This window comes from Trichosurus vulpecula, chromosome 2 (assembly GCF_011100635.1).
Source record: "Trichosurus vulpecula isolate mTriVul1 chromosome 2, mTriVul1.pri, whole genome shotgun sequence".
Taxonomy (NCBI): Eukaryota; Metazoa; Chordata; class Mammalia; order Diprotodontia; family Phalangeridae; genus Trichosurus; species Trichosurus vulpecula.
Genome location: NC_050574.1, coordinates 55,381,969 through 55,670,326, shown reverse-complemented (window position 1 = coordinate 55,670,326; position 288,358 = coordinate 55,381,969). Strand labels below are relative to the sequence as shown.

The window sequence follows — 288,358 nt, the reverse complement described above, 5'->3', positions numbered from 1 at the left end:
TTAATATCATGGAGATAGTCTTAGGCTGTAAGCTTCAGAAGGCAGGGACTCTGCTTTAGGTAAGTCCAAGGTATGGCCATGTGAGTTTAGTGAGTTTAGACTTTCTAATGGAGTTGGTAAGGGTGATAAGAGATGGTAGCATTCATGGTAATGGGAGAAGGATGGGTAATAGTGATGGTGGTGGTGATGGTGGTGGTGGTGGTGATGGTGGTAGTGGTGATGGTGGTGATACAGTCAGACATGTTTTAGAAAAACCTTTTCAGCTGAGAATAGAAATCTAATATTAATAACAGAATAGAGTAGAAATATTAATGTGTTTGTTGATGGATAGATGGATAAATTGAAAAGGTATTACTCTGTATAAGAAGACATTGCATTATAAAAGATGTCTCTGAAAAGAGGACAATACTTAGACCAAAACAAATCTTGGGCTCATTGACCTAGAGCTAGAAAAGGACCTCAGAGAATTTCTAGTCAAAAATCCCATTTTATAGATGAGAAAACTAAGACTCAGGGAGTTTAAATGCCCAAGGACACATAAGTAGCATCATTGGCAGGATTTGAACCCAGGTCTTCTGACTCCAGAGCCATCTTCTTTCCACTGTATCATGCTGTCTCCAAGGGGGACATTTTAAGTATTGTAAACATTTCTGGTGTAGAGGAAAGGACCTGGAGACATAAGACCCAGGTGTAAACCCTGGCTCTGTCACTTAGGAGCTTCAAGAAATTTTATCCAACAAACATCCATCGAGTGCCAACAGGGCTACCATGAACTAGGCTCCAGGTAGGGGATACTGAGACAAAATACAAAATAGGCCTTGCTTCCAAAAGGCATAAGTGGTGCCCTGGGCCTGGAGTCAGGAAGACCTGAGTTCAAATTCAGCTTCAGACACTTACTAGCTGTATGACCCTGGGCAAGTCACTTTGCCTCTGTCTGCCTCTGTTTCCTCATCTGTAAAATGAGATTAATAAACTGATCCAACCATTCTGGAGAGCGATATGGAACGATGCTCAAAGGGCTATAAAAATGTGCATGCCCTTTGATCCAGAAATACCACTTCTAGGTCTGTATCCCAAAGAGATCATACAAATGGGAAAAATACCCACATGTACAAAAATACTTATAGCAGCTGTTTTTGTGGTGGCCAAGAATTGGAAATTGAGGGGATGCCCATCCATTGGGGAATGGCTGAACAAGCTGTGGTATATGAATGTAATGGAATACTATTGTGCTATAAGAAATGAGGAGCAGATGGACTTCAGAAAAACCTGGAAATATTTATATGAACCGATGCTTAGTTAAGAGAGCAGAACCAGAACATTGTACACAGTAACAGCCACAATGAGCGATGACTGACTTTGATAGGCTTAGGCCTTCTCGGCAATGCAAGGACTTTCCAATTCCAAAGGACTCATGATGAAAAATGCTGTCCACATCCAAAAAAAGAAATCTGGAGTCTGACTGCAGATCAAAGCAGACTATTTTGTTTTGTTTTGGTTTGTTTTATGTTTTTCTTTCTCATGTCCTCTCCCATTCATTCTAATTCTTCTATACAACATGACTAATGTGAAAATATGTTTAATAGGAATGTATCTGTACAGCCTATATCAGATTGCATGCCATCTTGGGGAGGGGGGAGGGGCTTGAAGGGGAGAGAATTTAAAACTTATGAAGTGAATGATGAAAACTAAAAATAAATAAATCAACTTATTTTTTTATTTTTTTATATTTTCTTTTTTTATTTATTTATTTAACATATTTAGTTTTCAGCATTGATTTTCACAAGACTTTGAATTACAAATTTTCTCCCCATTTCTACCCTCCCCCCACTCCAAGATGGCATACATTCTGGTTTCCCTGTTCCCCAGTCAGCCCTTCCCTCTGTCACCCCACTCCCCGCCCATCCCCTTTTCCCTTCCTTTCTTGTAGGGCAAGATAAATTTCTACTCCCCATTGCCTGTGTATCTTATTTTCTAGTTGCATGCAAAAACATTTTTTTTTTGTTTTTGAACATCTGTTTTTAAAACTTTGAGTTCCAAATTCTCTCCCCTCTTCCCTTCCCATCCACCCTCCCTAAGAAGTCAGGCGATTCAACATAGGCCACATGTGTATCATTATGTATAACCCTTCCACAATACTCATGTTGTGAAAGACTTACTATATTTTGCTCCTTCCCAACCCATCCCCCTTTATTAAATTTTCTTTTTCTTTTTAAAAAATAAAATAAAATAGGATTAATAATAGCACCTGCCTCCTAGGATCAAACAAGATATTTGGAAAGCGCTTTACAAGCCTTAATGTGTTACATAAATGCGGACTGTGATTAAGAAGAACCCTATGCCTGGGCAGATAAGTACAATGGTAGGTGGGAAGAGGTAGAAGCACAGGATTTCATTTCTTGGGACCTGTTTTCTCATCAGTAAAATGGTCTCCAAGGTCTCTTCCAGCTCAAAATTCCTCTGATCCTACCTGAATGAGGGGCTGATTTGGGCCCAGGGGTCCCTGAAATCTCTCTCTCTCTGTGGTGGGGGCCTGCGCTGAAGGGCAGAGACTGACCTCTCCTCCCTGGTACAGGTCAGCTCCTTCAAGAGCCCTGTTTCCACTGCTTCCTCTGAGGTTTTCCCTTTGGAGAAATGCACCCGCACTGAACTCATCGAGGGGCGGCCCCATGTGAAGCTTCAAGTTTGTTCAGCCGTTTTGGGCTCCCGGTGGCAGGGAGAGCTGCCTTAAGCAAAGTCCAAACTGACCGCAAGTTTCCAGGGAGACTTTAGAAAGGATGGTCTTATTTATATTTGGTGAAAATTATATCCCCACTTCCCGCCTTGTTTGTTTTGTGAAACTCTTCCTGGGGTTAGGAAGCATCCCTGCTCTCCACCAGTATCCGTTCTTTTCCTGGCAGCTTAGAATTGAGAGTCCAGGCTAAAGGATGGAACTTAATGGAAAAAAGCAAGAGATCCAGAGGTAGAAAACCCTGATTCCATTCCCAGATCCTAAGTCACTTTCCATCCCCCCAACCTCAGTTTCCTCCTCTGAAATGAAGAGCAGATGGACTTCAGAAAAACCTGGAAAGATTTATATGAACCGATGCTTAGTGAAGAGAGCAGAACCAGAACATTGTACACAGTAACAGCCACAGTGAGCGATGACTGACTTTGATAGGCATCTCTGTCAGAGAGGAAGCGTAGCATAGGAGATACAGGATCATGCTATCAGGAAGTCAGAAAGATCTGAGTTCAAGTCCAGTCATTGATATATTCTGGCTGTGTAACCTTGGCCAAGTCACTTCACTCTCTCCAACAATATGTAAGTGTGTACCTTCCATAGACTTCAGTAAAGTGAAAGGTCTTAAGGGGCAAAAATAGAGGTAATAAGTTCCTTTCAGGTATAAATGAAATAGCCTACACCTAGGAAATAGACTGAGGCTTTGAATGGCTTAATTGCATAGAAAAAGACTATCAAAGACAATGAGCTTTCCATAAAGTTCAGATTGCCTTAATTCCACATGCCCCCTGTCACTCATTTGCACAAGACTCCAACAGAAATCTGGGAATGTAACTGGTAAGTAGGAGTAGGAAGGAACCCAGCTTTGAACTAGGAAGAATTCTCTAACAGGACAGCCTATTCTTCTCTCTTCTCTAGTCTTAAGGGTGAGGAGGGAGTCAAAACTGAGTGGCCACTCCATCACATAAGCAAACATCATGAGGACTCTGCACAGAAAGGAGACCGTCCTGATGTTTCAAAGTTGAATTACCTTGGCCACTCAGGATCCCTACCCATATGCCTCACTACTCTCGTGCTTTGTCTGTTCCCACTCTCCCCACTCACCATGGATTCTGGGTATATTTGTGAGAGCAGTTTTGGGAGGGAATATTTGGTAACTATCCTCCTTGCTATGTCATTTGGATAAATACCTTTGCTAAGAACTGAGTCTATGGGCTGATTGTTAATAGAAAGCACACCAGTGAGGGCTCATGAACTGCAGTTAAAACCAGTCAGTCAAGCAATAAACATTTATTAAGCATCTACTTTGTGCCAAGCACTGGCAGTCCCTGCTCTCAAAGAAGAGCAACATGCAAACAACTGTGTACAAACAAGATATAGACAGGATAAATTTGAGATAATCAATGAAGGCTCTTTGCAGAAGGTAGGATTTTAGCTGCTATTTGAAGGAAGCTAGGGAAAGAAGAGGGAAAGAATTTCAGGTGTGGGAACAACCAGTAAAACTACCCAGAGTCAGGAGATGGAGTATCTTGTTCAAAAAACAGAACTGAGGCCAGTATCACTGGATCAGTGGATTTATTGGCATAAACTGTAAGAAGACTGGAATAGGTGGGGGCGGAGGGTTGTGTGTTTGTCCTTTATTGTCGAAGAGGACCATGACATCAGGGAAATGATGACATGACTTGCAGTTGACTTTGATTTGAGCAAGGGAGAGCTATGCAAGGTCATCAACCTCACCTTCTCCTCCAGAGCCATCTGGGTCCAGTGCCCAGATATTCATCAGGATGAATGGAGATGGCCCAGGGTACAATGCAGGTGGAGGGTGAAGCAGGTGATAAAGGGCTTTGAATGCCAAATGGAATTTTACATTTGATCGTGGAAGTAATAGGGGGCCACTGGAGTTCCAAGTAGAGGGGAGAGGAGGGTGACGTGGTCAGACTTGAACTTTAGGAAGACTTCCTACAGGGTTACCCACAGCCTTAGGAAGCAGTCGCTCCTTATGAGGAAACAACCCACCAGCACAAGTTCAAATTTGGAGAAAAATCTAGAAAGGCTCATAGCAAATTATATCACAAACTGAGGCCCAAACTATATTGATAGAAGGAATTCTACCGAGCTGATGAAATCACAAGTCTGAATGAAAAAAGGTGCCTTCTATCTCTGCCACTCTCAGATACCACCAACCTTCGATGTTCTAGATCCAAAAGTCCTCTTTGGCTTCCACTTTCTATGTTCTAAGGTCTCACCCTTCCCAGTACTTTTATTCTGTATTCTAAGGTCCCTCCCAGCTCTGACATTCTCTGTTCTCACATTCCATCGTTTAGGGTCCCAATCTAGCCTAATATTTCATACACTAACACTCGTTGGTTCTATGATTCTAGTAGATAGGGAAGATTTAGTTGTGCCTGTGGGCAACACCATAAAGTTTCAAGTCCCAGCAGTCTCCTGGGTTCTGGGAATGAAAAAAGCCAGACCACATCCCTCAGAGGTATTGATGCTACTGTCATGAGTGTATTGTGGCAGAAGAATGAGCTGGACAGGACATTAATGAGAAAAAGTCATGCAGAGTACATGTAACACAAATGTGCTTATCCACATTCGATTGATGAGGAAACGGAGTCTCTGAGACTTGAAGTAATTTGAGGAGGCTTGATGATACTGTAGAAAGAGATCTGAACTAGATTGAAAAGACTTGAGTGCAAATCCTGCCCCCAAGTATTACCATTCTGTGTAGCGTTAGGCAAATTTCTTAACGGTTAGAATACAAGTCCCTTGTGGATAGGGATTGTCTTTCTCTTTGCTTATATTTGAAAACTCCACGTCAGCAATAAACATAGTTTCCAGGGATGTCCACGTAGATGATGGGGTTGACACATGCATTGCCAGAACTAGCTCAGTATTCAGAAGGCTCCAAAGGAAAGTGTCAAGAGAAGAGGTACTAGGCTGCCTACCAGACTGAAGGTCTACCAAGCCGTGGTGCTGACCTCATCGTTGTGTGCCTGTGAAACCTGGACAGTCTACCAGCGCCATGCCAGGAAACAGAGTTGCTTCCATTTGAACTGTTTTAGGAAGATTCTGAAGATCACCTGGCAGGATAAGGTACCAGACATTGAGGGCCTTTCTCGAGGTGAACTGCCAAGCATTCAAACTCTATTGCAGAGAGAGCAAATCCAATGGGTTGGCCACATTGTCAAACATACTTTTGCCTAAAAGACTATTTTATGAAGAACTCACCCAAGGCACACACTCACAGAGAAGTCAGAAGAAGCGATTCAAGAACACTCTCAAGGGCTCTCTGAGGAACTCTGGAATTGATTGTATGACATGGGAGATGCTGGCAAAGGACCGCCCAGCATGACGTGCCCACATCAGAGAAGGTGCTGTGCTCTATGAGCAAAATAAAACTGGAGTGAGATGCTCAAATCTAGAGACATGTCTGCTCTGAATGTCCCTATGGCCTATTTGTGCCCAATCTGTGGTAGAGCCTTCTGAGCTCAGACTGGACTGATCAGCCACAGTCAGACACACTGTACTCTGACTCCAACATCCAACTGATGTCATTTGTTCTCTTTGAGTATGAAGAATGAACAACAGTTTGTAAACTCAATGCTTAGCACAGTACCTGGCACATAGGAAGGGCTTAAATGATTGTTCCCTTTCTTCTTAACTTCTAGAAGCCTCAGTTCCCTAAGCTGTAATATGAGGAAGCTTGATTAGATGGCATCTGGGGTCCCTCCTAGCCCTGGCTATGATTCTATGATCCAAAGCCTTTTACTTCCTCCCCTTCTCCCTCCCCTTCCTCCTACTCATCCCTCTCCCCTTCCTCCTCCCCCTCCTTCCCCTCCTCCTCCTCCTCCCCAAGTAATCCTAAGTGATTTGACTACCATCTTAGAGCTAATGTGTTCCTATTCCAATCCTCCATTGAGCTGACCAACTGATCTTCCTAGAGCAGAGTCTGACCATATTGACCACTGGTCCCTCAATAAGCCCCAGTGGCTCCTTATTTCTTCCAAGATCAGATAGAAAACCTTCTGTTTGACCTTTAAAACCCTTTATAAACCCATCCCTTCTATCTTTCCAGTCTTCTTACACTTCACTCTTCATAGGCTAAGATTCAGTGACACTGGTCTTCTCCTGGCTCCTCCCACTCCATTGCTCACCTCCATGATTTTTTGCTGGCTGTCCCCCACATCTGGAATGCTCTCCCTCCTCACCTCCGCCTCCTGGCTTCCCTCAAGATGCAACTCAAACACCACCTAGTAGAAGAGGTCTCTCTCTGTACTCCTTCCCCTCCCTGCTCTTTCCACTCCCTTCACCCACCCCACCCACCCCAATCCCCCCAACTCCTTCCTCTGAGATGATTTCCATTGACACATAAGCTTGGGATATGCCTGGTTTGCATGCTGTCTCTCCACTAGAATGCAAGCTCTTGGAGGACAAAGGCTATTTTGCCTTTCTTTTCATCCATAAAATTTAGCAGAGTCTGAAACATGTGTTTAATAAATGCTTCTTGACTGATTGAGACAGGGTTCAAACTCAGTATTCCTTACCCAGCACATTTGTTGCTGTTTAGTTGTTTTGCATTTAGTTTTAGTCATGCCCAATTCTTTGTGACCCCATTTGGGGCTTTTTTGGCAAAGATACTGGAGTGGTTTTGCCATCTCCTTCTCCAGCTCATTTTACAGATGAGGAAACTGAGGCAAACAGGGTGAAGTGGTTTTCCCAGGGTCACACAGCTAGTAAGTGTCTGAGGTCACATTTGAACTCAGGTCTTCCTGATTCCCAACCCAGCATTCTATCCACTGTACCACCTAGCTGCCTCACTTAGCACATAGTAGGTATTTAATAAATGTTTATTGATTTGGATGCTTGGTTCAAATGTACCACACCACCACAATGCTTCTCCTGCAGTATGAGAGCCCTTAGGTGGTTTGTAGGAATATGGGAAAGCTCTCTGGGGGAGGTTGGCCAAAAACAGAACTGGATAAGAGAGAAGACCGGAGGTTTGTTTGACCAATAGAAGGGGAGCAAATTGCTTTCTGCAAGACCAGAGATGGGTGCTAGAAAAACCAGGAAGCCTAGCCTGCCTGGAATGGGCTGAGTTGTATGCACTTTGCGGCTGAGGGTAGAGGGAGCCAGCTGGGGGTCAGAGGCAGAGGCTAGAACAAATGTACAGGGACAACTGATGAGCATGCCAATTCCAGAAAGCATCTCCAGAAAGGTCTCTGCCAGCCTTGATACTCTATGTCCCCATTAGAAGATGAGCCCCTGGAGGTCAAAAACTGCTTATTGTCTTTCTTTGTATCCCTGATGATGAGCACAGTGCCAGGTACATAGGAGGTGCTTAATAAATGCTTGAAGATGGTGGTGGTGGTGGTGGCGACCTAAGGTCCCTTCCAGTTCTGGCATTCTGTGCTCAAAGGCCCCTCCCAGCAGTAACATTCTCTGTTCTAAGGTCCTTCTTACCTCTGACTTTCTGTCTTCTAAGATCCCTTCATGATATACTGTTCTCTGCTCTAAAGTCTCTCCCAGCTCTGAATCCTGTGTTCTAAGTGCCCTCCCAGCTCTGACATCTTGTGTTATAAGGACCCTCCCAGACCTGACATTCTGTGTTCCAAGGGCCCTCCCAGACCTGACATTCTGTGTTCTAAGGGCCCTCCCAGCTCTGAATCCTGTGTTCTAAGGGCCTTCCCAGACCTGACATTCTGGGTTCTTAGGGCCCTCCCAGCCCTGATAATCTTAGAACACTGAGTACAGCAGGGTCTCAGAGGCAGGAAGGACCATGAACTTCCAGAGCCAGAGGAGGCTTTGTGGAGAAGGTGGTATTTAGCTTCTGAAGAATGAACAAGATTCAGGTAGGCTGAAAGCAGTAAAGGAGCCGCCACCCTTCCTTCCACAGCAGTTAGCCTTTTCTGTAAGATGTTTTCTACACCCACAATCCCAGAAACACAGCCCCCCTTCCCCCAGCCTGCTGGGCTAGGGTATTTATAGCCAACATAAAGAAAACCTGAAATGCCCATCTGTTTGCTTAGCAGCACTGTTAGAGTGTGAACACTCCCAGAATCGCCACAGACAGACCCTTCTCTTCCGCCTCTCCTATTTTTTCCTTCCAGTTTAGTTTTGCATCATCTTGACTTCCAAAATAAATCTCCTCCTCCCAACCAAACTGTCTCATTTTTAAGCAGCATCACTTCCGAGATCATCTCTCTTAAATGGCCTCCCATCCCTCAACTCACCCCAAACCATTCCATCTGAGGTACCAAAACCCACAGTTTGGCAAACTTTCTCTGAATTTAAAAGCAGCCACTTCCACATTTCGCGTGTTCTCCCAAACTGTCTTGACCACCCTCTTCACTAGATGTCACCCTCAGGCAGGGTTCTCTGAGCCAAGACCTAGTACTCTTCTGCCCCAGAACCTGCCCAGGCTCAGCCCCATTTGGTTGGATTATAAGCACAATGAATCAACCAATCAATCGGCAGGTATTTACCAAGTGCCTATTATGTGCCAGGCACAGGGCTAGGCATTGGGGAGAAGAGAACAAAGATGAAATGATGCCTACTCGTGATGTGGGCCCTCTCACATAATCTGTGCCATAGGATCTTAGGATTCAGAGTTAGAAGGAATCTGAGCATAGGGAGTCAGAGCTTATCTGATTCATACCTAAAAAAGAACATCTCTACAATTCATCCAAGAAGGAGTGGTCAGTCTTTGCTTGGAGAGTCCAAAGAGAGGGCATCTACTGCCTCCCAAAGCTTCCCATTCCTCTTTTGGATGTAAAGCCTGTTTGCAAGCTCAGGGCACAGCTTCTGGGTCTGCCCTTCCAGGCCAAGTAGATGAAGGACAGGTCATTGCATATGGCAGCCGTTCAAATACTTGAAGACAGTTGACATTGACATGGGACTCACCATGAGTCTGCTTTTCTCCAGGCTGACCACCCCCAGTTCATTCACTCAATCCCGTATGTCATGATCTCAGGGCCCTTCATCCTGGCTGCTCTTCCTCTCTATGTACCCCATCTTGTCAATGGCCTCCCTAAACTGTGGTGCCCAGAACAGAACACAAGATTCTAGATGTGATCTGACTAAGACAGAAGACAGTGGGACCCTCCCCTCCTTATCACTGTCTCCTACTATGTGCTAACACAACCGGCTTGTTCACTCCCCTTGTTTTCAAAGGAGGATATCAAGGCTCAGAGATCTTTATGTCTCAGACTCTATTCACTGGAACCAAGCCAAACCAAACTCAACAGATATGTATTAAGCCCCTAATGAGTACAATCTATATTGCCCTGTGTGCTACATTCTGTGAGCTGGGATTACCAAGATGGAAATGTTTCCTACTCTTTTCCATTCCCTTGGTTCTCACCTCCAGTTCAGCCTCCATCAGCTTTCAACCAGGACTCTTGGCTATGTGACCCTGGGCAAGTCACTCTACCACTGTGGTGCTCAGTTTCCTCATTTGAGAAGGATGGATCCAGTGGCGTGTAAGGTCTATGACCTGATGGCAGCCTTGCTACCCAACCTCTCCCCTCTGGTCTATCCTATTGACCATCTACACACATAACCTTCCTAAAATACAGACTTTACCATGTCACTTCCCATTCAGAAAACTCCATTGGCTCCCTTTACCCTACAAGATAATCACCCAGACTGGCATTCAGGGCCTCCATGCCTGGCCCTAACCTAACCTAACCCTCCTCAGCATGCATTCATTCCAAGCAGACTGATGTGCCCACTGTTCCCATCCTGTAACCAGTCAGAAGAGCAGTCTAGGTTCTGATTCTTCCTACTTGGGTGGTTGCGTTGGCCGCTCACTTAACCTGCTTGGCTTCAATTTTCTCCTATGTAAAATGAGAGCCCAGACTAAATCATCTCTCTGAGGTTCTTTCCAGCTACAACTACTGTGATATCCCTTTTCCGTTCCAAATCCAGCCTGGAAGTTCTATGTTTTAAAGGCCCCTCCAGCTCTGACATTCTGTGTTCTAAGGGCCCCTCCAGCTCTGACATTCTGTGTTCTAAGGGCCCCTCCAGCTCTGACATTCTGTGGTCTAATATTCCTCCCAGCTCTGACATTCTGTGTTCTAACACTCCTCCCAACTCTGACATCCTGTGTCCTTTCCAGCTACGTATCTTATGTTCTAACGTCCTTCACATTTCTGGCATTCTTCATTCCAATATTCTGTGTTCTCAGGTTCCTCCCAGCTCTGACATTCTGTGTTCTAAGGGCCCTTCCAGATCTGATATCTTGTGTTCTAAGGGCCCTTCCAGCTCTGACACCCTGTGTTCTAAGGTCCTTTCCAGCTATGTATCTTATGTTCTAAGGTCCTTCACGTTTCTGGCATTCTTCATTCCAATATTCTGTGTTATCAGGTTCCTTCCAGCTCTGACAGTCTGAGTTCTAAAGCTCCTCTGAGCTGTGATATTCTGCATTCTAAGATCCCTTCCAGTTCTGTATCCTCCCACCTCTGACATTCTTCATTCTAACATTCTCTGATCTAAGGACCCTTCTAGTTACAACATCCTGTATTCTAAAATGCTTTCCAGATTTAATGTCTCTGATTTTGTGATGTTAATAAATCCATTTTCTAATTCACATTTCCACTGAATTAGATCTAATGGCCCTTGTTCTCCTAATAGGGCTAATTACCAATGACCTTTATTTCCCTCTGATTTTCAGCTTTTCAGGGCTATTTCTCCAAAGTGATAATGAAGGTGTTATTATTATAGGCTGTTGACTGCTGTGGAAACCTAGCCCTAAGCAGACCCTCCTTGGAGTAGTCGATCAGTGACACACCATTCTCCCCCACACAGCCAGGCTTCCTCCACACCCTCTGAGCTAATTTCTGCTCTGGCGGCAGGAAGGGGCCTACCCAGCCTGGGTGCTAATCAGCCATACCAGAGATTGGCCAGAGGAGCCGAAGGGCAAATCCAGGGATAACACAGGACAAGTGCATATGTTGCTGGGAAATACCATTGTAATTGCCTCTACCTTTCGCTTGGCCTTGACACCAGGCCTCATGGATAAGCTTGGGGCAGTTCAACAAGTCTCTTTTGAGTGTTAGCTAGGTGCTGGGCTCTAGCTGAGGGGAAACAGAGGCAGAAGAAATGCTCCTTGCCCTCCAAGCACATAGAGTCTAGTTGGGGGATAGGAAGGACACATAAGAAATAATTAAGTAGAAATATTAATAGCTCATATTTATATATAACTATATTTCAATAAAATAAATATAAATATTTATATATAAATGTAGAGTTTTAAGGTTTGCAAAATGATTTTGATACATTTATATAGCTGAGGATCAAATGAGATAATATGCAAATTGCTTCAAAACTTTAAATTGCTTTATATAAATGCTAAATATTTATCATTACTATTATCAAATCTTCTTTACAACCCTATGAGGGAAATATAATTATCCCCATTTTAGAGATGGGAAAACAAGTTGAGTGCAGATAAATGACTTGCCTATGGTCACTCAACTGTAAGAAAGTGCCAGGTCTTCCTGATTCCAACTTGAGTGTTCTAACCACTGCACCACCTGACCTCTCTGAAGTAAGCACAAGGACAATAACAATCCATTGGAATGTGTTAACTTCTTTAGTAAAAGCTGGAAGAGGCTTTGGAAGCCATCATATCCAACTCACTCATTTTAGAGACAGGGAGGCTGAGAGAATTAATGGGATTTGCCCAGGTCCGTAAACAGCTAGAAACTGGGAGGATTTGAATTCAGATCTTTCTGAATCCCTAACCAGCTTGTATCCATGATACCACCTCTCAACAGCCCCCCGACTGAGTCAATGATAATTGTCCTCTCTTTATATGTAAGAAAAAAGAAGTTTTCACAGAAATAACTCGAAAAGGAAGGGAACAAGCATTTATTAAGCACCTACTATGTGCCAAGCACTTTACCTCATTTAATCCTCACAATAACCCTGTGTAGGTACATGCTTGTATTATTTTATTCTAATAACTTAGTATTTTATTGTTATCCTCATTTTTTTACAATTGAGAAACTGAGGCAGACGGCAGTTAAGTGACTTGCCCAGGGTCACACAGCTAGTAAGTAGCTGAGACTGGATTTGAACTGAGGTCTTCTTGACTCCATGCCCAGTGTTCTATCCATTGCGCCAACTGCCGTCTCAGGTTTAAAAAAAAAACACCCCACTTCACATTCCTCACCCAACACTCCTCACGCTATCCCAGGCTGCTTGCTACCTCCAACTCTAAGTCCTGGAAGAGACCTTCCAGCTGATCCAGTCTAGTGGTTCCCATTCCGTGGTTCTCAAATCCTTCGAGGATTCAAAACGACTGTCCTGAGGGGTAGCACTAAAAATTCTTTAATGGTGCCTTAAGCAGTGAACAATTGCAGAAGTATATTAAATTACCCTGGGGGTTCACAATGTGTTTTTTACTATTGAAAGGGGTTCAAGAAAAAAAACAGTTGTGAACCGCTGATCCACCCTTTATTTTCCAAATGAATAAACTGAGGCCCAGAGACCTCAAGGGGATTGCCCCACATCACACAGCAAGTTTACAGCCGAACAAGGACTAGAATACAGTCTCCTGGACTCCAAGTTAAGGGCTTTTTTCCACTATACCCAAAGCGAAGGAAGTGTGTAATTAGGTCACTAGAGGAATGCTTTAAGGAAGGGAGAGATCGATGTAGTCCAGAACAATCAGGGAAGATTTTATTGCAGAGCCAAAGGATGATTGTCATCCCATTACGGTATTTAGTAACTTCTCTCACCCAGGTCCACACTGGAAGCAGCACCTTGAGTCTTTCTCAAAAAAGTTCTCTCCCTCCCATCCCTGACCTCACTACTTTCTGAAGGAGTAGGATTTCCATTTGACTGCGGGTGGAATAGGAGGCCCAGAGATGAGGAGTGATGCGGCCAAGGTCACACAGTGAGGTGGAACCTCACTCAGACCCTATGGCTCACTCCTCCTTTCGTTAGCCAGACAGCCACAGCTCTTGTGGGTCCCTTAGTTCCCCTGTACTATGCAACTCTGGGCTCTGCAGAGGCCTTTTCCAGGGCAGAGAAAGTTCCTTAGAACACAGAAGGTAAGACTGGAAGAGGCCTCAGAACAGGGAATATCAGAGCAGAAAATGATCCTTAGAACTAACAGTATCAGATCTAGAAGGGGCCACTTAGAAACCTTAGGGCTAATCAATCGTTAATCGATATGCATTTATTAAGCACCTCTGTCTAGCCAGGCACTACTAGCCTACCCACTAATTTACAGATGAGGAAACAAAGGCCGGGAGAACTCTGATCTCGGGACTCCCCCCTGAGGGCCCTTTGAGCTTGTCACCCGGGTCCCTGGGCTGTTGAATCTGGATCACAGAATGAGAGCTGGAAATCTTTGAAACTATCTAGTGGAAGGATTCCTAATTTGTGGTCTATGAATTATTTTGAGAGTAAATTTGAGGGGGTCCTATGAGCTTATTTTTTTTAATATTTTGATAACGGTGTTTTCAGTATTAATGATTTCCTTTGTAATCTCTGTATTTTATCATACAGATTTAAAAATCTTATCCTGAGAAGGTAACCATAGGCTTCAAACCGGACCAGGTCCACTACACGAAAAAGGGTTAGAACCCCTGATATAGACCAACTCCCTCCTTTCACAGAGGAAAAATGAAGCCCTAGGAAGTGAAGTGACTTACCCGGGGTCCCAGAGAGAATAAGGGAGGAAGCTAGGATTTGAACCAAGACCCTTTGAATTGAAACTGTGTCCCCTTCCATTACAGAGTGAGAAAATGGGGAAAGTAGGGCTGCAGACCCTAGAAAAGGAGTGAGGGCTGAGCCAGCGCGGTGCCTGCTTGGATGCAAGTGCCCCGTACCCAGAGCACCCGCAAGCGTAAGCAGCTCGCCCCTTGCTTCCCCTGGCCCAGGCGGGGACTGGCTCCGGGACTCGCAGGGCCGCGAGTCTTGGGCTGGAGGAGCTGTGTCACAGCCCCCTGGGGCCTCGGGCTGGGTCCTCGCTGTCCCGAGCTGGCCTGGGGAGCAGGAAGGGGAAGCAGCGGCGAAGGGCGCCGCGGACCGTCCGGGTCTGGCTCCGAGGCCCGGGCCGCGCTGACCCCCCGGGCCCACAGGGAGGCCGGGCGCAGAGGGAGCAGGGAGCGTGCCCAGCCCCGGGCCGGGCCGGCCCGCCCCCCGGGGGGGTGTCCCGGGCCGCTGGGCCCGCCCAGGTAACCCCATCCTCGGCCCGCCTCCGGCCCGCCCCCCCGCCCGCCTCTCCGCTCCCTCCTGCGCCGCATCTCGGGACTCTGGGGCTGCGCTGACAGTCGGCTCGGCGCGGAGCCGGGCAGCGGGCGCAGCAGCCGCCGGGCAGCCCGCAGCGCAGCGCAGCGGCGCAGAGACCAGGGAGCGCCCCGCCGGCCCCCGCCCGCCTGCTCGCCGGCCCCGGCCCGGCCCGGCCGGCCCCGCCCCGCCCGCCGCGCCGCCCCCTGCCCTGCCCTGCCCTGCCCTGCCCTCCCCTCCCCGCCCGGCGCGGGCCCCGGCCCGGCCCCGGCTCTGGCTCCCGGAGTCGGACTCGGAGCCCGCGGGCTGCCCACCTGCAGCCCCGACGGGAGGGTCCCAGCGCGGCCGCTGCCCGGGCCGGGGGCCGGCGGCACGATGAGTCCGCGCTCCTGCCTGCGCTCCCTGCGCCTACTGGTCTTCGCCGTCTTCTCGGCCGCCGCCAGCAACTGGCTGTAAGTGGGGCTGGGGGAGAGGAGAGCCGCGGAGCAGGGCTCGGGAGGGCAGAGCAGTGCAGGGCAGGGCAGGAGCCGGCGGGCGCGGGGTGGTGCCAGGCGGCTGAGGGCACTGGGCACGGGGGGCTAGGGACCTGGGCTGCCCGCACTGCGCCGAGCAGGTGTTCTACAGACTCCCTCCCGCCTGCCCCCCCACCACGGAATAAGAGCCCCCAGCGGGCACTCCAGTCTTTCGGGGCCGCTGTCGGCCTGGGCAGCCCCGAGCTAGTGAGGAGCCGGAGCCGGAGCCGGAGCTGGGGGAGCGCGGGTAGTGTGAGTGGGAGATGGCAGCTGGGGCTGGGAGAAGGGGTTCCTGTCCCGGGCAGATGGGCGCAGCTCTCCTGGCTGCCCCCGCCTCCTACTCCCCGGGCGCTCCTGCCTCCCTCGCCTCGGGTCCCCTGCCCTTCCCCTCTCCGGCTGGGGCTCGGCTGGCGCGGCTCTGACAGGTCTGTTGTGAAAGTCAATTACTGAGAAAGGCTCAGGGATTTAATAGCAGGTTAATCCCAAGAAGAGTCCCCGGGAGATGCCTGTGCTCGGGTTGAGGTGCCGCCGCCGGCAGCCCGCGGGAGAGCTGGCGTGTAGGGACCTGTTTGTGCCCGGAGGGGCCGGAGCGCGGCCGGGGGGGGGGGGGGAGATGAGGGAGATGGGGGGGCGCGGTGAGAGGGGCCGGGCTGGGGCCAGTGTGGTTTCTTAATGGCGGGTGAGATGTTGCTGACCTGGGTTTGGTCCTGAATCCCTTTCCCCAAGGAAGAACACGGCCTGGACTGAATGAAAGAAGGAACTCTCCACCCAATACCCGCCCCCCCCCTCGCCCCCGCCCCAGCTCCCAAGCTTGTAGTTGGGCCAGTGGCCTTCAGGGGTCCCTGAGGGAACCTAGCTCTCCCTACCCCTGCCCCATGTGTAGGGGAACTGTGATCCCTGGAGGGTCACCGAAGCCTGGGATGGGAGGGGGTGTTGGAGCTGGTCTGGGGAAAGAGGCCAGTGCAAAGAGAGGAGGGGGGAGTCCTTCCTCCTCTCCCTCCACCCTGGTATCTGCCCCCCTCCCATTTCCCTCAGATGCAGCAGCACCTGCGAGCATAATCCAGTCCTGTTTTATTTCGCTGCCCAGGGAGCCTAGACCCCAATATTGATCCGAGGACTAAAGGGGGGATATAACCAACAGTGTAGCCTGGGGTTTCCATGGAGACCGAGGAGAGAGGAAAAAAATTTTCTCTCTGCATGAAGACTGGAGAACAAACGTCTCCCATGAGTTTGCCTTAAGTGTCCACTGGCTGTTGCTATGAGGTCATTGTGGCCTGCCGGGCCTGCTGGGAAGGAGTTGTGTTCAGTTGGGGTCAGAGCCACCGGGGAGTTTGGGGACTGAAGTGATGTGGAACTTTCCCAGCTGCTCAGGAGACCCACTTGGGGCAGAGCCTGGGGGAGGCTGCAAGTGGCTGGTAGACAGTTTTGTTTTTCTTGGATTCCTAATTTGATTAACACTTCGGGAGCTGCCCCGTGCTGCTTACACAAACCCAGGCCAGCGCCATACATCCCCCCCCCCCAGCTGGGTGGGAACTGGATAGCAAACCTCTGAAGCTAGACGAGGAGACCCCCAGGATTGAGTGGGTGGGGACTTCCGGGGACGGTGCCCGAAGAGCCCTAGGCCTGTTACCTTGTCAGCAAAGTTCTGGCCTCCATGGGAGAGAGTTGGGGTCCCAGGGGTCAGTAGCCTAAGCTCAGTCTGAGTCAGGGCTGTTTGTTTGTCTTGGGCATCTCATCAAGGAGCCAAGTGCTACATGCAGCCAGGCCAGCTGGGGTGGGGGCTCTCCTACCGCCCGGATAGTGGAGAGTGGAAGTACATGGAAGCAACATTAGCAGGCATTTCTACAAGGCTTTATAGTTCAGGAGGCACTTAGCCCACAACAACCAGATGAAATGATTTCCAAGATCCTTTCCAGTTTTCAATCCTGTAATCCCTCTGACCTTGGTGGAGGGACACTGTAAATCCTTATCTTCCTATTTTACAGAAGAGGAAACTGAGTCTTAGGGGAAGGAAAGTGATTTATCCTAGGTGACAGAGCCAGGAACCAAGCCCAAGTTTTTCTGATGCCGAGTCAGGGGTCTTCTCACTTTCACTGAATGCCGATTTCTGTCCTGGCTGGGAATTGTGATCCTTTGGGGATACTGAGGGCACTACACATTACACTACAGATACACACATATCACATGCATATACCAGCCCCCCCCACCCCCAAGCAGGAGAATCCCCTTCCCACTTCTCAGTCACATCACAGCACTCAGTGGGTCCCTATACAGACCAAAGGGAACTTCTGCAGTCCAGTTTTTATATTATGGGAGCGGGAAGCAGCTGTAGAGGCAGAGGTTGGCAAACCTGTTCTCTGGGGCCAACAGGTGAGTCGGGTTGTGGGGCAGCAGATCCTGGGGATAGCCTGGCCGGCACCCCTTCAACCACCAAAGGCCAAAGGAAGGTTTCTGAGGCTACACTGCCCTGAGCATTGGCATCTCAGCTCCTGGCCGGCTTCCAAGATGAGGTCAATCAACAGGCATTCCACATGCTTCAGAGAATCCAGGGGGACTAGACTCTCCAAATTGGAAAGGACCTCAAAAGGTGTGTAGTCCAGTCCCAAATCGATAAATGGTTATTAAACTGAATCACTGATCCCCTCTTGTGTGTCCAGAGCTAGACTAAAGGCACACAACACACTGCACCCCCCCACCAGTAGGAAAGAGAAAAAAGAGAGCAATAGTAGTTCACATTTCTCTAACATCCAAGTTTATAAAGCACTTTTATAAACAGAATGTCCCAAAGATCTTAATGCAGTTTTAAGGTATTAGAGCTCTGGGCTGCACTAAGACTTTTGGGACACTTAGTATATTGTCGTATTCCAGCTTCCAAAAAGTTGTTGAGGCAGGTACTGTGGGTATCGCTAGGTCCTTCCTCTTTTATAGTGACCAGTAAGCAATTTGCCCAGTACAGTACGCTGGAAAAAGCTCATGGCTGGGGGAGGGGAGGTCGAGGTAGAGAACCTGGGTTCAAATACTCCCTCTGATACTGACTGCCTGTGTGACCTTGGGCAAGTCACTTGACCTTCTCTGGCCTTAGTTTCCTCATCAATCAATAAACATTTATTTAAGAACCTGCAACATGCCAGGTGCTGGGGATATAAAAATAAAACAATCCCCACCGTCCAAGGGCTGAAGCTAAAGTTGGAAATGAGGGGTTGTGCTAGCTGGGTTCTGAAGTACCTTCCAGTCTAGACCTCTGATCCCCAAACGGATTCCTGGGATCCGTGGTCACAGGGCTGCTAAGTATTGAAGCCAGGCCCCAGGGCTCCCAACTCCAGGTGCCCTAATTTACCCACTTGGTCATGCTGCCCCTTGACTCATGCATTAGAGAGCCTCTCCTTGAGAGGCCTGACAACTCAAGAAGCTTGTCATCCCCCTGGAAGGCAAGATTGACCTGTGAAATAGCAGCACATTGGAAAGTATGCTGGATTTGTCATCAGGGAGCTGGGTTCAAATTCAGGCTCTGTTACTTAATGTCTGTGTCAGTCAATAAACATTTGGTAAGCACCTACTATGTGCCATGCTAAACAGTGGGGATACAAAGAAAGGGAAAAGCCGGTCCCTGCCCTCAAGGAGCACACAGAAACAATGGGGGAGACAGCATGGACACAACTACATGCAAACAAGATAAATTGGACATAACTTCCAGGTTAGGTACTACCATTAAGGGGAATTGAGGAAGATTTCTTGCAAAAGGTGGGGCTTTGGTTGAAAGAAGCTGGGAGGCAGAACTGTGGGAGAAAAAGGTTCTGGGTGTGGGTGACAGGCAGTGAAAATCCGCTTGAAAGAACAGGGCTCGTCCTGACACATGTAGGCTGTGGATACACAGAGCGTGTGTGGATACACAGAGCGTGTGTGGCTGCACTAGGCATGGTGAACTGCTTTGGTCTAGCTCTAGTCACAGATATGGGATCTCAGCACCCTTTGGAAAGCTTGAGTCAGTGGCCAGGGGACTGCTCCAGTCCTTGGGGGAATGAGGTTCTCCTCCTGGCTTGGCCACTCACTAGCTGTTGGACCTCTGGCAAATAGTCTGCTGTGGGCAATGCCCATGCACCTGGGGTGTTCTGAGGATCAACTAAGCCAGTGGCTACAGAGTACTTTGAAAAACTGAGACCACTATATAACTGGGGCAGGGGGAAGCAGGAATGAGGGGGGAAGGAATTATTGTTTTTCTGAGAAGGAGGAAGGGAACAGCTGAATGGAAAGGAGGAAGGCACAGTGAAGTCAGAAAGAGCTGAGTTCAAATTTAGCCTCAGACACTTACAGCAATATGACCCTGGGTAAGCCACTTAACCGTTGTCTGCCTCAGTTTCCTCAACTGGAAAATGGGGATAATAATAGCACATCTACCTACCTTCCAGGCTTGTTGTAAGAATCAAATGAGATAATATTTGTAAAGCACTAAGCACAGTACTTGGCACATAGTGGGCCCTTAACAGATGCTAATTCCCTTCCCTTCCCATTGATAGACCCTCAGGATGGGCCAAGGCAAGGTACTATTCCTGATCTTACTCAAAAGACTGAAGCATTTTTCCAAATTGAAGCTTCATCCTTTCTAAAGGGGCAGGAGAAAGAGCCCTGGAATTGGATTCCAGAAACCCTAGGTTCATAGAGTCCTTAATCTAGAGCTGGAAGAGAATGGGTCTAACCCCCACATTTTGCAGATGAAGAAATTGAGGTTTATAAAGGTGTCCTGCCCAAGGTCACACATGTAGAAAGTAGCAGAGTGGACTGGAGATCAGATCCCCTGACCCTCCAATCCAGTTTTCTTTCCACTGTTGCTATTAAGTGAGCCCTGTTCCTTCATAGCTGTGTGACCTGGGACAAATGAATTCACCCCTCTGAGCCCCACTTTTAGGCTTAAAATGAGCTGGAGACAGAAACGGCAAACCACTCCAGTATCTTTGCCAAGAAAACCTCAAAGGGGGTGAGGAAGAGTCGGACACAACTTAAAGATGACTGAACAACAATAAAATACACAGTGCTGGGAGGGCTTGGGAGAGCAGGGAAAGTTTACAAGGATAGCATCCTCCCCACATAGGTACAGATCATTGTACCTAAAGCACGATGTACTAGGAATCGATGGACGAATGTGGCTCCTCGTTCTCACAGAAAGGCAGTGCTGACTCCCAGCGAGTGACTGAGGAGCTTGCCCCAAGGTGATTCTCTTGGGACCCTTTCTTTTTTGTCTTTGTAATAGCAGATTGTACCACATAGTAGGTGCCGGTTGAGTGAATGAACGCATGGAGAGGCTGTGTTCATGGAGGAAGAAGCCTGAACTAGACTGGGAGTCAAAAACCTTGGGTTCCCTGTTGCATCTGCTGCTAGCCATCTGAACAACCCCAGGCAAGGCACTGCCTCTTTGCAAATCCATTGCCTCCTCCTTCATGAAAGTGGCCAAGATGCAGATTTAGGTTTGATATCAGGAAAGCCTTACTAGAACTTTGAGCTGTCCAGGAAGGGAATGGACCACCTCAGGAAGGAGCAGGCTTCCCATCCTTGGAGATATTCAAGCAGAGAGTGGAGGGTCACTTGTTGGGGATTTTGTGGAAGGGATTCCCATTCAGGTCTGGGTCGGACCCAAGGGATGGCAGCTTAGGTCCCTCCCAACTCTGAGGTTCTGGGGTGCAGACAGGTTTGGACTGGGTAAGCTCCTTTCCTTACAGCCTTATAATCTTATACTTGGGTTGATAAGAGACTTGGACCAAAGGAAGGAAGGTGGGGAAAGGAATTGGGGTGTGCTGGCTTCCTCCCCGGCCCAGCTTTGTAAGCACTTGCTCAGTCTAGACAGGATCATGGGATAGGCACCAAGGATTGTAGAAGTTTCCCCTTTTGCCTGTTTTCTTATATTCCATATTATTATGATAATTCCATCATTTTCATAATAATAACTGACATCTATATGGTACTTTAAGGTTTGCAAAGTACTTTACACACATTATCTCATTTAAGTCTCAAGATGACTTTCTAAGGTAGGTGCTTTTATGCCCATTTTACAGGTAAGGAAATGGAGGCTCCGATTTGCCCAAGTTCACATAGTTAATAAATGTCAATGGCAAGCTTTGAAGTCAAGTCTTCCTGCCCACCAAATGCAGCAGGGTATACTCTATGACCCACAGCTTCTCTTCTAAATAGCTCAATCTGGAAGGGAGTTTAGGGTTCTTCCAGTCCACCCCTTTCATTCTAAAGAAAAGTACCCTGGGGCCCAGAGACAGGGAAGGGAATTGGGTAAGGTCGGGTAGATGAAAGCAGATGGCAGATTGGGGATTTGAAGTCTGTCTTCTGACTCTTTTTTACCACGCCTCACAGACAAGGAATCTTCCTCCAGGCTGGAGAGATCAGGGGAGACCCCACCTGGCCTCCCGAAGACACCCCAGGGTGACTGCTTGGCACTGCCAGGAGTGCTGCCTGAGCCTCAGCAGGTGTGCCCAGGCCTGTCTCAGGGCACACAGTGTTCAATGCCCAGCCCTCTGGGAAAGGGGTGGTTATCCTCATTCTGACTGATTCCCCAGGTGTGTGTGTGTGTGTGTGTGTGTGTGTGTGTGTGTCCCAAGTATGTCTGCACCCTGGGGCATGTCAGAAGGGCACAGGCCCCAGCTGGGTGTAATTCCCCAAATGTGGGTGTGGTGTGGTATGGTGTGCCACCGTGGACTCTGATGAGCCAAGCTTGCAGCTCTATCCCATGTGCAGGGTGGATCTGGAGGGCAGGCATCAGTCTGAGCCCAGGTGTGTGCCACTGAACTTGCTTACTCACAGGTGAGGGTGTGCCCCACTGCCTCTGTGAAGCCACCCCCTGGAAGGGATCACCCCCCCCTTCTCCAGAGTCCTGTCTCAGGTTCTTTGTGCTATACCATGCTCTCATAGCATCCCAGATTTCAAGTTGGAAAGAACATGAGAAACTACCTAGTCAATCGGACCCTCATTTTGTAGACGTGGAAAATGAGACGAGGATTTGAACCACATCCTCTGACTTCAAATCCATCATGGTTTCCATTGTGCTACAAAGTGTTGCATTAAAGCTGCACGCATACAATATTCAACTTTAAGCTCCTTGAGCAGAGTAGTATTCAGTAAAAATTGGATGAAGAACTGGATGAATGAATGAGTAAATGAGTGAGTGAATGAATGAGTGAATGAATGCACGAATGATGGCATTTGACTCTAGGAACAGGGGGCTTCCAGTTAAATTTTAGAGCTAACATCTATGTTGTTGCATCTCGTAAAGTCATAACGTTTGGAGCTAGAAGAGACATTGGAAGCCATCCCCAAAGCTTTTGTTCTACAGTCAGAGAACATAAAGCCCAGAGGGATTAAGTGATTGAATCTTCAGCAGCTCCCTATTGCCTCTCAGATAAGTTACAAACTCCTCAGCTTGGCACCCAAAGCCATTCACAATCTAGCACCAGACTGCTTTTCAAAACTTATTTTCCATTGCTCGCCTTCATGCACTCCAGGATCCCGTCAGACTGGGCTGCTTATTGTTTCCTGAACTCAAGGTTCCATCTCCCATCTCCACATCATTGCATAGGCTGTGCTCCCACGCTTGGAATGCACTTCCTCCAGCACCTCCTTTTCTTAGAATTTGTATGCCTACTAGTGGCATTTAGTATCGTGTAGCACAGAAGAACATACAGAATCAATGTTTATTGAATTGCATCGAGTAGGTATCAGGCCTGGCCGGCAAACTCAGCTCCTCTGACTCCAAAATCCAGGGCTCCATGGCCTTGAATCCACTCCGAGGACCCGGGTCTGGACTTAGGTTGGGTTCAGTCCTTGTCCCTTCTCCCTTCTCATAGGCTTAGGTTCCAGTCCCTGAAGCCCAGGGTCTGGGCCAGTGTAGTCACGTGTACAGGTATGTGTCTAGAAGGTGCATGCATGCATGTGTGGTGTACCTGACCCTCACCCCAGGCTATGGCCCTGAGAGCCAGAATGGATGCCCTCTCTCCCTCTGCCTCGTGAGGCCTGAAGATCAGGGCATTCCAGAAGGGTTGGCTCAGGCACCCCCATGACCCAGCTGCTGTCTGCTCCTTTCTGATTTTTCTCTGGGGCTCCTGGATTAGCAGCTGAGTGGCTCAGCCTGCGTCTGACAAGAAGGGGCTCCCCAAACCTGTCAAAACTCGCCCAACTCCCGGCCCTCTGGCTCTGTTTGGAAAGTGTCTTGCTCACACCAAACTCTCCTCCCAGACTCCTCAGACAAGGCCCTGAAGCAACCCACAGAGCCAGTTAGGCTTAGGGGAGAATGGGGGGAGTGGGAGAAGGGGACCAATGCCCACCCCTCCTCCCTAAACTTAGCTTTAAAAGGAGCAGCACTGCCTGAGTATGATGTACTAGGACTAGGAAAGAGTACCACAAGGGAAGTCAAGTCCCAGCACAGCTATTGACCTTAGACAAGTCACTGCCCCTTCTTCAGACTTTACTCCCCACCTTTGTCATATAAGGGCAGTGAATTAGACTATCTCTAAGCTTCCTCTCAGCTCTGACATTCTGTGTTCTAGGTTCCCTCCCAGCCCTGACCTCCTATGTTCTAAGGGCTCTCACAGCTCTGACTTTCTGTGTCCTAAGGCCCCTCCCAGCCCTGACACCCTATGGTCTAAGAGCCCTCCCAGCTCTGACTTTCTGTGTTCTAAGGCCCATTCCAGCTATGACATTCTAAGTTCTAAGACCCATCCCAGTTCTGACATTCTGTGTTCTAAGACCCATCCCAGCTCTGATATTCTGTATTCTAAAGGCTCTATCAGCTCTGACATTCTGTGTTCTAAGGCCCCTCCCAGCTCTGACATCCTATGTTCTAAGGGCTCTACCAGCTCTGACAAACTGGATTCTAAGGGCCCTCCCAGCTCTGACATTCTGTGTTCTAAGGGCCCTTCTGGCTCAGACATTCTAAGCTCTTACATCCTAAGGTCCTTTCGGCATCTGCATCTTATGACCAATTTCAGATACTGAAACCAAAGGATTGTTTGTTAAATCCACTCCCTCAACAAACTCCGATGCTTTCAACCCAGCTGGAAAGTGACCCTGTGACCCGACTGGGTCTGTCTCCAGATTTCCCCATGGGGACTGCCAGGTTTTATCTCTGCTTCCCAAATCTCATCCTCTGTGACTTAGCCAAGGGCAGAAGGAGGCCCGCTCCCTGCAGTGACCCCCATCAGCAGCATTCCCTGAACCTCCCTCCCTCCCCCCACCCCACCTTCCTTCCAGGCACACTTTACACCAAACCATTGCAAAAAAAAAAAAATCCAACCCATCAGAGAATTCCAGGTCTGAGGGAACCGGGCTGAGCAGAGGCCAGGAGAGAGAGGAAAGGAAGGAGGTCTTTCCCAGACGGGAAAGAATCTAGTCTGAGAAAAACATGACGTCTGCAGAGAGAGCAGGAACCCAGTGCAGGGAAAGAAAGGGGAGATCTGATTCCTGGGGGTCCCCTGGTGATATGGGTTGCTGCTGCTCTGAAATGACTCCCTTAGGCAGTTCAGTAATAGTAGAAAGAGCACTGGACTTGGGGTCAGGAAAGAGCTGGGTGTGAATCCTGGCTCTAACACTTACTAAGCTATACCAACCTTAGAAGGGCAGCTAGGGGGCGCCATAGTAGATAGAGCAATGGCCTGAAGTCAGGAAGACTCATCTTCGTGAGTTCAAATCCTGGCCTCAGACACTCACTAGCTGTGTGCTCCTGGGCAAGTCACTTTACCCTGTTTGCCTCAGTTTCCTCACCTGTAAAATGAGCTGGAGAAGGAAATGGCAAACCACTTCAGCATCTCTGCCAAGAAAACCCTAGATGAGGTCACGGAGAGTCTGAAACAACTGAACAACAATAAAAATTGGGTTGGGGAGGCGGGGAAAGGAAAGGGAGGAATTACCTTGAGTTCTTTTGCTTCTCAGTTTGAATCCTTGCTTCTTTCTGATCTCATTTAGAGCCTTGCCTGGAGCAGAAGAGACATTTTATTCCTAGCACAGACACATAACTCAAATGAGTTAATATTTGTGAAGCACTTAGTGATGTAGCTAACGCATAATAGGCACTTTGTAATGCTTGTCCTCTTCCCATTTCCCCATATCACCTCCTCAAGCATCCTCTGGTTCCCCACAACAGTAACAGTTCCCGTTGCTAAAGCACTTTAGGATGTAGGAAACATTTTACTCCTAACAGCCCTATGATGCATGTAATAGAACTATGACCATATCAGGTGACCTAAACATAAAATGTAATTTTTTTTAAATAGACAAAAACCAAAAAGAAGGGGAAAATTCTAAACCAAGCAAGGGTTATAGAAATGAGCATTCAAAAGAAAACAGACAATTTCAATTATATAAAATGTCCATTTTTTGCAGAAACAAAATCGATACAACTTGAATAAGAAGAAAAATTATCAAGAAGGCAAAAACCGTTAGATCGTGTATCTCAAATAAAAGTCTGATATCCAAAGTATAGAGGGAATTGACACAAATATATCCAGATAAAATTAAGAGACATCCCCAATGGAGATGAAGTAAAAGACGTAAACAAAGTGTCAAAGATCGACAATGATATAGAAAACTTCTCCAAATCACAACTAAAAAGAGAAATACTGCGAGGTTTCACCTTCCACCCATCAGATTGGCATAGGTAAAAAAAAATAAAGACAAAAACAGCCAACAAAGACCCTAATATATGGTTGGTTAAGTTCTGAATTATTCCAACCATTCTGTAAAACATTTTGGAATTCTGGGGGTGAGGACAAAGAAGGAAACCTCTGAGACTCAGAAAAAATGAAATGGCTTGCCCATTGTTGGGCAGTTAGGGAGTCCAATATCTAAGTCAGGACTCAGCCTCAAGGTGTCTGACTCTGTATCTGTCATTCTTTATTTCTGCCATTCCTTATTTCTATTTCTGCTTCTCCATGATTTGGGGGTGGGGGGAGTCTGAAATATCTGGAACTATGATTCTGGGATGCGGTCCTTCATTCTGTGAATAGAGTGGGTATTTCTAAGAGAAGGTAACAGGATGGATTGTGTGTCAGAGCTGGGAGGTGAAGGGGCAGGGTGGGGAAGCCTTTGCAAAGCTGTAACTGGGAGAGATTTTCTTTTGTCCAGGGGGAGACAGCCCAACCTTTCAAATCAACCGTCCTGGAGTCCTCTGAACACCAATCTGATTGTTCACTTTTCCTACAGATGAACTAAATATTGTGTCTTTGGTCCCTAGGAATTGGTTGGGAAATGCTGGCAGGGGAGTGGGGGTGGGGAGAAGGGGTTGAGGAATCCAGCCTGGACTAGATAGGAATCTCCCCTAAAGTGGAGTTGATTGTTGGGTAAACTATGCACCCAGTACCCTGATCCTGAGATAACCATTACAAAAACACCTGGTCCCCATTCCTTCCCTCCAGGCCTGGGCTCCAATGGTGCAGACAGCCTTACCAGTATGGGCCTAGTAGCACCCAGATAGCTCTGCACCCAAGGAAGGGACGCTGCCAGGACTGGGGATTCCCCAACAGCCTTGGCTACTGCTGCTGCCAGCCCCACCTAGGGCCTTGCCAGTTCCCCTGGGAGGAAGAATCCAGAGAAATGCCCTTTCACCAATATTTGGATGCAGGGGAGGGGCAGAAAAGAGCCCCAGGAACTTGGTTGGGGAGATAGGGCCCACAGGAAATAGCTAGCATTTATATACCTTAAGATTTGCAAAACACTTTACATATGTTATCTTGTTTGATCATTGGGAAAGGCAGTGGTTGTTGGGGCAAAATCCCTCCCCATCCCTGGGACACTTTCTAGCTCTGAATGCATGACCCCTATCCCACTTCCTCTCTCTGAGGGTCTGTTAGGCCCCAGCTACCTTGCCCTGGGAGGTAGGAGCTATCGTTATATTATCCCTGTTTTACAGATGAGAATAGTGAGGCTATGAACGGTTAAGTGAGTTATCCAGGGTCACACCGTTATTAAGGGTCTCAGGCAGGATTTGAATATAAGTCTTCCTGACTCCAGGGCCAGTGCGCTATCCATTGTATGACCTAGGAAAAGAAGCTGGAGATGCTGAAACCCTGAGAGATGCAGCTGGGGAGCAGTGCCATCACAATAGGAAATGGGCAGAGCTAGACTCCCCAAAGATAAGTGAGGGGGGCTGGGACTGAAGGCTAGAAGATGCAAGGAGCTGGTCCATCAAGACAGAAAGTGGGGGAGAGACTCTCAGAAATAAGACTGGGGGAGAGGACTGGGCCCTTGGAACAGGAGGTCGGGGGCCTGAGCCATTAGGCAGAAAAAGGTGAATGGACTCTCAGAAATAAGCTGAGGCAGCTGGGTTGTGAGGGCAGAATCTTAGAGGCCACTGGTGTTCAGAGACACAGGCAGAAGACTGGGTGTCCCATCCCTGCTCTGACCCTCACAGGTGGTATGACCTTGGACGCATCACCCTCCCTGAGCCTCCTTTTCTCTCTCTGTGGAATGGGACTTATGATACTTGTACACCCACCACCCAGGGGTGTTATAGGAGAAAGTGCTCAGCTATAGGAAGAAATGCGGAACTTTAGAGATGGGAAGTGAGAGCCTGGGCCCTCAGAGATAGGAAGCAGGGAGGGGTACCTGGACACTCAGGATAGAAAGTGGAGAACAAGGCCCTCAAAGATAGGTCACTAGACATAGAATATATAAAACCTGGGTTCGAATCCTGCCTCAGATACCCTTAAGCCATTTTTTTCCACCTTTCTAGGTCTGTTTCCTCATCTATAAAATGAAAAGGTTGGACTCCATGACCCCCAAGGTCCCTCCTATCCCCGAATCTCTGATCCTAAGGAGAATTGGGCCTTCAGAGATAAGAAAGGGGTTCTATGCCTTCTAGACAGGAGCCGCCTGACCAGACACTCAGAGAAAGGAAGCTAGTACCTTAGCATGAATAGTACAGGGCCTGACTCTCAAATAGGAAGTGGGGTGGAGGCAGAGCTTTCCGAGCCAGGATGTGGAGGGAAGTGGGTTTCCCAGGGATGGGGATGGTATGTTACCCCAACAACCACTCAACTTTCCCATGAATCAGGCTCTAGGGACACGAATGCCCTCACGGTGACTAAGGCGGCCACAGCTAGGTCAGCACTTGGCTCCATCCAGCCGAATGAGCCCAATGGGGCCTTCCATCCCCTTCCCACCCACCCATCTGGCCATCAACAAGGAAGTCCCCAGGGGGAAGGATGAGGAATAAGCAATACCTACGGACTTGGTGCCAAACCCTTCTGTTTCTGCTGGCCCAAACCTGTGCCAGCCCTGTCAACTCTCCTACAAAGCCCTGGGTCTCACTGCAAACCTGACTCTAGGGACTGCCCCTGCATCCCATCCCCTCCAGTGTGCACCTGGGGAAAAGAAAGTCCACAAAAAGCTCCCCAGCCCCAAGGCCCTGATCAGAGACTCTCAGCTCTTCTCTGTGCAACAGTTAAATCCCTTGTACACAAAAAGATGACTTATGCATAAGATGTAGTGAGAGAAGACCTGAACTGGGAGCCAAGAGAGCCGGGTTCAAGTCCCAGCTCTAACAAGAGTGGACGGCCATGAGCATAGAAGTAATATCAAGGAAGGACTGTAATTGGATTAGATTAAACAAGCATGTTTTCAGTTCTTGCTGTGCGCCAGGCACTATGCTAGATACTAGAGATAAAAAGGCAAAAAAATAAAATAATCTCTGCCCTCAAGAAGCTTACATCCTAGTGAGGAAAAGCAACATGTCCCTGAATAAGTAAAAACAAAAAATATATAGAGCGCTAGTATCTGGGGAAGGGGTGTTAGAAAGACCCCCTTTTCCTTTGAATTGAGCAGTGGAATTCTAAAGGGAAGGGGTGAGGGAGACCATTCTCAGCATAGGGAACAGCCCTGAGACAGGAGATGCCTCATGCAAGAAACAGCAGCAGGTTGGTTTGGCCAGAACATAGAGCGTGTGAAGCCTGTTAAGAGGCTGGTGCCACATTGTGAAGGCCTTTGAAGGACAAACAAATGATATTATTTTATTCAGGAGGTGATTGAGAGCCATTGAAACTTCTTGAGCTGGGGAGTAACAAAGGTCAGACCTGTGCTTTCGAAATATGAGTTTAGCACCTGTTTGGTGATTGTATATTGAGAGAGGGGAGGCTGGAGGCAGAGAAACCAACTAAGAGAGAATACTTGTGTAATCCAAGCAAGGGATGAAGGCAAGAAGGGAATGGATTTAAGAGATGGTGCGGAAGTAGAACCAATAACATTGGTCAATTGACTGGATATTGGAGCTGAGGGATGATGAGAGTCAAGGTCACAAACCTGGGTGACTGGAAGGAGGGTGGTTCCCTCAACAGAAATAGGAAAGTTGGGAGGAAATATGGGCTTAAAGGGAAAAGATAATGAGTTTGGTTTTGGATGAGTTTGAGATGCTTTGGGAACATCCAAGTGGAGGAAGTTTGAGATGAAGGACTGAGGTTAGAAGAGAGACTAAGGCTAGGAGTCATGATAGTCATAATGGAGAGGTCAGTGGGACTCATGGGAGCGGATGAGATCACCGAGAGAGAGGGGGAAGAGGAAGAGGAGAGAGAAAGAGAGGAGGAAAGAAGAAAAGAAAGAGGAAAAGGAGAGAGGAGGAAGAGAGTAAGAAAGATAGAGAGGAGGAAAGAGAGGAAGAAGAGAAGGGGAAGAGAGAGAGGAGAAGAAAAAGAGAAAGAGGAGAGAGAAAGAGGAAGAGGAAAGAGAAAGAAAAGAGGGAGAGAGGGGGGAAGAGGAAGAGAAGGAGGAAAGAGAAAGAGAAGAGGAAGAGAGAGAGAGAGAGGAAGAGAAAGAGGAGAGAGAAAGAGAAGAGGAAGAGAAGGGGGAAGAGAAGGGGGAAGAGGAAGAGTAAAGAGAGAGGAGGAAGAGAGGGAGGAAGAGAGAAAGAGTGAGGGGGAAAAGGAAGAGAAGGAGAGAAGGAAGGGGGAAGTGAGAGAGAGAGACAGAGAGATGGATGGGTATATGGTGGGCAGGGGGTGGGTCATGGATGATAACTCTGCAAAGGAACAATCCAAGAGGTAGGAGGAGAGCTGAGAGAGAGCCTTGTCATCAAAAATAAGACAGCAGCTAGGGCTTGGGGTGGGGAGGAGGAGAGGGTGGTCAAACAGGGTCAGATGTTTCCAGAGAGGTCAAGAAGGATGAGAACTGACCAAAGGCCATCAGCTTTAGCAATGAAGACATTACTGGTGACCTTAGAAGGATCAGTTTCAAGGGAGTGGTGGGGGACCCATAACTGCAAGGGGTTGTGAATTAGGCAGAAGGTGAGAAATAGAAGCAAGGAGCGTGGATGAAATTTTCTTGGAGTTTGGCTGTGAAAAGGAAAGGTACAAGATGAAAACTTGAGGTAAAGGGAAGGGAAGGGGCTTTTAAAGATGGGAAGACCTGGGCATATTTATAGGCAGCAGGGAGGATGAGAATGGCTAAAGAGGGACTGGAAATGAGAGGAAGAAAGGGGATGACCCAGAGGGGCATAGAGAGAGAGAAGAGCAGAAGACAGGCTGCTATCCTAGGCTACAATGAGAAGCAAAGTTCCCAGGAGGGAGGTAATAGCTCCCTTCTACTCTCCCCTGGTCTGTCCCTTTCTGAACTATTTTGTTTAGTTATAAACATCATGTTTTAGGAAAGACTGAGAAAAGTTGGATGGTATCTGGAAGAAGGATGACCCAAAAGAGAACATGGAGAATGTATCATATGAGAATCAGTTGAAAGAATTGGGGATTTTTAACTTTCAGAAGATCTGGGGGAATGTGACTGATGTCTTCCAGTCCATGATATGGGACAATCATAGCTACCACGTATATGGCATATTTCACCTCCATCACCTCCTTCGATCCTCACAACAGCCTTGTGAGGTAAATACTGTCATTATCCCATTTTAGAGATAAAGAAACTGAGGTGGAGAGGCTCTCAATGGCAGAGCAAGCTCCAGAGATTTTGGAGCTGAAATTGACCTTTGAGGCCATCTAGTCTAACTCCCCTCTTTACAGAGAGACTCCAAAAGCAACCCTCCCCTTTCCCCTTGGCTACTGGAGTAGGAGCAGCGGGTGGAAATTGTGGACAAGTAGATTCTCTCTTGAAATGAGAACCAAACTTAGCCCAAAGAAAGGGGCTGCCTCAAGAGGTGGTGGGCTCTCCCTCACTGAAGGTCTCTTAGCAAAGACTCACTGACTGCTCGTCCGGGATTTTGAGGAGGGGGCTCTTGGTCCAGCTTGATGATTCTGAGATACGTGGGGTTGATTTCTGTGCTCTTGGAATCACTGGTCCTTGGGGGCAAGAGGGACCTCTGTGGTCATCCTGTCCAACCTGTACTTCTAGGCATCTAGGTGGTGCAGGGGATCAAGCGTTGGATCTTGGAATTGGGAAGACCGGAGTTCAAATCCAGCCTCTGACAACTTTCTAGCTAAGTGACCTTGAGCAAGCTACTCAGCTTCCGCTGCCTCAGTTGCTCCAAATGTAAAATGTAAAAAATCCTACCTCCCAGGATTGTTGTGAGGAGCGAATGACGTAATATCTATGAAGCGCTTTGTAAACCTTAAAGTGACATATAAACACTAGCCATTATTATCACTAATACTCTAACTCGCCATCTCACGGGCTGTCATGACGAAAGTCTCCATGTAAGCCGCAAAACATGATAGAAGTAATTCAGTTCTAAAGATCCATGATTCCGTCTGTACTCCCCCCACCGACAAAGGTCACAGATCACAACCTTCCCCTTTCCCCGTGACTGGAGATTTAAAGGCAATATGGTATTGATGGATTTGGAAGTCAGAAGGCCTGGATTCGAATGCCAACTCTGGCTCAGACAAGTCACTTAACCCCTCTGAGCCTCCATTTCCCCATCTGTGAAATGGGAATTAGGATATTCACACCAACCACCTCCCAGGGTCGTTGCCAGGGAAAGTGTTTTGTAAAGTTTAAAGTGTTATGAAAACGGGAGCCGTGATTGTTCTCCTCCGTGAGTCATTTTGACCAAAATAAACCCATCCCTAGTGGCCAGCCTTCTGGTGATGGGTCTCCACCCTTGCCTGGCTGGTCCTTCCTCACCAGGTGTAATCAAAGATTTTCCAGCCAGGGGCAGGATCTGTCAGGGCTTGTGCTCCATCGACATTGTCTTTGAAAACCCACAGTCGGAGGTGGAAAGGCCCATAGAGATCATCTAGACCAGGGGTGGGAAACCGAGGCCCGCTAGAGTGGTGCCTTGCCCAAAGTCACATCATCAAGTGCCAGAACAGGGATCTGAACTTATCTCACATTGCCTTTCGATCGTCTTCTCTGATCTGTGGTGGGATTCGAACTTGGGGTTTCTGACTCTAAAACCAGGGCACTTTCCATAGTGGAGCATTAGACATCGCTAATGGGGGCCCTGAAATATGACTCTATAATATTAGCCTATAGTCACAAAATTTCAGAGTTGGAAGGGACCTCACTGACCCCTATCCAACCTAGGGTTTTTCAGAAAAAAAATTCTCGTCTACAGTACCCCCAAGGTGTAGTCAGCCAGCCTGCGTTTAGAAACCCCCAAGGAAGGGAAAACCACCATGTCCGAAGGCAGTCTCTTCTATTCTTAAACAGTTCTCATTGTTAGAAAGCTTTTCCTGACACCGAGCCTACATTGGCGGAGAGTGGGGGCGGAGGGAGGGGGGAGCCAGAGGAGGGCGCAGACCTGTGATTTTATTAGTATAAGGAATTCCCGGAGAGAGAATTTCTTCTACCAGGGCACATCAGCACCTGTTCTACAACATAGACTTCAGGATGTGTGACTGGCCCGGGGTCACACAGTGAGAGGCAGGATTAGAACTCAGATCTTCCAGACTCCCAGTCTAGCCCTTTATTTACTACACCACCAAATGATAATAATAACAATACAGCATTTACGATGTGCCAGGAGCTGTGCCAAGCACTTTACAATCATTATATGAGATATATTAAATCATATTATATTGTATTACATCATATCGTGTCCCATCAAATGTGAGTATCATTTAATCCTCACAACAAACCTGGGAGGGAAAGGCTATTAGGATCCGCATTTTACAGATGAGGAAACCAAGGCAGACAGCAAAGGACTTTATATGACATTTCCTCACTTGAGCCTCACATAGCAACCCAGTGGGGTAAGTGCTATGGGCCTCATTTTACGAGTGAGACATCTGACGCTTAGAAAGGGTCAGTCACATAAGAGTCTAAAGCTGGGATTGAATCCAGGCCTTCCCACCCATAATTGACTGGCTAGCTGGCCACTCCCACACACACCGCACCAGTTTCAGGCCCCCGATGGAGGGCCACTGTCACCCCACTCAGCTTAATCACGGAAGGAGGAGACAGAGAGGACAGTCCCTGGTGCTGAGGTAGGGGCTCTGGATGGGGAGCCTGGAGAGCTCAGATCTAGTCCAGGCTCTGCCATGAGGCCCCTGGGTGCCCCTGGGCAGCTCGAGTCCTCTCTCTCTCTCACTTGCAGAGGTGACCCCCTCTGGACAGGAGGCAGGAAGGGCCAGCTTTAACCTTTCCAGAGAAGGGGCCTGAGAGGGAGAGGGAAGGAACAAGTCCTAGATTTCAGATGCAGAATGGGACAGCCCAGTTTGGGGCATGACCAAGACAGGGCTTTGTTTGGCCTCACTGTGCAATATTTGCTACAAGGGTTTTGTTTTTTTCTTCAAAAAAAAATGGGGATGGGAAGGAAAAGACAATAAATGCCTGTTCACTCAAAATAAAAGTTAATTTTTTTTAAAGTCTTAGAGTCTTAGTGACTTTGGGCAAGTCCTGAGATCACAGTTCTCAAAGCTGGAATGGGAACTCAGGCATCAAATAGCACGCCCCTCTCATTTTACAGAAAAGGAAACTGAGTTTGAGAGAGAGGTGGGGTCTATACCAGCGTCAAGCAGAGGGCCAAGCACTCCCTCTCTCTCTTCCTGCCTTAGCTTTCTCATCTCTAAAATGGCCCATCCTTGGAGTCTAGCACTCAGTAGGGCCTTGAGGAAAGTGCTTTGTGAGCCTGAAGTTGATGGACAAACATGAACGTCATTATTTTGGTTACCCTCGAGTGCCTGTATCAGGCCCCTGGGTTCCCGCCTCACTTGTTCGGGCCCCTTGCTTGGCCTCCTCCACCCCCCAGGGTGGGTGATAATGGTGAGGGCCATAAAGTCTCTAAAAGTGGCCCTGGGGTGAGGGGGACGGCTGGAGGGGGGAGGGGAGAGCCAGGCTCCAATGGCCTGGCTGGCGTCCCAGCCCCCACCTGGGCAACCGGAGGGTCACGGTGGGACCCGGGCACAGGCCACTCTCAGCTGCCTTGGCCTCCCAAGCCCTGCAGCTATTTCCTATCCCTTTCCAAGGGCCTGGCTTTCTCCAGAGGCTGAGCCAGTGGGGAGGAGCTAGTGAGAGGTCCGATTTTTACTCTAGGAATTTGTACATTTAAAAAAAAAAAGGAAGAAAGAAACCTGGAAGAGCTTGGGGCTGGCCCAGCTAATTTTAGTTTAATGAAAACAGCAGGTGGCCAAAGGGATCGGATCTTCCTGGCAGGCCTGAGGCCTTCAAGCCTTCCAGGCTGGTGGCCAGGGGGAGCCAGGCACAGGGAGGGGGCTTCTTGGAGGGCCCTGCCACCCCCACTTCAAGGCGACCCTTTTAGAAATAGAGGAACTTCCCCCCGCCCCCAGCTGCAGGGAAGCAGGCAGGCAGAATCTTCAGGGATAGTTAAGGGTAACCTGACCAATGGTGATGGCATGGCTCAGATCCTTGGCAGCTCAGGAGCAGGTGGTAAATCAATAACCTGGTATTTAGGGCCAGGAAGAAGCCTAAATGTGGGTGTTAAAGATGGAACCAGAGAAGTGGCTTGAAGAAAGCCAGGTCCTTCTACAGGGCCTGGGATGGACATGGAGAGCTGAGGGGCCGAGGGACCCACTCACCGGTCCCTTCTTCTCTGAGTGTCTCCAGGAAAGGCCTATGTTGTTCATATTTGAGTTCAGTCTTCTTCTCCAGGAGGAGTGGATGGTCCTCCTGTCTCTGGGGGAAAGGTCAGGCCATTATATAAGCCGGGGGGGCTCCCTTCTATCACTACGGGGCCTATAGGGCCACCTAGACAGCTTAAGACAGCTACAGGTACCAAAGTGGTGAGAGGTTTTTGTCTTGATTTGTTAACTAGTCTTTGGTCAGGCCACAGAACACAGAATGTCAGAGCCAGGAGGAACCTTAGACCATAAAATGTTAGAGATGGGAGGAACCTTAGCTTAGAACATCAAATGTCAGAGGGGGAGATTACTTAGAATGTCAAATATCAGAGGGGGAGATGGCTTAGAACATCGAATGTCAGAGGGGGAAGATTGCTTAAAAAGTCGAATGTGGTGGGGCGGGGCGCTGCGGGGATTGCTTAGAACATCGAATGTTAAAATGGAAGGGACCTGGGGACACAAACTGTTGGAACAGAATATCAAGCTGGAAGGGACCTTAGAAATCATCTTGCCAACCTCCATCCCATTCTTCAGGTAGGAAAACTGAGGTAGAGAGAGAAGTGAGTTGTCTGTGCTCAGTGAACAAGGGAAAGCAAGGACCTAGCGGAGTCTCTCATCCATACCCCTCTCCTCCCTGGGGGCACTTGACCACATGGTTGGGGTCAGTGGGAAGAAGAGCAGTCCCTGCTGGGGTCAGAGGTGGGGGAAGAAAAATGGGGTTCTGCATACCCCCAGCTCCTCTTAACTTGGACACAGGATCCCGCACTGAGGGGTAGCCACAATGACCTGTCTCACTCTGGATTTTGGGGCCCTTCCGGCATCACCTTGGGCAAGTCTGATAAAATATGGGATTGAACCAAATGATGTCAGAGGCCCTTCCAGATCTGGGCTCCCATAAATTGACTCCATGAGCTGGGCTCCATCTGCTTTTCCTCTCCAGAGCTTCCGTTTCTATGTGTGGGTAGGAAAACGGAGAAGCCAAAGCATCTCCCAAAGCCAAAATCTAGAATAGAAAAGGGACGTCTTCCAGAGAGCCAGGGACAAGGTCTGACCTGGACTAATTCAGGAAGGAATGATCTAGGCTCAATGCTAATTCTGGAGGAAGGTTCTCCTCCCTTCCTGACCCCGTCTCTGGAGGCAGGCTCTAATCAGCATAAATGTCTCTCCTAGTGAGGATGGACAAGGGTGAGCAAGCCCACCCATCCATGAGCTGAAGCTCATGGTGAACTTTAGAGAAGAACTGTCACAGTTTCTATAGTCCTTTGTGGTTTAAAGAGAAGACTTGGGTTCAAATCCTAAGTAGCCTGTATGACCCTGAGCAGATCTCTCCTGGCCTTCATTTCACCATCTACAAAAAATGTGGGGGTTAGATGAGGTGGTCTTCGAGGTCCCTTCCCATGCGGAGTTCTGAGGATTCTCAGATCAGCAAAACGGCATCTCTAGTGAACCCTGTGTCAATAACCACCAAATAGCATTATGAGAATCTAATGAAGTAGTATGCAGATGGAAGCTGCACAGAGATGAATTTTAACATAATGGGGAGGGAAAAAATCTCACTAATAACTGGATCTATCCAAAAGTAGAAAGGAGAGGTAGTGTCCCCAGAGGTCTTCAAGCAGAGCCTGGATGGTCACTTAGTGTATTGAGGTCTTTTCCTCCATTTCAGATTGGATCAGATAGCCTCTGAGGGTCCTTTCAGCTCTGAAATTCCCAGGAAGATTCGTTCATTTGCTTCAGCAGCTTGAGAGCAGGGGACCATCTTTTATCACCTTTCTTTGTATCTTCCAGCACTTAACACAGAGACTGGCATGTAGTAGGTGCCTGTTAACTTACTGGCTGACTTCAGAAAGCTAAAAACACGAATGGATAATGACAGTGAGAGTGAGGATGACTGCAGAGAGCTGAAAGTCTGTGAATCAGTCCATCTGACCCCAAACTCATAGCTCAAGGAAATGAGGGGGACAGAGATCGAAAAGATGCCTCTGATGATTTCGAGGACCCTCCTCTTGCTATCCACTCCCAACCCTCCAATCTGCACACAGAAGCCCCTGCCTCACTGAGGACCCTGGGACCCTGGAGATGAGAGGGTTGTTGATTAAGGATGAAATCCAGGCCAGAAACAGCTAGGATGATGCCCTGTCTGAACCTGAGGGAGCTTGGGCTCAGGCCTTGGAGGATCCAGAGACTGGGAGGCCGGGTGGGGCAGTGGGAAGTAGTGTTAGATTTTGAAGTCACCTGGATTCAAAACCTGACTCTATTATTTACCATCTATGTGACATCAGCATCTCTGGCTTTGAGATTCCTCTGTTACGAAATAGAAGGGCATTGGTGATAGTGACCTAATGATCTCAGAGTTCTTATCCAGCTGTCAATCTATGATCCTAATCAGGGGACTGAGGGGGGGAAAGCTGAGATCCTGTAGAAATCTTCCTCGTCCTTCAAGGCCCAGCTCCTTGTTGCCTCCTCCAGGCAGCCCTCTCTGATCATCCCTCTCCAGCCCTCCCTGTGTGAATCTCTCAGGACGTCCGATTTTGTGAAGCTAATGACAGTCTAGAGACATGATATAATCACACGTCCTCACACTTGAAATACCAACGAGAAAACAACTAACATTTTTGTATATTGTGTGCCAGGCACTGTGCTAAGAGCTTTCGATCCTCACAACAACCCTGAGAGGCAGGCGCTGTTATTATCCCTATTTTATAGGTGAGGAAACTAAGGCAAACAGAGGTTAAGTGACTTGCCCAGGGTCACACAGCTAGTCAGTGTCTGAGGTCACATTTGAACTCAGATCTTCCCAATTCCAATCCCAGCACTCTATCCACTCCACCTCATAGCTCCCTCCAACTTCTTTCATGTGGGGAACTCCTGGTAAGGAAACTCTTTCCATGGATGGAAATCAGCAACTTGTCTGTAACTTGCAGTCTCTGGGAGCTGCCTGAGAGATACTGAGAATTTGAATGACTCACCCAGGGTCACACAGTTAGCATGTATTAAAGGCAAGACTTGAACTCAGAATCCTCCTGACTCCAGGTTCGACCCCCATCTGCTATACCACGAGCTCTCACTTTCTGACTTCTGGGGCAGAGATTTGTGTCCACCTCTCAGCCCCTCCCACACTCACCCCTAGACTAGGGGGAGGAATCACATGTTATCTCATCTCTGCATTCCCAGTGCAGACAAGCATCAGGTCTGCCCCCCCCCCAGGGGAGGTGCCTCATTATCATTTTTTAATTGGGGCCGAACATCTGCAGGGAGAGGAGGGGGAAGGCTGAGCCCTGAGCCTCAGGAATCGCTCCCCGGCCAGCCCTGAGGGGAGCCCAGCATGGAGGGCCAATGGAGGAGTCTGGACATGGAGGCAGGAGACCTGGGCTCACAGCCCGCTTTTGGTACCTTCTTCCTCAGTGACCTTGGACAAGTCACTGCTCTCTTTAAGTCATTTTCCTTGGCTGTTAAATGAAAAGGATGGACTGATTATCTCCAGTTCTGACATTTCGTGTTCTGTGTTCTAAGGGCCCTCCCAGCTCTGACATTCTATGGTCTATGGTTCCTCCCAGATCTAAATCCAATGATCTATTTAACTCTCTGAATCTCTGTTTTCTCATCTGAAAAATGGGAATAATACCTCAAAGGATTTTGTGAGAGGATATTGCTTTGTTACTGTGAAGTGCTGTCAGTCGGGTGGTTGCTATTCCCTGGTACCAAGGAGGAGGAAGGAGGAGGAGGAGGAGGAGGAGGAGGAAGGAGGAGGAGCAGGCATCGTGGCAGCATGGAGCTGGTTTGTGGGCTGTTGGCCAGCTGCCAGTGGCGTTCTGCAGGGGGGGTCTGGGGTAGCAGATAGAACACTGGGCCAGGCCAGAAGACCTTGCCACCACATCCCGTCTCCACCTTTATCAGCCTCGTAGCCCGTCCAAGAGCCTCTTCATTCTGAGTCTATTTCTCCCTCTGGGAATATCAGCCCTTAGGAGGCTGAGGGCAGGAACTTTGTCAGCTTTAAGTGCTCGCTGAACATGAGCAGTCGCTGTTATTCTAACTCGGGGGTGTCGGGGGGCTGTGCCCAGGGAGTGGCACTCACCCTCCACAGGGAGATTTCCAGTCTTTTCCTGGAACATGCCTGGGTAGGGCATGATGCCGGTCACAGCCCAGGACTTCCTTCAACCCCTCCAGGGACTGGCGGCCAGCAGCCCAGGGCTCTGGGGCTGGGCCCTGAGTGATGACCTTGATGCTACCTCAGCCCAGCAGGCCAGGAAGCCTTCTCTCCGGGGGATCTGGGCGGGGGGGGGGCCAGGGAACGGGAAGAGGCAGCCTCTCTTTGTGCCCAGGAGGCTTTAGTCTGGAAAATGTGACTCTCTATCCTGACTTCCCTGGTCCTACTCCCTCCTACAAAAGTGCAAACTCTTAGGCATCTCTGGCCAAGTAGAACGAGCATTAGACCGGACCCCAAAAGACCTGGGTTCGAGGCCTAACTCAGCCACCAACTGGTTGCACAACCTTGGGCTGTTTATTTCCTCTCCTTTGGACCTCAGTTTCCTGGTCTGTAAAACCAGGAGACTGGACTAAATGACACCAAACATTCCCTTCCAGTTCTAAATCCCTTAATTAGTGTACAAGTAAGAACACCAAGTCTCTAGAAGGAAGGGAAGGGAGGAAGGGGCAAGGAACAACATTTATTTAAGAGCCTGCTACATGCCGGGCACTTTGAGAACAGCTTTACAAATGTTATCTCATTTGATCCTCATAACGACCCTGGGAGCTCGGTGCTATCACTATTCCATTTTATAATGGGGGAAACTGAGGCAGGCAGGTAAAAGTCAAGTGACATGCTCAGGGTCACACAGGCAGAGGCAGCATTTGAAATCAGATCTTCCTGACTCCAAGCCATTGGGCGCTATCCACTGTGCTGCCTAGCACATAGTAGGCACTTAATAGGTTTGTTTTGAATTGTAGACTTGATTTGGGGTAGAATATCTGAGTTCAAATCCTGACTCTGTCAACTAGTATTTGTGTGTGTATATATGTGTATGTATGTATATATGTGTATATATGTGTGTGTGTGCATATATGTGCATATGTGTGTGTATATACGTGTGTGTGTGTGTGTGTGTGTAAAGAGAGAGAGAGAAAGAAAAAACCAATGCATTTTGTATGTAGAATCATAACTTTAGAGCTGACAAGAACCTCACAGGCTATCTCGTCCAACCTCCTCATTTCACAGATAGGAAACTAAGGCCTAGAGATATCAAGTGACTTGCCCAAGATCACAAAGGTACTTAGTAGAAGAGGCAGAATTTGGACTCGGACCTTCCAACTCCAAATTCAGTGCTGTATCCCCCATACCAGTCTGCCTCCTTGTTTATATAGTATCTGCCCTAAGACAGGGTAAGCTCATTGAAGGCAGGGATTATTTTTTCTCTCATCTCTGTATCCCCAGCACCTAGCATGGCATATAATTAGTTAACCAAATAGTTAATTGATTAATTAGTGCCTGGTGCTTGATTGAGAGTGTGAGACGCACAATACTGAGAGAAAGAGGTACAGACAGACTTTATTTCTATCGGAGGCCAGTCTTTTGGAGAGGAGAGGGATCATGGCTGACCTCAAAGGTCATCTATTTCAAATCCCTCACTTTTCAAGGGGGCCCAAAGATGAGAAGCACCTTGCCCGCACAGCTAGTAAGAGTCAGAGAGAAGACAAAGCTGCCTCTGGTCATGAGAAAGGAAGAGGATGGGAGGGACGGCCCCTAACCATGGTCCCCAATGCTGTGGGGATCTTGGGGACACAGCAGCCTTCTCCCCAATCCCTTGTGGCCTGGCCAACTGCACTGTAGCCTCTGTCCAACAGACCCAGAGCAAAGGGGTCTATGGAAGCAAACTCCTGACCCCTTCAGTGGTGGACCCCTCCACATGCCTGGGTATCTTGGAGAAACCACAGATTCACACCACAAGCTTGGCTGTTGGTGCCCCCTACAGGCCTTTGGTGCTCTTCACAACAAAAAGGGGCCAGGGTCAGCAGCTGAGGGTGAGGGGATGAAGGGTCAGGGGTAAGGGGACATAAGTTAGTTGTCATCTTATAAGACTCTCCAGAATCTCTTCCCTAGGGAGCCATCTTCTCTTCAAGCAAGATAGCCCTAAGGAGAGAGGGAAGAGTAGGAAAAGACAGGAATTAGGATGGATGGGTGAGTGGATGAATGGATGGATGGATGGAAGGATGGCTGGATGGATACATGGATGGATAGATAGGAGGGAAGATGGATGGATGGATGGATGGATGGATGGATGGATGGATGGATGGATAGGAGGAGGGATGGATAGATGGATGGATAGATGGGGAGATAGGAGGGAGGATGGATGGATGGATGGATGAGTAGATGGGTGCATGGATGAAGTGAGCAGAAGAGAAACAAATCTCTTCTTTGTCCAAGTCCCCCAATTTCTTTTCTTCCTTCTCTGACTCTGTCTCCCTCAAACTGTCTCTGTTTCTGTGACATACCTTCCTCACCTCCAACCATGACCATTCATTCTGTCATCTCTTAAATTCTGAGCTGTCCAAAACAAGAAGGACCCCTTCTGGAGGTGAGTTTCCTAACACTCAAGGTCTTCAAACAGGGGCTAGATAACTACTAGTCAAGAAGTTGTACAGGGGTTCCTTTTGCAGGAAATAAAGATGTCACCCATCCCAGATCGCTTTCAGTTCTGAGATTCTGCAAGTCCAGGGGCTTTGGGGCATTGGTTTCTCCAAAGGGGTCCTTCCTGCCTGGGGGAATGGTTTTCTATGGTCTACATCCTAAGGGAGATCGTGGCATTGTGAGCCCTGGGATTCTATGTGGATCCAAAGAAAGATGCGTGTGGGAAGGAGGATGAGGAGCCACAGCTCAGGAAGGTTTGTGTTCTTCTCCTCCTGGCACCTTCTCACTCTTACACCCTGTGGTGGGGCTGAGACCCCTATGGTCCAGGCCTCTCTCTTGAGGGGATGGGGGTAGGGGGAGTTAGGAGAAGGCCTTGGGAGCAGACCTACAAGGAGGAAAGTCAACCAAGTGATGGTTCCCAGATCATTGCCAGCAATGAAGGTACCCGGTAGAGTGAGAAGACTTGGAGTCAGAAAATTTGGGTTCAAGGCTGACTCCGGCATTTCGGATCAGAGACTATTAGTGTCAGAAGGGCTTCAGCTCATCCAATCCAACCAGACTCCTCATTTTACAGAGGAGGAAACAGAGGTTCAGAGTGGCAACTTGAACTTGAACCCAGGTCTTCTTAATTCCTAATACACTGTTCTTTCCACTGTGTCATGCTCCCTTTCCTTCAGCAACCCCCTGGGATCTTCGGCCTCTTTGTATCCCCAGTACTTAGTCCAGTGCCTGGCACACAGTAGGCACTTGATAAATGTTTATTGAACTGAATTGAATAGTCGTAAGGGCTGACCGACCCTCCCAAACCTTAAGGCACCATGGAGGCAGTTTTTATCAAAGCCTCTGCACTCCAGGGCACCACAGGATTCAGCATGGTGGGAACCTTGGGGGCCCAGCCAGCGGGGTGGGCCAAGACTTGAGAGGGAGGTGGCCACGAGGAGGAGCTGACTGGGCGTCCAGGGAGCCCTGTAGTGAGGGGTGACAGCTGGCAGGAACCCCGTGCTGGCTGCTGACTTTGGCTAACTCCAAGGGACCTCAGATTTTTCCTAGTAGTGCTTGGCCAGGGTGTTTCCTGGGCAGGAAGACAGAGCACATTGACACAGCAGAGAGCTCAGCCACCTCCCCACCCCCATGGCTCCCTTAGCGTCCAGCAGGGAAGGGAGGAAAGAGCAGCTGCCAAGCCAGGAGAGAGCTTGGCACAGAGGCCTGGTCCCCAAGGCAGGACAGCTCCGGAGAGTCTAACTTGGAGTTTCTAGCAGGGCCCAGAACCCCTGAGAAAAAAGCCTTCGTACCTCATGGGCTCAGAGGGATTGGAGCTGGAAGGGACCCAAAGGGAAGCTACGGCCAGAAGAGGGGACTTGATTTGTCCAGGGTCACTGAGGCGATGCCTGGCAGAGTGGGATTCAAACCCAGGTCCTCGTCTTCTGGAGTTGGAGGAAATCCCAGCAGGCAGAACAAGGAAGAGTAGGTGGAGGTTCCAGGAAAAGAGATTTCGATTCAGCAGAAAGAACTTCTTAGCTGAAGAGTCTCCGAGTAGAATGGTCTGCCTCCAGGAGAGACAGGATCCCCAGGACTAGAGATCTTCCAGCCAGGGCTGCAGAGGATCACGGCATCAGAGCTGGGGGGAACCTTGCAGACGAGGCCAAACTCCTGGAAAGGCTGGGAAGCAGCAGAGTAGAGACAGCCCCAAGCCTGGAGTCAGGAAGATCTAAGTTCAAATCCAGCCTCAGACACTTAGTAGCTGCACGACCCTGGGCAAGTCACTTAACCTCTGTCAGCCTCTCTCCCAGGGTTGTTGTGAGGATCAAAAGAAATAATCATTGTAAAGTGATCAGCACAGTAACGGGCATGTGGTAGGTGTTGTGTAAGTTCTTGTTGCTGTTACCAATGGGCAAGTCACTTCACCCTGCTTGCCTCAGTTTCCCCATCTATAAAATGAGCTGGAGAAGGGAATAGCAGATCACTCTAGTATATTTGCCAAGAAACCCACAAATGGGGTCACAGAGAGTTGGACACGACTGAAACAACTGAACCACAAAACTATTACAGCTCATCATAAGCTATAGAGCCCTTTAAGGTTTGCAAAGAGCTCTACAAATATTAACTCATTTGGTTCTCACAGTAAATCTGTGAGGTAGGTGCTATTACTATCTCCATTTCACAGATGGGGAAACTGAGGCAGACAGGGATGAAGTGATTTGCCCAGCGTCACAGAGCTAAGCAGGTGTCTAGGGCAGATTTTGAACTCAGGTCTTCCTGATTCTAAGTCCAGAACTCTAACCACCTAGCTGCCTCTAAATCGGGGTGGGGAACCTGCAGCCTCGAGGCCACATGTGGCCCTCTAGGTCCTCAAGTGCAGCCCTTTGACTGAATCCAAACTTCACAGAACAAATCCCCTTAATAAAAGAATTTGTCCTGTAAAACTCGGACTCAGTCAAAAGGCGCACCTGAGGACCTAAAAGGCCACGTGTGGCCTCAAGCCTGCAGATTCCCCACCCCTGCTCTAGTTGAAGAAACCAGGGCCATACAGCTAACAAGAATCCGGGCAGAATTTGAACCCAGATCCTCCTGACTAAAAATTGAATGTCTTGTCCACTTCACCCATGCTGCCTCTCGGGCATTGACCAGGTGCCCTCTGAGGTCCATTCTAGTATAGAGAGTATAGATTCTAATATAATATAATTCAGGGAGGAAAAGCTTCCTGACCATCTAAACTGTATAAAATGGATGACCTTGAGGGGTAGTGAGTACCTGTCATTGGTTATCTTCTGGTGGAGGCTGCATCACAGAGGAGATCCCTGTTCAGGGCGGGGCCACAAGATCACTTCCAGCTCTGGGCTTCTGGGATTGGGCAGAGAGTGGATCTGTGGGGCTGCAGCCTCACCTGCCTGCTGTCCCCTCCTGTCCTCCCCCAGGTACCTGGCCAAGTTGTCCTCGGTGGGCAGCATCTCTGACGAGGAGACCTGCGAGAAGCTAAAGGGGCTGATCCAGAGGCAGGTGCAGATGTGCAAGAGGAACCTGGAGGTGATGGACTCGGTGCGGCGCGGGGCACAGCTGGCCATCGAGGAGTGTCAGTACCAGTTCCGAAACCGACGATGGAACTGCTCGACTCTGGACAGCCTGCCAGTCTTCGGCAAGGTGGTGACTCAAGGTGAGGGGACGGGGAGGGGGCAGGGTCCTGGGGCCCCCCATCCTGCCAGCTGTGAAAGGGGGGCCATTTCATCCTTTGCATTGATATTCCTAGGGACTAACACATAGTAGGTGCTTAATAAGCCCTTGATTAATTGGTCATTCAGGTCTCTGAGCCATTCATCTGTAAAATGTGGGTAATGATAATTTCCTCTGCCTTTCTCACAAGAGATCACGAGTTGAAATCCTGGATCTAGAGTTAAAAGGAACCTTAATGGCCATCCAATACAGCCCTCTTGTTATACAGATGAGGAACTGAGGCCTTGTCCGGCATCACACAACTAATAAGCGAGGTGGAATTTGAACTCAAATCTTCCTAATTCTAAGTCTAGCATTCCATCCACTACACCCAGGTGTTGTGAAAAAAGCATTTAGTAAGCCTTAAAACTCAAAACATTTCAATAAATCTAGGACGTCATTCATCTGGAAGTTCTCCCCAGATGATGCTTAGCATAGTACCTGGCACCTAGTAGGTGCTTAATAAATGTTTATTGACTGACTGATGCAGATCACAAGCCAGATCACAGCCCACCCTATGTGACTCTTGTTCATGTTCTCCCATGATTTAACCACAGAACTGCCCAATGCAATGAAACATAAAAGCTATCTATCAGTTATGCTTCATAGAGAAGGAAGGAAGGAAGGAAGGAAGGAAGGAAGGAAGGAAGGAAGGAAGGAAGGAAGGAAGGAAGGAAAGAAGGAAGGAAGGAGGGGAGGAGGGAGGGAGGAAGGAAAGAAGTTACCTACTATGTGCCAGGCACTGTGTTAAGCACTTTTTAGATATTATCTCATGTGATCCTCACAACAACCCTATAAAATGAGCTGGAGAAGGAAATGGCAAAGCACTCCACTATCTCTGCCAAGAAAACCCCAAACGGGGTCATGGACACGACTAAACAACAAAACCAAGCCCTAACTCCAGAGCCAATGCCCTTTGTACTCTACCATGCCGCCTTCTACCATGTGGGGACAACCATACATCCATCCTACACACAGATAGGGCCTCGCGCAAGCCCTTTTATGTACATACATGCCCCATCCCTGGATACCCACCCAAGGCCCGTAAGTAAGGGGGATGGCCCAGTTCACTGGCCAGCTCTAGACAGGACTGAAAAGTAGAGTCAGGCAACCTGGGTTCTACTCCCTAACGTAGATATTTCAAAGTCAAATACCTGCAATGTTGCTGACGTGAGAACTCCCAGTATGGAAATTCCTTCTGCTGTCAGATCAAGCAAGCAGACATTCCTTCTTCCTACCTTTCCAGTCTTCTCTCCGACTTCTTCCTTTCACCTGCCTATGATCCACTGGCCTTCTTGTTCCTGGTACACAACACCCCGCCCAACCATCCCCACTCCCCAGGCCTGGAATGCCTCCTGACTTCCCTGGCTTCCTTCAAGTCTCGGCTAAATTCCCACTTTCTGGAAAAGGCCTTTCCAAACCCCCCTTGCTCCCCTCACTTGTTCTTAGCGCCTTCCATTCACCTTCTGCAGATCTTGTATGAACATCAGTTGTTTGCCTGCTGCTTCCCCCTAATTCAATTGTGAGCTCCTTAAAGCTAGAAGCTGGCTTTGCCTTTCTTTATATCCCAGCTATTAGCAAAGGAATTGGTGCACAGTAAGTGCTTAATAAATGCTTTTTGACTGAGCCCCTCCTCTATGCCAGGCCTGGCAGCCTGTCTCTAATTGAGTCTTAGACAGCCAGCTGCTAGGGCTCAGAGAAGTGAGTGATTTGCCGGTGGTCACAGTGTCAGAGGGAGCTTGAGCTCAGGCCAACATTCTGTTCACCACCATGGCCCTCAGCCTTCAACCAACCAGTGACTTGATTAAAGAAATACAGCAAGAACTACAAATGGAAAGAAACTCACAAGAACAAATTAAAAGAAAGGCTTTTTAAATCAAGGGAAGAACTCAAGCTAGAATCGAAATATGCTATAAAAATAAAAGATTAGGAGAGAATCATGAAGAAAATGGTCAATGTGCAGAAAATGGAAAATCTCCAAAAATCCAGGGAAGCAATAAACAAGAGGCAACTTGAGGAAACAGGATGGCTCACAACAGAGGGCAACGAAGGGGAGAGGGTGGAAAATCACTGAAATATCCAAAGAATTAAGGGATGGGCCTAGAGGCTAGATCATGACACAGCAATCTCAGAATTATTGACAGTCCAGAAGATTCAGAAAAACTAAATGAAACAACACATGGGAGACACTAGTAGAATTACATTTGTGTCGCTATTCTTGGTACCACAGTTTCCTAATTTGTAAAATGAGAGAGTTGGAGAAGATGATCTCTAAAGTTCCTCCCAGCCCTGACATCCTGTGTTCTAAGGGCCCTCCCAGTTCTCACATTCTGTAAGGTCCCTTTTGGCTCTGACATTCTATGTTCTAATAAAGTCTCTCCCAGATCTAAATCCTAGTCAATGAAACAAAAACCTTTCTTATGATCACCTCCCTGCACACATCTTCCATGCCGTTGAGGAAGTTCATAGAAGACAATGAGGAAACAAGTTTCCCTCCCCTTCAGTAACCTTGTAATTCGCATCACAAAAGTAACAGTCACAATAACACCTCCATTTCTTTGGGGGCATCCTCTGAGTGCCCCAGGCTCACCGGCTAGGTGGCATCCTCCACTCCTCTCTCACACTCACCCCACATATCCAATGCACTGCCACGTCTTGTTTTCAGATGGGCAAAGTTGAGTCCTATGGTGTTTAAGTGACTTTCCAAAATTTACGCAGCCAGGAACAAGTGGAGCCTAAGCTCAAACCTAGTCCACCTGACTCTAAATCCTGTGCCCTTTCCACTGTAAATTAGGACTCAATAAATGTTTGCTGAGGGCATCTAGGTGGTGCAGTGGATAGAATGCCAAGCCCAAAGTCAGGAGGACCTGAGTTCAAATCCAGCCTCTAACATTTACTACTAGCTGTGTGACCCTGGGCAAGTCACTTAACCTTGTTTGCCTCAGTTTCCTCATCTGTAAAATAAGCTAGAGAAGGAAATGGCAAACCCCTCCAGTATCTCTGACAAGATGGAAAGGACTGAACAACAACAAAAGAATGTTTGCCGAATACCCCTCCAATGCCAAAGTTCACCTAGCTCAAAATCTTCTGGTTAACCTCAGTTCTCCCCTCTCCCTTATCTCTCATTTCCAGTCAGTTCACTCACATCTCCTGTAAGATCTCTTTCATCTGTCCCCTCATCTCTTTGTCTTTGTGCAACAAATTGTAAAGGATACAAAGACTGAAAAACAAAAGATTTTGCCCTCAAGGAGCCTACAATCAAACCTAAGAGTAGAGGGTGGTATAGATAGAGCACAGCAAAGAAGCCAGGGGCTATTGCCATGGGAACACTGCAGCGGACTATCCTGACCACATGATAATTAAGGCATTGATTGATCAAGGAGTGCAATGAGTGCCATAAAGGGCTAAGAGAAAGGAGGTGAGTGAATGGGACCAGATGACCTCAGGTGTCAATCCCATGATCCCATGAGAAGGACAGCGCAGGCACTGGTTAGAAAATTTGTGAGAATCAGAGAAAGCTTCCTGGATGAGGTGGCCTTTGAGCTGGGAAGTTTTCTAGGGGAAAAAAAGAGGGCAAAGAGATGTCAGAGCCCTCCTTGACTTCCACTCTGAAGCTGGCAGAGCGAATACAAGCATGCTTATGCTCATTTTAAATAATACCATCTCTCAGCCTAGCTCTCCTACAGACGAGCTATGGAACCTTGAGGAAGCCGTCTCTTCTACTTGGGCCTGTTTCCTGCCCTGCAAAACGAGAGGATTGGATGAGGATCATAGATTTCCAGTAGGAAGGCAAGTTGGAGACTAGCTCATTTAAGCCCCTTATTTTTTACAGATGAGGCCAAGTGCCTGCTCCAAAGTCACCCAGTCAGTCAGTGCTAGAGGTCAAATTTGAATGAAGCTTCCTCAACACTTTCAATTCCACTGCAAGGTTCACACCACAAGGAACACCAGGCCCTTGTTTTTCTCAAAGTGAGGCTCATGCCCCCCTACTGTGCTGACCTTCAGGGTTCCAGTCATTCTGGTTCAAAAGAACACTAGAGCATCTGCTCCCATAATTTAGGCAGTCTCTCTGTCAGGGGGCTTCGCTCCCAGCTCCTACTCATCCCCAACACTCTGGATCACCCCTACCATCACCACCCCAAACCAGGCTAAATGGTCCTTCTTGCTCTTTGGATTTTACACCCTACAAATACCTCCAGATTACCTCAAGGTCCCCAAAACCCTTCCCACACCCATACCCACACCAAGCTGTCCCCTAGCCAAGCCAAACAACTTTGTCTCCTCTGATCCTTCTCCTGAAAGCTAGTCCCATCCCCCTCCCCAACATGCGCATGTACACACACACACACACACACACACACACACACACACACATCCTAATTCGACATCTTCTTACTTTTTGTCTACACTTTTGGTGCCCGAATTAAGTGCATATTATCAGATACCCAATTCTCAGGTTCATGGGGGAGGGAAAGAGGAGGGGAAGATAGATATTCTGTCCTCTCAGTGACTCTGGTGGAAATTATCCATCCCCAGCTCACCAAGGCCATCTCCCCCTGCATAACTCCTGAACAACTGAAATGCCACTGGTTAACCTCCACTTTCCTTCCCCACCCAGACCCGTCAGAACCAGAAGAGACCTTAAGACAGAGAATATAAGAGTTCAAAGGCTCCTTAGGGCAGGAGAATGTAAGATCGTGGAAGAGACCTTAGGATGTCAAAGCTAAAAAGGACCCTTGGCGATAAGACGTCAGAAATAGGAACCTTGGAACATAGAATGCCAGAGTTTGAAGGGATGTTAAAACATAGAATATCAGAACTGGGAGGAACCTTAGAATATCTTCAAACGTGTTTAAGACAGCCCCTGCCCTCAAGAAATTCACAATCTTCCTGATTCTCTGGGCCTCAATTTCCTCATAGTGATACTTCTGTCTTTATGTCTGGCCTCAGACCCTTCCTAGCTGTGTGACCTTAGGCAAGTCACTTAAGCATTTGTCTTCTTCATCTGTAAAAACGGTTTGATAGTACCTACCTCCCAGGGTTGTTGTGAGGCCCAAATAAGATATTTGTAAAGTGCTTAGCACAATGCCTAGCACATAGTAGGTGCTATGTAAATGCTTATTATTATTATCATCATTGTTAAATGACCTACTTTATAAGACAGTGATGAGAAAAACACTTTTCTATTTCTATTCCACATATGAAAAAAGAGAATCACATTTATCAGGATGAGCAAAGGTGAGAAAGTGTGAGATATGACCCAGGATTGGAGAACTGTCCTTTATGACTGGGGTAGAGGGAAGTGTGTGTGGGAAATGAATCAGACCGTAGCTGCAATTATACCATAGCATTAGTTTAGACACCAGGCTAAGACGTTGAAACTGTATAAACCCAGCCTATTGGGAAGGTCTGACTTGATGTATGGAGCACTGGTCTATCAAATTTTCTTTCATGAAATTTCAGCCCAGGATTAAAAAAAAAATAGAGCTTTTCAGAACCCACAGGGAACAACTGGCACAGGCAGTCTGGAAACAGCGTTGACCCTCAGGTCAGAGAACTCGGGTTCAAATCTGCCTGTGGGCATCGCTCTGGGCCTCAGTTTCCTCATCTGTAAAGTGGGGAGTTAGATTAGATGACCTTAAGCAGAGTGGCCACCTGTGCTAAGTACATTTTTCTGCCAAGTTTGAATCTCCACATCTCTGTGATAGACTTTTACCAACCTGTCCTCTCCTCCCCTGAAGCCCGTCACACTCTGGGCAGCGGGGCACCCTAAAGTCCAGCTCCACTGGCCTTTGGCCTGGCTAACCCCGACTCCTGGAATGTTCTTTCTCCTTGCCTCCATCACCTAGAATCTCTGGGGTCCCTCTGGGTTCATCTCATGCCTCCCCCAGGAGGCCCTTCCCAGTCATTCACCCAGCTGGTGGAGCCTTCCACCCCAACATCACGTTCCATCTACTCTACGTGGATTTTGTCTGTACCCCACATTGTCTCCCAATTAGACTGGGAGCCCCTTGAAGGCAGAGACTATTTTTGCCTTACTTTGGGTTTTTTTTTTTGAGGCAATTAGGGTTAAGTGACTTGCCTAAGGTCACACATAGCTAGTTGGTGTCTGAGGCCCCTTTTGAACTCAGGTCCTTCTGACTCCAGGGCCAGTGCTCTATCCACAGTGCCACCTACGTGCCCACTTTGCCTTCTTGTATATCCCCAGTGCTCAGCACAGTGCCTGGCACATGGTGAGCATTCTATAAATGTTTGTTGGCTGATATAATGGTAGCTGAAGGTCATGAGTGGGAGTAACTTAATGTGCCCCAAATGCATCTTCTGCCAAGTCCCTAGCCGACGGAGGCAGTGTAGGTTAGTGGGGAAAGCCCTGAATTCGCACCCAGAGTCTCAACCTTTGGAGCCGGATCTTTCTACTTACCATCTATATGTAACCTTGATCACTTCCCTTCCACAGGGAACCATTTCTTCATGTATAAAATATGGTGATTCCCCCAGCTATAGTCACTATGATTTCATTCCCTGCTGATAACACCCTGGGCGGGATTCACCCCAGTTGTTAGTGAAGCTTGGATTCTGACCCAGTTGGAAGGGGCATAAGCATTTATTAAGCACCTATCCTGTGGCATTAAGCACTTTTTACAAATTTCTTCACAACAAACTTAGGAGGTAGGTGCTGTTATTATCTGTTTTACAGTTGAGAAAACTGAGTCAAACAGGATTAAGTGACTTGCCTAGGGTCACACAGCTAGCAAGGTCAGATTTGAACTCAGATCGTCCTGACCCCCAGCCTGACATTCTATTTACTAGCTCCCTATACTGTGTAGTACAAAAACCATCAGATTTGGAGTCAGATTTGGCAGGGCCTTGGGATTATGGATTTAGAATCTGAAGGGAGGGCAAGGTAGGGAACCTGAGAGGTCACCTAGGTCTAACCCTTCTTTCTACAGATGAAGAAACTGAGGGCCAAAGAGACTAGTGTTAGACCTTGGAGAAAACCTAAGGACACAAAAATGTTAGAGAAAGAAGGAACCTCAGACTATGAAATATCAGAGCAGGAAGGGACAGAATTTCAAAGAATTTCAAAGGTTAAAAATCCCCCACAAGGGAGCTAGGGACTTTAGAATCTGGAATGTCAGAGCTGGGAGGGTCCTTAGAACCTGGAATGTCAAAGGTCATAAATAATCCAGTCCAATCCCCTCATTTTACTAGCAAGGAAACTAAGAGCCGGGGAGGGGGGTGGTGTCAGGGATTTGCTCTAGATCACCCAGATGACTCAATAACTACCAGAACTTCTGTTAAAACTCAGATGCTGATCCCCCACCCACATACCCCTCCAATGTGCTGCTTCTCCTTGCTTTCTCATGAAGAAATAAACCAAAGGAAGTGGGTTTAAAGCAGAGTGTGAGAGATTTAGGATAGATACCAGGAAGTACTTCCTGACCTCAAGCTCAAGAAATAGTAAAAGCTCCTTCCCTGGAAATGTCTGTCCTGCCATGGCACAGGCTCCTGGTCCCAGTGGGTGAATAACAGCTCTAACTGCTGGGTCCTTACCTCTGGGACTGCCTTCTCCATTTTTATTTCTTCATTCAGAGCAAGAAGGCCATGGAACCATAGTCACTGCTCATGGAGTTTGGGGTGTGTGTGTGTTTTTTTTGGTGTATGTTTGTGTGTGTGTTTGTGTATGTATTTGTGTGTGTATATGTGTGTGTGTGTGTGTGTGTGTGTGTGTGTGTGTGTGTGTGTGTGCAGACAGGTAGGTAAGTAGCATTCCCCGGCCCCTGTAAGACACAGGAGCAGGAAGGAGGCAGCCGTTGTCTTGGAGGGCAGAGAGCTGAGTCTCTGGGCCAGCCAGCAGAAGAGGCATCTCAGACAAGTCTCCAGTCCCCTCTCTGGCATCTGGCTCCGGCTCTGCCCTTTATGATGGGCCTAGGAGGGTGATCAAGCCCAGAGAGGATGTTTTCTGGCAACCCCCACCCCCAATAAAACAGAAGACCCAGCAGCTCAACCCCAGTTCACCAGTATGAATGGGGGCAGTGGGAGGGGGGATGGGGAAGAGAGAGAAACTTCAAGAAAGGAAGGGGAAAAGCAAACCAGACAGAAGGAGAGTGTGGGCAGTAGGAGGAAGGAAGATGAAGATTTCAGGGGTGCTGGGAGAAACTGGATTTGGAACCAGGAAGATCTTAGCCAGCTCAAATCCTGGATCAGTTACTTACTAGCTATGTGACTTTGAGAGAGTCACTAACGTCACTATCCTCCTCAGCAAAATGATTGGAATAGATGATGTCTAAACTTTGGGCTCTCCCATCCCCTGACCTCTAGGCATGGCAGGATTTAGCTGAGCCAGGCCTATGCCAGGTGGGGCCCACCCGCCCTTCCCCTATCACCTCCCTTTGCCTCCAGATCAACCCCATCTCCCAACCTAACTTTTCTTTCCCCATCTTCGGGGCACAAGATTTGTGCTGGTTCAGGCCTGGAAATGCCAGAAATACCAGAAACTGAAGTCGTCTCTTTTACGGCAGCCACAGCACAAACCAACCAACACGATCCTGCTATTAGCCTCGATTAACTTGGAGAGAATTCAGTCCCCACAATGGCTGAAGCCCACAGGCTCCCAGCCCCCAAAGCAGCTCCCACTGCCAGTCCAGAGCTGGGGCTCCCCACCCTGTCCCAGGCCCTGACCCCCAGCGTGTCCAGGAAAAGGGAAGGGAGAGAGGGTGTCCTGTGGGCTGGGGGGAAGGATCCCGGAGCCTGAGTTTCAAGGTGGGAAGCATCATGTCTCCAAGCAGGCTGGGGTGGAAGCTGTGTCCTGCCCCCAGGGCCCTGACCCTCCCTCCCTCTGGCCAGCAGTCCAGCCCATCCACAAAGGAGGGCACAGAAGAGTCTACTGTTCCCTCCTGACCACGGCGACTACTCTCCGGGACAGCTGGGAAAGCAGGGCCGGGTGTCCCAGGAGATAATTGCCAACCACCAGGCCAATGGGCTGCCCCCAGCCGCCCCCACACACACAGACACCCCCAGTGAGAGACAGAAGGACAGTCACCATCACACAGAGCCCTACACATGGCCCAGGAAAAGGATAAGGTCACACATGCCATGCCAGAGCCGCACAGTGTGCATACATACATAGATAAAACAAGTAATTTCTATAACTTTAGAAGATTTACAATGTGCTTTCCTCAAAATAACTCTGTGAGGTAGGTGCAAGTAGTATTGTGTTCTATTTATAAGATATGGAAACTGAGGCACAGAGGACTTGCCCAGCTAGGGATTGAAATTTAGTTCTCTTAATGCCCAGCCTGGTGTTCTTTTTTCAGTACAGATATAATACACACATTCACTCAAGAAAGAAACCCTGCTGTCACTGATACCCACAGTAAGAGAGTCCTCAGGGACATGGTTCCTGGGAGACACACCCAGTTACAGGTCCATTCAAGGTTAAGGGAAGTCACAGAACTTCCAAACACATCCCCTTCATCATACAAACAGAAACCACATAGGTTCTAGCCCTCACTGAGCCCAGCTTGCAGCCATAAGCATTTTTGTGTCGCCTGGCTCGAATATTCCTTGTCTTAAGATCACTAAAGTTCAGATGGTCTATAAGCCTTAAGGTCACAGAAATAAACCCAGCCTGTGATGAGTAGCGTGGGAGGGACGGGTTAGCCCAGCCACTGTGTCCCCTTTTCCTGGTCGCCTATATGGGTTGAACTGTAGTGGTTTCTAAAATCCCTTCCAACTCTGAAATTCTGTGATTCTGGGTAAATCGGTTAATCTCTCTGTGCAATAGTGATCTCTCCCTAAACCCTTCCCTTGCCTTATCGAGATATGGAGGTGCTCCTGGGCTCTCAACACCTATGGGGGTAAGCTGCGTCAGGTCTCATAAAGGCGGGAAGGCTTTGAGTCTGGACCAGTGATGAAATGCCCGTCACCCAAGGACCAACCTACCTAATTGTGGTGAGCAAGGAAGTGGGGGAGAGAGAAGGGTAAGTTCACAGAATCACAAAATTTCAGAGTTGGAAAGGACTTCAGTGATCATCTAATCCAACCCACACCTGGGGGAAAAAATCCCTCTACTGATACCTAACCTGGTCCTTTACAACAGATTCAATGAATAATCAGCCACTGTTGCTTGAAGACCAAGGGGAAAAGACCAAGGAAGATGCTATCTTCTGAGGTTCCCCATTCTACTTTGGGGTACTTAGAATTTTAAGGAAGTTCCTTCAACTAATCCTTGCGTGGAATAAACTTGGGATCCTCCACCATTCTCATCCCCTTCTCATAGATGCCCTACAGCTTTTCAATATCCTTTCTTCATAAAATGTGGTGCTCACCCCTATCCTTTGGTGCTGAGTTGGTGGGGGAGGGGGGGGTGTCCTATGGCTACATAAAGTTGCATATGCTGTCCGACGAGGTCATTACATCCACTGGTTTTGCTTAACTTTTTCTTTGTTACAAGAGAAGATTCATTTGTTGGGGGGTAGGGGGGGAAGATGAAGATAGATAAGGCTAGCATATAAAAGCAAAAGTCAGTCATAAAACTTATTTTAAAATGTGGAATCCAGAACTGAACACAATACCCCAGAGGAAGTCTGACCAGCTCAGGTGACAGTGAGACTTAGTCCCTCCTTATTTCTGAAAGTTATACCTCTCAGTGCAGCTCAGGACTGGATTAGCTCTCGGGGCTACCATATCACATCATCGATTCACTTTGAAGTGGCCCACTAAAACCCCCAGATCTTTTTCAGACACACTTCTGTCTAATCATGGGTCCCCCCCATTGTGAAGCCTACTTTTTTGAACACTAGGGTAAGAAGTTATATTTATCCTTTTTTTCTTATCATCTTAGAGTTCTAAACTTGACAAATTTCGGGGGAAATCTAAGAACTTAGATGGGAGGAAAATGACATTTTTATCTTAACTAACCTTTGGCTCCTTTTGTAATCCTAGGTACTTTATTGTATGCATTTAAAAACATGATTCTGAGAAGGGCTTCAACCATAGGCTTCATTATACTACCCAGGACTCAGGCCAGATTATAAAACTCTATTAGCTTCACTCTAATGTTCTAGGTTAAGATGTTTTTGGATCTTGACTCTATCCTCCAGTGTGTCACCTCTCCCAGCTTTGAGTCACCGACAAGTTTGAAAAGGAGTCACCTATGTCTTTATCTAGGTCACTGAGAAAAATGTTAAAAAACAAACGAACAAAAAAGCACAAGGTAAAGCACAGATTCCTGGGGTACTCCACTGCAGACCTACTTCCAGACCAGCTTCATGACATTAATTCTTTGGGCTTGGAAATCTAACCAGTTTGGATCCATCTGTGTTCTTCTCTAACCCACAATTCTCTGGCTTTACCATAACTAACAGCAGAGACTCAAGGAACCCACTGTCTGCACTAGACACCCCTCCACCTCTCACCAGCCCCCCGCCAAGTACTTATGAGCACTGCCTTTTAGGGAGGGCACTGACAAGCTGGAGAAGAGTGTCCAGAGGTGAGTGGCCAAGAGGGTGAAAAGCCCCTGAAATTAAGCTATAGGAGGACTGGTTAGGGGAGCTGAGGGTGGTTAACATGGAGAAAATTTGGGGCAGGGGATAAGGGCCAAAGGGAAGGGGGGAGATCCGAACTAAGCAACTAGTGGAAGGTTCAAAGAGGCAAACTTTGGCTCAATATCAGGAAAAACTTTCTCACCATGAAAGCTGTCCCACAGTGGAGTGGGCCGCCTTGGGAGGTGGTCTGTTCCCCGTCACTGCAGGGCTGCAAGCCAAGGCTGAGCAACCACTTGTCCAGTGTGTTGTGAAGGGCCTTGAATTGGACAAGATGGCCACTGGGATCCTTTCCAACTCAGAAATTCTTAGATTCTGCAAGAGCAGCCTCTTTGTATCTCTTTCCATGGGCTCTGGGTCAAAAAAGCAAATACCTTTCTCCCCCAGGACACAGAAAGTCAGGAGATGCCTAGGATGGGAGGAGGAACTTGGAGACCATTCAGGAGGCACACAGTGGGACAGACAGAACAGTAGGAAGGCTTTTGGCCAGGGTCCCAAAGGGAGGAGTAAAGCAGGAGGGAATGGGAGAAGGAGAAGGAAAGGAAAGCCAACCAGCACCCACATTAGGAAGCAAGAGGCAAACAACCTTCTACTTCGGCCCATGACTGCGTCCACCCTCCTGACTACTGACTCAGACACCTTCCTCTTTTGTCTTCACTCCTCACCACCAATCAGATGAGAGGCACATTAATAGATAGAGGGCTGGAGTTGAGTCGGAAGAGCCCTGGGTTAGAATCCTGGCCTTGGCATTCATTCACTGGCTGTTTGACTCTGGGTGAGTCTTTTCAATTTATTGAGTCTAGGTGTCCTAATCCCTCCACTACCTGTCTCGTGGCTGTTGTCTGACTCTTCATGATCCCATTTGGGGTTTTCTTGGCAAAGATACTGAAGTGGTTTGCCATTTCCTTCTCCAGCTCATTTGAAACTGAGGCAAACAGGGTAAAGTGACTTGCCCAGGGTCACATACCTAGTAACTGTCTGAGGCTGGATTTGAACTCAGGAAGATGAGTCTCTTCCTGATTCCAAGCCCTGTGCTCTATCTTCTGCCCTGCCTGTCTGGTGGGGTTTTATAAATTTTAAAATGCTATGTAAATGTGAGCTAGAAGTATCTTTTGTCATCAAAATGGACCGAGCTGTCTCAGAAGATGCTAGGATTGAAAGGGAACTTGAAAGACTTTTATCCAAGCCTCTCATTTTCCAAAGGAGGAATCAAGATGCAGAGGCCCTAGAGGGGACTTGTCCAAAGACCTACAATGCTGTGGCAAGAACTCTTAACTAGCTTTGCAGTATGCCTGCGTACTGATGGGTTTATATCATATAGTGTGCCCCAAGAGAGACAGTGTAGTAGAAAGGATAGTGCAGCAGAACTGGAGTCAGGGAATAGGGGTTTGAATCCTGGTTCCAACGCTTACTAACTGTGTAAGTTTGAACAAACTGCTTAATATCTCTCAACCTGTCTCATCTGTAAAATGTGTCTTTCTGTAAAATGGGTATAATATTTGCACTGGTATTTTGAGGAAAGTGCTTTTACAGCTGAAAATATGAGTTATTACTGTAATAACCTCTCTCAGAGAGCCAAGCGTGTTGTAACAAGGGACCCTCTGCAGACAGTGCCTTAACCCAAAGAAGCGGCCACATCAGAACTTTTAGGCACTGCAATAGGCTGGTAGAAGGGGGATGTTTTTAAGCAGGTGTGGCTTTTGGGATTCCTCATGTCGCTGTGCAGGTGACCACCAGTCCTTCCTACATATAGGTCCAGTCCTGTTTCCCTCCTGACCTTCCTTCACTGGGTGTTGTCAGCATAGTGGACTCCAGGGGACCCTGAACCAAGTAGGGGGTAGGGGGACGCATAGGGAGAAGGGGAGGGACCCACCTTCCCCTTTTCTGCCCTAACAGGGACCCGAGAAGCAGCCTTCGTCTACGCCATCTCCTCCGCAGGGGTAGCCTTTGCCGTAACTCGGGCCTGCAGCAGTGGGGAGCTGGACAAGTGTGGCTGTGACCGGACCGTGCATGGGGTCAGCCCAGAGGGTGAGTGCCAGGAGGAGGGGAGAGGGAAAAACTGGGGTTCATCACCCAGCAAACCACCAGGAGGGTCTTTCGTGGAAAGGACCCCTCCCCAAGGCAAAGCCTCACCCTTGCTCCACTCTGCCCAGGCTTCCAGTGGTCAGGCTGTTCGGACAACATTGCCTACGGAGTGGCCTTCTCCCAGTCCTTTGTGGATGTCCGCGAGAGAAGCAAAGGGGCCTCCTCCAGCCGGGCTCTCATGAACTTGCACAACAACGAAGCTGGAAGAAAGGTAAGTGCTCCTTAATCCTGCCCCCTCCTCATGCTCTGAGGCTCCAGGGGAGAAAGGATGTTCCTGTTCCTTCAGGGACCTGGACTAGTTCCAAACCCAACTGTCAGAGTGGCCCACAAGATCCGATTATCCCCCCATTCTGACTCTCCACACGGTCCCACCATATCCCACATTCATCTTTGCCTATCCCAACTTTCTCTTTCATCGCCTTCCCAAGCCAGCTGTGCCAATCTGGGCCCCAGATGTACCCCTCCCTTCCTTCCTTTGGACCCTCAGGCATCCTCTGTAGACCCACCCCCTTAGATATCCCCCTCTACATTTCCCTCCAACTGAGGCATCCCCCAAACCATCATTCAGAAGACATTTTCCAGCATGTCCTCCCCAGAGCCATATTCCTATTCCTCAAATACCACCCTCAATACCTCTAGGCCTCAGTTTCTTTATCTGTAAAATAAGAAGTTTGGACTAGGTAAAAATGAAGGTCTTGGACAAATGGCCAGCTCTAACTCCGATGATGAGAGATTTCTCTATTCATGGTCACATCTCTGCACCGCCTTGTCCTTACCTCCCCTTGGAACACCTAACCCCGCCACCTCTCTCTCCCATCATTGCCTGGATGACCCACCCTTCCCTCTCCACTCCTAGGCCATCCTGAACCACATGCGGGTGGAATGCAAATGCCATGGCGTGTCGGGCTCCTGTGAGGTGAAGACCTGCTGGAAGGCCATGCCTCCCTTCCGCAAGGTGGGCCACGTCCTCAAGGAGAAGTTTGACGGGGCCACAGAAGTGGAGCAGCGGCGGGTGGGCTCCTCCAAGGCCCTGGTGCCCAGGAACTCCCAGTTCAAGCCCCACACGGACGAGGACCTGGTATACCTGGAACCGAGCCCGGACTTCTGCGAGCACGATGCCCGCAGTGGCGTGCTGGGCACCTGGGGCCGCCAGTGCAACAAGACCTCCAAGGCCATCGACGGCTGCGAGCTGCTGTGCTGCGGCCGCGGCTTCCACACCTCCGAGGTTGAGGTGGTCGAGCGCTGCAGCTGCAAATTCCACTGGTGTTGTTTTGTCAAGTGTCGTCACTGCCACCGGCTGGTGGAGACACACACGTGCCGGTGATGGGCTCTCTGGGCTCCCCCCAGGACAAAGACAAAGGAACAGAAAGATGGTGAATAGAGGGGGGAAATAATTTAAAGGCCACCCCCCCCCAAAAAAAGATGCTGGTTGTATTTTTTTTTATGTCTTCATAGTATTTATTACAGAAGTCAGAGGCCCAGGCCGGGGGCATGCCCTGATCCCTGCCTCTCTCCAGCTGATCAGAAGGACACCAGCCCCCGATTAAGCCTCTTCAAAATAGTGTTTTCTGTGCCTGTTGTAGATGCAGACTTTTCAGACTTTCAGGAGAAACACATACAAATAACCACAATGGCCAGGCATCCATGTTCCCTGATGTGTCTGTGGGGAAGGTGAGCGGTGTGAAGGAAGGCCCCTTAGCCTGTCAGAGGGGCCAGTGTCCCCGCCGGAGGATGATGGCCCAGATCTGGGAACCCCCCGGCTGAGCAAACAGAGCATAGAATAACCATCCAGAAATCACAGTATGTCAGGGTTGGAAGACACTTTAGGGATCAATGAGTCCAATACCCTCCTTTGACAGAGGAAACAGAAATCCAGGAAACAGCTTGTCCAAGATCACACAGAGAGTGACAAAGCCGGGGCTAGAACCCGGGTCTCCTCATTTGAAGTCCAAGGATTTTGCTGCCCCTCAACCCCTGTGGAACTACTGACCTACTGACCCAGAGGAGAAGGGATCCTGAAGAGGTGACATCAGGGGTGTCCACCCCGAATGCAGAGCTGGCAGCAGTCCCCAGCCCATCCTACCCCTTCAAACCTTCCCTGTAACCAGCACATAGTCCTACCAGAGGTTAAAAGAGGTGAGAGGGATTTCAGAAACCTGGTCCTAGAGCTTCAGTTTAAAAATGTGGAACCTGAGGCCTGGAAAAGTCAAGCTGCTTTCCTAAGTTCACACAGGCAGTAATCAGAATTCCTATCTTAGAGAACTTGGATCCTTTGCAAGGTGCTTTTCCAATGGATGGGAAACAGGGAGGTATCATCTCCACTCAAAAGACAGGGAAACAGTGGCCCAGGAAGGGCCTCTAGCCAAAGATAACAGAGTAAGTCAATACCAGGGACAGAACCTGGGACAAGTCTCCTGATTTCTAGACCTTCAGTCATTTCAGTCCTGTCTGACTCTTTGTGACCCCATGTGGGGTTTTCTTAGCAGAGATACTGGAGTGGTTTGCCATTTCCTTCTCCAGCTCATTTTACAGATGAAGAAACTGAGGCAAACAGGGTGAAGTGACTTGCCCAAGGCCACACAACTAGTAAGTGTCTGAGGCCAGATTTGAACTCAGGTCTTCCTGACTCCAGGCTCAGCACTCTGTCTACTCCACCACCTAGCTGCCCTGGTTTCTAGTCCTAAATTCTCCATTATACTCCAAGGCTTGGGCATGGATACTTTGACTCTACCTCTGGCCCCTGGGCCAGCTCTAGAGAGGCAAAGGTTGTAGGGAGAGAGGAGAGAAGGGAGCCAAAGAACAGACTGAAGACTGGGGCGCCCTCCACCCCCAGATTGGGGGAGAAAAGTTTGCATGAAAGATTGGAAGTCATTCCCAAGGCATGTATTTGCAGCCCAGCCACCAGTCCTCACAGCCTACTTAGGAGACCAGGAACCCCATTCTCTCTGCCTCCTCTGTCTCTGTGGGCGGTGGGAGGGCTGCACATGGGCTTAGCCAGCTTTCAGGCCTCCAGGGAAATGACCTTCTCTAGGGGGTCAGCATCTGTCCCTCTGCCAAGTGTCCTATTTGGCCCCTTCTCTCCCACTCCATGTTCCTTTCTTGGGATGGGGCAGGACAGCCACGGAAGGAATGAGTTAACAAAGACCATCCTTCACAGAGGGCTGCCTCCCTTCTAAGCAAAGGAAAAACAAACCATGGGACAGGTACTAAATCGTATCTGAGCCAGGACTGAGGAGGCCCTGGGCCTAAGGAATATTGGGGGGGGGAGGTAGAGAGGTGGGGGGGAAGGGAGGAACATTTTTCAGAAAACTAGGGTACATCTGAAACATGACAACTCAGCTGGACTGTTATCTTTCCCTCAACATCCCCAACCCTTAGGCCTCTGCCTAGAAAGAGCAGTGGGCTTCTCTGAAGAGCATCCACCTGAATGGGAACACCAACAACAGACCCCAACCCACCCCCATTGAAGGGGCTACCTCAGATGAATGAGTCCCTGGGAACTGTACCATAAAGAGAACAAAAAACAACTCACTTTCCAAAACTGGGTGCCTCTCCTCATCTCTTTTTCCAGGACCTGGGCCCCCCCAGCTCTGTCCGACATCAGGCCATAGGACGTCAGAGCTGAAAGGGGCCTTCACTATAAACTGTCAGGACCGGGAGGGACCTCAGAACATAGAATGTCTGAGCAGGAAGGTCTTGTGCCCTCCGCATTTTACAGAAGAGGAAACAGACCCAGAAAATAGTGATTTACTGGAGGTCACAGAGCAAAGAGCTCCAAGCCGGGCCTTCTAACTCCCAGCCTGGGGCGCCTTCCACTAAAGCCTCTCATTCTAGGTTCAGGGGCTCTGAACTGGATGTTCTCACTCTAGGCTTAGGCATGTAGGAAGAGTCTTCCCAGGCCTTGCGGTTTCCCTCCCAAGTTTCCCCGCTTGCTCAGGGAGGGTCAGCAACCTCAGGCCCTGGGCCAAGTTTTCTGCTCATTGTCCATCTAGGAAAGAGGCCAAACCTGAAGGAGATGCTACAGATAGACGCTCTTGGTGCAGGGCCCTGGCTTGGATGGGGATGAAAGATGAGCCACGTAAATGTCACTGCAACATCCCGAGCCCCCTCGGCTCTGTCTGGCTCTCCTCAATTGTCTCCTTCAGCCCCAAGAAGGGGACGGGGGGCAGGGAGGGAATTGCTTATTTATGGAGAAGTCAGATGCAGCCAACAGTCAGTCCCTGAGAAAAGAGTGTTTAGGACCTCTCTTCCTTCAGACAAAGGGGTCTGTCTGATGGGCACCACACTCTCAACACCAATGAACTCACCAGGAGGTCTTCTCGTGTGGCCACCAAGTGACCATCTAGTCCCCATGATGCCCAGATTCTCCTCAGAGCGGAGCCAGTCCTGAGATGCCTATGATTCCACTCACAGTCAACCTGAGTACTTGGGGAAAGGACTGACATGGAACCTCACATGGCTGCTTCCCATGTTCCATGAGGACCTTAGGAATGGGCCTGGTTTAGAACAGATCTCAAAGCAGATGTACCTTCCCCGAGCACAATCTCATTTCCCCACAGCATCATCTCACCCATCAATGATTCCCTTATGTGCCAGCCCACTTCCATTTTGTGCCCCAACCCACCCTCCACTCTAGGGTGGTAACCCAATCTTCACAGAGTTCAGAGATGAGACACCTACACTCTCTGAAGACCTGGGCTAGCCTCTGCCCTTCCTTGGTTTCTGAAGAGTTGGCAGCCATATCCTGTCTTGCCTTCCCATGCCCAGGAGCTTTTCTCCCAAAGTGTGGCCTGGGTGGGGCTAGTTCATGCCTTGTAGTCCCAGACCAAGGTCATTACCCTCTCTCCCCAGCTCTGTTTCTGCAAACTGGTCCTCATAAATCAAGACATGGTCAGATTTTCCAATGACTTCCAATGCCTACCCCACCAATTTCCCCATCTGTGCAGACCTAGGGACAAAGTCAAAAGGCCAAGCCAGAGTAAAGGATACATCTATCCCCTGGCCTTGGTCCATCCAAGTAACTCCTTGTTGTGTTCAAGGAATTGCATAGTTTGTCTGACACCAATTCCCGCCCCCACCCCAAACCCCCAATGCCTTGTGGAAAGGGGAGGGAGGAAGAGAATGCTCCATTCCCTGGAAGAGGTACCATAAACTCTGGATGCTGCTACCCTCCTCCTGCTGTCCCCTCCTTCTAAGGATCCCCAAACCTTGTTTTTATACTTAATTGCCAGGCTAACCTGACAATTTGGGGGGGAAACAGTCGGACTCACATTGTAGTGGTGTTCACTATAAAAATGGTTATTTCTTTAACTAGGGTGTGTGGCTGTGACTTTGTCAGGGTCTGGGAATGTGGCAGGACAGAAAGCAGGCATGAGACCTGATCCTGAAGAATCCTATCAGGTCTAAACCTGGGTCTGCAGGTCTGGGTTCCAGGATAGAAACTCCGGGCCTGGGATTGATTAACAATGGCAAAGAATCCACCCGGATGTAACCTGAGGGACCCCCAGAACCAGCTTCATTCAGCCACTGAGGCCTGAGATTCCACCCTTGTACACAGAGCATGGTCCCCTGCTCCAATGCAAATATCAGCGGGGAGAGAGTCGCTCATTTAGTGAAGAGAGAATCTCCCGTTTTCTAGAATGAAATTCTGCCCCACGGCCCCTCCCCCCCCCCCCCCCCCCCCCCGCCCAGCTCCACAGCCAGGAGGCGCTAGTGGAGTGAATGCCTGGCCCAAATCACTGCTTATAGCTTGATTGAGTCATGTGACAGCAAAGAGCAATGGGCTTGATCACAAGACTTGGGTTTGAATTCTAATTCTAACACACAGGAGGCAAGGCGTGACTCACCTGGGTAGTGAGCGCTGGAAGTGATGTTTGAACAGAGAGCTTAGCCCAATGGCTGGCGCATAGTGGGGGCTTTAAAAAATGTTTGTTGACTATTGACTGACCCTGACTCTACAGTCAGCATTCCCTTTGATGCAGGAATGATGGTGACCCCTTACCCCTCTAGGGGGCTTCACATCCAGGGCCGCATTTGCTCCTCATAGTGGCCCCCGAGAGGAAGGCAGAGCAGAGCTGATTAGACCCCTTGTACAACTCTCTCTTTTCAATCTCCGAGTGGGGAAGGACTTTGGGCCACCAGGTTTGACCCTTATATCACAGGAATCCCCTACACTGTACCCCTGACGAGTGGTCTTCCGGCTTGGGCTTGAAGACCTCTGGGGAAGGCAGGCTCACCACCTGTCCTGGCAGCCCATTCTGCCCTGGCATTGTGAAATCACACCTAAACCTGCCTCTGCAGCTTCTCCCCCACCCCTTCCTTCCATTGCTCCTGGTTCTGCCCCCGAAGGCCAGACCCCACAAGTGTAACCCCTCCTGCATGGACACCTTCTAGAACCTGAACGCTGCTGTCATTCCCCCCAGAGTCTTCTCTTCTCCAGTTCCTTCAAATGAGCATCCCATGAACTACACCCAAGGCCCCTCACCATATGGGTTCCACTCCTCTGGACTCAGTCCACATTTTTACTGTGCTTCCTCAAAGACCTGAACACATACCCTGGTCTGATCAGAGGAGAGGGCAGCAGGGCCATCTCCTCCCTAGCCCTGGACATAGTTCATTCCTTGATGGAACCAACAATCCCATACCTAGTTAGAGGCCATGGTGGACACCTAGAACTTGGGTCTCCTGACTCCTGGAGGAAAAGACTATTTCCAATTTCCATTCAGGCATAAAGGGTGATTCCTTTCACACACTCCAGTCCCAAGCCTTCCCACTCTCTGTGCTTCTGCAAGATCTGTTGTACCCCCATCCCCCACACCAAAACATAAGCTCCTTGAAGGGAGAGACTATTTTGCATCATTGCCTTTTCTCTCCAATGCTGAGCACAATGTCATGCTGAATAAATAATTATAACTAACATTTAGATGTACAGTAAAATTTGCAAAGAGCTTGACAAATATTATCTCATTTGGTCCTCACCATAACCCTGAGAGATAGGTAATATTAGGATCCCCATTTTACAGAACAGGAAATTGAGGCAGACTTAGAAGTGAAGTGACTTGCCCAGGATCACCCAGCTAGTAAGTGTCTGAGGCTCAAATTTAAATTCAGGCCTTCGAGGTCCAGGGCTCTATCCACTGGGCTGCCTAGCTAGTGTTCAATATTCCATTCAAAGGTCTGTTGAATGAACAATTAGAAGAAAGATGAACGGTCATATTCCTTCTAGGTAAATGTAAGACTGGGCCAGCATTCTTCTCCAAAAGATGAAGGATCTTATGGAACTGGCACGTCGTAAGTAGTGTGTATAAAAAAGGAGCAGTCTACACTGAGCCACAAGCATTTATCAAGCTCTTACCACTTACCAGGGATTACGTGTGCTGAGCACTGGGGATCAAAGAAAGGCAGGACACATTCCCTGCCATCAAAGAGAGAAACTTCTCGTGGGGGAGACAAGATGTATATAACTAGGTCATACAAGATGTGTGCAGGGTAGAGGAAAAGCAGTGTGAAAAGGGATGACACTCACATATGGAAGGACCAAGGGAGGGACACTCACATATGCAGAAGGTGAGATTTAAGCAGAGTCTGGAAAGAAGACAGGGAAACTACAAGAGGTGGAGGTGAAGGGGCATTCCGGTGTGGACCGTACAGTGTAGGGAGGATAGTGACGTATAAACAGTCTAGAATGGAGGAAGTGGTAGAATTATGAAGAGTTTTAATTTACAAATAGATGATTTTCTATTTGATCCTGAAAGAAATAGGGAACCACGGGAGTTTATTAAAGGGGTGGTGTGTGTGAGAAAGACAGAGACACAGAAGGAGAGAGAGAGAGGAGAGAAAGGAGGGAGAGGGGGGAGAGAGAAAGAGAGAGGGGGGGGAGAGAGAGAGGGAGAGAGAGAGAGACAGAGAGAGAGAGAGAGACAGAGAGAGAGAGAAGTGAGAAGGAGCGAGAAAAGGGGAGAGACAGATCATCAGCCCGATCTTTAGAAAAATCACTTTAGCAACTGAGTGGAGGATGGACTGGAGTAGGAGGAGACTTCAGACAGGGAAACCAGTTAGAAGGTACTGCAGTACCAGAGCCTGAAGTAGGGTGGTGGCTGTATGAATGGATGGAAATGTGAGATGTTATGAAGACAGAAAAGCCAAGATGCGGCACAGGACTGGATATGTGGGGTGAGTGTGAATTAGGAGTGGACGATGACACATAGATGTTGAGCCTAGGTGACTAAGTGGATGATGGTACTCTCCATAGTAATAGGGAGTTTTGGAAGGCAAGGAGGCTTAGGGAGAGAGGTCACAGATTCTGTTTGGGGCATGTGTTTCCAAAGTCTACAGGGCATCCAATTTAGTCATCCAATAGGGAATGGGTGATGAAAATGGTCACATTCCTTCCAGGTAAGTGTAAAACTGGGCAACTTAGCAGAGGGATGAAGACTACACCTAGAGGTCTGGGAATCATCTGCAGAGAGATGATCATTGAACCTATGGGAGCCGATAGGATCATTGGGCAAAAAGAGAAGGGCATCCAAGAAGAAGCATTAGAGAATATTTAAGGACACACTTAATGGGGATGACATGAAAGAACCAGCAGTGGAAACTGAAAAGGAGCCCCCCAAACGGTTAGATTGATAGGGGAACCCTGTTCACTGGTTCTGGGTGCAGATTTGTGGGGTTGGGCGGCCCTGGAGTTAAAAAGACAAAGACATGACAACGAGCACTCCCTTTGCACACAGCTAGGCGTCATCCCAGAACTGAGGGAGTCTGGGAAAGCTTAGTGGAGGAAGGAGCCCCTGGACCAAGCCTTGGAGAAGGAAGAGAGAGAGCAAGATGAAGAGAGGGTTCATGACCTGAAGAGAACAGCTGACTGTGGTGCCCAGGAGGAGCACCCAGAGGAAGGGGTGTAGATATTCATGGAAATGAACAGGTATTTTTGTCTTGAGATTTCAACCCTGGAATTAAATAGTTGTGGGGTCACGCATGGGCCGCTAGGTGGCACCATAGTGCATACAGCCCTGGGCTTGGAACTGGGAAGACTCGTCTTCCTGAGTTCAAATCCAGCCTCAGACACTTATTGCCTGTGTGACCCTGGGCAACTCACTTCACCCTGTTTGCCTCAGTTTCCTCATCTGTAAAATGACCTGGAGAAGGAAATGACAAACCACTCCAGTATCTTTGCCAAGAAAACCCCAAGCAGGGTCACAAAGAGTCAGACACAACTGAACAACAAAAGGTCCTTTTAGGGTCACACAGTTAGTAAGTATCTGAGGCTGGATTTGAACTCAGGCCTTCCTGACTCCAGGCCCAGCACACTGTCCACTGCACCACCAGCTGCGCCTTATGGCCATCCCCTAAATTTATATATACTGTCCTTTACGTTCTCTAATGTGCTTTCATGTTACCTTGAGTCTCCAAACGGTCTTTTGAGGTGGTTAGAGGGGGCATGGTGACACCCGTTTCACAGATGCCTAAAGTCACACAACAGCAACATCACTGGTGGGGCCTAGACTAAAACCCAAGTCTCTTTCATTTAAACTCCAACGTTTCCCCTTCTGCATGGGGCGGGGTGGGGGGGGAGGGCACGAAGAATGGGCCAATGGAGAGAAACTAAAAGATGGTGAAGGAGAGACTGAGAAGACAAGAAGAGAGAGTGGGGGGAGGGAGACACTGAAAACACTTAAGAGACTAAGGAAGACTGAAGAGCAGAGGAGGGGGACAGGAGAATGAGGGGACAGTGAGAGAGAGCTGGGAGACTAAGAGAACGTGGACCGTAAGATTGAGAACTGGAAGCCATCTTAAATTCTCTTACATTTAGAGCTAGAATGGACCATCAAATTCATTTTACAGATGAGGAAACTGAGGCTGGGAAAAGGTTATGTGCCTTGCCCAGGATCCCACAGCTGGGAAGTATTTTGAGCCAGGATTTGAACTCAGATCTTTCTAATGCTCTATCTACTACCACCCCCAGCTGCCTCTGGCAAATATGAAAGGCAGAGATAGAAAGAAGCTGAAATACAGATCCTAGAGACAGGGTCGGGGCAAGGGGGACTGAAAGACAGAGTAAAGATCGAAGGCCCGAGACGGAGAGATTGGCGAGTCCACCAGCGGCATGTGTGCCTTCAGGCAGATCATCCAGGAGAAGAAGCCTAGGAGATGGAGGGTTACAAGTGAGGGATTGGGTAGAGAAACTGTGGGATAAAGAAAATGGACAGGTCTGAAGAATAGGGGGGTTAAAGAATGAACAGAGACAGAGGGAACTGGAGTACTGACCAGTAACGTTAGTGGGGAGGAGGGGAAGGTGCAAAGGAAGGGGGGTACAGGTGAAGGGGCCCAGGCACCCCCTAGTAAAAGGAGAAAGTGCTTCACTCCAGGGAAGAGTAAGGTGAGGAGTGTTATGGGGGAAGGGGCTGAGGAGCAAGGCCTGGTACAGCCGGAGAACAGAAATGACATCATGAGCTGCTCACCCTCGACCCCAGGCCTCCTTGCCAGCCCCATAGCCCCCAACCTGCTAGGGGAGGGAGGGGGAGAACCTGCAAAGGCAGGCGCCGACAGGGGAGAAAGATGGGACTCTTCACAGACTGAAGGCGGGAGGGAGGCCTGACCCTGGGCCAGGGTACCAAGGTCCAAATGGCACCATGCCCACCAGAGACAAGGAGGGAGGAAAAAACCCCCTCCTATCCCAAACCTGGGCCCACGGCAGCTTCTTGGGCCCCACTTCGGAGGCAATTAGCAGCCCAGCTGAGCTAATCCCCCTGCCAGCCTTTCCAACATAAACAGGGCAGCCGGCTTGGGCCCGGCCCCTGGGTGCACACTCGCCTCCCTGTTTGCTGAGGGGGGCCAAGCAACACAGGCCAAGAACAACAGCAGTAACCCCGAGCCTTCTTCAGGTTAAGAGGCGGCCCTGAGGCTCAGCTTTGCTGCTCAGGCCGGGAGAAAGGCAGCCTCTGTTCCCAGATGCAGGGCCAGCTTGGGGGGAAGGAGGGGAGTGTTGTACGGCAGGAGCCGGGAGTGAGACTGGGACACAAGGAGCCGTGTATTCAGGAGCTGGGGAGAGCCGGGGGCAGAGATGGGGCAGAGGGCGGAAGGAGAAGGCCCCTCCTCCCTATTTTAAACAGCACCTGCGAGGTCAGAATGCTCCCCCATTACTTCCTCCTCCCCTTGACCATTCCCCAACCAGGCCAAGATGCCCACCTCATCCCAGCAAAGGAATCAGATGCAGCCTGGCACAGTCGCCAAAGTGCCGCCCCCAAGTCAGGAAACCAGGAATCAAACACCGGCCCCGGAGCACACGAGTCATAGAATTCATTGATTTCATTTTCTTGAACCTGTTCTTTTCTTTTTTCATTTGTAAATTCAAATTAATAAGTATTATTAAGCGACTACTCTGTGCCAGGCACCGTGCACTTGCCTATGATCCAAAGAGCAAAGGGAGCTCACCCCCTACCCTCAAGGAGTTGTATTCCACCAGAGATAAACATAAAGACCAATAAATACAGAACAGATACAAAGAAAATCAAGGTGCTGGGTGAGTAGTGGAAGCTTCCCCGGGTGGTGCTGCTGAGGCCTCAGGCCTGCAGTGGAGCTTGAGCTGAGCCGGGGAGGAAGGAGGGGTTTAAAGGAGCCAAGGGGAGATGGCAGGACATTCCAGACACAGCTTAGACAAAGTCCTGGAGATGAGAGTCTGGATGTCTTGTATAGGAACAGAAGTGGGGGCGAATAGTGATAATCACATTGGCACAACCTACCTCTCAGGACTGTTTGGGGAAAGGTCTTTGGGTCTTTTTTTTAACTGTAAAGCCCCCCAGGAATGGGAGCTGTCATTCACACCAGAGAATCTCAGGATTGGGCTAGAGCGAGACCCTCAGCTATCATCGAGTCCAGCCCGCCCCTGACCAGCGTCCATCAGGCCTCTCCACCCAGCGATGGCCAACTCACTCTTTCCAAGGGTGGTCCTTTTAACTTTGGAACGATTCGCAGGATAGAAAAGAGCTTTCGTCCACAGAGCAGAAATCTGTCTTCCTGCGACATGCCCCTCTTGGTCCTGGTTCTATCCTCCAAAGCCAAGTGAAATGAGTCTGTTGCCTCTTCTACATTTTGTCCCTTCAAATGTTTGATGACAGAGATTGTCTGTCCCCATCCCCCACCCCACCCCAAGTCCGCTCTTCTCCAGCTCCTCCAGAAAAAGAATGCAGCGAGGGTGCGGCCGAGCCCCCTCCATCGGCTCCCCAACTCTTCCTTGTTAATATTTGATCCCATTTCTGTTCCTAGTATAAGACATTCCGACTCTCATCTCCAGACTTTGTTTAAGCTGTGCCCGGAATGTCCTACCACCTCCTTGGCCCCTGTGAACCCCTCCCTCCTCCATGACTCCACTCTCGACCTGAAGGAGGCCTGCCCTTTCCACACCACCCACCCATTAATTGTCTTGATGCTTATCCCCAGTAGAATATAACTCCTTGAGGGCAGGGAGAATTCTCCTTTTGGTCTTTGTATCACAGGCATACTTGCGCAGGGACCAGCACAGAGTATTAAATTCCATCCCTAGGCCCCTTCCTCCTTCCATCACTTCCCTCCCCCATGCCCTCGGATCCAGTGACACCGGCCTCCTCGCTGGTCCTCAAACTAGACCCTCCATCACCCAGTCCTGGCCATTTTTCACCTGCTGCCTCCCATGCCCGGAACTCTCTCCCTCCTCCTCTCCACCTCCGGGACTCCTCGGCTTTCTTCAGGTCTCAGCTAAATTCCCATCTTCTACAAGAAGTCTTTCTCAATTCCCCTTAATTAACTTCCTTCTATATATCTTATCCTGTCTGTATCTTCTTTGTACAATGTTTACACACTGTCTCCCCCTTGAAACTATAAACTCCTTGAGAACAGGCACTTTTGCCTTTTTTTTCAGCCCTGGCGTTCAGCACAAGTACCTGGCATACAGTAGACACTTAATAAATGCTAGTCAACTAACTATGGTCGTAGAAAATAGATTGAGGGTACATGCAAAGTAATCTCAGAGGGAAGACATAGCAGTCTGTGGGAACTTAAGATTAAAGCATCATTATGAGTGCAGGGTTGTAGAACAGGAGGAAAGAATCACTAGCAGTAACAAGGGGAAAATCAAAGGGAAGACATTTTAACGAGGTCCAAGAAAGGCCAGACAGGGATCACCCATTCAGGGTTCAGGTGGCTGCAGAAAAAGCAGTCTCCCAAGGCTGCTGTGAGGAAGAAGTCTCGGACCGGCTTCTCTGTGTCCCCAGAAGGCAGAACAAGGGACACCAGAGGGAAGCTGCCACAAGGTGCATTTCATCTTGACATCCGGAAAAACTTCCTAACAATGGGAGCGCTCCCAGCGTGGCCTGGGCTGCCTACAGAGCTGGTAGGTTCACTCTCACAACACATCTTTCAAGGAAAGGCTGGATGGATGACTACTTGTTGGGACTCTTTCAGGTATGAGTTGGACTAGATGGCTGTCTGACGTCTCTTCCAACTCTGAGATGCTATAATGTGGAACTACAGGGTGGAACCTGGGGCCCAGACAGAAAAGACCTCACTTTGGCAGTGATGGAGGGATAAGAGGGAGGGGGGAAGGGAGAGAGGGAGGCGGATCAATGGAAAGTATGAGTGTTCTGACTGAGATCACAATATTCCAGAGTTGTGGGAGGAACTTAGTGGCCATCTGATTCAATTCATACCTGAGATGGCCAGTCTTCGCATTGGGGTTTGTGTGTGTGTGGATGTGGGGGGCGGGGTATGGGGGGATGTGTGTGTGGGGGCGTGTATCAGGGATGGGAGAGGGGGAGGGGCTCCATCACCTCCCTAGGTCCAATTCACTTTTGAACCCCTTTAATTGTTAAGGGTTTTCTTGACATGGACATTTCTCCCTTTGCGGCTCCCACCCATGACTTCTAGTTCTGCCTTCTGAGGCCAAGCAGAATAAGTTGATTACTTTCTTCCTTACAGCAGACCTTTGGATACTTGGAGACCTTTCTTCTCCTGACTAAACTTTCCTTTAACAGATTCTCACATGGAACTATCTCAAGGCCCAGCACCATTCCAGATGCCTTCCTCTGTAAGGGTACCAATGAAAAGGTGTTGCCCATAAACAAAGGGAATCCTTCAGATGGGATCCAACCACTACAAGGGACAGCAAGCCTCCCACCACCCTGGTCCTGGACCCTACGTTTCTATTAACGCAGCCTGATTAAGAAAGAAGTTTAGCTAAGTAAGGAAGGCACTTCTCTTAAGCAGACAGAGATCTTGTGTCTAGTGACCACCCTGCACTGCAACAGTTTGCCATTAAGTGACTGAGTTTTGGATATGCTGATGCTTCCCTTGTTCAGACTTCTTTGTTTGACATTCAAGGCCCTCCACAAGCCAGCACTGCCTTCCCTTTCCAGCCTAATCTAATTTCTCCTTTCCATATATCAAACACTCTACCTTATGAGTCTATTTCCTATACTCTGAATATCCCAAGTGTTTTTCTACCTCCTGTTTCAAGCTCTTCCCTATACCTATAATGTCCTCACTCCCTTCACCTGTTGAATTCCGGCCCACACTTTAAAGCCCAGCCTCCTCTTCCTTCCTTCCTTCCTTAAGCCCCTCCCGCATCTCGTTTCCTGCTGTCTTTTATATCTTTAACGCATTTATCATGCAATGTTGCATATCACAGTTATCTGGGTGTGTATATTGAATGGCCCCCTGTGGTCCCCTATGTCAAGGGCTCCTCCCCAAAAATGACCAGATCCACAGGGGCCTTTTGCAACCACCTAGTCTATACCCCAACTTTTAGAGGAAAAGGGTGGCATGGTAGATAGAGCACTGGCCCTGGCGTCGGAGGAGACGTGGGCTCACATCTGATCTCCGACACTAGCTGTGTGGCTATGGGCAAGATGCTCAGTCTCTGAGACTCACTTTCCTCCTTAGTAAAATGGGAATAATGATACCTATGGTACCTCCCTCCCAGGATTGTCACGAGGCTCAAATAAGGTCCTGTATGAAAAGCATATGGCGAACTCTTTGGTGCCATATGAATGAGTTATTATTACAAAGAAAACTAGGGGCAGAAGGAAGAAAAGTCTTGCCCTATGATCAGAGAGACTAAGCCAGGAGGTCCAGAGCTGGGGCAATTTTGTTGTTGTTGTACCCTTTCAGTAGTGTCTGACTCTTCGTGCCCCATTTGGGGTTTTCTCAGCAGATACTGAAGTAGTTTACCATTCTTTCTCCAGCTCATTTTACAGATGAGGAAACTGAGGCAAGCAGAGTGAAGTGACTTGCCCAGGGACACACAGCTAGTATGGCCAGATTTGAACTCATTAAAACAAGTCTTTCTGATTCCAGGCCCAGTGTTCTACCCACTGCACCACCTAGCTATCTTATCTAAATTTTATATCTCCACCAGTGACTGACTCAATCATATGCACACTGTAAGCAGTCTCTGAATATTCACAGAATGAATTAATGAAGGAATGGATAGTGTAAAACTGAGGAGTCTTTAAGGGAATGCGCTGAGCCTAACACATCCCATATCCTCCCACAGGAACACGTGAATGTCAGACCAATTGGGGCACAAAGAAATAATTTTAATCTGGTGGTTGGGAACTACAGATCAGGGTCAAAGATTTGTGGGTCAATTTCCCTATCTACAAGTCAAGTCAGTGGGAAAGAGTAGGTTCTTAGCCGCTCAGTAGTTGTCTTGCTTTCTCATCCCTGGAAAGCGGAAAAGGAGGACAGTGAATCTGGAAGACACAATGGAGCTCATTCTCGGATAACTACATAAAGTCATTTTGAGCAATTGAGATTATCACGTGTCCAGGAGCCAATCCACCCTCTAAATTAAATCAAAAACGCCTTTGTCCCAAACTGCTGTATAACCAAGGAGAAGACAGGGAGGGATTTCCCTTTCTACACCTCAATTTTCTGCTGTAAAATAACAGATTTGTACTGCAGGGACGCTAAGATTCTTTCTAGCTGGGCCATCCCATAGCTGTGACCACATCTTATAGGCACTATAGGCACATGGAACAAATCAACAGTAATCCGCTGTGATATTATGGAAAGACCTGTAGACTGGGAGCCAAAGAATACATGTTCAAGTCTTGACTTCTGCATTTCCTGTGTGATCTTGGTCAAGTCACAAACTCCTCGAGTCTCTCAAGTAAAGTCAAGGGCTAGATTCACTCTCAAAGGTCCCTCCCTTTCCTGACATTCTATGTCCTAAGGTCCCTTGCAGCTCTGACACTGTGATTCTCTAATGGTATCGAATTTCAGGTCAACAAATCAGTGAATGGGTTACAAGCAGTGCATTTTGGAGTACTTTTTGAAAAATGAAAAGGAAAACCCTCAGTCCAGTTCCATCTTTTGTTTTCTCACGGTGCATGATGAAGCTGTCAGTAGGAATTCTCAATCTAATCACTGCAGCAGAGAACTGATTCTGGAGGAAACCTGAACTCAGAATTAGCTCTGTGACCTGGAGCATGCCACCTCAACCTTCTGGGCCTCAGTTTCCTCATTTTTAAAATGAGAATAACACTCATATTACCTACCTCCCAGGGTTGCTGCAGAGATCAAATGAGATAATGTAGAAGAGGCCTTTGTAACCCTTAACAAATTATGTCAGCTGTTCTCATAATTACATGTACAGGCCAGGAAATCAGTTTTGCCAGGAGTCTGTGGGATAGGAACTTTCTCCCAGAACTCTAAGGGAAGAAGCATTTGTTCCAGAAGAAAAACAAGAATGAGTACAGAAGTGGCAGATGATCCTCTAGTAAGTTACTTCTTGGCCCCTGGGCTTTTACCAGAAGATAGAGCCTTTCTTTCCCATCTAAAATTCAGCCTTTCCTGGAATTTTAGCTGGAAGATCAGGGTATAAGGATCTAGCTTCCTCCGTATTCCAAAGAGAAACATTTTGTGGGTGGAGAGAGTGCAGAGAAAAGAGCTAAGCAGAGTTAACAATGATGTTCAATTTAATTCAACAAACATTTACTAAATATCAACCACGCGCTAGGCATCACTAGACAAAAATCTATTGGGAGGACAGTGACAAGACCAAATCCATTCTGGAGAGATGAGGATCCAGCATGGCAAGGGGACTGCAGACCACACCATGGAAAGTGAAGTGATGGTAATGTTTAACTGGCAAGGGGGAGACCATAGGGTGAGGAGCCTAATATTTGTCTTCAAGTATTTGAACGGCTGCCATTTGTACAAAGGATTCTCCTTGCTCTGCTTGGTCCCAGTGGGCAAAATAGGAACGATGAATGGAAATTGTAAGGGTGGAGGTTTCATCTTGTTAAGAAAAAACTTTCTCATGAGACCTGAGCGTCTTTTGGGTGGTTTTTACAGGTGATTTTTCTTCTGGCACATATTGGAATAGGTGACCTCTCCAGTCCCTCCCAATCCTGAAATTTCATGATTTTGAAAGGATTTTTACATCTCCTAGGCAGAGAGAGACCTAAGTAGAAAAGGGTTGAGCTTAGGGAGCTGGACAGAGATCCATAATCCCTTCCCACCAGATTCCTCCCCTTCCAACACTAATCCTAGTCCTTTTAATGTCTCAGGGATCTCAATGCAATACTCATGCTATCTGTCTGTCTTCATTCTTCTAGACCAGCCCATCTCCTTTTTCTCTTACACAGGTCCACAAACCACAGGATTTTAGAACTGGAAGGGACCTTAGACCAGATATGCCAATCCCTCGTTTCCTTCCCTCTTGATCACCCCTCCTGGTAACCACGTTCATCTGGTCCCCTGGTGTCATGTCCTCATTGTCTGCCACTGATCTTTAACACACTTCCTGCCCTTCAACTCCAGGGTAGTGGGAGGTTCAAAGTATAAGTAAAACATACCAAAGTATCTACAATACAGGGTGTTCCTAAAGTCTGGACACATAGGCAAAAATGCATATTTTCAAAAAATGAAATGAATGAAATTTTCAACAACATTTTATTTAATTGGAATATTAACAAATAACATCTTCAATCTGATTTCCATCACTTGTGATGCAAAGGTTGACGTGCTTTGCAAGATTCACGTGAACTCGATAGGATAACTCCACATTGCCTATGTGTCCAGACTTCAGAAACACCCTGTAGATGGGAATTTTGTTATCACTGAGATGCTGTAAAAGTAACGCAATTCTCTCATTTCCCCACTCAGATCCCCTCCCCACATTGTCTATCTCACAAGGACCCAATCCAGTCAAGAGACCCCGGACTCTGACTTGCTGTGAAGTAAAGTTATAGACAGACCGGGTCTCTTCTCTCCTCTATTAAAAGGGGAGATTGAACTAGAATCCCTTCCATCTCTCAACCCTGCAATCCTATGGCTTCCTGTCTTTCTCCCTTTCTCTGTCTCCCTCCTCTCTCTCCCTGACACTCTCTCCCCCAGCCCTCTCCATCTGTCTCTGTCATTTTCTGTCTCTCTCTGTCTCTCTTTCTTCCCCCACCCGCCCCCGGCCACGCCGTCCCGCTTCCCCCAGGTGTTCCCACACTCGGATACAAGGTCTCCAGTTCTTTCTGAAATTCTGGAGCGCCAGCACCACACCTCACCACCAGGGGGCGCTGCAAACCACCTTTGATGTCTTCATGTAATTGGACGGCTTTAGTTCCTCCATTGCTGCATAGCATCTCCCGCTAAACGCTGGTTATCCGCATCCTTGCATAAATCCTCCAGAGGAATCACTCAGCACGATGGAGATGCCCTCCTTGTTCTTCTACTATCTCAAGGGTGTCAGTGTGGCACTGGGATTGTTGTCTGCTCTCAACCTCAAAATGGATTGGTCAATCAATCAACGAGCACTGATTAAGTGCCTACTACCTGCCGGGCACTGGGCTATGTGCTAGGGATACAAAAAGAGGCAAAAGACAGTCCTTCCCTTGAGAAGCTCACAGTCTAATGAGAGAAGCAAACTACATACATGGAAGATAAATAGAAAATCATCAGCAGAGGGAAGATATTAAAATTATGAGAGATTGGGGAAGGCTTCCAGTAAAATATGGAATTTTAGTTGGGACTTAAAAGGAATCCAGGAGGTGGGGATGAGGAGGAGGGGTATTCCAGGCATGGGGGACAGCCAGAGAAAATGCCTGAATGGAGATGGAGTGCCTTGTTTGGGTCAAAGGAGACCAGTGTCACCAGGTCAGAGAATATCTTGGGGGAAGAGGGTTTCAGGTATAAGAAGACTAGAAGGGGGCAGGGAGAGGGGTAGGTTGTGAAGGGCTTTCAATATCACAGAGGATTTTGTATTTGATCCTGGAGGTAATAGGGAGCCACTAGAGTTTGTTGAGTAGGGGATGACATGATCAGACTAGCACTTGTGCAAAATCTCTTTGGTGGTTGAATGGAGGATGGACTGGATTGGAGAAAGAGGAGGTGGGCAGACCCACCAGCACTTATTACAACAGTCCAGGCGTGAGGGGATGATGGTCTGGTCCAGAGTGGGGGCAGCGTCACAGGAGAGAAGGGGCAGAGGTGAAATTGACAGGCCTTGGCAACAGCTTGGATATAGGGTGTGAGAGATAGTGAAGAGTCCAGAATGACTCCAAGGTTATGAGCCTGAGGGACTGGAAGGATGATGTTGTCTTCGACAGAAACAGGAAAGGTGGGAACAGGGAAGGATTCAGAGGGAAAGATGAGTTCTGTTTTGGACACGCGGAGTTTAAGATGTCTGCTGAACATGTCTGAAAAGTAGCTGGAGATGTAAGACTGGAGGTCAGCAGAGAGGTTCGGGCAGGTTAGGTAGATTTGAGAATCATCAGCACAGAGGTGATAATTAAATCCATGGGAGCTGATGAGATCACCAAGTGAAGTAGTACAGACGGATAAGAGAAGAGGGCCCAGGACAGAACCCTGAGGGAGTGGGCTGAGAAGCAGGAGGAGAAGCAGGTTTGGTCACCTCCTTTTCAGACAGTACATGTCTTCGTCTTTTGCACAATTTGTTGAGCACAAGTCCAGGGATTATAGGAGCAAAGACAGACCTTAGTGATCACCAAACCAAACGCCTAATTTTAAAGAGGAGGAAACTGAGACCTCGAGAGGAGAAACAAGGTGCCCAAGCTGACAGATCCAGGAAGGAGCAGAGATGAAATTCAAAACCAGCACTCTCCTGCTGCAGCCTGTCCTTTGCCCTTTGGGGTATCTCATTATTTGGATTCTTCTGCTGTCAAATGAGATAATATTTATAAAGCGCCTATCACATAGTTGAGCTTTATCAAGCCTTTTTCTCTTCCCTGAGATCCTGGTGTCCCAGACAGCCATATGGCCCCCAACAACAGAATATCCAATGGTCTTTTGCAGTAGGAGCTGCTTGGGGTCCATGAAAACGTTGGCCAGTTTTTCTAACGTGGCCGAGCAAAATCTCCACCTTCTTAATTCTGAGCCCAACTCACTCAAGGCAAACAAATATGCTGAGTGTGAGTGCCAGAGCCTAACAGACACTCCAGGGATATCTAAAACAGGCCCTGCCCTCGCCTAGTTTATAGTAGAGTAGAGAGATGACAGAACAAAAGCCTTTAACATTTGGTACAACATGCTAAGCCGAGGCACTCTGACATAGTGGGGGAAAAGATTAGACTTGACCAAAGTCTTAGAGGGGAGAGGGACCTTACATACGAATCCAACCCTTTGATTTTTCATGTGAAAAAGTAGAGGCATGAGTTAAGTGACTTTCCCAAGATCTCCCAGACCTTGCCACAGCAGCAATTTAAAGCCTCAGAAGTCTCACTTTCACCATTAGCCATGCAACTGTGAACAAGTCCCATCATCCCAGTGATACGGACCTCAATTTTCCTCTATAAAATGGCAGCAGTAACTACTCGAACTGCTTTCCTTGGAAGGTCAAATGAGATGAAGTCTATGAAGAACTTTGTAATCTTAAAACACTAGACTAGGACCATTAACTTTCATGATTATAGTTTCCCTTCCTTAAGTCAAAATATGTTGGGAATTTTTCAGAAACAAGATTAACAGAGCACAGACACACACACCTGTTTCTGAAGCGCAGATTTCTGAGCACATCCAGCCCAAAATCTTCCAGCATCTCTCATTCCCCCAGCTAGTCTCCTTCCTCGGCCAGCCCTTCCTGGATAATACCCTGCCTATCTCACAGCTACGGAAGCATATGCTCGGTCAGCCTTTAGCATGCTCTGTCTGTGTCAGCTAGTAATTCCTAGTCACTGGACTAGGAAAGGAGTAGGCTTGGATAGCAGCAGGTCAGTGAATGAGTAAGAATTTGAAAAGTACCTGCTAAGCATCATGCAGTTAAATGCTACGGATACCAAAGCTGCCAGGAAGCTGCTGAAGAGCAAGAACTCAGGGACAAATTAGCTCTACTGACATTTCCTCCAAACAACTAGTATAAAGAGGTCAGAGACCTTGGGGCAGTGGCATGGCCAGGGCCAGGAGGTGACCCCTCAGCCAAGTATGCATAAGAGTTGAGAAGAACTGAGTTTGAGAGTTGGGGAGCATGAAGATGGGAATAAGCATTTATTAAGCACCTACTGTGTGCCAGGCATCCTGCTACCTGCTTTAGAAATATTATCTCATTTGATCCTCACAACCACCCTACAAGGTAGGTCCTATTATTATCCCCATTTTGCGGTAGAAGGAACTGAGGCAGACAGAGATTAAGTGAGTTCCTGGGGTTACAAAGCTAGTAAATGTCTGAGGCTGGATATGAACCTAGTTATTCCTGACTCCAGGTCTAGCATCCATACCTTGTACCACCTAGCTGCCACCTGGCTCTCACATTAGCCATATGACCCTGGAAAAGTCACTTCTCTGAAACTGTTCCCTCTTCTAAAAAAGCAGGAATATTGTAGAAAAAGCACTTTTTAAGCCTTAAAAAGCTAAGGAAATGTAAATAATTGCCATTTACTAATAACCCAAAGAACTGCACCCCCCCCCAACCCCAAGTGGCTGCTTTGCTTACTCAGGGCCCTTTGAAAGCTTGCCAGAACCCCAGGGGCCCAGGCGGTCTGTATCACACTGTTGTAGGTCCCAAGCTTGTCCAATTAGCAGGAGGGAATGGGATGACCAGGGCATGGGGTGCTGGATGTTGTACTGTTGCATGAGGTGCTGTTTGCTATAAAACAGCCAGACAGTCTTGAGAGCTGGAATGGCTCCGAGGCCAAGAGACTGGCCTTCCTTCCCAGCCGTATATCTCCAGGAGGGGGACAGGCCTGAGACATCTGAGATAATAAAGACCTGATTGTCTCATCACCGCTGCTTCCCTTCCCTTTGTCCCAGAAGTTTTAGGCTGCTGGGGCAGGAGGTGCCGGGCGGGGGAGGGAGGAAGGGAAGGACACTACTTCCCCTTTCACCTGGAAAATGCAATGGAATGGGAAAGCATTTATTATGTGTTTGTTATTACTCACCAAGCATAGTGCTAAGCTCTGAGAAAACAAATAGAAAATTCAAACAGCATCTGTTCTCAAAAAAACTCACATTCTAATAAATAGAATTCATTTGGAAGGGAAGTCATCCTTCTAAAGAAGGGGTGCGGCAACAGAACAGATGGCAAGGCCCACAGGGTGCCTTGGAGTACATCAACAGAAGAGATAATAATGTCAGGGGGTCTGGTGGGCACAGTGCTAGGACAGCTAAGGCCCAATAACCCTTGGGCTCCAGAAGGCTCGGTGGTCCTCTAACTTACCAAAAGGATTGCAGTTACAGGCCAGGCTCATTGAAGGGTTGAGAACAACCATGTCCATCTTGCATGGGCCCACAACCATTTGGAAGCAAATGACAATGATCAATGAAGGTCATACTCCTGTACTCCTGGAGGTATCTCCAAGGAGGTATTATCTCTCTTTCATCCTTCAAGATAATAGTAATTTACATTCACATGGTACTTTAAATTTTTACAAAGTTTTCCTCATAATAATCTTCTGAGGGACAGAATGATAGAACTGTTATCTCTCTCCTAAAGAAAAAGAAACAGGATCATGGTGGCAAAGGGACTTGCCCAAAGGTCACAGCTCTAAGTACCCAAGGGTCCAGGGAAAGGGCTGTATAATTTTGTATATATCAGCAACATCCATGAAAAGGTGATCAATCAAGGCTTCTTGTTTACGAAAAATTATGTTCACAGTAGTAATCCCTAGTCGAGCATTTGGAGTTTTAACAGGGAGGAACTATGAGCACAAAAGAATTCCTTTTTTTCTGAAATGTTAGAGCTGAAAGAGCTTAGTGACCAACTAGCCCACCAACTTTCTTTTTTTTAGACAAAGAAACTGAGGCCCAGAGAACTTGCCCAAAGGCATGTGGCTTGACTAGTTCGTGGTAGAGCCGGGACCTGAATCCAGGTCTTGTGACACCCAGTTCAATATTTTCCATCACACCTTGCACCCTGAACAAGAGGTCAGTTCATTCATCTCTCCTCTGTCTTATGCTTCAGCACCACTACAGCCCCACACTCAAATGGGATTGTCTTTCCTTCGGGAAGGTAGAAAGCCCCAGCAGCTGCCAACACAGGAGATGGACTTCTAACTCTCATCTAATGATGGACCAACCCTGAAGGAGGTGGACAGAGGAAAAGGGAAACCTAGTTGTCTTTTTTGCTGTTAAATCGCCATCTAGTGGTTTGGTTCCATCAATACAAGACTGCTACAAGTTTGGCCAACTGGGGAGTGGGGAGATGTTTACTGAATGAAATTTGAAAGTTCTCATTTAAATATTTGGTGGGAATCCTCACCACCGTTTCCCACAAAGCTCAACATTACAGAATGCTGTAGCTAGAAGAGACCTTAGAAAGCATCCTGCACCTAGTGGAATGTTTCCCATACACCGGGAATTTCGTTCATGGATTACTGAGTTAATTCATTGTCCAGGCTGGTTTCTTCCATTTATTGAGACCCAGAAAGGGAGAATAACTTGCAAAGTGCAGGCACATCTCTTTCCTACTGTGAAAGGTCAATTTCAATCAATCAATATTTATTAAGCATCTACTGTTCCAGCCAAATTGTATTTTCTGCCCTTCATCACCAAAACCAACAACCAACCCCCACCAGCACTGAACCCACAGTGCCCTACTGCTTGGTCTATGTAATCTGCCTTTCTTTGCCTGCTGGCTTCCCATCCATCTTTGAAAATCCAATTCAAATGCTACCTTCTCCAGAATCTCTTTCTGGGTTCTGCAAGATTGATATTACAAAAAAAAAAAAAAATCCTCACCCCCATGAACTTTATAACACTTTCTTTTAATGCCATGTTTCATAATATAGCCGTTTCTTGTCTTCTTGCTAAAATCCAGGAAGGCCAGGTATTCATTATTTTTAAGCTTTATATCCCTCTGCACCTAGCACAGTGTTCTATGTTCACTGTCAACGTCTATAAATTCTAAAAGTAAATGCAAATTATACCTTTATCTGAAAATCCCCGGGTCCATACAGTAATTAAAAAAAAAAAACTCCACTGATGTGGTCAAAATATTTGCTGTATGCCCCTGGTAAGTCATTTAAGTTTTGCATTTCCTCATCTGTAAAATAAGGATAATACTGGTAATGTCCAAATAAGCAATGGGCTATTGTTTTAGTGTTATTTCATTAATAATTTAAAAGTAATGCTTTGTAAACCTTAAAGCTCTACAGAAATGTGAGCAATTGTTATTCAGTCTGATCGGTCCTTAATCATCCTCAGCCTCAGCCTGGCACTGGTCCCTACTCATCTATGTTGGGACTGGCCTCCAAAGAGGGAAAACTGCCAACTCATGCACACTCCTGAAGAATACTAGACTTATGAGTCCACCCCCTGAAGAGCTTAAATGCCTTTCTACGCTTATTTTTGAGACTCAAAATCCACTTAGCATCCAGAAAAGAAGCAGAGAACCTTTACCTAGAACACAAAAAGTAAAGATTTGTAAAGGATCGTAAAACACGGGGGGAGCCAAGATGGCGGCTGGAAAGCAGGGACTAGCGTGAGCTCCCTGCCAAGTCCCTCCAAAAACCTATAAAAATGGCTCTGAACCAATTCTAGAACTGCAGAACCAACAAAACAGCAGAGGGAAGCAGGGCTTCAGCCCAGGACAGCCTGGATGGTTTCTGGGTGAGGTCTATCCCACACGGAGATGGGAGCTGGGAGCTGGGAGCGGAGCGGAGCACAGCCCAGCATGAGCGGCACAGACCAACCAGACCAGGAGCCAGGCAGAGCGGGCCCTAGTGCCCTGAATCAGTGAGCTGTGGCAGTTACCAGACTTCTCAACCCACAAACACCAAAGACAGCGGAGAAGGTTAGTGGGAAAAGCTGCAGGAGTGGAAGGAGTTCGAGGTTCAGCCACTGCCCCCGGGGCAGCGGAGGTGGGGCAGCTACAGCTACAGTTGCTTCCGGCCCCAGGCCCACCTGGTGGGAGGAATTAAGGGATCAGAGCAGGAGTGCACAGCCTGCTGAAGATCTAAGCCCAGTCCAGGTTGGGGGTTCTTAGGGAAGGAGGAGTGCTGGTGAGGCAGAGCTGGTGCATCCCCCCCAAACGTGGAACATAGAACTCTTTAGTCTACAAGCAGTCATACCCCGCTGAAAAACTCAAGGGTCAAGTTAGTTGGTTGGGAATATGGCCAGGCGGCGAAAACACACCCAGATTCAGTCTCAGACTTTGGATTCTTTCTTTGGTGACAAAGAAGACCAAAACATACAGCCTAAAGAGTCAACAAAGTGCAAGAGCCTACACCAAAAGCCTCCAAGAAAAACATGAACTGGTCCCAGGCCATGGAAGAGCTCAAAAAGGATTTGGAAAAGCAAGTTAGAGAAGTAGAGGAAAAACTGGGAAGAGAAATGAGAAGGATGTGAGAAAACCATGAAAAACAAGTCAATGACTTGCTAAAGGAGACCCAAAAAAAATGCTGAAAAATACACTGAAGAAAACAACACCTTAAAAAATAGACTAACTCAAATGGCAAAAGAGCTCCAAAAAGCCAATGAGGAGAAGAATGCCTTGAAAGGCAGAATTAGCCAAATGGAAAAGGAGGTCCAACGGACCACTGAAGAAAATACTACCTTAAAAATTAGATTGGAGCAAGTGGAAGCTAGCAACTTTATGAGAAATCAAGATATTATAAAACAGAACCAAAGGAATGAAAAAATGGAAGACAATGTGAAATATCTCATTGGAAAAACCACTGACCTGGAAAATAGATCCAGGAGAGATAATTTAAAAATTATTGGACTACCTGAAAGCCATGATCAAAAAAAGAGCCTAGATATCATCTTTCAAGAAATTATCAAGGAGAACTTCCCTGATATTCTAGAGCCACAGGGCAAAATAGAAATTGAAAGAATCCATCGATCGCCTCCTCAAATAGATCCCAAAAAGAAATCTCCTACGAATATTGTAACCAAATTCCAGAGCTCTCAGATCAAGAAGAAAATACTGCAAGCAGCCAGAAAGAAACAATTTGAGTATTGTGGAAACACAATCAGAATAACCCAAGATCTAGCAGCTTCTACATTAAGAGACCGAAGGGATTGGAATATGATATTCTGGAGGTCAATGGAGCTAGGATTAAAACCAAGAATCACCTACCCAGCAAAACTGAGTATCATGCTCCAAGGCAGAATATGGACTTTCAATAAAATAGAGGACTTTCAAGCTTTCTCAGTGAAAAGACCAGAGCTGAATAGAAAATTTGACTTTCAAACACAAGAATCAAGAGAAGAATGAAAAGGTAATCAAGAAAAAGAACAAGAAAAAGAAATTGCAAGGGACTTACTAAAGTTGAACTGTTTTGTTTACATTCCTACATGGAAAGATGACGTGTATGACTTGTGAGACCTCAGTATTAGGGTAGCTGAAGGGAATATGCATATATATATATATATATATATAGATATAGATATAGATATAGATATAGATATAGATATAGATATAGATATATGTTTTTATATATATATGTGTGTGTGTGTGAATGTGTAGGTATGTGTATATATATATATAAAGAGAGAGAGAGAGTGGACACAGGGTGAGTTGAAGATGAAGGGAAGATATCTAAAAGAAATAAAATCAAATTAAGGGATGAGAGAGGAATATATTGAGAGAGGGAGATAGGGAGAGATAGAATGGGGTGGATTATCTTGCATAAAGGTGGCAAGAGGAAGCAGTTCTTTGGGAGGAGGGGAGAGGGCAGGTGAGGGGGGAATGAGTGAATCTTGCTCTCATCAAATTTGGCCTGAGGAGGGAATACCATACATACTCAATTGGGTATCTTACCCCACAGGAAAGAAGAGGGAAGAAGATAAAAAGGGGGGGATGATGGAGGAGAGGGCAGATGGGGGTGGAAATAATCAAAAACAAACACTTTGGAAAGGGGACAGGGTCAAGGGAGAAAATTCAATAAAGGGGGATGGGTTGGGAAGGAGCAAAATATAGTTAGTCTTATACAACATGAGTACTGTGGAAGGGTTATACATAATGATACACATGTGGCCTATGTTGAATTGCTTGACTGCTTAGGGAGGGTGGGTGGGAAGGGAAGAGGGGAGAGAATTTGGAACTCAAAGTTTTAAAAACAGATGTTCAAAAACAAAAAAAAAAAGTTTTTGCATGCAACTAGAAAATAAGATACACAGGCAATGGGGCATAGAAATTTATCTTGCCCTACAAGAAAGGAAGGGAAAAGGGGATGGGAGGGGAGTGGGATGACAGAAGAGAAGGCTGACTGGGGAACAGGGCAACCAGAATATACGCCATCTTGGAGTGGGGGGGGAGGGTAGAAATGGGGAGACAATTTGTAATTCAAACTCTTGTGAAAATCAATGCTGAAAACTAAATATGTTAAATAAATAAATTTAAAATAAAAAAAACATGGAATGTCAGAACATGGAATATAAGAGATGGAAGAAAAGATAGATATCTAGTCTAACCCCCTGTTTTGAAAGATGAGGAAATTAAGGTGTTTGAGGCACATTCAGAACTAGAGGCAAGTTGCCTAAACCTCTTGCCCATGGCTTTTTTCAGGAAGCTGTAATGCCTTCCCTATTCTTTCCTTCTTGCTGGCATATACATTTGCCTTTCTCCTGTCTGACCTGTCATATAAGGGATGTCAGTTTCTCAACTGGCTCCCCTCTCTTGGCAATCCACAGCCACCACTCTGATTGAAACCCTGGGTCCAGACTTAGCCAATGGCCTTCCCCAACTTCCCATCCTACATCCTTTGGGACATCAAGACCTACTGCCCAACAGCGACACCCCTTTGAAGACATTATTACCCTCAGCTTTGAAACTCTGCCCAAGTCATAAGCACTGTTAATGAGCAAGAGAATGAACATTCACCTCCACTCCCTCTATCTAGCTAGAAGATGTTTCATCCTCTGTCTGGCCATGGAACCAGGACACCATAGTCTGGACATCACCCAGCACCTAGTCACCACAGTGTGCATAACAGCCCACCCTACTTTCCATTTTATTTTTGGAATAATTATTGTTAATCAAGTATGGACTACCATTGATACTGGAAAGGTCATGAAAATCTATTGCCCAGTAGGATGCATTCAGAATCTTGATGATGTCCAAGATCACAATCCTCTTCCCTGGCCACTATTCTATATACTACTTCTTTCTATTATGCAAGTTCCTTAGAGAGCAGGGATGGTCTCACTTCTGTATTTGCATTCCTGGCATTCAGTGGAGCCTGGCAGGTAGCAGATAGTTAATAAATGCTCACTGACTTTTTTAATCCCACCCCATTTTGATAAGTTCCTGTAATTTCAAGACTCCCCAGAATTTAGGTCCTGGCAACCAACCAATGGTCTATAAAAGGGTAACGTATTCTAACTGGAACGATTCTGTTCTCAGCCTGATGAATTGTGAAACATATAACTATTAGTCCTTTCCAGTAGTTCTTAGCTAGTCAAATATTTAGAAATAATTAATTCCTAAACAAACCTGTAAATAAATGCAGCTAATCATTCTTTGGATGTGCTAACATGAGAAGTTCATATTGTTTATTTGGTTCGATAATCAGAGCAAGGAACAAAATCACCATTCTATGGGAAACACAAAGGCATAGTAGATAATCAATAAGCCCACACAGGTGGAAGACTGAGGAAAATGGATTAGAAATATAGGACAATAATAACTCAGAAAAAATGGACAGAAATCATCAGCTATTAGTAGATGCATCTGAAAAATAAGTATAAGAAAATGCAAAAAACCATGGTACAAACCAAAAAGCAGCAGTACAGTAGGGACAGGACTGAGTAAGTTGGTCAGTCAATAAGCATTTATTAAGTACCTACTATATGTCAGGTACTGAGCTAAACACAAAGGATACAAAGAAAGGCAAAGGTGTTGTCAGGGAGCTCACCGCCTAATAAGGGAGACAATACGCCAACAACTATGTACAAATAAGCTATAGACAAGATCAACTGGAAATAATCAACAGAGACAAGGACTAGACTTAAGAGAAATTGGGAAAGGCTTCCTGTAGAAGGTGGGGTTTTGGCTGAGACTTGAAGAAAGCCAGGGAAACCAGGAGACAAAGATGACGTAGGAGGGGATTTCAGGCATGGGAGGCAACCAGAGAAAGTGTCTGGAGTTGGGAGTGTCTTATTTGAGAAACAGCAAGAAGGCTGATGGCATTAACTGAGTGCTGCGATGGATAGAGAGCCAAGCCTGGAGGCAGGAAGACGTGAGTTCAAATTCAGCCTGAGACACTTACTAGCTGTGGGACCCTGGGCAAGTCACTTCACCCTATTTGCCTCAGCTTCCTCATCTGCAAAATGAGCTGGAAAAGGAGATAGCAAACCACTCCGGTATCTCTGCCAAGAAAACCCCAAATGGGGTCAGATACAACCGAAACGACCAAACAACAACAAAAGAAGCTCAGTGTCACTGGACTGCAGAGTATGTAAGAGTGAGAAAAGCAAAAGATGACTAGAAAGGGTGGAAAGAGGGGGATGTTATGAAGCCAAACGGGATTGTATACATGATCCTAGAGGAGATAGGGAATTTACTGAGTAGACCTATGTCTTAGGAAGATCACTTTGAAAGCTGACTGGAGAATGGACTGGAATGGAGACCTGAGGCAGGGAAATCAACCAGCAAACTATCGCAATAGTCTAGCATGAGATGATGATAATGTCCAGGGACAGTCCAGAATAGTCCAGAGATGATGTGATGATGACGACCCACACTATAGTTACAACAATATCAGAGGAAAGGAAACCTGTTCTAGAGATGTTGACAAAGTAAAATCAATGGGCCTGGAAGACAAATTGGATAATTGCGGGGAGGGCAAGGGGTGTGCAGAGAGAGACAATGAAGAAGTGAGGAGTCTAGGATGCCTAGGTTGTGAGCCTGGGGGACCAGGAGGACGGCAGTACCCTCAACAAAAGAAGGAGAAAGTGTAAGGAAAGATAATGAGCTCAATTCAAAACACATTGTACTATCTATAGGTCAACCAGTTTGAGAATTCCAATAAGCAGCTAGAGTAAAGTCCTAGACTTCTACACTAATTATGTAACATTGGACAAATCATGTCGCTTCACCAATTTCCTCTATAAAATGGGGAATTTTTGCAATACTTATTTCATTGTAGGAAATTGCAAATAAGGCAAGACTCAAATCTTGAGAAGAGGGAGCCAATCAGAAAAGCTTATGGCCGGCAGGGATGTTAGAAATCATCTTGCCCAACAGCCTCACAAACAGATGAATCCACTCTATAACTTCCTTGATAAAGACCATCATCAGATCACTAGATGTCATAACAACTTTGAAAATAGCTTAATAAAAATTCACATCTGGCCATCTTATTACTGGTCCCCTGCAATACCCCCAGGCTACCCAAGGGGACATCAATCATTTCAGCTTTGAAACTTCCAAACTGAGGCATATGGTGTCCAGATTAGTAAATGCCACCTGTGGTCCACTCTAACTGGTCCTAACTGTGTTTCATGTACCCTATCTTACCTGACACAATGCATATATCCCACCCCACTGCAGTTCTGGAACCATAATCAAATGAATCTTGAAACTGCTACCGGAGGGGGTGGAGCCAAGATGGCAGCATGAAACTGCTACTGGAAATGATGTGCCAGTATCCTCTCTTATAGCTCCAACCAGCACCCCTCTAATTTTTTAAATTAAATATTATTTTATTTTCAGAGCCACATTCTCTCTTTACTATGTCCATCCACAACCAACTGAGAAAGCAAGAAAAACAAACCCCTTGTTATAAACATGTATAGTCAAGCAAAACAAATTCCTACATTGTTTACGTACAAAAAAAAAAAGTCTTGATCTGTGGTCTGATTTCATCACCTCTTTATCAGGTGGTGGTACTGTTTTATCGAGTCCTCTGGAATTGTTCTTGTGGCATAGTGGATAGAAAACCAAACTTGGAGATAGGGAAACTCATCTCCCTATGTTCAAATCCAGCCTTAGAAACTTACTAGCTGGGTGACCCTGGGCAAATCACTTCACCCTCTTTGCCTCAGTTTCCTCTTCTGGAAAATGAGTGGAGAAAGAAATGGCAAACCACTCCAGTATCTTTGCCAAGAAAATCCAAATGGGATCATGAAGAGTCAGATACAACTGAAGAGTGACTGAACATTGTGGTGAACAGAGCTCCTACATCTTTCCAAGGTGTTTGCTTTTACCATATTGCTGTCCTTGTATAAATTGCTCTCCTGGTTCTGATCACTTCATTCTCCATCAATCCATACAAGACTTCCTAAGTTTCTCTTAAACAATCCTAGTCATCATTTCTTACACATAATAGAGTTCCACTACATCCATATCTACCTAACCATCCATCACATCACAATTTATTCAGTCACTGATGGATATCTCTTCAGTTTCTGAAGTTTTATACTTGCTATACTCTTATACATGTCAGGCTTTTTTTCTTTATCTTTTGAGGGGTAGAGATCTAGTAGTGATATCTCTGAGTCAAAGGGTATACACCATTTAATAGCATTTGGGGTGTAGTCCCAAATTGTTTTCCAGAATGGACTGACCACTTCAAAGATTTACCAACACTGCATTAATATTCCAGTTTTGCTGTAGTTCCTCCAGCAGCTATAATTTCCTCCCCTGAAAACTTCACCAATCTGATGGAAGGTAGAATTCAAAAGTTGTTTCAATTTGCATCATTATGTTTAGAGCAATTTTTTAAAAATGTGACAGCTTAGGTTTCTTTCTGAGAAATGCATATTGATATCCTTTGATCGTTTGTCAATTGGGGGATGATTCTTATAAATCTGAAATCAATTTCCTACATAATTTGAGAGATGAGACCACTGTCAGGGAAATTTCCTGATGATTTTCCCCTACATTTACCTACTTGTCTTAGAAATTTTATCTATATCAGTTTGGTTTATGCAAATAATTTTTAATTTTATGTAATCAAAATTATCCATTTTCTCTTCGGTGATCCTCTCTAGCTCTCATGAAATCATCTGCTAGCCATACACTAGACAGGGAATTTTCTCCTTGAACCTCTAATTTGTTTATGATGTCATGCTTTGTCTGCATTATGTACCCACTTAAAGCTTTTCTTGTTATACAGTGTGAGATATTGGCCTATAACAACTTTCTACCAGACTATGTTCCAATTTTGCCAGTGTTTTTTTTGGTGAATAGAGTTCTTTCTTCAATAAATAGCTGGAATCTTTGAGTTTATCACACACAAAGCTACTGTACTCATTTGCTTCTATACATTGTACCTAATATGTGCCACTGATGAATCTCTTTATTTAACTAGCACCCAATTGTCTTGATACTTACTACTTTATAAATTAATCTGGCACTAGGTCACTTCTTTCCCACTTTCTTCATAAATTTCTTTGATATTCTTGATTTTTCTTTCTTCTAAGTGAATTTAATTTTTTCTAGCTTTATAAATTTTTTTGTAGTTTGATTGGTATGGCCTACATAAGTAAATTAATTTAGGTAGAATTGTCATTTTATGTTAGCCAAACCTACCCAGGAGTAACTAATATTCCTCCAACTATTTAGATGTCTATTTATGTAAAAAAAAAAGTTATCTAATTGTGTTCATAGTTATTGTGCCTTAGAAAGTAGACTTTCAAGTACTTTATACTTTTCTATTTCTTCCTGGATTTTGTCAGCAACATACAGAAATGTTGGTAACTTCTAGGGAAGAGGGGAGAGAATTTGGAACACAAAGTTTTAAAAACAGACGTTCGAAAACAACAACAAAAAAAAGCTTTTGCATGCAACTAGGAAATAAGATACACAGGCAATGGGGCATAGAAATTTATCTTGCCCTACAAGAGAAGAAGGGAAAGGGGGATGGGAGGGGAGTGGGGTGACAGATGGGAGGGCTGACTGGGGAACGGGGCAACCAGAATATACGCCATCTTGGAGTGGGGGGAGGGTAGAAATGGGGAAAAAATTTGTAATTCAAACTTTTGTGAAAATCAATGCTGAAAACTAAATATATTAAATAAATTTTTTTAAAAAATAAATGTTGGTAATTTCTGTGGATTTTCTATCCTGCAACTTCATTGAGTCACTAATTGTTTCAATTAATTCTTTAGTCGACACTTTGGAGTTCTCTACTTAAAGCATTAAAGCATCAGCAAAAAGTGATTATTTCTTATTTACCTATGTATATTCCTTCAATTTCTTTTTCTTCTCTTACAACCATAGCTAGCATTTCTAGCACTATATTAAATAGTAATGGTGATAAAGGATGTCCTTCCTTTACCACTGCTTATTTGAAAAGTCTCTAGTTTACTGCTATTGAAGATAATGCTGCCTCTTGGTTTTTAATAGTTGGTACTTACCACACCATGGAAAGATCCATTCATTTCTGGTTTTTCCTAAGTTTTTTAGTGTTTATAACAAGAATGAGTGTTGAAGACTAGTTCATGATTTTTTAAAATTCAATTTGATTTTCAGTTTCAAATTTTCAGCCTCCTATCTTACCCTTCCTCACTCACTGAGAAAGCAAGAAAAACAAAGTATATTACAAATATGTGGTCAAGCAAAACAAATTTCTACATTATCTGTGATCAAAGAAAAGAGAAAAAGAAAAATATGCTTCAAATTGTACTCTTGAGTCCATCACCTCTATTTCTGGAGGTGGATAGCATGTTTCATCATGAGTCCTTTGGAAATTGTTAGCTGGTCATTGTGTTAATTGGAATTCCTAGGTCCTACAAGTTGTTTATTTTTACAATATTGTTGTTAGTGTATATATTGTGCTCCTGGCTCTGCTCATTTCATCAGTTCATCCAAGTCTTCCTAGGTTCTCTTGAAAACATTCCCTTCATCATTTCTTATGGCACAATAGTATTCCACGATCTTCACATATCATAACTGTTTCAGCCATTCTCCAATTGATGGGCACCCCTTCAGTTTCCAATTATATGCTACCATAAAAGGGTATACTACACCTATTTTTGCATGGATGGATCCTTTTCCTTTTTCTTTGATCTCTTTGGAGCTTAGACTTAATAGCAATATCATTGGGTCAAAGGGTATGCATAGTTTAGTAGTTTTTTGAGCATAGCTCCAAACTCCTTTCTAGAATGCGTAGACCATTCTAGAATTCACCAACAGTACACTGAATGTGCCTGTTCTCCAATGGACCCTCTAAGATTTAACATTTTCCTTTTTTTTTTTTTGGTCAACTTTACCCATCTCGAGTGTGAGGTAATACCTCATAGTTGTCTTAATTTACGTCTAATTAAGAGTGATTTAGAGCATTTGTCATATACAGCTATTGAAAGTTTTAATTCTTCCTGAAATATATTCATATCCTTTACGATTTATCAATTGAGGAATGGCTTTTTCTTCTAAACGACTAAATTCACTTTCTTAGAAATGTGACTTTTATCAGAGGAAATTTGCAGCAAAGGTGTTTTCTTTTTTCTACTTCCCAACTTCCAATTTTACCCGCATTATTGTTTGTGCAAAAACTTTAATTTTATATCATCAAAATCATTCATTTTACCTCCTGTCAATCTATCTCTTGTTTTGTCATGCATTCTTCCACCATCCATCGATTTAACAGATACTTTCTTCCATGCTCCTCTAATCACTCTTTATGTCTATGTGACACACCCACTAGGAGTCTGTCTTATACAGTGTGGGATATTGCTCTATAACTAATTTCTGCTGAAATGCTTTCCAGTTTTCCCAACAGTTTTTGTTGAATATAAATTTCTGGGATCTTTGGGCTTATCAAACATTAGGTTAGGGTGCTCATTCGCTTCTGTGTATCATGTGTCTAGTCTGTTCCAGTGATCAATCTATTACTTAATCAGTAGTATTAACTTTGTAATATAGCAAGATGTGGTACTGTTAAGCCCCCTCCTTCCTACTTTTCATTTGTTCCCTTGATGTGCTTGACCTTTTGTTCCTCCAGATGAATTTTATTATTTTTTCTAGCTCTATAATCATTTATTAGTTTGGTTAATACAGCAAAGAATAGTCATTTTGTTAAATTGGTCAGGCCTATGCATGAGCAATTAATACTTAATTCAATTAGATGATTATTTTTGTATAATTATGTTCATAGTTCCCGTGTCTTGGCAGGTAGAAAGAAGTACTGTCTATATTTTAAATGGAATTTGTCTACTTCTTCCTGCTGGATTTTTTTGGTAATACACAGAAATGCTGATGCTTTATGTGAGTTTATTTTACATCTGGCAATTTTGCTGAAGTTGTTAATTGTTTCAATTAGTTTTTCACTCTTTTCTAGGGTTCTCTAAATAAACCATATCCAGTAAAAGCAATAGCATTGTTTCCTTTTTGCTTATGTTTAATCCTTCAGTTTCTTATTTTTGGCATAATATTGTACTGGAAACATTTCTAGTAAAATATTAAATAGTAATGGTGATAATGGATATCCTTCCTTCACTGTTCAAAAGGCTTCTAGCTTGTTTCCATCACAGATGATGGCTTTTGGATTCAATTGGACACTACTGGTTTAAAGGAAAGCTGTTTACTCCTATGCCTTGTAGGTGAGGGTAGAGAGGCAATGGGGTTGTGACTTGCCCAGGGTCACACAGCTACTAAAAGCCTGAGGCCAGATTTTAAATTAGGTCCTCCTGACTCCAGAGCCAGTGCTCTCTATCCACTCTACCACCTACCTGGCTCCACCTTCTAGTATTTTTTAATAAGACTAGATATTGAATTTTCTCAAAAGCCTTTTCTGCATCTACTGAAGTAATCATGAATTTTGTTACTAATATTGTCAAGCATCTTTATGCTTTTCTTAATCTTGAAACAGTCAAGCATTCCCAGCTACTTTAAATCCAGCCTGGTCATTGTATGTCATGTGTGATATGTTGCTAATCTCCTCGTTAATATTTAAAATTTTTCTCAATATTCATTAGGGGTATTGGTCTGTAGATTCCTTGACTCCCCGTTTTAGGTATCAATACTACATTTGTCATAGAAGGAATTTGGTAGGGCCTGTTCCTCACTTTTTTTTTTAACAACTTATATTGTATTGGAGTCTGTTATTTAAAGTTTTAATAGAAGCCTTTTGTAAATCCATCCAGTCCTGAATTATTTTTTTCTTTGGGAATTCACTGATAGCGTGTTCATTTTTTTTTTCTAAAGAAAGGTTAAGTACTCTAAATGTGAAATTCAACCCAGCAGGAACTATTAAAAAATCCAAGGCTGCACTTAATGTGTCAAAATTCAATTAATTTGATTTGTGTCATCAGTCTACATTTACCCATCACTTCAAGTTTTGGAATTTGTTGTTCCTTAACCTTTTGATGAATTCATATATAAATCCATCTAGTACTGGAGTTTTTTCTTTGTTAGTTCATTTATTTGTTAGTTCATTTACCCAGTTTCTTTTTCTACAGTTGGTTTAAGTCCTCTATTCCTGTTCTATTAACCCAGGCATTTTGTTTTTATAAATATTAAACTATTTCATTTAGATTTTTAATTTTACTGGCATGTAATAGGGTGAAAAAGTGCTCACTTTATTTCTTGATTGGTTCTGAATTTACCTGATTTTTTTTTATACTGATTATTTGGCTTTCTTCTCTTTTTTGAATTAAATAATGCTTTATCACTTCTTTCCCCAAAACCTCCCCCCCCCCATCAACTCCTAATCCTATTAATTCAATGGCTTTTTATTAATATCATCTTTGGTTTTCAAGATTCCTATTTTATTATTTAAGGACAGAGGTTAATTTACTGATTTTCTAGTCATATTGCCAATCTGTTGGTCATCTTTAATTGGTAGATTTAGAGATATACATTTTCCAAAATCTTGGCATATTCTAAATATTTTCATTATCTTTAATGAAATTACTATGACTTGTTCTTTGGTCTACTCATTCCCTAGGATTAAATTAGTCCCAAGTTATGTTTCAATTTTTGCTTCAAAAGCCCATTACTGAATGTACTTTTTAAAGAAGTATTTAGTGTATTATGTATTTTAGAGATATATTTAATATTTCTGCTTTTCTGTATTTACAAGGTTTGATGCCCTAATACATGTTCAATTTTCGTGATGGGTGAGACATACAGAGACATGTATGTCCCTTTTTACTCCATTAATTTCCAGGTCTATAATATCTAACCTTTTTAAAAGGTTAAATTTTAAATTCTAGTCAGGTCCTGTAATATTAATTATGGTGGGAACTTTTTACTGTTTTCTTTTAGAACTTATTTAATCAAGTGCCTTTGATTAGTCCGGTCTTTGTTTCTCTAATTAAATTAAGAGTCTTTGATGACTTCCTTGCCTCAAGGGAAAGCCTAGACCACATGCTTTTAGGTCACGTGGGTGAGTCACATGTGTAACTCACCTTTGACATGGAACAAGATATATAAACCCAGAAGTTGGCATTCTCCCTTGGGGCTCTCAGCCACTGGAAGAGTGGCATGGGACTCTGGGCAGCCACCTTAAGAGCCTCCCTGTTCCTGAACCCAGATGTTAATGCTTTTTGGTAACTATGAATTGTGATTTGGTCTATCTATAGTGTGTTTGTAATTTGTTTGTATTCGCTCTGAAGTTCAGGATGCTGGCTTTTCCTCCTGAGCTAAGTGAATGATATTTGTATGTTGGATTAAAGTAAGATTGTTAACCCCTTAACGTTCCTTTCCTTAGTAAAGCAGATCAAAGAACTTGTGCTGGCAGCTCTTGCTGCTGGTCTTATTGGGTCTTACACCCCACAACAGCTGCTGCTAGCCAAATTGTTGCTATAGGTCTTTTTTTTTTTATTAGATTTATCTAGGTCTAAGGGGTAAACCAACATGCCCAACTATTTGGGTTTTACTGGTTTTTTTCTCCTTATAAAACTCATTTAACTTCTTGTTTAAGAATTTAGATGCTTTCCCCAATTGATAAATGGTCAAAGGATATGAACAAGCAGTTTTCAGAGGAAGAAATTAAAGAAATTAAAGATGTATAGTCATATGAAAAAATGCTCTAAATCACTATTGACTAGAGTAATGCAAATCAAAACAACTCTTAGGTACATCTCACCTGTCAGACTGGCTAACATGACAAAACAGGAAATTCATAAATGCTGGAGAGGGGTGTGGGATGACTGGAACACTAATCCATTGTGGGGGGAGTTATGAACTGATCCAGCCTTTCTGGAGAGCAATTTGGAACTTTGGCCAAAGAGCTATAAAAATGTGAACACCCTTTGACCCAGCAATACCACTGCTATGGCTGTACCCCAAAGAAATCATACAAATGGGGAAAACACCCATTTGTTCAAAAACATTTATAGCAGCTCTTTCTGTGGTAGCAAAGAATTGGAAATCAAGTGGATGCCCATCAATTGGGGAATTGCTAAACAAGTTGTGGTATATGAATGTAATGGAATACTATTGTGCTATAAAATGAGCATTCAGACTTCATAATAACCTGGAGAGACATCGGATGCTGAGTGAAGGGAGCTGAACATTATACATAACTGCAGACACACTGTATCTCTGATGACTAACTTTGATAGATTTGGCTCTTCTCAGCAATGCAAGGTTCAGACAACTCCAAAAGACTTATGATGAAAAAAACGATTCACATCCAGAATTAGTCTGAATGCAGATTGAAGGAAACTACTTGCTTTTTTTGTTTGTTTGTTTTCTTGTGGTTCATCCCATTGGTTATAGTTCTTCTTTACAACTTGACTATCGTGAAAATGTTTAGCGTAAAGGCATATGTAGAGCCTATATCGAATTGCATGCCATCTTGGGTGGGGGGGGGGGGGGCGGAGGGAGGGAGGAGAAAATTTGAAACTCAAAAACTTGAGGAACTGAATATTCTAAACTAAAAATAAATTTTAAAAGATAATTTAGATGCTATGTCAATTGGTACATTATATTTAGTATTCATAATAATCCATTGTCCATGGTTGTTAGTCATTTTAAGTTGTGTCTGACTCTTCACGACCCCTTTCGGGATTTTCATGGCAAAGATATTGAAATGGTTTGTCATTTCCTTCTCCAGCTCATTTTGTGATGAGGAAACGGAGGCAAACAGAGTTAAAGTAACTTGCCCAGGGTCACGCAGTGTCTGAGACCAAATTTGAACTCAGGAAGATGTCTTTCTGACTCTAGGCCCAGTGCTTACCTACTAGTACATCACCTAGCTGCCAATTTTGCAATTTTTCGCATTTAACTAAGACTCCTTTTGCTATTGCTTTTGTCTGAGATTACTACCTACCTTTTATAATTCAACTGAAGTAAAAATTTTGCTCCGGTCTATTGTTTTAAATCTGTAGGCATGTTTCACATTTCTTATAAATAACACATCGGATTCTCCTTTCTTAATGAATTTTTTATCCTTAGTTTTGAGTGTATCTCCACATTTACATTTGTCTATTTCCTTCCAACTTGTCTCCCAATAGTCCACATTTCCCACCTCCCTAACTTTGTTTTACTTAAAATTAATCCTTCCCCTTAATCTGCCCCCTCTTACTTCTCTCCTCTTTCCATCTTCTTGATGAGTGAAGTGTATTTCTGTATCCAACTTCATGTATATTCTTTCCTCTCACCAGTTCAGAGTGAGGCTCAGATTATCACTGCCTCTTTCATGCACTTCTACTTGAGCACTCCAATTATATGAGACAATTTTCCCCATCCTTCCCCTCCTTGGTTATCCTTGATCTTCATTTCCTTTATTCTTTTAAGGTCATCAAAATATAATAGAATCACTCCTAAGCCCTCTATTAAAGCTCTCTCCTGATACCACAATAAGCATAGAGTTCAAGGGGGTACATATGATTTTCACCCATTTTAGAATAGTTTGTCTTGTTTAAATCCTTATGATTGTTCTCATACTATTAGTTTTGTTTCTCTCGAATCCTGTTTGTATTTCAAATATTCCACTCAACTTTGACTTTTTCCAGTTATGCTTGCAAATCCTCTATTTCATTAAAGACCCATGTGTTGTCCTGTCAGATTATACTGTTTTGCCGGGCAAATTATTCTTGGTTGTAAACCACGATTTTTTGCCATCTGTAATATGTATTCCAAGCTCTCCATGACTTTAGTAGTGGCTGCTTAAGAATGTGTGATCCTGACTGTGGCTCCTCATTATTTGAATTTTTTAGCTGCTTAATTTTTCTTTGACCTGGAGGCTCTAGATTTTGGCTATAATATTCCTGGAAGTTTTCAGTCTGCAGTTTCTTTTAGGTGGTGACTGACTGGTGGAGTCTTTTTCTACTTTGCTCTCTAGGTCTAAGAGATCAGAAGTTTTTCTTTTCGTGTTTCTAGAAATATGATTTTTTTTGGTCATGGGTTTTGGGCAGTCTGATTCTTAAATGGCATTTTCAAGATCATTTGTTTTGCTATGATACTTTGCATTTTCTATTTTTTTTAACCTAATTCAATATATTTCTTGTCTCATGGAGTCACCTGTTTCTATCTGGCCAATTTTGAATGAGGCTTTTCCCCCTTTGTGTAAGGTTTTGTATCTCGTTCTCTTTCCAGTTCTTTATTCCGTAACCTTCTTCTGTCATTTTGTTGTAGTTGTTCTAGCACTCTTGGTTTTTAAAATCATTTTTAGTTCTTTTTTTAAACTTCTGCTTTAACCCATCCAGGAATTCTGGTTGAATTTGTGAGCAAGCTGTGCTTTACTTTAAGGTTTTGTTTGTAGATAATTGAGCCATTCTTTTCACCTGGGCTTGTGTCCACCTTCTCCATCAGTAGAACTCTTTATGGTGCTATGACTCTTTTCTCGTTTGCTCATTCCAACATTCTTACTAACTTTATATTAGGGCTGAGCTGTACGCACTCCTGGGGGGGAAATGCCCCAACTGAGCTTTTGTCCTCTTAGTTCTTTCTGTTGCTTTCTTGGGGTACTAAGTGCTACTCTTCTAGGATCTCAGATCAGATTGGGGTGCCGCAAACTTTCAGAGGTGCCAAAGTGTTGTGATGCAGGGAAAAGACTGATCACTGCCTTCCTGGTCTAAGTTTAACAAGTTGCTAACCCATGCTTGGGTTTAAACTACAATCCTATTCGGAAATTCCAGTAGACTGCTGCTGAATTTGGCCACTCTCAGCCAACAGGTAAGTTTTAGTTTCAGTGATAGAACTGTAGCCTCTCCCTTGGTGTGGGATTCCTGACATGACTATTCTATTACAGGCTTTGGAATAGGATAGAGCAGAGACCCTGCTCCTGGAATTACAACCATATAACCACTGATCCTTTTGAACTTGCTAGCTCAATATATGGCTTAGGGCTGACAATCATTCCTAACCCTGTCCCACGGGCACAGGAAGCTTCCTAAGTGTACCCTGGATCTGCAAGCTAATTGAAACTAGATACTGAGCAAGAAAGCTGCCACCTGGCACCTGTCCCCACAACCTGCAAAGGCTGTGATGCCCTGGTATGGGATTGGGACCTCTTCTTTCCCTTAGTCTGAGCCTTGGTCCACTTTCAGCCCCTGGAATGCTCCTCCCAGTACATTCCTGGCCAGCCTCCATTCCCAGTATTCACATATGCCAAATTGGCCTAGATTTCTAGAAAAAAAGGTGCCTATTTCTTGGTCTGGTGTGTTTTCTAAATCTCTATGGAAAGCATGTTGGGAGAGCTGGGAATGCCAGCAGGAATGTCAAGAATGAAGGTAATATGGTTTAGAAATGACTGAGAAGCACAGCAGCGGTCTGGTTCTGGCTTGTCCATCTCCTTCTTATTGTTTTGCCTAAAGCCTTAAGACTTAAAAGATTGGTGAACCACTCTGGTCCAACCTCCTAGTTAAGTGACCTGTCAAAGATCACACGTGAACTGTGAGCCAGGTTAAGGTTCAAATTCTGGAAGACTTGATTCCATCTCTGTACATTATAATGCTGCCTTCCTAGGAAACATCTTGATAGCCTTAAGGTTGTGTTTAACACCCTTAATTTGCGTATATGGAAATCAATGCCCAGAAAGAGAAGCGACTAACCTCTAAGTTTCAGAGTTAGAATATGACCCTGTAGTCTGTGTCCAAATGCAGGATTCTTCCCACGGCACCTATGCCCCATATTATCCCTTCGTGCAACGTCCCACCTTCAAGCAGAATCCTACAAAAACAAGTATTTGGAGCAGTCTACTTCCCAAAGAGAAAAACAGTGCTCAATGTGGCTCAGACTGTTAAATCTGCTTCAGTACACCAGTGATCCGTGAGCAGTCATGGATATTGACTACACAAAGACACCTACTGAGTGCTGTAAGCAGGATTTCATTATGCCACAGGATTTTTCTTCCTCATAGCATATTATTCTTGTCTTATAGCTACCATTTTGCAGTAATTTCTGGTATTAGCACTGAGAGCTACCTCAAGAAATAATCTACTAACAAATATTCTAAAATGCTGGACACCTTTTTAGTCTCCATCTCTAACCATCAAGTTTATTTGAATCCAGGAAGTTTATTCCCAACTAAAGGGACTTATCTGAAAAGCTGCTTGCAAAATGAAAGTCTACATTAAATGCTACTGTCTTACTTGGGTAACAGAATTTTGAGTTGAAAGGAAGATTTTCCTCACACTTTATAAACTGAGACCCAGGGAAACCAAGTGACTGCACAAGGTTCATACTGAGGGGAAGCATCAGAACAAAAATTCAATTCCTGATCATCTGTTTCTAAACCAATGCTCTTTATACTACACCACAAAGCTGTCATATACATTCACACAGGAGGAAAGCCTGCAAGGTAAACCAAGTTACCACGGATAATGCTCACTATAGTTTATGCGTAAGAGAAAAAAAATTCTCTGTGGAATTGAACCCAACATGGACAAATATCAGTGAATTCAAATGTGTGTTCCCATACTGTGTAATTTGTTAAAGAGCTTACAAAAATGGAAGGCCCAATGTCACCTGCCCTGCATAGCTCATAGCAAGAATATTGTGTTCAGTTTTGGGAGCTATTTTAGGAAACATCAAAAAAAGCAATTAAAATGGTAAGAGAGCAAAAGAACCATAACATATGAGGAACTTAAGATTGCTGGAATGAAGACTTGAAGAGCCTGGGTCTGCTAACCTCAAGTATATGAAGTGCTCTCAGGCAAGCAGAATGAGACTTTTGTTCTGGTTAGCCCTAGAAGGCAAAATTGGGGATGAGTAAAAGTTGCAGAGATGTAGACTTTCATCTGGATAAAAAGAAAAACTGACAATTATAATAGTCTCAAAATAGGAAATATGTCTCCAGAGTGAGTGAGTTAATAGATACCCCCATCATAAGATGACTCTAAGCCAAGGCTCTACAACTTCTTTCCAGATACAGTTGCAGAGATGGTTGCTTTTCAGTTACGGGTTGGTGTCAACCAATACTTAAGTCTCTTCCCAGCTATGAATGCTATGATTCTCTGAAAGAACAGAGTACAAAAAACTGAGGCCAAAAAAGGTGAAATGGCTTGGCCTATAGTCATGGAGCCAATTAATTACAGAAACTTGGAGCTGGAAAGGACAATTCTCAGCAAATTAACTAGTCCAACACCTAAATTACAGATGAAGATGTCACTTAGCTCTCTGAGTGCCATACTCCAAAAATGGATATAACCACATTTGCACTACTTACCACACAGAACTGGGAGAAGACAGGTTTCGTTGTCACTATTTTGAAAAGCAGATCTGAACACTCACTTCCTTCAGGAAATGCTTTTTTTCCTTATTAAAATTATTAAAATCAATCACCCCTCAAGACTATAAATCCATCACTTCAGCACTTCTACAGGGATCTTTATCATTATTTATTAAATAAAGGCTAGTTTGTAAGGTTTTCAATCAGGAACTAGACTGAGCTCTTCCAGAAGTGACAAGTTTGTTTGTCTCCCAGTACCTATATGCATGCAATTGGAAGTGCTACTGACTCTTGCTACACACACACACACACACACACACACACACACACACACACACACACACACCCCTACCCCCACCTCCCCCTCCCCCTCCACTCCCTTACACAACACTCAAGTCTTGGTTAAACTATTAGCTGAATGTTGTTGTGCACTCATAAAATATAATGGATTGACATTCAGAACCTATGATATTTTTATGTTTCTTTCAGTAACAGCCTAACATAAGCAAGTCCAAAATCAGCAAATGAGACCTACTAGTATATTCAGCAGACCTGGAATTTTCTTATCTCCCAGGGAGCAGCAAAGAAATTTAAAAGGCAAATGTTTTTTAAGACACATGGAGATGGCTCAGAGAAAATGTGACATCAAATAACTCTAGAAGTAAACCTCTAAACCTCCTTTATTCTCAGCTCCTTATATGGAAAATGAGATTGAGCTGGTTATCAGGGTTGGGGATCAAGGTCACGTGTGGCCACCCCCACCCCTGGAGATGGTCCCTCCCACTTCTAATCACTGTATAATGCCAGCATTTATAGAATAGAAAGGAAACTGAATCTGGTTATCTGGATACCTAGCTTTGATATTCACTTGCTTTGTGTTCATGTTATGTTTATATCTGAGTATGTTTCCACATCTGTAAAATGAAAATTCTTCTACTCCTGCTATTTACATTTCATAGGATTGTTCTAAACATTTGGCCAACTATTAACTTCTACCTAGATTGTTATGTTGTGATTAGCTGCTTTCACAGAAGCTGCAGGAACGAAATTAGAGGCCCTCCAAAGATCCTCATATTCAGACTACTTCAATATTTTTTGCTACCAGGAAATATCTGCCCAACATCTAATCTAAATCTCGTTACTATATAATAGCAAACAATGCATCCCTACAGGACCTTATTTGGTCTCATTTACATCTGATCTGAAATACAAGAGATATGATCACTCGGTCTATTGTTAATAATAATAAACACCTATAAAAGCTTTTCTTTTATTACATAGCTGAGACTTCCCAAGACACCTCTCAGAACTACCTTCTTAAACTCTAGAAAGGCAGTGTATAATGGAGAGAACACATGCAGGTCAAAATAAAGAGTCTGGGGTCACATGTTTGTTTTGCAAAGCCCCAATGTACTCATCTGCAAAAGGCAGGGTAACTAATACACTTAGGACATCATGATACAGCCTTCGAATCCCAACTTCCCCTAAATGACCTTATGTAAATCATTCATTTAACTTCAAGTGCTGAATCTCCCAGAGTAAAATGAAAAGGCCGATTTAAACACCTTGATGAACTCATCAAAATCCGGACTGGCCGATTCCCTACTCCGAGCAGATTCATCTTCCATTTCATTTCTTACAGCAAAATCCCACAAAGAACTGGCCATAGTGGATTTAGTGGGATCCACACTGAATTCCCTGAGAGCTAAAATGCTGTCCTGCTCTGCCTGTTCCTAAGTAGGCACTTGAGAGCAGAACTACAGGACTATTGCAGGCTAAACAAGAACTGGCCCCAGGTGTCAACGCAAACACCCACCAAGACAATGGCTAAAGGAGTATAAAATCAGGGGCAAGGTAAAAAGTACTTTGAAGATTAGCAAACGCTTGGTCTGAGGTTCTTGCCTGCTAGAAGCTGCTATGACTAGCTAGAAGGCCCATTTAGGATTCTCAAGCAGAAAACATTAGGGAGATAACACTGAAAAACTGTATACTTCAGCTCTGACCTCAGCAACGGTGGCCACATGGGGGAAAAAAAAAAACAGCTGCTCTGCCTCTCCTGTCAGTTAAACACCAATTGAGGCAATGGTTAATGTTAAATCATATTAATTATGGGGTCAGTCTAACAATGAGAAATAAAACCGACAACCCCTGGAGAACTGGTTTAGTTTCTCTCCTCCCATATTACGGACTGGATCAAAGTAGTTCCTGACACAAAATGCCACCATTTTAAAAAGTGAACAAGAAGAAATTCAGCTCCAAAATGCTAGGATTCTATAAAACTCTGTAAGAACTATTAAATCTATTCAAGATATCTAAGTACTGATTCGCCAGTCATGAGGGATTGCCTAATGAAGGGCTTCCAGAAGCTCTGCTGATTAACAAATAACGTGTGATAAAATGCAGAACTGATTAGTTTGAGACTGTGGGATGTCCAACCCTATCTTTCTTTCCAAGGAAAAAATGCTGAAAATGAGTAGAAGAGTCTTGTTCCCCAGAAGCTCTCAAGAACTATACCACTGGTCCTGCAAAGAGTAAAGTTCCAGTTGAAACCCCACCAGTCATGTAACCGTGACACCTCATTTTATAGGTTCACAGGTGGTATAGCTACAGTAACCCTAGGAGACCATCCAGACCAGGGGTTCTCAAACTGGCATCCAAAGACACACACCCCGCTCCCACCCTGCCCAGAGTTCCATGGATAGATATCAGATGGCCTATGTACTTGGACTGGGGGGAGATTTTTTAATTTTTATTTTCACTGACTTTTCTAACTAAAATTTTGCATTTTCTTCAATTACTTAATAACAGTATTCTAAGAGATCCACAGGTTTCACCAGACTGCCAAAGCAATCCATGATACAAAAAAGGTTAAGAACCCCTGAACTAGACCAGCACCTTCATTTTGCAGATCAATGAACTGAATCTCAAAGTTAATTATCTTGCTCAAGGTCCAAAGTTTAAAAAAAAAAAGTTGCAATTTGAGCCTCCTGGTCCTTCCTTATTGTTATTATTATTATATAACAGTAGTAGTAATGATAATAACAGCAACAAGCAACAGCAGCTTTTACATGGAGCTCACTCAAACCTCAGAGTAAAAACGTAAGCTAGCAGCTATCACAACTATCATTTTATAGATGAGAAAAGTGAGGCTGAGACCGGTTAAGTGACTCAAGTGAATCACACAACTAGTTAAGGGTCAGAGGCTGGATATGAACTCAAGTGTTACTGACTCCCAAGTCCAAGCACTCTATCCACTTTGGCACTGAGCTGCCTCAGTATATTCATTTGTGAAATAGAGATCCAAGGAGCTAAGAAAACACAAACATGCTTTGAAAGAAACACTAACCCAAGGTATCACATACTGAGGTAGCCTCCAAAAAGCCCTCATCCTTGTTTCAGGGGGCTCAAATTAAATACTCTGGCATTTAACTTAGGGTGATCACGGGTCCTGACAAAGGACAATGAATGCTGACATAAGAAATGAAAAGTTAAGACCACTTCCTCTAATAAAATATTTATATTCAGACTCATGGCCCAAAAGGAGTTCACTTCTACTGCAGAATGTTACTTCATGATTAGGATCTGCCCACCCCAAAATGTTATATAAAATTATACATCATTAGTAGCATCCAACATTACCAAATAGAAACCCCAGGAAGTGACTGCATGTATTAGAACTAGTACTAAAGTTATAATTACCTAAGGTATGAGAGTTGGCTCCAGCTCAATATAAATATGTAGATTATTTACAGCAAGCTCTCTACTCAATTTGGATTTACCATATACTGTATCACTCCAAAATCCCTTAGTAAGCAACTTTTAATTTGTTTTAAACAATAGATTTAGTATTAGATCAAATATCCAAAATTTGACCAGTATAAGTCAGTACTTTGTTCAACTCAATACAGCCCCTCCTTTGGGCATAACCCCTCCTAAAGGGACAGCTGTTACTTACCACTAGAGTATACTGGTTATATTCACTTTACCACCTATGTTCTTCAGAGAACTTTTAATAAATGTGAATGGCATGTTTGGAACATCATGTACTAATCTGCAGGGATGTTTCTGAATACTGTTCCCCCCCGCTACTCAATATTTTATAGGATCACTGTGAACTTAAAATGTTTCTCTGTATGTACTGCTAATTTATATGTGTGTGTACATATTGGTAACTTTATTTCATACTTAGTTTCCTTTGTAATTCTATGTATTTTTTTATTTTGTGCATTTAAAAACATTCTGTGAGGGGGGCCATAGGCTTCACCACATGGCCAAAGAGGACTCACACACACACACACACACACACACACACACACACACACACACACACATTAAAAATCCCAAGAGTCAATCTTGAAAACTGGAATTTATCTACACACAAACCTGGAAGCCTTACCTGACAGGAATCCAGAGACAGCTAATGCAATTCTCCCCCCCCCACCACCCCCCTTCACTATGGTTCTGCCCAAAGCATACAACAGGCAGCTACATCCTCCTTCCTCCAGATCCCAAGGCTCCAGTAAAATGGAGTAGGCTTCCTCACCAAAAGGCTGTTCTATATGATACTTGCCAGTGTTTGATCATCAATATATCTTCCCTCCCTGGTCTGTATCGTACTTCTTCCTCCTTCCAAAACTTGATAATGCTACCTTGGGGCTTAAGGGCTATCCTAATTTTCTTCCCCACATTTGGTTTTATCCCACTCTTCTTTTCCCAACTCCTGCTACTTAACTGCTCTCTCAACTAGCCAACTGCCTAAACTTCTCTGGACTTAGGAGAATTAAAAAAGAGATGACCCTGTGGATCTTCCGTTCCTCCCATCCCCACCCCCCCACTCCCACCCTCATCCCACAAGCAGGTGTTCCTCTACTTCTTAGAAAGCCTCTGCTGAATTTGGGAAATATGATCAAAATGGATTTCAGGATAAAAACTTATCTTAGTTCTGACTAGAATCATGTCTTGGGCTCTTAAGAAAAACAGCCTAGCTGAAAAGACATGGAAGCTTTCAAGAAAGAAGCCTGTGAGGAGGTACACTTCAGCCCTCCTAGATACACAAAGGATATAAACAAATGCGAGCTTACTAAGAGGCCCTAATGATCAGTTGCAGGTTTTACTGGTTCTCAGGGACTATACCTCAAATGATGGCATATGGAAGGGGGAAGGTTCTCTTTGCTAGGGTTCACAGCCAAGGGTCAAAGTTCCAAAACATGGGCTCCAAGATCCACACAAAGTTAAAAAATATAAACAAAAAAGCCCCATGTGACCCCTCTAGAAATGAAGTAGATAACAGTAAACGCTTATCTAAATTTTACTTTTGAAATAATTAAAAACAGCAGGGGATAGCACATATGCTGCAATTTCTAGGTCTACAACTAAAAGGCCTACATCTTTGGCTAACAATTCCCAAAAAACATCAAGGCACTTTAATATACTATATATTTGGCACCTAACGTAGCCTATATTCCATCATCTTCATGCTGTCAGGTCCTCTCTGACAATGCGACAAGAAGCATTTCTGAGAAACTGTGAAAAAGAAAAACTTCAAGATGAAAGACAGAAAAGAACTAAAGCTCAAGCCCAAAAAAGGGACCCAGACAGAAGCAGCTCTTATGATGCACTGGTGGATGGTCTTTCTACCTCTGGCAGCAATGGATCTTGCTCACTTAAAAAGATATTTGCTAGCTTGGTCATGCAATAGGGTCCAGGTCATATCAAAGCAAGTTTAGACATACTGGTAGGTCAATTCAAATGTATCTTATGAAGCTGCCTCTAAGAAAACAATCTATTCAAATAAGAAGAGATATTCCTGATTGGTTCATAAAATGGATTAAATCTCCTGAATATGAAGTAAAAAGATTTTTCCCATCCCCACAACTAGTACAAGATAAGATCATTTGTAAGCTTTGCACAAAGACCATCAGACTATCAAAACTACTAAGGGATCTTAGAAACCATTTATTTCCAAGTTTATACGTCAATACAGGATTTGACAATCAAAATGGCAAAACTTGAGAAGTGGACCAAATGAGATACTCAAAAATCACAGTAAAGAAAATAGCTCCCTAAAGGAAGCAGAGTAGAAAAGGAAAATCCAGCCATACACTGATAATTTCAAGCTGGGTAGAGGAGAAGAGTGAGCCAGAGATTCCTGCTTCAAAAGGGTCACTGACAGGAAACTCCTGCCCTCCGCCCCCCCACCCCCATCACTGTCTCTACACTATAAGCAGAAATGGAAAGATTAAGAGCTAAGAACAAGAAAAAGCCTAGAACTGCCCCTACCTTCCACATCTGGTACCCTTCTGGCAGAGCTGCAAAAGACCAAAATGTTGCTACTCCATTCAGATACATATTGGTGTCTAAGATAAGAGCTTTCTGTGGATACACAGATGTGAAGTGGGGCAGGAATCTTCTTACAAGATTGTGATACAGATCAGTTAAACCTTAAGAAAGGGAACTGTCCCTATTACATACAAAAGTCTGTGAATCTGTATGCAGATTCACAGTGATATTTTAGAAGCTTTAACAGTTTTTTTTTTTGTTTGTTTTACAGTTTTTACAATAGCTCCTTTCCTGATTCATTCACAGGACCTGAATCCAATGATAAGAGGTGTATTAATAATCCAAGAACCAGCACACAGAACACTTCCTCACTACAAACAAAAAGAGGCCCTGGAAGTCCCACACTTTATTAAGGGAAGAACTCTAGTAGTCAAAATGAATGTGAAAATGTCAAAATGAATGTGAAAAAGGAAGAAAATTTAAAACTGAAGAAAACGATGTCAAGTGTCAGGAAAAGAAATACAAAAATGAAGCTTTTAAAGTTTTGCCTCTTTTATTCAAATGCTAAAAATTGGTGCCTGAGAGAGTCAAGTTCCCATGTCTTTAAATAAGCTGAGAAGTGAGAGGCAGTGGAGAGGGGAGGAAATAACAACCCTCAGGCGGGTTTGTGAAGGTATTTTTTTGTTTAATACATCTGAAAAGAATGCATATACAAAGAACTGAGACATGAGAAAAGCATTGGTTCAACACTAATGAATCTACAAGAATTAGGATTTTGGGAAGATGAATGAGAGTCCCTAGATATTTAAAAAATTGGAAACTGCAAACCAATAGTTTTCTGGTAAAATCCCTATTAACACTGGAGTCTTCAATAAGACTTCTTCCCATGATTTTTATTATATTAGAGCCCCATCCTCTGGCTCTGGGGTTTCTCATATGCAAAACACAGATAAAGGGGATTCCCCAACTGGTCCCTATGGTATCATGTCTCCCTCCCACCAAGCTTCTTAATGAAGTTGGCTGTCCATCCCAAGCTCTCTTGAAAATGATCAGAATCATTTTGTAAACTTTCCTCTGCCAGCACCACTCCTGTTAACCTTTCTTCTCAACACACCAGGTTCATCAGCTATGTTTTAAGAACCATAATAAACTGCACATCTTGGCTCAATAGATTAGACCAGGAGTGGCAGGAAAACAAAATAAGATTTTCTTTTAGAAATTATAATCTAAACCCATCTGGTGTGGTTCCAAATGTACAGGCTTTTCTTCACTTATGGATGAATAAAGTTTGAACCTTAACCACAAAAGCAGCAACTGGCAAATCTCCTCAATATCATAGTCAAGAATACAGTGCAACCCATAATAGGGGGAGGGAGAAGGGGCAATACATGCCTCACCCCACTTGGGATGGTTTCATTAAACACTGGACCTACTCAGAGTGGGGAACAAAAAGGCAACTTTCAAAAAGGAGTATAAGTTACTGAGGGGGAGCATTCCCTATACTCCTTCCTAAAGAGCACCAGGAGGGGAATATCTGTTTCCTGAACCAGATCTGGGAAGTAGAATCCAACCTCTTCCCTCCCCTCCAAACCAACCCCCCTCAAAAAAAAAATCAAAAACTATCCACTGGCTAATAGGTTTAAAAAAAAACACCCCCCCAAAAAAAACCACAATGCCACCCCCCCAAAAAAAACCAGAAAAAAAAACTAAGAAGTCCCAGATTACTTGCCAGGTTGGCACCAGGGAGCAGCTTCAAAAATTTTGAGCCTAGAATTAGTCTGTTACAAAGTCATCAAAGCATGCCTTGCTTTTTAAACCAAAAAAAAAAAAAAATTAGAAACAGTAAACAAAAATAAAAAACTAGTACTGATCAGTTTTCTGACAATACATAATTACTCAAAATTAACTAGCATTTAAACCGAGTTGGGAGAGAAACTGGGGGCCTGAATAGGCCATGTCTCACACTAGAGTGTGGGGGTGGGTGCAGGGCATTTGTCATTATTGCAAAAACGAATTTTAATTTCTCTTTAGTTTGATTTAACATTGCTTTTAGTACGATGCCGACACCAGCTTTGCAGAGGGGGCTCTGGAGGGATGTTCATAGCAGCACACACCTGCGGCTCTTCTTCGGTTCCGGAGGCTCCAGGGCAGCCAGTATCGCTTCGTCAAATACATTCTTTAGGCCTTTCTGAAAAGGGGTAGAGAGAGAAAAGGGGCAGTCTGATTCAGTATAATAATTAGACAAAACGAAAACAAACACCCCCAGAACGGTAAACAAGGTATGAGAACAGGGAACAACCACCCAGGATTTCAATTCCATCATCTCCTTCCGTCAAGCTTGGTCCAAGGTATGTATTGCAAAGGCTAGGCATTTCTGCAGCAGGATAGCCAAGATATTCAGACACTGGACTTTGGGGGATGCTTTTTGCAAACCAGTGTAAGGCACAAGAAGCAAACAAGCACATGTGTAACTTGCTCAATTCAAGGCGAGTTTGTGATGTACTAGAACTTGGCACACAGAGATACAGTGTAATAACTGCCTTCAAATGAAGCAGCAGGACATGGACCCAAGTGAGGGTTCTGGGAGTCCAGAACACGAGGCAGGGGCATCCTTGCTACATGGGAGATTCAAACACAGATGAAGAAGAGCATCAAGTAGACTTCAGTAAGCCCAAATTAGCAAAGGGTCATTCAATGAGAGCCCCCCTTGTCCCACCCATTAAAAGTAGCTGGGGCAACACCATAGGCGGTGAATGTGTTAGCATAAAATCAGATATAAGAAAGCAAGAAAGATGGGTACCTTGTCCACAGGTCAATCTAAAGCCAGTCAGTGCAACAGGAATAAAGCTTCATCAGGCATTCATACAAACAATTGCAATTCTTTTAATTTCAAAATTTTAAGGTAGCTACAATTACGTTTTCCCCCATAATGACAAATCAGAAGAAGCATGAAAATAAAGGCAGCAGAGCTTTACATGACAACATTAACAAACCTTAGGTTCAACTGTTCAAAATGGAGTTGGGGTAGTAAGTTATTGTAACAAATGCATTTGTAAAGCAGTAGCAGGTACATCAACTTGTCCTCCTCCCGCCCCACCCCCCAAGCCTAACAAATAACTCCACTACAGCACAAGACAGCCAAAGCACTAGCAACAGAAAGGGTTTGGTGCACAAGGAAAAAACCAGAAGAATCCATCACATTACAGCGCCTACTAGCAGGTCACCTCTTCCCATGTAACTTTGTCATGCAAGTACAATTAATAACAGCTTCACAAGTATAAAATGAGATGTGTGCATGATTCCATCCACCGCCGAGTGGTGGCTATTCCACTATTTTCTCCTAGAGGGCATTTTTAATGCTAAAGCTGGGCCCCCTTTTATTCTAGTTACCAAAACCATAAAGCTCCAAGCACTGGGCAACCCAAGGGGCAGACAGAGTCCATCCAGTCCAAATCTGCCTCCTGATAACAAAGTGTTTTGTGTTTTACTAAGATAGCAATAGATATATAATGCAGTTTTAACCAGAAAACTAATACAGAGGTTGCTCTAAGGTGGTAAGTAAAAAGACGCAGAGGCTTTCAAACAGGATCGTTTTATTCCTTTGTATTGTTTTTTGTTTTTTAAAACGGAGATTCTACAGTGGTGGGACAGGAAGCAGCAGCAAAGAGGGGAAGGAGAAAACAGTTTAGAATATACAGCACTTCCTTTTGGGTTGAGTTTCCGGAGGCTCGAGGGCAGCTAGGATAGCCTCATCAAACACATTCTTCAGACCTCTCTATAAGACAGAGGGGAGGAAAGAGAACAGCAGCTAGGTTAGAGGATTACAAAGAGACTAGCAGATACAAACAGCACCCAAGGATAAAAAAGGGCTGAATGCACATAAAAAAGTAGGTGAGTACAGGTTTTAAAAAGAGATTTGAAAGAAAATACATACTACACCTGGAAATATGCAAGAATTAAAGGGTAGAAGACAAGATCAAGAGAAGGCCCTCTGGCCCTCAGTTCCCCACCTCTTTATACAGGTGGGAATGGAGTCTCAGAAGGAGTGACTTGCTCATTGTTAAATACTTAGGAGTAGCTGAGTTAGAAGCAGAATTAAGATTCTTTGGAGGGTTAGTACAATGATCTATCTGCTACAGCACCACGCTGTCAACATAGTAAAGGGCAAGAATCCAACAGTGTGGACATGCCAAATCCTAAAGTATTTCAGATAGATACATCTGTTCTTTTTAGCAAATGAATGAAAATTAAAGGGTGGGCAGAAATCCAGGTGTCTGAACACAATGGCTATGGATAATTAAGTATTTGGAACATCCCTGCAAATTCATTTTGCTTGTTTGGAAGAAACCTCATGATTGTCCAAAAACTATAGTTTAAATGGTAATTAAAATTTCTGACTTATGTGAATTCAGCCTCTGAATAACTGAAGAACACAAAGCAATAGACTGATATGGGCATGCTATCTGTTTCAAAATGTTAACAATATACCCATTGTGACTGAAACCAGATTTCTGAATAAGCTCATCTTTCCCAATACAAATTCTCAGCAATTTCAAACTAGTTTTAATTGCTTAGTAGAAGCTTAGAGAAGAAAGCCCTGAAATATTATCAGCTTCAGTTATTCAGTAATACTAAAGCACGTCATCACCCAAGTTATAGGAAAACAAAGAAAGATACTAAGAAGGAGTTACACTATAAAAGCAAGCGGGTCCAAAGTGCTTGTAATACATGCACTAATGTATCAGAACACAAAACATGGAGTAGAGGAACAGAATCCTCTCTTGGATCCGCAGATACAGAGAGGAATCAACTTACATTACAGCCAGAAACTCTAAAAGTAGCAGAGGACCCTAAAAGGCTAATAATGACTATTTACACTCACTCAGGTCTCCTCTACAGAGAGTGAATTTAAGGGAAACCCTCAAAAATTTCTCATTACCTTTAGTCCATAACCACTTTATCTGTCAAAGAGTATCTTGAAAGCCTTGGAAGAACCAAAGCCTCCTCAAATTCCTCATAGCATGCCAGGTGTTGCCTGCTGCACAAGCAACCCACTTGGGGATGAAGAAACTGACACACAGAAATTCATGTGTCACCAAAGCTTTGCATCAGGATTGGATAAATAAATCACTTCCAATCCTACTTAACTGACATATATGTTAAAGCACATAAAACATTAGAAAACACTAAAGTCCAAGAACAGCTAACATGTTCTCTCTATCACTTAGGAATAAGAGCATTTTAGTCTATGCTAACATAACACAGGCTCCTTGAGTACAAAGGTCACGTCATTACTTTGTGGAGGGAAGACAGAGTGAAGGCTTTATGGAGACACTGTACAAGAGATCCTTGTTCTTCAGTTAATGGTTGTACTAGATGGCTGAGGTCACTTTAAACACTGAGATGCTAGAATGCTGTGACACCTCGAACAAGTAAGCACTCAATAAAAATTCAGATGAATTATGTGGAAAAGAACAATGAATATCAAGGAGAAACAAAAGCAACCCACCCACTAAAAAGAGAAGAAGAGGATATACTCCACCAGAGGAATGAGAAAGATGACAATTTAAGAGTTGCTATATAGAATATCAATTAAAGGACAATCTTTAAAAATAGGTATTAGAGACTGAACAGCAACATTAAAAAAATGAATTACAGCATTTGAGAGTTAAAGGGACAACAGCAGCCATCTAGCTCAACTCATACCCAAACAAAGAAATCTCCATGACATCCTACCTGACGAGGGGTCATCTAGTCTTTTCTTAAATTGTTCCAAATAAAGAGGGACCCACTACCAGAGATAGTTCATTACACTACTTGGCAACTCTACTTATTAGGAAGATTTCCTGACCTCAAGCTTAAATCTCCTTTCAGGCTCCTGGTGCTTGCCCCCTAGAGCTAAATAGAACAAATCTAATCACCTTTCTACATGATAGTCCTTCAAACACTTTTAAATAGCTAGCTATCATATCCATCCATGCCCCACCTACCCACCCACCCACCCAAACATCTCTTCAAAGTCTTCTCATGCCAAGTTCCTTCATGATATTTTCATGACATGCAATCAAGGACTTTCAGCATCCTAGCTGCTCTTCTCGTGACACTCTCCAGTTTATCAAATTCCTTCCTAAGCTGTAGATCTCAGAACTAAACCAATATTCCAAGTGTGCTCTGACCAGGGTAAAGTACAACCAAGACTATCATCTCCTGGAAAATCAGTATCTCTTAACAGCCCAAGATCACATTAACTTTTTCTTTTCTTTTCCTTTGGGGAGAGGGGTGGCGGGGAGGAGAGGTAGGGGAGGAACAGCATGCTACCCTAATCACACCACTCACTTACCATTGAGCTCATAGTCCAATAAATAAAACATTCAGATCTTTTGCAAACCAAAACCCAAGCATAAAGCTTTGTTTCTCTTACTCTTAAATTTTAACTTACTCATTTCAAAGGCCTAGATATAAGCAATTTTCCTATAAAATATATAAATTTAGCATTTTCCCATAAAACGCCCAATGTAGCCAAAGTTAATAAACTATCAAATCATGGAATAAACCAAAATAAAAAATGTACTCCATGCCAACCACATGCATATAGCAAGAAGGAATTATATAGCAGCTACACTATAACAAATCAACATTAAAAAACCATCTTTGAAATAACTGAGAAAAACAGCTTTAAAATATATCTACAAGTACACAATAACCACTGCCCTCCAAAATAATCAAAGAACAACATCTGGATCCACAGATAAAGGCAAACCATAAAGTTAACAGAAACACATAATCTGCAGCACACTATGCATGAATGGTTTTAGCATCTAACCCAAGGTCTCAGTGAGATGTCTATACTAGTTGCTTTCTCACATCACTTTTCCCACATCCCAAAAAGAATGTCAGAAAAAAAATCTAGATTAAAACAATGGAGCTATAACACTTCAATTAAAACTCCTTACTATCAGACCACCAATGAATGCCCCAGAGCTCAGACACATACACATCCCAATATCTCCACAACCAGCACCCATTAAGCAAGCAGAATCAGCATAAAACCATAGCAATGGAAAGAAAGGGGGCCACGAAGGACCTGAAAGGCTTAACTTTGGGAAATTTGGAAATTGGGGCAGAGAGTAAACAAAAATGTTAAGACATTCTAGACCTAGTTAAGGAAGCAATAACCAAAAGAGTCTTACTTGAGAAAAGAAAGTTCTCAGTTATTTTGACCAAGTTCTCCACTCCACTAACCATCAAAACAGTTATTCTCCACATATTAACACTAACAGTAAAAATGGATTTTGAGAAAAATGCTAGGCCCAGGAGAATAGGACTGAAAAACTTCAATCTTACTTTGCTCTGTACTTTGTCCACCAAAATAACTGAAAATTACCTTTACTAAAAGGTAAATATCCGTGTCTATAGGCATTGAATGGCACAAGAGAATAAAGGTTAAATTTTCTATAAATACCAAAATAAGGAATACACTTAAAAGCTATAAATTTCACCCCCAAAAAAGCTTTCATATAACTGTCACTTACTATTCTGATGAGTCTTCTCATGTTGTTCCTGGGAAGCTATTCTGGACACAGATGACCAACAATAGTAGAAATAGCCCTGATATGCTAAGACAACCCAAAAGTACCATCACTGTTGTCAACTGCAGTACAGTACAGTGCATGGTCTCCAAATAAGGCCTCACCTGTGTGAGCGCAGAACACTCCACATATTTGACAGCCTTCAGGTCTCGGGCCAGCTTTTCAGCAGTCTCTGGAGTGATGGGCTTCTGTTTGTTCTTGGCAAGTTTCTCAATAGTAGAAGGGTCATCTCTGAGATCAATTTGGGTCCCAACAAGCAAGAAAGGAGTCTTTGGACAGTGGTGAGTAATCTCTGGTACCCACTAAAAGCATGAAATACACAAATACCAGTTAATTTTGAGGCTTCCAAAAGAAAGGTTCATAAAGCAAGGAAACATAGAGAAGGATGTAGAAATATTTGACCAACATACCTTTTCTTTCACATTTTCAAATGAGGATGGGGATACCACTGAAAAACAGACAAGAAACACATCTGTCTGTGGATAACTGAGGGGTCGTAATCTGTCATAATCTTCCTGTCCTAGAAGGAAAAAGGAAAATTATCATGCACTGAAACTAGATCATTTCATAGCATGAAAATTATATACATGTATGAGTACACACACAAAACCAGCTTTCACCATAGCACCTATAAACTTAATAGGAACATTTTGGCTATATTAAAAGCAATTTGCTTCAGAGTAAATTAATGGCATTATCACATAGAATTTCTATGGCTGACTTAAAACCACCTCATTTCATTCCCAGCTATACTCTTTAGAATTACTCAATCATGTCCCTAGAAACCCCATCTTGCAAGACAGCAGCCTTGATATTAATATTTTATCAGTACCCTCTTATTGAAGTGTGGGGTGATCAGCTCCTCCAAAACCTCCATTTATTTAAGAAGGCCCCTCCTTAATCTCCTCCCCGCTTCAGCTTCCTTTGCATATTGTCTTCCCCCATTAAATTGTAAGTTTGAGAGTAGGAACTCTCTTTTTCATATTTATATTCCCAGTGTTTCAGTGATAGCTGGTGCATGATAGGTTTTTAATAAATGTTTACTGACTGATTGGCTAATAATAATAATTATTATTATACAGGCAATTATTTTAAACTATTACATACTTCCAGGACTAACGCCAGAAAATGACTCAAGCCCAGGAAACCAAACTACCTACAAGTAGTTGAAGAGCAAATCAAAACTTTAATAAAAACCACATTAATAAATCTCCACATTAGTACTTAAGAGTAGCCAATGACTAGTGTTAGGAATATCAATACTAAGATATTTGGCAAGAATTATCTAGGTTGAAAACTTTCTTTTCGTCCTTGCCTGAGGACAACTATCAAGACTTAAGCAGACAAATGAAAGAAACCTCAGGGCAACATCAGGTCATGTCTATGTAAAATGAAAGAAGCCAAGGCTATTACAAATTTAAGAACCAGAGCCACCATTAGAGTTAACATTTTTATAGCACTTTACATAAAATGAAAATCTTCACAACAACTCTGTGAAGTAGATGTTATCCTCATTTTAAAGGTGAAAAAAATAGATTCAGAGAAATTTAAGTGACTGGCCCAAAGTCAGAGCTGGTTAGCAGAGCTTGTATCCAAACCCAAATGAGATCCCCAAATCTACCATTTTTACTATAATGGAACAGCTGCCTTATTGTACTTGCACAGTCATTCAGTCTCACAATAAGGGTTGTGTTTCAAGGACTTCCTAATATAAAGAATTATAAAGTTTTGAATTTTGTTACATCCTTCTCTAACAAATCAAGGAACCAGATTTATAAGCATATTATAAGCAAATATGAATTCATTAAAAACTTACATTTGCAGCGAGTACCTAAGGGTTTACAAAGCACTTTCTCTACAACTACTTCGTGAAGCAAGCAATAAAAATATATATACATGAGGAAACTGGATGAGAGATTAAATATTGACTTATAGTTACCAGCTAGCAAATCACAGAGTTAGGGTTCAAATATAATTCTCCTGACAAAATCGAGCACTCTTTCTAGTATAAACTGATTGGTTTCCTTCTGAGAAAAATGAGCATGGGAGCAATCAAACACTAGTAGGAATGGGATACAAGTGTTCAGAAAAGAAAATATCCCTAAGGATTTGAAATCAACATTGATATCTGTTCTGTTTGAACCTGTAATTTTACTGGTAAATGAAATTACAAGTGAACAAGTCCCTATGTACCAGTGTAAAGACCAGAACTCTGCAAACCAATCTTAAGAGTCTTAAGAGAAAACGAGAGGCTAAGTAACTAGCCCTGGCTCATACAGCATGTGTCAACCACAGGACCAGACTTGTATGCAACTTTTCCTGACTCCAAGGATAGCTAAACCATATTGTCTACATTTTAAACACAAAGAAGTCTTGATTTTTGCCTGATAGTTAGCAATCTATTTATAACCTAAATATGAAAAGGAAGACAATATTTCAGGCTCCTTTGGATTCAAAAAAAAGAAAGACAGCACTATGCAAAGAAAGGAGAGCTAGATTCAGTAGTCAAGGAATCCAAGTCTAAGTCCCAACACTGACATTGTGTGACTTTGGCCAAATTACTTACTTCTTTAGGCCTCTGCTGCAGAGTTTGTTTACTTATCTGGAAAATTGAGATAACAGCTATAATTACTCACAAGTCTGTGAGGCTAAAATGAAATCAAGTATGTAAAGAACTATGTGACCCTAAAAGTACTGTGTGTGTGTGTGTGTGTGTGTGTGTGTGTGTGTGTTAAACTGAAGGGAAAAAGAGAACATTAGCCTACAAGGATACTCACCTATAAGTCTGATATTAGATTATTCCCCCAGAAAATGCTAATTAATTTCCTTAGAAGCAAAATGGGGAGGGTTAAACTTTAACATTCAGACTGTACAAATTAGGGTTTGTTGATTTTTTTAGGACAACGAATAGGAAGAATAAAGGATGTTACTTCTGTTTGCTGCTGTTCAGTTGTTTCAATCATGTCCGACTCTTCCTGACCCCATTTGGGGTTTTCTTGGCAGAGATAGTGGAGTGGTTTGCCATTTTCTTCTCCAGCTCATCTTACAGATGAGTGAGTGGGATGAATAAAAGTCTCTCATTTAAGGAAAAGGATACTTAATATTTCAGCTTCCATAACGCCTGAACTATACCTTTAAGTTTAAGAATTAAACCCCACCTTTCCCCTGCTTAAACTTGCACATACACCACATATATTCACACCCTGCATACACATAGGGTGAGCATGCTTGTAACGGTCGTCTGTTAGTTTGAGGTTAAGGTGTTAGATTAAGAATCTTTCCTTGTTTCAAGAATGTGAGGCCAACTACCCCCCCACAGATGGAGATAGAGGTCCAGGGGGTTTTGGGGGCTTCTTAGAATTGTTTTTGTAAGGGGGTTTTGGGGGGCCCTTTAAGGGGCATATAAACTGACCGTCTGCCTTCTGAAACTTGCCTCCCCACCCCAGACCATTCTGGAGTGGGCGATGCCCAATTCTCGCGCGAGACTTGCAAATAAAGCCTCTGTCTTTACCTTGAGAAACCTTTGATTGTTATATCATTTTGGGGGATTATTGTCCCACACAGTTTTGGTGCCGAAACCCAGGAGTACCCTCGACTGAGGCAGACCCCTTTTTATTGGAGCCACAACCTAGCATGCACCAGGATTTCCTGGAGGTTTCAGACCCAAGGGGAGTGCAGCTGCCTGGCCAAGGGGAACAACCGGAGAGAGGGACTCGGTAAGACAGACTGCTTATTAAAACTCCAATAATAATTTGGCTTACATATGTGAGACTGAAATCCCGGACAGCCGGTGAGTAAGTGTGAGCAGTCAGGAAACTTGTACGTGTACAACCCAGAGGTAAGCACTTGGGGGTCTGGAGGTAATTGGCATTTCAGTGGACTTCTGGTAGTCCACAGACCAAAGTGAGGAGTTAATACCTCAGTGAAAGGACGCCTCTGAGTAGGCTTCACAGGTGACTGAGGAGGGCGAGCAACCTCCCTTGGTAATTCGGCTGAGTCTTTTTGACTCAGGGAGCTTGGTGACGACTCCCGTAAAACCCCTGAGGATGGGGGAAGAGCAGTCTTAAATTGTGCAGTTGGAGTATAAGTGTGAGGTACCTGTATATAGTCCTCTAGGCAATCGATTGCAAAAATAAAATTGGAATGAACTGCCAAACTATAAGGGAAAGGATAGGAAGAAAATGGTTAAATATAGTTATTTTAGCCAATATATTTGGAAAAGGGGGACCCCAAAAATTTTGAATAAATTAGCTTTCTGGATCCATCTTGTCACCCTTTGTTTGTATCCATTTCTGTGTTTGTTTCTGTGTGGAGTGAGTGTGTGATCTGTCTCTCTGTCTCTCTCTGACTCCAGTCTCCTTAGAGGAGCAGGTGGGTGGCAGAGAGAAGAGAGAGAAGTATTTTACTGTCTAGGTTATATAGTTTTGAAGGGGCTTTAATCAAAGTCCATCCAAAGAGAAAAGTTATATGAAATAAGACCCAAAACCGGAAAGGAATCAAACTCATTCCGGTTGTTTCAAAAATATAAGAGTGTAATGTGTCACTCTGAAATTAAAGCTTAAGAAAGGTTAGAGTTTATCTTACTATTTGGCACTAAAGCAAGTTTAGCAAACAAAGATCTTAAGCACGAAGCTTAGAGTGAAAGACTGATCGCCTAACTTAAAGACCAATAAATAAGGCTATGGAGAGATAGAAGGAATTGTGCCCACCCACCTTTCGGCCTATATCCATGGGTGGGTTCTATTAAATATAATGTAGATACTGGCTATGGTAAAGATATTGGTTGTGAGTTATGATTATTACTGTTTAATTAACTGTCAAGCTCCAGAGGTGTCTACCTGGAGGGAAAGCTGATCATATTTTGTCAGCATTTATTCAAATTCTTTAGGTTTGCTTTCTACCAAGGCCAAAAAGAAGTAGTTGGAATGCTGGCCCAGCACATTTTAAACTGAACTGATTACAGTAGGTGATTCTAAAAACTTTGTAAAACTTCCAAAAAAAAATGTGGACATGAAAGTATGTATTTGGCATTAAGAAAATTTATTAATTATGTGGCTCCAAGAAAGCTCTATTTACTTTAGTTCACTGTTCAGTAAGGAGGTGATGGTGGAATTTACTCCCAGGGATATTATGGGAGTCATGACATAATTGTGAAAATACTTGGCAAAATGCTTGGCATAAAACGAATGCTATCTCTATCTGAATGTAAACTGTTTCAAGTTAAACATAATTGCTTCGTATTCATTAACTTTATATGGATTTTCTTCCATGTGAAGTTTATGTCAATGATGATGAAATGAGTAATTCTTCATTGTAAGGCAACTGCAACTTCAGAACACATCTGACTAAAAGTAAGGCCACCAGAGTGAGAATTAATTGGTTTTGGTTTTAAAAGTTTAAATAGATGATAATGGTTTATGGTATTGTTGTATTTCTAAAAATTTCCTTTATTGCATAATTTGGTAAACGATTGTATCAAGTTTTGTTTCTATTTAAAGGGGATTTTCAGTTAAAAATTGTTTTGCCATCATTTATGAAATTTGTGAGACTGTTAACTGAGCTATTGGAGTTACTGTCTAAATCAAGTATTTACAGAAGTATGTTTAGTTTTCTTTATTTTTAATTGAATGGAAGAGATTTTGTGATCAAATTTAAGAACTGTTTAGTACTTAGGAATTAATAATATCAGAATGGTTTGGTTATTTTGTTGATTGTTGTTTTAATGCTAAAACTTAAAATGGTTAATTGATTACTGTATGCAAAAAGAAGAGAACTGTGTAAAGTCTTATCAGGTTGATTCTCCTCCTGTATGCATGGAGGGCAGCAGGTAGAGGGGCACCAGTGTTGTTACCTTTACTACCCCTACTGTCATTAACACTACTATCACTGCTGCTACTACTATGTAAATATATGTATACAGCATTTAACCCCTTCCTGGGGTTAAGACTTAAAGCTTCATCTTCGGTGCCAACCTTTCTCCTTGGAGTAAAGGGACTTGGACTCTCAGGGGGTATGCATGGTGGCATGGTGACCCTCTTGGGTTGGATAATTCTAGTTGTATTCTGGACTTTGAGTCAAAACTGCCTTCTTCCCAGTCTCTTGAATCACGTGAATTGTAAGTACAAATGGGGACTTTCCTAACCTTTGCCCTTCTGCTAGGACTGTCCTCTCCAGCCTCCATCCCTTGGCTCCCTCAGAAAAACAGTCTTGAACAATTAATGGAAACTGTAGCCCAAACCTTTAATTTGACTAACTGTTGGATCTGCGGAGGACCCAAGCAGTTGGAGAACTGGCCCTGGGTCCCTGTTCCTGTAAGCCCGGCTCAGATACTTAGTAAAAGGTCTGAAGTCTACCTGGGTATGCCAACTTGGCCGGGAACAGAGAAACATACTCGGCCTCTAACAGAGGGGAAGTATTGCTTAAATCAGACAGGGAAGCTTATTTTGCAGCATAGGCTGGACTACCTCTTGGCTGAAGAAGGGGGGAGTAAGTGATAAGCTCAATCTGTCCACTTGTTGTATGACAATAGATGATGTAGGGCAAAACAGTAAGAGACACTGACAAAGAGATTAGAAAAATTGCTCATGTTCCAGTCCAGACCTGGTCTCCCCCACTCAGCGCATCATGGTGGTCCTGGTTTGGAGGAACCTGGTGGAAACAGGTTCTATGGTTTTTACTAGTGGCACTAAGTGGAGTTATATTGCTCCCTGTTTGCCTACCATGCATGATGCAATTAATTATAGCCACTGTGCATAAGACATTCTCCAAAATGATTTAAGTTAGAGGACCCCACTGGGTCCATGAGGCCGATGATTTTGAGGGGTAAAAAATGGGAACTGACCCCTGATGGGGATAGTGACCAAACTGATGAGAGAGCTGATGAAACTTAACAAATTTGGTGTGAGAGACTTTCAACTATGGAATAAGGGGAGGAATTGAGTGGGATGAATGAAAGTCTCTCATTTAAGGAAAAGGATACTTAATATTTTAGCTTCTACAACGCCTGAACGATATCTTTAAGTTTAAGAATTAAACCCCCCTCCCTTCCCCCCCCCCGCTTAAACTTGCATATACACCACATATATTCACACCCTGCATACACATAGGATGAGCATGCTTGTAACAGTTATTAAAAATTCAAAACGTTAATTATTTTCCCAGCCAAGTTTAATATCTTTATGATATTTAATCTATCTACAACTCCTAGGAGGTCCACTGACGCCAGTTCAAGAAGCCCTAACAATAGGGAGATCATTGACACAGATGAAATCATAAATATTTGAAGTAATGAAGTAAACCAACCAGTTCAAGGGTCATCAGTAGTGGAGCAAGTCAGGTTTCTGGTTCCTTTATATTCTTAGTGGTCTTTTCCAGACTCCATCCCTCCTAGATTTCACTGTGCAAAGATTTTACCAACTGTTCTCCCATCTGTGCCCACTCCATTGTAAAAGCTCTATTTCCCTAGATCAACATGCTCATCTATATTACAGGACTTGTGTGAAATCACTCATAAGCAAGCAAAGCACTACAGAAAAATTAGTGGTTATTCTCAAGCATACCAATCTTATCCAAAACATTCTATAAAACAAATATGAAATACCAGTAATATGTACTTATACAGAAGAAAACACGCCAAACACATTCTCACCTGCAGTATCAAACAGTCCAAGAGTATATGGCTCTCCACCAATCATAACCGTGACTGCATAGTTGTCAAATACCTTAGAAAAACACACAAAAGGTTAGGGGAAGGGGAAGCCAAGACCCCAAAAAAGTGCTTCTTTCCTGATTCTTACCCCATTCATTGCCTGTCATTTTTCTTCCTTCTCCAAATTTTATGAAATATATAAGCAGGAGAGATTTTAAAGTGCTTATTTTCAAAAAGCAGCCAGTAAGAATGAAGCAAATAAAAAAATGGAGAATATTCCCAACTCCCAAGCAAGGCAGAAACCTGCAGGTTTTGAAGGTAGACTCTCATTGCTTGTTTAATTTAAATGTCCATTCAGTTTCTAAAAGACTGTTTATTACATATTTCCTTTCAACTAAAAAATAAATTTCTTATTATGGTGGCAATCTTTCGGCATTTCAGGGCATAACTGACCCCCAAAATGATTCACTCATGTAAAAGAAAATTGTAACAAACTTAATAAATAGAAATTTTAAGTGCATTTTGAGAAATCCTGTCCCTAAGTCCATAGGAGAAAAAAATATAACTTGGCAGGGAGTTAGTAAGTAAAAACAAATGCTTCAGAATCCAGTGGGATATAAAGATAAATCATGTCATCATTACTGCTGTTACATATTCTCACTCCTGGACCTTTTCTGTGTGATTTGATTATGTGTTGAATTCATAAATTAAGTGGGTTTTGCTTAAGTGACTGAGATTATATAAAAAAAGTCAGGAGAAATGATACTGGAGAGATAGCAAGGACAAAACTGTAAAAAGCTGTAACCTAAAACAATGAAGTCTTAATGTGAATGCCATGCCTAGTAGATGAAAATAGATCACAGAAAAGTATTTGTTTACAGGATCATTAATTTTACAGAATTTATTAAACATGGTGGAATCCTGGAAGAAGCACTGAATTTCAAGTCCAGGTAGAGGTCTATCTATATACATAAAGGGATATAATGTAGCCCTCACTGTGCCATTAACGAACAGGCTGTATAACCCTGGACGAGTGGACTATCTATAGAATCCTGTATAAATCTTATTTGTACATAATTATTTGCATGTTGTCTCCTCCAACAGAAGGGTAAGCTTCTTGGAGGCAGGAATTGTCCTTTTGACTTGTATTTGCATCCTCAGAACTTGGTACAACTTTTGGCACTTACTAAGGGCTTAATAAATGCTTGCTGACTGAATCAGATCATGAGCTCCTTCCAAATAGAAGCAACAGGTTTCATCTCACTTTGTAACCAGTACACTGCCCTGACACAGTGCCTTGACACCCTTCCTCTGCCAGGTCCCCTGTGAATAAAATACTACTATGTTTCCCCCTTTTTTGTAACAGTCACTGCCTGATAACATAAAACAATCCCATCTTCAACTACTTTCCCTGCTTTGGACATCATAATGTTATTTAATGAGTGAAGCCTCACATGCCAGGTTCCACCAGTATCAAACAATGTGAGACAACGTGAGGGCAGACAATCATATGTACCTATACAATCAATTCACATTATTAGTCATTTATTAAGAGGCCTAGGGTGCAAGATGCTAAGGACACAAAGACAAAAAAAAAACAGCACAAAATAGTTACATTATAAACAATTATTACTATTCTCTCTTATGAATCTGTAGCAATTTGGGGGAATATTCTGGAATTCGGCATTGGCTATCACAAGAAAAGGAAGTGACAGCCAAGTTTCTAGAGGAACTGACTTACAAATTCCTGGAAGGAAGGACTTGCCCTCCAGTTTGTTAACCTTTTGCTTAATATTTTTACTACTGTCTCACCCTTCCACCCTATTTTCATCTTTCTGGGAATTCTCATTGTTTAGAGTCATTCTTCATATCACCACTTTTTGTTTCATACTGAGTCAACTCCCCAAGATCATCTGCCTTTAGATAAACTAAATTATAGTACAATTTCTCCTGGATAATAGTTTCTCACTACCAATTAGCCTGCTCAAACCTCAAGATGTTGTTATCTGGTAGCCTACCCAAACTAAGCCTAAAATTCAGTACCCAAAAAAGAAACCCATTCTAGTAGTCTGGTTTCTCAAATGCCTATTTCAGAATCGCCCTCCTTCCCCATTCTTACCCTCCAAAACCCACTTACCACCCCTTTAAAGGTTGGAATTCCTCTTTGGCCAAATGTGCGAAACACACACACACACACACACACACACACACACTGGTAATATGACCCTTAGGAGGTAGAAATTGTGACGGTCCCCAATGGAAATGGAACTCCTTATAACCCCAAAAGAAGACAGCTCTAAGTTTATGGTGTTTCAAGGAGAGACAGCAAAGTCAAGCTCCACCATATGTGCTTGCAATACTGCCCCTTATGATCATTTGCTGACATCATAAATGTCATACCAAAATAAGCTACCTTTCCCTAAATATGACACGTCAACCTTTAAAATATTGTCTTTCAGAAAATGTCTTCTGAGACCCCCTAACAAGTCTATCTCCCTCACCTACTACTCCACCAAATTTTGAAGTATTTTTTTTTAAAAACCCTCCTTGAAATGTCAAATAGTCTCTAAAGACAGTGTATGAAAGCAAATGCAGGAAAAATCCATAAAAATGAAAGGTTTATAAGGCGAATTTAGTAAATATTTCTTTGATAAATAAAGTCATTAACACTTACCGTTGGTACATATTCAGATGGAAATTTGTTTGTTGTATATGAAATCAGAAGACATGTCTTACCAACGGCACCATCACCCACAACAACACACTTAATAGTCTGCATTGCTGAAGCCTTTTTGTATCCACTTTCAGTATTTCAAATCAATGTAATCTATGGAAAGAGTAAAGAAAAAATATATTACGACTCTTTTGTGTTAGCATATTGGTCAACAACAGGCTAGCTTATCATTCTTTTAAAAGCCATTTACCCCATTATCCCTGAAAATTAAATACCACTACCGCTAGCTAGAATAAAGATTTGCTCAAAATACAGCAATCAGAAACATGCTCTACCCCCACATAAAGTAGCTAGAAGAACCCTTATTAGAACCTCTGCTCTAGCTCCCTCATATTAGTTTTTTAAGAACTTACGCAAAATTGTAGTCAACACACACAAGACAAGCACTTCCCTCCCAGGGCAGAAATCAAAACCTATGTAAATTTCTTCTCCCTTACACACTCATCACCTCCTACATGCTGTTGTTGTTCTTGTTTGCACCATATTGAAACTACCTTTCCATTTTACTATACAGCTTCTAGTAGAGACATTTAAAACAATTCTTCCTTAGTGCTGACAAATTTAGAAAGCAAAGTTAGGTTAATCCCTAAAGGATTCTCTATCGCCCAAGCACTAATGTCCACCCTTTCCTCCTGCATCCCACAATGAATCCTCAGAGCTCCATCCCTCTACTTATGTTTCAATGATGATGCCATTTCATTTTAGACTGGCTTTTTAACAATCAATCCTCATCCTTCATATTCTATAAACAAATTTCCCAAGCTACTCAAAAAAATGATAAAATTCAGGAAATTTACAAAAACTCACTCTATCAAACAGAATCTCCTCCAAAATCTGTAAAAAAAAAAAAAATCTACTTTTTCTCACAAAAATCACTGCATGTTAAAACTGGTATGTTATAGAAGGAAATGGAGGCTCCAAGAGTCCATGAATTAACTTGTCCCAGTGCCCTGGGTTCCTGCTTCCAGGCTAGTGCTCACAGAAAGCAGGATGATTTGAACACCAAAACACTCAACCATGCAATCAGGAGACTTAGGGTTGGGTTCCAGAAGCCTACAGAAGTCATTTAGCTTCCTCTCTACTAAAAAATGGAAGAAAAAAAGACATTTCTCTGTCAGCATCACAGGGTTGAGGTCCAAATGAGGCAATACATGAGAAAGCAAAAGGCAACATAAAATTCTTATTGGCTCGTGTTGAAGGAAAAAAACACTGAATACATTGGCTGGTTAACCCTCTATACAACCTGGCCTACTCTACATCCAACCACCCACATCGTATGCTGTTCCCCCAAGCTTCCAATTTATTGAGTGTTCACCATTCTACCCTTCAACTCAAATGCCAAATACTTCAGAAAAGCCTTCTATGATATCCCACTACTCAAATTCCTCTTTTTTTTTTTAACCAGATGAAGACCTCTGGCCCCAGGATATTAGTGACTTGACTCTTAACTGTGACAGAATTCTTTCAAACCCAAGGTGGCTGACTCTTAAATCCAATAGCCTTTTTCCCACTATATACAACGTTGAATAAATGTTATATACAATAAAACTTAATTCTTGAAACCAGGATTTTCCCCCCAACTTTTTTATCCCTAGGTAACAGTATTTCATACTACAGACTCTTAGTAAGTGCTGAATATCAAACAAAAATAGAATAAAAGCCTTTCTGACATAGTTTACAATAAATTGGATTTCATATAATCCATTAAAGGGGTAGTATATCAATTCTTTTACTTGTTGAGGGGAAGGGAGATGGGGCGTGGGAGGAGGAAGAAGAAAAGGGAAAGCCACACCCAGACCCAGGATACTATCAGCTACTCAAAGGGGAAGGATATTGCCTCAACTCAATTAGTGGAGGAAGCTCTAGACCTTGAGTGAGATGATCTTCACATTAACATTTGCCACAAAGGAGAGACTGATGACCCAAACTGGAAAAGGTTTTGCCCAACCTGGCACCAAGTCAGATGACGTTATACACCCACACTACAGGATTAGTAACATGGCCCATGGGGCAACTTCATCAAGCATTTATTTAATTTCCTACCTCTGATGTCACAAGCAAGGAGCTCCAGAGAAGAAGCAGGTCAAGTTTACTGCAAAGAAAAAAGTTCCAGAAAATTAGACGGAAACTTTTGAATACCCACAATTGTACTTTGGGTTCTCTCATCAAGGAACAAAAAAACAAACCAAATAAGTAACTTATGAAAGTTTTAAAGTTACAAAATAATTTTATTATTCTGTTGGGGCCCAAAAACTCCTCCGGGAGTCTGGTTGTCTGTGGAACTGTTTGGTAGACAATGGTTGAACACTGTCTTCCTAATTCAAACTGGTACCACCAATTAGCCATGGAAGAGAAGGGAGAAGTCCTCAAACTATCATTACCTCCTCTCAAGTCTTTGTGTTGCTAGCTTATTTTAAAATTTCCAAGAATTCAAAAATTTAGGTTCTTTTGTCTTTCCATTATCCTATTAATCTTCTATCAATTGCTTATCGACAATAAAATGTATGCTGATTGTCTCATATGGTACAAGTGTCCACTCAAAGATTGTGAATCATAAGATTTAAGACCTTAGAGACCATCAAGTCTAACACTCTTCATTTTAAAAATGTGAAAACTCAGGCAGCAAAAAAAAAAAAAAAGACTTCATAAGAAAAGCAACAGAAATATGAAATAAACTAATATCATCTGACAAAATCCAGTGTTCTTTCCGTATTTGGCCATCCCCCTCCTTCCACATCCCAAACTGTTAACATTTTGCCCTCAGCAGCAACATACCACAGTGACTGATCAAAGGTCAGTCATAATCCCTCTAATCTCCCAACATTCTTCTAAAGTAATCTCATCCCAAGGATTTACTTATCTAAACAAGTGCCCCCCCCCCCCCACCAAAGGCATATATTCAAGTCTAATCTCCCTACCCTCTACCCCGAACTCCCGGATTCTAGTGATACAACCAAGCTCTTATTTATCTAGGCTCAAAAACCTCCAGGTCCACCCCCCTCTTCGCTCTCCATTATCCCCAAAATCCTATTGGTTGCTGTCAGTTACCTCCACAGCATTCTTTCCCATCCATCCCCCTCTTTCAAACCATAACGTTCATGCCCTTACCTCACAAGCAGCTTGTTATTCCTTGTCAAATTAAATCCTCTTCAAGAGAGGGTTTGGTCAAAAAAATCTGATCTCTGATGATGAACCTCCCCAAACTTAGCTAGTTCAATGCGATCTGCCAGACTTTACCTTCTGATAGAAGAGCACAAAGTCACCTGCACACTATAATGAGGAACCAGTAAGAATTTTGGTATAGAAATATTTCCCGTAGCTGTCAAAATAATCTGGTCTGACCATGGCATTCCCCTACTCAAAAACACTGACTCTTCCTACTGCTTAAGGTAAAAAACAAAAAAAAAAAAAAAACCACAACTCTTAAGGCCCTCTAATGTCAAATTCTAACTTACTTTCCATCCTAATTTCACATTACTCACTTCATTTCAATGATCAAGCCAACCTAGAGTCCATGACCTAAAACCATCTTCCATTCCTAGAATATAGTCCCTCAATTCTACTTCTCAAAAGCCTTATCTAAAGACCCACCACACTCAGGTGCCAACTCTAACCAACATCCCTAATACCCTGCAAAGAATTCTCTTCCATCTCAAAATTCAAGGACAATATTGGTACTAACTTCATAAAAATTCAAATGCATCCTTTAAAGGACGTAAATTGAAATATACAGGTGTATGCATTGTCAGTCACATGATCATGTGACTGATCATAGGATGTGGTGAATCAAAATTTATTTTTTAAAAGTACAAGCTCCTGGGAAGTTCTGAAACTCTATTGTGAGTCTATTACTATAAGTCATGTTTCCAATCTTCAGAAGAATGAAATGAAATAGTTGTCATCCATCTTGTTTAAATAAGTACTGAGTACCAGTAGGAAAAGGAGGAAATGTAATTAATACACACCCCTTCTTCCCCATCTTTTGATTCCTCCAAATTCCTGACTCTTTTCAGGTTTTTTTGATTAGCTAAGTTTTAGTTAGAGAATCTCTCCTTTTATTTCCTAGCACAAGTACTCAAAAAAAAAAAAAAGGCAAAAACAAAAGTTCTTTGATAGATTAGTGAGGAGGGCAAAAAAAAAAAAATCCAAACATGCCAGTCTCACTGCCTAAGACCATCTGGGAATAGCCCACCCTTCAAATGGTATCTAAAGACAGAAGCTTTAAATAGATTCCAGGAGAAAAGAAACTATTTGTTAAATTTCTAATTTGATTTTATGATGGCAGAAAGAAAACAGTTTAAAAACTGAAAGTGTAAGAAACACTGGAAGGGTTCCTGAATATGATAGACACTATTCTTCAAACTATCAAAATCCTGAGTCCAAAAACAATACTGTATCTAAACTGGATCTAGGGTTGAAAAGTTGAAGCTATAACATCATATTTTGCATAAAAGCACTGCTTCCCTCATGTGGTAGCACAGCAAAATAAAGTCATACATAGCTAGCTGCTTTTGTGGGGAAGGAGCCATATTCTGAACTTCACCTGTTAAGATATTTTAAAGTAAACATCTAGTACCTGACTTACATATATTAGTCCTCCCTTTTCAGTAACCCTTGGTTCTTGAAAGTCTCCATTGGTAAAAAGTAAAATATGCTGGCAAGCTAACATACATAGCAGAAGGAAGAGTGGGATAAACACAGGAAGCTTTATTAGTCATCCCATAGCAGGACAATTACTCCACTTTTCAAATTCTTTTTAAGTTTTCAGAGGTTCTTAAGTTGAGGTCTAAGAAATTAATGTTTTTGTTTCTACTTTGATAACTTTACTTCAACATAATTAGCTTCTTTTGCAATCCCATCTATTTTATGCAACTAAAAACATTCTTCTGAGAAGGGGCCCAGAGGCTACAGGAGACAGTGTCCAAGGGGCCCATCACACACACACACACACACACACACACACACACACACACACACACACACACACACACGAATTCCTGGCCTAGAAGATGTCTAAGCTCCTTTCCAGCCCTAAATCCCCACCAGAGTCAAAAGAGAGGACAAGGACAGCATCCTGTCCAAAAAAAAACTGGGCTGTAAGGGACTTCATTCCTCATTTCTGAAATGTAGAAATTTGAGACTTTCACAAAGAGTTGATAAGCTTTATCAAGGCAACAGAGGCAGTAAAGTGGCAGGACTGGAATACAAACCTGATATTTTCCACTTCATCATAACTGCCTCCTTATTGGGAGAAATTAATAAAATAACAATAGCTAGTGAGGTTTGAAAAGCACTTGACAAGTGTCTCACTTATTCCCCACAACACTCTGGGAGGTAGGGGCTATTATTAGCCCCATTTTAAGAAATTGAGACAGGCAGAGGCTAAGTGACTTGCTCAAGGTCACAAAGCTAGGAAGCAAAGTCTAAACTAGATTAGCATATGTGGTAACATATCTAGGTACTTATTTCATTAACTTAATAAAAAAAACTCACTATAGAAAGAACCAGTCTACGAATCTACAGAGACAACAGTGTCAGTGTAGACCTAACCTAAGAGCAACAGTCAATGTTGTATGAGCTGTATATACTTCAAGGAAGGACAGAAGAAGGAAGGGAGATTCAAGAAGTAGAAGGCAAGCTTTACTTCTTATATTTCCCCAACTTTCCTGTTGAAACTCAGGGGGAAGAGAATCCCAGAATGAAATAAGAGGGTGTAACAACTGCTTTTGCTCCCCAAAATCTCCAACAATTTATTGCGCCCTTGGACCTCAGCTAGAATGTAAAATCGGAGGCTGGGTGATTGGCCAAAAACTGCTCACCCCTGGAAAAGAGAAACGACCCCTCCTCTTCAAACAGCAGAGGCAGCTTCTTCTAATAAGAACGGGAAATAAACAATGGTAAACCCAAAAGTTTAGAGAATATAAAATAACACTGAAACTTCTTGACAGGTGAAGCCTACATCTGTAAGAACTAAGGTATGTCAAGGGAGAAATCGAGGTCACAGTGCAATTTCAACTGCCTGATTCACTCCAACTAAACTACGCTCAGTACAGTCACTCCCAATGACAGGATCGGCTCATTTCACTGATGTAGGGAACTCCAGGGAACTCCACAAAACTCTTCTACAAGTCCTAGAGACTTGGTAGGAACACTGAAAGGCCCAGTTATTTGCCCAAAATCAAAGTGACTGTCAAAGGTGGAACTTGAAACATGTTGCTTCTAGATTTGTAGTCATGGGGAAATGAAAAGGTATGATTTTTTTTTCAACCAAGGACAAAGCCTTCATTAGAACACAAACTAGGACACAACTCTTTAGACACTATACCAAGACAAAGTAATGTAACAATTAAAATCAAAATATATTTATTAAGTGCCTATGTCAAAAGTGCAGGGAACACAAAAACAAAATTGAAAGGCCCTGCCCTTAAGGAATTTATATTTCTTTTAAAAAGACAATGTGAACATTAAACAAAATAAATGCAATATAACTTGCAGGGAAGAAGTATTCTAAGAGGTAAAGGAGAGGAGGTAGTACATATGGGGAGGTAGGGGGAACCTGCATTGCAAGACTCAAACCTGTGCATTAGGATGATGGATTTGGTGTGAAGAGATGAGGCAAAGAAGCTAGTTTGGACACTATGAAATTGCAGCAGTATGGCTCTCCTCAGCAATACAAGACTCAAAGACAGCTCCAAAGGACTCATGATGGAAAAACCTAGCTACACCCAGAGAAAGAACTGTGGAGTCCGAATGCAGATTGAGGTAAACTGCTCTTTTTTTTTCCTCTTCTTTTTTGGTTTTGTTTCCTCTTTCTCATGATTCATTCCATTGGTCATAATGCTTCTATGCAACTTGACTACTGTGTAAATAAGTTTAAGGCAAAACAGACTGCATGCTGTCTTGGGGGTGAGGGGAGAGTGGAGGAAAGGGAAGAAAATTTGAAACTCAAGAACATGTACAACTAAGTGTTGTAAACTAAAAATAAAAAAATCTAATTAAAAAAAGGAAATTACAATAGTACAGGTCAAATACAGACATTCTTCACAGAAACCTACTCACTAAAAACCTGTTAAAGGCTTAAATTAGAGTGGCGGTTTGTGAATGGAGAGAAGAAAAGGACAAGTTCTGATTATTGACTGGACATGTAGAGTTGAGGGAGAGAGGAAGAACTCAGGGGTGATTCCTCAGTGACTGACGGGTAACTTTCTACTGAAACAAGAATTGTATTCTAAATAATGTGTTCTAAAATTTTGGTTACGTTCAATCTGAGATGCATCCAGTTCAAAATGTAATAGCTCAGGAGAGACTGGATATATAGATCTGAAACCTCTGTGAGCTGATGAAGTCACCAAGAGACTGTAGAGATAATAAAGATAAACGCTTATTGGTACACCCCTAATTAAAGGACTTAATATATGAATTAGCAAAAGAAACTGAGAAGGAACGATAAAAAAGACAGGTAGAAAAGCCAGGAGACAACAGTCATAACCCAGAGAAGGAAATACCCCAGGTGACAAGAGTGGTTAACAATGTTACATGATACAAACATCATCAGATTGGGCAATTAAGAAATCATTGGGAACTCTGAATAAAACTCTGACAGTAGACAGGCTGCAAAGGGTTGAGAAATGAGTGATTTAATTAAGACAAGAATATAGACTTTTTCTAGTTTGTATGTGAAAAGGAGATGAAACTATTAGATTGTGGAAACTGAACAAAAGTTAAACTAGAGGTGATACTTATGATGAAAAATGCTATCCATCTCAAGAGAGAGAACAGAGAAGAGAACTGAATACAGATTGAAACACCTTTTTTACTTTATGTGTGTGTTTTCTTTTACAACATGGCTAATATGGAAATAATGTTTTACATGACTTTATATGTATAACTGATATAATGCTTGCCTTCTCAAGGGAGGGAGAATTTGGAACTCAAAATTTTTAAAAATGAACATTAATTTTACATGTAATTGGGAAATATTTAACAAAATAAATTTAAAAAAATTTTTAAAAACAACCAGAAGTCTTCTAATCCAAACCCAGAACAAAGACTGACCAAGGTCCTACCAATTAAGAAGCATTTATTAAGCTTTTACTGTGTCCCAGGCTCTATGCTCAGCAGTGGAGGGAAGAGCCCTGGGTCTGGAGAAAGGGAAGGCTTGTTCAAATCCAGCCTCAGACACTTACTAGCTGTGTGACTGACCAAATCACTGATACTGTTCCGTTTCCTGAAATGTAAAAACGGAAATAATAATAGCATCTCTTTCCCAGGAGCTGTCACGAGGAACAAACAGGAAATCTGTCAAGTATTTCGCCTAATGTCTGGCACACAGTAGGCAGTTTAGTTTATATTCTTCTGAGGAGGAGGAAAACCTCATAAGTACACACAATACAAAATTGATACATTAAGTGCAGAGTAACTTGAAGGAGGGGAGGCTGTGCTGCTAGGCAATGTGTTAGGCCTTGAAGGAATTGTAGGATTTAGATGGAGGGCAGGTATGAGTCACAAGCAGGGTGCTCTCAGAAAAACCTGGAATGACTTACATGAACTGATGCAAAGTCAAATGAGCAGAACCAGAACACTGTACACACTAACACCACTACTGCATGATGATCAGCTGTGAATGACTTAGCTATTCTCAGCAACACAATGATCCAAGACAAGTCTGAAGGACTTAGAATGAAAAATTTTATCTGATGGAATCTGAATGTAGATCGAAGCATACTTTTTCTTTATTTTTCTTGGGGATTTTTTTGGTCATGTTTCACAACATGACTAATGTAGAAATGTTTTGCATGACTGCACAAGTATAACATATCGAATTGCTTGCCTTCTCAATGAGGAAGGGAAAAGAGAGAGGGATGGAGAAAATTTGGAACTTGAAATTGAGAAAAAAAGTTTTAAAAAAAGTCACATTTGAATAAAATGTGGCAGGAGGTATAGGGGTACAGGTAAGGGCAGTTTTGGGACTGAGGAGTCAAAAAAAGTTCCTCATAAAAACAATTCTTGACTTCTATAGGAAGGGCTCTATCCTTTTCAGAAAGTTACTCCCTACAAATCAGAAATCTCCCATAGTTTTGTGGAGGTTTGTGGCTTGTTAGCCACTTCCTTAACTCCATGTTCTCCACACAGCTAGGCATTTTTTCTACACTCAAAATTTCCAGGCTGTTATTCTCTATAGCTCCCCCAAATAGTCTCTCATCTCTAATCACTACCCTTTCTTCACTCTATCTTTGAGGGAGCCCCCAAAGACCCTCAAAGAACTCCCTCTATCATACAGACACTAGGTATTATGTTTTGAGATAAGAATAATTCAAAATGAGAACTATGAGATAGGAGTATGATAACATGACCTTTGGCTGCATTGAGAGGCATAGCTTCCAGGAACATTAAGGTTACTAGTCCTTCTGTACTCTCCACTGGTTACATGTCTTCGGTTCTGAGTGGGCTGGTTTTTTATTAACAGAAGCATTAATAACATTATTATTAGCATTTATATAGTACTTTAAGGCTTGCAAAGTGTTTTTTTATTTAATACTAATAACAACCCTGTAAGATAAGCACAATTATCCCCATCTGGCAGATGGGGAAAATGAGATATGAAAACAAAAAATAGATAGAGGTTAAGTGATTTGCCATGGGTCACAAAGCTGGTAAATGTCTGAGACAGAATTTGAATCCAGGTCTTCCTGCCTCCAAGTCTCATGCTCTATCCACTGTACTACCTAAGGACATTTGTAAGTTAGAAAATATTCTAAGAAGTGTGACCCAAAATGGTGAAGGGTGGGTTGAGCCTATGTTATATGAGGAGAGATTGAGAGAACTAGGGATGATTAACCTAAAAAGAGGAAGGAGGAGAGGAGAGACAATAGCCTTCAACATCGGAAGACAATCATGTGGAAAAGGGAACAGACTTGTCTCATGGGGCCCCTGGAGCAATAAGTGGAAATGGCAAAGAGGCAAGCTGAAATTCAGCAGCAGAACAGAGCTATCCAGAATGAGCAGAATAGAGCTATCTAGAATGAAAATGACTGGCTCAAGAGTTAGTGGGCTCCCATCACCTCACTTCAAGCCTTCAAGAAGAAGCTAAATGAAGAAGTTTCAAAAAGAAGCTGTACAAGGAACAATGAACAAAGTATGTTCCAATGAACCCACAGGGGTAGGACAAGAAGACCTCTGAAATCCCTCCATTCCAAAATTCTGTGATTATCATGCAACCTTAACCCTAATTCTAAAATGCTTTTACATCTAACAACTCATTCTACCTAATTTTTAAAGCATGTGGAATACAAGTGCATTCCCAAAATTCTAGAATGGTATCAGGAATTATTCAGTGACTAAAATGGCCATAGGCTACCAGGGATGGGGAACCTTGAGGCCATGTGTGGCCTTCTAGGTCCTCAGGTGTGGCCTTTTGACTGAATTCAAGTTTTACAGGACAAATCCTTTTATTAAGGGGATTTGCTGTGTGAAGTTTGGATTCAGTCAAAGGGCCACACTAAAGGACCCAGAGGGTCACATGTGGCCTAGAGGATACAGGCTCCCCACCCCTGCACTAGACAAATAGCTCAAGGTTTGGACCCAAAGAAGTAATATGAGAAGACTCATCTTCCTCTCTTTCCAGAGATGGGGGAGGGTGGTGATGTAGAAGGGAACTCTGGGTGTGGACACATTAAATTATTTTGATTGATTGTTTAGATTTGCTGAACTGTTTTTTTCTTATTATAAAGCATTTCCCCTCTGTGAGGGGAAATATAATATAGGTGATGTGGAAATAAAACATAATAAATAAAAAAATTTTAGAAAGAGCCAAGAATTGAATACCAACATTTTTCAGAGACAAGGCGGTATAGTGGGAAGAGTAAAACACATAAATAAAAAAATTTTAGAAAGAGCCAAGAATTGAATGCCAACATTTTTCAGAGACAAGGTGGTATAGTGGGAAGAGTATTGACTGGTCTTGGAGCCAGAGGATCTTAACTCAAGTCCTAACACATTCTGTGTGAGTGACCCTGGAAAGTTATTTAATCTTTCTTAGTTTCTATTTGCTCATCTGTAAAGAGGGAATAATAATATCTGTTTCACCTATTTTACAGAATTGTTATGAGGAAGGTAATTCATGAAACATAATGCACTTTAAAAAAAGAGGAAAGATTCAAGGTTAATTGCATCAAGGTGCAACACCAGCTAAGACCACAACCAGTTATGTGAAAATTTAATCTCTCTTTCCACATACTGTAGTTTTGGAGCCACTCGCCCTAAGCACTCCTTAGAGGACAAATTTGAAAACATCAGACATAGTAACTAATTGTACAGAGTTTTAATGAGTTGAACTGAAAATATCAAATACTTAAAAGATTAAAACAAAATTATTAAAGTTTTGCAATGTGTCTAATACCAACTGTAGCAACCTGGGAGGGAACTAGGCCTAATATATCAGTACATCCTGTATATACTTCCTGTCAGAAGACTGTCACATCAGTAGTAGGAAAGAGGAAACTATATTACCAACTGCTATTTTACTGTCAAGTGGTGTTAAAAAAAATTATTTGACATAAATAGTTCAGTATTCTCTCTCCAAGAATCAAGTACCATATGTTCATCAATTCATCTGCAACGTGGCTGAGAATGGGATCTGGCAACTTATAGCAAGCATGATGTGGCACTGATTCTAGTGGTCGCTGACAAAATTATGAAACTGGCAATCCCCACTGTCCTAATACATTATCCTCCTTCCCAGCCTACAGTGCTGTATAAATTACTTGGGACAAGCAATAATTTTGATGTGGTTTTACTTTGTGACAGCAATAGTCATGGGTGTGCTTCTACTAAACTGATTCACAGAAAATCTGACCTTGACCAATGAAGCAGGACTAAGGTAGTTTTCTCATCTTTGATAATTTATGTCAGCTGTGTGAGCGTGTGTGTGCGCGCGCGCGCGTGTGTGCGTGTGTGTGATTTCTGTGGGTTTTTTTAGAATGGATATTACTTTCCAAGGAAATGTGTAAAAACTAACCATGTCACATCCTCCTCCTCTTTATCATAGCATTTATATAACACTTTTAAGATTTACAAAGCACTTTGCGTATGTTATCTCACTTAATAAACTCCAGTAGTTTCCTTTTACTTTCAAGATCAAGTGGAAAATCCTTTTTGGCTTTTAAAGCCCTTCTCACTTTTTAGTCTTCTTACACTTTACTTGATCCTCCATGAGTCAGTGACTTTGGCTTCCTTGATATTTCTCCAACAAGACACTATCTCCACAGCTCCATGAATTTTTACTGGCTGTCCCCCATGACCTAGAATGCTCACCTAGGCCTCAATTAAACCATCAATTAAGCACCTACTATGTGCCAGGCATTGTGTTAAGTGTGAGAGATACAAGAGGCAAAAAGACAGTCCAGGTCCCCAGGGAACTTATGTGGAATACCACATAAGGACATATTCTAAATTTTTTAAGGTGGAGAAACTTAGGGAGTTTATTGATAAATCAATCAATTTAATTACTTACTATGACCTAATTAATTTGCTGAATTCCCTGGGTTTCTTTCATGTGGCTATCAAATAAGTGGCTAAAGTTGCAGGCCCCTGCCCCAAGATAATTTTACATTTATATAGGCTAAAGAGACATTCTGCTCTCAGCTGTTCCCCTAGGCATTACAGACATAAAGCATTTACTATATTATAAATGAATGGGAAAATTATTCCCTTAAAAAAATCCTTAAAATTAAAAAGCCCTTGTTAAAAAGCCATGGTTCACAAACAATTATTCCATTCTCAATGAAACTGTCAAAAGAAATATTTTCTAGTTCAGCCAGGATACAAGGTAATTTAGAAGAGGCAGTGTGGGGCAATTCAAAAGAATTAAGAATCAAAGGGCCTAGGTTCAAATCCTGACTCTTGAGCACTCACTACCCTTTATAACCTAGGGCAAGTCAATCTTCCACTCTTGGCCTCAATTTCCTCCTCTGTAAAATAGGAGTTGGACTAAGTGACCTCAAGATTCCTCCTAGTTCTATTATTATCCAAAAAATCTATTATCCGCACCAATCAGATTGTCTAAGATGACAAATGTTGGAGGAGCTGTGGGAAAACAGGTACACTAATGCATTGTTGGAGTTGTGAACTGGTCCAACTTTTCTGGAGGACAATTTGGAACTAAGCCCAAAAGGCTATAAAACTGTACATACCTTTTGACCCAGCAATACCAGGTCTATATGCCAAAGTGATCAAAGAAAAAGGAAAAAGACCCACATATTCAAATGTACTAATAGCAGCTCTCTTTGTGGTGGCAAAAAAAAAAAAAACAAACCGGAAACTGAGGGAAGGCCCATCAAATTCGGAATGGCTAAACATTGTTATATGAATGTGATGGAATATTATTGTGCTGTAAGAAATGATAAAGGGGATGGTTTCAGAAAGACTACATGAACGATGAGAAAAATCTACACAGAACAGCAATAATGTAAAGATAATCAACTACGAAAGTCTTAGAAACTCTGATTAATACAATAATCCACCACAACTCCAAAGGATTCATGATGTAAAAGCTATCCACCTCCAGATAGATAACTGATGAATTCGAGAATGCAGATTGAAGCAGATTTTTCCCCCTTGCTTTATTTCTCGAGAAAATGGCAACTGAGGAAATATTTCATGTGACTTCATATGTATAATGGATATTATATTTCTTGCCCTCTCAGAAGGATTTGGAACTGAAAAAAACTTTTTTTAAAAATTAGCAATGTTACATTAATGGAAAAAGAAGTTCCTGAAACTCATTTTCCTCCAGATAACACCCTTTGATGAAGCAGGCTCCATCTGATCCAGGATCTATCCCAATTCATAAACCAATCTTCCTATAAATTCAAACAAGAGGACTGACCTGGTTGTGAAGGACCCTCTCTCTTACCCTAGTCATTTACAGTTAGCCTTTTTTTAAAAATAATATATAATATCACATTCAAAACACATTTCTTCAAACAGATGCCCAATTATGATAATTTATCTTATAAATATATATTACAGAGATATATAGGATATAGTCCATATATATACACACACATACATATATATATTACATATATACTCTAAATACTATATGCACTTAGCCTTGGGATAGCCATTTGTTTTCTTCCACACCAGATCACTACACTGAAATTTAACTGGCACAAAGCCAGAAAATTTAAGTCCCCTTCTACCTTATTCAATCTTGGCCTCCCAAGCCAATTGTTAGTCTTTAATGGGAAAAACAAAAACAAACATCTAAATTCCTGGGGAAAAAAATCTGAAAATAGTTTAGGGCATTTTGAATAGCTGAGTTCAACAGCTGAACTTCATAAGAAGCCAAAAGCCTCGCAGTACTTCTAGAATATTTCATTTATAGCCAGAATAAAATATGGGAGTCTATTTTGAACCTTACAATTTGCTGTCAGACTACACAGTAAACAGGAAGTAATTTTAGAAAACTTTTGGCACTTTTTCAAAAGCCAGAAGCAGGCCTACTGGAGGTGTGTTTTCCCTCATATAAATATTTCTTAGATAAGACTTTATTTCTGAAAGCCACAGGAGGTTGGATTTATAGCAGCCTACCTGCAGATTTCACTAATAAGGACAATTTCCACTTTGAAAATTGCCAAATTAAATTAATTTCAGAAAAGTTTTACTTTCCCCAGTGAAAAGTAGCACATCTTACTAAAATTTTAATAACTCCAAATAAATTGTAAAGAATTAACCCATTCTTCACTTTCTCATCAATTCTCAAATTATGCCCTTAGAATTAATTACTTTCTACCTCTAGCTAGTGCAATAAGAGCAATCAAATTCCCAAAAAAGTCTCCCTCATGCTAAGTATTTCACAGTAGGAAAAAGAAAGTGGGGGAAGAATATGGTGGGTGAGAATAGGATTACTGACCTAGATAATAACAGCAACACCAGGACCTCTTTGCAGTTATCTTACACACACACACACACACACACACCAATTCCAGAATGGTAAAAACTGGTATGTCTAAACTGCAGGGGCTCTTCACCTTTCTGTGTCATGGACCACCCCACTCCTTTCCCCCTAGGCAGGCAGCCTATGGACTCCTCAGAAGATTTTTTAAAATGTTAAAATACAATATTTGTAACTAAAATGGAAACAAATTATATCAAAATATAGCTATCAAAATAATTTTAAGTCCAGGAACCCCAGGTTAAGAACCCCTGTTCTAGAGAGTAAGAGGGATCAAATTACCACAACTGTCCAAATTCCACTGTAGTAACTGCTTAACAAGTCAGTAAGTACTAGCACTAAGTATAGAGATTTCTATGGGTGCATTATCTTGAGAAACCAGCCAAGAAAAAAGTAGCACCTACGATTACCTTACAGGAAGAAAACACAATCATCAAATCAATAAACAAGTTTTTGACTGCCCATAGGAAGCCAGGGACCACAAAAGCAGTGCAGGATGGGAAAATGTGCAAATCACTTTCAGCCTTCAAAGTGCTGTAAAAATGCAAGCTATTATTATTTCCTTCCCATAAGGGCCTTACAATTTGGTAGATTTGTAGAAAAGTCAGCTAAATGGCAAAAATGTTGCTGCCTGAGGAAAAAAGCTCTAATCCTTTCCTCTTACAAATAGAATCTGGAAAGGAGTAAGCACCCTCCCACTTGGTAGAGAGATAGTTGAGTACACATACAACATATTAGTGCTAGTGATCAGTAATTGTCGATAACAGCTTGTCTTTGGGTTAACTTATTTTTTGCCTATATGGAAAGGGTGGGGGGTTAGAGGAGATCAGATTTAATACTATAAGGGACCTCAGAAATCACCTAGTCAAGTCCTTTCACTTTACAGATGAGAAAACCAAGGCTCAAAATTGTCTCCTATTCGAAGTTATATAGTAGCAAGCAGTAAATCTAGAATCTGATTTCTATGTAAAATGAAAGGTAACTGAGAAATGACTGGTATTAAACCCAAAAATCAGTATTAAAAAACTTTTAAAAAATCAATCTTCAAGGTCGGGCTTGTAGACCAAAGCTATCCAAAAATCCCTCCCTACTGTCTTCCTTCTGTTAACATGACAGCAAACTAGACTTTTTAGAATTTTTAAATCCTCATTACAGAAACAAAGTTCAAGAAATCGGTCCCTTGACAAAAGGGTTTCAATGTTAGAGTCCAATAAATTGGATTCTGAAAGCAGTGGACAATTTCCAACCCCTGGAGCAAACCTTCAGGCCTGACTACAGTGACCACAGAGGTAACCTGCTCCCAACCCTCTATCAATCATTGGCAAAACAAGCCCTGCCTGACCCACTGAGCAGAAGAATCCCGTTCATTCCCAACTATACTTTTCTATCCTTCTAAACAACCCCTGGGCATCCCCAAAGATAACTGTGCTCTCTGTATTGCACAGAAGTAATCATCTCACAAAAAAAAGTTTGTTAGCTGAACATGTAAGGACAAAAGACAAAAAAAAGTTAAACAAATGGCTCCACATGAGAGGGAGAAGGGAGATTTTGTGACAAGGATTTTGGTTTGGATTTGTTGGTGTTTTTTCATTTTTCCTAAGCATATTTTCTCTTCTGGAAAACTGAACATTTTTGAATCACTTAATTTCAAAACGAAAATTAAAAGGTCATATACTGTTCCTCTAAGCATCCCACTGAAGCAGGAAGGACCAATTCCTTTTCTGTTATTCATTAACCTACTGAGGGGACTGGGCAGCTTACCTTGGAGCCAAGAATACACGATTTCAAGTCCCACCTGACATACTGGTTGTGTGACTCTGGGCAAGTCTGATACTTAACCTCTGGTGTTTTGGGCAACTGTTCTAGACTATAAGGGGGAGGAGGTAATCAAAAACAAACACTTTCAAAAAGGGACAGGGTCAAGGGAGAAAATTCAATAAAGGGGGATAGGTTAGGAAGGAGCAAAACATAGTTAATCTTTCACAACATGAGTATTGTGGAAGGGTTTCACATAATGATAGGCATGTGGCCTATGTTGAATTGCTTGCCTTCTTAGGGAGGGTGGGCGGGGAGGGAAGAGAGGAGGGAATTTGGAACTCAAAAGTTTTAAAAACAGACGTTCAAAAACAAAAAAAAAAGTTTTTGCATGCAACTAGGAAAAAGATACACAGTATACAGGCAATGGGGCATAGAAATTTTTCTTGCCCTACAAGACAAGAAGGGAAAGGGGATGGGAGGGGAGTCAGGTGACAGAAGGGAGGGCTGAGTGGGGAACAGGGCAACCAGAATACATGCCATCTTGGAGTAGGCAGGAGGGTAGAAATGGGGCGAAAATTTGTAATTCAAACTCTTGTGAAAATCAATGCTGAAAACTAAATATATTAAATAAATAAAATAAAATAAATTATTTGAAAAAAAAAAGAAAAAAAATTTATTGAGTGCCCTAATACTTGGTAAAAATAAAAGTCTGTTTATTACTGCGTGAAAAAAAAAATAAAATAAATCAACATTTATATAGTATGGTAAGGTTTGCAAAACACTTTAAAGATGTCTCATTTTGTCCTCACAATAACCCTGACTGAGATGTACGTTCTACTATTATCCTCAATTTATAAATGATGAAAATGGCAGAGACTGAGGTTAAAAAAGTTGTCCAGGATCACACAGATAATATCTACGGCAGAATTCAATCTTAGGTCTTTCCAATTCCAGGTCTTACACTCTCTATCCACTGAACCACCCATCCCCCCCTTACAAATTAAGAAACTTCAGCCCAGAAAAGAGAGGTTAACTAAGACAAGATCACAAGCTTAACTAACCCAAGTTTAGTATCTAAGCCTTTTTCTACAACCAAATCAACTGAGAAAATAGACAAAGTGTTTTATAAATCTTAAAGTGCCACATAGAGGTAGTATGATTCCAATACTATAGTGCATTTCAGCATTAGGTACCAATGCCATTCTCAAATAGGAAAAAAAAAAACCAGGATTCATTATCTCCACAGTTAGATGGCCTTTTAATGATGATTTATAGGTTGGAACAATTCTTGTTCTCCAAGGACTGGAAACCAAGTAGACGCTGGGAGAATGCAATGACAATATGTTATTGCAGTTGACTAAATTTCAAAACAAATAAAGAAAATTAGAACTTGATTTTGGAAAAATGCCTTTCAAATGTTGCCCAGTAGAAACTATCTTCAGATATTTGGTGCAGACATGGAGCCTGGAATTTTCTACCAAAAATTGGTTTTGTATCCAAACAGTACCTTGCACATACTAAGCACTTAGTGTTTGTTAAACTAACAGATACATCCCTCCTACATTAATGTAGGTCAAGTAAAAGCAAAAGACATCAGCATTTTAAAAATTAAGTTTATAATCTGCACTGTCCTTCAATATACATATTCCTAAATCAATAGTGATAGTAAATGAATTTCAGTTTTTCTAAAAATTGTCTCAGGCCAGGAATTAGATCCCTGCAAACAGTATGTCTCTATTTTTAAATCCATATTTGTCCTCTGGTCCCCTTACAAGGGGTATCTCCTTTCCTGTGATCCTAATTAATAAGGGCAAGGGCATGGAAATGGAAAACAAAGACACCTGTAGTGGCAAACAACCCCCTTGGGCCTCTAGCTTCGAACAGGGACTGCACTTTATCTCCAGATGGAATTGGCAGATGGTTTAGCTCAATCCCTAAATCTTGGAAGCTTTCACCACCAGGAATTGTGGCAGCAGAGAAATAGGCTGTCCCCACTCTTCTCGGCAATTTCCAAATACCCATTTAGTCAAATGCTCTGAGCTTGGGCACTGTCAGTCATCCAACACATTTTCGGTTCCTATATTTCTCTACTATTTACTTATCCCCAAAATTCCTTTGAATGGCTTCTTAGCACATTTAAATCCTACCTGATCTTCCTTTAAAGGCTGCCTCTCTCCATGAAACCTTTTCTAATCCCATCAAGCAGTGACTAACTTCCTTCTCCTCTGACTTCATGACAATCTATATAACTACATAATTTAATCATCTTCTGAGTTCTTGACTTCAAACTTAACCAGTAAAGTTGAGAACATTTGCAGATATCCCATCATCAGTCTTCCACTATTTCCTTCTTTTCTCATATCTAAGATGAAAAGGTGGATCCTTCATGCTAATACCTCACTGTGTGTTCTTGCTTCCATCCTTCTGCAGCAAAAATGCCGACACAATCACATTCCATTCTAATCTTCAAATCCCTCACTATCTGCGGGCTCCTTCCTCAAGGCCTACAAACATGTCCTTGTCTTCCCACACTAAAAGCACCCATCTCTCTAGCTAGATATTGTCCTCTTTCTCTCCTCTCCTTTGTGGCTAAACTCTTTGAGAAAGTGGTCTACACTAGCTGCCTCCCCATCCTTTCAGTCTTCTCAAGCCTCTGCAATCTGGCTCCTGGATTTTTAAAATGGTCCCCTTACAAGGTCCTATGATCTTAATTAAAAAGGTCAAGGGCATGGAAATGGAAAACAATGCCTAACTGGATTTTATTTTTCAATGGATTATTTTTCAAATAAAATTGTGCTCTCTAAAGTTACCAACTGCCAGGCCAAACAGGCATTTCTCAATCTTCATCTCTGAAATGATCACCTTTTCCCATTTCTCTCTAGATTTCTGTGACACTCTTCTATCCTGGTTCTCTTACTATCTCTGCCCAACTGCTGTTCAGGAACTAGGCTGTGTCCCTCAAGGCTACTCTGTACTGAGTCCCCTTCTCTTTTTGATCTATATACTATAGTACAGAGTGATGTCATCATCATCAGAGGTTGGTATTCTTTATGCACAAGATTCCCAGATCTATCTAGTCCTAGTCTTTCTGCTGAGCCACAGTCATGAATCTCCAACTGCCTCTCAGAAATCTTAACCTGAGTATTTCATAAGTTACCTCATATTCAACATGTGAATCAAAAAGCATTTATGAGTACCTACTATGTGCCAGGAGGCAGCTAGGTGGCTCAGGGGACAGAGCCCTGGGCCTGGAATCAGGAAGACCTGAGTTCAAATCCAACCTCAGATGCTTACTAGCTGTCAGGGCAAATCATTTAATCTCTGCTTGACGTAACCCACTGGAGAAGGAAATGGCAAGCCACGTCAGTATCTCAGCCAAGAAAACCCCCTGGACAACATGGTCCATGGGGTCAAGAAGAGTTGGTCTGAATATGTGCCTGGCACTGTGCTAATTAAGCAGGTCCTCATCACCTTTTGCCTAAACTACGACAATAGCCTTCTAACTAATCCTTCCTGTCTCAAGTGTGCCTCCACTCCAAACCATCCAATACTCAGTTGCCCAAGGTGACCAAGGTCACCAAGTCACCTCTGCCCCGACCCCTACTCATAGGCTCTAGTTTGAACAACTCCAAGATCAAATGTTTAAGGGCTCTGACACATAACTCTTTATAACCTGGCCCCTTTCCAGACTTCTCACACCTTTACTACCAACACAACTACACTGTCCTCCCAGCAGTCTCTCTAATAGGATATTCCCATTTTCCTAACTCTGGTTTCCATGCCTTTGCCCCTTGGTAGGCTCTTACTCACTTACCTCCACCTCTTAGATCCCCTGCCTCCTTCAAAATGCAAGACAAATCCCATCTTTAGCAGTCTTTCCCCATCCCCCCACTGCTAGTTCCTAGCCCTCTCAGATTTCCTTCCATCTATTGTGTACTGGTCTTGTGTGTACCTACTAGTTTTTTACATGCTGTCTCCCTCATTATATAAACTCCTTGAGGTGAGGGGCTGCTTTTGCCATTCTTTGTATCCCAAGCACATAATAAGTACTTATTAAAATGCCTGATTGTCAGTTATCTTTTCCCAACTAAAATTTCAGCTACATGACAGTGGGGCACGTTTTGTACATTATTATTTCTCCAAGCCCCCACGATGCATGAACCATGACTATATAAGCAAGCAGGGCATAATGAAAACAAAATGGATCTGAAGCCAGAAGGCCTGAATGACTTCCCTGCTCTACCACTCATTTACCTGTGTGACTTTACAAGTCATTTACTACCTTTGGACCTCAGCGTTCGTCTTCTATAAAATGATGGGGCTAGATTTCTAGGGTCCCTTTCTAGCTCTAAGACCCTATGCTCCCATGATATATGAAGTGCTCAAATGCCTCACAGCTAGAATATTACTTCGGCCGTAACATTTGAGAAGGTAAAACTTTACAGGTGTATTCGTTTCCACGCAAAGGGTCTAATTGTTCCAAAGGTAAAACCAACAGGCCTTGGCAACAGATTGGACATCAGGAGTTGAGGACATCTAGGTTCTGTGTGGCTAGGAGGATGGTAGTACCCTCAACAGTAATAGGGAAGTTAGGAAGAGAGATAGGTTTGGGGGAAAAGACAAGAAATTCAGTTTTGGATATGCCAAGTTTAAGACCCCTGGTTTGAGATGTCCAATTGGCAATTAGAGGTCAGCAATGAGGTTAGCCTAGCTGATTCCACAAAAGCGCAAGGGATCACTAGGTGAAACAGGACTATCAGCAGAGGAAAAGAAAGAGAAGAAGGCCTAGCTAGGACAAAGCCCTGGTATATACCTATGTTTAGCTGACATAACCTAGAGGACAATCCAGCAATGTTCTAAGAATGAATAAGAAGAAAAGAATTATTCTGTTATATGGTATGGCTCTCTTGGAATAAGAAAAGGGATAAGATACTAGGAAAAATTTAAACAACATAAAAATATATCAATAAAAAAAATTTTTTTAAAGTGAATGCTTCAGAATTACAAAGAACATGCGTGGCTCCATAATTCCCCGGACTCCTTTGCAGAGGTAGGAAATACATAAGTCTGGAATATTTTATATTTTCAGACTTTTTCTATGTATTAATTGGTTTTGCTAATTTTATTTCTTTTCTTCCTCTTTTTCTTTAAAATATATTCTTTGTTAAATGAGACAGCTCTCTAGAGGGAGACCGGAAGAAATTTAGACAATATAAAAAACTATTTTTTAAAAGTGATTTCTTTGGCAGTTCTTACATTAACTTGTTCATCTATCTCAAATTCTTGAACTAGAACCTCAAAGAATAGCTTATGGTCTTAAGGTAAGGCTCTAGGTAAAAGGACGTTCTACAATTTTACAATGAGGTATACAAGTTTCCTCTACACTTTTAAAACAATTAGTTAACTCTCAATTTTTTACATCTTTTCCCAAATATTTACTGAGCCCCTACCAATTTTCAAGGCAGGTGCTTTGAAACAATCAATTAAAGGTTTGGTTATCTAAGGGTGCTTCCAGGGAGGTAAGAACACCATACTCTCATTCTCCTATTTCTGAAAAATCAACGTGGCTTTTAGACTACAACATGGAGCAGTAGACAAATCTTTGCTAAAAGATAACTGCACAAGGTAGTTGATATGACCCACCTTTCAGTATCACCAAATCTCCCCTCTAACTTCAGTAGTTCCCAGTCCCTCATTACAAACACATTTTCTCCCCACCACCAAAAAGTTAACTTCAAGCAGAATCTGCTTGTAACATATATAGCGTCAAAAATTTGACACTATCAGCAGAGGCAGGCTCTGAGCAGCTAATTTTCTGCTCTTTATCTCAAATGACATTATCTGTAAAGCACTCAGCACAGCGCTTGGCACCTAAGTAGGCACTAAATAAATATAAAAATATAACTGCATCGTGCCTTTCCTTTACTTAGAAAATTCAACAAGAATTTGAATTACAACTGTACTCTGAAGCAGTATAGCTGGTCACTAAGGGAACAACCTGGAGCAAGGACATGTATACAGAGACCATATCTAATTTTTACTGCTCAAGAACAAAATTAAAAGTCTACAAGTTGATGATAGAATATATTTCCGCTCTTTTAGCAGAGGCAATGCACAAAGAAAATTAGCCCAATATTTATTTACTCAGAACTACAACTATACACAAAATATGAATTCGGTCCTCAGAATTTATAGTCTTATTAAGCAGGTAAGACTAACACATTAAGTGCTAAATTATGTAGTAGAGGGACCCATTAACATGGCCTATGTTGCAGCTAGTGAATGTTGAACAAGTTAATATTTAAGGTAAGGTATACACAGGAAACATTTCTAAGTGGATCTCCTAGACACTTCTAATTCAACATGTCCAAAATTAAACTGTGTTTTCCTCAAAACCCACTGCTCTTCAAAATTTTCCCCATTCTCCCTCAAAGGCACCATTATCTTTCCAATTACTCAGGGTCACAACCTCAGTCATCCTGACTCCTCACTCTCTTTCATCCAAATATCAACCCATAGTTGCCAAATCTGTGTAATTTTTACCTTCACAATATCTTTCTAATCCTGAGTCATATATCCTCCCTCATGCCCTCATTAGGTCTTTTTTGTTTGTTTGTTTTTGGAGGGCAGAAGGCAGGGCAATTGGGGTTAAGTGACATGCCCAAGATCACACAGCTAATGTGTGTCAAGTGTCTGAGGCCAAATTTGAACTCAGGTCCTCCTGACTCCAGGGCTGGTGCTCTACTCACTGCGCCACCCAGCTGCTCCCCTCATTAAGTCTTGGATTTTGGCAATAGTGTCCCTACCTGGATTGCAAGGTAGTATGAAATAGTGGGTAGAACATGGTTCCATGCCAGGGAAGACTTGGGTTTAAGTCCTACTAGTTCTGACTGTGTAATGACTGTAAGCCTGGGTTAAGTCACAACCTCAGTGCTCTGGGCAACAATCTAAGACTACATTGCTGAGAAATTCTACCTGGATTGGCAGTTTCCTCACTAGGCAAGTAGTTCTCTATGCCAGTGAAAGAGCAGCAAAGCCAGTTCCTATTCACTTCGTCTCAAGCCTCTACCCACAAAGTCCAATCAATCAACAAGCATTTATTAAACTCTTACTGTGCCTCAGGCACTGACATAAACCCTGGGAATACAAAAAAGTTTTAAAAAGAGGGTCCTGCCCTCAAGGAGTTCACAGTCTAATGAGTGAGCCAACATGTGTACATTCAAGATATTACAGTGTAAAAGGAAATAGTTCTAGAAAGATAATACTGACAGTCAAGTGGTGAGGGCAGCCACCAAAGTCCAATGGCTACTACCTTTAAAATCAAATATAAACCTGTCTGTTTGGTGCATAAAGGTCTTTATAACCTTACTCCAACTTCCTTTCCAGCTTTCCTGCACACCATTCATCTTCATTCCACAAGGAAGTCCAGCCAAATGGGCCCTCTTCATGCTCCCCACATGATCTCCAAACCTTTGCACTGGCTTTGTCATGTTCTCAACCCCCAGCCAGGAACTCACACACTCTTCACTCTCATCTCTCAGAAATCCTATTTTCTTTCAAGGTTCAGCTCAAGTGCCACTTTCTACATGGCTGTTTTATTTTCCTGATGCCCTCCCCAAAAAAAATCAGACATGCATTTTATAACTAAGTTATATATACTTTTGCATGCATACCTCAATCAGATTAAGCTCCCTCAAGGTAGAAATTAATTACATTCCTTTTTAATATCTCCAGTAGCTAGTAGAATATTAACAGATGCTTGTTGATTGCACAGGGAAACTGAGAACAGCTAAAAAGAGCAAGCATATGGATTGGTCCTCAGCAGTGGCTGGAAATATATGGTGGGGCTAGATTATAAAGGGCCTTAAAAAGCAAAGCAAGGGAATTGAGACTTAATGGAGGAGGCCACACAAAGTCATTTTAAAGTATGTATAGAAGAATGATCAAAGAGATATTCTGGAAGATTAGTCTGGCATCTTATCTGGTCTTCTCCCTTTATACCACTTCCCTTGACCTCATCGGCTCCCAAGGATTTAATTATCATCTCTATGCTGGTGATTCTCAAATCTACATATCCAGTCCTAAATTCCCTCCAAACCTCCAGACTGTAGGTCTAGACTCACTTCTCCAATTGCCTATTGAGTATCTCAAACTTGATGTTCCCTGGACTTTGAGACTCAACATGTCCAAACTAAATTCATTATCTCACCCCTAGACACTCCCTTTTTCTGAACTTCCCTATTACTGTGAGGACGTCAACCTCCCAGTCCCCCAGGTGAGTCTAGGTTGGTGGTCATTTCCAATTGTGTCTGATTCTTCAGATCCCCATTTGGCACGTTCTTGGCAAAGATATTGGAGTGGTTTGCCATTTCCTTCTCCAGCTCATTTGACAGATGAAGAACTGAGGCAAAGAGTTAAGGGGCTTGACCACACTCACTGAGCTAATGAGTATTAGAGGCCGGATTTGAATTCACGAAGATCAGTCTTCCTAACTCCAGGCAGGGCACTTCATCGACTCTATCACCTAGCTCCAATCTATGTGCCATCCCCTCAACTCCTCACTCTCTCCCCCTCCCCATATCCAATCTGTTACCAAATCCTGTCAATTTTATCTTCTAATATCTCTTGTGAACAAACACCCCCTTCTTTCCTCTGACATTGCTACCACCCTAGTGCAACCCTCATCACCTCACACCCTCAAACTACTTCAATAACCTTTGGTAAGTCTCTTCCCATTCCAATCCATCCTCCATTCATGTGTCAAATTAACCTTCCTGACCATGGCCATAGATTAAATAAAGTACAGAGGTTCCCTATGACCTTCAGGATCAAAAAAGAAAATCCTGTTTGACATTTAAAGCCCTTCACAGCCTGGTCCCTTTCCACCTCTCCAGTTTTCTTATACCTCACTCCCTTACTCGGGTGACACCTGCCTCCTTGCTGTTCCTTGAACATGACACTCCATCTCCTTCTTCCATTCCTGACACTCGACTTTTTACTGGCTGTCTCCCATGACTTAGATTCTCTCCCTCCGTGGCTCTATGTTCTAGCTGCTTCCTTCTAGACCCAGTTAAAATCCCACTTCCTGCCAGAAGTCTTTCCTAACTCTATGTAACATTAGTGCTTTCTCTCCTGTTAATTATCTCAACTTTATCCTGCCTATTTCATTCGTACATAAGTTGTTTTCATGTTGTCACTCCCATTACTGTAAATTCCCTGAGAACAGGAACTGTCTTTTGTCTCTCTTTGTATGACCAGCACTTAGCACAGTACTTGGCACATAGTAGATACTTAATTAATGCTTACTGAGTGACTACCCAGTAGTCAGCAGACTAGTTAAGGGGATAAATGTTAGACTACCGCTGCCTTGATACAGATGAACCATGGCAGAAGGAAGAAACAGGACTTGGTAGGAGATTAGAGAGGTAAACAATGCTTTGTCCTGACACAAATATAAAGTTCATATGAGATACAAGGCCCCTTATTTTATAATAGCGTTCTAGCTTTGGAGCCAAAAAGACTCTGTGTGATACTGGGCAAACCACTTAATCTTGAAGGCTCTACAAAGTTTCTACATCTCAGAATTCCCAGATCCATGAAATCACAAATCTAGGCCCCCCCCATTTCTAAAAGGAACAAAAGCCTCTATTACCTAAGAAAATGTACACACAGATGACTATTATTAAAGCATAGGCATTTACAAAAAAAATTTTTAAGTCACTTTTACTTGACCAGTGAAATGCTAAGACTAAGAAAGTGCCAATCTCATGCAGAGATCCCACTGCTGGGCACATACCCTAAAGATATCAAAGATAAAAAAAGGACTCATAGACACCAAAATATTTATAGTTGCACATTCTGTAGTAGCAAAGAACTGGAAACCAAGTAGATAACTCATCCAACGATGAGAAGATAAATAAATTTCAGTACATGAATGTAAAAGATGACTATGAAGAATTCCAAGATTCACAGGGAGACTTGTATCAACTGATGTAAAATTAAGCAAGTTGAACCAGTAAAAGATAAAAAATGACAACAGCATTAAAAAAGGAGGGGGAGGCACCCGGAATACTGTGTAATTATAATGACCAAGATGGTCCCCAAAAATATGTGAAAAATCACCTCCCTCCTTTCTCTTAAGAAGGTAGTGGACTGTAAGAAAGGCCAGTATATCCTCTGTCTGGTAAAGTCTGGTAAACAATCAAACTTTGAAACCAAATTATTGGAAGCATTTTAACTTAAGACTCCACAAGACCCCAAAAGCTAGCAGGCAGTCCCACCTGGAGCTTTGACTTTTTGACATCAATTGCAAGCTATCTTTAACATAAACACCAACATTACCAATAAGGCTTTAATAAATAAAAGTCTATTGAGTCATTGTGCAGAATTGGGGAGATTTGAGCTAATATCACACATTCCCCAAAAACTAACCTGGACTGAGAGCAAAAGTTACAGTTGTAGCACAAACCTGCAGCAACCTGGGTTAACTTCACCCCAGGTGGATCGATCTGGGAACCAACTATGGATTCTTTAGGCAGAATAACATAAAACCAGTTTTTTGTTTCATTTTTTTTGGGGGCGAAGGGTGAGAGAGATAGAAGCATCTAGCAGACCAATCTGTTTTTATCCTCCTATACAGCTTTTATCCACTAGGAAACTGCTTTTCCCTGAGGGTACTGGAATGGTTTTTTGGGGAGGTGTTGTAAGTAATAGGGGGTTTCAACACTTGGAATACTCAGGCTTCCTGATCAGATTTTGGGGGTGGGGGACTGGGAGGAACAGGACAATAAACCTAACAACATTAAAATCATCTGTTGTTTTACCATTCCTAGTAGGCTTTACATTCCTAGGGCTAGCCAAGTAAAGAAACTTACACTTCTGAACAGAAATTCCATAATACAATGAAATGAGGTAAACTGAGTAATGCTTTAAAAACATAACAAAATCTTACTTCATGAACTACAGTAACTGTGGACTACCACTTTCCATACCCTGTGCCATCCATAAAGCCTTCATTGAGGGAACAACAGGCTTAGAGGCCTTCCTCTTTACCTTTTAATCTCAATGGTATTAATGTACATATAACACTGTACAGGTGTAGTCTGGTTACAAGATTGGCCTTAACTTCTTTTCAGGTAACACATGAGGCTCACAGGACAATCATTATTAACATCCAAAATGCTGCCTTCCTTTGTCCTTCACCTTATTTGCAATCAGACACTTTTATCCTCCCATTCAATTGTGAGCCCAAAGCACTGTTTATCCTTTGACTGTCCAGTATAGAAGCCAGGTCTATAGGTTGTCCATCAAATCAGATGGATTATCTACTAATCCACTTAGGTTTTTTTTTTCCTGTGTGGATAGTTAATGAGCTCTTTGGGCTCAATACTGAGCCATTTGGGCTCCCCAATGAGCTGTACTCTATGAACTGACAAATATCTTTGGTAGGCATCTCTCATTTCATGTCTTTGTTTTTAATAAAAAGCTCTCTACTACACCTAATGAGAATTGTACACACAATGAACTCTCTGTAATATTTTGGGAAGCCTGACTATTTTGTTCTCATACCTTCTGGGATGCCCTTGGTACACGGTTTGTTTTTTTTGGGGGGGGGCAACATTTGTGATTTCATCAGTTTAAGGAGCTTGCCAGGAAAGAGGTTTCTTTTCCTAATGCAGCTCAACAATTGTTCAGCAAGGAAATAGTCTTAAGAGGGTCACTCGGATCACTGTTTAAATGACTTGATCAGGATCAAGGTCATTATGTGTACAAGCAAGACTTCAAATCAGGTCTTCCTGACTCCATTAGGGAAAAAAAAATTTTCTAAATGAAAAAATAGGTATATGGGTCAAGAAATTTCGATAATTTCTTTGCCACATTTTTCTGGTTTTAAAGTGGGCTGTAAGTTTTTCCAAGGGTTTGGTATCCTCTTAGATTCAAGCTCCCAATAAACCAAAATCAAGTCACACCCCATCCCCTAATGCAGAGGTCTCTTTCGTGTTTGTGTTTTCCAGTTGCTCTTCCCAATCTTTTTGTGATTTAACATTGTAGAAAACAACAGAAGGAATTTTGTTTCCACAGGATTAAAAGTACTCCTCCTAGCTTTGAGTGATAGAGGATGTAAGTCAGATGTCATTGGTTCTAATCAGGGCTGTGATCTAGGAGAATCAGGCTTCTGACCTGCTGTTTGATGGGAGCATGACATGGGCAGTTCAGGAGGTTGCATCTGACCAATGGAAAGCAAGGTGGGAGATTCGAAGTGGGAGCCGATAAAAGGGCTCCCATTTGTCTGAACAAGCTTTACTCCATTGAGGGGGCCATCCATTTATTCAGAAAGAATAAATGTAAAATATAATGAAAACTTTCCTGCTTTTCCAACGACTATTGTTTACTCCTAGACTAAGTATGTTTCTCACAATTTGGGGGCTTGCCCGGGATTTCTAGTTTTGGAAAAAGGAGAACTCACTGGCTGGGGATAACAGGAGGCACCCTCCACTGGTTTCCAGCGGGCTGAGTGCCCACAGGTTGGAGTTTCCCTTTTTCCAAAGTGATACAAAATTCTATTTTTTGGAATTCTTGGGAACCCAAGAATGTAAGTAAAGAGATTGAATGAGAAAAAGTGAAACTGAGCACTGGGAGATTGCATAAGTCAGGTCCCTGAGCAACAAGAGGAAAATTCGGGATCTAAGTACCACCTTGTCAAGTCTCAGATTCTAGGTTGATAAGTCAAGTTTGCCTAGAATGGGGGAACGAGTTCTTAAAAGAAAAAGGTGCCAAGGAGGATAGGAATTCCTTCCCAAGCATTTTATCCAAAAAGGCCATTGAGATAAATGATGGCTAACTGGGAAAACAGTGGGTTAACCCAGGATAAAATAGGAGCTGGACTTTCCTCAGAATGCTGCTTTCTCTTTATCTGCTCCTTCGCCTCCCTCCCTGGGGCAGAAATACTTTACTATTTAGTTTAAGGTTTACGGAAAGCATAAAAGGTTTGGAAATATTGGGGAAAAATTCTCTCTCTCTTTCAATTCTTACTCTGGCCAAGTTTTGAATGTGGAGGGAGAGACAAGAAAGAAAGGGGGAAACTTTTCCTCTCAGATCAGAGCAAGGCAGATCGATTTGCATTTAAACCATTCCTGCCTTGCATAAAAGAGAAGTTTTTGTGTAATGGAACACAACCAAAAGGTAACTGAATTCATTCTGATTGTATTTAGAAATGTGAGACAAGAAATGTGTTACTCTTAAGATAGTTCTGAATTCGAATTCTAAATTATTCATGTACACTGTCCTGTGTGGTGTCTGGTCTGTGAATTTGTGAAAAATGTTTTAAAAATCTGTATTTGTGGTTTGTATTAAATCAATGTATCTGATATCAGGCAATTTTAAATTAGGCAGTTTTAAAACTGCAAAAATAAGGGAGTCTTCTGTATGACAATGGAATCACTTTAGGATTTCTGTGCTCTGTTTAAATTGCATTATAAAAAGCACTTTGCAGAGGCTTGGGGGGGGTAGAGATTCGGCTCTTTGAGTATGTAAATTGTTAAGAATTTAACTCCATCTTATACAGAAAAGCAGACAGAATTGGTAAGTGAAAATTTTTTTTTCCATTTATTTGAAATGTCTGAGGTAGTTTGAGTAAAGATTAGGAAAGAGATAGAAGCTAGATTGAAAATATGGAAGGTTAAATAGAAAGAGGAATGGTTTAGATGGTGGGGCAGGGGAGCAGCAAACCCATGTGCTCTTAGAGCCACTCCCTCCATCTTTCTTAAGATGACTTGGGGACTTTAAAGAGTATGAGGAAGTTTTAGGTGAAAATGGAAATTTGTAGCCTGATTTAACCAACAAAGTTATGGAAAGTTAGAAGGAATTATGTCTATTCTCATTTCAGCATGGATGAGGGGGGCGAGGTATTAAAAACGGGGTTTAAAAAAAAATGGTTACTGACTATGGTAAAGATACTGATTTGTACAATGAATTACTAAGCTCTGCCTGAGCCAGAGGCAACAGAATATTGGCCTAGCATATTTTAACCTGACATAATTGCAAACTTTTAAACTTTTCTCAGGAGAGCTATTCAGAGCTGGGAATATACAGCTAAAAACATTTTGGCAGACTTTGAGTTTAATCATTAAGAAGTATGGAAACCGATTAAGAAAACTCCAGGAACTCACCTTGAGCTAAAACACCTTCTCTTAAATCTTGACTGCTCAGCATTCCTGCTTCCCTCCCCAGATCAGATTAAGAGAAGAAAATGCAGGAGAACTGTAGGGAAAACTGAAATCGCCCTACCCCACCTAGCAAAAGGAGGGGAGGGGCAACACCCACAGACTGGAAGTCCTGTGCTCCTGGGAACCTTGCAGCCCACCCTTCTAGGCAAAGCTTGGAAATGTCACCCAGGTCCTATACATTCTGCCCACCCTGTCCCAGCAGCTGCAAACTGCCCTAGACTCAGTAAATTCTGCAGCTGTGGAGGAAGGGAAAGGTGGATAGGTTGGGCCTGTGGCAAGCATTCCCTAAGCCCTGCCACCAAGAACTATCACCACTGGAAAGCCAGCCTCTGCTTCTCTGTTCCAGTTGCTAAATGCATCAACTTTTGACAAGCTATTTTATCTGTTTGCCCTGTTTCCTGATTTAGAAAAATTAGTAATGGCTGTTGTTATGGGATCAAAATAATATAATGATTAATGTTAGATAGAATATTATTATTATCTCCCTCTAATTTAATGTAATTGTTAACTTTGAAGTGGTTTTTAAAATACCAAAAGTAATAGGATTAATAATTTCCATGTGATAATCTGGAAATGTAATTGATGTCATCTTATTTCTAAATTGTATTGTATTTTTAACGTTCTCTTGGGTTGTAAAATTTGAGACCATTGTGAGGTAGAAATGGTGTTAAAGCAATTTTAATCTGACTTTTGTTGCATATGAATTGGGTTTTTTTTAAGGATGTGATAAAAATGTGATCTTTGAAACATATAGTTGGTTATAAACAAGTAATCCTATTATAGCAGATTTTTATGAAAATATACACAGTGATAGTTTCCACGTGTTGGGGATGAGACGAATGATTCTCTATGCAAAGTGATTTAAAATGCATTTACCTAAATTGATAATGGGTTTTTTTAAAAAAGCAATTTCTCTTACCTAAATGTTGTTAAGAATTGTACTGTCAGAGAAAAAATGACAAATGGGTAAAGAAGCTGTTGTATTGGACCACTGCTGTAATTTAAGAAATCATACAACTTCCAAGTTTTGTCTTTATTTAAAAGGAAGTTTCAGTTAAAATTGTTTTGCTATAAAATATTTATAAAAGTATGTTTGTGGAAGGAAACTTGGTAATTATGCAAGGAAGGACGCTGCTTAAGATCTCCTCTTGTAATTCTTGTCAATTATGTACAAGAGGTTTTATGACCAGAAAATTTGGCACTTTGTGATATCTAGGAATTTAGTTATTATAATACTTTGGGAATTTATGAAAAAGCAATTTCTGTTATAATCTAGATGTTAGGTTAAAAATTGTGCAAAAAATGTATGTATATGTGTGTGTATGTGGGTGGGTGTGTGTGTGGGTGTGTGTGTGTGTATGAATTAGGATAAACTTCCAAGCTTTGTCTATATTTAAGTTCTTATAAACTCTGTGTGAAAGGTATCAATGTTGTAGAATTCCTATTGAACAAATGAGAATCCTTGGAAAAATATAGGGGTGTGACTTTCAAGCCCTTCTCATCTAAGGATATATTTATGTAAGTTAATCTAGAGGTTTATGGACTGCCACATTCACTACCTATGTGAGATTCCAGAATGTAATTAATTATTTAAAAATAAGAGGAAAAAAGGATACTGAGTCAATTTTGAAGGCCTGGTAAACTTTGTTATTGTGATAAGGTTAGTTTAATGGGAACTGAACTTCCTCTCCAAGGTAAACATCTTTTGGTACTTAGGAATTTGTGATGGCACTGTGGGAATTTATGAATGAATCCCAACGTTTAAAGGCTTATTTCTGCTTTAAGGAGAAAGATACCTATCATTTTAGAGATGTCCAACTGATTTTCTTCATGAAAATTTAAATGATTATTTCTCTTAATATTAGGATAAATTACAAACTTTTTTTCTAAAGAAAGGGAAAGTACTTTTGGAAGAAATGTCTTCTAAAATCTTTTGTATCATTTGTTATAACTTGATATTGAAGTTTATATTCAAACCCACTGTGAATTTTATGACCCAGTATGGGGGACAAAACAGGAAGTTCTAAGGAAGTTCAGGATGAGGGGAGGAGACTTTGGGATGCCATCAGGTTAAAAAAGTTGGGACTGCTAAAGTTTCCCCCCACCCCCACCCCAAACAACAACCTTACAGTCTCTTCATTCCCTTCTCCCACTCCCTCCCCCTACCCTTTAGTCTAGGTAAGGAGAGCTTTACCTTTCCCCACCAAGCAAAAGGGAAGAAGGTGGCAGGGGCAACTGCTGCAGAGAAGGCCCCAGGGCGATGACCTTAGGCCTCTGAGGCTGGGAATCCTGGAAGTCTTACTAAGGGAGCATCAGCGTCAGAAATCAGCTGACCTCCAAACCTGGCTCTTAAAGTCAACAAAACTGATTTCTAGTGATTGGTTTTTAGGATAAAATTAGAATTTGAGATGTGAGTCCTGGTAACATTCTGATTGGTGAGGCTTGCCATCTGATGCAAAGAAGCCCACCATCTGGGGGAGATGCTATTAACTACTCAGAGAGAACAGGTGGATGTGATGTTTCCTGTGAAAGGCTGTGATGCTTTCTTTTCCTTTTGATGGCAGGTCTCTGTAATTAAAACAAGTAGCCAGTGATAAAGGGAAAAGTGTCTCTCAGAATTTGTTACTACTGTGAAGTGGTGGTGTGGTACCCAAAGACCTAGAAGGTTTTATGGGGAGAAATGGAAAATTTGATTAATGCGAATATGTGAAATCTTGCTGTTTGCAATCAAATAACTGGTAAATTGGTACTCTTGTATTACAAGTCATATGAAAGATAGAATCCCTGGAATAAGAACATTTTTTTCTAAACATTATGGGAATAATTAAAGGAAAAGAAATAAAGATACAAATGCAATGTTGAATCATTATCCTATAGACTAAGGCTGGGATTTAAAGTTACTGTGTATCTATATGAAATAAGGTCCTTACATGTTTCAAAATGGTGTAATTAATTACTAGAACTAAATCAAAAATATCTTCAGTTTGGGTTTCTTAGAGCAAGGTAACTTGTGGAATACTTTTGCCTTGATGGAAAAGTTAAATGTTTCTGTTTTGATCTGAATTCATTCCATGACCTAAAACATAAAGTTAAGTGTTTGAACCTATCATATTTATATGGTTCAATTCTTGAAATGTATCTCATTCTTTCACATTGGGCATAGTTAGTAGGATAGAGAAGCTTGGGAAACTGATACAAATCTATTAGAGCAATAACTTATGACCTTAATGGGAAATTTTTATGAACAAGGGTAGAAGAGCATGCAAGCTATTTAAGGCTCACTTTCAAGATGTTCCTTAACCAATGTGAGATTACAGTCATGTCTTAAACTGATTATTGGAACTTGCTATTCAAAGACCTAATGGAACTGTTGTTTAACTGATCGTTTTTCTGAGTCTAACTCCAGGTATGGATATCAAGAAAGGCTGTTTGAGCCACTGATCTGTGATGCCAGCAACCCTGTGAGGTGCAGGTATAGACTGTAGAGGGTGATCTCATGGGAAAGTTGGGGAAATGGCTATTCTGCCTGGGCTGAGACAGAATTTTCCCAACTTGATTTCTCAACTGAAACCTGGCAGCATGGCTCAATAAAGTCTGCAGTTTGAGGTAATGTCTGCCTGGAAGTTAGGGAAATATTGTTCCCTTACTAGAAGTTATGTCCCTAATCTCTTAGTGGTAAATTTCTATAATCAAAAAGTTTTTTAAGCACAATAACAACTCAATTGATTATAAGACATCTTAGGTTACTGTAAGATTGAGCTATCAGGCTTAGGATTTTAGCCCAAACAACTAGCTATTTAGACTTTATATCATCTGCTACTAGTATATATGTGTATATATATATTCCTGTATGAGTTAGGGTCCTTTAATTCTTTGTAATAGTATGGAGATAATTAGGTCAGGGGCTTGTAAGAATATTATTTTGTTACTTTGTTAATATCACACTTGTCTCAAGTTTTGTTACAATTAATTAATGTTAAAAGAAGAATGGCTTGTGGTTTATTTTGTAAGTGCCTTAAAAGAAACATGGCATGCCTAGCTAGAAGTCGTAATTGTTTCATGACAATATGTACTGCGTTAAAAATTGATTACTTGATGTATATATGTATGTACTGGAGCTTGTTATTAATTCCTTAGTGAAATCTCATCCTCCTGATGGAGAAATTAATAATGGATTACTGTAAAGTATAAGAAACTAGGTTCTAGTGTGAATCTCTTAAACATGACAAGTGGCTAAGGTTCCAAATTTGATTTTGTAAGAATGATAAGACTATAAGATTTAGGAATTAGGTAACTTAAAATTGTGCCAAGGTCACTTTTGTAGGAGAATGGACAAAAAAAGCTGGTTCCTACAAGTGCTGAGATGCTGTGCTGGAAATGGCTGGAACAGGTGCCCAGACCAGAGGACTTTATCAGATGATGTTCCCTGCCAGACTGCTGTATGAGATGGGGCTTCTAAATGGACAATCCATTGATTTACCTTTTTCTTTGGAGTCTCTACAAAGGGGACTGTCCCCTCCCTCTCCCCCTTATACCTTCTCAAAGGGGAGATGCATAAGGGGAAAAATCCATACAAGAAAGGAAGCATTAAAGACATGGAAACAAAAATTTGAAGAAAAGAGGGGGAATTGTGGGAAATAATAGGAGGAATTCTGTTTCCACAGGATTAAAAGTATTCCTCCTAGCTTTGAGTGACAGCAGGATGTAAGTCAGAGGTGACTGGTTCTAATCTGAGCTGTGATCTAGCAGAATCAGGCTTCTGATCAGGGGAAAGGTTAGACGCTTGTACGAATGCTTAGCAAGCTGTTTGAGGGGGGCACGACATGGGCAGTTCAGAGGGGTGCATCTGGCCAATGGAGAGCAAGGTGGGAGATTTGAATTGGGAGCCAATGAAAGGGCTCCCATTTGTCTGAACAAGCTGTACTCCATTAAGAGCGCTACCCATTTATTCAGAAAGAATAAATGTAAAATATAATGAAAACCTTCCTGGCTTTCCAACGAGTATGGTTTATTCCTAGACTAAGTATGTTTCTCACAACATCATTTCTACTTGTTCATGCCAAACATCAAGAACTGTTGAGTTCAAATGTGGTAGTTCCACTGACTGTCAATGGAGACAAACGGTTATAGAAATCTTAATTCTTTGCTCCACTTTTCCTGTGATCATTATCTTTTCCAGTTTTATCATTAAAAGTCCTACAGCTTAATTAGTCTCTCACTAAACTTTCTAGAAACCTTCTTGCTGTTTATAAGGGAGACACCAAAAAAAATACTCCAACATAAGAATTTTATATGCAATTTTATTCTAAATTGGTATTGTCCTTGGCTGCCATACTTCTCCAGAAAATCATTTGCTGGCTGAGGCTAGGCTCTTTGGATTTCTTTTTGGCAACTGATAATAATCACTTAATAGACAGGAAATAACTGGTTGATGTAGGAGTCATTTCAGAATTATCAGTGCTGAGCCCACACAAGTTGGGCAAAGAACAAAACCAATACCAAAAATCGAATAAAAATGAGGAAAAATATATATAATGCAATTGAGGCAATTCCAATATGACTCATTTAAACACACTGAGAAAAATGGGAAATGGATAAGAATATACAGACAACCACTGTTTCCTAAAGAGATTTGTAGAACTATTTTTTGTGATGTTATTTGGTGCTCCCCATGTCCATCACCTCCCTTTCTTCTTCAGATGTGCATGACATAAAGCAGTAGAGAGGCAGCAAGTTTAGAGTGGATAGAGAGAACCATGAAGACTCTGATTCAACTCCCTCAGATACCTCTTACTGGCTGTGTTACTCCTTGCAACCTCTGTTAAGCTCCACCCCCTTCATACCCCTCCCTGCCCCCACTCTAAAAGGAAGTAAAATAGATGCTGATCTTCACCCCTTGAGTGAGCTTCCTCACCTGGCCTGCTCTACCACCAGTGTGGTCTGGAGACCTCTGGAGGATCCACAAGACCTTTTCAAGGGCATCTCAAGATCAAAAGTTAAAGTACTTTCATCATACTAAGAAGTTTTAATTTTCAATGAGTTACCATGTAAAATGCTTTGCAAACCTTAAATTGCTATTTAAGTGCTAACTTATTAGCTAATATTATTTCTGGCAGTAAATAGCAATAGATATAACCCACATAAAGAAAGCTCTTGGGGGGGAGACAGAGATCCTGTTTGAGAACCCTTGCTCCACATCAAGGTAATGGGGGGGGGGGGGGGTTTGGAGTTTCGCAATGACAGAAGTCCTAAGGCTTCTGTATTTACTTAAATTATTTTGCCTCCCTTCTTATTCCTTGAACCTCATCTTCCAACATATTTTTCAAGGCCCTCCCCTAACTATCATCATAATCACCAAGAATATGATTATTTCATTTGGAAAGTCATATTTTTTTCTCCAGTAGAATTATCTATCTCCTCATCTAACAGAGTAGCACATGAACAACAATTATCTTGGTTATCCTTTTTTGCAAAGGCTAATTAATTAGGAGCACTTCAATAAGAGATGAGAAAACATCTCATGAAATAGATCTCTCTTTATCTTTGAATGGCATAGTAGAACCAACTCCTTTATTTCCCTTACTCAAAGAGAGGCAATATACTTGTCTTCTAATTTCATTTTTGGCAAGAATGTCAAAATTGATGATTCCTTCAGCTCCTCCAGTAGGTTTGTCTGCTCTTACGTCACTGAACAAAGATCTCAATTACAATACAAACTCAATATTATTTATAGGCAGTTTAAAAACTGATTTTAGCACCCTCTGCTCTCTGCCTCTCAACGCAGAAGCAAAGCACTAAGGGCCTTTTCTGCATTTTTGTGTTTCATGAGGTAGCTACAGCCCAAGGATTCACTAAGTTACCTGCTTACTGGTGATAAGCTACTACAAACATAGCTAGTCTGGTCCTCAAAAGCAATGTGTCTAAGACTAATGCTCAAGACATGATTAAAATTAGTGGAAAAAAAGAAAAAAAAAGGTTAGCCAGTAATGTGCCTTAAAGAAAGAACTGTGGCAAGACCTGAAAACCACTGCTACATGGAGAAACCAAATTATAGACTTGGTTAATCAGTCTGTTCAACCACAACAGAGGGACCAAAAGATTCAGCTCTAAAGCTGGAAGGGACCTCAAAGAAAATCCCTCTAATTTTACAGATGAGGAAATTGATGCTCAAGAAGGTCAGGTAACTTGCCCAAAGTCAAAGGGGTAGTAAAAGTGATAAGCAGAATTTGAACCCAGATCCTCTGACTCTAGTGCTTTTTCCGCTGAAGCACAATGGATATAAGTGAAAGCTGTCCAATTCCATATCTGAATATTTTTACAAAATATACATGTACTGGGGACTATCCAAGTCCTTTTCCTCCATTCACCCTAGTGTGATCAGTCTTTTGACCTGTTCACTAGTACAGGGAGCAGAAAGCCCTGGAGCACCTTCCATTCCTTACACTGAATAACCCATCTGAAACTACTGGAGTCTGTGACCATTTAACAACAGAGAGCAGAAAGCATTCAGGAAGAAAACCTCTAAGTGCTAAATTCAGAACCAAACACTCTGAGCTCAGTTTTGCTCCCTAACCTCATTTCCAACAAAAAAAAAATAGATGAGGTGGAGATGCGAATCAGCTTTGAGTCAGAAGTGCATTTGAGACAGAAAAAGTGTAAGCTAGAGGGCAATTGGGATGACAATGTACCTTGAGCTCATGCCATTCAAGCATCAAATGAAGGAACTGGAGGGAGACAGGAAAGCTGCCCTCAAGTACTTAAAGGTTGTTGACTTGTATCACAGGTTTAATAATGGAAGGTGTACCTAGCCCAAATTCTCTTCTACTCTTACTTTACAGTTGAGGAAAATGGGACCACAGAAGTTCTGTGACTTGCCCAAGATCACACAAGTAGTGATAGAGCCAGAATTTAAAATGGGCCCTCTGACTCCAACGTCATTTCCATTGTACCACACTACTTATAGAATTCCTTTCAAAAAGGTTGAAAAGGACTGAAGCCATTACTGTCAATGTTTCAGGAAAGCTAAAATCCAGGACATCTTAACAGTAGGCACCTTGACCCAAAGACACTATAGATGAGGAACCAACCCTATTGTGGCTATTTCATTTGAGCCAAGTGGGATGAGTGGAAGATTGGGAATGGAAAGATTTCATTTCCTGTAACTCCCAGGTCAGGTCTGTTTCCTCTGCATTGCTTCCCACTCAGTCCTTATATCTCTTTAACCTAGAAAATACTAAACTCCTTCCAAATAATTCCAAATTAGGGTAGCCATAAACCTCTCTTCAGTGGGACATAGTACAGAAGCTTTAGTACCTATCAGGAGGCAGAAGCAAAAACAAGGTAAAATCACCTCTTCCTTCCACAGCAACTGCTCTTACCACTGAGGCTAAAAAAAGATTCCTAAACCTAGAGAATGGCCTTAATTAATAGAACCCTCTCTGTTGCACAACCTTTCCCCTTTGTACCACCCCTATAAACACAAACAGATTATCTCTCAGTGTTACTGAATTATTTTTAAGTGCTAATGAATCATTCCCTATAGCTATATGATGAACAGAGCAAAGTAAATAACTTAAGGGACCAAAAGCAAAATAACCCAGAATAACTGCTCAAAAACATTTACATCAAGCCTAGTATTTACTAGGCTAACCGAGACAGAATTTAGGTTGGACACATAATACCTACAAAGTATAGCCAACCTACTTCAGACACTGGAACTCACGACACTCGCTGAAACAACTGAATTCTACATGTACCACACTCCCCAAAATTCTTGGGTCACCTAATGAGAATTTGTATTTTTTTTTAAGAAACCTCATTTTCAAAGTTTTAGATTTCCTTTCTACTAACAAACCCTTGTGACCAACAGAACTCGAACCTAACAAACAGAGTTGGTAAATATGGGTGACCTGAATTGGGGCTTACCTCGTTTTTGCCACAACAATTATATTTCTCACTAACCTCGCTAAGAATTCCTAAGACCTTAGTAGTTACCTTATATTGTCTCGTCTGGAAGCCATAGAGAACACTGACTTATTTCTCTACTTGGAAAAGCTTGCCACAATCCTCCTATTTTTAGAGATTCCCTTCTATAAGCAAGGGAGGTGAAAAAGGGAAGAGAAAATAAAGCAACATAACCTACCAGAGGACTCTGATATCTAACGTGTGATAAAGATTTTAGCTGAAATATTTTAGATGAGTAATGAAAAGGACAATCTAAGCAGGAATTGGATGCTGGGTTTTAAAAGGGGGGGAGGGGAACCTTGAGTCGAATATTATGGTCAGAATTGGAAAGCTATTAATTTTAAAATGACCAAGAAGATGAGGCAGTGAAGATGATTTATGCCTTGAAGAACAAGTGAATAGGTCACTACATTTTTGAGGCCATGGTAAAATCTATGGATGGTGACAGGAAGTAGGAGACAATGGTGAGGGGTAGATTAGGAAGAACCATATGAAAATCAAGATCAAATTAGAGTTATTTAAGAAATCTAAAAAACTAAGGAAAATGTACAGAAAATCCACAATATAAGACACAAGTACCCTTCCGACAAGAGGCTTACAGTGTTAACAGGATTTTACTGAGCCAGTAAACAGTTACAACAGTAAAATACAAACAGTAAAGTGATGTACAACACTCCTCACTCCAACTACACTACACTACTTTAAGTCTATGCAGGAATTAGTTTTACGCAGTTCAAGAGAGGTTAAATGACTCCTTCAAAGTTGACAAAGCTTAAGGGGCAAGTCTCAAAAAGAACCTAGGGACCCTGACTCCAAATCAGTATTCTTTCCATTATACAAGATAAACCAAAATAAAGCAATAGCATGAAAGCCTAGAATAGAATGCAGATGATTTTTTCAAAGGTACCAGCCTGAGGAAGCTTTGATAAAATTGCCAAGCTGGAGGGGTGGGGATTGGGGTTAAACCCCACGTCTAAGAAACAGCTGAGCATACTTAGCAATTGTAAGAAGGATAGAAAAGTTACACTCCTACTCATAGGAAGCTGAATCCATTTTCCTTTCCAGAGGAAAAGAGAAATGACCCCAAAGCAAGCAACCAAAGAAATAGCATCAAGGAAAGATGTACTCAAGGGATTTTGTGAGTATGCAGGCAAAAACATAGCTTATCATGAATTTCTAAGACCTTTCCTTAACATTCTTTGGATCTGAAAAGTAAATTCAAAACATTTTATTTCTTTCTTTTATTTCTTCAACCATTTAAAAAAAAAAACTAGTGAGTCTTCAACGATAGCCTGGAAGGCATACAAACGAGAACATTCCAACTAAGGAAAAATAAGCTATGAAAACCAAGATTAAGTTTTACGAAGCACTGAGGTTCACCCCATACCTGTCTGATGTTAGCTATCCCTAAATCCTCCAGGTTGCTTTGTTTAGTTCTAAAATTTGATCCCCCCTCCCAACTTCCTACAAAGAACCTCACCATCAGTTAACTTAAAGGAGTTAATTCAGCACGACAGTGGGCATAATTAGTGGAAAAGCTGTAGCATTTACAATGTTTCAAAGTACTAATTAGTTCAAAAATAATCATAGGATCATCAATTTAAAGGCAGAAGGGATCTCAGAGGCCATCAAAACCAAACCCTTCATTTTACAAATGAAGAAAGTGAGGTACAAAGAAATTATTAACTTGCCCAGGGTGACAGCTATTAAACGACTATGGAACAATCTGCACCCAGATCTTTCTGGCTCCAAAACCAAGTACTCTATTCCCCACATTAAGCAGCAACAACAATGCTTATTTTCTGGGCTTGTAGAAATTTAGTTTTTAATTAATTTGCAACCCACAGTTGCTGCTTACAGTCAACTACCAGTGTCTGTTTGGTCTCAGACCAAAACCCAATAAAATCTAAACTATGTGATTACTACCGCAGCAGGGAAATTTGTAATTATTAAACATATTGCATTAAAGCTTCTTATAAACAGGTAAGAGTCTCATTTCAACATTTTCAAAACGTTACTACTCTTTTTCAAGCAAAAGTCTTCCAGAAAAATTCAAGCTGTATATCCTGACTTCCTCAAAATATCAAGACCACGTGAAAAATCTCAGCTCAAGGATATTCAGCCACAGCACAGCATAAAAAGCTAAGTATGCTCTTTCATATCATTACTAAAACTTGTGTGACTTCAGTCCTTAAGCTCTTCTCGGTACACAAAGGAAAAACCAGTTCAAACTACATGTTCAAACATGAGTTGACCATACCTAATGCATCCCACAAGTGTCAAGTTTTCAAAGTACATAAACTTCTCTATTACTGCGTTTTGTAGTCAAAAGATTAGTAATTAGTTCATACTTTACCTTAATATAAAAACTGGCCAGCTGAAAAATTACTCCTGACTTCTTTATAGAGTTCGTTATTTTAAAAAATCTAAAATGTAATTTTTAACTACGAAACACAAGTACCTAAAAGTAAACAAAGTACCTGTGAAATGGGCTGTTTCACATTTCACCACCCAGATCGTAGCCAAAACAAAACAAACAAAAAAAAACCCTTTAGTCTGATGATCAAATAAATGCGATTTAATAGGCTGCACCAGGGAGGGAGGAGAGGCTGTCTCCGAACAAGAAACAACCTTCACTTTGTCGGGTTCACTCAAGAATCCGGGGCACCTATAAAAGTTACAAGGGCTAACTAGGCAAATATCCCCGCAGGAGAACGAGGACTTGGCCTCATCCGGTCCAAGCCACCTTAGCTAGGCTAGAAGTTGGGAGATAACTGGGGCAGTAGCACTGAACTCCAGTAAAAGAATTTTAAAGGTAACATCTCTGGAACGATAGATTAAACCCCCTAGGTTGCAGGTTTATTCGGCTCGATGTAAATGCGATGCTTCGGAGGGAGGGGTAGTGAGCCCCCCAGAACTAGCAAAGAATAACGGGGTGAGAGTTTGGGCAATACCCCGATTGTGGAGTTAAACCTCTCACCCCTTCACTCGGCAATGACGTAATCTTTCACACTGCATTTCTACAGGGCTTTAAAATAGATAATAAAAGGAACAAAGACAGCGTGTGCCCACCGGAGATCAGGTGAGCTCTACGGGTGAATGGGCGCTGGGGGCTCAGCCGCCGCACCTGGGGGGCCGCAGCTCGCCCTCGGGAGGGCTGGGCTGGGGATGGGCAGATTAAGGTGAAAGGGGGGCTAGCGGCCGCGCAGGGCTGAGAGAGCCAAGGGCTGCCCAAGGTGGCGGGGGTGGGGCAGGAAGGGCGTCGCCGCCCCGGCCGCGGCTCGGGGGCCCGGGCAGACCCCGCTTCCCGGGGCGGCGGCGGCAGCGGCGGTTCCGCTCCCCTCCCCCAGCGCAGCAAAATGTCCGCGGCGAGCGGCGAAGCAGGAAGTGGGAGCCGGGCGGGAGGGAGGGCAAGGCAGGCGGCGGCGGCGGCAGCCAGGCCCGGGGGTGCCGAACGGCAGGACCCCCACCCCTTCCCTGCTCTCCTCCCCTCCCCCTGCTTCCGCCGCTGCCAGTGACAGCCCGGCCCGAGCACAGGCCCCCTCGGCGTCCCGGCTCCCCCCGTCCGCCCCGGGTGGACCTGCCCTCGCCACCAAAGCGCCCCGGGCCGTGCCAGCGTCCCCGCGCGCTCGCGCCGGGCGCCAGGGACCGAACGCGGGGAGGAAGGCGACGAGAGCCGGGTCAGGGGAACGAGTGATTTACCCCCCGAAAGAAGCCCCTGGGCCCCCCGCACTCACCTCAGCTTCTCCGCCGGGGCGTTGGCAGCACTGCGCGGGGTCTCCTCCGCTCCCGGGCAGGGGCACGCCACTGACGTCAGCGCGCACGGCAGCCGGCGCAAAGTCTGGCTGGGGAGGGCAGGCGGAAGTGGAGGAGGTGCCAAAGGGCCAGTGAAGCTGCTGCGCAGCTGCAAGAGGAGCCCCAGTCTCCCTTCCTCCTCCCTCCACCCAGCCGGGTTCACCCGGAGTCCCTCCCGCTAGTTGGACATGCGCAGTGTGCAGAGACACTTCCTCTCTCCCAGCCTCCTCCCTAGAACCTTGTCCTTCTTGTAGAGGAGACCTGTGGATTTGGACTCTGGGGAGCTGAGTTCTAATGTCACTCCAGCCTACAAGCGTCTGTTAATTTGTTAAAAGATATCGAGACAAAAATGAAGCAGCCCTTGCTTTACATTCCATCCAGGGACCCTTGCATGAAATAAATAATATTAACAATAAAAGCTACTATTTATATAACGCTTTCAGGTTTGCAGAATGCTTTGCCAATATTATCCACTTTATCTTTCCGGCAATCAAGCAAGCCAGGTGGTGCTGTAGATAGCGGTCAGGAAGACCCGAGTTCAAGTCCTACCTTAGACACTAGCTATGTGACTTTAGGCGGGTCTGCCTCAGCCTCGTTGTTTTTCCACTGTACTCGACTGTGACCCCATTTGGGGTTTCCTTGACAAAGATAGCGGAGCGGTTTGCCATTTCCTTCTCCAGCTCCTTTGACAGATGAGGAAACTGAGGCAAACAGGGTCACGCCGCTAGTAAGTGTCTGAGGTCACATTTGAACTCAGGTCTTCCTGACTCCACGCCTGGCATTCTATCGACTGAGCCACCTAGCTGCCTCGATTTCCTCATCTGTGAAATGGACATTATAATAGCACCTACCACTCAGTGTCTTGAGAATGGAATAAAATAATATTCATGAAGCACCTAGCGAACTCTTAAGTGCTCTTATTATAATTAACAGCTCCGAATACCCCCATTTTACCGAGGAGGACGTTGAAGCAGATAGAGGTCCAATGGCTTGCCTAGTGTCCCACAGCTAATGGCTAGGATCATATTTGAACTCGGGTTTTCATGACTCCAGATTCAGAGCTGTCACACCCAGCTAGAGAAGACCTAACTCCGGAGAGGGGAGGCGCCAGCAGCTAGCAGCCGGTGCTTATTCGCGTGACCCGTGGGACAAATCGCTTAATTTCCCTAAGACTCCTTTTTCCAATCTGTAAAATGAGGATAACGATAACACATAATAAACATCCGCTTACCCCAACTATTATGAAGGAAGAGCTATTTAAACCTCAAGACGCTATCTAAGCATTAATAGTACGGGTGACTTAGTGAAAAGAAGTAGCAGAACTGAATCTGAGGCTTCAGTGTCCTCCTCTCTGAAATGGAGATAATGCCTCTATTACCATCTTAAATATTGATAGCCTCCATCTCTCCCTCTACCTGTCACCCTTCCCCCCCATCATGTTATAACAAAGAAATGTTTTGAAAGAATAAGACAAAAAAGAGGAAAAAATTCACTAAAACATTGAAACAAATCTGACATTTACAGGCAATGTTCCACATGTGTAGGCTCTCCTCCCACCTGTGCAAGGGAGTTATTACTATTGAGTCATCATTGAGGAGAAGAAAGGCAGTGAGTCGGATCAAGCTGACAACATTTGGAGTCATACAAGCTGGGTATGCATCCCCTTCTGTCTGGGCTACCTCCCGTATGTGGCCACCTGGCTCCATCTCTCTGCTCCAGGCATTTTCTCTGGCTGTCCCCCATGCCTGGAAGACTCTCCCTCATCTCTGGCTTCCCTGGCTTCCTGTAAATCCCAACTAAAATCCTGTCTTCTACCAAAGGCCTCCCCTCCCTAACTCCTCTTAATTCCAGTGCCTTCCTCCTGTTAATTATGTCCTGTTCATCCTGTATATAGCTTGCGTGTACATGTTCGGTTGCTTGGCTCTTCCATTAGATTGTAAACTCCTTGAGGGCAGAAATTGTCTTATGCCTCTTGGATTAGCACTTCCCTGGCATGCGGTAGGTGATTAATAATGTTTATTGAGTGATTGACTGCGTGATCATGGATAAATCGATTCACTCATCCCTGTTTAAGTGTCCTCATTGATGAAATGAAGGAATTAGACTGGGTCCCTTCCCACCGCCAAGTCTGTAATCCATTGTTGTCCTTTGCCAGGAGGAAAATGTTACCTGTCCAGAGACTGTAAGCTGCCTTGGGTTCAAGGGAAAGAGAGAGCTATTGAACAGGGAAAATATCATCTTTTCCCACACACTTCTTCATATAAAGAAGCTTCTCCTTCTCCCCCCCACCCTCATTCCACCCTCAGGTTCCCTTACTTTGTCCAGTAATCTTATAGAACTGAAAACTGCAGCCTCATTACAGATTTTTTAAAATTAGGAATCTGCATTTTATAGCACGTTCAAAGTTGGCCAAAGATTTTCCTAATATTAGCCCTGAAATGTCAATCTCCAAGTGGGGAAGTGATTTGTCCAAAGTCACAAAGGTTATTTAATCCAATTCAACACACATGTAGTAAGCATCTAATGTTTACAGGAAGGCCTTACGCTCTAGCTCGGGGGTGGGGGGACCTCTGGCCTCGAGGCCACATGTGACCCTCTAGATCCTCAAGTAATCAGTTAAAGGGCCTCACTTGAGGCTGCACCCCTGCCTAGCCTGTTCTAGGATCATAAAGGCCAAATGAGATTAGGGGAGGGGAGGAGGGAGAGAGAAAAGGCAGGAGGACATGAAGTTTATAAATGTCCACACTTTAGTTTCTCTCCTCCAGGCCATCAAGTAGAGCAGGCTAGCCCCCTCTGCTTCCCAGCTGAACTCCAAGCCTTCCTGTTGTGGGACTCTTTTGATGATGGGGGGGGGGGGGGGGCGAAGATCGTGGTGGGAGAAGGAGACCACAGTCAGCTTGCCTTGGAGAGAGAATCTCACCTGTGTAAATGGAGTAGGAGGCTGCTTTCCTGGATGCGATTTCTAGGACAGGAGACAACCCTTCCCCCACCCCACCATTCTTTCCTCCCCCCACCTAAAAAAGAAAAAATACTTCCTTCTTCTACTTGGGGAGCCTGGGGAGGGCCGGATTCTTAAACCGAAAGGAAGAATCTTGAAAATGTTTTGTCTTAAAAAGCCCCAAGTCAGACTGAATGTCGTCCTCTTCCCTCCCTCCCATCCCTGGCCCCTCAGGGGAGTTTGGGAGATTTTATTTCTTAGCGATCCTTTTTCCCAGAACTGGCAAAAACTGGGTTCCAGAGGAATGGAGAAGTAGAGATAAGGCGCCTAAAAACCCTTTGTGTGTGTCAAAGGCAGAAGGGCTTTTAAAGACAAGGGAGCAGTGAATCCCCACACCCACCTTCCCCACTTCCCACTCAGCTGTCCCTCTGGGAAGAACGGAAGGTCTCCTAGAAAAGGCATGGAGAAGAAACAACCCCAGTCCAGGGATGAGAGCTGGAAGGCCATGTGCTCAAACCCCCTCCTTTTACAGGGTAAGGAAACTGAGGGCTCAAGGTATCAGAGAGAGAATTTGAACCTAGGGCTTCTTGATTCCAAGTCCATCCATTCTGCCTCCAAAACAGGGGAACATTGCACCTCCCAATCTTATTTCAGAGACGGGAGTCCGTGAGTGTGTCAAGAAAGCATCATATGATGTCAGGCCTCATGGGTGTATCAGTTTAGCCAAACTTATTTCTCTACCCTTTTATTTCTTATTATAAAGAGTATGGCTCCCTGGGAGGGCAAGGGCAGAGGGATATATTGGGAAATGTGATGTAACTACAAAAGTGAGCAAATGTTTTGTTTTAAAGCAAAGGGCTGGTTGGGGGCGGGGGGAGAAGAGGGGGGCAAGCCAGAGAGGCATGTAGGTGGTACAGAGGACCAGCCTTGGAATCTGGAGGACCTGGGTTCAAATCTAGCCTTAGACATTCAGTAGCTGTGTGACCCTGAGCAAGTCACTTAACCCCATTGCCTCTCAAAATGAAAGAAAAGGAAAGGGCTGGGGGCAAGGAGATCATAGAGAGATGGTATTTGACCTTAGAACATTATTGCAGTCAATCAGATCATTTTACAGATGAGGAAACTGTTAGTCAGAAAAGAGAAATTACTTACCCACAGTCACAAAACTAAGAAATAGAGTCTCTAACATTAGACAAATGATATTAATGGTAGAATGGTAGAATCAGAGCCAAAGCCTGGGTCCTTGGACCCCCATTCAATCCCACAAGTATTCCATTAGAGATCATGCTTTTCCTGGGTAGGTATTAGTGTAATGCATTGAGCATAGGGAGGTCCAGAAAAAAGAAAGACTAATAAAAAGGACCCATGTGGAAGTTGAGTATTTGCTGTACGACCTGGGACAGGTCCTCATCCATAAAATAAGGGGGAAAGAATAGGTGGGCTGTGAAGTCCTTTCCAAGTCTATCCATGATCCCATAATCTACAAATGTCCATCTATCTAATCTACCTATGCCTAGCAACATCTCCCTTCTAGGCATATCATAGGATCCTAGATCTGAAAATAGGAGTCTTAGGCCTCACCTAGTTGAACCTCCTCGTTTTACACATGAAGGAATTGAGGCCCAGAAGAAGTCACACATATAATGATCTCCAGAGCCAGGTTTTGAAGCCAGGTCCACTGCTACCGCACAGAAGGTCCAGAGTAAAGAGAACAGACAAAGCAATGTTCTCTGGGATCGGCTCCCAACTCAGCCAGTGACTTTCTGGTGGAACCCTGGCCAAAGAACCAGGTAAAGTCAACAAACACGGACTAAGTGACTACGATGTACCAGACACTGTGCTTGGGATATAAGGAAAGGTTCCTTCTTAGGCAGAATAGGGGAATGATGAAATATGCCACTCTGAATATCATCCTAGTCATCTGATGGCTGTGATATCTTGGGAGAGCTGTTTTGCAAAATTAACATTAAAATACTCTTTAACACGTCTTTCAATGCACAGTACTGTAATTGGGCAATGCATTCACTGGTCTAGATAGCGATCCCTCCCTTCCCATAACTGTGAGATTCTTGTCTATTCTTTCAGAGACTCTCTCCAAAGGATCTATCTGAGACTGGAGGCCTTCCTCTAGGTCTTGTTATCATTGCTGGCTGCTAGAGAATACTCTAGCCGTCCTTCTGTTGGGCCTTTCTCCCATTACAAGTACTGGCTCACCTCCTTTCCTAACCATGCACCTCTGATATTCTTTGGGCCACATCCATAGGTCGTGGTTGGAAAGATACTTTAGCCTACTTGTGCCCACTGTGAATGAATAAGTGAATGGATGAAAGAGCATTTATTAAACACTTACTATGACAGTCAATACGCATTTATTAAGTGTCTGCTATGTACCTGGCACTATCCTAAATGGTCAGGATGCAAAGAAAGGCAAAAGACTCCTTGCCCTAGAGAAGTTCACAATCTAACGGAGGAGATAACATGCAGATAATATTAATCAAACAAGCTATATGCAGGGTAAATAAATAACCAAGAGAGAGTAGGCACTAGAAAAATCAGCACTGGGCCTAGCTCTGTGTTAAAAGCTAGGGATATGAATAAAAAAGTAAGACTTTTATCAATGAGTTCCCAACACTGACAGGAGGTTACAACTGCAGGTAAAATTGGAAAAGCCATTCAATGGTCCTTAGGGTGCAGTGACAAACAGATGGTAATATTTCATCATTAGCATGATTGCATTGGTGAAATCAGATCTTTTGAGCCATTTGATGAGGCCAGGGACTTTCTCCTGTGGGTCTTCAGGAGCTGCAGCTGCTGACCTTCCTAGAGCCTGAGTTCCATAGCTTTTAGGGACAAGTGGCCAAGTTCCCTCTCCACAGGAGTTACTCCTCCGGATAATGGCTGGGATCATGCTCAAAGCAGGGTAAGTGGGTGCTACTATTCTCCAAATTCTTGGGTCTAGCCTCCGCTGCCTTTTGGTGTGCCCACAACTCCAATTTCTCAGGTGAATCTCAAGATTCAGAAGCCTATAGTACCTGCAAAAGCTTTTAGCATAAAGTTAATCAGGGAACCGATGATGAGACTTCTTTTATTCTCACTTCAGTTCGACAAATCTTTTTTATGCATAGCACATGGGAGATACTATGTGCTAGGGAGGTTAGGCAAGAAAGGCATTGAGGTGAAATATAAAAATATATATTGGTGTCCCAACAGTAAAACTGCACTGACTGTTAGGACACCCTGTATATAAAATATCTGGTAATATTTTATTGTAGCACTACAAACTTGGGATTGGAAGGGGCCATTTGTTACCGAACTTTTGTTTTGTTTTTCAAGGAGGGAGAGGAAATAAATATTTGTTAATTTTAAAAAATACATTTAAATTTTTGAAAATAATAATTTGGAAGGGCCTTCTGAGTTCAAATCCAGTCTCAGATGCTTTCTAGCTCTATGACCCTGGGCAAGCATTTCAGCTCTGTTTGCCTCAGTTTCCTCATCTGTAAAATGGGGGTGATGATAGCATCTACCTAACTACCAGGATCATTGTAAGGATCAAATTAGAGAGATAATAATTGTGTAAACCTTAGCACAGTGTCTGGCACATAGTAAGTGCTATATAAATGTTGGCTATTATTGTTATTATTACTAACAATAAGAAAATTGAGGCCCTCCCATAGATTTGGAGTGATGGGTCCAAAGTTGCATTAAGTAGTAAATGGCAGAGGCAGGTCCTCTGACTAAATCCAGGCTTCTTTCCACTGTATCATCATGCTTCTTCTCACTCTCTACTGAAAAAATTTCTGTGGCTCCCTATTGCCCATAAAGTTCAGATTAATCAGGCTGCCGTTCAAGGTCCTACACAGTCTAATTGATTGTGTGACATGGAAGACGCTGGCACAGAACCACCCAGCATGGCGTGCCCACATCAGAGGAAGTGCTGCACTCTTTGAGCAGAGCAGAATTGAAACAGCTCAAAGGAAACACAGGATGCTCAAATTTAAAGACAATCCACCCCAAATGGTCACAGGGTTCATTTGCACCTGACCTGTGGTAGCGCATTCCAAGCTTGTATTGGTCTGATCAGCCACATTCAGAAACACTGTACCTTGACCCTGACATGGCGATGTCATTTTGGTCCTCTTGGAGAACGAAGGACAACAACCAACAAACCACCAGGTTATCTAGCCTTGTCTCTTATTCTATTCACTTTCTTTTATTCGAGGCCATTTAGGTTAAGTGACTTGCCCAAGGTCACACAACTAGCAAGTGGTTGAGGCTAGATTTGAACTCAGGTCCTCCTTACTCTAGGGCTGGTGTAGTGCTCTATTCACTTTGAAGTCCAGATACAGTCCATCACAACCTGTCTGCCTTTGTTGCTGCCTAAATCTGGAAAGGCCTCGGAACTCTGCTTTCCAAATGACTAATTCAGTTACCGCCCTCTCCAGGAAGTCTTCCCAGATCCCTCCACTTTACATAGATGGCGCCTGATTCAGGACCTCTCTGAGGCATTTATCATATGCTGTTGCTATCAGCCAGTCAATAGACATTTATAAAGCTCTTACTAGGAGAAGAGAAAGGAACAAGCATTTACTTACATAGCGCCTACTATGCGCCCAGCACAGTGCTAAGTGCTTTACAAATATTACCTCATTTGACCCCTGAACTTTCAGAATTTTCCAGGTAACTGGCCATTTTCCACCAGCAGCATTCCTCGGTTTAGACTCCGGGGAACAGGATGCCCCACCCAAGATACCTGATCACATGAAACTTCATCATCATGCTAACTGACTCAGGCTTTGATGATCATCACCTGGACTCCTCTGTGGTCTCTCACCTCTGATTGAAGGGCTGGGGATGAAGCACTGAACTCCTCCCAAATCCTTCCCTTATAGACTCTGAATCAGAACTTTTCATCAACAGCTGGACTCCAAGGAACATCATGCCACTGAGCTGGGTACTCCCTGGTGCCTCACCGCCTCCTTTTTCAGCTTCCTTTTATGTTTTATCTTTCCCATTGGATTATAAGCTCCTTGAGGGCAGGATTTGTCTTTCTTTTTCTTATTTGTATCCCCAGTGCTTAGCCACAGTTCCTGGCACATAGTAGGGGCTTAATAAATGTTCTTTGAATTGAACCTCACAACAGCCCAACAAAACAGGTACTGTTATTATCCCCCTTTACAGTTGGGAAAGCTGAGGCAAACAGCAGCTGTGTAACTAGCTCAGGGTCACCCAGCTAAAATGTACCTGAGATTGGATTTAAACTCAAGTCTTCCTGACTCCAGATCTAGCACTCTCTCCACTGTACCAGGTACACCTTACTAGGACCTGGGAATCCTCTTAGAACTACGGCCTTGCAGCTTTTCCCCAATATCTCTCAAGTGTCCACCCTCTTCGTCATCCATTTCATACACAGGGAAGTTGTTTACAAACGCAGCCAGACTACAGGGCTGAGGATTCTCAGGGAACGAACTATATATAGGCAGGCAAATTATAGGTGTACTGCCTAGTTACAGAGCTCATTCAGCTTTGTGATCTTTGGTGTAGATTTAGAACTGGAAAGGAATTTAGAGATCATCCAGTCAAACCCCATCATTTTCTTAAAGATTTCACAGACCAGGAGGACCCCTACCCAATTCCCTGCGTCCAGCCTTCTGCCAGCCAAGGGTCTCATGCTCCCTGGCCCTCTAAGAAGATAATGGAGTTTTGTGGACTGACAATAGCACCTCCCTCACAGGGTCCTTGTGAGGATACAGTGAGACAATATTGTAGCCCTTTAAATCTTAAATAAGTATATAAATGGTAATTATTATTGTTGCAGGGTCTGGGATGATTTTATCCACATTCGTAGAGACCTAAACACAAGCTCTATTTGATTTATATTATGAGAGTTTCCAGAGTTACCTCTGGAGACAAAACAAGTAAGAGGGATGTTGTTTTGGGGCTGATCTCAAGATTGAACCCAGTTTCTGTAAGCCCCGAGCTGGGAATGCCGGACTACAGGTCATATATGAAATTAAGAGATTGAGCCAGCTCACTGATTCTCAAAGTCTGTGCACTCCTGGCAGTCAATCCCTGAGACCATTTAAGGGAGTCCACAAGGTCAGTTATTTTCATAATAATCTTAACATGATAAAAATCAATAGATATCACCCACATAAACAAAAGCTCTTTGGGGGATCCTCAATCATTTTAAAAGGGGTCTTGAGACCAAAAAGTTTGAGAATCATTGTCTTGATAATCTTTAAGGTAACATCTAGGTTTAAAATTGTATGAATCTTTGTACCTAGAAGAAGGTCTGTCTTGGCTGCCATTCACAAAAGAATTCACCATTCTTTTAGCTCTCGTTTCTAGCTACTTGTTCACCAGTCTATTCTCCCTTTCTTTATTCTGTCTCCTTCTTACTTTTCCTTTAGAATCCAGCTGCCAGCTGACTGTAATGAATGGCTAAACAACTTCTTTCTTATATGTCACCTCCCCTTCATTCCCACCCCCTACCACTCTTGGACAGCCCCCTCATCCCAACCCATCTGGACTACTTGTGTGTATTTCTACCTCTACTCTCCCTCCCCCTCATCCTCCTCCAGTCTATTTCTTCACACTACTAATGTTCCTTAAGCAGAGATCTGGTTATTTTACTCCTATGCTCATAATCTGTTAATGTTTACCTTCTGACTATTAAATAAACATCAGAGTCCTTAGCATGGGACTCAAGGCCCACCACTACATGGTACCACTCAACCTTTCACACATAATCTCTTTTTATACTCCATCATGCCTGCAATACTTTAGTCAAAGGGGAGGACTCTCTTCCTCCTGAGCATGCCTCTGGTCTCTGGCCTTAATTCTTTTGGCCTTAAACTTGGTAGTAACAAGATCTGGGATTTGTCCCACGGATATGATAGTTTACCCTCTTCACCATCAGGTTTCTAACTCAAGAAGCCTTCCCTGCTTTCCACCAGCTGAAAGTGATCTCTCCCACATCTGCTCGAACAGGTCTGTGCTTCTTTGATGTCTTTCTACTACCATTGTTTTTAATGACATTAAACTCCTACTCCAATGTCTCATAGGGATGTTAAGGTGAGTGTGAGTTCTGGAAGGCAATGCCACATGAGTACAAGCTCTGGCAGGTCTTACCAAGCAGGAAAGACTTTGTCTAATGGCCCCATGACAGACTTTATGTCTCATCACCAGAAGGTTAGCCAAGAGGGAATTTTTATTTTTGCCTCGGCGATCATTTTTGTGGTGTTTTTATGTGGTGTAGCGCCCTTTACAAATATATATTTTATCTTTGCAACAATCCTGGGAAGTAGGTATAATTATTATCTCCATTATACAGATGAGGAAACTGAGGCAGACAAATTAAGTGACTTTCTAGGGGTCACACAGCAGAATCTGAAGTAGGCTATCTTGTCTCCAGGTCTGGTCCTTTAGCAGCTGCATCGCACAGCAACTATCCATGAAAAGCACCCGGTGAGGCATAGCAGAATTCCCATCCATGTTGGCACTTTGCTGAAATCTTAGGATGAAAGATGTAGAATTAGAAGGGATTTTAAAGGCCTTCTAGTCCAACCTGCTCATTTTACAGTTGAGGAAATGGAGATTCAGAGAAGCCAGACAGGCTAAGTCACCCACCCAAGATCCCATAGATAGAAATGGCCCAAGACAGGATTCATACTCAGACCTTCTGACTCACAATCTAACTCTCACCCCACTACACCATGCTGACCCTTACATGGATCCTTTTTTTTTTTTTTTGGTGAGGCAATTGGTGTTAAGTAACTTGCCCAAGGTCACACAGCTAGTAAGTGTCAAGTGTCTGAGGTCATATTTGAACTCAGATCCTCCTGATTCCAGGACTGGTGTTTTATCCACCTTGCCTGAGATCCTTATACTATGAGAATATGTATGAATTAGCTAAAGGCTTATTTGAACCCTTACCTATCAAGTTTTGGACCTGTAATATAGTCCAAGATGTATCGACAAGGGTGTGAAACTCAGTTATAAAAATTAAAATCACTTATGTTTATAGAGTATACTTAAAAATTATACAGTCTTACAAGGTAAGTAATACAGGTATGAACTCCATTTCACAGATGAGGACATTGAGGAAGACTGAGGGAACTAGATGCTCCAATCTACAGCAAACAATAGCCCGCCATCTTTGAATGTGTAAAGAGCAAAGAACTGGAAGATGTAGGCCTAAATCCTGGAGCTGCCACTGGCTACCTGTGTGACCTTGGATTACTTATAACCTCTCTGGGCTGGGCCACAGTTTTCTCATCTGTAAAAAGGAAGAGATTGGAGTGATTACCTCTTAGATTGGCAGCAGTCATTTGGAGTCAGGACCCACACCCATAGATCAGGTGCTCCAGCAGTCCCTATTTGTTTGTTTGTGTGTGTGTGTGTGTGTGTGTGTGTGTGTGTGTATCTATATCTATGTCTACATCTATATTGATATAGATATAGATACGGATACAGATATTGATATAGATACACATAGACAAAGATATACATATATAGATATGCACACACATATATCCCCCTCCCACTCTGTGAAGGGACTGACCTAACCTAGCTTATCAAGATCCTCACTAAACTGTTGTCCCCAGAATGAACAATACTCCCAATGTGTCCTGACCAGGCCACAGAGTACAGTGGAAAGAAGGTTGGATTTGGAGAGAAGGGACCTACATTCAAATCCCTTCTGTTCCTCATAGGACCATGGATCAAGAACTGAAGAAGACCTCAGATTCTACCTAATCCAACCCCCTCTTTTTGCAGATGATTGAGGAAAACAAAATACAAAGAGCTCAAGTGATTTTTGTTGTTGTTGCTTGGTCATTTCAGTCGTGTCTGACTCTTCATGACCCCCTTTGGAGTTGTCTTGGCAGAGATACTAGAGTGGTTGGCCATTTCCTTCTCTTGATCATTTTATAGATGAGGGAAACTGAGGCAGGCAGGGTTAAGTGATTTGCCCAGGATCACACAGCTAGGGAGTGTCTGAAGCCAGATTTAAACTCAGGAATGAGTCTTCCAGACTCTAGACCTAGCACTCTACCCATTGTGCCATCTAACTGTCCTAACCTCTCTGGGCTGGGCCACAGGTTTTTACTAAGTGATTTACCCAGATTAATAAATGCTTGTTGACTTGACTTGACTTACCCAGGGTCCCATAGCTAGTAATCCTCTGAGACAGGATTCAAACTCAGTTCTTCCTAGCCTCAAGTCCAATGCTCTACCCACTCTTCCCTGTTGTCTTCTCCACTTACTACCTGAGTGACTTGGGCAAGTCACAACCTCCCTGGGTTTCAGTTTCCTCATTTGTAAAATAAGGGGGTTGGACTAGAGGACCTCTAACACCCCTTCTAGTTATGGTTTCTTAAGTACATCATAGTGGGAAAACGGCTTAATCTGAAGTCAGAAATCTTGGGTTCCAATCCTGACTCTATGGTATATTATCTATGAAACATGAAGCACATCCCCTCCCTGGGCTTCAGTTGCCTGATCTGTAACATGAGGAGGTTGGATTAGATGGCTGCCAGAGCCTTCTGACTCCCGAGAGCCGGGAGCTCTATAAGCCATGTCTCTCAGTGTAACCTAAACTCCTTGTTGATAGGATCACATCCAAATTCCTTCTTCCTCCACCTTTCCCTGGATTTCCTCTGGTAGTGTAGGGTCTCAGGCCCACAACTTCAATATTCATCCGTTACTATTAATATTTTCCCCTCGGTTCTTCATTTCTGGCATGCCTGTAACAATTCACCTTGTTTCTAGTCCAAGTACCCCTAGGGGAGATGACAAGATGGCCATGCTAGGTCAGAAGGCCCTAGCTTAGGGCTTTCAGGCCTAGTGATTAGGAGTGAGTGGAAACTGCCAGGGGCCATCTCCATGGGAACCCTCCAGGTCCAATCCTGACACACTTATACTATGGAGCTTATTCTTTTTTTTCTTTTTTTTTTTTAAATTTCTTTATTTATTTTTAGTTTACCACACACGGTTCTACATAGTTTTGAGTTCCAGATTTTCTCCCCTCCTTCCCCCCTCCCTCCCCAAGACGGCATGGAATCTCATATAACTGTCATGTATAACTTCGCATTGAATTAATTTATGCACTAGTCAAGTCGTGGAGAAGAATTTTGACCAATGGAATGAATCGTGAGAAAGAAGAAACAGAACCAAAAAAAAAAAAAAACCAACGCAAAAAAACAAAAGAGAAGCAAAAAAAAGGCGATCATGTAGTGCGCCTCGATCTGTATTCAAACTTCACAGTTCTTTCTCTGGATGAAGATAGCATTCTTCATCGTGAGTCCCCTGGAGTTGTCCTTGCCCCTTAGGTTGCTGAGAAGAGCGCAGTATGTCAGGGTTAGTCCTCACGGAATCCATATATCTGTGGCTGTGCACAACGTTCTCCTGGCTCTGCTCCGCTCACTCAGCATTATGTCGGGTAGGTTTTTCCAGGTTGTTATGAAATCTGCATCATCCCCATTTCTTATGGCACAATAGTATTCCATCACCTTCATATACCACAGCTTGTTCAGCCATTCCCCAATTGATGGGCATCCCTTTGATTTCCAATTCTTGGCTACCACAAAAAGAGCTGCTATAAATATTTTTGTACATATGGGTCCTTTTCCCGCTTGTGTGATTTCTTTGGGATACAACCCTAGAAGTGGTATTGCTGGGTCAAAGGGTATGAACATTTCTATAGCCCTTTGGGCATAGTTCCAAACTGCTCTCCAAAATGGCTGGATCAGCTCACAACTCCACCAGCAATGCAACAATGTTCCAATTTCCCCATATCCTTTCCAGCATTTATCATTTTCCTGTTTTGTTATTTTAGCCAATCTGACAGGAGAGATGTGGTATCTAAGAGTTATTTTGATTTGCATTTCTCTAATCAGTAGTGATCCAGAGCATTTTTTCATATGCCTGTAGATAGCTTTAATTTCTTCCTCTGAAAACTGCCTGTTCATATCCTTTGACCATTTCTCAATTGGGGAATGGCTTGTATTCCTATATATTTGGCTCAGCTCCCTGTATATTTTAGAAATGAGGCCTTTATCAGAGATACTAGTTGCAAAGATTTTCTCCCAATTTTCTGCTTCCCTCCTAATTCTTGTTGCATTGGCTTTTTTTGTACAAAAACATTTCAATTTGACATAATCAAAATTATCCATTTTGCATTTTGTAATGCTCTCTATCTCTTGTTGGGTCATGAATTCTTTACTTTTCCACAAATCTGATAAGTAAACTATTCCTTGCTTTCCCAAATTACTTAGAGTATCAGCTTTTACTCCTAAATCATGAACCCATTTTGACTTTATTTTGGTATATGGTGTAAGATATTGGTCTATGCCCAGTTTTTGCCCTACCATTTTCCAATTTTCCCAACAGTTTTTGTGAAATAGTGAGTTATTAGCCCAGAAGCTGGCCTCTTTGGGTTTATCAAAGAGTAGATTGCTAAACTTGTTGATTTCACCTACTTGTGTACCTATCCTATTCCACTGATCCACACCCCTGTTTCTTAACCAGTACCAGGCAGTTTTGATGACTGCTGCTGTGTAGTACAGTTTAATATCTGGTGTGGCTAAGCCACCATCTCTAGCATGTCTTTTCATTAATATCCTAGATACTCTAGACCTCTTGTTTTTCCAAATGAATTTTGTTATTATTTTGTCCAGCTCAGTAAAAAATTTTTTTGGTAGTTCGATTGGTATAGCACTGAATAGATAGATTAATTTAGGTAAAATTGTGATTTTTATTATATTAGCTCGGCCTAACCATGAGCAACTGATATTTCTTATGGAGCTTATTCTTAATTGGGCCTTGGAATCCCATGACACCAAGTTTCCCAGGCATGTGTCCTACCCTACTTTGGGAATTTCCCTTGAAATAATCCCAAGAAGGTAGAGGAGAGATAAGAAGTGTATGGAGCTAGGGAAAGACAGAAGGTGATTACTGGGGGAAGGGTTGAGAAGAAACTTGGCAAGCACTATGGCGTAGTGGAAATTGCTCATTCAATCAAAAAGCCTACTGTGTGCCAAGCTCTGAGCTTAGTGCTCGGGATACAGATACAACACTGAGAAAGTTTCTGCCCTTAAGTAGCTTATATACTAATAAGGGGGCATAACATAGATAGGATAGTAATGGCCAGCAAAGGGAGTTTTGATCAGGTCAAGCATTCTTAATTCGGGATCCTGAGAAACACTAGGTATATGTGAATTTGTACATAAAAAATGACATCTATACACATCTGGTTTCCCTGGCTTCCTTAAGTCCCAATTAAAAATCTCATCTTTTGCTGAAAGTCTCCCCAATGCCTCTTTATTTGAATGCCTTCCCTCTGTTAATTATGTCCTGTTTACACTGATAATGAGTTTGCTTTTTTTTAAAACAGTTTTTTATTTTACCAAAACACGTGCATTTTGCTTTGCATGTATTTGTATATTTTTGCCCCATTAGATATAAGCTCATTGAGGGCAGGGACTATCTTTTGCTTCTTTTTGTATCCCCAGAACTTAGCCCAGTGACTGACATGTAGTAGGCACTTAATAAATGTTTATAAATTGATTATTCTATTTCAATATGATTGGTTTCCTTTGTAATCCTACATGTTTTATGCATTTAAAAACATTCTGAGAGCAGGTCCCTAGGCTTCATCAGACTTCCCAAGGGGTCCAGGATATAAAAAGGGTTAAGAATTTGGGTCTAATGGTAGCCATCTTGGGGGGAGGGAAGAAAAAAAAAGAAATTTACATGATAATTTTGTTGTGTATTTGAAAGGAATAGCAAGTTGTTCATAGTAGATTTGCAGTTTCATATGCAATCATCTTTTTTTGTTGTACTGTGTTATGGAAATGCTTGTTTTATCCCATAAATCAAAAATAAAAATTTTAAAAATAAAATAAAATTTTAAAATTTTACAAAAAGAATCCTTGGTCTAGGCAGTCACAGAGTTGGGAAGTAGAGACATAAAGCAGTTAATTGTTGTACCCTTTTCAGTAGAATGGTACTGTGGTGTTGATTTAATTTCTGTTTCCTGAGTAAAAGCAGGGAGAGGGAGTATGTTCAGTGTCAAGGTGCCAAGTAGGCTCAGGCATCCTGGTAGATGGAAGGATGGGATGGAGAGCATGGTCCACATGGATCCAGAGTGATACAGTGGGTTCAGGGGTGTGCCTCCCCACCAATCAGAATAGCTCAGCCCCGTGGGAGGAGTAACTAAGCTGTTTGCCATGCAAATGTCTTCTGCTACTGTCTCCTCCTTCACCCCTGTCTCACATGATGAGGTGGCCTTACTCCTTGCCAAGACTGACCCTTCTACCTGCTCAAACAATCCTACTCCATCCCATCTCTTCCAACAGATTACCTCCTCTGTCATCCCCAGTCCATCACTTATTTTCAATCCATCCCTGTCTACTGGTTCATTCTCATCTGCCTACAAACATGCCTATGTCTCCCCCATCCTGAAAAAAACCTTCACTTGATCCTTCTATCCCCACTATCATCCTATATGTCTTTTCTGTTCTTTCTAGATAAACTCCTTAGATAAGGCCTTCTATAATAAGTGCTTCTACTTTCTCTTCTCTCACTCTCTTCTTAACCCCTTACCAACTGACTTCCAACCTTGTCATTCCATCAAAACCACTCTCTCCAAAGTTACTAACGGTCTCTTAGTTGCCAAATCCAGTGATCCTTTCTCTCTCTTCATTCTCAATCTCTCTACAGCCTTTGACATTGTTGGCTACTCTCTCCTCCTTGATACTCTGTTCTGTCTGGATTTTTAGGACACCTGTCTTTCCTGGTTCTCCTCCTACCTCCCCGATTGCTCCTTCTCAGTCTCCTTTGCTAGATCCTCTTCTAAATCAGGGCTGTCCAAAATGCACCACCACCCCACCATCCCCATGCAGCCTGCAGTAAGATTTATGTAGCCCACCTACAGGCATAGAAATTTACATAAATGCTTTAGTAAACAAAGCCAAGCTACCTCACAACTCTCAATAAAATGGCAAACCAAAATATATTGTTTATTGTTTCAATAAAAACCTAAGGTTGGACAGCTCAGTTCTAGATCATGACCTCTAACCATAGGTGTCCCTGTTCTGTCCTGGGCCCTCTGCTCTTCTCCCTCTATAGTACTTCACTTTGTGATCTCATCAGCCCCCAGGGATTTAATTATCATCTCTATGCCAATGATTCTTAAATCTACCTGTCTTGTCTTGACTTCTCTGCTGACCTCCAATCTTGAATTTCCAACTGCCTTTCAGGAACCCGGAACTGGATGTCCACTAGACATCTTAAACTCAATATATCCAAAACAGAACTCATTATCTTTTCCCTAAACCACCTCCCCACTCCTACCTTCCCTATTACTGTAGAAGGCAAAACCATCTTCCCAGTCCCCCAGGCTCACAACGTAGGAGTTATCTTGGATACCTTCCCCCATACTCAAGCTTTTGCCAGGACCTGTCAATTTCACCTTTGCACCATCTCCTGAATACACCCCCTTCTCTCCTCTGACACTGCCTCCACACTGATGCAGACCCTCACCACCTCATTCCTGGACTGTTGCAATAGCTGCTGGTGGGTCTGCCTGCCTCAGGCCTCACCCCACTCTAATCCATTCTCCATTCAGCCACTGAAGTGATTTTCCTAAAGCACAGGTCTGAGCAGATCATCATTCTCTTCAATAAATTCCAACGGGTCCCTATCACCTCCAGGATCAAATTCAAAATCTTCTTCTTGGCATTCAAAGCCCTTTATAACCTGGCCCCCTCCTACCTTCTCAGACTTCTTATACTTTGCTCCCCACTATGTATTTTTCGGTCCAGTAACATTGGCCTCCTGGCTGTTCCACAAACCAGACCCTCCATCTCTCTGCTCCAGGCATTTTCTCTAACTGTCCCTCAAGCCTAAAACACTTTCCTTCTCATCTCCACCTACTGATTTCTCTGACTTCCTTTAAGTCCCAACTAAACCTCCATCTTTCACAGGAAGCTTTCCCCAATCCATCTTAATTCTAGTGTTTTCCCTCTTTTAGTAATTTCCTTTTTATCCTTGCACATAGCTTGTTTTGTACATTTTGTTTGCCTGTTGTCTCTTCCATTAGATGGTGAGCTCCTTTGAGGGCCGGGACTGTCTTTTGCCTCTTTTTGTATCCCCAGCACTTAGCACTGTGCCTGGCACATAGTAGATGCTTAGTAAATGCTTACCGATTGAATGATTACTACCAATGTGACCTTGGGCAACTTCTCTGGGCTTCAGTTTCCTCATTTGTAAAATAGGTTGGGCAAGATGGCATCTAAGCTACCTTGTGATTATAAATCCTATGATTTCCAAGGGTACCATAGTGAAAAAACTGCCAGATCAGAGTGTGAATCCCAGCTCTCCCATATATTCTCTCTATGACCTTGGATGAGTAAGTCCAGGCCTCAGCTGCCTAATATGTAAAATGAAAGGGTTAGACTTAGATGGCCTCTAAGTTCCCTTCCAGCCCTAGAGCCTGTCAACTATGAATTGAACTGCTTACATCAGAAGTTGATCTCTCTGCTTGGGGAGATAGCAGTTTTCCGTCCAAAAAAAAAATGGATGCACACAATGGACAATGTGTTAAAGGAGAGTTTGGAGTCTGGGGAAAGGGGGCCAAGCAGTTGAGCTGGGCGACACCCCATCAAGATAGTTCTGGGGAATGGAAAGGGAGAACATTATGTTCTCTGTGCTGGGAGACGGGACTTGGAAACTTCTGGAAAGGTAGTCGGAACCCAGCCTTGCAAAGGGTAAAGACAAAATCGTTGGCAGGCTGTACCTTGTTATTTAGACAGTCTTGAAATAAAGAAGAATGGAGTTGTTTTAAGCCTGCGATAATTTCTGGGGAGAATCGGTATTTTAAAATTGGGAATGTTCTTCCCTAGCTGCAATTGGGTGTTAGACTGAACTGTGCTCTGTGCATTCTTCAGGCAGAGTAGCCAATGAGTTCAAAAAGAGAAAGAAGACAGGGTTACATTCAATTGGCAAAAATAACTTCTTGTTGGGATGTTTTTAATTACAGTTGGCTTTTTCCTTCGGTCGACAAAAAATCAAGGCAGGGAGGTGGTGCTGTGCATACAGCACTGAACTGGTCCAGATGCTGCCTCAGCTACCAGTATTAGACCCTGGGCAAATCACTTAAGCATTGGCTGCCTCAGTTTCCTCATCTGTAAAATGGGGATAATACTAGCACCTACCTCTCAAGGATGCTGTCGTGAGGATCAAATGAGATGATATTTATAAAGCATTTTGTAAAACTTTAAATACCATAGAAATCTTAGGTATTATAATTTCCTCTACTTCCTGCTTCCCTCCCTACAACCAAAAAAAAAAAAGAAGAAAAAACTTCTCATAACAAATATGCATAATCAAGCGAAGCAAATTCTATTGTTTGGGTTTTGGGAAGATTAGAATCTACCATTGGTAGGGCTGTAGAGAAGATGATGCTCTCAAATCAATACAATTCATAACAATAATAGCTGGTATCTTCAAGCAAATTTTGTATTGCCAAATACTCTATATATAATGTCCCATTTGATCTGCCTGGTGACCCTTTGGGGTATGATTAGTAGGTAGTATTATCTCAAATTCTTTTTTTTTAAATTTTTTTTTTTGCAGGGGGGAAGGTAGGGCAATTGGGGTTAAGTGACTTGCCCAAGGTCACACAGCTAGTAAGTGTGTCAAGTGTCTGAGGCCGGATTTGAACTCACATCCTCCTGACTCCAGGGCTGGTGCTCTACTCACTGTGCCACCTAGCTGCCCCAATAGGTATTGGTATCTCCCTTTCAAAAACAACAGATGAGGAAACTGGGGGAAAGGGAGGCTACATCCAAGGTCACAAAGCTATTGTCAAAGGTGAGATATGAACCCTGGTCTTCTTGACTCCAAATCTAGCACTCAGCACCACAGAGAACTCAAACAGCTTCTAGTTTTTGTTTTCTTAAAGGCTGTCTCTACATCCTTTTGCAGTACATCAAAAAAGGTGGTGATAATTATAATAAGAAATCTTTCTATAGTAATTTGAGATTTACAAAGCACTTTACATGTATCATCTGATTTGCTTTGAATGTGGTGGATATACTTTCGTTGATGGAAAAGTCATCAGTAGGCATTTATTAATCACCCCAACAAACATTTATTAACCACCTACTAGGTACCAGTTACTATATTAAGTGCTGGGGATATGATAATACAAAGAAAGGCATAAAACAGACCCTACACTCATGAAGCTCACAGTCTAATGGTGGAGACAACATGTCAAAGACTATAGACAAACAAGATATATACTTGATTAATTGGAGATAATCAAAAGAAGGAAGGTGCTGACATTAGTGGGGGTTTCTGAAATAACAAAGTTAGCCATTTCTATAACTAGGCAGGATGGTCTGGAGCTCAGAGAATCATAGAATGTGAGAGCTCAAACGGACATTCAGAGCTACTGAAGTCCAGAGGTTCTCCAGTCAGGATCCATGAATTTGCTTTGACAATATGTTTTTCTTTGTTTTTTGTTTTTTTTTCATGAACTTGCTTTAAAAAATATTTTGATAATAGCATGTCAGTATAATTGGTTTCCTTTGTGATCCTATATATTTTATTTATGTATTTCATTTTAAAAATAAATTTTATTGATGTTTTATTTTTACATCACCTAAATTTCTCCCATATATCTTCTTCTTCCCCTCCCAAAGAGCCACCCTTTTTTATTTGTTTGTTTTGTTTTGTATTTCATTTACTAATCTGTGCCTTACAGTACTAGTCTCTCACTAAGCAAATTAAAGGAAAAAAAAATGAAGCCTTCAATATACAGACGCATAATCCAATAAAACAAATCCCCACATTGGCCAGGTCTGAAAATGTTTCTCTCTTCCTGCATTTTAAGTTCATCACTTCTCTGATGGGAGATAAGTGATATTTCATCTCCATTCATTGTGTTAATCAGAGATTAGTGACATTTCATCTCCATCCATTAATCAAAGTTCTAAAGATTTTCTCTGTAGTGTTATCATTATAGATATAATGATTATCATAAATGATTATCATTAATTTTATCATTATAGATATTGTTCTTCTAGTTCAGCTTCCTTTGTATCAGTTTGTAGAGTTTCCCAGTTTCCTCTAAAATTGTCCATTTCATCATTTCTTATGGAACAATAATATTCCCTTACATTCATATACCATGATTTTTTAGCCATTTTCCAAAGAGCAAATACATACTTAGTTTCTAATATTTGGCTGCCAAGAAAAAAAAAGATGCTATAAATATGTTAGTACATATAGAACCATTTCTTCTTTGGGGTATAGGACTAAGAATTGTATGAATGACTCAGAAAGAATGCACAGGTTAGTAACCTTTTGGGCATAGATCCAAATTGCTTTCCAGAATGGCTGGCCTGGTTCATAGCTCTGACAACAGTACACTAGTGAAGCTGTTTTCTTGCAGACCTTTGTCCATTTTCCAGTTTTGTCACCTTTGCCAATCTGATGGGTATGAGGAGTAACCTCAAATTGCTTTAATTTGCATTTCTTTAATTAATCAATAAATATTTATTAGGCACCCACGATGCACTAATTTGGGGATACAATATGAAAAAGAAAAACAGCCCCTGACTTCAAGGAACTTACAAATCTAATGGGGGAAGACAACACATAAAAAAAAAGCTGAAAGGGGGATGGGAAGAAAGACACATGAATAGGGCATAGTGGGGTCCAAGGAGAGCTGCCATTATGAAATGAATAGATGGCTCATTTAGAGTGTAGAAAAATGAATTATTTAAAAAAGATCAATTATTAGTGATTCAAAGCATTTAAATATTTTTCATATGGTTATTGATAACTTGGATTGCTTTCTTTGAAAACTGCCTGTTCATATATTTTGATCAATTATCTATTGGAAAATGGCTATTAGTATTATACCTTTGAATCTGTTTCTTATATATCTTGAAAATGACACTTTTAGCAGAGAAACTTCTTGGGAAGATTTATTCCCCAATTACCTGTTTACCTTCTAATTTTTACTACATTAGATTTCTTTATGCAAAATCTTTTTTAGATTATCAAATTTTAGATTATCAAAGTCCAGTTTATCTTGTGTGATCCTCTCAGATATTTATAGTCATTGCCTCTTTTATTCACAGCTCTGAAAGATTCATTCTTACTCCTGTCATTTATCATGTGATCTATTAGATTTAGGATATGTATCCATTTGGTGAGTAGCTAGGTGGCACAGAAGATAGAGTGCCTGACCTGGAGTCAGGAAGACTCATCTTCCTGAGTTCAAATCTAGTCTCAAATACCTATTAGCTGGGTAACCCTGGGTAAGTCGCTTACCCCTGTTTGCCACAGTTTCATCTGTAAAATGAATTGGAGAAGTAGTAAATGGCAAACCGCTCCATTATCTTTGCCAAGAAAATCTCAAATGGGGTTATTAAGAGTCTGACTCCACTGAAACAACTGAACAACGACAAAAATCCTTTTGGAGCTTATCTTGACATATGATGTGAGTGGTGATCTAAATCTAATTTCTACCAGTCTGCTTTCCAGTTTTCCCTGAAATTTTTTTGAATAGAGAGTCCTCCTCTCCCCAGCACCCACTGCACCCCACCTCCCTGCCCTGAACTGAGGTCTTTGGTTTTAGGCTGGCTGTGCTTACTTCTATATATTGCATATCTAATCTATTCCCTTGATTAAACTCTCTTTAAAACCAATAACAGGGCAGCTAGGTGGCACGGTAGATAGAGCACCAGCCCTGAAGTCTGGAGGACCTGAGTTCAAATCTGGCCTCAGGCCTCAGACACTTGCCGCTTACTAGCTGTGTGACCTTGGGTAAGTCACTTAACCCCAATTGCCTCACCCCCCAAAAAAACAAACAAAAATGATATGACCAACTTTGATAGACTTGGCTCTTTTCAGCAATACAAGGTTCAAAGACAACTCCAAAAGACTCATGATGGAAAGGGCTATCCACATCCAGAGAAAGAATTACAGAGTCTGAATGCAGATTGAGGCAAACTATTTACTCTCTTTTTTTTCCCCTTCTTTTTTGGTTTTGTTTCTTCTTTCTCATGATTCATCCCATTGGTTGTAATTCTTCTTTACAACGTGACTATTGTGTCAATGAGTTTAATGCGAAGGTCTGTGTAGAACCTACATCTGATTACATGCCATCTTGGAGGAAAAGGGGGAGGAGAGGGAAGGGGAGAAAATTTGGAACTCAAAAACTTGTGGAACTGAGTGTTGTAAACTAAAAATAAAAACAAATTAAAAACACAATAACAAATCACCTTAATGATTATTATTTTGGGATCTGGTACTGATAGACTCTCTTCCTTCCCACTTTTTTGCGTTATTATCCTTGACATTCTTGACCTTTTCCCCCTTCATATCAATTTCATTATTGTTATTCCTAAGCTCTATAAAATGTCCTCATTATATTTTGATTGGTAGAAAACTGAATAAATATGTTATTTTAGATAGTATTGTCATTTTTATTATATTTGCTTGACCTCTCCAGGAATAATTTATATTTCTCTAAATACTGAAGTCACTATTTCTGGAAAAAATATTTAATAGTTGGATTCATATAGTTCCTGAGAGAATCTTGATAGTATACTCACAAATATTTTATAGCTTCTCTACTTATTTTGAGTGGAATTTCTTTTTATAGCTCTTCTGGATGAGTTTTCTTGGTTCACATACAAGAATACTGATTATTTGTGTGCATTTATTTTATATCTGGCAATTTCACTAAAATTGCTATTCCAATTAATTTTTAGTTTATTATGTAGTGTTCTCTATATACACCATCACATCATCTGCAGAAAGTACTCATTTTGTTTTATCTTTGCCAATGCTTATTTCCTCAATTTCTTTTTCTTGACTTATAGCTATAGTTAGCATTTCTAATAGTACATTAAAAAGTAGTATTAATAATGAATATCCTTGCTTTACCTCTGATCTTATTGGAAAGTTCTCTAACTTTACCATCACAGATAATGTATGCTCTTGGATTTAGATATTGTATTCTATATTAAGAAAGGTCCGTTTATTCCTATGATTTCTAGAATTTTTAATAAAAATAGGTATTGCATTTTGTCAAAAGCCTTTTCATTATCTGTTGATAGAATTTTAAAAATATGGTTGCCATAGTTTATTATGTTTATAGACTTCTTTAGGTTGAACCAACCCTGAATTCACGATATAAATCCAATCTAGTTATAGCATATAATCTTTCTGTTATGTTGTTGTACCCTACTTGCTAATATCTTGTTTAAACTTTTGCATTGTTGGACATTAGGAATATTGTTCTATAGTTTTCCTTCTTTGCTCTGTTTCTCCCTGGTTTATATATTAAGATAATATTTGTATTATATAAAGATATTGGAAACTTTTTTTCTTATTGTTGCAAATTATTTACATAGTATTAAAATTAATTTTTTTTGAATGTTTGATAGTGCTGTCTTACGAATCCATCTGGTTCCAGAGGTTGAGTTTTTTTTTTTTATTTTTGGTCCTTTGGAGTTCATTTATGGGTTATTCAATTTCTTTTTCTGGTATTTGTTTAAGTTATCTATTTCTTCTTTTATCTTGATTTTTATAATTACATATGTATTTCATCTCTTTCCTTCTATTTATCAATTTTGTAAGCATATAATTAGGATAAATAATTCCTAATAATTTCCTCTTCTTTGTTATAAGTTCTCCTCTTTTTAATTTGTTCTCTTCTCCTTAGTTTTTCATCAAATTAGCTGATTTTATTTTATTTTATTAGTTTTTTTTTTAAAGCTCCTAGTTTTATTTATCAATTTAATAGTCTATTTGCTTTCAGTTTTTAAACTCTCTTCTTTAACATTCAGAATTTCTACTTCATTATTTAGGGATTTTTTATTTGTTGTGTGTTAAGTTTCTTTAATTGCATGCCCAATTTGTTGCTTTGTCTTTTCTTTTGTTTATAAAAATTTTTCAAGATATAATTTTTTTCCCCTTAGAATTGCTTTAGCTATATCCCATTAGTTTTGGTATGTTGCCTCATTATTGTCATTTTCTTTGTTGAAATATTCTATTTTGTAAGTTGTTCTTTGACCCACCAATTCTTTAGAATAAATTTAGTATCCAATTTTTAATTTTTTCTTTAAGGACTCTATTGAATATAATTTTTATTGTATCATGATCAGTAAATTTTATGTTTAATATTTCTGCTTTTCTCTATTTTTGGTGAGGTCTTTTTGCTCAATATGTGGTCAATTTTTGTAAAGGTGCAATATACAACTGAGAAGTATATATAGATTCTTTTCTATTCCTATTAAGTAATCACCAGAGATCTATCATCTCAAGTTTTTCTAAAGTTCTATTTAAGTACTTAACTTCTTGTTTGTCTTTTGGTTGGATTTATCCATGTCTGAAGAGTTTCCTACTATTATAGTTTTACTATTTCTCCCTCCAATTTGATTAACTTTTTCTTTAAGCATTCATTAATACCGATGTTATTTGGTGTGTATATATCAAATATTAATCTTAATTCATTTTTATGGTGCCTTTAAGCAAACAATGTAATTTTCCTGCTTATCTCATCTCATGTCTGTAACTTTTATTGCAGTCTTATCTGAAATCACAGTTGCTATGCCTGATGTTTTGAGTTCAGCTAAAGCATAATAGATTACTCTCCAGCCCCACATTAACTCTGTGTGAATCTTTGTATTTCAAATATGATCCTTATGAACAACATATTGCTGAATTCTATCTGATCCACTCTGCTACACTCTTTTTTTATGTGTGAGTTCATACCATTCACACTCACAGTTACAATTGTTAATTGTGTATTGTCCTTCGAACTTTTTCCTCTCTTTGTTCCAATTCCTCTCTTTACATTAAGAAGGTAGTAAAATAGAAGAAATTTACCTGATCAAAAGCATATCTTGTGATAAAAAGAAAACAGCCTGGTTCCTCTCCATTGAAACCCTTCCTCTTACCCACCTCTGATTGCAAGTTTTTATTCTTTCTTTCTTTCCTTTTAATTCCCCATTCAGATTGCCCTAACATTTAAGTTTGTTTTACTCATGACTGTACCCTTACCTATCCTGTCCTCTCTCTCTTAGACTCCTCTCTAGCCTTCCCTCATCCTTGTCCCCTCCTATTTCCTTTTTGAGTTTAATGTATTTCTATACTGAAATCTCTATGCTGGTGGTGCTGGTGGCACATGTGTACATATGTGTGTGTGCATGTGTAATTGTGTTCAGCCTTTCTTTATCAAGATCAGATAAAGGTGAGGTTCACAAGACACTTGTTTCCCACAACCTCTTCTTCTATGACTACTCTTCATCTTATGTACCTCTATTATGCAACAGTGATTTCCCTCCCTCTTGTTCCTTCTTTCTCCACAATTATAGTCTCCTGACCCGCCCCTCCCCATTTTAAATTTTTCCTATGATCATTAAAAGCAAAACAAAACCACCCAGAAGCCCTCTGTCATTTTTGCCTTTCTCTATGATCCTTAAAGATTGGTTGGTTGATTGGTTGTTATCCTTCATTCTCTATGAGGACCAAAATGACATCACTATGTTGTGTGTTCAATTGTGGCTAATCAGACCAATACAAGCTCAAAAGGCTCTACCACAGGTTGGGCACAAATAGGCCACAGGAAAAAATTCATCTGAAAAGACATTTGTTTCTTATCCACCTCTTAAAATATAAACAATTCATCTTAACATTTGCCATGGTTCTTAAGTAGATTCAGTCATGTATGACTCTTCAGTACCCCATGTGGGGTTTTCTTGGCAAAGATACTGAAATGGTTTGCCATTTCCTTCTCCAGCTCATTTTACAGATGAGGAAACTGAGGCAAACAGGGTTAAGTGATTTGCCCAGGATCGTACAGCTAGTAAGTAATCTGCAGCCACATTTGAACTCAGGTCTCCCTGACTTCAGGCCTGGCACCTGGCTACCTCTATCCCAACATCCCATTGCCTTTCAACTAGACAGATAGTTGTACCTTTCTACTTTTCTTTTGAAGCCTCCATTTCCATTTCAAAATATCTACTCATTTCTGTTTTTCTCATCAGAAGTACTTAGAAATTCTCTTTTTCCTTAAAGGCCCTTTTTTTTTTCCCCTATAGGATTATGCTTCATTTTTCTAGACAGGCTATCTTTCATTGTAGTGTTTATCTTTTGCCTTTTGGCAAAAGTTTTCCTCTTCTTTAATGTGCCAGCTTGATGTGATCCTTATTGTGATTCCTTGGCACTTGAACTCTTTCTTTTTTGGTTGTTTGTAGTATTTTGTTTTCTTTGACCCCAAAATTCTAGATTTTGGCTACGGTGTTCCAGGCAGTTTTCATTTTGTAGTTTCTTTTCAGGGATGACCGGTGGATTCTTTCTATTTTTACTTTGCCTTCTGCTTCTAAGAGTTCTGAACAGTTTTTAGTTATGATTCCATAAAATATGGCAGCCAAACTTTTTTTTTTAATCTTGATTTTCATATAGTCTGATAATTCTTTGCTTGTCTGTCCCTGATCTGTTTTTCCCGTCGTTTGCTTTTTGACATTACAGTTCTTACATTCATCTTCTGTTTGTTTGTTTAATCCTTTAGTTTTAATATTTCTTGTCATATTGGTCATTATTTTCTGTCTGACCCAGTCTAATTTTCAGGACATTCAGTTCTTAAATGAGATTTTCTGTTCTCTGTTCTAAAATGTTGCCATTCCCCCTTCCCTAGCTTTTGAAATCTGTATCTCTTGTTTTATTTATTCCAAATACTCTTGAAGTCCTCCTGCCCAGCATAATTTCTCCTTTGCGTCTTAATGTGGACTTGTGTGGTTACTTTCCTCCTGAGGGTTTACCACACATGTCTCTCAAACTAAGGTATGGCTTGTGGGATTCAGAGTTTTCCTTGGTATCTAGATTGGGGGTTTATACTTGGTTCAAGCTCCACAATTGATTGGCATGGGCAGGGTCTGCCTAGTCCCAGACTAGTTCCCTCCTGAAAGGGCCTCCCGGACCTATCCAGTGCAATGCTCTCCTTGGAGACTCCCTCTTCCTTTCTTTCTGTTGCTGGGCTCTGGGGCTTCTCCTGGGCTGGACTGCTGCCCCAGGCCTCTAGGACTATTCCTGCTGGATTTTTCATAGGGCCTTTCTGCAGCAGCTAGGGCCAGGCCACTGGTATTATGACAGACATGCCTGGAGCCTCAGGGGCTGCCTTCTGTAGGCCCTACACAGACTCTAGATTATCTATCAGAGTTTATCCACAAGTCCCTGGGGCCTCTCTGGATTCCTGGGTTGGGTGGGGTGTAGAGAGGAGTCCTGTTTCTACAGTGGTACATTTCTAAACCCGGCTGGAGTGTTTGCTGAGGATCTGGGGTCCTCTGTGTGCTAACACACTTTGTTTTCCTACCGTGTGTTTATTTCATGTATTTAAAAACATTCCTCTGTGATGGGGAGTGGTCCAATCATATCACTGTCCTCCACCCCACCCCCACTCAATAAACCAGTGGCTTCCAAGAACAAATACAAAATGCTGCATTGGGTACTCAAAGCCCTTGCTAACAGAGCCCCCTCCTACCTTTCCAGTCTTTCTATACCTTACTCCCAACATGTACTCTTCGATCTAGTGACGTTGGTCTCCTAGCTGTTCCACCAACAAGACACTCTATCTCTCAGCTCTGGAAATTTTCTCTGGCTGTCCTCCATACTTGGAATGATCTTCTTCCTCATCTCCAACTACTGACCTCCCTGACTTCCTTTAAGTCTCAACTAAAATCCTGCCTCCTACAGAAAGCCTTCCCTAACCCCTCTTAATTCCAGTGTCTTCCCTCTGTGTGGGATAAAAGACCCTCACCAATTAAATTTATAATAAGGAGCCATCTCAGGGTGGGAACAGAAATAAATTTTATTCAGTTCTCGAGAATTGGGCGTCCTCTGCTAGCACAGAGCAGAACCAGCAAAGGTGGCGCTTTACAAAGGGCAAAGCACCAATAATTATACCTAATACAAGAGAATTCCCACCCACCTCTGACCCTTCTCACCATTGTCTGGGAGGAGGGCTTACAATCTGAGCACGAAAGCTAGACAAAGAACTGGGAAATTGAGGCACAGAAACTCCAATTCCCATTCCCTTAGTTAATGATTACAACTGAGGTGACATCTATAAATCTAAAGAAGGAGAACAGGATAAGGGAGGGGGAAACCCTCTCCATTCTTTATAGTAGAGAAAAACAGGTCATTATGACCCTGTTCTTGCTGAGCAAATCTTTAAACCAGAACCAGAAGAAAGAACAAAAAGTTTCAGGGTAAACTTTCCCAGAGGCTGAGCCATCAGACTCTCACGGCCTCAGAATTTTTCCACTTCCCTATTTCTTGATTTTTAAACATTTTTTAGTATAGATATAGATATATGTCTATACATATCTTCCCTGTGAAGTCTTCACATTTTATTTACCTCACACAACTCTGTTCATCATTTCTCATTTATCCTCTACATAGCTTTCTTGGTATATATTTGTTTACATGTTGTCTCCCCCATCAGACTGAAAGCTCCTTGAGGGCAGGGCCTGTCTTTTTCCTCTTTTGGTATTCTCAGTATGTAGCACAGTGCCTGGAACCTAGTGTGAGAAACAATCATCTTACCAAGAATTCCAACTGACCATTAGTGAATTTAGAAAAAAAGATTTTTATTTCACATCATTTCATTTTGGACAGGTGACCTGGCCTTCACCCCCTTGTGGGAAAGGATAACCCAGCAGGCACAGCCCCACTTCAAGACAATTACAAAACCCTTTTATGATTTCTATCCTGATTTGCATTTTCCCCCTGTATCCCATTGGTCAGGCATTTCAGGGTTCACAGCCTATCTGAAAACACCTAAACTCCACCCCCACATGGGTCTATACCCCTGCTTACATCTCTCATTTCCACATTCCAATTCCCTCCCCCCTTTCATCCTCATACTTTATATTCTATTTGGTAAAGGAAATGCCAAGCCATAAATGCTTTTAGTCTCATTCCAGGTTGTCTGCGTCAGATTTTATGATCTCCATAGCATGAGAAAGGAATTTTCTCAATTGCTAAGAGAATTGACAAAAGTGTGAGTTGAAGATTCAAACCCAGGACATCCAGAAGAAAAAGTCCCATTATCTAAGACAGCATCTGGGTTAATGGGCCCCATCCTTGGCGAACTACACCTGGTCTGACAGTTTTTGGTACACAGGAAAAAGGCCTTCTCAGAGAACAAATAAGGGGGGGTCTGCTTTTAGACACGCTGATTAACAGGTGGCTGACATCCCCCACTGCCCTCCACTCCAATGATTCATCTCTTATACCAGCCATCAGTATGACTTCTTACGTTTCACAAATTACGTTTCATATCATTTCTGTGGAAACAAAATTCAATCATCCCTTACAATAGTAGGCATTTTAGAAATGTTTTTTGATTGATTGACTGAAGGAGGCCATAGGTAACACCACTGCTGCCACAGGAACCTGTGGCACAAAAAAAGACCAAGATGCTCATTTAGCAGAAAAGCAAAATGAGAACAAGGGTGGTTTGGGAGTGGGGGTGGGGGTGGGGAAGTAACGTGCAACTTCATGTAGCTTATTGCTTAGAATCCCTACCTTTCTTTAAAGATCAGGTTAAAGAGACTTTCCCCAATCTTAATGCTGGTGCTTCCCCATTCCTAAAATTACCTTGTATATACTATACAAGACAGCTAGGTGTTGCAGCAGATAGAGTGCTAAATTTAGAGTCAAGAAGACCTGAGTTCAAATCTTCCCTTAACAAATGAGGTTCCAAAGGACTGAGGATGAAACATGCTACCCACCTCTTAACAGAGAGATAATAGACTCAAGATGCAGAATGTGGCATACTTTTTGTTGTTAATTTGGTGCAGTTCTATCTGACTCTTCCTGACCCCATTTAGGGTTTTCTCAGCAAGGATACTGGAGTAGTTTGCCATTTCTTTTTCCAGCTCATCTGACAGATGAAGAAACTGAGGCAAACAAGGTTAGGTGACTTGTCCAGGGTCACACAGCCAGTAAGTGTCTGAGGCCAGATTTGAACTCAGGAAGATGAGTCTGCTTGACTCTAGGCACCACTTAGCTGCCCGGACATATTTTTAGAAATGGCCAATAAGTAAATTTGTTTTGGTTGACTATGCACATTTGCTACAAGGGTTGTTTTTTTTTTCTTTTTTCTTTTTGATAGGTCAAAGGGGAATGGTGGGAGATATATATTTTTTGTTAATTGAAAATTTTAATTAGTCCCTCTATACCCTCCCCTCTATTCCCCCCCAAAATCTTCCCTCAGCTACTTACTAGCTATAGACTGGGCAAATCACTTAATCCCTGCCTGCCTCAGTTTCCTTATCTGCAAAATTGGGATATAATAGCATCTACTTCCTAGAGTTGTTGTGAGGGTCAAATAAAATAATACAAGTAAAGTGTTTCTCAAACCTCGAAGCGCTACGTAAAAGTTAGCTATTATTACAATGCTCACATATGTGTATTTCCTTGATAGATTTTAAGTTTCTGGGGGCAGGAAGTTTTGAATGAGTATCCCAGATCTTAGCAGAGTACCTGGAACTTATGAGGTGTTTAATAAAGTCTTGATTCGATTGAGTTCTAATTCATGGTTCTTTTCACTATATCTCAAGGCCTTTCTAAAACCTTCCCACAACACACTACCCTCCCTCTACAGTTTCATGAAATTTGAATATTTTGTAAAAGAGGAAAAAACATGAATCTACCTATGAGAATCTTCCTTTTTGTGGCAGGCAGGTAGTCAACGAACATTTTTTTAAGCACCTACTATGTGCCAGACACTGTGTTTGGGGGATACAAAGAAAGGTAAAAGACAGAGTCTGTATTCAAAGAGCTCACAGTCTAATAGAGGAGGAAACATCCAAACAATTATGTAGAAACAAGACATATAGATATAGATAGAGGATAAATTGGTGTTGGTCTCCAGGTGGTTGATGTTTCCAATGAGAGAAAGGCTTTACATGAAAATAAAACTCTAAGTTATGGAAAGATGCTGATCTCTTCACTTTAGGCTCAATCTTTAGCACCCACTTCTCTGACCTTCCTCCTCTCCACCCCCCTACTAGGTCAATTTACATTTTAAAGGCTTGTCCTCACCCTAAGGCTGCAGCCAGAAGCCTTGCCCAGCTTCCTGGATGGTGAGAAGCCTTGGCCAACTTCCTCTCCAAGTTTTAGCTTCCTCCTCAGTCAAATGAGGGAGCTGGCCTCTTCAGGGCCCTTCCAGCTCTTAATTCTATGATTTTGAGTGTGTTCTAGAAAAGAGCATTGGTATCAGGAGGACCTGAATTCAAGTCCCAGCTTTGTGATGGAAGGATTCTCTTCATTTTTCTGGGCCTGGGTTTCTTCTGCACGCCGCCTGAGAGGTATTGTCCTGGCTTAGTGGGTAGAGAGCTGCCATAGGAGCTAGGAAGGACCTGGATCTAAGCCTCTGGCTCCTGGCACACACTGGTTGTTTGACCCTAGAGAAAATCACTTAATCTCCCAGTTCTCTAAGAATAGAAACTGTGACACCCTGGCCAATCTGAGCTGGTAGAGAGAGGAAGTCACTTTGACTGTGAAATCAGAGGTCAGGACCAAAAGGGCTAGGTGGGGCTAAGTTGTTATTATCCAACATTTCTAGACAAGAGCTTGGGACCTTGTGCTCAAAACGACCTGAGAGGGCACATCCTTAATTTGATGGATGAGAAACCAAAGACCCAAAAGGGAAAATGATTTGGCCAAGGTTACACAGGTATTAAGTGGAAAACAGGGGAATCAAAAGATAAATATAATGATTATTGGACATTTCTAACTAGATGTCCTTGGTGGCATCTTAAACTCTCTCTCACACACACACACACACACACACACACACACACCCCAGTAAAAATTCCTAGTACAAAACAGAATTTACTGTCTTTTCCCCAGACCTTTCCATTGTCCCAGCTTCCCCATTTCTGTTAAGGGCACCGCCATCTTTCCAGACACCCAGGTTCTCAATCTCAGCGTCATTCTCTTCTCACTCTCCCTCGGCTCACATAGACAGCCAATTGCCAGATCTCATCAATTCCACCTCCATAGTATCTCTAGCCTAAGTCCCTTTATCTCCACCCAGGAACCTACCACCCTTATTCAGGTCCTCATCACCTCTGGTCTTAGTCCTGTACCTTTCAATTCTCTCCCTCTTTATCTCTGACTATTGGAATCGCTGGTCTTCTTTAGGACTCAGCTCAGGCATCACCTTCTATTTATTTTTAGTTTTCAACATTCATTTTTATGAGAGTGTGAGTTTATATATGTGTGTGTGTGTGTGTGTGTGTGTGTGTGTGTGTACATATATATGTGTACATATTTATTTATTTATTTTTAGTTTTCAACATTCATTTTTAGAAGATTGTAAGTTCTAAATTTTTCCTCCTCCCCTCTCTCCTCCCTCCCCAAGACAGTGTGCAATCTGATACAGGCTGTATGTGTACAATCATATTAGACATATTTTCACATTAGTCAGGCTAGGAAAGAAGGACAAAGAGGAGGGCTCCTTATATACAGAGCACATGACTAGGCTGGCCCTATGCTTGACCAAGAACCCAGGAGTCACACCCAGCTTTAAGAGCTAAATGCAAAAATGAGCATTATGATTGGGCCAGTTTGGTTCCAAGACACCATGGGTTTAACTTGTGACTGGAGGAGGTTTAGCAAAGGACCTTTAGACGGATATCATGGAAATATCAGATGGCGAGGAAGAGAAGAAAGAGAAGAACAGGGCCTAGGATCATAGAACATTAATGTGGAGAGGAGCCTTGGCCCAAATGTAGTAGGAATATGTGGAAAAGATTCATTCCAGAAAGAATTCAAGTAGTTTTCTCTTCTGATGCACAGAATAGATGGGGTTCTAGGGTGCATGAAAATTCTGGGAGCAGGGATGCTGGGAGAGAGAAGAACCACAAAAGGGGGTCCCCAAAAGTGAAAGGAAAAAGATGGGGGAAAGTACTGAGGGATTCCAGGTCCTTGCCAAGGACTGCAGGCACCATGAGGATCTGGCTGCGCCATGACTGGATCTAGCGTGATGGTGCAGATAGATGCCGGAGGGAGCCAAGACTCTAGAAGGAAGCAGACAAACAGAGGGACGTCAGTAACACTCTCCAGGGAGCTGTCCACCAGCTCTCAGCCTGTGAGGTAGTTGTTATTATTTTCCTATGGACTCTGAAGGACTTCCCATGGACTGTGCTTTTTTTTTCTTTTGGCAGGAGTAAGAAGAAAAAGCACTACTACATTTTTTTAATTCCCTTTCTTATAGTTATCCATTTTTTTATTCATTCATTTTTGCATTCTTTTTTTTTAATTTTGTGTTTTAAATTCTTTCCCTTCCTCCCACCCTTCCCCCACCCATTGATAAGGCAAGCAATAAGATACTCATTATTCATGAGAAGTCATACAAAACATGTTTTGGGGGGGAAAGGCAAGAAAAATCAAGAATGAAAAAAGTATGCTTCATTCAGTACTTAGAACTCATCAGTTCTCTCTCTGGAAGTGGAGAGTGGTTTTTATCATGGGTCTTTTGGGTCATTGTGTTCCAGTTGAAATTAAAGTAAACTGAGGCACAAAGTTCTAAGCATGTTCAATTTATTGGTAAGGCCAGTTGCCAATAAAAAGAGTCTCTTAGCTCCCCGGCAAGCCAAAAGACCTCAAATGAGGGCAGACTGATAATTTTTATGGGCAAAAAGAGGAACATACAAAAGCAAGAAGGCAGCATCATAAATAGGGAAATTTGGAATGCAGGGCTAGCAACAACTCTTCCTTCCATCTTCTGACTATGGAAAGGTCATTGGTGATGTCCACCTTCGTGGCTAGTTAGCGTCACAGTGATAACAGTCCTTTCTTGAAGGACAGCTAGTGTTGCCGAGATAACAGGCCAGACTCCCTGGCATCCACTTGCATCCTTCAAAGATAACAGATTTCCTTGACAAAAGAGTAGAACAGTGATTAGCAGGGAAATTAAACTTCTAAACCTAATTAATTTAGAGAGAAAAGCTGAACTTATGAACTACAATACTTAGAAACAAAGAAACATGACTGAATATACAAAGTGTCAGCAGTGATGCAGAATAGAATTAGTTACGAAAATGGAGACAATATCAATTTGACTTTCCTCACTTGGACTGATCAATTTCACAGTTGATGATTGTTACAATATTACAGTTACTGTGTACAGTGTTCTGCTACTTTGCTTTGCATCATGTCTTTCCAGGTTTTTCTGAAACTATCCCTCTAGTCATTTCTTATAGTACACACTACTACTTTTCTAAGGGGCTAGAAAACTAGTCCCTCTTCTATCCTTTTTTTTTTTTTTTTTGATGCAGTTGGAGTTAAGTGACTTACCCAGGGTTATACAGCTAGTAAATTTTGAACTCAGGTCCTCCTGATTCAAGTGCTAGTGTTCTATCCACCGTGTCACCTAGCTGTCCCTGTCTTCTATTCTTCATGTGCCTTTTATTAAACCTGTTCTGTGTTTTGTGTCTTATTCATTTCGTGCCTGCAGGGGAATTGAGTATCCATAGAAGAGTAAGAAATGAGTCAGATTCTGATATTCCCAGGGAGAATTCTACGTGGAAGCAGAAGCCAAAGAATATTAAAGCTGAGGAATCTTCGAGATTGAATCTAGTCTTCGTGAGTCCAGTTTACACGCAGAACATTAAAGGTGGAAGAAACCTGAGAAATCATTTGGTTCAAGAGTTTTCAAGTTCTTTGGTGTTTTGCACTCCTTTGGCAGTCTGGTGAAGCCTCTGGACCCCTTCTCAGAATAATGTTTTTAAATTAATAAAATAAATGCAAAGGATTACAAAGAAAACCAATTATACTGATATGGTTATCAATTTTTTTTTAATTTCATGGACCTTAAATTAAGAGCCCTTGACTATTTTCTAGTTCAACACTTTCATTTTACAGAAGAAGAAAATGAAATCTAGAGAGTTGAAATAATTTGCCCTAAATAACATAGCTTGTCACTGGAAATCTTGAACCAGCACCAGGTATCTCAGATTATGTCTCTTTCTACCAGTATAATCTTTACTGAAATTTTAAACTGTTTTAAACTATTAATTTTTATGCTTCCTTGAGGTTTGTATGTATTATTTTCAACTTTTTAAAAATTACAATTAAAAATGAATTTGCATTTTTTTGTTCTTTTTTTTTTTTTTTAAATTTGAGTTCCAAATTCTCTCCCTTCTTCCTTCCCCTTCCCCCTCTTTGAGAAGGCAAGCAATCTGATGTGGGTTATACATGGGCAGTATGCAAATTGTATGTCTTATTTTCTAATGAACATGTAAAGAAAAATGTACCTTTATTCCCTTCTTTGAAGACATTTGGCAGAGGGAATATGAATGTGAAACATTGTGTATTGATTTGTAGGTTAGTTTTGGCAAACTGCTACCCCCCCCCCCCATTTTTTAATGAGGGATTCTACTCACTGGGCAGGGAAGAAAAGAAGTATTTGGAAATGAAGGAAAAGTAGGTAGAGCAGGAGACTCAAACTCAGGAATACCTGGGTTCAAATTCTGTCTCAGCTTTATTCATTTTAGTTTTAGTTTTACATGCTCTCCCTCCCTCTACCACCTCCCCCATCCATTGAGAAGGTAAGAAATACACAAATCCTACTTCAAATTTTAGCTCTATGACATATATTTATGTGACACATAACTTGACTGTGCCTCAGTTTCCTCATTTGTGAAATAGGAGAGTTGGACATAATGATCTCTAATGTCCCTTCCAAATCTAAATCTTCAATCCTTAAAAGCCCAATAAAAAGGAAATATAAATAGTTTTAATTGTAAGGTTCTATTTGGAGACTTCCTCCATATTTTGTTTACTTGTATTTGATGAGAACAGGTTCAGCAAAGTCCTCTTCTGATAATGCCTTGTCACCATAGAAGCCCAAATTCTGACGTGTTCTACCACACTGGAAAAGTTTGAATACAGCCAATACAGACTGCCTTGGCTGTATGAGGGTTTCAGCCCCATCAGGTTCAATTCAATTAAACATACCCTTGTTGCAGTTACCTTACATAAATGTAATGGAATACTGTTGTGCTGTAAGGAATGAAGGTGATGATTTCAGAGAAATCTGCAAAGACTTGTATGAACTGATGCAGAGAAAAGCAAGAAGAACCAGGGGGACAATTTATATGACAACAATATTGTGAAAACAGTCAACTTGGCAATTTATCAATTGAACAACCAGCCAAAATTCCAGAGGACTCGTGAGGAATCAGGTGATTAACCTCATGATTAAGAGCTGATTAATACACACACACACACACACACACACACACACACTCACACACACACACACACACACACACACACACAATTTTTGGACAGGGTCAATGAGAGAATTTGGCTTGCTTGGTGATAAATGTTTGTAAGGGAATTTTTTCTTGCTTTCTCAGTGGGGAAGGCAGAGCTTCATGAAAGCAAAATAAAAATTTTAAAAATCAAACACTTGTTCAGTGCTTCCTATGTGCCAGGTACAGTATTACCTACTAGGGATACAGGGGGGAAAAAGACGGAACAGCCCCTGACCTCAAGGAGCTGACATTGTGCCACAGAGACATAACATGTGCACAAAGAAGTAGAAGGAGCTGGTGACACAATGGTGGCTTAGAGTCAGGGAAGACCTGAGTTCAAATCCAGCCTCAGATACTTCCTAGCTGTGTGACCCTGGGCAAATCACTTAACCTGTGTCTGCCTCAGTTTCCTCATCTGTAAGATAATAATAGCACCAACCTCCCAGGGTTTTTGTGAGGATGAAATACATAAAAGCACTCTCACCTGGGGGAAGAATGTCTGGTCAGGGAAGGCTTCATGAGGGAAGTGGCACTGAGCTGAGCAAGACTGGCATAGTAATGCGGAAATATGTTTAATATGACTGTACATGTATGGCCTGAATCAGATTGCATGCCATGTTGGGGAGGGGGAGGGGAGGGAGAAGGGAATTTAGAACTCAAAATCTTATTAAAGCAAATGTAGAAAACTAAAAATTAGTTATTTTTTAAAAGACTGGCATTTTGAGGCAGAAGTGAGGAAGGATTGAATTGCAGACAAGGGGAAAGGTTTGTGGGTTTGCAGAGTTCAGAGGAGAGCTAGCATTAGGTGACAAATTTTATGGCTATGGCAGTCTATTAAATTCATAATAAACGAAAGGAGAGGCAAATAAATGAATGCATGAAAAAGTAGCTGCCCAGGAATAAGAGGAAAGCATTATTTTTAAAATTTAATTTAATATTATCCCCAATTACATGTAAAAACAATTTTAATATTCTTTTTTCAAATTTTGAATTCCAAATTCTCTCCCTCTCCTCCCCCCCCCGCACCCCTTATTGGGAAGGCAAGCAATTTGATACAGGTTATACATGTGTAGTCACAGAAAGCATTTTTTTTAAAAAACTTCTTCCATTCCTTCTTACCTCACCCACAAAAGTTTAGGAACTGGAGGTTTGGATCAAAAGGGAAAAATGGGATGGCCATAAACATAAATCATAGTACTCAAATCTGGAAGGAAATTAGATAACATCTAACTATTTTACATATGAGGAAATTGAGACCCCAGTTTCTGAGGTGTGGTGACTTGTCCAAGATGACATGAGAACAGAGTGGAGATTCAAACTCCTGACTCTAAATCTGATGTCCTTTCCATAACCCCTCATTGCTTCTAGAGTTCAACTATGAGCGGGGGGCGGTTGGTAGAAACAGGGAGGAGGAGGCAGGGACAGGGAGCAGAGACACACATCCCCAGAAGCTGGCGCTAGGTATGGGAACCAGGAAAGCCGGGAGCTGGTCTGATCAGTCTCTGAATTCCAAGGGTGGAGAGATCCACTTCTACATTCCCAGGGATCAAGCCCTCATCCCACCTCCTTATTGACCTGGACCCACTTTAGTGTGGTTCATAGCATTCTGGGCCACCAGAGCAAGGAGAGGAAAAAAAAATCAATAAGGGAAAGACATTTCATGAGGGGGTGAGGGAAAAAATATCTTACAATTAGAAGACCTTGGTTTAAACCCTGGCTCTTGTTTGGTTACTCGCAGCCTGTGTGATCCTAAGTGAATCATTCTCTGGCCTTCAGTTCCCTCTTCTATAAAAGAAGAGGGTTAGACCATATCAGGTGTTCTATAGTTCCTGTTCTCAGAACATTTTTTTGGTTCTGAGGTAGCTAGGTGGCTCAGTGGATAGAGTGCTGGGCCTGGAGTCAGGAAGACCTGAATTCAAATGTGGCCTCAAACACTTATTAGCTGTGTGATCCTGGGAAACTCACTTTTATTTGCCTCAGTTTCCTCAACTGTAAAATAGGGATGCTAGCTCCTACCTCCCAGATGTGTTGTGAGGATCAAATGAGACAATACTTGTAAATTGCTTAGAATAGTGCCTGGCATATAGTAGGTGCTTAATAAATGCTTGTTCCCTTCCCTTCCCCTACCCCAACATTCTAAGGTCTCTTACAGCTCCAAATCTTATAATCCCATTGCAAGATTGTATGCAAGGAGGATTTTGTCATCCGTTTGGAGTTCGGTTTCTCAGGATCCTGGGCCATGGCAATGTCTCCTTTCCAGGTGTTACATAATAACTCCCAGAATAGCCCCAAGGATCCTAGATAGTAATTCCTAGACACATAGTGACAGGCAGTCCTACTGAGGCTGCGCGTGAGATATGGGGTGACATAATTGATGTTTATTACGCTTGCACAGAATGATGATATTGCTAGAGTTAATCTGTGAGGCCATTGTTGGCAAGATGCCTTCTTTGTCTGTTGCCCTATAAGGCAAGTGGGCACTGGTCAGTGAGTGGGGAATCCACAGGGAACCGATTTGGGATTTGGGTAATGCATAGAGGAAAGCATTTACCTGCCTCAACCGGCCCCCATTGAGGCTTGAGGGGATTTAGAGGATGCACAAGCAGTGCTTGTCTCGATTGACCCCATTGAGACTTAGGGGTAGTTGCCCCCCTTTCTCACCAGCCCCTTTGAGAGGGTCATTAGGGAATGCTGAAGGAGCCGGTTCTCCCATTATCAGCCACCCTTTGAGAAGACTGGACTAGAATAATAACCCCTGTGAAGGAGTCTGCCTGTCTGACCAGATCAAGAGTGAACCTGTTAGAGGCTGGAGTCCAAAAACTCCAGCGCGTCCTGCGTGTTATCTGTGAAACAAAGATGTTTCTCCTTCGGAGAGCTGGGTATTTGTAGATGTTTCATAGAAGAAGGGTAGTATGGTGGCTAGAACACCACATTCGTCTCATTTCACAGTTGACGAAATTGAGGCAATCAGGGTTAAGCGACTTGCCCAGGATTTATCTGAGGCCAGATTTGAACTCTAAGAACTGCATCACCTAGCAGCCAGAATCTCTTGTTACCTCTAAGATATAGGTGAGGTCAACACATTTCATTAGGGGATGAATCCAAGTAACTTTATTTTTTCAATTAAAAAATTAATTTGCAAAATGTTTTAAAAAATTAAATCTTCTTAATTAGAAAAAAATGAGGTGGTACAGCTTATAGAATGTTGCCCCTGGAATTGAGAAGACCTGAGTTTAAATCTAGCCTCAGACTTCTTAGCCCTTCGATAAATTCACAGAGTAAGTCATTTAATCTTTGTCTGCCTCTGTTTTCTCGTTTGTAAAATGGGGATAATAATAGCTCCTACCTCCCAGGGCTGTCATGAGGATGAAATAAAATAATATTTGTAAAGTGCTTTACAAACCTTAAGACACTATAAAAGTGGTAGCTATTATAATTGTTACTGTTCAATTAAATTTTTTTCAGCGATCAAATTTATATCTTTCTCCTTTCTCCTGGAAAAAAAAAATCTTGTAGAGAATCTGTATAAGCAAGCAAAACAAATTTCCAAAAATGTATGTCTCTTTCTGCACACTAGTCCACCGCTTCTGGGTCAGGAAGTGGGTCCCATTTTTCATCATGAGTCCTCTGGAGTCAAGATTTGATCACTGTACTGACCAGAGTTCTTAAGTCTTTCACATTGTTCGTTTTCACAACGTCGATATTATAAGATGTTCTCCTAATTCCATTCTTGGCACTCTACATCAAGTCCACACAAGTTTTTCCTTACCACAAAGTTGATACTCTGTCCCAGCAATTCTCAAACTTTTTGGTCTCCAGACCCCTTCCCGCCCCCCTCCCCTTAAAGAGCTTGTATTTATGTGGGTTATATCTATTGATGCTTGCCACATTAGAAATGAAAACATCTCGGTGTTATTATAAACATAGTTTTGGCCCGAAGGACCCCCTGAAAGGGTCAGTAGTCCCTGGATGGCACTTTGAGAACTGCGTAATAAGTATGTCAGCTGGAGTGTAGAATGAGCTCATGTGGGCTCAAATAGCTTACCTGAACCTTTGGCAACCTGCTTGGAATAGAGAAAGGGGGACAGATAGCACACACTTTTAAATTTCATCTGTATTATATACATTTACTCTATCACTTTTTAAAGTTTAGACAATCAACAAAACGATAACTCAAGCTTTGATTTGTAGTATTCATCAGTTACCGAGGTATAAAAATGGGCAGGTAGGATAAGCAGTGGATAGAGTGCTGGGCCTGGTATCAGGAAGACTCGTCTTCATGAGTTCAAATCCAGTCTCAGATGATCACTAGCTGTGTGATCCTGGGCAAGTGACTTAACTCTATTTGCCTCAATTTCCTCATGTGTAAAATGATCTGGAGAAGTATAAGGCCAATCTGTAAGTGACAGATCTTTCCCCATAGAATAGGCCTCAGGTGGGACCAACAAAGGGAGGCCTGATTAGAGGCAGGTCCACACCTTTGTGACGTGGATGAGGGATTAAAGACTCTTCCCACCCCCTCAATAGACCTCTTCTGGGGCCAACAAAGGGAGGCCTGAAAGGCCATACCCTTTCACTAACTAAGTGTGAGGCCTCAGGCCCCATACCTTTTTGCTAAGTAGGCTCTGAGCCCTCAGGGCCCTGAACAGGGTATAAAAACTCTGAGACTGGCATTTTTTTTTTTTGCCTCTGGGGGCACACTCATTGAAAGAGTGTTGGTGACTAGACTCTGGGTAAGCCGTTGAAGCAGCCCCTCCCCTTTGAAAACCCAGATGTTGGTGCTTCTCTGGTAACTATGTATTGTGATTTGGTTAGACAGAAATGTCGATCTGTTTGTATTGTGTCTGTTTGTAGTTTCTGTATTTGCTGTGAAGCTCGTGGTGCTGGCTTTCCTCTCCCCCCCACCCCCCTCGAACTAAGTGAATGATATATGTATATTTAATTAAAATAAGATTGTTAACCCCTTAAAGTTGCTTTCCTTAGAAAAGCAGATCAAAGAACCTGTGCTGGCAGCTCTTCTGTGTGCTCTTGTTGGTCTTCACCCCCACAACAGGTGCTAGCAACATTGTTGTTACAAGAAGGAAATAGCAAACAACTTCGGTATCTCTGCCAAGAAAACCCCAGATGGGGTCACAAATAGTAGGACAACCACAAGAGGCACAAATGTTCCTCCCTGAGAATTTAACAATCGGTTCTTCAGAGCCTGTTTGATCTGTCTTCAGCTGACTTCTGGCGTAGGGAGAGGATGTTTCTGCTTTCTATCAGCTACAATCCTGAACTGGATGGCCAGGCTCTCAACCAAAAGGCAGCTAGGTGGCGCCATAGCGCCCATAGCGCTGGTCCTAGAGGCAGGAAGATGAATTCAGATGTGTCTGTTAGACATAGGCGTGTGACCCTGGGCAAGTCACTTAATCTCTGCCTGCCTCAGTTTCTTTATCTTAAAATAGGATCATATATAGCACCTACTTTGCAGGGTTATTGTGAAGATTTAATGAGATAATAATTGTAAAGTGCTTAACACAGTGCCTGGCACACAGTAAGCTAGCTATTATTATTATTATTATATTATAAGTTAGCTATTATTATTATTAATGACCAGTCTGACAAAAAATAGTTCAGCCATCTCTCAGGCCCTAGCTTATTCCTGGGAAAATCTGCTATTTCTTTAGCTTCTTGAAAAGCTGAGCTGCCTCCCCTAGGCAAGGAGTATTCAACAAGAAAAAAAGACCATGAAGGGTTTTAAAAGCCAAATAGAAAAGTGTGATTTTATCAGAAAAGCAATAGGGAGTCATGGAAGCTTCAAGGACAAGAGAGTGACAGTAAGACTAAACTTTAGTAATATATGTTGATGCTATGTGAAGGATGGATTGGAGAGAAGAGAGACCAGATTCAGGGAATCCAATTAAAAGTCTAATTAATAGTCTATTGGTCAACCAGATTCCAGAGTCAGATAATGAAGAATCCTACCTGTCTCATGATGGAGGGGTGATGGAGTAATGTAGACTGAGATACACATTTTTTAGACGTGGACAACATGACAATTTGTTTTTGCTAGATTATTTTTTTGTTTGTTTTATTGAGGGCTTTTCCTTTTTTTTTTTTTTTTCAAAAAACAGGGGAAAAAAGAAATGCTTGATAATTGAAAAAAAAAAACATTTAATTTAAAAAAATCATTGCTTACAATAGTTAAGGTGATAAAGTCCTAGTGGTGTGAGTGGAGATATAAGAAACAATGCCAAGAGATTTTTGTGGTGGCAACTCTCAGTGGCAGAGTGGATTGAATGCTGGGTTTGGAGTCAGGAAAACCAGAGTTCAAATCCAGCTTGAGATATTTATTAGCTGGGAGATGCCCAAGGTAAGTCTCTTAAGACTAAATCACAGAGAAGGTGCAGATATTCATCAGTGAAGAGAATTCTCTCACCAGAGGCTTCCCTAAGCAAGCTGCAGCCTCAAGGCCACATGTGGCCCTCTAGGTCCTCAAGTGCAGCCCTTTGAAAATTGAATACAAACTAATTCAGTTAAAGGCCAAAGTTTTAATACAACAAATTCTTTTATTAAGGGGATTTGTTCCCCACCCCTGCCCTGCCCTAAGCCAGGCCCCATCCCAGGCCTTATTCCAAGGTATCTATGTGTCCTATAACCTAGTTTTATGGATTGGTTTGAAGTGGCAAAGTCCTGTACATATATTATCTCATTTGAGCTTCACCCCATACCTCAGACAGGTACCGTAGATACCCTCATTTTCTAGATGAGGAAATTGAGTCTCAGAGGGTGACTTTTTCACGGTCATACAGCTGATTTCAGGAGCAGGATTATGAACCCAAGTCCAGAGCCCTATGCCCCAACTTGCTGGTATTGTTCTGGTAGGCTGTGATAATAGATAGCATTTAAACAGCACTTTATGGTCAGCAAAGCACTTCTCTTTTCTCATTTGGTCATCACAACACACAGTTTAAGAAACTGAGGCTTTCAGAGGTTATGTGACTTGCCCACAGTCATAGTAAAGTGTCTAAGGCAGGATTTGAACTCAGGTCTCATCTCCAGGTCCAGTTCTAGCCACTAAACTGTCTCTGTAAACTCTAGGACAGTCTGAATTCTTTTCTTATTTAAACTTTTTACTCCCCCTTTCCTTCACCAAGTACCAATCAATGCACACAGGAGGTGCTTAATAAGTGTTTATCTTGTATGCATGGAGAGGCCATTAGTATGTAAGGCTTCTGAAGAATGATGCAGTGTTAATAGAGAATAAGATTAGGGGATCAAAGGTCATAAAGGGTCCTGCCACCCCCCCCCCCAAGTTAGATGGTGAAGTGAATAGAGCCCCCAGAGCCTGGAGTTAAGAAGACCAAAATGTTGGCACTTCATAAGAAATGCTGAAAGGTAGAATAGAAATTAAGAAAGCTTGTCCTGCCTGGCCTCTTCTGCCTTCCAACACTGCCCTGTAAAGAGACCTGGATGGTAATGGTCTCCATTAGTTATCTAAAGGGTATAGGGACAGAGGGAAGGTCACCAGATGGAACTATTCCAAGGCCTGATTAGATTTTCAACAGGCCCCCTTAACTAGGATGAGTTGGTTTGTAGAGTAGCGCACAACCTGGGCTCCTTAAATCCCACCTCCTACTGGAAGCTTTCCCCAACCCCTCCTAATTCTAAGACCTCCTTTCTTTTAATTATCTCCTATTTATCCTTGTATAGAATTGTTTGCATACAGTCTCCCCCATTAGACTGTAAGCTCCTTGAAGGCAAGGATTATCTTTGGACACTTTTTTTTTTTGGTATCCCCAGGGCTTAGCTTATGTTTAATAAATATTTATTGACTAACTGCCTTGGTAAAGTTAAGAAAGGACCAAGACTATTCCTATCTCTACCAATTCCCAGAGTAGCAACAGAGTCTTAATCTTTAAGCCTATGCACTCCACCATCCAATGCTATTTCACCTTTCCTAAGCAGTGGGCACCTACCCAGATAATCACAATAGCAGTTTTACTCAAAAACAAATTTTAATATGGTGTCTGAAATCCAAGTAAAGGTGCATTCAGCAAGTTAAAAAAAAATCAATCTGTCCAAGAAAAGCATCAGGTAGTAGTTTAAATCCACGGCACACATTCTCTGGCTTTGGCAGGGACCTGGCTAATTTCTTGGCAGCCTGGTGCACTTTCCGTGGGAGGCATTTTAACCAGTGATTCGAACATCTGTCTTCTATCTCTGGATTAGGGGTTGGAGTTCCTCAGTTGAGATGGTCCAGAATTGTTCCTGCACAAGCAATTCTATAATCTGCTCCTTTGTGGAGACCACTGGGTCCAGTCCTCTTCTGGAGAGCTCTCAGAGATGTTGGAGCAGCTTCCGGGCCCAGCAGCATCCCTGTAACAGAAGTGTCTAAACCTCTGCTGAAAGTTCTCCTCTTGGGTCTCATGATGCTGGAAGTTCTCAGGGTTGGTGGAATCCTCCTCTTTGTTCACCAACAGGGGCTAGGCTTCTTCCAGTGGATCCTGGAAAGGGGGAGCCATCTGCACAGGCACCTCTGGCTTCTCAGTCATCACCATTTGGGGAGATAGCTTCACTTGCCTATCCTGGTTTTCTGCCCCAATCTCCAAGGAACACTTTTTTCCTCCAGTCAAGAACCAAGGAAAGAGAAACTCTCAGAAGTCTATTGAGAGGCAATAAGACAAAACTGGGTTAGTGGAATATACAGAGCAGACAGACCACCCAATTCTGCTGGAGTTGGTCCTACCCCCTCACTCAGCTAACCTTGCCAATTTGAAAAAAAAATCTTATTAAAGCCCCAGGAAATTCTATTCTCTTTTTGCTTTCTTTGGGCTGGCTTCCTTTTAATAAAGTCTCTCTAAAACCGAGAAATTCTACTTCCAAAATTGAAGCAACTCAGAGTTGGTAGGGACCTTGGCAGCTATCCAGGCTAATCCATACAGGAAAGGGATCATCAGCCTCCTCTTAGGCTTTCTCTAACAGTTTTCAGAAAACTAAGGAATGAGCTTCCGCTGAGCTTAAAAAGTGAATAGAGAGCCAGGAGAGTTGACCTTTGGGCTATGATGGGAGATAATGTGTGGCACAGTAGATAGTGCTCTAGACCTAGAGTCAGGAAGACTTGAGTTACAATCTAGCTTCAAACACTAGCTGTATAACCCTGGGCAAATCACTTAACCTGTCTGCCTCAGTTTCCTCGACTATGACATGGGGCTAATGCCAGCAGCTACTTCCCAGGGTTTTTGTGAGGATCAAATGAAATTTGTTAAGTGCTTAGCAGAGTGCCTGGTAGGAGCTCAAATGCTTATTCCCTTCCTCTCAATATATAGAAAGTGCATAAGGTATCCGGGTATTGCCTATCCTTCTACTCATTTCTCTGCCCCGCCCTTACATTCCAACACATTAATGGCCAGACTGAGAGCACTCCAAGGCACTCACAAAACCAATCTCAGAGAGGAAGACACTGATGAGGACAGTTTGTTGGCCATTATCATCATTATCTAAAGAAAGAAGCATCCAACCCATAATGGCAGAGGAAAGAAAGTTTCCACTTCCTTCCATATCATCAGGCTCTAAGCCTAGTCATCAGGGACACAGTCCGCAAGAATAGGTAATTGAGAGGATGGCCATGTATAGAAAGGAGTGCAGAGATCTCCCCAAAACTCTCCAGGTCCCTGCCCAAATTAAGAGAAGCTTAGGGCAACAGGGACAAAGAAGAGATCAGTGAGACTCAGTTTCCCACTGAACCTCCGCTACTTACCCCAAGAGACCCAAGTTTTGTCCAACTCGAACACTCACATCAAGTCAGGCTACTGTCAATACTATGTCACTGAACCCCAATATAACCTCCAAAAAAGGGGTTAGGGGATAAGAACAAGAATAAAGAATAGAGGGGCAGCTGTCTGGTGCAGTGAGTAGAGCACCGGCCCTGGAGTCAGGAGGACCTGAGTTCAAATCCAGCCTCAGACACTTGACACGTGTACTAGCTGTGTGACCTTGGGCAAGTCACTTCACCCCAATTGTCTTCCCCCCTCAAAAAAAAAGAAACAAACAAAAAGAATAAAGAATAAATCATTTGGACTGGGGAGCTTTAGCATAACAAAGACTTTCCCCAGAAGCACTTTCTTCACCTAAGCGGGGAAGGGCCAAGTTTGTTTTTATAGTACCCGCTTAACCGCTTAACCGAGTGAAAGAATGAGGCCAGGAGAAGGCACTTTCTCTAGGTGACTAGGAGTGGCTATCAATGGTAATAATAGCCACCATTGAAATTACACCCAAAACTTTATCTAAATTTGCTAGTTTAAGCTTCTGGATGCCTCCACTAAGTTATAAGGAGACCAAGACATAACTCAGCGTGTCTAAAATTGTAATAATACAGTTATCTCTTCCACATTGTGACCTTCCCAAAACAGTTTTCTATATATAGTGGGTTGGCATAAGGAATTAAATGGGAATTTTCTGGAAGTTTTGAGGAAGATGCAGACAACACTTGAAAGCCAGCAGACAAAACAGACAACGTTTAGAAACTCAGAAATGCACCACATATATGTATACTATTGTATGATAGCAATCTCCCATAGAAGAAAAAAGAAAAAAAATCTGACTTCTTCCCTGGAACAAAAGGAGGGCCAAAAAAATGTATGAGATTTGTCCAAATCTTGAGGTGCCATGCCCCCAAGCCCTGAAGATGTGGAAGGGATCACTGTAGCTTCTCTAAAAGAATAGGTCTGACTGTGTCATCTCCCCCAATTTATCCTGGCTATATCTTGTTTGTTCAAAGTTGTTTGCATTTTGTCTCAGCTCCCCCCCCCACCCCAAGAGAGCAGGGATTGTCTTTATCTCTTTCCCCCCTCCCTCCCTTAGCACAGTGCCTGGTATACAGAAGGCACTTCATAAATGCTAGTTGATTGACTGACAGACTGAAATCCATCTCTCCAAGGATACCAATACTGGAAAGTATTGTAGAAGGTGGGTTCTTGAAGGAAGCCGGGAGAGCAAAGAGGCAGACATGAGGAACCAGAGTATTCTAGGCATGGAGGGGAGGAAATGGAGTTTCTGGTTGGAGGAACTGCCAAGAGGTCATTGTCACTTGGTCACCGAGGGTGTGGAAGGGAATAAGGTGGAAGAAGACTGAACGGGTAGGACCGGCCCAGATTAGGAATCCCTCTTCTCCCGCCATCAACCCAATCTCCCTACGGCTATCTTCCTAAATCTCTGATCTGAATAAGGTCACTCTCTCCAGCAAATCTTCAACCCCCGCATTTTAATCCCTTCACACTCTCACTGAGGGCTGTTGACCTGATCACCTACCATGTATCACCAATGCTTTCTCAATAATTACTTCATATTATTGCCCTTCTAGGGCACTCCCTTCTAGTCTAGTTGCTTCCCCTATAGGATATCCCGTGTAAAGGCATTCCATGCCTTTCCAAAGACTTGCCCAAGTATGGAAGGCACTCCCCCCTCAGAATCTCTGAGGAGTCATTCAAAGCAAGGTTCTGGTACCTTTCCTAATTCCTCCAAATCATCAACCAACAAAGATTTATTAAAGCACTTGCTATGCACCCAGGTACAGTTCCCCCTCCTTTAAATTACTTTATATTCCAGAGGAGACTTAGTAGAATGGATAGAGGGGCTAGCTTTCAAGTCAAAACTCTGACTCCCAAGAGAGCTGTGTGACCCTAGGCTAGTCAATTAACCTCTCCCATGTAACTAGTAGACCTCCAAAGCGCTGCATATGAGAGCGGAGGTGGAGGTTTCCTACTGTGAGAAACGTGGTTTTGGCGATCACTGGACTTCCTAGGCAGGGCCAAAGTCCTGAAGAAGAACCCTGTGATAATCCCTAGGGAAGGCTGTACAGACCACAGGACTCCCAGAGGAAGACCACGTGGTAGCCATCCCTTAATCTGTGGGGATCACAGGGCCTCCTAGGGGTCAGACCCTAAGGAAGACCCCAGTGATGGCCCCTTAGGATGACAGTAAGATCACAAGGCTCCCGAGACAGGGCCGGAAGTCCCATGCGATGTCCCCTTAAGAAGGCCGTGCAGACCACAGGGTTCCCCAAGGGAATCCAGAGTGGTAGCCCTCTTAACACCGCAGTGGGGATCACAGGACACCCCAAGACAAGATCCAGGAGTAAGCCTGGCGAGCTTCCGCTGCCTGTTGCTTCCCTTCACTTGACCTTAGGGAAATCCATGTGATTTGCCCATTCACACCCAAAGAATTCAGGACCAGAGTGGGCAGAGGAAGGCATTTTATTACGCTCCCCGGGAGAGCGGGTGTAGTGCTCGCGGGAACACTCACACCGCTACAGCTGCAGGAGCAGGGGTAACCATTCCCTCCACTCCTGCTAGAGTCATGGTTAGTTTACAATCTTTGTTTTTTTACATAGTTTTCCTAGGTTATATAGTTTATATAAATAGGATAATAAGGATACAGAAGCAAAAGTGAAGTTAATTAGATTTTCCTTGTCTTAGTTTAGGATTAAACTATATTCTTTTACTTCCCCTACTTTCCCTCTTTAACATATGCAAATCAGTAGGCCTGGATTCTTGACCAAGACCAGACACTAGATAAGCTTGAACAGGTTCAAGTGGGTTTGGCCTCTCTAATTCCCCAGACTGCCTTCTCAAAAAGTATGCACATGCGTACAAGTCTCTGACCTCTCACCTGACCGACCTTGAGGCCTGGTCTCTGCTAAAGCTGGGATAGGGGAGGGCAGGGAAGCACACCTTTAGTTCTGTGGAAACAAAACTCCTTCTCCCATTTCTTACAATTTCCCCCTCTTCTTTTATTCAAATTTTTGTTTCCACATTTTTAATATTCCCTTACTCTCTTTCTCATCTGAATTTTTTCCTTAATCATCACCCCCTTAAATATGGGAAGGATTGATCGACGCATTGAAAAATCAAAGGGGGCAGTCCCCTTTGTAAATACAGATACAGAGACCCAAAAGAAAACAATAATGCAATTGTCCCTTTAAGATTCAAAAGTCTCTTCCCATAAGCTGTCTGGCAGGGAGCATCAGTGAAGTCTTCTGGTCCTTGGTATTTGTTCCAGCCATCTCCAGCATCTTCTTCTTGCCTTCTTGTAGGAACCAGCTTTCTTTGCATTCTCCTACAAAAGTTACCTTGGCACAATTTTAAGTTACCATTTCTAATCCTTATAACCCTAATCATTTTACAAATTCAAAATTGGAACCTTGACCAATTGTTCTGTTTAAGAAATTTTACATCAGAACCCAGTTCCTCATACTTTACATTAACTCCCTACATACTTTACTTAACATACTTTACATTAGCATTTCCTCACCAGGAGGATAATATTTCACTAAGGAATTAATAGCAGACTCCAGCACCTACCTAAATACATTAGATAACCAATTCTTAACACAGTACATATATAAAACTTTTAGTCATGCCATGTTTCTTTGATGGCATTTACAAAATAAACCACAAGCCATTCTTCTTTTAACATTACTAACTGTAACAAAGCTTTAGACAAGCATGATATTAACCAAATAACAAAATATTCTCACAAGCCCTTGACCTAATTGTCTCCATACCATTTCTAAGAAAAAAAACCTAACTTAACACTAGTCCTAGTCCTAGAGTAATCTAAGATGTTCCATAATCAATTATTTTAATAGATTTACAAAATCTTCTGATTATAGAAATTTGCCACCAAGAGAGTAGGGACTAAGAGTAAGGGGACCATATTTTCCCCAGCTTCCTGTCAACTCCAGGCGGAGGCTGTGTCAAACTGCAAGCTGCATTGAGCCAGGCCTAGTCTGCCAGGTTTCAGTTGAGGCATCAGGTCAAGACGGTCCCACCTCAGCGCATGCTGAACAGTTGCCCCCTCAACTTTGCCAAGAAATCATACCTGCGGCTCATGCCTGCCCTCCCACAGGGCTGCTGCCATCTTGGGTCAGCCTTCCTTGGTACTCACACCTGGAGTTAGACTCAGAAAAACAGTTAGTTAACAGTCCCATTAAAGGCAAGTTTCAATGATCAGTGACTATAAAGTCACATTGCTTCAGGAACATCCTTAAAGCTAGCTCTAAATAGCTTGCATGCATTTCCTCCCTTGTTCATAAAATCTTCCCATTAAGATCATAAGTTACTTCTCTAACACATTTGCATCAGTTTCTCCTCTATTTCTCTATTCTTCTCTAATTATACCTGATCTGAAAGAATTGAACCATATAATTTTTATCTTTATGTTTTAGATGATGGAATGAATTCAAATCCACATTTAACTTTTTCCATCAATACATAACTATTCTACAACTTCTCTCCTAAAGAGACTTACTTTGAAATTCCTTTCCCTAAACTGAAAATGTCTCTGATTTAGGTCCAGGGATTAATTACACTATTGGTATCAATACCTAATTGCTCTTATATCACTTTAAAACATCTAAGGACCCTATCCTACAAAGATACAATATAACTTTATATCCCAGCCTTAGTCTATGGGATGATTCAATAATATTATCTCATAAAACTTCTTCCCCCCCCCTTTTCAGATTTTTGCTCCCACACTTCTTATTCACTCCTATTCTCAATTTGTTTTAACATTAATTCACATTCTTCATCATCTTTCCCATCATCTGTTTTTACAATCAACATTTTTATCCTCCCTCCTTCATTAAAATATACCACCCCCATACCCTGAATGGCAGTTTTGGTAACCAATTGTATAATACAGGGTATACATAGAGGTAACAAGAATAGGCCACATAATGCTAGCAGGAAGACTCCAATAATTTGTTTCCACCAGGAACCCTTGAACCAATCAAACCAAGAAGGATCGAATGGACTGGTCCATGTCTGAACTGGGACATGTGCTAGTTTCCTGATACTATTAGTAATTTCTTTTACAGCCCATCCATTATCATCTATTTTTATGCAATAACTAGAGAGGTTGGGTTTCCCACAAACACCTCCCTCTTCTGCTAGCAAATAATAAGACAGCCTCTCTGGTTTGGGTAGCCTGATCAGCCAGTAGGTCCAATGCCTTGGCAGTCTGGTTGTTGATAATCTCTACCACAGATGAGTTCGGTATCCCCAACTCCCATCCTGGGCCCATGTAGCAGGCCCATAGGTTTGAACAATTCTTTGTGGGGGCCACTCATCTCCCCACCCATTGGCATCCCTGGTGACTGTTAGGGAAGTATCTATCCCCCGCTTGAACCTCTCACTTGGGGGCGTTAGATCATCATATAGCTGTATTCCTAATTTGTTCCCTTCTTGTCCTGCTAAAAAGGAAGCATTCCAAAGAAAGGGATAATATTGCTTATCTTGGAACCCCAAGGGCCCTCCTTGGTAAGACCGGGTTCCATTCCTTCAATATTGGCACCTCCACAGCTACTCTGTCCTTCTCCACTCACACTTTTCTACCCGGGGGCTACTTGTTTTGTTACTTTTACTCCAAAAAGTATCAAAATGTCCAAAACAAAAACCATTATCCCATCCCCACTGTCTATAAGGATCCAGGAGTATTCCACTAGTTTTTCTTTCTGCTTGACACCTTGCTATAGCTACCGAGTGCCAGAAATTCTGACCTATATTACCCTTACTCATAAGCCTTATACCACAAGAGGTCATTAGGTCTGGTATGGAAGAGACTAATTACTAAGGATCCAGGCCGGACTCAGAGGTACAGGTACCCAGGGCCAATTTTCAAATTGTTGTAGACCCCCCACAGATCCAACAATTGGTTACATTAAAAGTTCTGGCAATGACTTCTTTCCCTTATGCCTCCCCCCTTATTCTAATGGAAGGAAAAAAAATGCCACTGTCCCTGTTATCCCCACTATTCCTAATTTTCAACTAGTGGAATAATCCCTCCATCCTTCATTGAAGCTGGTATATACTGAACGATTAACAAGATAATGGAAACAACATTAATACAAAGGTTATTAGTCCATTCTCTCCTGGTGTCCCTCTCCCTTCCGGTGTAGAATAATCTTCAAGGGGTCAGAATTGTCCTTAATAATCCATTCTTGGGATTCCCTCACAGGTCCTTTTACCTTGGTATAATGAGTCCACCCTTTCTCAGCAGTTCGTATAGCGGTCTCTGTAGTGAGAAGTACCTGGAACAGTCCCTCCCAGCTGGGCTGAAGCTTATTTTCTTTCCAGGATTTAATCAGCACCCAGTCTCCATAGGTTTGAACTGCAACCAATTAGCTTACAGGTAGAAATTCAGCAGGCCTTCTAAAATTATACAAAAAGATTTTACAGAACCTTTTTCAAAAGTATTTTACAGCTCTAAAATGAGATGTGCCTCCTTCTTAAAGCAAAATAACCTTTAAACATTGGGATTAATTCAAATTCCCAAAGTGCCATCACCAATTTGTCTATAAACCTCCAGATTAACATACATAAATATATCTTTAGATGATACAGGCTTGAAAATCACACCCGTGTTTTTCAAAGTATTATAACAACTCAATTCTTTGTTATTACACAATTTCCAGATATCACAAAATTCTTTAGTTAAAAAGGTGTTGTAATGGGGAGAACACTTAGTTTCTATACCCTTTGTCCATAGGAATCCCTCTACCCTGAAAACTTTACACAAGATTGAATATCTAGAAATCCTTGGTCCACTTAACAACATCAATTTCTTAACTAAGTGCAATTCTTAATCTAACCTCTAGATTACAAGGGAAATTATTTTAATCGCTAATGGTAACATTTTCATTTCTAAGGCCCAATACTCTTAGTATTGTAAGAAAGTTTATAAAACCACATTTCTAACCATTCACAATGTATCCTGAATTGACAGGCGGACCCAACAAGGCCTTTGTATAAATACTTGATTTATAGCAAAAACAATTTCAATTGAACTTCCAGACAAAACTTGGAAGTTATAATTTCTTAGGTTAATAGCAATTGTCCAACTTCTTAAACCTAATGCTGCTCTAACAAAATGTAATAATGCCCTAAACATTATTATGTATGTAAAATTTGAACTACCCATTTCAGTCTAGGTAAATACATTTCTAAACCAAATATGACAGTTTAGAATTATCAAATTTTCATCACATCCTTTAAAAGCACCCAATTCACATATATTAAACTCAGATTAAAATCATAATGGTCTCCTCAAACTTCACAATCTAAGAGAATTTTAGAAATACAGAAACAATACATTTCAGATGACATCAATTGTATTTCCAGGTCACTACCTATAGGAATTGTAGATCCTATTCCTTCTGATATATATAAAAATTGAGCAAAAACCTGTTGACCCTTCCAATAGATAGGGGTCCAGTCTAAGATCAGTACCTGGAAATCCTCACCCTTAACTCCCATAACCTTTAGGATTTTTCTCCCAATTTTTACCCCAATGGGTAGTGTACAAAGGGAAGATCTCTCTGTCCCTGTCTACCAAGAATATTATGTCTTCTTTATGATCCCCAAACTTTAGATTTACTAGGGGTTCTCAGCTGGGTCTAGAGAGAAAGAACCCCAGACCCCAATAGTCTTCTTCCTCAAAAGTGAGGAGGGGAGCTACCTGTTCTTCCTTTCTTAACTCAGGACACTCTCTCTTAAAATGTCCTTTATTACAATAGTAACAGGCTGTCCTACCTGCCCATTTACCCACATCTCTCCTATATCCTGAAGCCCTGTGCCCTTTGAGATTCTCCCTTAAGGATTGTTTATGATCCCCTCTTCCTTCTTGCTTCCCCATAATTTCCCTCATAGTATTGGCCATGACCTGAGCTTTCTGTTTCTGTCTTTCATCCTCCCGCCTTACATATACTTTCTGAGCCTCTCAATAATTCGCCTATTGGTCTCTCACTCCATCTCTAATTTGTGCAATTTCTTATTTATATCTGGCCATACCCTAGTGACAAACTTTACTTTTAGCATCCCTTGGGCCACAGTGATGAGGGCACAGTCCCTGGGAACCCCCTTCAATCTGGAATACAGTCTCTGGAGCCCCCGTGAACTGTCCTTGAATCTTCCAACTAGATCTGGCCTTCCTCTAAGGCCACAAGCCTTACATTATCATTAGGCCCAAATCTCTACCTAGCCTTGCTCTTTATTGTCCAGCTACTTCCCACCCCTGATACTATCAATATCCATGCCTTCAGCTACCTCCAACCCCCAATTCCATTCTCCTGGTTGCTGGAGTCTGACCTCATCTCGTCCTCCTTAGACTCCTCAAGACCCTTCCTAAAGCTCTCCTCTAGTCACCCCAGACCACCCCTCAATGCCTCCTACAATCTTTGTGTATATAATCTCCATCTTGCCTCCTTGAAGGTGCTCAGATTCAATCTAGCTCATCCCAGACTAAATCTGGCCTGCCTGACAGGCGTCACAAAGGGGTGGGACCACCCAAGACAACCTGTCATGGTGAACCTCCAACAAACCTCATCGCCTCCCTTGGCCGAGAAGGCCCAAGCCGAATTCCTTCGGCAGGACCCAGCCTGTGGGCACCTTGGGGTCTTGAGCACCCCCAGAAACCAATGGTTCACTAACAACCTTCATTTTGATTTAACCTCTTCAACAGGATCCTGAATATCTCCTAATTCTTTCTAGGAACTGAGAAGGAGATTCATTTTTTTTCCTGATTTCAAAAGCCTTATATTCTGTGATTTTGGCACAGCTTCCCTTATCCCTCCTATTACCAATTGCCTAAGATCCTGCATATTCCTATGATGTTCTTTAATATTGTTATCCCAGCTTGGATCTTCATTTGGGAATTTTCTATCCACAGCTACCACTCCTGGTCCTGGAGGGTGTCCCCTTTCTCGTCCCTCCATGGCTGCCTTTTTAATCATACGTTTTTCTTCTCCCATAAACAGGAGGTTAAGTATGGACATTAATTCTGCCTAGTATTAGGAATATTTGCCTGGTAAAACTTATAAAAAGAAAACTTTATTTCATATCATTATTTGCTTTAAGAACCATCCAGTTTTGAATTTGGCACCCTGCTTTCTCCAAGCTTCATCTTATGCATACTGGCAATTAACAAAATGCCTAAGGATTCTAAGGATTTTTGAGGGGAAGGGGCGGGGCACTTCTCTTAAAAAAAAAGATAAGAGGGAGTGGTCCTTAAATTAAGAGCACATGGCCTTGCAAGTCCCCCACTCATTCTTTATACCAAGCTAAAATATTTCTCAGTTTCCCCTTCAGCCTGCTGCTTCTGATAAAAGGGAAAAATCCCTTTCAGTTTTCTAAGGGCTCCTCCCTAGGTGGGGCCAGGCAGCCCCTTGAGGGCAAGGGAGCCTACCTTTCTAAGCACTAACTAATTCTAATTGACACACCCAGTCTTCTAGGATGGAGTGAGGGGGGAGGGAGTGGCCAAGAGGAGCACGTGGATTGAATACCAGGTGGTCTCAAGCCGCCATTCTACAACCCCCCCTTTTATCTCTACCTTCTATCTCTCTTATTTTCCCAAACTTTACTGAAACTTTACTCTCCATATTCCCAATTTCAATCTTTCTTTCCTTACTCTTGACCCAAATTTAAAATAAATAAATTACATACTCACCCAGCTTTCCTTTTTCCCAGCTGCTTTCTTTTTACCTTAAAACTTAAAAATGACCAACAATTTTTAATCACATTCTAAGCAGACCACTGAGCCTCTTTAAAGTGGTCATCCAGTTTTTCATACAGACCCCTTTACTTCTCCTCTACAGTTTAAACACTTGCCTGATGTTAGATAGGCTAACTCAATGCAAAATACACAGATTTTTCCTCTAGAATCTAACCAACCCTTAATTCAGAGCCCCCAGTCCTCCCGACTGGCAGTTTCAGCTCTGATTCCTTATCTAACTATTTTAATACCAAAAGTCTCCTAGAGTTAAACATTTTTACCTGAACATAGAACAAAAAGGCACAGACAAAACATTAGACAGACATTTCACTTGAACAATTTAGAATTTGAATTCAGACTCACTTCCAATATTAAACCAAATCACTTTCCTTGGGTCGACCCACGAGTGCTTTTCTTCCAAGCACTAGGAGAAATCCATTCTCCCCACTTAGGTGTACTTTCCCTGGGTCGACTTATTGTCTTCCCAGCTAGCCAACATTCTTCCTAACGGGAGGAGGAATGTTAGGAGGATCCTTTCCATCCTCCCCAGGTACCTTTTCTTAGAGCTCTTATTTCCCGTTCTAGGCAAACCTTACTTCTCAACCTAGAACCCCCAGACTTGACAAGGCAGTACTACTACCCGTTTGTTCCTACCTTGCTCAGGTGACCTGACTTGCGCAGTCTCCGGCCGTTCCCTTTGCGTTCGTCTGCACACTCTTCTTATTCAAACAAGGTCTCGGGTCCTTCAGAGCCTCCAGGGGATTTTCAGCTTAAGACAGTGGGACCGCTCTAACAGTGAGCGGGAGCGCTCTTCCCTCTGCCCTATCTTACTCACCCTTCCTGGGGTCTTCAGAATCCCGGACGAGCCCCCAAATTGTGAGAAACGTGGTTTTGGCGATCACTGGACTTCCTAGGCAGGGCCAAAGTCCTGAAGAAGAACCCTGTGATAATCCCTAGGGAAGGCTGTACAGACCACAGGACTCCCAGAGGAAGACCACGTGGTAGCCATCCCTTAATCTGTGGGGATCACAGGGCCTCCTAGGGGTCAGACCCTAAGGAAGACCCCAGTGATGGCCCCTTAGGATGACAGTAAGATCACAAGGCTCCCGAGACAGGGCCGGAAGTCCCATGCGATGTCCCCTTAAGAAGGCCGTGCAGACCACAGGGTTCCCCAAGGGAATCCAGAGTGGTAGCCCTCTTAACACCGCAGTGGGGATCACAGGACACCCCAAGACAAGATCCAGGAGTAAGCCTGGCGAGCTTCCGCTGCCTGTTGCTTCCCTTCACTTGACCTTAGGGAAATCCATGTGATTTGCCCATTCACACCCAAAGAATTCAGGACCAGAGTGGGCAGAGGAAGGCATTTATTACGCTCCCCGGGAGAGCGGGTGTAGTGCTCGCGGGAACACTCACACCGCTACAGCTGCAGGAGCAGGGGTAACCATTCCCTCCACTCCTGCTAGAGTCATGGTTAGTTTACAATCTTTGTTTTTTTACATAGTTTTCCTAGGTTATATAGTTTATATAAATAGGATAATAAGGATACAGAAGCAAAAGTGAAGTTAATTAGATTTTCCTTGTCTTAGTTTAGGATTAAACTATATTCTTTTACTTCCCCTACTTTCCCTCTTTAACATATGCAAATCAGTAGGCCTGGATTCTTGACCAAGACCAGACACTAGATAAGCTTGAACAGGTTCAAGTGGGTTTGGCCTCTCTAATTCCCCAGACTGCCTTCTCAAAAAGTATGCACATGCGTACAAGTCTCTGACCTCTCACCTGACCGACCTTGAGGCCTGGTCTCTGCTAAAGCTGGGATAGGGGAGGGCAGGGAAGCACACCTTTAGTTCTGTGGAAACAAAACTCCTTCTCCCATTTCTTACACTACCAACCAGGAAGAAATCACAAGCCCTCCAAAGTGGAAGGATTTATTTCCTCATCCAGCTTGTCTCAGCCAAAATAGTATTGTTCTTTATCACTTAAAAGCTATAAGGCAGGAGGCATTTCAAATACAGTTTTAAGGTCATGAAGTAGGCTTCTCTCTGAATCACGGCAAGGTTGAGATTTTCATAATCTTTTGAGAAGAAAAGACAAAAATCAAAGGAAAGTGGTACAAAGTTGGGGGACTGACGAGTCAGTCCTTGAGGCTTAGCAGCCATTGGTTTGGTGTGTGCAGAGCAAAGTCTTACATATCATATTATCAGAACTGATTATATTAAAAATTCCCAAGGAAAAGACACATTTCCTTCCTTATTCTTTTGTATGGTAGCATCATCTGGCTTCCCCAGGGCCCTTTGCAAGTCAGATCAAGCTCTCTGGGCTCTTTCCTCCCACAGTAGATGGAAAGTACCTACAGGGAACATAATTTGTACTTAATAGAATGCTTGTGATGTCTCTGGTTTGTCATGTAGAAGTACTCTGACCTTTCCAGCCTTCCTACACGTTACCCTTTCTTTCATCTCCAAGAACTCTTACCAGAGACACCAGCCAACTTGTAGTTCCTCAAACACAGAGAAGCTACTTTTCCCAGCTTCTTGCTCTTGCACTGGCTGGTCCCCAAGCCTGGAATATTTTCCATCTTAGTTCCCTTGGCATATTTCAAGATTCAGCTCAAATCCCATCTTCTGCCCGGAGGCTGTTTCCAGGCCCCTCCAGCTGCGAATGCTTCCCCTCAGAGACTACCTCCCTCTACTTTGAATATAGCTGGCACGTGCCTGGTTATTTATGTGTTGTCTCCTTCTTAGGAAAAGAAGCTCCTTGAGGGCAGGGTTTGTTTTTTACCCTTTTAAAAATGCCCTCAGTGCTTTGCACAGTGCTCAGATTGGATTTAACCTAAACATCAATTGGTGTCAACGAACAACTGTGTAGAGAGCTGGCCCAGGGCTCTCAGCAGAAGGACTTGAGGTGCGCCCCGAAGCAAGGCAGAAGAAGGAAGAGTCAGAGTTTAAGGGGCCGAGCATTCCAAGCATGGGGAGGAACCAGTGCAAAATCTAGGAGGTGGGAGATTGGAGTGTGGTGAGTAGGGAAGTGCAAGAGGGCCAGTGTTGCCAAAAGATAGACTGTGTAGAAGAGGGTCAAATATAAGAACACTAGAAAGGCAGGCTAGGGCCAGGTTGGGAAGGGTTTTAAAAGTCAAGCATTTGATCCTGGGAAAATAGGAAAAATCAGGTGACATGGCCAGACCTGTTTTAGGAAAATCCCTCTGGAGATGCATCAAATCACCTGGTCTCCATAGGCAATATATCATTGACGTAGGGTTAGAATGGACTTAGTTCCACCTCTTCGTATTGTAGATGAGAGAACTGAGGCCCATTCATTCGTTCAATAAATATTTATTAAGCTCCTACTATGTGCTAGGCATTGTGCTAAACTCTGGGGATAAAAAAAAAAGAGGCCCAGAGAACTGAGATGATTTGTCTAAGATTACCCTGAATAGTATAGTCAGGGGACATATTTAGAAAGTTCGTTGCATACACACCAGTGAAATTCAACTCCATCACAGTGACCAGCTTTTCCCACGAGGACAGTCATTATTTTGAGGAAGAAGAATGGGAAGCTTAGAGGGGGCAAAAATTGGCCTGTGGTCACACAGGCTCAGCCCAAGTCTCCAGACTCCATGCCTGTGGGCCGTCTTCCGAGCCTCCCACCCCCACCCCTGGGGCTCTCCAGGTAAAGTAAAAACTCTTCCAGGTCTTTGGGATGGGCTCTGCCCAATGCTTCTCAGCCCCAGAGCTCCTAGGCCAGGCTTCAGTCCACAAGCTTGGGGAGAAGGACAGATGGAGCCCCAGAGACCTACAGACTACAGTCCCCATGGAGGCGTTGGCTGGGGGCAGAGCAGGAGGAGGAGGAAAGGGGAGAAGGCTGTCATCGCTTGGGGTAGTAGGGCTGGAGGGCAAGATAAGAAGGGTGACCAGAGCTGCCCCCCTCTCGACCCCTAAATCATAGGATCATAGATCTGGAGCTGGAAGTGCCTGGTACGTAGGTGCTTACTAATTTTTTATTGATTGATCACTGGATGGAACCTCAGAACCCATCTAGTCCAATCCCAACATCTCCACCCCCGCCCCAATTTTAGAGACACGGAAAACATGCCCCAGAGAGGACTCGAATTTCCCAGAGGCATGGTTTTAGATGTGATTGAGATAGCAGTTATTTGCAAAGCCCTTTATGGATGGTAGCTATTGTTATGACATTGGATTCAAACTGGTTTCCAAGTTCATCCGCCTAGAACCAGAAAGAACCACAGGGGCCTTCCCGTTACAGAAGCAGCTTGGGGAGGGGGGCGGGGTTAAGTGACTAGCCCTAGGTCACACAGCTAACCAGGGATCTTCTAGACTTCTAGGTCAGGGGGCCATGTACTCCAACGGGGTCACGGCGGGGGGTGGGAGGTGGGGCGGGGGGAGAGAGGGGCGGCACAGAGCAGTGAAGCAGTGATCTTGAATGAGAGAGGCCCGCAGAATCCAATGTAATTAAATGACTCGTCCAAGGTCGCATGCAACTAGGGAGAGCAGGAGAGCTGCGATGGAAATCCACGCCTTCGGATTCCGGGGCCTGACCCTTTCCAGTGTACCACAGAAGGCGGCGATCCGCAGGGAGGGAGGGGCTGCTCCAGGGTACCGCACAGAGCCTGTAGCCTCCGGAGAGGGGAGGGGAGGGGAGGGGCGGGAAGGAAAGGAGGGAGCGCTGAGCCGTCTGTCCTCCGATACTTGCCGGGTTGGGCGGGGGGCGGGGGGGGGGAGGGAAGGGGGGTAGTCTTGGCCAGAACAGGCACGGAGAGGGCGGGGAAGGCCAATGGGAGTAGCTGGATGCTAAACCAGGATTCCTGAGAGCAACTCTGGGCTGAAACTCGAGACTAATAATTGGGAAAGGGTGGGGGAGGAGAGGAGGGTGACCCCCCCCCCCCCTTAGGAGCGCCTTACGACTCAGCCATTGGCTGAAGTTTCTTGATTTTAACCCTTGTAGGCTCCCAGGATTGACTTTATAAGGAAAACGGGGCCGTGCCCGGATTATCAATCAATCAACCAATGAATGGATAAACATTTATTAAGCACTCTCTAAGTGCCAGGCACTGCGCTAAACACTGGGCAGGCTCCTGGGGTCTCTTGGATGTAAGTGTCTGAAAAAGTGAGCTCTCTTCGCCGGGAACTCCCTATGGTAAAGAAGTTAGATCCGGTAAAAAACAAAACCAAACCAAACCAAAACCAAAAATAAACCAAAAAACCATCCCAGAGGCGGTAGGGATCCATTAAAGTGATAGGTGATTTAAGAGAATGGATTTATTTGGCAGCTGTGTGGAAGATGGATTGGATGGGGGAGAGATTGAGAAGCAAGGAAACAAATTAGGAAAGACCTTGTGATGGACAGAAAGAGACAAATTCAAGAGATGTTTCGGAGGTAGGATGGACAAGACGTGGATATGGTGCTTGAAGGAATAGGAAAATGCCAGGGTATCTCGGAAGATGTGAACTTGGATGACTAGGACAAAGATGGTGCTCTCTACAGAAATGGGAAATTTTGGAGGAAAGATGCACCTCGGAGGGTGGGGTAGGGGGAGAGATTCTGAGTTCCGGGATGGGGATACTTGAGTTTAAAAGTCCTGCCAAACATCCAGGTGGAAATCCATCGGGTAGCTGGTGAGAGATGCTGACTTCAGGAGAGAGATTTGAGTTAGCTAGATGGATGGATTTGGGAGTCTTCTGTATAGAAAGGATATTTTAATTCTTGAGAGCGAATGAGATGAGGGGGCAGAGAAAAGGAGGCTCAGGACAGAACCTTGGGGGTGCCTTACTTAGTAGGCATGATGACAAGTAATCCAGCAAAGGAGACTGAGAAGGGGCAATCCAAGAGGTAGGAGAAGAACCAGGAGAGGGCAATGTGCCATAGAAACATTCGTGCAGCATTTTACATTGTAAAAAACATTTTTGTATTTATGACCCCATCAAATTCTTTCAATAAGAAAAACATTATTCCCTTTTTACAGATGAGAAAACAAAGGCTCCCAGAGTTTGTCTAATGTCACACAACCAGCCCCACTCTCTTTCCATGACCCTCTTTTGCCTCTTAGGCTTTGCTATTAGACCTATGCTTATGTATCTGGCACTGGAAAGTATCTCAGAAACTATTGAGTTCAATGGTCTCATTTTACAGATGAACAAATTGAGGCCCAGAGAGGTCAGTGACTTGCCCAAAATCTTACAGGTGATAAGCATCAGGGTCAGGATCTGAACACAGGTCCTTGGATTGCTCTTTCTACTGTACAACACAGCCCAATGGTCAATGACTAGATTTTGATTTTGAAAGAAAAAAAATGAAGGTCCAGGTGGTCAGTAAGTGGCCAATCCAGCCCTTTGTTCAGAGGTGAGATTGAAGGGATGGTGAGCCCATTTCTAGTGGAGGAAACACGGGGCAGTGAAAAGAGAGAGGACTGAGCTTGGCATCATCTATCTGACCCCAGCTCTGCCACTTATTACCCTGAGCAAGTAGATTAACCTCTCTACTGTCCTTTTGCCTCTTTTTTGTATCCCCAGAGATTAGTAAAGTGCCCGGCGCATAGTAGGTACTTAATAAATGATTTTGTTGTTCAATTTTTTTTCAGTCACGGCCAACCTTTCCTGAGCCCATTTGGGGTTTTCTTGGCAACAACACTGGATAGCTTTGCTGTTTTCTTCTCCAGCTCATTTGACAGATGGGGAAACCGAGGGAAACAGAGTAAAGTGACTTGCCGAAGGTCACACAGCTAGTAAGTATCTAAGAGCAGATTTGAACTCAGGAAGATGAGTCTTCCTGGCTCTAGCCCCATTGCACTACTTTTTATTTTCTTTTAAGTTTAGTTTTTAGTAATTTTTCAGTTGTGTCAGACTCTTCATGACCCCATTTGGAATTTTCTTGGTAAAGATACTGAAGTGGTTTGCCATTTCCTTCTCCAGTTCATTTTACAGCTGAGGAAACTGAGGCAAATGGTTAAGTGATTTGCCGAGGGTCACACAGCTAGGAAGTGTCTGGTCTTTCTGACTCCAGGCCCAGCACTATCCACTGTGCCACCTAGGTGCCCTAATAAATCTTTATTGAATTGAATTGAAACCCTCTGCTGACCCCCAGTGGTCATATGGTGTTAGAGCACTATTCTGGGACAAGCCTCATATTTAGACCAGAACTCCATGAAAGTCAAATGCTACCCTAGCAAGCCCCAGTTTCATCTCTCCTGTCCATTGGGATAACTTTGGGTACCTTGCTGGAAATTACCTTTGGAGCATGCTCATCAATTTCCGCGAAAGATTCGAATGGGGATTCAAACAGGTCCTGTACAGCCATCAATTCATCCGATGCTTAATGCATTCAGGGCACGATGGGCTATATGAATTTGAAATACGGAATAGAATGTCAGAGCTGGGAGGGAGCTTAGAACAAAGAATGTCAGAGCTGGAACAGACTTAGCTTGGAATATGGAATGTCAAAGCCGAAAACCCAAATGGAGTCTGAACAATGAAATCCTAAATAATAAACAGGTCACAGAACAAATCATAGAAACAAAAATTAAATGGAAGAAAACGATGAATTAAATGCCAGCATTTCTGGGATTAGGCTAAAGCAGTTCTCAGGAGAAAAGTCACATCTCTTACAAACATAAATTAACAAAACAAAGAGGAGATTAATTAAAAAAGCCAACAAATGAACAAACCTAAAGAAAGCACAAAAATGAGACATTGACAATTAGAGGAGACGTAGTCAAAAAGGCTATAGAAATGATGAATAAAATTAAAGGTTTTTTTAAAAGCTAACAAAATCATAAAGCTTTACTTAACCAGATCAAAACAAAGAGGGCAAAAAATGAAGTCAATAAAATAGCAAACGAGCTAAGCAAAATCATAACAAAACCAGAAGAAATAAAAAAATTTATTAGAACCTGCTATGCACAATCATGGCAGGTGGTGGGAGAGGTCTTTCTTCTCCTATTCAATAATTCTTCCTGGTGCAGAGGGAGATTTCCCTCAATTTTGGACTCCACTTTTACTTATGATGATCAGCCAAGTTAAATTTCCCAGATTCCCATTAGGTCTTAAGCAAATGACTGACTGGAGACACAATTATAGTGGCAGTTTCTGCCCTGGGACAAAATCATTGTCTCTCCTTGGCCTCATCTGTAATTGGGCTTCTCCAGTCTCTGACTCTAGCTAAGATGGTGAGAGCTTTCTACCTGAAAGGGCCTCATCTTTACATTTCAATGTCTCTGCCTTTTTCAACCTTCTTTAAGTCTAACCTGGGGATACCCTTTCTTTGGGCGAATTTTTGCAAAAAAGTCATTGAAAGTAAAAGGAAACCCCAGTAAGTGCTTGGTAAATGCTTATTGAATTGAAGGAACTTGGACTCACTAAATATTTGTTCAGCCTCTGCTATGTGCAGGGTGATGGGCTGACATGCTGAGGGAGACGGAAAGATTAGATAAGACTCAAGCCTCATCCACAATCTAGTCTGATGAGTACTCTGAGTTCCAGTAAAATGCAATGAGTTGGAATGAGAAAGGAAGATTATAACCAGCCAGGAAATCAGGGAAGACTTCCTGGAAGAAGGGACATTGACCTACTTTGAAGTTCTGGGCCCTCTTGGAGATTTCTTCAGCTCTCGTTGATTCAGCTACCATCTCCTGCAGGTAATTCCCAGATCTACATATCCATCCCTCACCTCTTTCTCGATCTCCAGCTCTGTGTCACCCACTGCCTTTTGGACGTTTTGAATGGGATATCCCATAAGTATCTCAAATGAGATGTGTCCAAAGAAGAACTCCTCATCTCCCCTTCCCTCTAAACCCTCCCTCTTTCCTAACTTTCCTGTCCCTGTTGAGGGTATCAGCATCTTCCCAATCACCCAGGCTCACACTCTCTGGGTCATTCTGGTCTCCTCTCTCAAACTTACCCCAGAAATCTAATATGTTGTCAAATATTGTCGTTTCTGCCTTCAGGACATCTCTCCTCTCATGCCATCCTATTCCAGGCCTTCATTCCCTCTCACCTATTCCAAGAGCCTCTTCATTGCTCTTCCTGTTCCAAGTCTCTCCCCATTCCAGTCCATGTCTGTTCAGTGGTAAAAGCAATTTTCCCAAAGCACAGGTCTGACCATGTCATCCCTCTACTCAATAAACTCTAGTGGCTCCTCATCACCTTCAGAATCAAATGGGAATCCTTCTATTTGACATTTAAAGGCCCTGATAATCTGACCCCTTTTTACCTTTCCAGTCTTCTTGCTGTTCCCCTCCCACCATGAATTCTGTGATGCAGCAATATTGGCCTCCCTGTTTACTGTTCCTCACGAAGGACCCTCCATCTCTAGGCTCAGTGTGTTTGCATCACCTGTTGTGTATCTCCCCCCCCCCACTCCCCCGTGACTAGAAGGGTCTCACTTCTTCTCATCTCCACTGCATAGTTCTGCAGCTTCCTTCAAAAATCACCACAAGTTGGGGTAGCTAGGTGGCACAAGGGATTGAACACTGGCCTTGGAGACAGGAGGATCTCAGTTCAAGTTCAGCCTCAGGTGCTAGCTTCGTGATCCTGGGCAAGTCATTTAACTCTGATTGCCTCCAAAAAAAATCAGCACAAATTTTACCTTCTAGATGAGGCCTTTCTTAGTTGTCACTCCCTCACACACCCATACTTCTCTCAAAGATAGATTCCCTTCTATTGACCCTGTCTGCATCTTATATTCACCTAGTTTTTTGCACATTATCTATCCCATTAAAGTATAAGATCCTTGAGAACAGGGACCATATTTTTATGTTCTTGACTTTCTTTGAATTCCCAGCTCTTAGTCCAGTGTTTGGTCCATGGTAAGAGATTAATCAGTACTTGTTGACTCATAGTCTGGGTGGAATTTTAACAAATGAATGTGGGGGGAGAGACATTCCAGGTGTAAGGCCCTGCTGTGAGCCGACACAAACATAGGAAAGCATGGAGTGGATACAGGCACCCACTTGTGGGTGAGGGTGACTTCTATCTCTTTTTCAGGGCTAGGCTTTTTCTTTGTAATTTTGCAACATTCACTTTATCATTTTGTGGTAATTCTATTTACCTTGTTGTGATTATTGTGTATATTGTGTTCTTGGCTGTGCTTATTTCACTGCATCAGTTCGTGAAGATCTGTCCAGGTTTCTCTGAATTCATCACATTAATATTTTTAAAGTAAAATAATATTCTATTAATTTAAACCACAGTTTTTGTTTTCAGGTTTTTTTTTTTGTTTTGGGGGGAGCAGGGCAATTGGGATTAAGTGACTTGCCCAAGGTCACACAGCTAGTACATTTGTCAAGTGTCTGAGGCTGGATTTGAATTCAGGTCCTCCTGACTCCAGGGCCGGTGCTCTACTTACTGCACCACCTAGCTACCCCTTAAACCACAATTTTTTTAAATAATAAAAACTAGCATTTATTAGCACTTCGGGATTTACAAAGTTTTTCCCTCATTACAACACTGTGAGGTAGATGTCACAAATATTATTATCTCTGTTTTACAGTGAAGTTCTGATAGACTGTAAAATCAAAAATTGATTTTAATTCTATTTTAAGCCTTATTCAAGGTAGATTTTTTTAAAAATTATTTATTTTTAGTTTTCAACATTCACTTCCATAAGATTTTGAGTTTAAAATTTTCTCCCCAGCCAAGACTGTGTACAATCTGACATAGGCTCTACATATAAATTAATATTAAACATATTTTCATGTTAGTCATGTTGTAAAGAAGAATTAGAACCAATGGGAGGGACCATGAGAAAGAAGAAACAAAAGAAAACAACAAAAAAAGAGAGCAAATAGCCTGCTTCCATCTGCATTCAGACTCCAGAGTTCTTTCTCTGGATGTGGATAGCATTTTCCACCATGAGTCTTTTGGAGTTGTCTTAAATCATTGTATTACTGAGAACAGCTAAGTCTATCAAAGTTAGTCATCCCACAATGTTGCAGTTACTGTGTATAATGTTCTCCTGGTTCTGCACACTTCACTCAGCATCAATTCATGTAAGTCTTTCCAGGTTTTTCTGAAATCTGCCTGCTCATCATTTCTTATGGCACAATAGTATTCCATTACATTCATATACCACATTTGTTCAGCCATTCCCCAATTAATGGGCATCCCTTCAATTTCCAATTCTTTGCCACCACAAAAAGCTACTATATTTTTGTACATGTGGGTCCTTTTCCCATTTTTATGATCTCTTTGGGATACAGACCTAAAAGTGGTATGGCTGTGTCAAAGCGTATACACAGTTTTATAGCCTTTTAGGCATAGTTCCAAATTGCTCTCCAGAATGAGTGGATCCAGTTCATAACTCCACCAACAATGCATTAGTGTTCCAGTTTTTCCACATCTTCTCCAAAGTTTATTATTTTCCTGCTTTGTCATGTTAGCCAATCTGATAGGTGTGATGTAGTGCCTCAGAGAATAGTTTGCAATTCTTTTGAGAGCTATTTGTTCATATCTTTTGACCATTAATCTATTGGGGAATGGCTTTTAGTTCCATATCTATGTCTGCATGTATCTGTTAGCTGTTTATGTCAGGTTGGATACCAGGGTGTAGGGTGTGTTCAGGGAAGACTAGTGTCTATGATGTTTGCACAGCCCTTTAAAATCACCTGATTCACCCAATTCCCACGCATGGTTCCAAGTAGCTGTAGCATGCAGAGCAGCCACACCCGGGTAAACTGTTTTGGCAGACAATCTAAACCAGGTTAAGGGTAACCAAGAGGTCAAAAACCCTTCAGTAAGTTGGGGATGGTGTTCTACCCCAAGCATGTGAAGGCTTGTCCTGGTGGAATGGGCAGATGAGAACAGTTTGGCCCAATGGCTATAAAGGCAGCTGAAGCAGGAGTACTTAGAGCTTGGTTGGACATCAAAATGCCAGGGCCATCCATTGCATCCCAGGCTATGGCCCATTGTCCTGACTTTTATCTTGCCACTGGACTTTAATGACTCAAAAAGAATGAGGCTGACCACTTCATGCAACTCTGTCTCACAAATCAAAAGACATCATCCATATCATACCTCAAAGTACTGTGGTGACAAGCAAGTGACAAAGCAGCAGGTGTGTATACACAGGGAGCCGTAGGCACAACCCTGCACACAGGTGGCCCAGGCCATAATGTTGTCTTCTCATTGGAGTGAAGCAGCAGTGGGATTTGGCAGCTCCCTGGGTGTTTGAGCAGCCTTTTCAAAGGACTGCACTGCTCACCTCCTGTCATGAGGGAGAGGCTAGAAAAAGTGCCCTAAAAATTGCCTCCTTCACACAACCCTTGCCTGTTTACTGCAGGAGGAGGGGATCTTACCCTGCAGGTCAAAACATCAAAAAATGTACAAAAACTTTTGCAGCAGGTATCTCATCAACATAGCAGCCCTGAGTGAAACAAGGCCAGTTTACTGACCCTGGAGCTGGATAGATGTTTTTTGGGAGTGGTGACAGTGAAGGGGAGCGCCGCGGAGCTGGTGTAGGTTTTGTAATCAAAACTAATCTAGTCAACAAGGTTGCATGCCTGCCAAAAGGTGAATGACAGGCTCATGACAATGTGATTGCCATTTGTAGGAAAGTGTCATGCCACCATCATCCGTGCCTATGCTCCCACCATGACAAATGAGGTCAAAGAAAAATTTTATGAAGACCTGGAGACCCTCATCATCAGTATGCCAAAGGAGGACAAGCTTATAGTTCTAGATGACTTTAATATGAGAATAGGTACAGACTACTAGACATGGGAGGGAGTCCTTGAGAGGAATGGAGTCAGAAACAGTAACAGCAATGGTCACTTACAACTGAAGACTTGTGCATCTCATGACCTTCTCATCACCAACACTGTCTTTTGTTTATCTAAATGTGATAAAACTTCATGGATGCACCCTCGCAGCAAACATTGACATTTAATAGACTATGTCATTGTAAGGAGAAGAGATAGAATGTGAGAATGACAAAGGTGATGTGTGGTGCATCTCAACTCCTCGGTGCTGGTGGAGCCCCATTGATTAGTGACAAGGACATGATCCTGGAGAGATGGGCTGAACACTTCCATAGCATTTTCCAGTGGAACATCATCAATCAATGCTGAAGCCATTGACCATAAACCTCAAGTTGAAGTCAATCCCTATCTAGCTGAGTTTCCAACGGAAGAAGAGGTTTTGAATGCTGTTAGGCTCCCCTAGTGTGGCAAAGTGCCTGGTTTTGATTCTATTTCAGTTGAGACTGACAAGGTCCACTTCTTCTACAAAAGCTGACTGAAATTTTCCAAGTTATACGGCAAAAGGAGATTATCTCCCAGGAGTTCAAGGATGCCTCCATTGTCCCATTTCTATAAAGGTAAAGGAAATAGATTGTCCTGTTACAATCATGGGGGGAGAGTGGATGGGGACGGGCCTCTCTCTTAGTCATTGCTGGCAAAATTCTTCCCAGAGTCTTCCTTAACAGACTTTTCCTTCACCTAGAAGATGGTTATTTACCTGAGAGCCTGTGTGACTTCAGAAAGGGCCAAGGAACAGTCAATATGGTTTTGTTACTGCCCAGCAGCTCTAGGAGAAATGCCAGGAGCAGAACAGAGGTCTGTACACAACGTGTGCTGATCTGATCAAGGTCTTTGATAATGTCAGTTATGAGAACTTCTGGAAAATTACAGCTGCATTTAGTTTCCTGGAGAAGTTCGTCAGTATTGTACGTCAATTTCATGACAGCGTGCTTGCATGGGTTCTCGATAATGGACAATGCTCTCACACTTTCCCAGTCACCAGTGGAGTGAAGCAGGGATGTGTGCTTGCTCCCATGCATGATGTTTTCAGCCATGTTGTCAAACACCTTTAATGAGTTTGAAAATGGCATCCATGTCAGCTACTACACTGATGGCAAATTATTTAACTTGAAAAGGCTGCAAGCCAAGACTAACATGGAGAGAGAGTTGGTGCATGATTTTCTGTTTGCAGATGATTGTGCACTTAATACGGCCTCTGAGACTGAGATGCCCCAAAGTATGGATTGATTCTCTGCTGCTTGTGCTAACTTTGGTCTAACAATTAACACCAAGAAAACACAGATTCTCCACCAGCCAATACCATGCCATCCATCCACACATGGAACCATTGGTTACAGCAAATCGAGAAATTTTTAATACTGTGGATAAGTTCACTTACCTTGGCAGTAAACTTTCCAGGGATTTACACATAGATGATGAAGTTGACACATGCATTGCCAGAGCTAGCTCAGTGTTTGGGAGGCTTGAAAGGAAAGCATGGGAGAGAAGAGATATTAGGTTGCCTACCTAGGAGGTCTACAGAGCCATTGTGCTGATGTCATTGTTGTATTCCTGTGAAACCTGGACAGTCTACCAGCACCATGACAGGAAACTGAATCACTTCCATTTGAATTGTCTTAGGAAGATTCTGAAGATCACCTGGCAGGATGAGGTACCAGACACTGAGGTCCTTTCTCAAGCTAAACTGCCAAGCATTCAAATGCTACTGTAGAGACCGCAACTCCAGTGGGCTCAACACATTGTTCAATTGCCAAAGAGACCTCTACTTAAAAGACGATTTTATGGAGAACTCACACAAGGCAAGTGCTCACATGTAGGTCAGAAGAAGTGACACAAGGACATGTTCAAGGTCTCTCTGAAGAACTTTGGAATCAATTTTGTGACATGGAAGACACTAACAAAGGATGGCCCAGCATCAGAGAAGGCACTTTGCTCTATGAGTGAAGCAGAATTGCAGTAGCTCAAAAGAATCCTGAGATGCACAGATTTAGAGACCTCTCCACTCCAAATGTTCACATGAGCTATTTGTGCCCAATCTGTGATAGAGCCTTCCAAGTTCGTAAGCCACAGCTGCACACACTGTACCTTGACTCCAACATAGCGATGTCATTTTGGTCCTCTTCCAGAACAAAAGACAACCAACCAAACAACCATGTTAGGTTGGATACCGAACCATTATCTGAGAAATTTGATAGGAACTTTTTGCCATCCCACTGCTTTATTTCTTAAGTTCACTAATTTTAATTGTGTAGAAGTTTTTCAGTTTCATATGTCATCAAAGTTCTTAATTTCATCTTTTGTTAAATCTCTTGTTTGGTTAAGAATATATCTCCTTTCCATGGCCATGAGAGGGATATGATATGTTTCTCTTCTAATTTTTTTTCATAATATTCATTTAGAATGTATTGTGGAATATAGCCTAAGGTGTTGGTCTAAGCCTAATTTCTGCCAGACTGATTCTTAGCTTTCCCAGCAATTTTTTTCAGATGTGGAGTTCATTCATAGTTAATTCATGTCTTCTGGTTTATCAAACACTGAGTTATTGAGTTCCGTGGTTTATGATTCTCTTTTGTCTACTTTGCTCTAGTGATCTGCCTCTCTAGTTTTTAACTAATACCAAATGGTTTTGATGACTATTGCTTTTATAATATAGTTTGAGGTCTAGAAGTTCTACTCTTTCTTTATCCCTACCTCTTTTCATTATTTCCCCTGATATTATAGATCTTTTATTTCTCTGAATTAATTTTATTCTTATTCAGTCAAGTTCTATAAAGTATCCCTTTGGTGGTTTGATTGTTATAGTGTTAAATGAATTTTGGTATTATTGTCATTTTTATTGTATTGGCACAGCCTACACATGGACACTAAATATACCTCCAGCTATTTAAGTTGTTCTTTATTTTCTAAAGGAACACTTTGTAATTGAATCTATGAAAGCGTTTTCTGTGCTTTGATTAACTGATTCTCAAGTATTTCTTGTATTTTGTAACTATGTTGAATAATACTTCCCTATTTATTTTTGCCTCCAGGATTTTTTTTTATTACATAGAACTGCTGTTAATTGATATCATTTTGCTTGCCTTCTCAGTGGGTTGGAGAAGAGTGGGAGGGAGGGAGAGAATTTGGATCTCATAATTTAAAAAGAAAGTAATGTGAAAATATAGAAATGCAATGCATTTTTGTGGGGTTTTTTTGGGTAAATTGCAACTTTATTGAAGCTATTAATTGTCTTTGTTGATTCCCTAGAATTTTCTAAGTACCATGTCATCAGTAAATAGAGATACTTTTATTTCCTCTTTACCTGTCTTTAAACATTTTATTTCTTTCCATTGTCTTATTGCTATAGTTAGCATCTTTAGAAATATATCAGATAATAGTGAGCATCTTCGTTTTGTTCTTGTTTTTATTGGGAAAGTTTCTAGTGCATCTCCATTACATATAATGCTTGCCTTTGGTTTTAGGGAGATACTTTTAAAAAAACATTTAATAATATTTTATTGTTTTCCAATTACACATAAAGATAGTTTTCAACGTTAATTTTTGTAAGATTTTGAGTTCCAAGCTTTTCTCCCTTCCTCCCTTCCTTCCCTTCCCCTTCCCCAAGACAGTAAGCAATCTGATATAGGTTAAGAGATACTTTTTATGATATTAAAAAAATATCACTATGGCTATATTTTGTAGGGGGTTTTGTTTGTTTGTTTTTGTCATGAATATTGTACTTTGTCAGAAACTTTTACTGAATCTATTGAGATAATCATGCAATTTTAGATATTTTTGTTTTTAATATGACTATTATAATATGAACAATGAATGGTATTTGTAATATTTAGTATGATTAATTATGTCTTCCTAATGTTGAACCATCCCTACTGCCCTAATATAAATCCAATTTGGTCATTATGAACGGTTCCTTTTGGGGGGGAGATTTTATTTTTTTTCCCTTAATCTTTTTTAAATAAATTTATTATTTTTATTTTTAGTTTATATTACTCAGTTCCAAAAGTTTTTGGGTTCCGAATTTTCTCTCCCTCCCTTCCTCCCCCCCCAAGATGGCATGTAATCCAATGTAGGTTCTACATACATATTCACATTGAACTTATTTACATAATAGTCCAGTTGTAAAGAAGAATTGTAACCAATGGAATGAATCATGAGAAAGGAGAAATGAAACCAAAAAAGAAGGGAAAAAAAAGAGAGCAAAAAGTTTGCCTCAATCTGCATTCAGATTCCATAATTCTTTTTCTGGATGTGCATAGTTTTTTCCATCATGAGTCTTTTGGAGCTATCTTTCAACCTTGCTTTGATGAGAGGAGCCAAGTGTATCAAAGTTAGTCCTTATAGATACTGTGTGTCTGTAATCGTGTATAATGATCTCCTGGTTCTGCTCCCCTCGCTCAGCATCAGTTCATATAGGTCATTCCATATTATAATGAAGTCTGTCTGCTCATAATGAATGGTTCCTTGAATGTATTGCTGTGGTCTGACAGGATTTTTTAAAAAATAGTTAATATTCATTAATGATGTTGGTCTGTAGTTCTCCTAAGGCTTTATACTTCCCTGGTGTAGGTATTAGGACTGTGTTGTCCCATAAAAGGAGTCTGGTAGAGAGAGTGCTTTCTTTCTTAATTTTAGAGTAAAATTGTGTAGTGATTAGGACTATTTGTTCTTTAAAACTTTGATAGAATTCTTCCATGATTACACCAAGAGTAGTATTTTTTTCCTTTTTGGTAGTTCCTTTATTGCTAGTTTCTATTTCTTTTTCTGAGATTGGCTTATTCAAAATCTATATTTGATCCTTTGTTAGTTTCAGCATTTTAAATTTTTATTTATTTAGCATTTTATTTTTCCCCGATTACATGTAAAAACAATTTCTAGTATTCATCTTTTAAAATTTTGATTTCTAAATTCTCTTTCTCCTTTCCTAGCCTTCCCCTCATTGAGAAGACAAGCAATTAGATATAGATAATACATGTGCAGTCATGCAAAACATGTTTCTGTATTAATTATGTTGTGAAAGAAAATACAGACCAACAAAACCCCAAACAAAACAAGAAAAATAAAGTTTTAAAACTTATGCTTCGATCTGCATTCAGACTCCATCAGTTTATTCTCTGGAGGTGGATAGCATTTTTCATCATAAGTTCTTCAGACTTGTCTTGGATCATTGTGTTGCTGAGAAGAGCTAAGTGATCCACAGCTGATCATAATACAATATTGCTATTACCATGTACACTGTTTTCCTGGTTCTGCTCACTTTGCATCAGTTCATGTAAGTCTTTCCAAGTTTTTCTGGGAGCATCCTGCTCATCATTTCTTATAATAGCATAATAGTATTCCATCACAATCACATACCATAATTTTGTCAGCAATTCCCCAATTGATGGGCATCCCCTCAATTTCCAATTCTTTGCTACCACTAAAGGACTTGCTATAAATATTTTTATACACATAGGTCCTTTTCCTTTTTTTTTTTCAATCTCTTTGGGACACAGACCTAGTAGTGGTATTGCTGGGTCAGGGGAATGCACAGTTTTATAGTCCTTTAGGGATAGTTTCAAATTGCTTTCCAGAATGTTTGAATCAATTCACAACTCCACCAACAGTGCATTAGTGTCTCAATTTCCCCACATCCCCTCCAACTTTTGTCATTTTCCTTTTCTGTCATATTAGCCAATCTGATAGGTGAGGGGTGGTGGCTTAGAATTGTTTTAATTTGCATTTCTCTAATCAATAGTGATTCAGAGCAATTTCCCATACAACTATAAATGGGTTTGATGCATTGTATAAAAACTGCCTGTTCATATCCTTTCATTATTTATCAATTGGGGAAGGGCTTTTACTTTTATAAATTTGAATCAGTTCTCTATATATTTGAGAAAGAAGGCCTTTATCAAAGACACTTGACATAAAAAAATTTTCAGTTATGATTACTGTGTATTTACCTCCATTCTGTTTCCCCTCTCTATCCTTTCAATCTTGTCCTTCCTCAAAAGTGTTTTTCTTCTGACTACCCCTTCCCCCAATCTTTCCTCCCTTCTATCACCCCCCCCATCCCTTTCCTCTACTACTTTCCTGTAGGGTAAGTTATTCTCCCTTTGAGCCAATTCCCATGACAGTAAGGTTCAAGGGCTCCTGCCCACCTTCCCCATCTTCCCCTCCACTGTAAAAGCTCTTTCATGCATTTTTTATGTGAGATAATTTGCCTCATTGTACCTCTCCCTTCCCCCTTTTCCCAGTGCATTCCTCTATCTCATTCCTTAATTTTATTTTTTTAGAGATCTTCCCATCATATTCAACTCACACCTGTGCATTCTGCCCATGTGTACTCCTTCTAACTGCCCTAATAATGAGAAAGTTCTTAGGAGTTACAAGTATCATCTTCCCATGGAGGAATGTAAACAGTTTAACCTTATTGAATTCCTTATGATGTATCTTTCCTATTTATCTTTTTTATTCTTCTTTTGACTCTTGTATTTGAAAGTCAGATTTTCTACTCACCTCTGGTCTTTTTTTATCAGGAATACTTGAAAGTCCTTTGTTTCATTGAATGTCCATTTTTCCCCTGAAGGATTATGCTTAGTTTTGCTAGGAAGGTGGGGGTAATCTTAGCTCCTTTGCCTTCCAGAGTATCATGTTCCAAGTCCTCCAATCCTTTAATGTAGATGCTACTCAATCTTGTGTTATACTGATTATGGCTCTATGATATTTGAATTGTTTCTTTCTGACTGTTTACAATATTTTCTTCTTGATCTGAGAGCTCTGGAATTTGGCTATAAAATTCCTGGGAGTTTTCATTTTGAGATCTCTCTTGGGAGGTGATTGGTGGTTTTTTCAATTTTTATTTTACCTTCTGATTCTAGAATTTCAGGGCAGTTTTACTTGATAATTTCTTGAAAGATGGTGTCTAAGCTCTTTTATTTTTATTATGGCTTTTCGGTAGTCCAATAATTCTTACATTATCTCTCCTTGATCTGTTTTCCAGGTCAGCTGTTTTTCCAGTGAGATATTTCACATTTTCTTTTATAGTTTCATTCTTTTGATTTTGTTTTGTTGCTTCTTAGTATCTCATGGAGTCATTAGCTTCCATTTGTCCAATTCTAATTTTTAAAGAATTATTTTCTTTGTTGAGTACTCGTACCTCCTTTTCCATTTGGCCAATTCTCCTTTTTAGGCTGTACTTCTCTTCATTGGATTTTTGTGCCTCTTTTACCATTTGGCCTATTCTGTTTTTCTAAGGTGCTATTTTCTTTAGGTTTTTTTTTTTTGCTTTGTTTTTTTCTGCCTTCTTTGCCAAGCTGTTGACTCTTTTCATGATTTTTTTCGTCACTGTCATTTATTTTCCCAATTTTTCCTCTACTTCTTTCATTTGATTTTTAAAATCCCTTTTGATCTCTTCCAGGAATTCTTTTTGGGCCTGAAACGAATTCATATTTTACTTTGAGGCTTTGGATGTAGCAGTTTTGACTTCGTTGTCTTCTTTGGAGTTTGTTTTGATCTTTCCTGTCACCATAGTAATTTTCTATGGTTTGGATCTTTTTTGTTGTTTACTCTTTTTCCAGCCTATTTCTTGACTTTTAGCTTTATATAAAAAGTTGGGTTCCTCTCAACTTGGAGGGGGCACTATCCCAAGCTTCAGGTTTTTTTGTGTAGCTGTTTTCAGAACTAGCTGTGGAGAATTGCAAGCTATGCATTCTTCCAAGGCGGTATGATTTAAGGAGAAATGCTGTTACTACTCTCCTGGCCAGTGCTTTGGTCTGTGAGAGACCACAAGTGTTATTTTCAGCCCTGGAACTGTGACTAGGGTCTTCTGCTCCACTGTGGCCACAAGCTCCGGTGTGCTAGTGCTCCTCTTTGCCCTGGGACTGCAACCCAGAACTGTAACACTGATCCAAGTATGCAGAGTCCTGCACCCAGTTTCAGCAAAGGGACCCCTGAAATCTCAAATCTCCTTCTGACCAGTTGTCTGACCTTCTTACAGTCAGTGGGCTGAAACCTTGGGAAGCAGTCACTGACACTATGGATTCTATTGCCCCAAGGCCTGGGCTGGTCTTCTGGGGTGAGGGCCATGCTGGAGTGTGCTCTACTCCCACCCCAATATGACAGACCTTTCCTGCCAACCTTCCAAATGGTCTTGAGCTGCAAAATTGTTTCACCCTGTCCTATTGTGGGTTCTGCTGCTCCAGATTTTGTTTTGAGGCTTTGTTTAAAGTTGTTTGGAGGGGAATTTGGGAGAGCTCAGGTGAGTCCCTGTGTTTTCTCCTCTTTCTTGCTCCACCCTCATATTTTACATTTTGAAAGTGATTTCTCTATTTTGTTTGTGTTATCTGTTTTGTTAGAACTTGATTGTGCATAGTGGATCCTAATAATTTTGTTATTTCTTCTGGTTTTGTTATGATTTTACCTTGTTCATTTGCTATTTTATTGACTTCATTTTCCACTCTCTTTGTTTTATGAGGTTAGGTAAAGCTTTATCATTTTGTTAGTTTTTTTTTTTAAAAAAAAACACCTTTAATTTTATTTATCATTTTTATAGTCTTTTTGCTGTCCAGTTTATTTGTCTTCTAATTGTTAATATCTCACTTTTGTTTTTACTTTATGATTGTTCATGTTTGGTTTTCTAATTTTTTTAAATGAATATTCAGTTTGTTAATATCATCTTTTTAAATTTTGTTTTATTAGTGTATGTTTGCAAGGGATGTGACTTTTCTCCTGAGAACTACTGTATCTCAGAAATGTTGATATTTATTTCATCATCATTTTCTTTCATTTAATATTCATTTCTATGGTTTGTTTTTTTTATTTTTTTTTCTTGTTTTTTTTATTTTTTTATTTTTTTTATTTTTTATTTATTTTTTTTTTTGGTTTGTTTTTTGACCTGCTTATTGTTTAGAATTTCATTGTTTGGTCTCCATTTGGTTTTCAGCTTTGACATTCAATAATCCAAACTAAGTCTCTTCCAGTTCTGACATTCTCTTTGTTCTAAGCTTCCTCCCAGCTCTGATACTCTGTTGCCAAGCCCATTTCTAGCTCCAACATATTGTGTTCTATGCTCCCTCCCAGCTCTGGCATTCTTTAGTGCAAATTTATACATCCCATCATGCCCTGCATGCATTAGGCATTTAATAAATGTTGGAAGAATTGGCACCTGTACAGGACTTGCTTGAATCTCCATGCAAGCTTTCACTGGAATTGATCAGCAGACTAATCCAACAATTCTGGAGAGCAATTTGGGACTATACCCAAAGGGCTGTAAAACTGTGCCACACCCTTTGATCCAGCTTTAGCACTACTAGGTCTGTATCCCAACAAGATCATTGAAAAGGGGAAAGGACCCATATGTACAAAAATATTTACAGCAGCTATTTTTGTGGTGGCCAAGAACTGGAAATCGAGGGGATGCCCATCAATTGGGGAATGGCTGAACAAGTCATGGTATATGAATGTAATGGAATGCTATTGTGCTATAAGAAATGGTGAGCAGACAGACTTCAGAAAAACCTGCAAAGACTGACATAAGCTGATGCTGAATGAAGTGAGCAGAACCAGGAGAACATTGTACATTGTAACAGCAACATTGTGTGATGATTAACTTTGATAGACAAGTTATTCTCAGCAATATAATGGTCTAAGATAATTCCAAAAGACTCATGATGGAAAATGCTGTCCACATCCAGAGAAAAAACTGTGGAGTCTGAATGTAGATCAAAGCATACAATATTCTCTCTCTTTTCTTCTTTCTCATGGTTTTTTTTTCCTTTTGTTCTGATTCTTCTTTCATAACATGACTAATGTGGAAAAAAATTAAATAAAAAATAAAAAAGGAATTAATAAGCAGGCTCCAAAAGTAATTTCTAGCAAGGTACAAAAAGTTAGACCAATGGATAGGAGAGCTGAAGCTGGGGCTTGCTGGGGTAGCATCTGACTTTCATGGAGTTCTGGTCTATAAAGGGGTTTGTGTCAGGGGCTGTACTTGCTTAGGAATAGTGCTCTGATGTCATATGGTCATTGGGGGTCAGCAGAGGGTTTCAATTCAGTTCAATAAAAGCTTCTTCAGGCAGCTAGTAGCACAATGGATAGAATACTGAGTCTGGAGTCAAGGCTTGTCTTCCTGAGTTCAAATCCAACCTCATACACCTACTAGCTGTGTGACTCTGGGCAAGCCACTTAACTCTGTTGACTTCAGTTTCCTTATCTGTAAAATGAGCTGGAGAAGGAAATGGCAAAAGACTCCAGTACCTTTGTCAAGAAAACCCCAACTGGGGTCACAAAGAGTCAGGCATGACTGAAAAATAACCTGGTTCCCCCTTCTCCTCCCTTCTGCCCTCTACCTCCCTCTCCTTTCCCTACTAAAAATAAGTTCTGGATCCAGGGCCAGGGAACAGATCTGAGCCTCCAAGCTGATCAAACAAACCCAGCTGTGTGTCCAGTCTGATAGGAAAAGTGAGAAGGTCAAGTGATTTTCATCCCACATTCGAATTTAATCACTATCTCTGTGTTTAGTTCATGTGTTCCCCGCCATTTGTTTCATCAAAGACTCATCTTCTTCACAAGCTGAGAGAGTGTGCCTCCCCATGATATAATTTGATCAATGCCCCCCCACCAAGTGTCAATTTCTTTGTGTCTGAGGTTATGTGATTAATGCTCCATAACTTTAGGTTAAGTATTGTCCTCTCCAAAATATCCAAATAGCCCTTGGTTCTGCAGCTGAGTCCCCAGCACCTTAGAGATTCCAGGAACCCCAGAGTGCTAGAGTTGGAAAAGACCTCAGGGAGGACCTAGTCCAATGGGGTGACATGATCGTGGCTAGTAGCAGGTTTAGTGTCGCTTTAATGAGAAACCTGAAAGGGGGACAGAAAGCAGGCCAGTTGAATAACTTGAAATCCTTGGAAGAAGTTGGAAGGGTCCATGGATCTTGACTCCTCATTCCCTATTACCAGTTCAGTATCACTTTTTGTTGCTAATTTTAATACAAATTTTTATTTTGAGTTCCAAATTTTCTCCCTTCCTCCAGCCCTCTCCATTGGGAAGGCAAGAAATACAATATCCATTATTCATGTGAAGTCTCACAAAATATATTTCCACATTAGTCACATTGTATAAAAAAATAAGAAAAATAAAGTTAAAAACAATATGCTCTGATTTGTGGTCAGATCTGCAGAGTTCCTCAGTTCTCTTTCTGGAGGTGGAGAGCACTACTTATCACGAGTCCTTTGGAATTGTTGGGTGGGTTGTTGTATTGATCAGAACTCAGCTCAGGATATTATGGGTCTCAAAGCCAAAGTCTCCTTGGCCTCTGGGTGCCTGGGCCCTTTCTTTTGGGTATTCCTGGGTGTTCCCCCACTTGTTGCACCAACACTGGTCTCAACTTCTCTGGCCTTGGCTAGCAGGTGACATTCTGGGAACATGTCCTCATCCCCACCCTGGTCTCCATTAGGCAATCCACCAGGATACCTCACCTTCCTGCTTCAGCTGATATGGGGAATTCTATTTAAGGCTCCTGGTTTTTTTAATAGATATTCTCTTTGTTTAAGGATTTTTGACCCCTACCTGGATTTTTGTTTTGTTTTGTTTTGTTTTTGGCAGGGCAGTTGGGGTTAAGTGACTTGGCCAAGGTCACACAGCTAGTACATGTTTTCAAGTGTCTGCGGCCGGATTTGAGCTCAGGTCCTCGTGACTCCAGGGCTGGTGCTCTACTCACTGTGCCACCTAGCTGCCCCTAAGGCCCCTGTTTTACAGCCTCTTCCCTCACTCCTATTGATACAGTCAGACAGAATGCTCAAGCTGATGGCTACCTTTCTGCTTGTGGCCTTTGGTGAGACCCCTGATCCTGACTCCCTGACTCCTTCTGTGTTTCTGCTCTAGATAGTGCCCAGTTGGGACCCAGAGATCCCTTGAAAAGTGCCTTCCTCCCTTGGGTCTAAAAAGTATCCAATTTCTTGCTCCCTTGGTCAGCAGGGGTAACTGTGTGGATGAGCTTAAGAATGGCCAGCAAGAGGTGATATATCAGCCTATCCTGTTTGAGCCAGCAGAGAGGATGATGGGTATGCCCAGTCTAAGGTTGAGCCAGCAGAGGGTGAGGGGTATGCCCAGTTGTATTAGTAAGGCAATAATCACAATATAGATGATAATTGTCAATATGCTTATGTGGTTCTGTATCACAAAATATAAGAGACTCTCCATATAGAAGGTAGGAGAAGTAAACCATTTATTAAGACCCAGAGAACCAGATCCTAGAACCAATGAGCCCAATCCATCACAGCAGCAAAGAATTCAATACACAATATCACAGCAGAGAATCACTCCATCCCATAACCTTCTGCTCCCTGCTGGGGCCTTGCCACCAACAATCACACTCACAGCACAGCCAGCACATATGCTCTCTACCTCAGCTCTAATTTGCTCTCCCAGCATTTCCTGTGACATACTTTCCTTTTCCTCTCAGAAAGCTCCTCCCACCACATGTGACTTAGGCTTCCTGTGAATGGGTGGGAAAGATCTTCAAATCTAAATTGTCATCACATTTGGCCCCAAGATCTTTCATATCCATCACATAGGTCAATGGGGCAATCAATAGGAGTTTTGGGATAATTGGTGTCGATAGAACAGTATAACAGGGATAACATGAAATAAGAATATAAAACAATATCATCATTCCTCCCTCAAATAAATGAGGCTCAAAATCTTGGAGTAAGGGGTGAAGGTCTAGTCCTCCATAGCTTCTTCCTACTGAAATTGAATGTAGAGCTGTCCCTGCCCCAAGAGGTCAAGAGTCCCATTCTAGAGGTCAGTTCTTTAGCAAGCTGGCATCTGGAACTTGGTTGACGCCAGGTCCAGAGATGACAAATCACGGTTGTCAGGTCCAGCGGTGACACATTACAGTTGTGGACAAGTCCAAGGGTGACATCTGAACACATCAGAGGGTGACATCTGGCTTAAGTGATCAGACATCTGCAGGTGGATGGTACTAAGCCTGCAGAAAACAAATCTCACAAATAAATTTAACAGACAAAAGCCAAAAAGAAACAAGGAAACAATCATAGCCTCATTCAGGATAGAATACATGAATCAAGGATACAATTTGACAATCATTTTCTCCTGGGTAAACAACAATTACAGTATTATCCTTCTCATGTGCTGTAATTTCCTCAGCCTTTGGAACATCGTCCAGCTTCCATTTTACCCATACTTTAGCTCCCAATTTTATTCTATCAGTAGAACAAACCTTTCCTTTCCTCTGATAGTTATTTTGGAAGGAGCGTCAATTTTCACAAGGGGTATTGTTTGACAAGGAATAATAATCACTTTAAGTATTCTATCATTTTTACAAAACTGTATAGGTTCTTTACCCAAATTCTGGGATGTCACAATAATTTCTCCTTGATAATTAGTCTATCACTCCAGTCAATACATATATTCCTTGAGCTGCTAATCTTGATTTAGGTAATATCCATCCAAAATGATTCTTAAGAATTCTCATGCATATTCCAGTAGAGATTTTTCTTATCTCTTTTCTATCCAAACAAAAGTCCTCTAAACAATGTAAATCATATCCTGCCAAACCAGGTATTCTGGGATATGGTGGTGGGACATCTTCCTTCACAGTCCAATACTCAATATTTGAGATTTGGGGTCGTCATTCTGGCTAGAGGTATACTTCCTCCTAATGGTCTATTATTCAAATTAAGTAAAGCAGTGAACAAATTATCCTTCCAATGTTGATACGAATTATTAGAACTTAGCTTCCTTAACTGTGCTTTCAATAATCCATTCATTCTTTCAATTAACCCAGATGCTTGCGGATAATATAGAATATGATACATACACTCTATATTGTTTAATACACAATATCTCTTCGTTTTATTACCTTTGAAATGTGACCCATTGTCACTTTGAATATACATTGGGGTTCCATGATATAGATTTATGATCTGGAGTGTTACAAGTCCTTCAACAAGCGTTAATTTTTTTTCTTTTTCTAAATAGTATTTTATTTTTTCAATTACATATAAAGACAATTTTTAATATTCATTTTTTTTTAAAGTTGTTTCAAATTTTTTTCCCTCCGTTCCACTCCCCACTCCCTAAAACAATAAACAATTTCATATAGATTATATATGTGCAATCATGTAAGATCTCTCCATATTAGTCATGTTGTAAAAAAAGAAGCAGACCAAAAGAAAAAAAAAACCACAAAAATATAAAGAAAGTGAAAATAATATGTTTTGATCTGCATTCAGATTCCAAAGTTCTTTCTCTGGATGTGGATAGCATTTTCCATCATTTTGGAATTGTCTCGGATTATTGTATTGCTGAGAAGAGCTAGGTCAATCATAATTTTCATAATGTTGCTGTTACTGTGTAGAGTGTTCTCCTGGTTTTGCTCACTTCATTCAGCATCAGTTCATGTAAATCTTTCCAGGTTTTTCTGAAATCTGCCTGCTCATGATTTCTTACAGCACAATAGTATTCCATTACTTTTATATACCACGATTTGTTCACCGATTCTTCATTTGATGGGCATCCTCTCTACTTCCAGTTCTTGGCCACCACAAAAAGAGCTGCTGTAAATATTTTTGTACATGTGGGTCCTTTCCCCTTTTTTGTGGTCTCTTTGGAATACAGACCTAGTAATGTCAACAAGCACTTATTAAGCACTTACTGGGAGTTTCTCTTTTACTTTCAGTGATCTTTTTGCAAAAATTCACCCAAAGGAAGGGTGTCCCCAAGTTAGACTTAAATAAGGTTGAAAGAGGCAGAGACATTGAAATGTAAAGATGAAGCCCTTTCAGGTAGAAAGCTCTCATTATCTTAACCAGGGCCAGAGGTTGGAATAGCCCAATTACAGATGATGAGGTCACGGAGAGACAATGAACTTGTCCCAGGGCAGTTTCTGCCCTGTAATTGTGACCCCACTCACTCATTTGCATAAGACCTTGGGAAGTTTAACTAGGCTAATCATCATATATGAAAGTGGATTCCAAAACTGAGGGAAATCTCCCTCTGTATCAGGAAGAATTGTTGAATAGGAGAAGAAACACCTCTCCCACCACCTGCCTGGAGGTGACAGGTCTCAGGACTAAGGCTCTGAGGGAGCCAAATAGGAGAGACCTCTGCCAACCATAGGGTAAAGGTCATTACCAATACCCAAAAAAGTGCAATGTGAAAAGTACAAATGTAAAAGAGCAATGTAACTACCAGATCTCAGACCTAGCAACCTAAGACATCTGATGAATGGGGAGCCAGCCTAGAAGCTGACTGACCCATCCAGCTGAGCTTCCTTAGCCCTGCCCAGCTGATCCTGAGCAACTCATCCATTACCCACATCACAACCTGTAGCAAACTTCATGTGCACTTGTTTAGGTTAAGTTTGGGATGCTAGGACCCCAAAATAGCTACATGTGTGTCCCGCCTGAATGAATTTGTCCCAAGCCTTCTTTCAGCCAAAGACAAACAAGATTTATTAAAGATTCACCATATTGGCCAGACTTTTAAGGAATCTGAACATTTGTATTGCTAATGCAAGTGGGCCAGATTGAATCTGAGCACTTTAATGGAGGCTGAGAGGGATCTTATATCCAGAAAGACTGTGGGAAGGATCTAGGGTTGGCCAAGTAGTCTGAGGTGATTGGAGGAGAGGTCTGGGGAGGATCTCGATGGGAGTGGCCAATAGGCTGGGGTGACAAGAGGTTGGAGGCTAGGAACCAAGAGAATGGGGTTTAGATAGGATCAAGGGTGGCAAGTAACAGGAGGCAATCCAGTGGTAACAGACAGTGAAGGCCTGGGCTAGGTTAAGGGTAACAGAGAACTGGGAGTAGAGATAAAGAAAGGCCAGTTGAGGGGATTATAGCCTCAGGCAAATGCAAGATCAAGTGGGAAGATTCAAGGAGAGTTCAAGGGGGTTTCCAGAGCCTGTAGCCCATCATACCCTCTAGACCAGAGGTTCTTAATCTTTTTGTGTGTCATGAACCCCTTTGGCAGATTGGTGAAGCCTCAGCATAATCTTTTTAAATGAATAAAATAAAATACATGTCACAAAGGATACCAATTAAATTGAAATGTTATCAAAATGTTTAAAAACAAATTGCAGGCATCAGGTTTAAAATCTGTGCTCCAGCAAAAGAAAGGGTACCAAGGCTTTATAGTAAAGTTGTAAGTTGCCTTGGCTATGTGTTCCTCGATATCGGTGTAATGTAAGTTTGTGCCCATTCTTCCCCATGCCACAGATTCTATGCTTAGTTGCAGGAGAGGATATTTTGGGTAAATTCTTTTAAAGTGCTGTTTCTGCTACGCCATTTGAGTAAAAATGCCTTAACTAAGAAGTGAATATCCTGGCTGATTGTTAAAGGGAAGTGCACTGGTGGGGGCTTGTGAGTTACCACACTAGGAGAATAGCTCCTCACAAGGTTATCAGTAGAATTTTGAGAGTAATAGCAATCATTCCTCTGAGAACCCAGCCAGTGCATACAACATGGAGGTGGGAGCCCAGAGGGTATGTGTCACTACCAATTAGAGCTGTTCCAAGGTGGAAAGGGATGCCCTTGGGAGGTACTAGGTTTCCTTTCAGTAGAAACCATCCAGCAGAGGCTGCATAAGCATTTATTGGGTACATTGTAAGGGAGATTCTTATTCAGGTACAGGCTGGTCTAGATGGCCTCTGAGGTCTTTTCCATTTCTGAGATTCTGTGAGTTGTGTCCCTGAGGGCAGAGACTCTGTCATATTCATCCTTCTGGGCCCTTCAATGATTAGGGCAGGGGTCACGAAGAATAGGACAAGACAGAAAAACAACTGGACAATATATTTGCATATAAAAGGCCCTATCCTTACCACTGAAGGGTGTGTCTGTATACATAGATACATACATAGATATGCACCCTTCAACATATATATGCCCAACAACATATTTTATGCATGTGTGCTGTTCAGTAAATGTTTGTTGATTGAATAAATGAATGAATTAATATCTTATACTTGTTAATATTGGATGGAAGACCAAACCTGAAGTCAGGAAGACCTAAGTTAAAATGTAGCCTCAGAAATTTACTAGCTGTTTAGCCCTAGGACAATTACTGAACCTCTTTTCCTCAGTTTCCTTATCTGTACAATGGAGATAATACCAGTACCTACCTCCCAGGGTTGTTTTGAGGATCAAGGGAGATAATCACTGTGAAGTGCTTAGTACAGTGCTTGGCACATAGTAGGTGCTATCTCAATGTTAACTATCATTATTATAATGATTACTGTTCCCAGCCTGGCACCTGCCATGGCATCAGGTATATAGGTAGTACTTCTCCTCCTCTTCAGTAGACATTCCCCTTGTCCTGAATGATGGCTATGAAGCTGAGCTGATTTCTGGTCTCAGTGAGCAGCCTAGATTCTCTCCAGGAGAGTTGGGGCACAGTATTGTTAGAAGCCTTTCGGGGAGGCAGGGCAATGTGCTAAAAAAGAAACAGGTGGCTCAGGTCTTCAGAGAGATTGAAGGCTGAAGCAGGAAAGGGAAAAAGGAAATGAAGCACCTACTGTGTGCCAGGCATTGTGCTAAGCACTTTCCAAATATTATCTCATTTGATCCTCACAACATCCCTGGGAGGTAGGTGCTATTATGATCTTCATTTTACAAATGAGGAAACAGGAAGAGGAATTTAAGTGACTTACCCAGGGTCACACAGCTAATCAGTGTCTAAGACTAGATTTGAACTCAGATCTTCCTGACTCCAAACGGAGTGTCCTATCCACTGCTCTATCTAGTGGCCTGGAGTTGTTATAGTTGGAAGGAGTAAAGCAGGGAGAAATACAGGGAGGCAGGGGACAACAAAAAAGAGAAACACAAAGCCAACTTTCCAAGGTATTTTTATTTCTGCTGTTGAAAGGTCTCCCTCCAGCCGACCTTGGTTCCTCTCTAATTTTCTGCTATGATCTGTAAAGAGAATATAAGATTTAGAGAGGAAAAGTACCTTAGAGACCATCTCTTCCAACCCTTCCCCCCATTTTACAGGTGAAGGAAATGAGGCCCAGAGAAGGGAAAAACCCATATAGGTACTCAGTAGCCCAAGCCAACTAAATCCAGGCCTCTTTTGACAATGTAGAACTGCTGTTGTCTTCTGGGTCAGCCCAGTGCTCCAACCAGCCAGCCTCACATCCCCCCTGACAAAGCGTTGAGGAGCAGTTTGCCTTTTCCTTCCTCTGCTTGAGAACCTTCAAGGGCTCCCTACTGTGTCTAACAGTGGTTCTCAAAGTGGGGTCTGGGGACCCCCAAAGACCCTTCTAGGGGTCTACAAGATCAAAACTATTTTCATAATAATATTGAGATTTTCATTCCTAACATGGTAAATATTGATAAGTATAAACCACATAAACTAAAGCTCATTGTGGTCCCCAGGAATTGTTAAGAGTGATAAAGCATCCTGAGACCAAAAGGTTTGACTAAATAAAACAGAAATCCCTCAGATTGCCAGTTAAAATCCATCCCAATGTAACTTGTCCCTCAAATATCCCCATAGTGATGCATCATTGATCTAATATGCAGGAATTTACATAAAGCCTTTTTTGAACCAACTTCAATGTGTGTCATTTCTTGGGTTAAGGTAACAAGGCAGTACAGTGGTTAGAGCACAGGATGTAAAATCAGGAGAGAGCAGAGCCTCTAACCAGCTGAGTGACCAGAGGCAAATGGCTTCATTTTTCTGAGGCCCAGTTTCCCCACCCACCCACCCAACCCACAGTGAGTCTGATAATCACTACGGTATCCTCCTCATAGGGATGTTGTAAGGCTACAATGAGACAGTCTTTGTCAAGGGCTTAGGTGGCCCAGTGGGTAGAGTATGGGACCTGGAGTCAGGAAGACCTCTATTCCAATCCTGCCTTAGACGCTAGCTAAGCCGTGTGACCCTGGGCAAGTCACCTAGTCTTCCTCAAAGATAATCTATGTGAAGTACTGGCTATTATTGCTTCAATGTTTGAATAACTAATCTCCCCTGTGTAAGTATTCTCAGATCACAGCCCTTCTATAACTTCAAGGGTTGTTATGGCCAAGAAATTCATCGTCCTGCAGCTAATCAGGTGGTCTAGCCTTTTCTAACACAGCCCCCTCCTACCTTTCCTGTCTCCTAACACCTTATACCCCAGTCCAGCCCCCACCATATACTCTTACATCCAGTGATACTGGTCTCCCTGCTATTCCTCCTCCAAGACCCTCTATCTCCTGACTCCAGGTATTTGCACTGTCTGTCCCCCATGCCTGGAATGCCCTCCCTCCTCATCTCCACCTCCCTGCCTTTCCTCAAGTCTCAGCTAAAATCTCACCTTGTACAGGAGGCCTTTCCTAATCCCCCTTAAATCTAGTGCCTTCCTTCTCTTGATTCTCTCCAATTCAACCTGTCTACATCTTGTTTGTACATAGTGAGTTACAGATTGTCTGCCTTATTAGGATGTGAGCTCCGGAAATCAGGGGCTGTTTGGGGCCTTTTCTTTGTGTTTCCAGTGCTTGGCACCTAGTAGGAGCTTAATAAATGCTTATTGACTGACTGATGAGCTTCTCTGAATTAACTTACTTCATCAGGCCCAAAACTGAAGTCTTTCCATTAGCCGGACTTTTCCCATAACATAACATAACTTGCAGGTTCTGTGACCCTGTAAAGTGTCTTCTCTCACCCCCCGCCCACCTCAGCCTCTGAAGAGGGGCCCAGGCCGTGGCTAATTGCCCCCTCCCCTCAATTCCTACGTTTTCAATCCAGTCAATGAAGGCTGAGACTCGGGTGAATACGGTGGGCTTCTTTCGGGTGTTACAGCCAAGAGAAGAAACGAAACTGGTAATGCCATGGACCTCCCAGGAGCCGTCATCAGCTGGGCAGTTGAGAGGTCCTCCAGAGTCACCCTAAAAGAGTCACAGTGTGGAGGAGAGGGTGATTAGGCTGCGAGAAGTTGTGATGGCAGGATAGATCCATCCTCGTGCTGTTGGGGATGTGGCCTCTGAGCATCTGGAGATGTCCCAGTCCCAAACAGTGCTGCCTTTGGGTTGTAAGGAGCAAGTGAATGTTCTCCAGACTCATCTGTGTAAGTGACGGCAGGCAAAAAGTCTAGAAGGGGGAACAGGAAGGCTGGGGGTCCCTGCATCACAGTCCTAAGTCTGGTATCAGTGACTTCTGCACAGAATCTCAAACTGGAAGGAGTGAGATTCAATTCATAAAAGAAAAGGAATTGCCTCTAAGATGAGCCCACCAGGGGCTGGCCAGTCTCCATTTGAAAACTTCCAGTGATGGAGAGCTCTCCCCTTTCTAAGGCCTTTAGGCCATTCTTCTGGGGGCAGCTCAACCTATGAGAAAGTCTGTCCTTCTCTCTATGTGCCCCACAGTGACTGCCAATCATTGTTCACCATGGTTAAGTGAATGGAAAGAGCCTGGTTTCATCAGAGGACGTGGGTTCAGATCAGACCTCTGATGTTCTGTAAGCAATTTTTTGGGTTTTGGTTGTTTTTGTTTTTTGCCTGTTTTTGTTTCCCCAGAACTTGGCATAGTGATTAGCACCCAGTAGGTACTTCCTAAGTGCTGGTTGACTGGCTGATGTTTACTGCCCATGTGACCTCGGGCCCTCACTCGGTTCATCTATAAAATGAAGGGGCCATCCTAGATGGCCTCTGAGGCCCCTAGCTCTAGCTCCAAATTTATTATTAAATTAAATAGTTGGGTTATTTCATTTAAATAAATTAAATTCCAAATTTATTATTAATTCTTCCCTCTGGGGACAAGTAGAATAAATCTAATCCCTCTTCTCTATGTTGACTCTTACATCTTTGAAGAGGACTGGCATGGCCCCTCCTTTCTCTTCTGGACCATGGCCCCAGTTTCTTTAACTGATATCGCTGTGTCATGCCCTCTGCTCCCCTCACTGTTACTCTCCTTTCTATGGATTCTAGCTTGTCGATGTCCCTGGGAACATGTGGTTCTTAGAACTGAAAACAGTCCCCATGTGGGGTCTGATTAGGGAACAGTGTGTAGAGAGAGCACAGGACCTTCATTTGATGGATAAGGAAACTGTGGTCCAGAGGCCTTAGATAGTTTGCCCAGGGCATCCCAGGTAGTAAATGGCAGCTCTGGGAAGCAAACCCAGGTTGTTGGACCCCAACTCCAAAGCTTTTTCTAGGATACCAGCTATCTGTCCCACAAGGAAAGACAGAAGGCAGCCAGGACTGTCACCTCCCTCATCCTAGCTGGGGTGGCTCCTTCTCTTGATATATCAAGGGAACATGGCAGAAGTTTGGGGCAGGTCTGGTGTTAGATCAGATCTGAGGTCCAGTGACCTCATCTGCCCTAAGCCAGGGGCAATGGTTTGGGCAGACTCCCAGGAAGGCTGGTCCAGTGGACTGAGGAGGGAGGTTCCCCAAGCAGAGGTACCTTGTTATTCACCCTCTCCGGGAGGCTTGGGTGCCACCCAGAGCCAGCAAGAAGAGGCCCCCTCCCCCAGAGGCCCAGCACTCACATTGCAGCCAGAGCGAATGTCCCCTCCAGCGCACACCATGGTGGTTTTCACAGAGGAGCCCCACCAGTCCCACTTACTGCAGTGTTCGTAGTCTACCACAGGGAGTAAGGCCTGTTGCAGTATGTCAGGGAGGGCTCCACCAGCTGTAAGAGGGGTGGGGTTGGGTGAGAAAGGTAGTTAGATGTGTCTGGGGGATCAGAGAGACAGAGAGAGACAGAGACAGGAGAGAAAGAGACATAGGGACAGGTGAGAAGGAAAGAGGGACAGAGACAAAGAAACGGGAAAGTCCTAGATCCCAGACCTACCCCCATAACTAAGAATTTCAGAGTTTAAAAGTCAACACCTGGGGGAGTAAACTCAAATAAATATAAGCCTCTGACCTCAAGTCTCATAATTAATGTCTTTAGGGAACTGACCAGGGACACCAAATCTCGCTTCAGAAACTTCTTAGTTGTTATGACCCTGGATAAATCACTCGATCTCTCCGTGTTCCTCCATTTTTTCACTGGTAAAATGAGGTTGACTGGCCTCTCAGACCCCTTCCAGCCCTAAAGCTAAGATCTTATCAGTCAAATTCCTTTACCCTGTGATAGCCCTTCAGCTACTCCAGCTCAGTTTCCTCGTCTGCAAAATGGGGATGATAGTAGTCCCTGCTTCCCAAGGTTGTTGTTAGGATCATCTGACACATAAGAAGTTTTGCAAATCTTAGAGTGCTACGTCAGTGTGAAGTATTGTTACTATTCCATGTTCTTCCTCTTTATGGAGGAGGAAATGGCAAACCAGTCCAGCATCTTTGCCAAGAAAACCCTATGCACAGTATGGTCCATGGGGTCAGAAGAGTCAGACGTGACTATCCCACTGAACAGCAACCACAAGCTCCTCTTTCCCCAAATGGAGCACTCCCCAGGGCTCCTCACGTGAACAAAGTGCTTTCATACCTTAAAATCTAGATAGATGCTAGGTATTATTATTAATATTATTAGTATTATTTGCCACTCTCTGTCCCCCAGGGCAGCTCTCCCCTGCCTCCTGGCAGCCTTGCTGGGCCCTCTCCCCACTCAGGCCCACTGCCAGCCCTCCCCCACCCCAGCTCAAACCCTCCCCCAGTGCCCCATCATACTGGTGAGGCGGCCCCAGCCGGTGATGTAGCAGGGTGTTTCGTGGTCCAGGATGGTACCAGCAGCAGGGAGGGAGGCCACCTGGACTTTGTCATTAAGCTGGGCGCTTTCAGAGAGCTTGACAAGAGCAAGGTCATTGCTGAAACAGATTGAGGGGACAAGCTGAGAGAAGACAGAGAGGGGGATTTCCTCCCAATGGGCACTGCCATAGGGGAAGCCAGTCTGCGCAGACCCACTTTTGGAGTCCCCAGCACCCGGAGCTTGTTCCTACCTCCCAGCCTTTGTCCTTCCAGCCTCCTCTCCCACCTCTCAATTCTGCCTCTTTCAAGGATCAGCTCAAGCTTCCTTCCTGAAGCCTGCCCTGATATAGCAGCTCAGTTGTCACCCTCCTTCCTGACTTCTTCCCACATCCCCCTTTCCATAGCCCTCTGAGGTTTATAAAGCACTTCTTTCACAACACCATGATGTAGGTAGTATCATTATCACCCCCATTTTAGAGAGAAGCAGACTGAGGCTGAGACTAGAGAAGCCGTTTAGAATCACGGGCTCTTTGTGCTTCCGCCTGCTCCTGTAATGCCCTCCTGCCTTCACCTCCACCTCTTGGCCTTTCTGCCAGCTCCTTCTCAGGTAGTGCCCTCCACCTGAAGCCTTCATGGCCCTCCCTGGAGGCTTGAGCCTTCTGCTCCAAAAGGCTGCCTTGCATTTATCTCTCTAGGTTTATTTATGTACATGTCATCTCTCCCCACAACAGATAAGCTCCCCGAGGGCAGGCATTGTCTCCTTCTGGTCTCTGTATCCACCCCCAGAGTCTAACATGGCACCTGGCCCCCATTCAGTGCTTCATAAATGCTTGGCGATTGACGAATGTGGAGGTGGAAGGAGCCTTGAAGTCATCTGGTCCAGGGTTCTTAACCTGGGGGTCCGTGGACTTTTAAAAACCTATTGGACAACTGCATTTCAATGTCATCGATTTCCTTTGTGATCGTATGCATTTAAAATGATTCAGAGAAGGAGTCTGTGAGCCTCCCCAGACCATCCAAGGGGTCCGGAACACAAGAAAGGTCAGGAGCCCCTGCTCCAGCCCACCCCCCTCATTTTACAGGTGAGGACAATGAGGCTCAGGAAGTAACATGATTTTCCCAGGGCTCTACAGGCTGTGAGCAGCAGGGCTGGGGCTGGATTAGGGTCATAGACCTAGAGCTAGAGGACTTCAAAAACCATCTACATTTTACTGAGGCCAAGAGAAATGCTAATGTGACTTGCTCAAAGTCACACAGACAATAAGCAGCAAAGGAAGGATTTGAACCCAGGACCTTTGACTCCAAATTCAATGTTCTTTCCACCACACCACGTTTGCCTCCTAGTATGTAAAGTGCTATTCAGTTCAAAATCCCAGGATCTGAGGATTCCTCTGGCTCAGAACCCTGTCCCTAAACAGACTATTCCGTAGACACTGCAGGTCTTGAGCACCATCCAGGAAGAATGTTAGCAGTCTGGAAACTGAGTGCAAGGAAGGAAAATGCCCTCCCTCTAAGGGCACAAGTAGAGACCTAATCCTCCAAGGCTGTACCAGGTCTGAGGGCTGCCTGTGTCTATCTGCTCTCTGCCCCAGAGGGCTTGCTAGGCGTGTGCCTTCCTTGGGCCCTGAAGTCTCAAGCATGGATTGGGGGTGGGGGAGGTGGGGGAGAGCCTTGTGAGTTATTTCATCATTTTGATAACAGTATTTATATAGCATTTGAAGGTATGAAAATGGCTTTACTTAGGATTCGCCCTGTGACGTAGGTACCACTGTTCATATCATTTTAAAGATAAGGAAACTGAGGCGGAGAGAAGATAATCTGGGTCAGGATTGAAATTTGGGTCTTCCTACACTCTGTGGGGCTGTCCCACTCACCCGCAGGCCACACAGTTGGAGTTCCATTTCTCGTGAACAAAGAGTTTTTCAGGGTCGACAGCAATCACTTGCTCTGGCCCTTCTTCCACGGACATGTCATACTCCCCCAGAACCACCCGGTATGTTCGAGCCGAGCTGGGAAGCCAGAAGACAAAACCAAGGGTCAGCTCCACCAGGAAGCCTCAGAACCCCAGACTATTACAGGTACCACTCGGCCAGCAGGGACCCCCGCCCCCCAGGGGCCACCCCAGGCTCTAGAGACTATGATAAACTTCAGGCTATATGATCTTCTAGATCAGGGGTGGGGAATCTGTAGCCTCGAGGCTACCAATGGCCTTCTAGGTCATTGGATTCTGGCTTTTGACTGAGTCCAAGTTTTAAGAAACAAATTCTTTTATTAAGGAGATTTGTTCTGTGAAGTTTGGATTCAGTCTAAGGACCTAGGGGGCCACCTGTGGCCTCAAGGCCCCAGGTTCCCCACCCCTGCTCTAGATCTATTACCTTTATGATTATCAAGTTCAACTTAAATGTAAGTTAAATAAAGAAACTGAGGCCTCAGAGGGAAAATAAGTGGACACCTAGCTAATAAGAGCCAGAGCCAGGATTTGAATCCACTTTCTACTTTCTTAGGTTTCCTTGTGAGCCTTAAGGGGATGAGGTGCGGTCAGAGACAGGAGAGGGTAGGAGGCCAAAGGAATCTTACTTAATGCAGTGACCAGCAGTCAAGACCCAGTCAGGGGTAAGGAGGCTGCCTCCACAGGTGTGATAATAGTCGCCATCTTTCTCATACTGAAGGGAGACCTGTGGGACATAGGCAAGAAGAGGCCTGAATTTAGCCTGACCCCCATCGGGGGGTCATCACTGAATGACATGCTGTGAGCTATTCCTCTTTGATCCTCACAGCAACCCTGGGAGGAAAGTGCCCCATCACTGAATGGTATACTGTGAGCTATTCCAGGAAGGCCCTTCCATCTCCCTCCCACCTGGGCACTGGTCAGTGTGATTCTGTGTGAGTGTCAGAGTCAGTGATCTAGAAGATGTTTGTGTGTGATGATGTTACACTCCATGTGACACTATTACACTGTGTGTGTGTGTGTGTGTTATACTGTGTGTGTCTTCATATCCCTGATCTCAATAAACTAAATGATAACATTGTCCAGAGTGACCGGGTCCAAGTGCCCCATTGTACCCCTGTCTATACCAAAGGAACTATCACATACCAATATCTCCTCTACCAATTGGTAGGATATACCGTTGGTGCGTTCTGTGCCTATGAATGATTGTTCATTTCCATGCCAGCCAAAGGCTCATTTCCAATCCTCAAAATCCTTGTCTCCCCTTGAGGCACATGTTTAGATGCCTCTTCCTTCCAAAGCCTGCTCTGATCTCTCCAGTAGCTGGGAGTCACTGTCTTCTCAAATTACCTTGGATTCCCTTATCTGTGTTCACTCTGTCTGACCCAGCAGAATGGAAGCTCCCTGACATCAGGGGCTTTTTTGGTGTTTTGTCTTTGTACTCCCACCGCTCTACCTCACAGAGGGCTTTGAGCCAATAGGTGCTTCACAATTTTTTTTAACACTTCATTTCATTAACACAGGTCACCTCTGCACAGAGTCATGGCCAGACTCAGTGATTCGTCCTTACCTGCCAGGGCCAGCTGTAGGGCTTAGCGTTCTCTCCATTCACCACACGGGAGACATGGAAGTAAGCAGATTCGCCATGGCCTGAGGCTAGAGAGAATAGCACACAAACAGAATATCAGCCTGGGAGCTAGGCAGAAATGTGGACTTGGGTACTGGGGCTGTGGGATGGGGAAACTGAGGAAAGGCCACTCTTTGCCCTCAGGGTTCTCCCAGTCTGAAGGAGGAGATGGGATACATACCAAAAGAAGCACTGGTAATATTACTAATATAACCTGAGCAAGTCACTTAACCTCTTCCAGCCTCAGTTTCCTCATCTGTAAAATGGGCTGCTAAGAGCACTTTCCTCCCAGGGTTGTTGTAAGGCTCAAATGAGGTAATATTTGTGAAGTACTTAGTACAGTGCCTAGAGTGTCGCAGGTGCTATGTAAATGCTACCTATTATTAATATGCCTTCATTACCCTTGGATCTCCCCTGTCACTGCCCTCATCATCATTGCCATCTCACCACCTTCCTGGCCCTACAGCGAGACCAAATTGACCTGACAGTTCAGTGCTATGGGCTGCGGTGGGTGGGGTGCCAGCAACCATGGCACGTTCCTTGACCAGGACAAACACTAGGGACCGTGCCCAAGGCACTATAGAGTAGAAGGCGATCTGAAGCCAATGCCCAGCTCCTAGTCATTTCTCCCTCTCCTGATCCTTCCCATATGCTGTGTTCTCAAGGCAATTGATACCTGGCTTACTCCAGCCACTGAGCCTCCTCCACTCTCTAATACTCTGCAAAACAAGACGAGTCTCACCCAGGACTTTGCCATATGCCTGCTCTCTATTTCTTGCCACCCTTAAACAATCCTGCAGAATTATGGCATTACTCCTTTCCGGGTTCCCCAGTTGCCCTTGAACTTTTCCATGGGAATGGCAGAACTGGTGTGCCTCTCACTCTCCTAACTTCCATTATCTAGATTTTGGCCTCCTCCTCCTCCTCCCTCTGCTATTCTAACCTTAGACAGAACATACCCACCACCCTCTGATGGCTCAGCCATACACTGATCATACCCACCACCCTCTGCTGTTCTAACCTTGGACTAGACATACTCATCACCCTCTGCTAGCCCAATCTTAGGCTAATCGTACCCGTACCCATTGCTGGCTCAACCTTCTCCTGAGCATGCCTACCACTCACTAATGGCCCACTCTTAGAATAGGCATACCCATCATCCTCTCTGCTTGCTCAACCTTAGACTGGGCATGCCCACCACCCTCTGCTGGCTCAACCTTAGACTAAGCATAACCCACCACCCTCTGCTGGCTCATCCTTAGACTGGGTATACCTATCATCCTCTCTGCTGGCTCAAACAGGATAGGCTGACCTATTGCCCCTTGCTGGCCATTCTTAAGCTCATCCACACAGTTACCCCTGCTGACCAAGAGAGCAAGAAATTGGATGCTTTTTAGGCCTGAGGGAGGAAGGCACTTTCCAAGGGACCTCTGGATCCCAACGGGGCACCATCTAGAGCAGAAACACAGAAGGAGTCAGGGAGTCAGGGTCAGGGGTCTCACCAAAGGCCACAAGCAGAAAAGCAACCAGCAGCTTGAGCATTCTGTCTGTCTGGTTCAATAGCCGTGAGGGAACAGGCTGCAAAACAGGAGCCTTAAATAGAATTCCCCATATCAGCTGAAGCAGGAAGGTGAGGTATCCTGGTGGATTGCCTAATGGAGACCAGGGTGGGGATGAGGACATGTTCCCAGAATGTCACCTGCTAGCCAAGGCCAGAGAAGCTGAGACCAGTGTTGGTGCAACAGGTGGGGGAATACCCAGGACTACCCAAAAGAAAGGGCCCAGGCACCCAGAGGCCAGGAGACTTAGGCTTTGAGACCCATAATATTCTGAGCTGAGCTCTGATCAATACAACAACTCACCCAACAATTCCAAAGGACTCGTGATAAGTAGTGCTCTCCACCTCCAGAGAGAGAACTGATGAACTCTGATTGCAGATCAAAGCATATTGCTTTTAATTTTATTTTTCTTATTTTTCTTACAACATGGCTAATATGGAAATATGTTTTATGAGACTTCACATGAATAATGGATATTGTATTTCTTGCCTTCCCAATGGGGAGGGCTGGAGAGAGGGAGAAAATTTGGAACTCAAAATAAAATTTTTTGTTAAAATTAACAACCAAAAAATGATACTGAGCTGGTAATAGGGAATGAGGAGTCAAGATCCATGGATGCTTTCAACGCCCTCCAGGGATTTCAGGCTACTCAGCTGGCCTGCCCTCTGTCCGCCTTTCAGGTTTGTCATCAAATAGGGACACGAATCCTGCTACTAGCCATGATCCTGTCACCCCATTGGACTAGGTCCTCCCTGAGGTCTCTTCCAACTCTAGCACTCTGAGGTTCCTGGAATCTCTAAGATGCTGGGGACTCAGCTACAGAACCAAGGGCTAAGTCCCCAACCTAAAAGTAATGAAGAGATATGACCAGTTTTTAAGATGAAGTAAAGCTGCCTATGACTTACAATTGATTGGAGAAATGCACTTCTGACGCACTAGCTTATACATTTAGATTGACTAATCCAATGACAAATGGTGGAGGGGATGTGGGGAAAAACGAGGCATTAATGCACTCTTGGTAGAGTTGTGAACTGAGTCAACCATTCTGGAGAGCAATTTGGAACTATGCCCAAAGGGCTATAAAACCACGCATACCCTTTGACTCAGCAATACCACTACTAGGTCTGTATCCCAAAAGAGATAAAAAGAAAACAAAAAGGAAAAGGACTGATACGTACAAAAATATTTTTAGCATCTCTTTTCTGGGGACAAAGAATTAGAAATCAAAGGGATGCCCATTAATTGGAGAATGGCTGAACAAGTTGTGGTATGTGATTATGATGGAATTCTATTGTACTATAAGAAATGATGAGTAGGATGCTCTCAGAAAAACCTGGGAAGACTTGCATGGACTGATGCAAAGTGAAATGTACTGCGTAACGGTAAATGTTACTGTGTAATAGTATTGTAAATGATAATGACTTAGCTATTCCCAGAAATACAACATCCAAGACAACTCTGAAGGACTTATGATGAAAAATGCTGTCCATCCCCAGAGAAAGAACTGATGGTGTCTGAATACAGATTGAAGCAGACTTTTTTTTTTACTTCATTTTTCTTGAGTTTTTTTTCTATGTTTTCTTTCACAACATGACTATTATGAATATGTTTTACATGACTACATGTGTATAACCTGCATCTGATTGCTTGCCTTCTCAATGGGGGAGGGAAGAGGAAGGAAGAGAATTTGGAATTCAAAGTTTTAAAAACAAATGTTAAAATTGTTTTTATGTAACTGGGGTGGGATGAAATAAAATACTAAACAAAAAAAAAAGAACCAAGGGCTATTTTGGTTTTAAGAGAATATTTTGGAGAGGGCAGTGTTTAACTTAAAATTATGGAGTTATAAGTAAAGTTATAATCATGTAACCTCAGGTATAAGGAGGGGGACATTTGGGGGGTGGTGGTGGCATTGATCAAATTATATCATGGGGAGGCACACTCTCTCAACCTATGGGGAAGACGGGTCCTTGATAAAAACAGGTGGAGAGGAAATCACGAACTAAACAAGTGATAGTGATGAAATCCTAGTGTGGGAGGAAAATCGCTTGGCCTTCTCACTTTTCCTATCAGACTGGACACACAACTAGGTTTGTTTGATCAGCTTGGAGGCTCAGAGCTGTTCCTTGGCCCTGGATCCAGAGCACTTGTGACTTTTAGTAGGAAAAGAGGAGGGAGGTAGAGGAGAGATAGATAGATAGATAGATAGATAGATAGATAGATAGATAGACAGACAGAGACAGAGAGAGAGGAGACAGGGCAGAAGGGAGGGATTGGGCTATTTTTCAGTCATGTTTGAGTCTTCATGACCCCTTTTAGGATTTTGTTGGCAGAGATACTGGAGTGATTTGCCATTTCCTTCTCCAGTCCATTTTATAGATGAGAAAACTGAGGCAAATGTGGTTTGCCCAGGGTCACACAGCTTGTAGGTTTCTGAGGCTGGATTTGAACTCAGAAAGATAAGTCTTCTTGAGTCAACGCCTAGTGCTCTATCTATTGTGCCACCTAGCTGCTCCTCCTGTCAGATTATTACTCTTGTTTAAAAAGCATTTTATTGATGCCTTTTGTCTTTATATCAGTCCCTTCTCACCCTGACCCATATCAAACCCTCCTTTGTGACCCACCCCCCCCAAATTAAGCAAAAAGATCTAATACAGAATCATGTCAGATAGTGTTTATAGCCTTCTGTCCTAATAGTCTCCCACCTCTGCCATGAAAGGGGAGATACATGGCATTATCTCTTCTCTGGGTCCTTTACTTTTTTCCTCCCCTTACTCAAAATGAAACTTCCTTTCAACGACATTTTCTTTTACCTTGTTGTAGTCATTGTATATATTGCTCTCTTTGTTCCCTTTACTTCACTCAGTATCAGTTTATACAAATCTGCTCAAATTTTCCTGAATTCCTAAGAGCTGTCATTTCTTACCGTATAATGATATTTTATTATGCTCATGGACCATAGCTTTTCTTAAAAGCCATTCTCTAACCAATGGTGGTGCCCAGCACATAAAAGATGCTCTCTATGTGCTCATTGATGGATGGATATCCAGCTTGTTTCCAGTCCTTTACTACCACAAAGAATGCTACGGATATTTGATTCAACCTTTGTTTCTGTCTTTGACCTCCTTCAGGTAGTAGTGGGATTGCTGGGTCAAAGGGTAGGGGCAGTACAGTCATTTTTCTTGAATAATTCCGAATTGAAATCCAGAATAGTCGCATCTCTTCAGAGATCCACTAAAAGTACATCAGTGTGTCAGGAGGCAGGCTATTTCTTGAGACCCTCCCCCAACCTCAGCCACCCCCTCCCTCACCATCCCCCTCACCTCCCCACCCCCACCTTACCTACCTGGGTGTAAAAACATTAGATTTGGAGTCAGGCAGAAACCTGGTTCCAGTCCCAGCTCTGCCACTTACCACCTCATGAAGATCTGGAGCAAATTAATTCTCTTCTTTGAGACTCAATTTCTTCATCTATAACATGGGGACAATGATATCTGTACTACTACCTACCTTACAGGGTTAGTGCAAGGGGCAAATGTGAAAACATTTAGTAAACTATTGAGTTTATACATTGTGAAAGATGCTTAATATTATTATCCCAGAAAAATTAAGGAGCGCTGGCCTCAGAGTCTGAAAGACCTGGAGTCCAGCCTCTGATCCTGAGCTTCTCAGGGTCCCGACCCTATCATCCTGTCACCTGCTAACATCCCATTATCCCTGCCCCCCCTCCCACTTGAACTAAGCAGCCTGTAACAAGATGTCCATCACATCCTGTTTTGCACCCTGATGCCAAAAACAGTTTAACTGTAATATCCTGGGTTTAATGGACAAACAAATATGACTTAAGAGCCCTAGAGCTGGGACCAATCGGCACTAGACACATATCCCCACTCCTCTCCAACTCCCCAGACCCTATAAAATGCTGCTCCTCCCTAAAAAGTGGGACTCTACCCAAGCAGGAGACCCACCCTTGCTGGCAAACTCAATAAACCTTGCATTGATTTAAAATGTCTGGTCTGGTTACCTGGTTATTCTAGTCTCTCCAAATTTGGTGACAGGGGTGGGATTCTAGCCAAGTGGAGCCTTGGATTGACTTTGGGAGTCAGGACCCAGACTGCGCTGACTCCACACCTGCAGGGACAGAAATCAAGTGGTAACTTTACTTGGTCAGGTTGGGGATTGGCCATGTAGCCCTGACTTACAAATAACAATCACCTTGGCCTCATCGGCCTAGGGTCTGTTTGGAGTCTACTGGAAACTGGTTTCCTTGATTGCAACTGAGACTAACCCTAGAGAATTAGAACTTCAGCAGCAAGCGCTTGGGTCTGTTTTGTGTGTTTTTGTAGTCAGCGTCAATATCTTAGATTCATAAGTCAGTTCCCTAGGCAGGGACATCTGCAACCACTGGCTTTCCAGCTCTGCTGACACAGGCTTTCCTGGGGATGGATCAGGGGTGGGGAACCTGGGGCTTCGAGGCCACATGTGGCTCTCTAGGTTATCAAGTGCAGCCCTTTAAATTTAAACTCTACAGAACAAATCCCCTTAATAAAAGGATTTGTTGTGTGAAGTTTGGGTTCAGTCAAAGGGCCACACTTGAGGACCTAGAGGGCCATATGTGGCCTCGAGGCCATAGATTCCCCACCCCTGGATTAGATCCATGACCCAATTACTAGTTCTGGCACTAGTTAGTAGCCTGCCCAGGACTATCTTGGTGCAAAAACAAAGACTGCATTCCTGAATGCCAGGGGCCGTCAGGATTTCCTTGGGCAACTCCCTCCATAGTTTTCTAAGCTGCAGACCAGGACTGGGAGATGGGTTGCATTCCACCTCTGAAGTTCTGATGCCAGGGGCACCAACACTGTGGACTTGTTTGTGATTGTTTTTGTTGTTTGTCTTCATTATGGGTTCTGGGCCTTCAAAAGCCCACCATGGGCCTCCTGCAGATAAAATGTTGAAACTTTATAAACATAGAGCCACTAAATAGCTAGATATATAGTATTTTTATACACCAGATGATTTGGTGAAAGCTTAGAAGAACCCTTAGAAGGCTCATGTAACCTGCCCAAATTAGTTACCCTCTGTGGGCCCATGAAAACGAAATACCTGCACCAGATGGCCATTAAAAAGATTGATTCCATTGTTAGCTCCAGGGATGAGAGTGAAAAGAAGTTATGTTCCCTAAATCCAATAATCCTTCAGCTGTTAAAGGAACTGCTCCCTCCAATCCTGGAGGACCTCCTCAATTTATGGTTGCCTTCTTCACCCTCTCTGTCTGCTTCTCTTCTCCCAGAAAATACGCCCCCACCTTGAGAGCCCTCAGTGTCCCCTCCTTCCCCTTGTTGGAAGGTGGTTGAGCATACATCAAGCAAAATCACCCTGAGCCACAAGGCAGAGGATGAAATCATATGAGAAGCTTTTGAGATCCTTATGCCCCTTGAGGAATTCCCCCAGTCCAGCGGTCCTCCCCTCCTTGTCCATGTCCCCTGGTCCTTCACTGAACTCTACGCTTGGAGACCTGATTTCCCCATATTGTGAGAAAAGCCTGAGGAGTTTACTGAGAAATTGAAAACTTTATTTGAAGCCTACAGGTTAACCTGGGTAGATACCTATCAGTTAATGGTAGTGCTGATTGGAAAGTATCTCTGGACCCAGATACAAGAAAAGTTACCCTGGTCCAAAGAACCTCCCCACCCACCCATCCTGACCTGAGTAACATGGGGTGGCACACAACAAGGCTCTGGAAGGGTTGACAGAAATGTTTCCTAATAAGGCAGATTGGGGTGGAATTAGTCATTGTGTCCAGCCCAAGGAAGAGCGTCATAGAGATTCTTTTGCCAGGTTACAGTGGCCTCTGAGATGCAGAGGAGGAAAAAGAGGGTTCTGTAAATGGTAACAGGGAGCCCTTGCATTCTGACTGCCAGAAATGTTTGTTTGGCCTCACCAAAGCCACTCTGGAGGAAGTCCTCCATATGCTTTCTATTCTAATGGAACAAGAGAAGTCTAAAGAAGAGAAAAGGGAGGAAAAGTTAGTTACGTCACAGATTCAGTCCTGGGGTGAAGGAAGAATGATACCTTCTTGGATTGGCATCTTCTTGCCAGTCCTGCCAACCCTCCTCAATCTACGGCAAATCACAGGTCCCTCCCTTGGGATATATGTGTTTCCTGCCATCAGCTCAAACATTGGAAGAATGAATGTCCCCAGGTCCTTCAGAAGGCCATTTGAGTTGGACTTCCCACGTACTCCAGGGACCCCTAGTGAAACATCCTACAATGAGGCTTATTTGTCCTTCCCATACCCTTACTCAGTGGGACCTTTTCCTTAGAGGATACTGTGGCCTTACATTCCTTGGGTTATAAGGCCTCCAAAAAAGATCCAACCTGTGCAATGCACTGGTAGATTGAGTTTCATCTTGTGCCATGGTGAAAGACACCTTTCCCCTGACTGTACCCAGGTCATTGCAACCTTACATTGCAACCTCCTGAGACCTCAGCTCTGCAGGAACCAGTTAAGCCAAGTAGCAGGATCCAGTCTAATTAGGAGACAAGTGGGCATATGCTAGGGTGCTGCACACCCCACATACATGTGGGGGAATACTAAGGGCTGAACAATGGGATTAATCTCTATACTTTGTGCAACTTGTCCTGGGTAACATCATGCCATGTATGATCTGAGCTTGCCCAGCTCATCTCAGACTTCTCCTGAACCTCATAAGAAGTACCTGCAACCCTGCTGGTCTACTGACCTGAGTCTAACTGAGGCAGACAATGTGCTACCAATGAATGTTCCCAGGAGAGACTATGGAGGTTGGCAATTCTTTTTTTCAGGGGTCCCCATTCTTCAGAATCTGAAGCTTCTCTGTAAACTTGGGAAGATCATCCAGTCCACATCTCCCTTCAGTCATCCCGATGCCAACGTCCCTCAGCACGAGAGTCTTGGAATATCATGCTGCTCTGGATCTCCTCTTCACCCACGTGCGTAGACTATGCCTCAACCTTAGTAAGACTGAGTATTGTACCTATGTGTCCACCTCCAATAAGGGCACTGATGTCTTCCCAGGAGAGTAGATAAAGCCACCCAAAACCTCTCAGAGATCTGGAAGGACCTTTCAGAAGTCATCACCCCAATTGGCAGCTCTATGTGCTCGAAAACAATTGTGTCATCAGATTATTGGGGGGAGGGGAGTTGGCAATTGTAGCTTTTCCAAGGCTTCTTAATCCTTCTGTTTATTTTAGTAGGTGTTCAAATGATCACGAAGTGTGTTCAAAACCTCATAGCCAGTCTTCAGATCTCCACTATGCTCTCCCACGTACAGCCCAGACAGATCAGCTGCCTCGGAGATGACCCATTATACTGCTCTAGAATGCCTCCTCATACCTGCCTCCTATGAGGACACCATACATGTAATTTTCTATGACCTGACTTTCCCTTACGAAAATTGTTCAATTCTATGAGTTCAAAGGGTATGTGTGTGTGTGTGTGTGTGTGTGTGCGCGCGCGCGCGCGCGCGTGCGACCCCACTATCTTGACACCTGTTAATCTCCCTCCCATTATGCTCCCTGACCCACTCTCCATAGCCTGGAACAAGATGTCAACGCATTCCATTTTGCACCCCAGTTGCTGTTCAACAGAATACAAATATGCCTTAAGATCTGCCCCAGAGCCCTAGAACAGTACTGCTACCAATCAGCACTAGACACCTCACCACACTCCTCTCAACCTCTCCAGGCTCTAGAAAATGCTGCTCCCACTTTAAATGATGTGATTATCCGAGCTGGAGAGCCACCCTCGCTGGTGAACCCAATAAACCTTGCATTGGTTTAAAATGTCCAGTTACTTGGTTATTCTCATCTTTCCAAACCACTCATTTAACCTCCCAGGTGCTCCAGGCAATTTTATATTATGTAGAGCAGGAGTTCTTAAGCTGGCTCTGTGAACTTGCTTCAAAGACAAAATTGGGGAGGGGAAAGGGAGAGAAGGAACTTGGAACTCAAAATTACTTTTATATGTAATTGGTAAAAAATATTATTCCAAATATTTTATTTTTTCCAATTATATGTAAAAACAATTTTAACATTTGCTCTTTAAAATTTTGAATTCCAAATTCTTTCCCTCCCTCTCTCCCCACCACAGACGGTAAGCAATTCGATTTCGGTTATACATGTGCAATCATGCAAACCACATTTCCATACCAGTCATGTTGTGAAAGAAAACACAGAATAACAACAAAAACCACCATGCAAAAAATAAAGAAAGCAAAAAAGAGTGTACTTTGATATGCATTCAGACTCCAATTCTTTCTCTGGATGTGGTCAGCATTTTTCAAGAGTCCTTTGGAATTGTCTTGGATCTTTGTGTTGCTGCAAAGAGCTAAGTCATTCACAGTTGATCATCACACAGCATTGCTGTTACTCTGTACAATGTTTTCCTGGTTCTACACACTTCACTTTGCATCAGTTCATGCTAGTCTTCCCAGGTGGAAAAAATAAATATTTTTAAAAGTATTTTGATAACTATATCTTAATATAATTGGTTTCCTTTATACTCTTGTGCATTTTATTTTATCCACTTTAAAACATTATTCTGAGAAGTCTATAGGCTTTACCAGACTGCCAAATGGGTACAAGTCACAGAAAAGGTTAAGATTCCCTGATAAAGAGAAGGTTTCTCATTGGGAGCTCCTTGGACCAATGAAATAAAAGATTCCGTTTGAAAAAAAAAAAGTAAGAGGACAAGCCAAGTGGGTTACAGAGGAGTCAACAAAATGATGTGTGAGATCCAAGGAGGAAAGGCTGTTCCCTGGAGGATAAATCAGGGAAGTTAAATTTGTCCTAGACTTGGAATTTTCAGTCTTTAGCTCAGTATAGGGATAAAGACAGAGGAATAAGATGGGTGAAATTTGGAAAGCCACAGGTAAAAGAGGAGGGGGAAACACTCACAGTAGTGTGTCCAGATGTCTGCAGGAGCCCCAAACATCAGGGTCCAGGGGGCTGGGACACTGTACAGCTAGGATCTATATCAAACCTACCTGGTCAGTCTCTTCCAGGTCCAGCTGCCTCAGTACCTAAGCTGCTGACTTTGGGTATGGGATCAAGCCCCACCCTCTTTTCTACAGTTCTTTGAATCATGGGATAGTGGAAAATAGACTCTGAACTCACCTGTTCCAGGTGGGCAGGTGGGGTGGTATACGATGGGATAGTAGGAGATGCTCCAAGGAAGCTGCTTGAAGCTAGAGAAGGGGGACAGAAAATTAAGATTGTGGTTGACAGTGACTGAGGACCCTGCATGTATGAAGTTCATGAGATAATAGAATTTAGAGCTGAAAAGGACTTTAGAGATCACTAAAAAATTAAAGATCATTTAAAAACACCCTCCACCATTTTATTTATTTAAAATTTTTTAAAAATTTGAACAAAAACACTAAATCAAATGGGCATTTTCTTGTACACAGTTTAAGAAAGAAAAGAATTGTAGCTGAAATTGTGGCTCCCTATTATGTGTAGCTGGAGCAGCTAGGTGGTGCAGTAGATGAGCCCTTGGAAATCAGAAGACCCCTCTTTGTGAGTTCAAATCTGGCCTCAGATGCTTACTAGCTGGGTGACCCTGGGTTAGTCACTTAACTCTGCCTTGGTTTCTCATCTGTAAAATGAACTGGAGAAGGAAATGGCAAACCACTCCAGAATCTTTGCCAAGAAAACCCCGGATGAGGTCACTAAGAGTCTGAAATGATTCAACAGCAGCACTATGTGTAACTTGCTTTTCTTTTAAGTAATACATTCAAATTGTAACTTTCAAAGCTGTACTGATTGTCTGTGACTCTTTCTGGTCTTCTGATTTTTTTTGTGCATTTAAAAAAACTGCTTCAATGATCCTTTTTTTCCCCTTCCTTTCCTTTCTTTTCCTTTCACTTTCTTTTTTTCCTTTTCTTCTTTCTTTTCCTTTCTTTTCTCTTCCTTTCCTTTCCATTCTTTTCTTTTCTTTTCTCTATGATAGAGGTCAAGCACTTTGTCCACTGTGCTACCTATCTCTGGGCTAGCAATATTTGTAATTAGGCAAAGTAATGCCAAAAATTCAACACAAAATTGTAAGTGCTTTATATAACCTTAATAGGCTGGATAAATGCCAGCTATCATCATCATCATCATCACTTCAAATTGTCTTGTTTAAAATGTCAGAAAGAATGGGGCAACAATTTCACTTTGGACATTTCTCTCTAAGCTAGAAATACTTGGATTTAGAATAATGGTAAGTTGATAAAACAAATATTTCTGGCAGACTTATGTCTAACATGTGGAGAACATTATTAATGCTTTTTCTTTGACTCCATCCTCCTTCTGTCTCCCACCTTTCATATTTGAAAAAGAAAGAAAAACAAAGCCCTTGTAACAAATGTGCACGGTCAACCAAAACAAACTCTACATTGCCATGTCCAAAAATGTCTATCTTATTCTGCATCTTGGGTCCATTTCTTCCCTGTGAGGGGGTAGCATGCTTCACAATCAGTCCTCTGTGATTATCATTGGTAAGAACTGCATTGGTCAGAGTTCTTAAATATGCAAAAGTTGTTTTCCTTTATATTGTTACTATTATAAAAATTGTTTGTCTGATTCTGCTCACTTTATGCTTCATCAGTTTATATAAGTCTTCTCTGGTTTCTCTGAAACCAGTCACATCTTTTGTTATTTCTTACAGTGCAATAGTATTCCATTACATTAACATGCCACAATTTGTTCAGCCATTTTCTAATTTGGGTTCTAGTTCTTTGCAATAACAAAAAGACCTGCTATAAATATTTTTATACATATGGATCCTTTTCTAGAGATAGCCAGTGGCACAGTGGATAGAGCATTGGGCCTGAAGTCAGGAAGACCTGAGTATAAATCTGCCTCAGACACTTCCTAGCAATGTGACTCTGCACAAATAACAGTTTCTTCAAAGGATGATGAGGATAATAATTGTCATCTACCTCCCAGGCCTGCTGTCAGGATCAAATGAAACAATATTTCTAAAAACACTTAACAGAGTGCCTGGCAAGTACTAGCCACTCTATACATGCATATTCCCTTCCTTTCCCTTCCTCTTTCTGCTTTCTTTGATCCCTTTGTGGTATGGGATTGGCAGAAGTGTCACTGGGTCAAAGGATATACATAGTTCGGTAACATTTGGGTCATGGTTCAGGCTGCTTTCCAGAAGGGCTAATCTGCTTCCCTGAAGCCCATCTGACATTTGTCATTTTCCTTTGCAATTTTATGGGAGTGAAGGGGAACCTTGGGGTCTCTTTATTTCTCTGATTATTAGAGATTTGGAGCATTTTTTTTCAACATGCTTGTTGATAGTTTAGATTTCTTCTTTTGAAAACTGCCTCTTCTTATCTTTTAACCATTTATCTATTGGGGAATGGCCCTCACTCTTGAAAATTTGTGTCAATTTCTTATCTATATTGGATATGAGACATTTATCAGAGAAATTTTATGCAAAGATTTTTCCCCCAATTACCTGTTTCCCTTCAAGTGTTATCTACAGTGGTTTTGTTCCCCATTCCCACTTCATTTTACGTTGAAGAAGACTGAGGCTCAGAATGATTAAGTTTATTGTCCAAGGCCACATAGGCAGGAAAACTAAGACTTCCTCCTAGCCCCAGAGCTCATACATCCTTTACCCTACTAGACAAGCAAGCTGAATGAGTTGAGATAAAGAGAAAATGAGGCACAAAGTTCCTAGCATGACCGATTTATTAGTATGGTTAGCAAATACCAATAAAAGGGATCTAAGGTTTTTCAGTAGCCAACAATGCACTTGACAGTCAAAGCAGCCCTTTTAAACCCGCAGGTTATATAGGGTACCAAAAATAGTCCAATGATGCAAATTATGTCTGAGACTGTGATTGGTCTGACTCAGAGATAGAGGGTGGGCTATTGGTTAGCTTGACTCAGAGAGGATTTCCACAACCCAGGGCAACAAGAAAAACACAGGATTGACTACCATCTCCTGGAAAATCCTGTAATGGGCACATCTTATCACCAGATTAACTTATCTGCTCTCATGGTCAGCAAAATTCACAGACTGGAATTTTGTGGTTGGGCTGTAGCTCATAAAAATAGGGACAATAAACTCTCTCAAATTTTACAGCTACGACTTCTACAATCAAGTCTGATTTTGATGTGCAAATACTGATTCTGATTAGATGTACCAATTAGATACATTTATCAATCAATAACTAATCATAGAAGTTATAGACTTAAGGGAGCTCAAACTCACATAATGAGAGGGCCAATCAATATATAGTGAATTGATCATTAACACATAATAAATTGACCAGGCCTTATTCAAATAATACAAAATAAAGTGGGGTATCAATTTTCAGCTTCACATTCTCCCCTTTGATTGTTTGGAGACATGTCTCCAATGAATCAGTATCTATAAACCAAATTGATTTAATTAGGTCTGATCAGCTTCCATTGGAATTAAATTAGCAATGGGGCAATGGAAAGCAATAATTACAGGGTTCAACATTTTATATGAGACCAGCCATGAGGAATTTGATTATTACTGGTGTTGTTACAGTTGGCCCAGGAAAAGACAGTAAGTCTCTCATGACTTCTCCATCTATGTGCTGCAGTACCTAGACAGGAATAAACTCCCATGACGCGGGACAGCTTCAGTGAGCAGCCCATTCTATGAGCTAAAGCCTTGTTACTTATAGCTGTCGTGTTGACAGACTCCGTTGGAAATAGACCTGTTTGGTAAGCTAGTCTTACAGAGACAGTGGTGCATGGGAAAGGAAGAATTTACATGAATTCCAGATAATGGGATAATGATAAATAACTTTAAGTATCTTTGTACCCTAGCAGTCCATTCCCAAAGTCCATTTTATCTCTAGTTGATTCTTAGACATGCAAACAACTTCTCCTGGTCTCACTCTGGAGTAGGTTTCATTTGATGGCAGCTCCGAAGGTGGGTCTTCATAGAAGGGCTGCTTGTCTGGTTCAAGGTCACTTGTAGAAGTTCCTAGGTGTTCCTACTCTAATCTTTTGCAAAAAAATATATCTTAATAACAATTCCAAAAGACTCATTATGGAAAATTTTATTCCTATCCAGAGAAAGAACTATGGAGTCTAAATGCAGATCAAAGCATATCATTTTCTCTCTCTTTTTTTTTTGTTTTTTTCTTTGTTGTGGTTTTCCCCTTTTGTTCTGATTCTTCTTTCACAACATGACTACTGGGGCCGCTAGGTGGCACAATGAGTGGAGCACCAGCCCTGGAGTCAGGAGGACCTGAGTTCAAATGTGACCTCAGACACTTGACACACTTACTAGCTGTGTGACCTTGGGCAAGTCACTTAACCCCAATTGCTCTGCCTTCCCCCCTGAAAAAAAAAACAACCATATGACTAATGTGGAAATATGTTTAAGATGACTTACATACATAGCCTATATCACATTGCTTTCCATCTTTACTGACCTACAGCTTGGGGCTAGGTTATTGTCGTCATATTATCAGGACTTGATAACTCCATAAAAAGCTTCTTTTTACAAGGAGGGAGGGAAAAAAATTGGAAACTCAAAATCTTACAAAAGTGAATGTTGAAAATAAAAATAAAAATATATATATACTAATATATCTATCTATATCTATCTACCTATCTATCTTAATACTGTATATCTTAATGAAATTTAGTAACTAGTTGAGGTGGTGAACTATAGATCATCAAATTAAGAACCCACACCCAAAACTCCAAAGAATTTAAGTCCTACATGTCTTGGTTATTTTTTTTATCTAAACTTTGTATCTTATATAAACATTTCTAGCAATCCTAAAAAGAAATGCATGAGAGCCTGACTTGTAAAATGAGACTTTCCTGTGTTCAATCATTTGTATTTGAGAGGCAATGGTGTGCCCACACATTGCTCCTCAAAATGTTGCATTTTCTTTTCAAAAAATTTTACATTCATCTTCATTTATTTTTATCTATCTGTCTAAATCTAATACTAACTCATTCCCCCTTAGAAGGACATCATAATCATATCAACATAGTGAAAGGATATTGTGGTATTGATCTCCTATAAACCAAATACTCCACCAATTGTAGAAAATATGACTCCCTGTAGTGGGTTAAGAAGACCCCAGGAGATCAGGTGAAGTGTCTTCTCTATTGTCAGTGGTACTATACCAACATATATTATTCAGTCAAAAGTCATCAGCGGTGTTTATCTCTTATGTTTATCATAATAAAAAATGAAGCATCATCATACACTAGCCCTTAGCAAAGGAATTTGCTATGTGAGGAAAAAGGGAGGAACACAGCAGTATCAAGACTGTTCCTTGGTTCTGTTTGGCTTTGGGTACGAGTCATAGTCAACAGCCAATCACACAGAATGATTCGACATGAGCCACAGGGCATCACAGCCAGGCTCAGATATACCTATGTGGAAAAATGTCTTGTTTGGCAACATGAGGAAACTAAGTCAAGAGGACCCTACCTTCGCCTTCACAAAATCGTCCTCTCAGCTTTTCCAGAGACAGAAATCCACAAACATCCACCTGCAGCAGTCCCCAGACTGCAGTAGCACATGGCATTTCCCTTGAAGAATGGACTAGTGGTCTAGTCAGGCACTTTTGTTGTTGTCGTTCAGTCATTTCTGTTGTACTCAACTCTTTGTAATCCCCTCTTAGGGTTTTCTTGGCAGAGATACTAGAGTGGTTTGCCCTTTTCTTCTCCAGCTCATTTTACAGATGAGGAAGCTGAGGTAAACAGGGTGAAGTGACTTGTCCAGGGCCACACAGCTAGTAAATGTCTGAGGCCAGATTTGAACTCAGATCTTCCTGATTCTGGGACTGATACTCTATCCGCTGTGCCACCTAGCTGCTCTCAAACACTTATGCCTGAAATCAAAACTTATAATATCAGCAAAATACGGTCCCAGGAGACTTTTCCTCAAATAGCAAAAGTTTACTTACTTACAGCTTGGGGCTAGGTTATTGTCGTCATATTATCAGGACTTGGATAACTCCACAAAAAGCTTCTTTTCAGAAGAAATGGTCAAGTATTTTCTCAGATAAAACATTTTTTCAAACCTATAAGGCTTCCCATTTTGGCTTCATTTTTAAGATTTCAGTCTTACTTTTTAGCAGCAGGGCTGGTAGGATCTCATCACCTCAGATGATGAGAAAGTTTAAGGAGCTTAAAAGTTGTGTGTACTTGCAACTATTTTCAAGATTCAATACCACATTGAATAATGAACACAGCTTGTCAGAAAACTGGACGGCCCCACGCGTAATGTGACAGAATGTGGAATAAAAAAGGAAGTTGCCTCTCCAACAGTATTTCTCAATCCTTTAGAAAAATTTTACACAATCTCATGTATTGTAAAACATGAAACAAAACTTCTTACAGTTTGGGTGACATTTAACTCAATTGAACGCATTTCCACATTGCTTTACATAAAAGGCCTTTCATTTTAGAACCTTAAAGCAACTGAATGCCGCTAACAATAGGCAACCATTATATAAGGCTCTCCACATGACCAGCACTGTGGTTAGCACTACAATTATGGGAAGAGGGAAGCACTGTCTGTCTGAATCTCTCTGTTAAGATTCCAACAAAACCTCCCACGGTCTCACTTTCTTTATTTATAAATAAGGCAGATTCAACAAGGCCCCGGAGAATCATTTCCACGAAGTATAATAGTGAAAATTGCATGTGTCAAAGTTAATGGCCAAGTAAAAGTACATGTTTCTTCATCCTTTTGGGAGTAGCTGTTTGTTGGAAATACTCACAAAGGTTTAGTGTGTTTAGGGATTTAACTGTTCTTTGAGGCCTTTGGGGCAGTAGAATTGGTTATAATCACATAGGGTGGCTAGGTGGTGCCATAGTGCATAGAGTGCCCAGCCTGGAGTCAAGAAGACTCACCTTCCTGAGTTCAGACACTTACTAGCTATGTGACCCTGGACAAATCACTTAACCCTGTTTGCCTCAGTTTCCTCATCTGTAAAATGAGCTGGAGGAGGAAATGGCAAACCACTCTAGTACCTCTGCTGGGAAAACCCCACATGAGATCATGACGAGTCAGACATGACTACAACAATCACAGTTTTTATGAGTGATAGTCAAATAAACTGAGATAAAACTCAGTACAACTGCAAAGTTTAAGGTTCCTATTTTTGGATAAGAGTTAGTTCCTCTTGCAGAGTGTTACAAAGTGTAGTAAACCAGATGATCTTGTAGAAGTTATCTGTCTCCTTCTCAAAGTCAACCTCTTTTATGCTAGAGAAACATTCATCCACTTATTTCACGAAGGAGTTTACTTGTCAATGACCAAAGGGATTGGCCAGAGCCCACTTATGGCACAGGAACATCACAGATTTTGGTATCTTAAAGGTTCTCTGCTATTCCTCTCACAAGATTAAGTTATTATTATTATCTACAGTTTTCTTCATATTTTAACTATTTTCTCTTCTCCATTTATAGCCTAATAGCATTGTATAAAAGGAATTTCCATTTTGGTGCTGGTACTTAAATGTGCAATACATAATGTTATAGAAAAATCACTGATTTTACTCTAGTCGCCTCTAACTGCCTCCTCCTTTTATAAAGTTTATGACATTTTCCAATACTGCATGGATTATTTTTTAGAAGAGACCACAAAACATTTTTGTGAATGCTCATCAGTTGGGGAATGGCTGAATAAGTTGTGGTGTATGAATGTAATGGAATACTGTTGTTCCATAAGAAATGATGAGCAGGTGGATTTCAGAAAAACTTGGAAAAACTTACATGAACTAAGGCTGAGTGAAATGAACAGAACCAGGAGAACATTGCACATAGCAACAGCAACATCGTGTGATGACTAACTTTGATAGACTTAGCTCTTCTCAGCAATGCAATGATCTAAGACAATTCCAAAAGACTCATGATGGAAAATGCTATCCACATCCAGAGAAAGAACTCTGAGTCTGAGTGTAGATGGAAGCATGCTACTTCTTCTCTTTTTTTTCCTTTCTGATTCTGATTCTTATTTCTTTTTCTTATTCTGATTCTTCTTACACAACATGACTAATGCATGTTTAATATGATTATACATGTATACCCTATATAAGATTGCTTGCCATCTTGGGGAAGGGGGAGGAGAGGAAGGGAGGTAGGAAAAAATTTGTAACTCAAAACCTTATAAAAGTGAATATTGAAAACTAGCTTTACATGTAATTGGAAAAAACAAAATATTATTAAGTGGAAAAACATTTTTAAAGCATTTACAATAATTCTCACAAGAGGAAAACACATCATGAGAGTATGTTAATTAATTTTTGGGACAAATTTCAACCAAATCAAATATATGATTGTATAATCACTAATGTTAACAATTTAAAATCTCAATTTTCACAAGGGCTATTAACTACCACAATGTCACATTTCGAGGCCCATTGTTATCAATCAGCTTCAGCTTTAATTTTTAAAAAAATTAACTCAAATTGAAACATGACAGTGAGACTACAGTTGATGGGAGGCAATTGTAAACATCACATTGGTTCTAATTAAAACAATTAACTATAAATTAAGCAGCAGAACTCTTTTATAGCATACTTATCCAAATTCTTTGACATTTCAAGAGACTGATATAGTCTTGATATAGCCTTTCCTAATGTCAATTTCAGTAACTATAAAGCAGATTATCATCTTTTCTGATCTATAATTATATTTGCCTCATTGTCAAATGGTCAACAATCAGTTGAATGAGAAGAATCCTCTGACTTATAGTATAATAATTTTTTAAATTAAAGTATCTGCTTTTATTAAAAACACAATTTTGACTTCATATATTAGAGTTAACAGGAATTGCACTACTGGAAAAAAAAAAACAAACTAGTATCTGATGGAGACCATAGTTTTCTCAATGGCTCAAGGTGTTACTTTTTCTCCATTTCTTTTTAAATTACTCAAAAGTTAAATCCTTTTCTTCTCTTTTCTTAGCCTAATCTATTGTAACATATGCCCTTCACAAAAAACTATTAAATTGTACTTACTTTTTAGTCGTTTCCTGATTTTAAACAACCTTCTTTCTCTAAGGTCAAATTGGAAACCGGGAGCACTTTGGAATTCACTTTCCCTTTGGCAGTTTAATGTTTCTTAAAACTTGTCTTATCATTGTCTCCAGAAACATATAATCTGGGAGTCTTAAGGTAAGGACTAATAATAGGGCTTGCTTGAGGTCTTCCTTTTGGTTGTTTAAAAGCAGTAATCAATGGAAAGGTAAATACATTCCAACTTTTCTTAATTTTATTCTTTTGGAGAGAGGAAAGTGGTCTAAAGTTTTCCTGTTCTGCATTTTAATCAGAAAAATCACATTTCTATCTTGCAATAAATTTGTCATTCCCTTTAAGTGTAGTTCTTAAGTGTAACTTTTACAGAATTTACACTAAAATTAAAAATAAGTCCACCAGAATACTTCAGACTTGGAGACTGACAAACTGTAACTGTTTTGGAATTGTTCTGTTGATTGAAAAGTGAAACTGGGGCAGCTAGGTGGTGCAGTGAGTAGAGCATCAGCCCTGGAGTCGGGAGGACCTGGGTTCAAATTTGACCTCAGACATTTGACACACTTACTATCTGTGTGACCTTGGGCAAGTCACTTAACCCCAATTACCCTGGCTTCCCCCCTCAAGAAAAAAAAAAAAGAAAAGTGAAACTGGCTGTTCTTGCTGTGAGACTTGAGCAGTTAGAGAGATACTCATAAAAACATTCAAACCACAATTTGAAATTTTCAGTAGAGAAATTACATTTTAATTGTATCTGTCTTTCATCTCTGTAATCTCCAACTTGGCCAGAGTTGGAAATATAGAGATAAAGGGAGACTTCTCTTTTCTAAAGATTTTGGAAAGTTTCATTTTTTATATTCTTCTTTTCTTGGCTGATCAGACCAAAGGAAAATGCTAGGTTGAGTCATCAGGACATGGAACAAAACAAACACATAGAAACACTTTCCAACATAGATTAGCTCAAAGCACAGACAAGACAGATACTTAAAACCACAAGCTCTTGTGGTAAGTTTCTGTTTCGTTCCTCCTGGTATCTCATTTTCATTCTTATTCTCTGAGTTCTTCTTTTTCTTTCTGCAATCTCTAGCAAAATGCCCCCTTTTGCAGCAATAGAAGCATTCCCCTTCCCTGAGGTTTCTTGGCAAGGCTTGAAAAGAAGCCAGAGGTATTCGGGTAGTGACCAAGATTGCCTGAGGTTTCTGCCTATGTTTCTTTTTTTTTTCTCTTCCTTCATATTGGGGGATTTCTGATGAAACAAGATAAAGTCTTAAGGGTATCATACTTCTGGGCTGGCTGACATCAGGAAGTTACAGGCTTAAGGGAGCTCAAACTCACATAATAAGGGGTTCAACCAATACATAGTGGATTGATCATTAATACACAATAAATTAACTAAGCCTTATTAAAAATAATACAAAATAAAGTGGGGTGTCAATTTTCAATTTCACAAATGCTTAGTATCCACTTAAGGAAGGCTTTGAATGAAGATCAATTTCCTTATCTATATGGTAGGGTGGGCAGACTAGATACCACTTATAGTCCTTTCCAACTATAAAATCCTATGAACCAATATGCTTACACTTCTGTAGAACTTTATTAATTATGCAGGCTGTCCCAAAAGTCTGAGCGCAGTTTAAGACTTTAGAGACACTCTGTAGAGGCTCTCTAGCACCATGAACCTATCAGTGTGGGGCAGCCTTCCACTAATACATGTTATTCTCCTGGAGAAGGACCATGAATTTACGGGTTAAGACTACTGGCTTGGCAGTTTTTAGACAAAGAAATCAAAGCTATCTGTAGTCATATGAAAAATGCTCTAAATCACTATTAATCAGTGAAATGCAAATTAAAACAACTCTGAAGTACCACCTCACATCTATCAGAGTAGCAAATATGACAACAACAATAAAAATAAAAATGTTGGGTGTTAGAAGGAATGTGTGAAAACTGGGACGCTAACACACTGTTGGTGGAGTTGTGAACTGATCCAACCATTCTGGAGAGCAATTTGAACTATGCCAAAAGTGCAAGCAAACTGTGCATACCCTTTGATCTAGCAGTACCATTGCTAGGTCTATATCCCAAAAGCATCCAAAAAAGGAAGTGAAGGGGAAGGGCCTATTTGTACAAAAACATTCATAGCAATTCTTTTTGTGGTGGCCAAGAATTGGTCATCAAAGGCATGACCATCAGTAGGGGAATGGCTAAATAAGCTGTGT

The 288,358-nt window shown here is 42.7% G+C and overlaps 3 protein-coding genes across 4 annotated transcripts; 1 reads left to right on the top strand and 2 right to left on the bottom strand.

The window, feature by feature from the left end:
* The first annotated feature begins 15,343 nt into the window (after window positions 1-15,343).
* On the top strand, window positions 15,344-60,259 carry WNT4 (Wnt family member 4). The gene is made up of 5 exons (XM_036742615.1): window positions 15,344-15,420; window positions 44,964-45,199; window positions 58,698-58,829; window positions 58,955-59,097; window positions 59,743-60,259. The coding sequence occupies exons 1-5, from the start codon at window positions 15,344-15,346 to the stop codon at window positions 60,208-60,210; spliced, it is 1,056 nt and encodes a 351-aa protein (XP_036598510.1). The 3' UTR covers window positions 60,211-60,259.
* A 48,500-nt stretch (window positions 60,260-108,759) lies between these two features.
* On the bottom strand, window positions 108,760-170,806 carry CDC42 (cell division cycle 42). 2 transcript variants are annotated; one of them, XM_036743436.1, is made up of 7 exons: window positions 170,708-170,806; window positions 129,111-129,159; window positions 127,008-127,160; window positions 124,334-124,406; window positions 117,096-117,205; window positions 116,790-116,987; window positions 108,760-111,284 (listed from the first exon to the last, which is right to left on the bottom strand). In XM_036743436.1, the coding sequence occupies exons 3-7, from the start codon at window positions 127,110-127,112 to the stop codon at window positions 111,195-111,197; spliced, it is 576 nt and encodes a 191-aa protein (XP_036599331.1). In that variant the 5' UTR covers window positions 127,113-127,160; window positions 129,111-129,159; window positions 170,708-170,806; the 3' UTR covers window positions 108,760-111,194. The 2 variants fall into 2 exon arrangements, with proteins under 2 accessions (XP_036599331.1, XP_036599332.1); XM_036743437.1 differs by lacking the exon at window positions 108,760-111,284 and adding an exon at window positions 112,670-112,871 and having other exon boundaries at window positions 170,708-170,789.
* Window positions 170,704-268,090, bottom strand: CELA3B (chymotrypsin like elastase 3B). The gene is made up of 8 exons (XM_036743737.1): window positions 268,051-268,090; window positions 266,492-266,577; window positions 265,551-265,648; window positions 264,848-264,982; window positions 262,956-263,092; window positions 261,836-261,978; window positions 260,023-260,234; window positions 170,704-170,815 (listed from the first exon to the last, which is right to left on the bottom strand). Exons 1-8 carry the CDS (start codon window positions 268,088-268,090, stop codon window positions 170,704-170,706), a joined length of 963 nt encoding a protein of 320 aa, XP_036599632.1.
* Window positions 268,091-288,358: the final 20,268 nt, after the last annotated feature.

What these genes read in the sequence shown, in the direction of transcription:
- CELA3B (XM_036743737.1), bottom strand. Translation starts at nt 268,090, where the DNA reads ATGCTCAAGCTGCTGGTTGCTTTTCTGCTTGTGGCCTTTG. An exon ending in TTTTCTGCTTGTGGCCTTTG is followed by an intron (nt 266,578 to 268,050) that starts GTGAGACCCCTG and finishes TATTCTCTCTAG; the next exon opens with CCTCAGGCCATGGCGAATCT. An exon ending in CCTACAGCTGGCCCTGGCAG is followed by an intron (nt 265,649 to 266,491) that starts GTAAGGACGAAT and finishes TATGTCCCACAG; the next exon opens with GTCTCCCTTCAGTATGAGAA.
- CDC42 (XM_036743436.1), bottom strand. Translation starts at nt 127,112, where the DNA reads ATGCAGACTATTAAGTGTGTTGTTGTGGGTGATGGTGCCGTTGGTAAG. An exon ending in CATCTGAATATGTACCAACG is followed by an intron (nt 124,407 to 127,007) that starts GTAAGTGTTAAT and finishes TGTTTTTCTAAG; the next exon opens with GTATTTGACAACTATGCAGT. An exon ending in TGGACTGTTTGATACTGCAG is followed by an intron (nt 117,206 to 124,333) that starts GTGAGAATGTGT and finishes TTTTCCTTCTAG; the next exon opens with GACAGGAAGATTATGACAGA.
- WNT4 (XM_036742615.1), top strand. Translation starts at nt 15,344, where the DNA reads ATGAGTCCGCGCTCCTGCCTGCGCTCCCTGCGCCTACTGGTCTTCGCC. An exon ending in CGGCAAGGTGGTGACTCAAG is followed by an intron (nt 45,200 to 58,697) that starts GTGAGGGGACGG and finishes CTGCCCTAACAG; the next exon opens with GGACCCGAGAAGCAGCCTTC. An exon ending in GCATGGGGTCAGCCCAGAGG is followed by an intron (nt 58,830 to 58,954) that starts GTGAGTGCCAGG and finishes CACTCTGCCCAG; the next exon opens with GCTTCCAGTGGTCAGGCTGT.